Source organism: Cupressus sempervirens, chromosome 1 (genome assembly GCF_028749045.1).
Source record: "Cupressus sempervirens isolate cs-2001-9-10 chromosome 1, ASM2874904v1, whole genome shotgun sequence".
Taxonomy (NCBI): Eukaryota; Viridiplantae; Streptophyta; class Pinopsida; order Cupressales; family Cupressaceae; genus Cupressus; species Cupressus sempervirens.
The window spans coordinates 898603087-898891444 of record NC_143118.1 but is presented as its reverse complement, the minus strand read 5'-3'; the positions used below and the strand labels follow the sequence as shown (position 1 = coordinate 898891444).

Below are 288358 nucleotides of genomic sequence, written 5' to 3'. Positions count from 1 at the left end.
GGATTTTGCAGGTTTCCAGGGAGACCCAAGAATGGGAGTTTGCAGGTTTCTAGGAAGGCTAAGGATGGGAGTTTGAAGCCATTCCATGTGCATGCTCATACAGAGTTTGCCTTTGTGCTGAACAGTGCAGATTTGTGGGTTTACGGGTGTGTTTTTTGTAAGAGTTTGGTGTTTTCAATTGAGTATTTCATATCAGTTTGGGTTGCTTTTGTATTTCAGAATTTAAGGTGTTAAAATAGAGCTAAATATATGTATTGGGACGTGATTAAACTTTTGAGATAGACTATTAGTGTTTTTGTGGTGTTTCCGAGCATTTTTGTGTTAATTTTGGGAGCCCGATGAGCATAGTTTTTGTCCTACATTTGAGAACTGTTGTGTAAAGGCTATACAGATTTGAAAATGTAATTTTTTAGGCTTTTATGCTGCTGAAATTTCTATAAAAATGTCCATTTTCAGATTTATTAATAATAGGTGAAGCTGTGAAGCTTTTGGCACAATTTCTGGCATACCCGATTTGGGGTTTCTTGAGAAATTTGGTGGATCTTTGTGATATTAGTTGTTTGATCTTGAAAATCTGATTAGAGGTTGGAAATATCATACAAAATCAGAAAAGAGACATTTCAGTATACATTTTCTACAGTTGTGAAGACATGTTTAATTTTGTGGAGCAAGCTCATTATAATTTGTGTATAACATAATACACAAAAGAACTACAATTTTATGTAGAACCTTTTCTTTATATGGTAACACTAATTATACTAAAGTTTCTTAGACTAATTGAAGTTATTCTTATGACATTTTTTACTCTAGGTCTATTCAGTCAGTGAGAAAAGTGTGCTTTCCCAGAAAGCTTACATGCTATTCTATATACAAGATAAGAAAACTAGCATTCAAACAGCAAGTGGGTCTGAATCTCAATATAATGGCTCTAAACTAAAGAAAAGGGTGTCATTTAACATTGAACATCCAAAGGAAAACCACTTACAAGATTCATATGCCCCCCAGGTGATAGAAAACATGCATTCTTTCCAAACGACAGCAATCTCTTTTAGTGTTGTAGGTGTAAACAAGATATCCCAACAGGTAGAAAATTTATCAAATGTCAATTTCATTTCAGAAAGTCTAGAAAATAACACAAGTTCTGGCCAGTCATGCAGTAAATCCAGATCATCAACAGATCATGATGCTACATTACAGGTGGTGCCTCCAAGAACCAATGGTATTCAAACGAATAATGTCTTCTAGTCAAGTCATACCATAAGTAAATCAAATGGGTCTAGTAATAATGTTAAGAAGCAGGAATCTGAAATAAAGGGAACTGATTCTATGGGTAATTTTAATAGTATGGTTGTTAGACATTCTCAAAATTGTGATGTGAGCAATGATAATGAGAACTATATTGGTAGAAATTCTGAAGCTTATTCAAAAATTAATGGTAATAGATCATGAGAATGTCAAACATTCTACAAATGGTTTGACAGGTATTATTACTCGGCATCATGCTACTAAACTTTGAAAAAATGATTCAAATGGTAAACTTGTAGTTGGTGAGCATCTAGAGAATGGTAGTGTGGTCCACAATTCTATAGATAATGAGAGTAAGGCTGCTATGCTCCTATCCCTGGAAGATGGTTCCTTATTTCAGGTGCTTGTCTTTTGTATTAATGCTGCAGTGTATATGTTTGTTTTTGAGAAAATTTCTTTTAGTCCTAATGAATCTTTATATGTTCCTTTTGGCAAGGAGGCAAAAATGGTACTTTTCTCTATAAGGGAAGGGAAATGAATGGGTCATGTGTAAAAGCTATGCATCCACATAGGTTGCAGAAATATAGTCAAGAAACTAAATGTATTTCCAGCCAAAAGTACCAAAAACACCATGGCTGAAGGTGTAGCAAGCTGAATATGCTTGCGGCGGGGATGCTATGGCAGTGATGATAGTTGGTTTCACTACCACAGCGGCCTCACCCCAGTGCTAGCCGCAAACATCACAATTGTGATGTTCGCTCAACCATTGCGACGGAACGTGCATCACAGACATAGCATCTTCGTCGCAATTCTTACATGGACATCACAATTGCAACGCCAATGCAAGAATTGCGATGGTCGGTGGCATCGATGCCACAGCTACCCCACCGCCTGGTGCCATCGCGTCCCCATCACAATTTTTTAAGGGCGTCGCAATTGCGACGTCTAGGGAAATAATGGGACGACTGCCGCCACAGCGACCCCATGGCCAGATGCCGACGCGACCCCATCGCAATGCGTGGGGCGGACGTCGAAATTGCGATGTACACTGCATGCATTGCGACGAGATTTGTGCCAGAATAAAGTGGTTAAATTGTGATGGACAGGCATCGAAATTGTGACGTCAAAGGATAGACGTCATAATTTGTGACTAAAAAACAACGTTTATTACTGTAGCAGTGGCAACACATTGCCGTCGTAATTGCAACACTTAGCTGTCACAAATCGATGCCAAATGTATTAGTGTGAATATGACCGGCTTGGGTACTGCTCTGGATGTGGATGTCATCTGGTTAGTTACCTACACATTGCGAGAAAAGCGTTTATCAGTCATAAATAGCGTAAAGAAAAAAAAAATAAACATTTTTTATAAAAAAAAGTCCCCCTTTGGACATGTATTTAATTTTCTTTTTGATTTTTTGATTTTAAAAAAAATTTAAAATTTAAAATTTTTTTAAATTTTTATTTATTTATTTATTTATTTTTAAACATTTTAAAATTTTTTTTTTTAAAACATTATATATATATTTTTTATTTTTTAAAATATTTTGTAAAAAAAAATATTTAAAAGGGTCGCCACTCGTGACCACGCCCAACGGCAATGCCACGTGGGTGTTGTCATGGGTAAGCGCACCCAAGAGGGTCCCACGCAATTTTCCTGAGCAAGTGCGCCCAAAGGGAATAGCCTGCGCATGCCCAAAAGGGGCGTTGCACGAGCATGACATTGCTAGCGTGCGAGGGGGGAGTCTTACCCTTGCTCCTCCAAATGAAAATGAAAGTTTGAGAAAAAAATGAGAGAAGGATGAGGTTTTATAACCCTGCGCTAGGCAAGCGTGCGCAGTGCGCACTCCGCCCACACATACATCTAAAGCTATATATATATATATATAATTTTTAATTTTTTAAAAAAATTCCACTCTAAAATTCTACCTTTTAACCAAATTTTCTTCTCCCGACTGTTGAACTGTGAGTCTTAGAGTTGAAAAAAGGTAGGGGGTCCCTATTCCTCCCCATTCCTTATGAGGAATGGGGCATGTGTTGTGGACATCACAACAAGAACCAAGACTAAGTCGAGTGTCAACAAAACCAAGCCAAGCACCAAAAAATCCCCAAGCATTGTCGAGCTCCTAGACCATGTCAAGTATCCAAACCATGTCGAGTTCCTAAACCATGTCGAGCTCCATAGACCATGTTGAGTTCCCAAACCATGCCGAGTTCCACAGACCATGCTGAGCTCCCAGACTATGTCGAGTTCCCAGACTATGTCTAGTTCCTAAACCATGTCGAGCTCCCAAACCTTGTCGAGCACCACTATCTTCCAAACAACACAACTTTAAGCCAAAATCCCTCCAAACATGCATGATTGCAAGTTAACCTAGGATGCTCTTGCATTAGACACCCTAGGTTCAAAAAGATGTTCTAGTAATTGGAAGAACATCTTATGGGATTCAACACATAAATCCCAAATTGGTTCTTCACATACATATCCTCCAATTCCTCAACTTGTACACTCTTTCCTTTTTTCTTCTTCTGCCTCTTCACATCCATCTTAGGTGTGCTACAGGTCTACTTTGCACACTGATGTCCAACCTTCTCAGAATCTGCCAACTCAACTTGGTTGCCAATACTCAAGTTCTTCCTATTGAGCTCTTCATTCTGTAAAGGAATTAGAAAAAATTTCCTGCCACCTTTCTAATTAGTAAACAAATTCTTGACACAATCATACACAACCCTGCAATCATACTACCACGGTCTAAAAATTAAATACCCATACATAAATTAAATTTAAAAAGTTGGCTCATAGACAATTCGGCACCAACAAAACCTAGACCAAGTCGAGTTCTTAGACCATGCCGAGTTCTCAAACCATGTCGAGCACCAGTATCTGCCAAACTCCACAACTTTAAGCCAAAATCCCTCCAAACATGCAGGATTGCAAGCTAGCCTAGGATGCTATTGCATCAATATCCTAAAGAAACAACAAGATAGTTTGAACTTTAACTAGCCCGATGATTCACTTTTCAACAAGTGGATGACAGATCTTTCTCAAGAAAATTAGTTGATTTCTAAAGAAACAAATGAAGATGGTGCAGATCTAGATGAATTACAAATAATTGATGCCCCTACTAAAACATAGCAGAAGAAAAAGGAATAATTAATTGAAGCAACAGAGGTAGAGGTTCAAACTTTTGATTCAACAAAAGAGCAACCAACTGTAACTATTGATTTGGCAATTCAATCTAATGATCTAGAGGGAGAGCCACGAGTTACAATTGGTTTTTAGATATCAAAACATGACTTACCATAGGCAAATCAAATGGTCCCACAGTCAAAAGAACAAAAATTGCATCCAGACCAATCATCAAACAAAACCCCTCAGTAACATGAAGCTACAACATAAATGACCACACAATTAGAAGATTCATGATAGAAATGTTCTATTGCAATAAAGCAAGCAAACACAAAATTTTGTCTTATTATGACAACAACTTTTTGTTTGACTTTTTTTTTTGTCTTAAGGACAACTATCTTTCTTCTCTAAGCCTGAAGCTTGTTGCATATCATGCTATATAATTGAGATCCCAAGCCTACGGAAAGGGTTTGAATTCTGTACAATTTGAGTCTTAGGATATTTTGGTAGTTGGTACAGTAGTCTCTATGTGATTTTTTTGATGTATTCATCTTTGCATATCTGAGAGTAATTAGAACATGGAAGGATTAGGTGTTTAATCTTGAGTTATTTTGAACTTGATGCTAGTAATATATTATTTTCAAGGAAGATAAATACAAAAGGAAGGTCCTATAAATATTTGTGTCTCTGAATTTTGTCTCCTTTTCATATATCTAAAGATTTGAGAATGAATGAATGATGTTCTTTCATTTTAATGCAGCTTGGATGGGTTATATGTCTATTCATTGATTGCTCTTAATTCAAAGAATTAAATAAATGCTTTCATTGAATTGATAGGTTTTCTAGTTGTGTGGGAAGATTTTCATAAGAAGAGAATTTAGAGTTAACTTCTCAGAGTTTCAATTCTAAGGCAATTGAATAGATCAAGTTTTACTGGTGTGAATTTTTGTGTAACAATAGATAAGGCACTAATCATTCCTTAGAATGCAAACTGTTCAGCTCATGGGGTTTCATAGAGCACAAATATAAATCAAATTAATCTCTATTTTATTGTATGAAGAGTTAAACTGTTGTTCAACACTTGTTTGCAATAATCTCTTGTACGTCATTGTTAGTTGTTGATGTCAAGGATTATTTAAGGGATATAAATGAAGAAGAAAGATGATGTTAATAAACATATGTTGAAATCAAGAACCATAAACCAGTTATATATCTATATATCCCTCAGGTCCACTCACCTTGGTTTTGCAGAACCCAAAGAGTAAAGAATCCCTCTGATTCTATTGGATTTGGATCTAGATCTGAAGTATCCGTAGTTGATTATAGGAGGTTGCTAATGCTTAGATCAAGTTAATTTTCAGATCTCTGGTATAAATTATTTTGTCGCTAGGTAGTTTTGAAACACCAATAGCCATGACAATGAATATTCTCTCCTTCAGAACCTAAACTTTAGTTGTCATCATGCAATCTTTTCAAATTTTGGACATGGACATTCAGATGTGATTTGCATCATTGATCTTAGATCAATTTTGGACTTCATTACCTTTGACCATGTTCTTCATCATTTCTACATATTTCAGTGCTCACTTTGCATCGAAATCAACTAATCTTTCTTCTAGCATGTTCTCACATTTTACACCATGTACTTTAACCTTGGTCTTTGTGTTCTTCACTGCCATTTGTTTTGGATATGCTCATAATCTCTTCATTCTACCCGTATCATATCATAAATGGAACACTTGATTATAGATTTAGGGTTTCTTATGAATAGAACTCTCTCTCTCTCTCTCTCTCTCTCTCTCTCTCTCTCTCTCTCTCTCTCTCTCTCTCTCTCTCTCTCTCTCTCTCTCACACACACACACACACACACACACATCCAGGGAATGCATTAACTTACCCTTCCCATCCTAATCACCTAGCACAATTGAAAACATTTTCATTTCTCCTATATTCCTACCTAGGAAACTCAAAGGGAAAGATGAGAGAGGAAACCCTAATGACAACCTATACCAAGACATGACGTGAAAGACTGACTTAGCATTTGACCTAGAAGTTCAAGAATGGAGGACTGAAAATGTGGCAACACATTCATGATTCCAATCATGCAATCAAAAAATCATTAAATCAAATAGAAATAGAGACTAAATTAATGCAAGCGTCATTCATTAGTTATTAATAGATCATCAAAGTAATGCCTTTAAAGAAGTCATACAAAAAAAATATTTCCTACAAGATTTGCTACAAATATAAGAAATCCATATCAAAGAAAAGTGAATTTTGGTCAGGGATGAAAATGCATGATTGGCATACCTTCATCAAGGTAAGTCATAGTCTTTTTAATTTACAATATATTTGTGAAACTACATTCAATTTTCATTGCATTGTATTAGAAAAGAATGAAATGATCAGTTGACAATTGTTATATTATGTGCTACCCATATCGATCCCAAACAACTTCAATAATAATATCAAACCAATGATATATGATCTTGGAAAATATATGAGGTAAGAAGTGATATTTGTTGAATATATAAAACAAGTAATATATTGTAAAGTCTTGTATTCATATGTCTTTTTTTCTTGAATCCCTTGTAGGTGGTTTTGATCTAAAAAAATCCATAAAGAAGATATTAACTATTCGAAGAAAAGAATTGTTCTACTAAAAAGTGAAATGAAAAAGTGTTTAGCTTCAACTTATTTCAATGCACAAGAACACTACCTCATACACCAAGTTGAGGAGAGTGAATTGTGTGGACCTGTACAACCTAGGTCAATGTGGATGGTTGAGAGACACTTGAAATTTTTGAAGGGTTTGGTTCAAAAAGAGCACAACACGAGGATTCTATGATTGAGGGATATATGGTATACCAAATGATGGTGTACATTACTCAATATCTTCCTAATCTTGCAGCAAATACCCATATAGATTGTGTTTGGGATCTCGACTCCATTAAAAAAATTGAAGGGGAGTACGTTATGGGGAATGGAAGATTTAGGAAAGTGAAAGATAATAAATTGTGAGATTTTATTGTAGTTAATTAATTATTAATCTTCAAAATAAATCTTTTGTAAGTCATCTATTTACTTTTGTACATCTCTTAAAGAGTGGGATGCAATACATTTACTTATTGCAAACAATAAAAGATTGGATGATGGTATGCATTGAATGATGTGAACATTCTTGTCATAGATTAAAATGGGAATATGTGTCTTCATTGGTTAAACAAGCTCATTATAATAGAGATCCCAATGTTACACAAAAGGAAATAGATTTAGCATATAGTTTATGAGATCTCCAGGTACTTATAAGTTTGTTAATCAATTGTATATTTTTGAACTCATGATTCAATAATTTATACATGTTTGACATTATTGAAGGTGAAACACTACAAGGCTATGTTATGAAATGGTAATAAATTTTGTGTCAAATATTTTGATGACACAAAGAAAACTTGTGATTCTGGGATAAGTGTAGTCTTCTAGGTGACCAATATTTCATCTAGAAATGACTTACATCCTCAAGAATCTCAAAATTGATACTAAGGAATTTTGGTTGATATACTTGACTGTGACTTTAATGCTTTCAAATTAGTTATCTTCGTCATCAAACGGTATAGACTATGACTCAATGAAAATGATCTTGATAGAACTATTATTGAGCATGAGAATGGATTTCAAGTGATTAATACAAGGTTGTTTGAGATAGTCAGGGGGTAGCCCTATGTTCTTCCAAGCCAATGTGAGTAGATATTTTACTCAGAGGTTCCACATAAATCGTATTGGTCATTTTTTGTTAGAAATGATCCAAGAGGAAAGTTCATAAAGTATAATTTGATGGAAGAAGAAGATATCAAGGAAGAGGAAGAAGTGAATCATGATAGAGAGTTAGTCAATGATGCTCCTGATGCAAATGGTGTTTCTACTAATCATGATGATGATGATGATGATTGTGCAGGAGCACCTAGGGGTAAAGGTGAAACCTTAACTCATTTTTAGTTTATAGATGGTCTAACAAAACATGAGGAAATAAGGACTAGGAATAAAGTCCCAAGGTAAGTTTATGAGGTTTGAATAGGTAGGATTTGGAATGTGAGTCAAATTTTGTCAATTAGGTCCTAATAAGAAGAAGTTGCTTAGAAATTTCTAAATGAGAAAAAATATGTTCAAAAGCCTAAAAAGTGGGAAAATGTGTTAAAAATTGGTCCTTAAGTGTTTTAGGTCCATTCTAGGAGGTTGAAAAAAAATTGGTCAATTTTGAAGGCTCAACTTGCAAAATTGCAAAACTTGTCCAAAAATTGCTCGTTAACAACTTTGCAATTTATGCAAGATTGCATAGCAACATTTTGCATAGTTTGGAAAAATGAACTACATGGGTAGTTATGGGTCAAACCATAGCTTAATATGGCTAGGGGAGTCTATAAGAAGGCCTTCCAACTTGTTTCCAAGGATTGGACACTTGATTGTACAAACAACACATTCTTAAGGAGAGTATTGTGTGACAAAAAACATGATTTAAAAGATTGAATCAAGAAGTTGGATTGAATAACTTACTCTTTTGGATGGAATAGTTTCATAGGACCATGTATTTATTCTGTGCATACTTTGTTTTGTTTTGAGTACTCATTTTTTAGGCTTAATAAAATTCGTTAAAAATTGTGTTCCTGCTGTCCAGTTTTGAGTTACTAGCATTAAAATGGCTATGGCTTGAAATTCCTTGGTCAAAACACCATGGCTCTTGGAAATAAAGAAATAGTCCTTGTATACTATGTAAATAATGGTTTTTGGGTCTATGCAAGTCAATAAGTTAATTTTTCAAGTGAGTTCTAGGTAAGAACTTGGCAAGTTACAATAAAAGCTTGAGTTGAAATTTGGTGTGACTAGTGGATTAGCACATGCTAATCTTTCTTGGGAAATGAAAGAGTAGGATTTTAAGGTTTCATAACTCAGAGGAGGAGGTTAGAAGTGGAGTATGAAACCATTGGTGAAAGAATCATTGTCATTTCCTTTGAAACCCTTGAAATAAGGGTTTTTTCTAGTTGTACTATATGATTATCATAGGAGCCTAAGACTTGAAAATTACTCAAGTTTAGGTCAATAGGAATAAAATTCTTGAAGAAAACAAGTGGAATTTTTAAGATCTTTTTGGAGTTATGGTTTTTTTCTTTTTTATAGGAGGACTAATAGGGGCTCTTAGGTCTACAAGGGCAAACAAGGCAATTTGGAGTTGTGGGTGTGTGAAACTCAAAAGAATGATGTAGAAGGGTACGAAATGTGTCAAGAACCTCATAAGAGTGGTTCAAAATTTATTTTGGCCTTCTAGGTGCACTTAGTGAAGTTTTGGAACTCTAGGTCAAATGGTGCATAGTTGGTGAACTGAAGGTAGAGGATGGAAACTTCAATTAATAGGTGAGTTTGTTGGTGAAAAGGGATTGGGAAGGAGTCCTCTAGGTTAGGGTTTGAGATAGTAACCCTAAGTAGGCTAGGAGTAGCCTTGGAAGAGAAAGAAATCTCTAAAGTGAAGAAGCTCTCCATCAAAGTGGTATCAGAGACATAATATTGTGCCTTGTGGTGGTATGTTGTATTCCATTGAGTCAAGTGGATCTTCAAGGATGGTTACCAATGCAGAGTTAGGAAAGGTGGTAGATGAGAAAAAGAATCTCACAAAAGAGAAGACCAAGCTTCTTGATAAGGCCATAGAGGAGATGAAAGATAAACTAAAGGAGATGGAAGATATAGAGCAAGCTAAGGAAGATTAAGACTTCAACAAGGGTAAAGAGAAGGTGAGATTGGAGGATAAAATGTCTAGACCAGATCCTCCACTTGGTGAACAAGAACCATTCCTCAAATCCCTAAAGGCATTTGGATTAAAGAACCTAGAAAATTTCTCACTATTCCATGGAAAGATGAATGCAGAGGTGGTCCTAGAATGGATTGAGAGTATTGAAAATTACTTTGAGTGTGAGGGGACAAAAAAGGCTCAAAAAGTGAGGTTTGCAAAATCTAGATTGAAAGGTCAAGCCTTGACATGGTGGAAGTTTGTGCAAGAGGAAAGAGAGAGTGAAGGGAAGAAACCTATAGCTAATTAGAAGGCTATGGTGGAAAAGATGAAATAAAACTATTTTCTAGAAGACTATGAGAGTCAGATTCACAAGAAGAGGCAAATTTTAAAATAGGAAGATCTTGATATGGCTAACTATACATAGGAGTTTCAGAAGTTGGCTCTAAGGTCAAGGGTATATTAGGTAGAGAGCATCAAGGTGGAAAGGTATCTAAATGGCCTTAAGTGGTCTATTCAAGAAGAGATGAGTTTTTATAGTCTTGCCACATTGTAGAGCTAATTTTTAGATGGATAGGAAAGTGGAAGATAAATGGAGGAAGAAATTGGACTCAAAATCCAAAACCTAAGGCAAAGGTAAAGACTTTAGAGGTGGCTCAAGAGGAGGCTCTAGTGGAAGGAATAATGAGCAGAGACGCTATGGGGATTCCAAATGGAATGAGCAAGCCAGTGAGACCAGTCAAAGGGGAAGCTCTAGTAGGGGAAGAGGATCCAACAATGGAGGTAGAGGCAGCTATGGGAACAACAACAGAGGCTCACACTTCAAAAATATGTAGTGCTATAATTGTGGCAAGTTGGGGCATCTGGTTAGAGTAATTATTTGTTTGCACTTATTAACTAAATCACTTTGATTTAATTAAATAAGTTTCCTATTACTCTAGTTTTCTTAAGCTATCTTGTAGGTGCATATATTTAATATTTTATAAATTATAATGTTCAACCTAGCTTTTTTAGGATTAGATTACCCTTTTCAGTTTTTGATCTCCTTTTATAAGGATTGATCTCTTTTTAATTAATTAAATCTGTTGAATAATATTTTTCTTCGTATGAATACATTTTTTCTATTTTCAGATCAAACCCTTGCCTCTTCTTGTCTTTCTCTTCTCCGTGATAGGTTTTTTGCATGCAGGTTTTCTTGGGCTTCATGGATTTGTTGTGCATATTTTCTCAAATCCTACATGGTATCAGAGCCAGATCTACTGTAGCTTGTTTGGTATTTCAAGAAAAAGGGAGAACAAGGGTTTGGCAGATTAGATCTAGTGTTTTTCGGGCATTTCCTTAGAAAACATGGGGTTCACCAATTTTTGGAGCAGTTTGAGGCCAAAAAGACCTCACAGATCGATTCAGAAGGCATCAAAACCCCCATTTTGATATAAATTTTGTCTGATTTGGACAACATTGATCTAGAAGCCAAAAAAAAATTGCCCGATAGGACCGCACGGCCTATGCACACACTCTAAGATGAAAAAAAATTTAAAAATTGCAAAAAAAAAATATTTCTCGACATTTTTTGCCATGGTGGTTTAAAAAATCCTACCAGTGGTCACCGCGACTGCTAGCAGTTAGCGGTAACCGCCGACGATCCGCTGATCGCAGCAGTTGTCAGTGACCACCGCTGCTTAGTGGCCTCTACTGCTGAGAGTGCCTCCCGCCCACCTCTGTGGCCACCAGCAACTCCACCACCTCTTTTGCTCCACCTCAACTCAATAGGTGGCACATTTTGTTGGAGATTTTTTATTTTTTTAAATTTTTTTTTATTAAAAAAATAATTTTTCATGCATTTTTAGAGGCCCTATTGGTTTTTTCTCTGTAACTTGAGCATACTGACGTATTTTTTTTATCCAAAAAATGCTCAGAAAGCTAGTTCTGAGATAAATATGATGGTATAGGTTTTTTTGGGTTTTAATGTATTTTGGTTTCCTGTTTTGGCAATCAAAGCCGGATGTTCTGTTTTGCACTCCAGGAGGCATTTCTTGAGCATCCGATCTTCATTTTTGGGCTTCTTTATATCGCTCGAAGGCTCTTTTTGTGCTCTTTCTAGTGATGTTGGTTGTTGTTCCAGGTACATCCTATTCAATCTTTTGCATTTTAGCATTCTAGTGGATATCCTGATTGTTTCAGGTCCAAGGATCAATTTTGTTGCTTCAAATGCTTCATTTTTGGCTCTACCTTCTGTTGTTTTAGCCTTATGCTTTTTCTTATCATTGTTGATATTCATTGTAAGCATCTTTATGCAAATGCATTGAGATAAAGTACCACTCTTGCATTTTGGGATCCTATTCATCATTGTGATTTGTTGTACTCACACTATTTTATAAAGTGTCATTGGGGGGGATAGTTGTTTTCCACTTATAGGCCCTCTTCCTCTTTTGCCTCATGCAGTGTCGATGACACATGCCTTTATGGGTGTTTGTACCTCACTCTCAATGTGTCTGGTTCCTATGTTGTAAGAGATTTTTGGCCCACTTTTTTAGCTGCCTGTCACCTCATTTGCATTGAGGGGGGGGTTATATTGTTGGTTTTATGCTTCCTTGGTTTGATGGTTTGTTAGTGTGAGCTATGTATTTAGTACCTGATCCTACATACTAGGAAATTGCAGTGGCTGGCTACCTATGCATTTCAGTGAGATGGATCATCTACCATATAGACACGCTCAATTTGTGCCTTCTATTTCCATGGAGGTTCTACAGATCAGCATTTTGATAGAGTTTTGCGGCTTTTCATGCTTCAGTGGTTCTCTTCATGATCTCTCTTTGTTCCTATATTCTAGAACATTCTTTGCTATCTCTTTTTGGAGGGGTTTTTCCCACTAGGTTTTCTCTGTTGTCTCTGGTTTATAGAGATTTTCTTGTGTTTAGGTACCTGATCAGGCCTTGTTGTCGAGACCCATCTCTTTGCTTTCATAGTTGTGCTAGGTTAGCTTACCTCCTAAGCTTCACTTAATGGGGGTTGTTAGAGTAATTATTTGTTTGCACTTATTAATTAAATCACTTTGATTTAATTAAATAACTTTCCTATTAATCTAGTTTGCTTAAGCTATCTTGTAGGTGCATATAATCAATATTTTATTAATTATAATGTTCAACCTAGCTTTTTTAGGATTAGGTTACCCTTTTTGAGTTTCGATCTCCTTTTATAAGGATTGATCTCTTTGTAATTAATTGAATTCGTTGAATAATATTTTTCTTCATCTGAATACATTTTTTCTATTTTCAGATCAAACCCTTGCCTCTTCTTGTCTTTTTCTTCTCCATGACAGGTTTTCTTGGGCTTCGTGGATTTGTTGTGTGTATTTGCTCAAATCCTACACATCTTTCCTATGGAGAGAATAAAATAACATACATCCAAGAGGAAGATAATTAGAAGGTAGGTGAAGTGAACCTCGACATAGAGAAAGGGAAAAATCACATGTTAAGGAGAGTCTTGGTTAAGGAACCTCTAAAGGAGGAACCCAAGTAGAGAAGATCACTATTTAGAACTACTTGCAAAATTATAGGTAAGGTATGCAAAGTAATCATAGACTTAAGATCTACTGACAATGTAATGTCAGAGGAAGCCATACACAAACTTGGATTAACAAAGATACTCGTGTGTGTCATTATAGAGTGACTTGGTTGAACAAGGGGAAGAACATCCTAGTGAATGAACATTTATGAGAAGACACTACCATTGGTAAGTATCAAGACAAGATGCTATGTGATGTGCTTCCCATGGATGCTTACCACCTATTGTTAAGAAGGCCTTGGCAGTTTGATAGGGAGACAATACATCATGTGAAGGAAAATAAGTATTCTTTCAAGAAGGATGGGGTCACCTGTAGGATACAGTCCATAGTGGAGGAAGAAAAGGTAGAGAAGGCTACTGGGAAAATATTGTTGATGAGTGGGAAAGAGTTCCTCAAGAACTTGAAGGAAGGTGAAGGATTAGGGTATGCCATCATGGTGAAGCCCAAGGAGGAGAATTTATCTTCACAAACACCTATACCTACAAAGGTGCACAACTTATTGGATCAGTTCAAGGATATAATTTCTAATAGAGAACCACCAAATATACATCCTAAGAGATCCATAAGTCATCAAATTGACTTCATACCAGGAGCATCACTGCCAAACAAAGATCAAGGGTTTATTAGAAAGAGCATCAATCCACGTGTCGTACCAATTGTCCTAGCACCTAAAAATGAGGTAAGTGAAAAATGTGCACTGATTCTAGGGAAATAAATAGAATCACAAGTAGGTATAGACTTTTTATTCCTAGGATAGAGAATCTAATGGTTTGTCTAGGTGGGGCTAGGTACTTTTCCAAAATTGATCTCAAAAGTGGATATTATCAGATTATGATGAAAGAGGGTGATGAGTGGAAGTCTACATTTAAGACTACCAAGGGTCTCTATGAGTGGTTGGTAATGCCAATTGGCCTTACCAATGCACCAAGTACCTTCATGAGAATCATGAATGAGGTTTGAAAGACTACATAGGATTATTTTTTGTTGTGTACCTAGATGACATTCTCATCTTTAAAAAGACAAAGGAGGAGGATATGAAATGCCTACAAATGGTGTTAAATAAACTCCAAGAGAAAAAGTTGATAGTAAACCTACAAAAGAGTGAGTTCATGAAGGAGGAGCTAGTGTATTTTGGGTTTGTAGTATCCCAAGGGAATCTAAAGATGGAAAAGGACAAGCTGGAGGCAATATTGAGTTGGCCTACTCCTAGATTTTCTTCTGAGGTCAGAATTTTTCATGGCCTGGCATATTTCTATAGGAAGTTTGTGAGGAGATTTAGTGAAATTCGTGCTCCAATTAAAGACACCATCAAAGGAGGCATGAAGCTCGAGTTCACATGGACCGAGGTTACATATGAAAGTTTTGAGAGGTTGAATAAAGAAGTGGCAACACAAGCAATATTGGTTTTCCTACTTTTGAGAAACCTTTTGTGGTAGAATGTGATGCTAGTAACATAGAAGTTAGGGAAAGTTTGAGCCAAGAGGGCATACCAGTAGCATTCTTAGGTGAGAGGCTTAATGAAGCTAAGACAATGTATTCAACATATGACTTGGAGCTTTGTGCACTTGTCTAAGCCCTAAATAAGTAGCACCATTACCTATTCACTAAGGATTTTTTGGTTTTCACAAAAAACCAAGCCTTGAGCTTTATCAACTCACAAGAGAAGCTAAGTTTGAGGCACATAAAAATTATGGAGTTCTTGTAGTCTTAAACTTTAACTATTAAATACAAAACAGTCCCAAACAATAAGGTGGCAGATGTTGTAAGTAGGAGGTTGCAAACAGTACAAGAGGTCAAGTTGCATAGCATAGGATTGGATAGATTCAAAGACTTATATGAGGAAGACACTAATTTTTCTAAGGTGCACAAGGTATGTACGAATTTTGAGAATTATTTCCAAAGTGATTTTTTTGAATATACCTTGTAGAATGAGTTATTGTTCGAAATTCAATAGTTGTGCATCCCAAGGGGATATTGAGGGAGAATATCATACAAGAGAAGAACAATGGGAGTATGAGTGGAAAATTTGGTCTTAACTTTAGCTTTAAACCTTGTGGAGAGTTTCTATTATTAGCCCAAGATGCAAAGGGATGTGAGGAGGTATGTTGAGAAGTGTATCATATGTTAGAAGGAAAAGGGGATTTCCTCTAATGCAAGACTCTCCCAACCTCTACCCATTCATAATAGGCCTTGGAATGCATGAGCATGGACTTCATAGTGAGATTTCTAAGGACTAGGATAGGGTTAGATAGTGTGTTTTTGGTGGTGGATAGGTTAATCAAGATGAGCCATTTCATTCCATGCAAGACAACACATAATGTAAGCAATATTGCCAACCTATTCTTCAAGGAGGTGGTTAGGATACATGGCTTACCAAGGAGCATAGTTTCTAACAAAGATTTCAAGTTTATGGGTTACTTTTGGAAGACCCTATGGAAGAGGATTGGAAAAAATATAGCTCATATTCCTTCCTACCACCCCCAAATAGATGGTCAAACAAAGGTCATTAATAGGGTCCTAGGCAACCTCTTAAGGTGTCTTACCAAGGAGTATGGGAAAAGTTGGGAGAAAGTCATCCCTTAAGATAAATTTTCCTACAATGATATAGTAAGAACAAAACAAAAGGTTTAAACCCTTTCCAAATAGTATATGGGACTCATCCAAGGAGAATCATGGAGCTAAGAGACTTACCAAGCCATGCCAACATTAGTGGGCATGTTGATGACTTTATTCAGTCCATGAAAGAAGTGCATGACCAGGTTAAGAAAACCTTGGTGGAGGAAAATCAAAAACTAAAAGAGAAGGAGGATGAGGGGAGAAGAGAGTTAAAATTTCAAGTGGGAGATTTCATGATCATTTATCTAAACAAGGCCATATTACAAAAGGACTTCCCAAGTAAGTTGCAGTTGAAGAGGATTGGGCCATGCAAGGTACTTGAGAAGTATGGACCCAATGTCTACAAAGTAAACTTACCCAAGGACATGGCTATCTCTCCCATCTTTAATGTCAAAGACCTAATGCCATATAAGGTACCTAGGGTGGATGAAGTAGAGTATCAGGAGGACCTAAGTAAGGACATCTCAGACCTACAAGTACTTGAAAAGAATAAACCATAGGTGGAGAGGATATTGGATTCTAGGGTGAAGAAGAGTGCAAGGAATAAGGTTTATAAGGAACATCTAGTGAAATGGTTGGATACACCTAGAGCTGAGGCAACTTGGATTGTTGAGAGTGATTTTTAGAAGCATGGCATCAACAAGGAATTCTTATAAGGGGGAATGGTGCAGGAGCACCTAGGGGTAAAGGTGAAACCCTAACTCATTTTTGGTTTTTAGGTGGTCTAAGAAACCATTGAGGAAGTAAGGACTAGGACTAAAGTCCCAATGTAAGTTTAGGAGGTTTGAATAGGTAGGATTTGAAATATGAGTCAAATTTTGTCCATTAGGCCCTGGTAGGCAAAAGTTTCTTAGAAATTGTTGAATGAGGGAAAATATTGAAAAAGGCCTAAAATTGGGGAAAATATGTTCAAAATTTTTCCTTAAGTTTTTAAGGTCCATTCTAGGAAGGTTGAAAACAAACTGGTAAGGTTTGAAGGCTCAATTTGCAAAATTACAACAGTTGTAGAAAAGTTGCTCATTCACAACTTTATAATTTTTGTAAGATTGCATAGCAACCTTTTGCATAGTTTGGAAGAATGAACGACATGGGTAGTTATGGATCAAACCATAGGGTAAGGTGGTTTGGGGAGTCTATAAGAAGACCTTCCAACTCATTGTCAAGGGTTGGACACTTGATTGTACGAACAACACATTCTAAAGGAGCGTATTGTGTGATATAAAACATGGTTTCAAAGATTAGATCAAGAAGTTGGATTGAATAACTTACTATTTTTGATGGAATAGTATCTTAGGACCATGTATTGATTTTGTGTATACTTTTTTTGTTTTTGAGCACTCATTTTTTAGGCTTAATAAAATTAGTTAAAAATTGTGTTCGTGTTGTGTAGTTTTCATTTACCATCACTAAAATGGCTATGGCTTTAACTTCCTTGGTCAAAACACATGGATCTTGGAAATCAAGTAATAGACCTTGTATAATATGTAAATAATTTTTTGGGGGTTTGTGCAAGTCAAGTAGTTAATTTTTCAAGCTAGCCTTGGGAAAGTAATGAAGGCTTGGTAAGGTGCAATAAAAGCTTGAATTGAAATTTGGTGTCAATAGTGGATTGGTGCATGCCAATCTTTCCTCAGAAATGAAAGAATAGGATGTCAAGGGTTCATAAATTAGAGGAGCAGTTTGGAAGTGTAGTATGAAACCATTGGTGAAACAATCATTGTCATTGCCTCTGAAACCCTTGAAATAAGGGTTTTCTGTAGCCGTGTTGTAAGATCATCACAGGAGCTTAAGACTTGAAAAATCTTCAAGTTTAGGTCAATATGAACCAAGGTCCTAAAGACACCAAGTAGACTTGTTAAGATTTTTTGGGAGTTACAAAAAACAACTTCTGAAGAGGACAAGAAATTAGCCTATAGACAAGGCTATACAGCCATGGCTGAATGACTCTGAGAAATAAGTGCACAAGGTTCTTCTGCTAGATCTATCAATGAGGTAAATAAGTTAATTGATTTTTTTTCAAATTGAATAGTTTAACAATTATTGTATTTGATATTAAGTTCCAAAAATATAAGTCGTTATATTTTTCTTTAAGTAAGGAAATAATAATTATATGTTTTTTTAAAACTTTAAAAACTTAAAAGGCCTATTAAATGTTCATGATGGTCTATAATTTTAAAAACTTAAAAGGCCTATTATATAAATGTATACGTGGTGCATTTTCTCAACTTCATGTATTGTCCATGTGTATAGAACGTGATTGCACATGCATTCTTGATTTAGATTGGCATTCACAAGTTTATCAAATCAATGGTATGATGTCATTCACATCTACAATTTTCCATTAGCAAGTTTAGTTAATTCTGGATGATTATCATATCTCTGTGAACTTGAGTGATATTTCCACTCTACATTTGTTGATCCATTGCCCAAGTCCAAACTTGGAGGTCGGCAAGATGGAGTAATGGGTGTACCACTCATCCAAGTAATAAATAGTCATAGGAAGAGGAGGAAATAACCAGGGAAGATTAGTTGTCACATGATTTGGTGTTGGCTTGGGAAGTTGTGGTCAATTAGTACATATGAAGGGAAGCCCATGAGAGAATGGTCCCTGAAAGTATGGTACACGATGAACTTCTAGTGTCACCAGCGGTGTACAATCTCCTGGTAGAGATTCCTCACTTGTTACCATGCAATTTTTTATGAGTAAAAGAGAAAGACAATAAAAATTGATTCATGCTCCTTGTTCCAAACATATATCCCAGGCGGGTACAAGGAGAAGAAATCAAGGAAGAAGTCACCTTGAGGACACTATGTCTCTAGCAGTAGGAGGAGAGATGTTGTAACTTGAGGGGAGGACAAGAGAATTCCACAAGAATCCAAGAAGGGTTGATGGATACAATTGAAGGTATAGAAAATTTGGTCATCTCAGAGACACTGGCAAGGAAGTTGGGATACATAAATCTAGAGACACCTGGAGGGAGAGATCTCTAATAAGAGAAAAGTAAAGAAGAAGAGGATACTTTCAGTAGTTTCTCGTTGACAAAAAAATTCCACTCAGGAGGAGGTGTTCTATCAGGAGGAAGTGTTCCATCACGAGGTAGAGTTCCATCCGGAGGAAGTGTTCCATCAAGAGGCAGAGTTCCATCCAGAGGAAGTGTTCCCTCAAGAGGAAGTGTTCCATTGGGAGGAGGTAATCCATCATGAGGGAGTGTTCCATCGAGAGGTAGAGTTCCACCATGAGGAAGAGTTCCATTGGGATGAAATGTTCCATCGAGAGGAATAGTTCCATTAGGAGGAAGAGTGTCATCGGGAAGAAGTGTTCACTAGGAGGGAAAAAGACCCACATAATGGTAATAGACAAACAAAAATTGCTAAGGTTCACAAGGGATGGCTCTAAGGACCCCGCCCACCACTATAAAATATGTATAAGAATATGGAAAGTGAACAAAGAAAATGAAACCGTAGAATGGCTAAAATCTTTCTCGGCCACACTAAGGGGTATTGCCATTGATTTGTATACTAATTTGGAGGTAGAAAAGAAAAGCACATGGGATATTATCTACACAGCCTTCGAGGAAGAATTTAGACTCATGAGGGATGATGATGAAATAGTAACAGAGATTTATAACACACAACAAGAAAAGAGTGAATCCATCAAAGCCTACAGTAGAAGAATGAAAGAGTTGATAGGAAACTAGACAACAATTGTGATATTGCTATTAGGTTTTAACTGTGTGGTTTTTGAGTCAAACAAATTAACCCATGTTTCATGAGTAGTGATTCAACATGAATCCATCTCTCATGAGAATAAATGGAACACTTAGCACTCATTGGATCTAGGTGATGCTCACAGGGGTGAAGCACCAATACTTCTCGGGAGGTCACCCATCCCAGTACTACTCCAACCTGAGCACGCTTAACTATGGAGTTTCCTCCATGGTTAAACCAAAAGCTTTTGCAAATGGGGTTGCAAGCTTTCAAAATTTTACAAAATGTTACACAACAACAAGTATTCGCTGATGAGAGTGATAAGGAAGACAATATGTAACATGGTGAGTACTAAAGAGGAGGTAACACTGAGAAAACCTTCTAAGGAATAAATTGACCAAATTACTGCCAATATGATAGCTCAGGTTCAGACTAGGAGCATGGCTCAGAAAGAAAAAAATAATAAGGTAGCCAGTATCTTCATAAAAGGGCCTGATCCTAAGAAGGGGGAAATTGTGAAGCCTAAAGAAGCTCCTGTTGTGAAGGTTAAAATCACTAATAAAAAATGGGAACAAAAGAAAGTAGGAAATCATAAAGATGTGGAGTCTTCAAATAATGTTTCCAAAGAAATAGATGAGAAGGTTTCAAAGATCACCACAAAACATGATAACAATCATCAAAATGCTCTGAATATTTTGGATAAACAAGACGAGAAAAGGAATAAGACTAATGATGATCTTCTTGTTTCTTCCATAGATATGCTTTCTATTTTGTCTCAGATTACTATTAAAGTTCCATTATCTGAATTGCTAAGAATCCCTAAACACCAAAATAAGGCTATAGCATAGTTGGGAAATACTGATGTAAAGGTAAGTCAGGATTGTAATGAAAATAAAAGTCTCAAATAGAGCAATAAAGAAAAAGTAAAGGACAATGAAGTTGAAGGAGTTGTCTCTCAAATCCCTCAAATGTTTTTAGATAATTCTATAAATCAGTGTTTGGGAAATGTTGAACCTGTTGGTGTTTTTAAAACTACTGAACAACAAAATGTTCAATACCAAATTAATACTACTCACAAAATCTAAGGATTAGCTACTTCCCATCAAAAATCAAGTGTACATATTATTTGGACCCAACTTCAACAAAGCCATGACTGGCTTTCTACTCTTTAGGCTCTGCAAAACCAAGGTGGGTATACCTAGGGATAATTTGGATGCAACTGTGTATGAAATTATCTGAGTTTCATTCTGATTCTCATCTATTACCCTCACATACATACATGGTTTACTTCAATTCTTCAATGATCTCAAAACTTATACACATCCCTTATCAGTAGATCTCGTCATAATTCTTCTAAGATTTGCAAATATTTCCACCACTAGTAGCTAACTAAGGCTCAGAAATCAGATACAAAAAAGTGTTGACCAGTATTGAAATTCTTTGAACAGTAAAATGAAATTGATTTTAATTTTAACTTTGATGCTTCTTCATGATCTATACATTTGCAGACTGAATTAACTGGATCAATGCCTCATCCATTGGGATTCAGAGTCTATTCCAATTTATGGATCTGACTGATTGCATTACAATCAATACTATTAGCAATTCTTACTAAAATTTATTCTTACAAACATCCTTCTTATCACCATGGAAATCCTATCAACTCCACTAAAGCATTTACATAATTCATTGAATTAACAGCACTAATAAACTGATATACAACCTAAAATGAATTGCATTCACTTGGATAAGCATTGCTCATACAACATCAATATAACCAAGTAACAAGAATGGAGACAAAATTCAGCAAGAACAGATATGGGGACAGTTCAATTTTTGTATTAATCTCTTTTGAAGATCTATATACAATTGCAAAAGGCTTAGAATAACTCTAGAAAAGATAATAGATTCTTGTAACTTCAATGTATTCCCATGTATTTGCAGAGAGAATACATCATAAAACTTGCACCAAAAAAATTGGACCGACCAATAAGCAATATCTACTAACATTTCAAAATGAAATTAGACCCTTCTCTAGCCCTCGAATCTCACTTAAATAATGTGAGATGCAACAAGCTTCAAGCAAGAGAAACTAACAGGTGTCTTTTACCAAGAAGTATTTACATATACCTGTCACAAAATGACAAAAATATGAGTAACGAAAGACTTCTAAATCAAAAATTCTTTTTGGTATGTCTACTTCTGTTACATCCTCAAACATTATTGACTTTGTTCGTTATTCTAAGTCCTCTGTGTATGCACTTGCCAAGTTATCTAATGATTAAACTTGTTTTGATGATTGTAAGTTAATCTCCACCTGTAGGTTTTCACTATCTTTATCCTATATGGTTGGAGTAACTTCTTCTTTTTCTTCTTCTCTAGTTATATTAGCATCATGCGGGCCCAGACCTATAAGTGAAAGTGACTGATCATTCTTGTCTTCTTCTTCCTGTTGGGCCTGTGTAGTGACAGTATCAATGATTTGGATTTCACCATCCCGCACCTCATCACTTTCAATTTCATCTTTATCAAATTGTTCGCCAAGAGCTATCTCTGCCATCCATTTGTCAAATATTGTATCATCTGTCCAATTGAATTGCAAATTATCCACCTGTCTTCTTAACACATATTCAGCCTTATTATCAATGGACATAAAATCATGTTTCAAAGAATCAAAGAATATTTGGGATTTCACAATTTCTTCAGTTGTTGCGGCCCACCATGCATGCCCTTTTTCATTGATAAACTCATTAATTCTTAAACAAAATAGATCATTCAACTCCTTAGCCCATTCATCTTTACTTATCAAAGTATTCTTCTTATCTAGGGCATGAGGAAACAATCTAAACTTTTGGCCCTTGTATTTATCTAAGTAGCCAACTATCAATCTTTGCAAATGAACCCTCCAATTGTCAAAATTGATAAGATCAAAAACAATATCAAAAGTCTTCTCAATTTGATCACAAGAGGTTGCTATAATAGAATAACATAAAAATGTTATCTCCTTCCTCTTTATTACCCACTTATTAACAATAGGCTTCAAAGCCTCATCTATTGCTTTCACTTCATCCCAAATACTAATCACCTTAGCCAACCGATTATAAAATAGTGGCCATTCAATTTTATCCCCCAAATATGTGAGAGCTTTTCTTAATTTATCTTCATATTTCACCTCCAACTCTACATGTAAGGCCCACAATTTATTCTTTTCTTTTTCAAAGTCCTCAACAGTGTAATATTCTAGCCCTTGGGGTGTATCTGGTATTTCTATGAGGGGAGTGGATTTAAAAGGTTCAACTGGGGGACGAGGGTATGTTATTCTTGGTTTTGTGGACCTCCCCAGTAACTTATTCTCGAGTTCAATTCTCTTTTTTACCTCTTTATTATATGCATCCACAACTGGCTCATATTTACTCTGCAATTCAATCATTCCCTTTTCCTCTTTCTCTGTAGTAGCCAAAAAAAATTGAGAGTAGTCTACATTCATATGGGCTGCCTGCACATGAGAAGTATCAGCAACCCTCCTAACAATGATATTCCCTATCAATCCTAAATCATCAAGCTATGATGAAATAGTCCTAGATCCTCTTCTTAATGACCACATAACAAGAGCAGCATGGTCATTACTAAAAGTAGTCCCTACAAACTCCTTTTTATTTGGGTCCTGCAATTCTAATTTATTAGAAATAGAATTAAAAATCAATGCATCTGCAATATCCCAATTAGGAAATAAAAGTATGTTAGAAACCTTAATCATTTGCCTTCCCTCTTCAGGGGTAATGCTCTGGAACTTTTGCATCATTTGTTCCTTTATTTGGTTTTGGATGGAGGCTTCATCCATTTTTGGATGCTCTGTTTTCATACTCTTACATTTATCCTCAAAAATGTCAATACTTTCCCTCCAAGAAAACTGATAGAAAGCTCTAAACTTTACAAAACTGTCATCTAACAAAAATTGTTGACTAGCCTATTCCAAAATAGGGTCCAATTCCCTTCCCCTGATATCTGCTATAGTCAGCTCAAAACTTGGTACAAGAGGCTCTTGGGGATTCCCTTCATTAATTTCTACTTGACTAACAAAAATTTCCCCTTGTGATCCAATTTGCTCAATTTTCTCATCAGTGAACTACTACTCCTCAATTCTCAAAAGGGTCTGTGAAGGTGAATATTCTTCAACATGAGGATCCTCCTCCCTTATTATTTTTCTCTCCTTAAGGGAGGGCTCAGAAGGCCTCTCTTCCATAACATTACTGGTGGACCCAATTATTTGTTTGCCTTTGTCCACAGTATCCCTTTTATTTCGGATGATAGTATACCCTAGTCTTTTCTAGATAGTTAAATGACCTGCCCCTATATTGGGAGTAAAACCCAATCTTCCCATTACTTCCTTAGCCTTATCTGGATAAAACTTGATAAAGAATTGTTTTTTCTCATTCATTGCCTCTATTATTTTAGGAAAAGTATTCATAAGTTTTCTTATTTTATCTACATTTGTAACGGCATCATTCAAGGGGCTATAATCTGGATTAAAACAATGAATGAAATCCAAAACTTTAGAGAATACTCTCCATTTTTTCTTTTTAGTCTCTTGCTCTTGCAAGGAGTATTCATTTCTTATTATATCTTCAGGAAAATAAAATTCATGATCTATTTTACTAGTTTTAATTTTGTGCCTCAGAGCCAAATGATAAAAACCTTCAGAATCACAAAAATGAGGGTGAGAAATAGCCATCTTATAAGGATTCAAAAACTTGTGCAAAGAAAGCCAACCCCCTTTTGTGATTACAAAATGATGAGCCACTGTGCAAGTAGGAAAAATTGATCCCTTTTGTCTCTTCACTAGAAGGGTTTCCTCCACTCCTCCCAACTACCACAATATTTCAGCTACACCTACCTTCAAGGGCACTTGGTAAGGTAGTACATGAGGGCCTCCTTTAAAACCATATATTCTAAAAATAGTAGAAACAGGGTATGGAATAACATCTCCCCAATTATGCAAAACTTTCAAACCACTGGGATTATCCATAGGCCTAATAAGATCCATCAATGCTTTAGGGATTATGGGATTGTCCCTTAATATAAGGCATCTTAGCTTTGAAGTGAAATACCTATCAAACCTGATAAAATTGGCATTCTCTACATCCCAAGTTATATCTACACTCCACAATTGAACTGGTAGTACTTCCCCATTCTCCTCTCTGCTTAATTTCATTTCTTTACTGAAATATGTAACTCCCTTGAACAAGAAAATGTGCATCAAAAGTGAATAATGGCCAAAAGTCTGTTCCACCTTACTCTTAGCAATCCCAATCAATCCATTATGAATCTCATCAGCTAAGTAGGAAGAAAAATCAAAAATTATGTCCACACCAAAAGAGGAAATCTGGACAACCATATACATAAAATCAACAGGCATAAACTCCTCTTCATCTCTCCCAAAAACTCTGCACAGGGACCTGTATATTTCTAAAGCTCTAGAATTGAAATATGCCTTTTTGAAAGGTTCCCTGGAGGATGATGTTATTGTTGGTAGGGTTCCAATTTTTCCTATGTGTGCCCTTAGTGCACCTTGCCTAACTGCATCTTTCTTTGACATATATTCATTCTCTAACCCTGTCAAATCAATGGGCACATGATAATCAGTGACAGGTCCTAGGTTGAAAAATTCCCTAATTTCTTCTGGGCTGATTGTAATTAAGACTTCACCATCAACTCTCCTCACCACTCTAAGGGCTTGGTCGTAATTCTTGGCTATAGCTTCAAGAAGGTCATAGTCCATGAAAACACTTGGAACCATCAGTTTCCCTATATCAAAATTCCAGACATTGGCATGTGGGGCAAAAAGGTTCCTCTTTGAAAACCATTTTTTGAACAAAATAAGACCAATCTGTTAGGTTATCGCATCCCTAACCCAATTTCCTTTGTCATATAATCCATCTGCTAGTTTCAACCTAGGGTTTAATGAAGTTAGCTTCTTAACTTCTACAGTTTCAATAGTGGAATGGGGGAGGAGCTCAAGCAAATCATCATGGATATTCCTATTTAAATAATTCTCTTGACCAGAAAAAACCTTATGCTTTGGAGCCATATTTGAATAAAATTTGAAGAAACTGAAACACTACAAAGAATATAGTGTAGATACTTACTTTGAATTCCACTCTAGCTCTTTTGAGAATTTCTACAAATTTTACGAACAAAACTGCTCAACAACATTACAAAACTCAATACTACTTTCTCAATAACTTCTTCTTCTCAGAAATGCTCGAGATCTTTATTCACATAAGGTGGAAATAAGAAGATCTTCTATGTTATACTCTATATTTTCTCACATACGAAGCTTTCACTTCTCATTAATGCAATGGGTGGCATCACCTTCTTCATTCAAATTCACGTCATAGATTTCTGAAAAATCCTACGATCCTGGGACATAAAGCAAAGATGACTCATGCTCCACTTGACAAGTTGGCAGTCAAACCAATGAAAACCCGCCATGTGTATCTTTCCTTCCTTATTGGTTCTTCGAAATGGACCCTACTAAACTCTGAGGACATGTGTCACTTAGGTGCTATCTCGCTATACATAAAGAGTAAGCACCTTGTCATAGCGAGATAGTGCCCGTCGTTGATCTTGATTTGATCATGTGGATGACATTTGATGCATTACTTTAGAAAAGCATGGTGGGCCCTTTGTCACTATGTTATCAAACTTTTGATCAACTCTCCATAGCGACATAGCACCTATCAATGATTTAAGATTAATCTGATGGTCATAATCTCCCATATATTTTGTGAATAGGGTGTGGGTCCAATTGTTGATGACATGAGAAAAACCTTGCACTGCTGGCACAAATAAAATCATATTATAATCTCAGTTATATTACCACGCTACTTCAGTCTGACGGGATTTTATTTCCCAGCTGGGGGCTATGTCACTAATGACAAGAAACACAAATTTATCGATAGTGACATAGTGCCTTCCGATGACTTCTCAAAATTTTAGGGCCAGCAAGATAAAGGAAAGTGAGATCATCATGACCCTCATCAATGCTTCTGACAAAGCAATAAAACCACACGTCCACCATGCCACTTGGGAATTTCATGGTTGCCAAAAAACCTCAAAAAGATTGTCGCTTGTATTTCTCATGAAGGTGCCATGTCGCTAATGGCAAAACTTACAAATTTCTTGATAGCGACATAGCACTATGCCGAGAAAATATGATTTTCTGTTGACACCTTTCAGTATTTCAATATTCTTCTTCCTTTCTTGGCTCTGATAGGTCTGTTACAAAACATGATCAAATATTTATGAAACCTTTTTGTTTTCGATCATTGTATCTCCATTTGATGGCACCACTTTTCAACTTAACGTCAAGGTGCTATGTCGCTAAGGGTAAAACATCTACAACTTCTAATAGCGAGATAGCGCCTACCGTAGATCTTTCTAGGATTAGGCAGTGAAAAATAAAAATAAAAAGGCACTCAAGGCGTGGAAGATTTGAATAAGATTGAGAATATTTGTTTATTTTTTGAATTGTTTTTCTCACTTGAAAATATTTAAAAGGGAGACCTAGGGTTTTTCATACTCAGGGCATTTTTGTGACTGCATCAAGAGACAAACTTTGAGAAATCAAAAGGAAACTGCAACACATGAAATAGGGCAAGACTAGAGGAATCTTAGAAATTTGAAAATCACAAGGAATCAAATCCTAACTTGCAAGATGAAAAGCTATAGATGATTTTTCATTAAAATTTTCTGCATTTTTGAAAAACCATTCCAACAGAACCATTTTTCTTAAGCATTGTAGTAAATGGTAAAACATTAGAAAATGGTATGATTGACTCTGGTGCTTCCACCACTGTAATGCCTTTTGAAATAATGAAATAACTAGGCCTAAAGGTGGATACCACTCAAGGAAGATGTTGTGCTATGGATAAGAGAGAAGTGACAGTCATAAGCACTATAAACTCTTTGCCATATAGATTAACAGCCTGCCCTGACAAAGAACTTACCATGAGTGTATTGGTTGTTGACATTCCACCTCAGTATGGCATGTTATTATCAAGAAAGTGGAGTGCTACTATGGATGGGAGCCTACAATGTGATTTTTCATTTGCTACTTTTAACATTGAGGGGAATTTGATAAAAGTCAATAGAGAACCTAAGTGCATATACATGATAGAGGAAGATATAGAAGATAACATGAAAAATTTTGTGGATACAGATATTAATGCATTCAGAGCTAAGGTCTTGACTTTGAGAAAGGATAAACATATATCACAAATAGAAATGGAGGTTGACACAAAAACAGACAAGGGTGATTTATGGACTATGTTCTTTGATGGTGCATGCTGCAAAGAGGGATCTGGTGCAGGCATTTTTTTGATATCTCCAGCAAGGGTAACGTACAAGTTCTCCTTCACTTTAAGTTTTCCCTGTACCAACAAAATAGCAAAGTATGAAGCTTTATTGTTAGGTCTTAGATTGGCTCATAAGCATGGGATAAAATGTTTATATGTTTTGGGAGATTCTGAATTGGTGATATCCCAGGTAAAAAATGCTAATCTGTCAAAGAATAAAAGGTTAAAATAGTATAGAAATCTAGTATGGGATATGATTGAATTTTTTGATGCATTTGGAATTTTTTGCAAAGATAGGACCAATAACAAAATGGCAGATTTATTGGCAAACATAGCTATAAAACCAGATGATATCACATTTGTTGGTGTTTCTAAAATAGAGATTCAAACTAGACCTTTTGTCCCTGACAATGTTCAAAACTAGCAAGTGTTTCAAGATGATAAGGATATCCTAAGATTTTTGAATTGTGAGCATATGTTGTCACGACAGGAAATTGATTGTGTAGCTTATGTTAAAAATGTAGATGGAAAAGATACAATTCTTGGGCATGAAGTTGTGCAATTAAAGACAAATAAAATTCCAAAGGGTCTGGTTGTTTTAGAAACTATTTTTGACAACCAAGATAGGTCACAAACGGACACTAGTGAACACAATATCAAGGACTTAGAAGAAATAAATTTGGGAACTTAAGAGACCCCTAAAAAGGTATATATTGGTAAAAGGTTGCCTCCCAAAATTAGAAAGGATCTAATAGACCTGCTAAGGAAATACAAACATGTGTTTGCATGGTTGTATGATGATTTAAAGGTCTATAGAGAAGATCTCTTCCAACATGAATTCCCTTTGAAACCTGATGCAAAGCCATTTAGACAAAAGCAAAGACCAATAAATCCAACCTTGGCTCCTAAAATGCAGGAAGAATTGATCAAATTGAGGGATACAGGGATTAGAAAACCTATCAGACATTCAACTTGGGTGTCCAATTTAGTACCAATAAGAAAGAAAAATGGAGATATTAGGTTATGTGTTGATTTCAGGAATCTCAACATATCTTCATTAAAAGATAATTATGGTTTACCCAATATGGAAGCCATGTTGCAAAGAGTCACTGGTTCAGAATTGATGTCCATGATCGATGGGTTTTCAGGTTACAATCAAGTGGTTGTTAAAGAGTCTGAACAATTTAAAACTGCTTTCACTACTCTATGGGGTACATATGTTTATGTCAGAATGTCATTTGGGCTTACCAATGCTGGGGCATCCTTTCAAAGAGCAATGGATGTAGCTTTTGTTGATATCATTAATAAATTCTTAGTTGTATATCAAGATGATTTGACTTCTTATTCTAAGGATGAAAATGACCATTGTATGCATTTGGAAAAGGTTTTTATCAGGGCCCTCAAGTATGGTGTCTCTTTGAATCCTAGAAAATGTCAATTTGGTGTCACTGAAGGAAAACTATTGGGACATTTAGTTGGCAAACATGGAGTAAGGATTGATCCTGAGAGAGTAGAAGCAATAGACAAGATCTAAAAGCCTAAAATTGTCAAAGGAATTCAATCATTTTTTGGACAAATTAATTTTCTCAGAAGGTTTGTAACCAACTTTGCAAAGATCAGTAGACCTATATCAAGAATGCTAAAGAAAGGATCTGAGATAAAGTGGGATATTGAACCTAGTATTGCCTTTCAAAAAATTAAACAAGCTATTAAAGATGCCCCTGTTCTTAGAGCTCCTGATTATGACAAACCAATGTATATATTCTCTTTTGCCTCATTTCATACTGTTTCTGCAGTACTATTACAGAAAAATGAAGAAGGCTATGAGCAACCTATTGCATTCTTCAAAAAATCTTTGCAAGCAGCAGAACTCAAATATGATATCAATGAAAAGTAGGCATATGCATTAGTAAAAGGGGTTAAAGCTTTCAGATGTTATTTAATGGGAGCTACTGTTATTGCTTTTGTTCCTACTGCAGCTATGAAGGACATCTTCTCACAACAAGAAGTATCTAGTAGGAGATGTAGATGGATAAATAGGATACAAGAGTTTAACATTGATATTCAAATTACCAAGTTGGTCAGGGGTCAAGGCTTAGCAAAGTCGATGACAGAAGCTAATTTAGAAGCAAACCAAATAAATCAACTTGATGATAGTTGCAGGGAGAATCTTTGTGACATGGATAACTCTAATTCATACAAGGATGTGATTTATTATTTGCAAATTATGAAATCTCCACCAGAGTTAATAGAGAATCAAAAAAGGTCTTTGAAGTTGCAGGCCATAAGGTACATTATAGTGCAAGGACAATTATGGTGGAGAGATATGGAAGGAGTACTCTTGAAATGTGATGAAATTGAGGCTGTAAAAATTTTAAAAGATATGCATCAAGGTGTATGTGGAGGTCATTACATGGCTAAAACCACAGCCCACAAAGTCCTTAGATCTGGTTTTTGGTGGCCAACACTTTTCAAAGATTCTCATGAATTGGTTAAGATATGTGATACTTGTCAAAGATTCAGTGGAAAGTTGAAATTTTTCAGGGAACTTACCATTAAGACTTGTAGAAGTATAGGCACCCTTTCAATTGTGGGGAATTGACTTTATAGGAGAAATCTCAAATAAATCCAATGGTGGACATTCTTGGATTCTGGTGGCAACTGATTACTTTACAAAATGGGTTGAAGCAATCCCTACCAAGAATGCTACAAGCAAAGTGGTGATCAACTTCATTGTGAATAATATTATAACTAGATTTGGTTGCCCATAGAAGATAATAACTGATAATGCTATGTGTTTTAGGTCTGATGAATATAAAGAATTTTGCAGGAAGTATGGCATTACAGAATATACATCCTCACCTTATCATCCCCAAGGAAATGGTCAGGCTGAATCAAGTAATAAGAGTATATTAAAGATTATCAAAAGGATTCTAGGGGAGAACAAGAAGTCATGGGATTCAAAATTTCCATTAGCCTTGTGGGTTGATAGGGTTACTATTAAAAAATCCATTGGGTGTGCCCCATTTGATTTGGTTTATGGTATACAAGCTAGACTTCCACAAAATAACCTGAAGGAGATGTACAAATTCATTCAGCTGTATGAAGATGATATTGTTGATGAAATGCAACTCAGAATGGATGACATTGTGCAACTAGAAGAGACAAGAAGAAACTCCTCTGTCCATAATGCTAAGCTCCAATCACAGATGAAACACCCATATGATAAAAAGGCCATTGAGAGAAAATTTGAAATAGGAGATATGGTACTGATGTGGAATGCCAGAATGGAAGATAAAGGAAAATGTGGAAAGTTTGACCCAATCTGGCTTGGTCCATATAACATCTGTGACAAGAATGGAGAAGATTCATATTTCTTGAAGGATTTGACTGGAGGTATTCTTGAATTACCAGTTCATGGACAATTCTTGAAGAGGTACTTTTCTTAAAGCATCTATTTTCCATGAACAGTAGTTTTAGGTTCCCTTGTACATTCTGTATATTTTGTAAATCCCTGTTTATATCTTTGTGTAGTCTTTTTTCCTGTTCCTGTGTGTTGTTTTGTACTCTCTGAAGAAGTTGTCATGTTCGCACCAAGTATGTGGTCTTCTCTCCCATAGATTCTAAATTCTTGCATAGACTCAAGTAGTCTATCATCCCCAGACACAGCCACTGTTGGTCTAATTTTTCACAGTATGGAAAAATTTTGATATTTGGATTGAAAAAATATTTAAGTCTTTGAATTTTGCAAATTAGGGTTTTCATTTCAAGTGATTCTGAATATTTTTAGATTACCCTGATTGTGCCATGTTCGATGTGTTGTATTATCCTTTTAAATTCTCAAGGTTTGTCTCTCAAATTATCCATGAAAAAACCCTAAGTGTGTGAAAAACCCTTATACCTTTGTTTTGTGTTGCCCTAGTTTTAAAATTTTTAAAAGGTATTATTTCAAATATTTTGGCAGGGCATTTTATACTAAAGATTTGTTTGCATTAGAATACCTTTTAATCCTTATGATAAACATTTTATGTGCTTTAATTGTGATATTCTATTTTAAAAGGACACCAAGTTGAAATGTTTTTCAACACCGTTGATTTTCTCAAGATCAAGGGTTCCCGCATTCCAGCATTATGAAGTTGCGAGAGTTTTAAATAATGCAGGGAAATGCATTTGTGACACATAGCCCCTGATGATTTTTGAGATTTAGTGCACCTCAAAAGGTCTTGCATGTTAGAATTGGTCAGGACACTTTTTGTAGATTTGTCAGTACCCTGTGCATGTTTTATTTTCCTGCACTGTCATTAGTTGTTCAAATTAATGAAAACTTTACTTTATGATCAATATTCATCAACTATGGATCTTTTTTAGATCTACGGTTACCGCATTCCTACATTATCAAGTTGTGAGGTCTTTAAATAATGCAGGGAAATGGGCACATGATGTGTGGCAATGGTGACATCATGGGCCCGCCTTTTGTAGAAAGGTAATAATAGTGTGTCCTCTGTGGTAGTTGTCAGATGACATGGAATGAAGAGAAAGCATTTCATTAGTCCATTCAATTGAATAAGTGCACAGTCATTGCAAGATTTTGATCACCGTTGATTAAAGCAAGATCGACGGATTGCACTTTCTCGCATTATCAAGATACTCAATTTTTAAATAATGCGGGCAAGCGAGCATGGTGGGACCTAGACCAAACTTTAAGGAGTATGTCGATCATCCCATGCTAGAAAAAATTAAGTGTAATAAAGTGCGCTCATTGATAGTAGGTGACAAGTGTGCCAAGTTGGAAGCAATAATGTCATGGGCGTGGAAACTTTAATTACTATAGTTAAACCTATCAAAGAATATGGACTAAAGGGTCACTTTTCATTGGTCAAGTTGGTTTAGTGGGCCGCCAAATAAAGAGATCTTGGTTCTCCATCGATCAGGGTAAGATTGACAGTGCCCGCATTCCCGCATTATCAAAATGCGAGGTTTTTAAGTAATGCTAGCAAGTAGGCATGTGACACATGGACAAGGCTTTGAAAGTTTTAAAGACATTTAACTTTTGAAACGAAGTCATCCGATCTGTGGAAAATCAACGGGTAAAATTTAAATTTCAAAATGTAGCATGAAAGTATACCAAGTTTCCTTCGTGCGACCTAAATACTCTGATATAGCATGCGAATTTGCCATTGTTGAAGCATAGTTACAAATTTTCTCAGCGCGAAAGGATTTATAGAGCTAGGGTACAAAAATTTTCAAGGGTTTCAGCAAAATTCATAGAGAAAATTGTAGAGAAAGGAGGGCAAATTTGGTGGGTAAGTGATCTATAACTAGTAGGAATCAAGAATTTGCTGTTGTAAAGGTTCTGAAAATCTTAAAGATGCCTCCACGAAAGGATTTTTCTGGGCAAACTGAATATTCAAAAGGGGTGTGCATGATGATTTTCTAGAACAATTTCCTTTGTTAGTACATGAGATAACTAAGGGGAGGGAGTTGATTCCTAAAAACCCTAGAGTAGCCATAGCAAAGGGTTTCTATGACAAGGCTAACTGGGTACGAGATGCTCAGGTCTCCATGGGAGGTTTGGAATTATTTAGAACATGGTTTTCAGAGCGAAATCTAGATACTCTTTTGAGCAATGTCTGGGAGTTTGATATTGGAAAATTAATAGTTCCCACAGTCTTCTTTGATAGTGATTTATTAGTAGATTTGGCCAAGAAGTATGATCCCATTACAAGGTGGGTAAAGAACCATGCTGGAATAAACCTCTTTAGGGTTTACCCTAAATTAATTAGAGAAGTCTTCAATCTTAACCCTAACCATGTTGTGCATGAAACTATTGACATGGGTGACCTACAAGCAAGGTATGATGCACAAAAAACCTACTTGAAAAGAGGACCATTACAGGAGCATGTTGCTAAAGTTGGTACTTTGTTTGTGATCACAACCAGCACCCCAAAGGCACTATTGAAAAGACATTTTAACATTAGGGCTCAGGCGTTATATATTTCTCTTTGTAAGATTTTTGGAATGGATGAAGTAAAACATATCCCAGGTTCAATTGTCCTTGTAATGGCTCAGACTCTTCAATTTGGAATGAGCACTATTCTAGATTTTGTAACATTTTTGGCAAGAGAAATTCACATGGTTTGGTGAGAATACCAAGAGGAAAAGTAGATAAACCTTTCTGTGGGTATTCAATGCTTATGTTTGCATAAGGGACTTGCTTTCTTTTCAAAGGGGATGGAGCTAGAGACAACTAAGGATGGAGAAAAGAATCCAGTACAGTTATGGAGTGTGGATATGACATCAGAAGCCACAGATGCCAGTTATGTGAGATTTGATAGGTATTTTGCATCAAAGCTTAGATTGCTTTTAAGAGGAGATAGCCCTAGAATCCCACAAGCATTGTTAGAATTGGTCAAACCCAAGGACCATGTTAAAGGGCTACTTGTCAGTCATAACTGGGGGGATATAATTCCCTACAATGTTTCAACAGTGATAAGGGTATATTATGCCATCCATCCTCGGCATAGGAAACCTATATTTCACTGTTATCTTATTAATGGCTCTGGAATCAGTACACATTCTCCATTCTCCATTCTTTTTAGTTGATAATACAGCAGGTACAACACATGGACTCAAGCTTTCTATGATCAAACCTTTCTACAATAACTCATGCACTTGTCTGTTAAGTTCTTCATTCTCTGTAGGTGTCAATCTATATGGTGCTTTGTTTGGAAAAATAGCTCCAGGAATTAGATCCATACAATGACTTATACTTCTTACTGGAGATAAACCATTAGGAATATCATCAGCAATAATCTCTTTATACTCATTTAGCAATTCAGCAATTTCTTCTGATACTCGGCTTCCATTAGTTTCTCTTGTCACTTGGTCACCACTGACTAGTACTCGATTAACACTATTTGTTGGCACACAGCTCGATCCTCTAGGAATTATAGCAAAACAAGCTTGGTTCCTTTTCAAATTTTTTTCCATTCACCATGCAAATCTTCACAGTAGTACAATTCACCTCATCTGGACTCTAAATCAAAGGCAACAATATTTGCTTCTTCCCATTCACCCAAAGAGTATATTGATTCAATCTTCCATCATGTATAGCATATCTATCATATTGCCAAGGTCTACGCAACAAAATATGACAACAATCCATAGGCATAATATCACACAAAACTTCATCAAAGTAATGTCCAATTTTGAACTTCACAAGGCATTGCTCACTTACCAATATCTTATGCTCATGTTTGATCCATGAAACATGATAAGGTTTGGGATGTTTCAGCCTCTACAACTGCAACTTTATAACCAGCTCTTCTAATGCCAAATTTGTAGAACTTCCACTAGCAATGATCACCTTGTAGCATTTCCCAGCCATCTTACATCTGGTCTTGAAAAGACTTCTCCTTAGAATAGGTTCCTCATCACTTCCCTTATTACACAAGGTTCTTCTCACCATTAGATTTTCTCCAGCCTCAAGTCCACTTGGTAAACCCTCATCATCTCCTTGAATCACAACATTTCTACTATTCTGCCCACTTTTAGAAGATCTACATTTAAAAGATCTATGTCCCTCTTTACCACATCTGAAATAATTACCATGAAATCCACCTCTAGAATAAGAATTACCTCTTCCTCAGTAAGAACCAATACCTCCTCGGTAAGAACTACCACCTTTCCATTTGGTTTTTCCCTTGTCATCATTCTTCCATTCAGATTTTCCTTTATGTTGCACAGAATTGTCAGATCAGCTACCTTCTCCATAGGATCTACCTCTACCTCTCTAGAATCTGCCACCTCTACTTCTTTGTCTTTGTTCATGCTTCTTTGTCAAGATCTCCTCAGCTTTCAAGGTATATTGATATGCTTCTTCTACACTTTCCAACTTCACAAAACTTATCTCATCTTGAATACCAAATCTCAATCCATTTAGATATCTTGCAATCTTCTCAAGATCATCATCCACATGTCCAGATCTGATGTCTAGTCTATAGAATTCCTCGGTATACTCTTTCACAGTCATGTCCTTTTGTTTCAAATGTTGCATCTTTCTCAACAAGATAACTTGGTAATCAACAGGAAGGAATTTGTTCTTTACCTTGTTCACCATCTTTACCCTGATGGCACTCAAAATTGCATTCCCGTTTTGAGTGCCTGTTCCAAATTTTGAGTTACTTTGAGCCCCCTATGAGCACTTTTCTTGCTTGTGTCCCAGCTATTTGTTTAAGGCCTATAAGGTGTTTTATGTTTCTAACACCCTTCATTCAGCCTGTCTATGCATTCTATGATGATAGATTAACATTTCGAACTATTCTGTGAAGTCCCATTTTGATTGGTCTTCAGTTTTACATTTTCTGCCCATGTCAAACAGTGTTCAAAGGGCATTTTTGCATTTGAATATTTTTTACCTGGTTATGTTTCATAATTCGCTACTTTGAGGATGTTTAGTATGCATACCAAATAATCTATGTTTCAAGTTTCAAGTCATTGTGAATCCGTTTGACTAGGTTTCTAACCCCTCAAAGTTGGCAATTTACTATTTTCATAAATTTGCATTTTGTTCATAATTTTTGGTAGCCCTGTTTGACCTATCATAACTTTTGACTAGTTGACCCAAATGAGAAATTTCCTTTTGCATCATATTCTAGGGGTCAGAGACTTGCTACGTTCCTAATTTGAGCTTATGAAGAATCCGTTTGATCAGTTTTCAAACATGATTCTGTTTACAATTTATAACTTTTTTACTGGTCCCATGAAGTGCAGATTGTTCAAGTGCCCTGTTCGTGATGTCATATCTCTGAATTCGTGATTGCCTGGATCAAATGGTTTGTTCCTCTGCATTCTACTCCAAAAATACTTTGAGTGTGCCAGTTTATGAACTTTGAGGAATCCGTCTACACACTTTTCCAGGGTCATTCCATTTGTAAAAAACACTATTTTACTGATATTCACCATCCTACAATTCCATGTAGCCAACTTCAGACGCTTACCAAATGTGCCCCGTGATTCATCATGAGCCCAAATCATAGAAGTATACTCTCCTCATGACAAAGTATCAATGCCCCATTTTTCAAAATCTCAAGTGCCCATTTGCTCTGTTTTCAAGGCCAAAACCAAATGCAATTTCTTGCATTCAGACATGTTTATGTGTAGGTGATTTTAGGTAGGCATTTTTAGAGGTCGATATCTTTTGACCCCGATATCATCATGCAACAAGATTTGGCAGGTTTGTTGAATGTGTCGGAGAGAACAGAGGTCCTGAGTTTCAAAGTTCGGCTAGGTGTTTATGATAGTTTTTAAAGCCGGCAATAGACCTTATTATCATAAAATCACAGTTTGCAAAGAATGGGTTAAATGAGTTTTAAATGATCAATTTGTGTTCAATTTTGATTCCAGATGGTTTGAGGTGATCGATGGATCAATTTATAGAATCAGTTGTTTGGAAACAAAGATTTTTTTAGCTGGACCCACTTTGGGGTCAGACTAATTCCATCAGACTGACGAGGATTGTGTGCAAATTGAAAGAAAAGTAGATGGAGAAAAATAGAAGATAGAGAGTGGAGGCAATGTTTTCATTTTACGTTGATTCTATGTTTCCTGTCCACCTGATGAGAGGCCAAGTTATCCCTCCATACCATCCAGTCTTAATTTTGAATGCGGACATCTCCAAAGTTTGAAAGATTATCACCTAATTTTGAGCAGGCTCTCCTCTCTAAAAATGAATCATTAGATGGAAAATCTACCTGGACACCTACAAGTAGTAATATCAAAGGAGGTAGATGAATAGGGAACGACTATAATAGAACAGCCCACATTTTTTAGAGAAGCTGCATTATAAAGGACAGAGGCATCCACGTGCACAGCAGGAGGATGGAGAGGCAATGGGTTGCTTAGTACTGGAAGAGTATGTGCATATATCATTATCAGTAATGGCAGGGGAGGCGTCATGTCAAAGGACAGGGCACAAGAAATGCTTTATAACTTCTCCCCATGCAAGGAAAGTGCCCAACTGAATAGTGCTCACGTTCAATCCACCTGTACAATAGGTAAAAAAGGGTCCATGGCAGATGAGCTAAAAGGAGAGTCCACGCGTGGCATTTGGAGCTTGCAGGGGACGTCTCCAGCAATAAGCCTTTTTTTGAGTTGTTCAAAATAAATCACGGTAGGGAGCCCCAAATTTTTATATGAAAGCCGCAGCAAATCTTCCAAGCAGGCTGCTGCATGGGTAGGGAAGTCGCCATTAGTAGTAGTTGTAGTGTATCAGCTGAGTATGGATGTGGACAGCACAGGTGTCAAAGAAGATAAGTCAGATCTTATTGACACTCAAGAAGCTAAGTCCTTGGTTTCCAAACAAGTTGTCATAAACTGGGATTTTGAAGAGGAAGATAATATTCTTGAAAGGATGAAAGTTGTCTTTACAAGAAAAATTTCTTGACTAAAGATGAAAAAGAGCAAACATGGTCAAAAATAATCTTATCCCAAATGTTCTAATGCTACCCTTAAACTTGCAAGTAATAGGAGATATTCAAGAACTAGCAATGTGAAGGGTACTGATACTTCCTCAGTGAAGAAAGTCAATTCCAAGAGAAAAGTTGAGATATCAACACCAGCGGGACCTAATGAAGCTATTTAGGTTGATGATGAACCTGACAATGAACAGGTTGGTGAACTTATTGACAATCATTAACAAGTCTAGATGACAATGGGCACATCTCCTTCAAGAATAGAACTTATGAATACTCTAAGCAAGAGTAATGAACCTCAAAAAATTGTTGCTTGGTGAAGGGAACCTCCCCTTTTTTATGCATTTAGGTGTTCTTGTAATTGGTTTAGGTTTTTTTAGGTGTGTTGAATAAATTACAATGGGTTGGATGTAAGGTTGGTCAACCATATGTTTGTAAGAGTCTATAGTGCTCAATAGGTGGACAAGTTGCTATTTTGGCTTAGAATAGTGAACTATTACTCTTTTGATATAAGATGGGTTTGAGGGTTGATTTAGGGCCCTATGTAGCTTTTCTAGGGTCAAATTGCTCACACTCAACCATTAAGTTGTCAAACAAGGTCAAATTGCTCATTATGCAAAAAGTTGCTAGCAATTTTGAAAAGTTGCTCAAGCAACTTTGACAACTTATGCAAGAATGGAGAAAATTTTGGTTAGATAAATTATAACCACTTATGCTTGGGATATAATCATGGATTCGATGCTTGGAGAAGGTTAATGGAATTTTGGAGTGCATTTATTGTCTTTTGTACTTCTGTATACACTTTTGTGGTTGTACTGTGCTAGAATTGTATTGTTTCTTTGTGCTTCTACGGATTGGTGGAGTAGATCAGGACACATGGGAATGTAGAGGTTTTCAACATATTTCATTTCTAATAGGTAGTTTACTTTCAAGTTTCTAGAGTGCAGTGTTAGGAGTTTTTGAAGGTCACTATTTATATAGGGCAAATACAGTGTTGTTTGGCAAAGAAATGGCTCTCACCCAAGAACCCATCGGTGGAAATGGATGAAATTGTGGGGGAAGTAGGGTTAGAGTCTATACATAGAAGAAAAAAAATTTTGTTTTTGCAATCCATTCCTTGGTTCCAATGGAAAGCCCTATGGCTGACTGTTGAACACAGGTGAGTCAGGACAGGGTAAAGATTATATTTGTACGTGCACCCATAGCCTTGTGGAAAAGAACTATTGGATTCTATGGAAGCCCTAGACAACCCCCTAATAGTTTTAAGAGGTGGAAGGAGTTGAAACAAGGTGTTGAGACCTTTCTGGAAATTGTTTGTGCTCACTAGTCCAGAGGCCTAATTCATAGGCTATAAACTAGGGCCTAGCAAGAACTAGGATTATGGGTGCAACTAGAAGCTAAGATCTTGGATTTTAGAAGTACTCTCATGTACCTTGAATATTTTGAAGGACTTGAGTGTGGTCATTTGGAGGTTTTGGAAGGTGTGGCTTAAGACAGATAAACTGGGCCTAATAGGGGCTAGGCAACTACGTCTCCTAGTAGTTTGGAGATCAAATGAATTGGCAAAGAGACTAGAAGTGTGGAAAAGTGTTAAAAGTGACTCTAAATGAGTAAGTAGACTAGTAAGTGTCTAAGGGAATGTGTGGAGAGATCCTAGGCAGAAGATTGGGAATTCTAGGAGGAAAGGCTAAGGAAGAGGACTAAGGTATTTGGGAGATAGTTGGACTAGTTGACCCTTGTAAGCTTGGAATCATGTAAAGGTCAACTATACCTTGGAGGAGAATTTTATTCCAAGGATCTTGGAGATCCTAACTAGAGAAGATCCTAAACCATTGGATGGTTATGCAAGTAAAGGAGCAATTGGAGTGAAGAAAACCTAGGATACCCAACTCCTCTACATCAGAGTGGTATTAGAGCCAACTTTAGTTAGTACATGTCTAACAAAGAAGGAAGTCAAGGGAGCCAAGAAGCTAATAGTATGCCACTGAAGGAAATGAGAAAGGGTTCCATAGTGGACTTGGTCAAGGATCTATTGGCCAAGGCCAATCAGGCAGAGACAAAGAGTAAGAAAAAGATTACAGAATGGGGAGGTGAAAGTGATGAGGAAGATGAAGAAGGCCTCGTAGGAGAGACATCAAAAAGTAAGGAGGAGGTGGACTAAGATAAGAAGGTATTCTTGGAAGCCTTTAAGTCTCTCAACAAAGACAGTATGGAACACATCCCTTACTATAGTGGTAGACTGAATGGGGATGAATTGTTAGATTGGCTAGAACCCATTGATGACCAATTTGACTACAAGGAAGTGCAAGAGGAAAAAAGAGTCAGTTATGCTAAGGCTAGACTCAAGGGCTCAACATTGGTGTGGTGGAACATGATGCAAGCTGATAGGGTAGCAATAGTGAAGAAGACGATGGTAGCATGGGAGAGAATGAAGATTAGAATCAAGGCTCGGTTCTTGCCCACTGACTATGAGATCCAGATGTACCAAAAGTTGTAGAATCTAAGGCAGAGGGATATGACAGTAAGCTCTTACACTAAGGAGTTCAATAGGCTGAGTCTCAGAGCTAGAAGGCAAGAAAAAGAGGTGGAAAAGGTAGCTAGGTACCTTAATGGCTTAAGGCAAGGGATCCAAGATGAGACCACTATGTTGGCCTCTAATAGCATGCACAAGTGTTTCCAAATGGCACTAAGAGAAGAGGATAAAGCTAGGAGGAGGAATGAGTCTTATCAGAGGGGAAAAGGGGGAAAAAATAGAGGATTTAGGGGAAGAGGCAACTTTGGAAGGGAGCAAGGTCCTAATAAGCCTGATGAAGGACAATCAGCTAAAAGAAGTGGTGGTAACTAGTATAGGGGATCCTTCCAAAGGGGAGGATATAGAGGAAGAGGGCCTCCAAGAGGAAGATTCTAGTCACAAGGAAGGTCTAACTCAATCTTTACTAGCGGGTGTTATAACTGCAACCAGGTAGGACATAGAATGGGTAGGTGTCCTGAGAAGGCTAGTTCCTCTTCAATGGGGGAAAGGAGAAATCAATTGGTTCAAGAGGATGACACACAAAGTGTTACTTCTCCTATTTCCAAGGCAGGGCTTGTAGTGGATGGGGAGAATCTAATGCTAAGGAGAACTTTGTTAAAGATGACAAGTGTTGTCGAGCCTCCACAAAGCAAGAATCTATTCAAGAAAACTTGTAGGTCTTATGGGAAGATTTGCAAGGTAATAATGGACTCTGGTTCCACTAAAAATATAGTGTCTACTGCGATGGTGGATAAACTAAAGTTAAGGAGGATGCCTCATGCCACTCCCTATAAGGTTTCATGGTTGAATAAAGGAAAACAAATAATGGTAGATGAGAAAAGTGTGGTTGAATTTGAGATTGGTGAATATAAAGACAAGGTCATGTGGCATCATGCTAATGGATGCATGCTACCTACTCCTAGGACATCCATTGCAGTATGATGTCAAAGCTATCAATGATGGTGAGAAGAATACCTACGTGATCACAAAATAGGGCCATAAATTCCAAATGGATCCATTGCAAGAACCTAGTGAGGAGAAGCATGTAGGAAGCAATGTAATGTTGTTGAGTGGAAAAGAGTTTCTCAAGGCTATGAAGAAAGAGAAAGGGGTTTGTTGTGTAGTGATAGTGAAGCCAAAGGAGGAGACCAAGGAGAAAGCCAATATGCCACCAAAGGTACAAGAATTGTTGGAAAGGTACCATCACATAGTAGATAATGGGTTTCCAAGTGCATTATCACCAATGAGGGATCTGGGTCATCAAATTGACCTTATACTTGGAGAAAAGTTTCCAAACAAAGAAGCGTACAAGATGACACCAAGTCAAAATGCAGAGATAGAAAGGTAGATTCAAGATTTGTTGGATAAAGGCTTGATAATGAAGAGTTTAAGCCCATGTGTTGTACCTACAGTACTTGCACCTAAAAAGGATGGGAAATGGAGGATGTGTATGGACTCCAGTGCCATAAAAAAAATCACAATCAGATATAGGTTTCCAATTCCCTGAATAGAATATTTAATGGACAATTTAGGAGGTTCTTGTTATTTTTCCAAGGTGGATTTGAAGTCAAGATATCACCAAATAAGAGTAAGGCCTAGTGATGAGTGGAAGACAACATTTAAAATAAATGAAGGCCTCTATGAATGGCTTGTTATACCCTTTGTCTTAACAAATGCACCTAGCAAATTCATGAGGCTCATGAATGAAGTGCTAGTAGATTTCATTGGTAAGTTTGTAATTGTTTACCTTAATGACATTTTGATATTTAGCAGGTCCAAGGAGGAGCACGTGAAGAATTTGGAGATGGTCTTGAGGAGACTACATCAAGAGAAGTTGATGATCAATCAAGAAAAATGTGAGTTTATGAAAACTGAACTAGTTTATCTTGGTTTTGTGGTAGCTAATGGATGTATTAAGATGGACCTTGATAAAGTTAAGTCAATCTTGGAATGACCTACACCTAGGTCCATAGGAGATGTTAGGAGTTTCCATGGTTTGGCCTCCTACTATAGGAAATTTTTAAGTAACTTTAGTCATGTATGTGCCCCTATCCTCAACACTATAAAAGGTAGGATCAAATGTTAGTTTAAATGGACAGTAGCAGTAGACCAAGGATTTGAAATATTGAAGAAGAGGATTGAAGAGTTACCTACCCTTAGGTTCCCTAATTTCAACCAATTATTTGTGGTGGAGTGTGATGCCAACAAGTTGGCCATAAGATTTGTATTAAGCCAAGAAGGACACCCTATAGCTTTCTTCTTAAAGAAGATGAATGAGGCTAAACAAAAGTACTCCACCTATGACTTGGAGTTATATGCTATGGTGCAAGCTCTCAAAAAATGGAAACACCATCTCTTACCTAGAGAATTTGTAGTCTATACTGATAATCATGCTTTAAGTTTCCTCAATGGACAGGACAAACTAAATCAAAGGCACTTGAAGTGGATAGAATCTTTGCAGGCCTATACATTTGTTATCAAGCATAAGAAGGGAGTAAGCAACAAAGTAGCAGATGCTCTGAGCAGGAGAGTCTTAACCATACATGAGATCCAATTACAAAGCATAGGGATGAATGATTTGAAGGAACTCTACAAAGAAGACAAGGACTTCAGAGAAGCCTATGAAGCATGTGTGCACTTCCAACAAGGAAGGTGGACTTCAGTGAGTTTGTGTTGTAGGAATGTTTATGGTTTAAGGGACACCTTATGTGCATACCCCAAAGCTCAATGAGGGAGAAAATTGTGAAGGAGAAACACCAAGGGAGTTTAGGAGGACACTTTGGAGTGGATAAATCTCTAGAGCAAGTCAATAGGCATTACTATTTGCCTAAGATGCAGTCTGATATCAAAAATTTTGTTGAACAATGTTAGATCTACCAAAGATTAAAAGGACAAAGCAGCAATAATGGGTTGTATCAACCACTCACCATACCCCAAAGGCCTTGGTAGTGCCTTAGTATGGATTTTGTGTTGGGGTAGCCAAAGACAACAAGGGGTAATGATAGTTTTTTGTGGTAGTGGACCATTTTAGCAAGATGGCACACTTTATTCCATGCAAGCAAACCAATGATGCTTCACAAATTATAGGCCTATTCTTCAGGGATAGTGTGAGAATTCATGGATTGCCTCTAAATATTGTAAGTGATAGAGATAGAAAGTTTATGGGTCACTTATGGAGGACCTTGTGGAAAAAACTTGGCACAAATTTTTCTTTCTCTTTAGCCTACCATCCTCAATCCGATGGCCAAACAGAGGTGGTGAATAGGTCACTTGGGAATTTTCTAAGATGTTTAACCAAACAACATGGCCAACCATGGGATCACGTCATAGGGAAAGCTGAATTTTCCTACAATGACTCCATCAATAGGAGCACTGGCAAAAGAACTTTTGAAATAGTGTATGGCGCTCATCCTAGAGGGATCTTAGAGTTAAGGGATCTTAGCTTATCAGACAAAAGGAGTGCACAAGGGGATTCATTTGTAGAATAGATGAAGGAGCTTCATGATCAAGTCACCAAAAGTTTGAAAAAATAGGGAGAGAAGTACAAGGCCAAAGTTGACCAAACAAGAAGAGATCTATAGTTCAAAATAGGGGATCTAGTCCTTGCATACCTCAAGAGGGAGAGGTTGCCCAAGGGTCAGCCAACAGAGTTACTCATGAAGTAGATAGGCCCATTGAAGATTTTGCACAAATATGGAAAGAATGCTTATGAGGTGGAGTTGCCTCCTGACCTAGGAATCTCACCAATCTTCAATGTTTTTGATTTGTACACCTACAAGGGGCCACCCTTAGATTCAAGTCAATACTCTCTTGGAGCTTTGGAGGATGCTGACTGGATGAAAGACTTGCCTACCCCTACACCTATGAAGTTGGGCAGTATTTTGGATTCTAAAGTCCTCAGGAAGACTAGGAAGGGTAATCACAAAGAGTATCTCATCAAGTGGCAAGGACTACCTGATTCTAAGGCTACTTGGATGACTGAGGTAGACATTCTGAAACATGGGGTCACCATTGAAGACCTCCTAACTCAAGGGACTTGAGTTTTTTTCCCAAGGGAGTATGGTGCAGGGCACCTCCCCTTTTTATTCTTTTAGGTGTTCTTAGGGTTGGTCTAGGTTTTTTTAGGTGTGTTGAATAAAGTACAATAGTTTGGATGTAAGGTTGGACAACCATATGTTTGTAAGAGCCTATAGTGCTCAATAGGTGGACAAGTTGCTATTTTGGCTTAGAATAGTGAACTATTTCTCTTTTGATATAGGATGGGTTTGGGGGATGATTTAGGGCCCTATGTAGCTTTTCTAGGGTCAAATTTCTCATTATGCTAAAAGTTGCTAGCAATTTTGAAAAGTTGCTCAACCAAATTTGACAACTTTTGCAAGAATGGAGAAACTTTTGGTTAGATCAATTCTAACCACCCATGCTTGGGATATAATCATGGATTCGATGCTTGGAGAAGGTTAATGGAATTTTGGATTGCATTTATAGTCTTTTGTACTTCTGTATGGACTTATGTGGTTGTACTATGCTAGAACTGTACTATTTCTTTGTGGTTGTACAGCTTGTATGGATTGGTGGAGGAGATTGGGACCCATGGGAATGTAGATGTTTTCAAATATATTTCATTGTTAATAGGTATTTTTCTTTCAAGTTACTAGAGTGCAGTGTTAGGAATTTTTGAAGGGCAGTGTTTATATAGGGCAAACACAGTGTTGTTTGGCAAAGAAATGGCTATAACCTAAGAACCCACTGGTGGAAATGGTTGAAACCATGGGGGAAGTAGGGTTAGATTTTTTACATAGAATTTTTGTTTTTTTTTTGTGTCTTTGCAATCCATTCCTTGGTTCCAATGGCAAGATCTATGGCTGATTGTTAAACACGGGTGAGCCAGGATAGGGTAAAGATTATTTTGGTACATGCACCCATAGGCTTGTGGAAAAGAAATATTGGTGTCTATGGAAGCCCTAGATAAACCCCTGATAGGTTTCATAGGTGGAAGGAGTTGAAACAAGGTGTGGAGACCTTTTTGGAAATTGTTTGTGCTCACTGGTCCAGAGGCCTAATTCATAGGCTATAAACTAGGGTCTGGCAGGAACTAGGGTTATGGGTGCAACAGATTTTGGATTTTGGAAGTACTCTCATATCCCTTGAATATTTTCAAGGACTTGAGTGTGGTCATTTGGAGGTTTTGGAAGGTGTGTCTTAAGACAGATAAACTAGGCCTAATAAGGGCTAGGCAACTAGGTCTTCTAGTAGTTTGGAGATCAAATGAATTGGAAAAGAGACCAGAAGTGTGGAAAAGGGTTAAAAGTGACTCTAAATGAGTAAGTACACTAAAAAGTGTCTAAGGGAATGTGTGGAGAGATCCTAGGGAGAAGATTGGGCATTCTAGGAGGAAAGGCTAAGGAAGAGGACTAAGGTATTTGGGAGATAGATGGACTAGTTCACCCTTGTAAGCTTGGAATCGTGTAAAGGTCAACTATACCTTGGAGGAGAAGTTGATCCCAAGGATCTTGGAGATCCTAACTAGAGAAGATCCTACACCATTGGATGGTTAGGCAAGTAAAGGTGCAATTGGAGTGAAGAAAACCTAGGATACCTAACTCCTCTACATCATTGTTTCTACTCCAAATTGGTTATTTGCTTCAGTAAATAAGAAATGAAGCTTGGTACATGTTTTCTTTCCAGTAGGTGATATTGTGAGAAAGTACACTACCAAGACTCCAAAACCTAAGAGAAAAGAGCACATCCAAGATAGTGTTTGACAATAAAACAGGTAAAAGCATTGTAGAAGTAGCTACATATTGTATACACTACTATGTTAGCAAGAAAACACTAATCTACTTAAAGAAACAAAGCATTAACTAACAAAACTAATATAACATATAAGAGAGACTAAAGAGAAAACCCTAATTAGGAATGTGAGCCAAATGAATGGACTCTCCCAATAGGATTTGACTCTTTGCTTGGTAGATGAGTCTAAGTAAAGGATTGGTATGTATGCTCAAAGGGCTTCAAACTTGCTTCAATGGATGTTGAGATTTGGATGTGGATGTTTGTAAAAGTATGGGTTTGGCTTCTCAAAATGACATTATAACTTTAGCTTAAGGATTGTGATGAAATGGCTTGGGAGGGGATCCAATTTATAGGAAAGAGGCTTGAGGATTTGAGGGCTAAGATGCAAGGATGGGAGAAAGCTTATGGAGGGCTCAGATTGCATGAGAGGAGAGCACATGGATTGTGCTTCCTTACAGCAAATCAGGGAGTGACACATGTCACAAGGTCATTGGATGGAGGAAAGGGCAAAGATGAGTCAACAAGGGAGGCTCAAGGCCTTAAAGACCCTCATAAATGGCTTGTAAGAGCAATGAATGGGCTTGTAAGAGTCTTTGTGGCTTTGTGGGCTTCATAAAGTTTTGTGGTTGGGATATTTTGGAAGGAGTTGAGATTGTTGACTTTGCTTGGTTTTGGAAAGTCTTAAGCTTGTTTAGGGAATGTGACAAGGTTAGGGGGGGATTAGGCTTGGGTTCAGGATTAGTTTAAGGATGTTAGAGATATGCAAGTGGATGGTATTTAATGAAGGTGGGTGAGTTAGTAGCTAAGCTTGGTTAGTATGGGTGCATGGGGTGGATTCGGCTAAAATGGAGGTTTAGAGATAGGCTTAGGATGAGGATGAAGACCTTCTAGAAGAGTCTAGAACTTCCTAGGATGAGGGTAAAAGGTTTTTAGGAAATAAATAAAGTTTTATTTATTTCATGGGTTTGGGTTGAGGAGATATTCATTAAAACATTTTTAATAAACATGAGGATTAATGTTTAACCTTAATTAAATATTTTGAGTTGAGATTAGGGGTAGAAAATGATGAGATTAGCCTTTAATCAAAATTAAAGAAGGATTAGAAGATTTTGGAAGAGGTTAGTGATCTTAAGGAAATTGGCCAAGTTTTGGACAAAAAATAAATTAAATATTTATTTTGGGATTTTTGGGTCAATTTATTAATTAAATAATTAATAAATAAGGAAATAATGTTTAAATGAGATTTAAACATTCTTGGGAGGGATTCCTTAATTAAATATTTTTAATTAAGATAAAGGGATTGAATGGCATAAAAATAAATTAATTAATGATGATGTCATCAGGGATTTTTCAAAAAATAAAAAATACTTTATTTTCTAAGGGAATTAGCACAACTCAGAAAAGAAATGCACAAACCTATGAGGGAATTTGTGGCTAAATACAATAAGCTTTTAGAAAAAATTCCTGCAGCCTAAAGACCCAACACTGAGAATTAGAAAGGATTCTTCCTAGGTGTCATGCCCCCATATATCTCTTTTCAAATGAGGATGAATGTACCTGCTGATTTAGTAACAGCTTAGAGGTTAGCCATAGAATTAGAGCATGATCTGATAATCACCGGGAAGTGGAGGAAAGATGTGTAAACATCTGGTGCTCAAACCTCTACGAGCACATATCATGTGGTTCAAAGGTTGGTAAACGATGTTATCAACCTAAAGAGACAACAAGTCATACCTAATGTTTATATGAACCAATATCAAGATCAAGTCGGGTGGAATAACTTTCCTACACAACAAAGAAGAGGTTCTTATCAGTTGTCTAGCCCACAAAATAAGTTATAGATAGAAACTCCTCCTGTGAAAGAGGTAATATGTTATTTTCACCTTAACACAAATCATGATGGCGAAACATGCATTGACTAGTTGAGGTATTTGAAAATAAAAGAAATTGAAGGTCAGCATGGGATCGTTACCAAAGTGGAATCTTGTCCATCTGATGCAAGCACCTCGGTAGCTTTCTTCTTGGAGTATGAGTTTGATTCTGGAAAAAGAAGGGATATCCTATTAGCCACAAATGATTCGTCCTATTCTATATTAACCAAAAGTCAAAGAAATTCGAACTTTACCCCTAGAGTAGGGTCAAGTCCATAAGGTGCGAAAGGGAAAGACCCGTCTCAATCTAATAGAGATACCCCTAAAGTTACTGAAAATGCTTTTCCTCAAACGAATGTTGTAAATCCAAATTCATCTTCTTCTTTTGATATAGTTCATTTTTCTAAATCTTCTTCTGTTACTATATCTACTGTTGATTATTTGAAATCCAATCCCAAAGAATTAGACAAACTAGTTTAATTTATCAAAGGTGAACCTTGTAATAGTTCCAAGCTTATAGGAGAAACCTATGATTTTGTTGAACCTCCTACTCTAACTCTTGAACATGCCTCAAAACAACAAAGTTCAATGGTTCTTGAAGTGGATAAATAGGATAAAAATCCCAATCCATTCTACATCTCATTGTTACTAAATGGACGAAAACTCAGTAATTGTATTATTGATTCCGATGCATCAAACAATATTATATCTTCTTTTGTTGCTATAGCTTTAGGAAAAATCCTTGCCAAGAATTTTGGAAAATGTTGTTCTATGGATGGTAAGAAGATTCCTCTTATAGGTCAAGTAAAGGATACACAAGCAGTGTTGGTGGCATACCCTAACAAGAGATTGAAGTTGACCATTTTAGTAGTTGAGATACCAGTGAGCTATGGGATGTTTCTTAGCCGAACCTTTTGTAAAGACATGGGGGGTGAGATTAAAATGGACTGGTCTAAAGTTGTGATTTTGATTAGTGATAAGAAGGTTCGTCTGGCTCCTGAAGCAAAAAATTAATATACAGTATTCCCTTCAGATAATCCCAAGTCCCACATCCTCTATGAAGAATGTCAATTTGGTAACTACTTTATCCAATCTGATGAAGAAATGGGCCCTTCAAAAGAAGAAGAAATGTGGAGTATGGAATTTGATGGGAGTTGTTCTAGTTTTGGTTCAGGAGCTAGAATCATACTAATTTCTCCTGAAGGTGATATGTCAACATATTCATTCAAATTAGAATTTCCTAACACTAATAATACTTCTGAATATGAAGCTCTTCTTTTAGGATTGCATGAAGAAAAATTGAAAGGGATAAAGTTTCTCATTGTGAAAGGGGATGCTAAATTGAGTGTAAAGCAAGTTTGAGGTCTCTATGATGTGAAGAACGATCGGTTGAAGCAATATCGAAACCTAGTGTGGGACAATATCAAGTTTCTTGAGGCATTTAATATCAAAGCCATTCCTAGAAGTGAGAATTCTCGAGTAGACTCTTTAGAGGTATTTGCCTCACTACTTCTTCCACATCCTAAATTTGATCAAAGGTAGTACCGAATTGAGATGATTTATCATCCTAGTGTACCTGACAATGTAAATCATTGGCAGGTCTTTGATAATGACAAAAAAATTGAATAGTTCATGGCTTCCGTAGGGTGCTTTGATGATTCCTATTTTGAATGTTCTTCAAAAATACTGAATGAAGATCACTTGGAGCCTAATGATGAACAGGAGATAGTTCAGCAAAAAGGAAATAAAATCCCTCATGGCCTAGTTTCCCTTGAGAATATGTTTTCACAAAAGAATGAAGGTCTTATATCAAGGAAAGACCCTAATCCTGAGGTAAATAAAGAATATGATAAGATCAATGTTGGAAGTGAGAGTGACCCAAAGTGGATCTCTATTGGAAAAACATGATCTCTAGAAGAAAAGGTTAAGCTAAAAGCATTGTTGATAGATTTTAAGGACGTTTTCGCATGGATTTATGATGATTTGAAAAATTTCAGGAATGGAGATTACAAACAGCATATTCTGTTGAAGGAAGATGCCACTCCTTATAGACAAAAGTTAAGAAACTACAATCCTAAGGTGTTTGAAGCCATTCTGAGAGAATTGAGAAGATGCTAAAAGCTCAAATTATTTACCCCATTCACCACTCTACTTGGGTAGCTAATACAGTACTAGTACGGAAGAAGAATGGGAAAATTAGAATCGGTGTAGATTTTCACAACCTAAATTAGGCTAGTCTTAAAGATAATTATGCTCACCCCATGATGGAACATTTTCTTCAAGCAATGGCCAGCGTTGAGATGATGTCGATGTTAGATGGTTTTTCAAGTTACAACCAAATCAGTGTAGTTGAGAAAGATCAACATAAGACTACCTTTATAACTCCCTAGGGCACTTTCACTTGTAATAGAATGCCTTTTGGTCTCATTAATATTGGTGCTACTTTTCAGCAAGCCATGAATTCTTCTTTCAAAGATCTGAGGGACAAAATCATTGTAATTTATCTTAATGATTTGACCGTGTTTTCTAAAAAAAGGAAGGATCACTTGAAGGATTTATGCATTGTACTTCATAGATGCAGAGAACATGGTATTTCCCTGAACCCTAAAAAATCAATTTTCTTTATTGAAGAGGGAAAATTGTTAGGACACATTGTGTAAAAAAAAGGAGTTCGAATAGATCCTGAAAGATAAAGGTTATTCAACAGTTGAATCTTCCGATGAATAGAAGTGGTGTGAAGTCCTTTTTTGGACAAGTTAATTTCCTTTGATCCTGCATACCAGACTTTGTTGAACTTACCAAAGACATAATAAAAATGATGAGTGAGAGGGAAGTGTCCAGATGGAATGGAAATGTGAAGAAAGCATTTGAGGAGATTAAGAGATCCATTGCTCTCACTCCTACATTGGTGACTCTTTATTTTAAGAAAGACTTCATCATCTATTGCTATGCCTCTAAACATACAATGTCAAGTATCCTTACACAAAAGAATGATCAAGGTACATAGTCACCTATTGCATTTATGAGCGTGCCCTTGAAAAAGCATGAATTAAAGTATCCTCTCATTGAAAAACAAGCTTTTGCTATGGTAAAAGCAGTGAAACTATTCAGGTACTATATCTTGCATTCACACTTAGTTGTTTATGTTCTTGAGACTGTTGTGAAGAGTATTCTAAGTCAACAAGACATGGGGTTGAATAAGAGGGCTCCGTGGGTGGCCAAGCTACAATAATATAATATCGATATAAAGCCAACGAAGTTAGTAAGAGGAAAGGGTTTATGTAAGTTAATTGCAGAAAGCAATATCATTCCACCAAAAGAGGAAGAACAACCACAAGTATTATTGGTAAGTCTCACTAACTCATGGCTTTCCCAGGTGGCTTGTTATTTCACTTATGGAGATTTCCCACAAGGTATGACGCCCAAGGAGAAAGGAGATTTGAAACTAAATGTTGCAAAGTATGTAATAGCTCAAGATATTTTGTATAAAAAAGGTTTGGATGGAACTTACTTAAGATGTGTAGATGGAACTCAGAAGAAGAAATTGCTCAAGACTTTTCATGATGAGATATGTGGAGGTCATTTCTCTTCTTCTATCACTTCTTATAAAATCCTCAAAAATTTCTTCTATTGGCCTAGGATGTTTCGAGATGCTTATCTATATGTTAAGGACTTTGGAAAATGTAAATTGTTCACGGGTAAACCTCAACTAGCTACGTTGCCTCTTAGACCAATGATTGTTGATGAACCTTTTAAACAGTGGGGAATTGATTTTATCAAACCTATAAATCTGACCTCAAGTGCAGGGCACGTGTATATCTTGATAGCAACTGATTATTTAACTAAATGGGTTGAAGCCATTCCAACCAAAAAAGAAAATACTCAAGTGACTTGCAAGTTCCTTACGAATCATATTCTGGTGAGATTTGGCATACCTATAAAAAAAATTTCTAATAACACCACTTATTTTTCCTTTGGAGAAATGAGTATGTTCTGTTACAAACACAAAATTACTCTGGCACATTCTTCAGATTATATCTCGCAAGGCAACAGCCAAGCCGAGTTGAGTAACAAAAAATTGGTGTCAATCAAGAAAAAGATGGTAAGTGATAATGGTAAAGATTGGCATAAAAAGTTGTATGAGGTGCTTTGGGCAGATAGCATTTCTCCTAAGAGGGCAATAGGTATGTCTCCATTTGAAATAGTTTATGGGATTGATGTGCAAGTTTCTTTACCTCTAAATCTTGCAGCTTCAAAATTGCAAACAACAATAGAAGATTATTTTTTTCAATCATCCTTAGGAGAAAGAATTATGTACCTGACCAAACTAGAGGAGGAAAGGAACAAAATGGTAGACAGAATAACAGTTAACCAAATAAGAGTGAAGAAGATCGCTGACAGGAATGTGAGACCCAGAAGATTCATGCCAGGGGATGAAGTTCTCTTGTGGGATAAGTGAAATGAGAAGAAAGGAAGCCACAAAAAATTTGAGTCCTTGTGGAAAGGTCCTTTCAAAGTATAGGAAGTAATTGGACCTGATGTTGTGAAAGTGTCTTAGCTGGACGGTGAAATTGTGCCATATACCTACAATGAGTAGGATCTGAAATTATTTAAGTTTTGAAAGTTTGCCCTTTCTTTGTACATATTTAGCTTAGGTTCTCGTTTTTGGGTTCTTGCTTTTTGTTTTCATTTTCGTTTCCTTGCTTTAGGTCTTCCTACCCAATTTTCTGAGTTCTCTAGTTCTCATTTGAAAACCAGTCCCCAGGAAGAGTTGATGTTAGTTCAGGATTTTTCAGAGTCGCCATTTCTTTTGGTACATTTTTATGATTCACTCCTGCTTGAATTGTTAATTTTTTAACCATCGACTCTGCCTTTCGTCGGTTTCTTAAATAGAGATGCAATAAACAATTTTCAATAGCTCATTAGTAGACCTTTTCCTAAAGGTATCTTTCTCTATTTCTTTCCCTATTGTTGACCAAGTTTGACCCATGAAATCTCCAAGCCAAATGTATTGTTTTTATCATGCCAAAAAGTTCAAAGTTTCTTTAAGTAATCTTGAATCACTTTCTACCACTCTCGAATGGTATAAAGGAGTCTTGGACCTCTTTGTACCCCTTGTATCTAGTTCAATAGTTCAACAATTCCTTTAGTTCAACTTGTTTTTGTTTCTCATACGACATTTTATGGTGGGCCCTAGCTAGATGCGCTGCAAAGTTTAACGAGAAATTGCACTATAGCTAGACGACATTCTAGGACTGACACACTCATGTGCAATTTGATCATTTATGGAAAGGTGACAGATAGAAAATGTTTTGAGATAGGGTCATCATTAATAATTGCACTAAGATATTGATTTATGGATTAAAAGTAAAGATTTGGTGCATGTGAAGGCAAAATATCACTTGAGCTCCTTAGTTTGTAATTAATGCTAGAGGTCTTACTAGTCCCATCCCCCCTTTTTTTCACGGCATGTAAGGATTCATTGTGCTCATTTCATAATTAATGCCTTGTATCTGTTTGGAAGTCTATATGAGGTAAACCATTCTTTGTAAAAAGAAGCATAAATTTCCTCAGGTGATTTAAATGTTGGTTGTAGAAGTCTGGAGAAATAATCAACTTTCATAGTTGTCATAGTTGTTATTCATCAGCTAACTTTCATATTTCCCATTCCTACATTTTATCTTTTGATAGACAGGGTAGTGACTATTTCTTTTATTTCCAAAAGGCGAGATTTTCAGTCATGAGGTCTACTCTGCATACGTTTGGAAATACTTGTAGTCTGTATAGTAAGTCACTTGTCATATCAGATACAAACCTCCTAGGGGTTAATTTAGAGGGAATAACAGAGAGGTTATGCGAAAGACTTTTAGAAGCCTTTTCCACTAAACTCTTGGATTGTAATTTTCTTATGGCTTCCACTTTCCCACCTGCATATCTCTATCCAGAATTGATTCAAGAATGTATTCAAATGTATGATGTACCTAGCAATAATATTCTAAAAAAGGATGGGAGTGTGTTGCTAAGCATTACCAGAGAATTTGTGTCTAAATTGTTCCGCCTTGAAACAAAAGAGTTTTTCGACATGTCTCCTACATCATCTTTGGTAAAGTTGTCGGCAACTTCGGACATCTATAGGAAAGTCATCGCAAGGAATTGGACTATATCATTTTACAAAGGTGGTTCTAGGTTGTTGAAAAACCCTTAAGAAGGATCATATGTCCCCACAAGTTCATGATATAATAGTTTTTTTGCACAGAATATGTGGTTCTCCAGATGTGAGTCTATTTGAAGATTGGATGCATTTTTACATCCAGATAGTGTTGGAAGGGTCACAGTTTTTGGACTGGGCTAAGTTAATTGCTAGCTCATTGAGGAACCAGCTCAAGTGGGCTTTGAACCTAAAGAAAGATTTTTATATGTCCTCATATTTGATGTATATGTTAGCCAATGCCCAGGATTTGCAATATTTACTTCATGAACCTTGGCCCGAAGACATCACTGTGTATAATTATTGTTGTGTATTGTATAAAGACAAAGTCTTGGAAAATTTCAAAAAAAGTCCATGATATTTTCTCTAGGAAGTTATGTTTTGAAATGAAGGGTTCTCCTCATCATAGATTTTTTCATGAGTCTCATAAACTTGTTCAATCCTATGGGAGCATATACAATTAGTATCCTAAATTTACTTAGTGGATGATAGAAGGCTTTAACGATGAACCCATGCGACTCCCAAGATATGCTCTTGATTGTTTTATCCTAGCAGAGGCGTCTTGGCAACTAGTTGTCATAAACACGTTTTATGCTGAAGAAGTATCAAATATTATCTTCCCACTTAAATTAGGCAAATTAACCTGTAGAAGTATGGAAGATGCCATATGTATAAGTTCAGACTTAGTCAACTTTTGTTTTGGCTTCTATCATGCTAAGCGTGATTTTGATAGTAAGGGGATATTTCATAGCTTGTTCGGAACCAATGTAAAGTTTTTGCCTATTCATAATGTTGAACACTTTTGGGAGGATTGTGCAGATGAGCTAGAAGTATGGGAAAAAGAATCCTCCAGGTTTACCATTTCCCAAATTAAGTTGTATCGGTTGAGTATCGATGTGAACACCACAGGTGTAAAAAAAGATAAGTCAGATCTTATTGACAATCAAGAAGCTAAGTCCTTGGTTTCCAAACAAGCTTTCATAAACTAGGATTTTGAAGAGGAAGATAAAATTCTTGAAAGGACGAAAGTTGTCTTTAAAAGAAAAATTCTTGGCTAAAGATGAAAAAGAGCAAACATGGTCAAAAATCAACTTATCCCAAATGTTCTAATGTTACCCTTAAACTTGCAGGTAATAGGAGCTATTCAAGAACTAGCAGTAAGGAAGGGTACTGATACTTCCTCAGTGCAAAAAACCCATTCCAAGAGCAAAGTCGAGATGTCAACACCAACGGGACCTAATGAAGCTATTCAGGTCGATAGCGAACCTAACAAAGAATAGGTTGGTGAACTTATTGACAATCATCAACGAGTCCAGATGACAGTGGGTAAACCTCCTTGGAGAATAGAAGTTATGAATACTCCAACCAAGAGTGATGAACCTCAAAAGGTTGTTGCTTCTACTCCAAATTGGTTAGTTGCTTCAGTAAATAAGTAACGAAGCTTCGTACCTATTTGCTTTCCGATAGATGATAATGTGAGCAAGTACACTACTAGGACTCCAAAACCTAAGAGAACTAAGAGCACAACCAGGATAGTGTTTGACAACATGACAAGTAAAAACATTACAGAAGCAGCTACATATAATCACAAGGCAGGTACACATGAGCTTGATCTGAGTAACTTTGAAGTTACTCGCACAAACCTGCAAGTAATCAACCGTGAAACAAAAGAGCATTGTGTGGAAGCATCGACCAAGCAAATTGTTTTGCAATCTCAAAAAGATGGAATTGAGAAGAAAAAATTGAAGGTAGAAATAAATGCAATGGTTGAATATATAAGTTCGCTGAAAGGACAGAGTTCGACATCCAATGATCAATCACGACTCACATTTGATCCAAGTGCACCTGAGAATCAGCAATTGATGGACGATTTGAAAAAGGGGAAATTTATGACCGTCGTTGTCTATAACTGGATTGATCAAGTGGTAAACCCGGTTGCTAAGCCCATGTAAGATTTGCACAAAATCTTCACTCTTGCTAAGGTCGTACTCAATGAATCTCGTCTTCAAGTGACAATCTGGAAAGCAAAAGTTGAAAGATTGTCAACTATGGTCACTCAATTGGTAGAGGTAGAAGAATATGGTTCAAACAAATTCCTAGAGGAGAATCCATTGCAACATGTCGATGCAGGATAGACTCATGTTTTGCAAAAAAGCATAGCTTGGATGGTATCTAATTATGGTTCAGTTATCTCTCGTATGTAATCTTTTGAGGAGTCCAAAACTGCACTAGAAAGTGTGAACAAGAAATTTCAGACAATCAGTTCAACCCATTATGCCCCTTTCAAAGGGGGTTATGATGTTAAGACATTATTCATGCAGTATGAAGAACACTTGAACCTGATTAAAAACAATGTTGATCTTACCACATCCAATCTTACGAAGGTAGACATGCAGTATGAAGAACACCTAAACCTAATTAAAAACAATGCTGATCTTACCACATCCAATCTTACCAAGGTAGACAAATTTGAGGCAATGATAGACATGTGCAATTGACAACTCCCAGAGTACCTCGACATTGTGACTAAGATGAAACAAGATAAAGACACATGGAAGAATTAGCTTCAGAGTATAATGAGTCCAAACACGACTATGATGTTCGAGTTCATGAGTGCGTTCAAGGGTGGAAACTGGCATAAGGACCAATCAACGCGGAAGATGATGAGGATGATGAAAAGCCACTTAAGCAGCAAGAAGATAATTAGCTTTAGAAATTTTATTGCTTTATGTTTTTGAGATAAAATCTTAACAGTTAGTTTTTGGTTCTGTGTACTCGTGGATTGGTTATTTCAACTACTTTCTTATTGTTTGAGAATTGAGCTTTAATGGAGATTCTTGGACATAGCTCTATATATGCGTGAAACTCATTAGTAGTAAGGGTTGGTAGTTTTTGATTGATATCAAACTGAAGACTTTAGTTTAGTATTTACTTTTGAATTCTCTGCAAGTATTTTAAATCGTCAGTAATATACAAAAATGGAATGATTTTTGAATGAATGAAAGGTCCCATAAACTATTTGAAGACTTTGTGCTTTGGGTTATTCGTTGGTGGTTTATTTTTTAATCAATTTTGAATTGTGGAGCTATTTTTGTTACTGGATACATATATGATGCAAATTCTAAGTATTTAGTTGATCCATTATTGTTTCTCTTGAATGCGTGTGTTGATGGAAAATGGTGTATTTTCATTGTTATACGTGTGGTTCGTATTATTTCATTTGTATTTATCTGATTTCTTCCTCTATCCAAGAATAGATGGGATACCTTATTGCTTTCTAGTTAAAAGTAATTCATATTTAAAAGTGATTATGTTGAACATCTGATAAGGGAGCTGAACCTTAGTAAAATTCAAAGAAGAATTAAAGAATAACAATTCTTCAACTGTTGGAAAGTTGTGTTTGTCTTGAGAATTGGGCAAAAAGAGTTTTAATTTTTTATTTTATTGAAAAGACAAATCCGTTTACCAACAAGAACACAACAATTGCTTCTAGATTTTGTAGTCGTCGTGACTGACCTTTCTCCTCGCACTAGGGGTATTTTGTGTCCACACAATTCCGATGGTACTCTCTTCAAGTCTTTGTATGTACAAGCAAATACATTTTTGTTTTTGCAAAATATTTTGAATGTTGTTGTCTTTAGTATGGGGTCCCAATCATCCCCTACTAGGATCACCTTTGGATATTTCTCCTCACCCAAGTTTATTTTTTCTACATTGGGTTCTTTGTACTTCACTTCCTCATCTTTCTCAAATCAATGAGTGGAAGTGTCATCCATATTGGCTATCCCTTCCCTATAATCCTTGTACTTTGTCAAGTACATGTCACGATGTTCCTCCATCTCAATTATTTTCAACATGTGGCAATTAGGTTAAAATATCTCACAATCCTCCATTTGCAAGGGGAATACCCCAATAAGGGGACTTGTTTTTTCCTCTGAGAAGCTATCTAGTCTAACTACAAATTCCTCATCTAGTTTCATCCTTCTTCATCGTACTTGCATTCCTCCTTCCTCTAAATTTGATGCCAATTCTTGGCTTACAGTTTGGCTTCACAAATCAATGACACGATTTTTTCATTTGCTTTCAATGGATAACGTGTTCTTCCATTTATGGTTGGCCTTTGCTGGGATAAGCTATTCTCTACCAAGTAGAGCATCATATCCCTTTTTTCTAGGACCTAGAAAAGACCGTATAGTGTGAATAAAAACTATGCCATGAAGGTACAGGAGGTAATTGTGAAGGTATTGGGTGGTGGAATTATTTTTAAAGTATAGACAAGCCAATAGGTGTCACCAATTGACATCTATTAAAGAAGGAAGCCAATCAAATTATGATCTATAGACTTTTGATGCCTCAATGCACTCACAATTAAAGATTTGTTCCCAAACCCTTTCACGGATAGCATATGGACAAGGTTTTGGGACATGAAATATACTCATTCATGGACGAATCCAATGGCTACAAGAGAATCAATGACACGGAGGAAGATAACCTAAAAATGACCTTTGTTGTACAAGACGAAGTGTATGCATATAATCGGTGTCATTTGGTTTTTGCAACGCCCTTGCAACCTTCTAGAGAATGACACTACACATTTTTGACAAAATGTCCCTAGGAAATTTTAAGGCATTTTTGGATGATTCATCAAAATTCAATGCAATGGAAATACATTGTACAACACTATGGGAATGCATGGAATTGTATCGGAGGGCACGCCTAGCACTTAACCCAAGGAAATGTTAGTTCATGATTCCACAAAGAAATTTGCTTGGCCACTTTGTTTGTCAGGAGGGCTTGCAAACCGGTCTACATAAAATAAAAGTAATTATTGAGATGAAGAACCCATAAGATATAACAGGGATCAAGTCTTTTTTGGATCATGTGGGATACTATCGGCAATTTATTAAGGGGTTTGCATATGTTTACTTACCACTAGAGAAACTCACAAGTTTTCTAAATACACCATTGGGGCTACCTTGGCCCAAGCACGTGCAGTGGGACAAGACCATCCAATATATTTCAGCAACCACCTTTTGTCAAAAGCATAAACAAATTACAACATTATAGAAAGAGAAGCACTAGGTATGGTATGTAAGTCAAAAGTTATAGCATTAGGTTCTAGCCACGCCCTTCACCTTCTATGTAGATCACTGAGCCTTGATGTACCTAATAAACAAGCCAATAATACATGGGAGGGTCAAAAGATGGTTACTCCTACTCAAAGAATTCACCTTTACAATTATTGTGCGACCTAGCAAGAGCCATGTTACGGCAGAGCATTTATCAAGGATAAAATTAGGCGAGCCAACAGAAAGGTTCATTGAAAACTTTCTAGACACTCGTCTATTCCAGATAGCGTACCCTCACGATATGAACATATTGGCGAGTACCTCTCTACAACATCATTTCGACCAAAGATGCCACCAAATGAGCGAAGAAATATGGCTTTAAAAAGTAAGACATTTCAACTCATCTAAGGATTACTTTACAAGATGGAACCAGACCACGTACTCCACAAGTGCGTTATGGAAGAATAAATTCCTAGGATACCACGAAAGACATATGAAGCCTCGCAGGAGGGCACATGGGTCATGATGCCACAGCGTGAAAGGTGTTGCTTGTTAAATTATAGTGACCAACATTGCATACAGATGAGAAAACCATTCAAAAGAGAATTCATGTCTTCGTTCCCTTCACAACCATGGGAGTTGTTTGAAAGATGGTCGATAGAATTTATATGGTCACTAAAAAAGAGTATATCCTGACCAACCTAGTATTGTCAACCCAGACCAACCCATCCATTCATACTCTTGTACCATCAACCCCTTCAGGAATCGTGCCTTCAGAAATGGAGGAGCATGCTATGAGAATGGATGCGAAGAACCAAGCTGACACCTTATTGGCCAAGTTTCATATGGGAGTGGATGACATACTTCCACCCTTGCCAACCTTGATAATAGGAAAACATAGGAAGTGAATCACCAACCAAAAATAGGAGGGAGGTAGAGAGCCTGTACATAGGAGAATTAGAGGGTGGAGCCGTGACAAGTGCACAAAGCATACCACCATTTAGAGACTCAGAGCAAAGATTCCTAACAAAATTGAAGACGTGATTTGTGCCATGTAGGAAATGATCAAGAGAGGCAAAAGAAGCAGATATGATATCGGTAGTCTTAGCAATTGAATCACTATTACAATTCATACAGAGATATCATAAGGAATTTGAAAAGCTCTTTATATAACATAGACCAGATACATTGATGGAGAGTTCTGCAGACTATACAAGTGTATGCAGGATAACCAAACATGATGGCCATACTCTCACAGATGGAAGAAACATTCAAGACTACCTTTTTAGAGCTCCAAAGTGTGACATGGGTAACCACTAAGACCAAAGGAGAATGAATTATCCTGGATACGAGAGTACAAAAGTTGGAAGTCGAGCTAGAACACAAGATTGTCGCACTGCCAAAGAAACTAACCATCATAGAGAAGGGTAGAATGGATACATTAAGGCTTCTATAGGTGATATGAGCGAAGCAACTAATGATAGAGAGGGATTTGAAACTGCTTCAACAACAACTTGGTTGAGTCATTACATCCACTACTCTAGGGTCATCTTCTCACTCGTCCTAGTAGGAAAGTTTCTTACTAGACTAGCTCATTTTGATTTTGGTCATCTGGAAGACTACTTTTATTTTAGAGGACAATGTTGGCTAGTAATAAGTAATTAGTAATTAGTTAGTAGACTTGTTAAGAAATAAGATGCACCGAAGGGTCACGATGGTTGGTATTCTTAACCAACTGGAGTACTATATGTAGGGGTTGTTCAAAACTATAAAGGGCGTGTTGGTATTAATGGTTATGTAAGACCTTTGTACTATCAATAAAAGTAAACATTATTTCATTAAATGTGTTGTGTATTTATGGTATTGGCTTTCATCTTGTTCCTTTGTTAGTTGGTAGAACTTCTTGTATGACATTAGCACACAGTTACAATGACAATTTATCTTCCATAGTTGGCATGTAATATCATTCCATATTTGGCACATAACAAAAACTCACGTGTTGAAAACACTGGATAATGTTGAAAACTCACATGTTCAAAAAGCGAAGTTGGAAACAAACTCTTTGGAAGAGAGAGGATAGTTAAGAACATAAAGGAATGGAAAATAAAAAAAATACGAGAGAAGCAAATTAACTTTCCCACAAATTCTCTAAAACAAGCTAAGTTCAACAAAAGATACGTATGATACAAAAAGAGTAGTAAATTGTATGATAGAATGCTCATGTGACAACACTACACAAGGGGAAAATGTTGATTCATCCAGATCAAGGAACTTCACAGAAATAACTAGCATGATAGCAAAAAGTTCAACCTTAGGTAATTGTTTAGCAGCAACAAAACATGGAGTTTGCATTAATGAAGCACTAAGATTGGCTAGAAAAATGTGAAGACACAAGAGAAGCTATCATAAGACATGACAACAATATCAATAAAAATAAGAAATGAATAATCAATAACTCTTAGAGACCTCTAATTCATAACCATAATCTTTTACAAAATAATAATAATGTTGTTGTTATTGTTATTACTGCTGCTGTTCAAAATAAACAATAACAAAAGAAAAGAAAACTAAAAATAAAAATAAAAATTAATCATATTACTAAAACTTCAATTAAATGGCTTCCTATCTTTAAATTAAATAGACCCCCATAATATCTTGTATTTAAGGAGCAATGGGTGCTATCCATAAACCATATCTTTATCTTATAATTCCCTTTAGGTGAGGTCTCACTAAGGCCTGGAACAATGAAATCAGAAGCCTTAAGACAATGTTATCCAGATACGTAATATTTGGAATATATAATGACTGGTACAATGTAATCTGACATCCAACAGCCATGCCTATAAAGAATGAATTATATTTTATAAAATAGAATTTCCAATCAAATATAAATGTAAAATGCCAACCTTGGGCTATTTATACAAAATGCCTCCTTTCAGCATTTAGCAGTTGTTAGAACTTAGAAGTATTGTATACGTTATAAATAAGAGATGCAAAGCCAACAATAAAAGGAAATCAGTCCAAGATAAGAGTCGTGCCTTCCATAAGCCCAAGGATCCAGAATGTGAGTGCCTGCTTCTTGCCATTAATGAATTTTCAGATTCTTATCCAAGATGTATGACCAAGTTGACCATTTTACTGTATCAGATGTGTAATGGTAGAATTCATTGACACTGAAACTGACAAGCCTCCATCTCATCCCATCCCTGAGGCATGAAACTGACCTCAGGAAACACACACTGCTGATTTGTACGTGTTGACCATTTCATTGCATCAGATGGGCGATGATAGAATTCATTGATACTGAAACTGAGAAGCCTCCATCTCATCCCATCCCTGAGGCATGAAACTGACCTCAGGAAACACACACTGCTGATTTGTAGGTGTCAAAATAACAAGTTTAATAAATTTCTGTTGGCAAAGCTTTATCGGATTTGCAAGCATAACAAACTTTATAGATTGAGATCGAGACAAAAACACCCGAATTATTGTGAAGCATTCACTATTTTTGCTTGCAAATTCCAACTCTCGGTTTGTTATCTCAAACCAATCTTTATTTTCAGACCTTGTTGCTTTTACTTCTATAAACTCTTTCTTTCCATCTGCCTTACTAAGAATCATGTCAAAAGGTGAACCAGTTTCCTCAGCTTCATTTACCCAGTTTACAGACATCGGACCATATTTCTCAGTTAAGTACTTGTAAACAATATATTCTCCTAATCGACCAGTGAGCTGCCGTTGATCATCATCAGATCCACCCCAAAATAATTTATTCCTGTTACTAAATATGGAAGATGTCCTAACATTTGTTTCTTCGGAAGCAGAATGTAAACCAGCATCAGTATTTCCCAGTCCTGCTAAACATGGATCTAGTGAAAGGTCATCTTTAACCACAATAGCACTTTCACCTTCACATTTTATCATGGATATGTCTGTATCAGATCCAATCTTTGAATTCTGTGGAGTTATAGCAACTGTGGAAGCTTGGAAATCATCTATGATCTGATCACCTTCATATGCACTTCTCGATGTAGATACATTTTTCACAGCAATGGTACAACTGGATCTTCCAACATCTTGATTAATTTCTGAATGAGAAACATGTGGCAGTGCCGCATCTTGAGTTCTTCGTGCACCAAACCATGTAACTGGGGGCCAACTGGCATCAAGACAAAGTTTTTGTGACTTCTTAGAGGTCAAGTTATTTTCAGGAATATTTGCACTTGTTAGTAACACATTTTTGTCACTTTGATCTCTATGTTCGCAAAACCATATTGCTTCTTCCAGAGGAAGTTTAGGTATTTCCTGTGCATCCATTATAGAAGACTCTGTCTGTTCCTCAGTAGACCCAGACTTTGCCATTACAGTAATCAAGTGAAGGAAATTTGCTAACTGAAGATTCACACATCCCTTGAAAAAAAGACGTGATAATTCCAAAAATATTGCAGAATATTCAGCCTCCTGAGACACATACAAAGTTGTTCCCTGCAATGACAGTGAAAGCCAATTAAAGGTAAAAACTCAGACACTGATTTGCAAGAGTGTTTCAACCAATCCTTACCAAGTCAATCCAACAGCAGATGAGGTTGGGTTATAACTAAACAAAATAATTCGATGGGACTATAGACATGAATGAAGCACAAATTTATCAAGATTAATCCCATCAAGCAACTGGAATTGCATCAAAATAATGTACTAAATATGTCTTGTCTGCCGTACTTGCACATTGATAAAGATAAAGAACAAATGTATTAATTCCAGGGAAGAAGTCCTTAACATTTCAAATTTTCAATGACACATTGGACATAACATCGGATTCTAGATATCTGAAAAACAATAGAAAATCCAGTTCATTGGTAATTCGCACAATTGTGCTCAAAAGACAGATAACTTGAATGGTTAGAGCTCAGAGTTGTAAAGAGCTAAAAAAATTGCATTTAATGAAAATTATAGAAAGGTCACAACAAAAGGTTGTTAAAAAGATCAGATATCCAAACATGTGAACTAAATCTCACTCACCCACAAGATCACCATTCCATTGTTAGAAGATGTAATGCATTTCCCTGATTGTAAAAGATTGCTAAGAAATGTTCCAAGAACCAAACATTTCATCAAGAATGCCTACTTTCTTAAGTGAACCAAAGTTGAGGAAACTTATGAGCAGATGTTCAACCAATAAAAAGAACTCATTATAGTGAGAACTAGAACCATGTCTGGACCCAATAAATAAATAAAATTAAAAGAAAAGATTTCCTGTGAAGTCTGGTTTCCTTCCATAATCACAGGTTCACTTCAAAAGCAGGGTACATATCCTAATTTAGATACATCATCCTAATTGTATTAAGCTTATCCTGTGTGGTATGACAACTAATAAAATTTGTATCCTTGTGCAATCAAACTATACATTTCATCCTGGAATATTGGAATAAGCTAGTGAAAAAAGCACGAAATTCATACTCACCTCTAAGAGACAGCTACACACGTATCTTTTTTCTGAGATACTGTCGCAACCTTGCAGAGTGTACCTGTAGAAAACTTTTTCAACCAACAAAAGGTGCAGTCGATTGGATTTGCTACTGAATATATTGTCTTTTACAGCCCAGTATATTTTGGGATGCATTCTGTGCAGATACCTTTGGGCATAAGGAAGGATCCAGTTAATGAGAGATATAATTTGCTTACTATCTTGATGACCATAATATGTCGCTTCTCGCACCACAACCTGTTATAAAATGGAACAGTTTGTTTAGACAGTATTAATGAAAACTTAGATAGTAACCATTCAGAAAATGATCTTCTTAAACATGTATGGCTTGCAGTAAAGCTGATAAACGCAAAGAAAAACACTGCATAGGGCAGGGACTTAAAACCAACCTCCGAAAGGGGGGGGATTCCCATATTACGCATCAGAGTTAAGACTTTACTTGGAATACCATCCTTCCCCCTAATCTTATTGAACTTCCCCTCTCCATGTAGACATAAAAAGTAGATGCCATGACAAATCCTGAATTCTTTCCCAAGTTCAACATCATCACACCAGCAAACAAGGTCGGTTTGTTGATGTAGAGAAACCCATTTGTTCTGGATAGTTGGAAGAATTGAACAATCCACATCATTCAGGCAATATTTCCAGCGGGAAATCTCCTTGGAATCCACCCTCTCAGATTCGATATCCTCGGCCCACTTATATAAAACTTGAATGACCTGTGGCAAAAATTCATATCTGAAGTAGTTCAGAATCTTGTATAGTCAAACCTTAATTATAATATGAGTATGCATATCCTTGAGCACTGGCAGCCAATATATATGCTTCTGTCTGTAGTACTACTTTTGTTGCTGTTGATTCTGGATCAGATTTATGGTGCCATGGATGTGTGTAAAGGTTTGTCCAAAAGTATTCTACTCAAGTAATGTGCCCTTCTAATTGAGTCAATAAATGTGGAATCACGAGCCTTGATTGCTAAAGGAATATATACCAGCGAGGATAGACAGTTACTCTTGGCATTATTCATGCTCTGGGAGATTCTTTGGTATACATCTCCATCATAAGTTCCCTGGGGAAAGCTTATTCATATTTATTAGGGGCTTTTAAATGGCAAACACAGATGGACCTAGGATTTGGTTGTGAGTCAGCTGTTCGTAATGTTTTATCTCCTAGAGAAAACTTATTCCCATTTCTTAGAGGCTTTAAACTAACTTACACAAACAGAAATATGTGATGCATCCTGTCATTGGATTTGGGGGTGAGTTGGCTAGCTGTTGATGATGCTTCATCTCGGTCCTTCTGGTGAGTGGTTCTCAAACTATGATTGATTTACCAATGAAGGGTAGCTAATTGGGAAATTTGACGGTATTACACTAGCATCATGATATGTGGTACTTGATTATTAAGTAAGAACAATGACATCAAATTTAAAATGTTCAGTATAATACTTGGGCTATGCCCCTAGATTTTAAAGCATGTCAACAAACAAATAGAAGCCACCAAACCTTGAGGCGTTCATTCATGCTTTCAATATTTAAGACCTATTGAGGACAGTTAAATTAAGCAGAACTCATCTACTGATTCAAGGGCAAAAACTTTTGGATCTAGAGATCAGAGAACAAAACCATTCTAGTTTCTTGGGTGTAATTTCATCTAGAAATTGCATCAAACTCAAAAGAGTTCTCTTCTAGTGGTAGTCTACTTTGTGGGATATGCTTGTGTTCTAAATAGTTCCATATTAATAATAGTCAATTGATGTATACCAACAGATTTTGTTCTTAGCTTTCTATTGAGACATTCCAGCAGATTTATTAATTCTATTGTTGATGTATTCAAGAAAATTTTATCAATAAAATATACCTTTTAGTTATTGTAAGAATTTGCTATGTTCGTCTATAGAGTTCATCACAGCACACATATATATGATGGCACTTGTGCATGCTTACATAATCAATTAAGTTATTCTATGATGTAGATACATTTAAGGGTTTGTCTGTAATTAAAATTTCATCTGTCAATGCATAATGATCTATAATGAACATATTCCTGAGAACAACTTTAAACATGGTACTTAGTAACTTACTAATGTGACGCTAGAACAATATATAGAGAAAAGACAATAATCATTTGAACATCACAAGTATAGCATGATCACCTCCTTATATGCTTCCGAAGGATGAACAACTCTTGAAAGATTCTGCAGTATCCTGACATAGCAATCAAAATCAGGGCTTTCTTTCACAGACAATCTATTCACAAAAAAATATTGAAGGTCTGGGTAGATCTGACACAAGGCGCTTGAACACATCTTGGCAGTGAAAGGAATTTTATCAGAAGTCAATACTCTGTTTTTCAAAAGATCAAAACTGCCAGTTTGATCTCTCCAGTAAACTTGGTCCAGTGACAAAAACATTCCTTCAGCAACCTCATCCAGATTTGACTCATCCACAAATGGCACAAAAATGGAAGAATTCACTCTGAAATGGGCGGCCACTTCCTCCCCACATGTGTCCATTCTAGTCGAAAGAAATGAATACAGTTTTCTCATTTGATAAGTGCTGAAAACACACAAAGAACGAGATTAGTTGATATCCTGAAATAGTTCTATGTTCTACCCAAATTTCTCCAACAAAAAAATTGGCAATCCCCACAAACATTAGCAACGAGATGGCATCTATCATAGCATGCATTCATAGATTTTATGAAGTAAATTGTTTATACTTTATACTATACAAAACAAAGAGAACATTTCCAACATGCACTCTTTTATATTGCACACCATCAAGAACTACAATTGATCTTACAATAAAATAACCTATGAGATCTACAGAATTGTTTCCTTTACCAATTTCTTAGACATTGATGATCTAAATATGACAACAATGCAATTCAGGAGCATTATGTTAATGGAGAAATGTTTTTTTCTTCCTATTGCAGACTTCTTTGAGTGACAGCATGAAGGCAAGTAGATAGACCTTCTACCAATAAGTCACCCAAGAAGGTCTGTTGAAAAAGAACAATCAGTCTTTCCAGCAGCCATACAAGGATGTATCAAGAAAATATTACAATCAACAACACAACATTAGCAGTAGATGTAATGTCCCCACTTCTTAGGACAAATTTACCTATAGAAATTATGAGAAATATAGATTATTAAATTCAATTCTAGTGATTGATAACTAGGGATGCCAACATTTCTACACATCTTTGAGGATCCGTAATCTGGCTTCCTAACCCTCTAGGAGGATCCCCTGTGTTCATGAGGAACGGCCTTCTTCCCTGAAACTACATTTCAAGTCGGGCCTCATAATCCTCTGGGAAGACCCTCTAGGTTCCTCAAAACGATCCTCGGTTAGTTAGCCCTTATCCTTCAAAGACCTACGAGATTATCTTAACACGTCTACTACAAATCTCTTCAATAGTTTCATATTAAATGTTTAATGTAAATCGATATTCTTCCTAAAATAATTTACATTCATTATTATTTCTGTTCAACTCTATTGTGAATCCTAGTCATAATTCAATTGATCTTAAGAATTCTCATATTTAAATGGTATAAAATAGATTAATAATAATAATACTATTACTATTTACTAGTAATAGTGCTATTATAAAATAGCTAAATACAATCTTATACCTAAGTCTAATATAAATTCCTATTACTAAATATTCCTACACTACCCCGCACATACTTACCTAGCCAACGGTGATATAACTCCATGTATCCCAACGGGGCCAACGTCTCTCCATACACTCTCCACGTACTTTGATTGGGAAGCTGCTCAAATCTTATCGCCTTCGTCCACATGGAATTCGTACTAGTAGGGTGGTGCTATCCTTGAAATCGTGGTATCTGACGGTGTGCTTACTTGGCAATACTTCTCCTCCAACAACCTTTATCTGTGATCCCTTCCACGGGTGGTACACATGTCTCGAGCCAGATGCAACTACAGTTACTAACTTGTCGTTGTCGACCGATATGTCTTTGACCTTTATTGCATGCAATTAATCCACTTGTCCTCGTTGCAGGGTACTGCGGTTTTTGTATATGTTCTTTTTTCCCCCCCTCGGATTCTCTGTATATTCCCCTATTTATATATAGGAATGGTTATGGGTTGCAACCCATCGTGATATATATATATATATATATATATATATATATATATATATATATATATATATATATATATATATTTATAATGTTAATCAAGTCGATTTTCCTTAACATAGTATAATATTAGAGGATTTAGTTATTAACTTTATTTATTGATTAATTAGGAGTTATACTTTTTAATTCATATGTAAATACAATTGATTGTGTTGAATAATTTTGTACAATTAGAAATTTGGATATTCAATAATGATATATTTTAAATGTAGTACTAGTGGTACATTTAACAATTATAACTTATGACTAGATATAATTGTTATTTGATTTATCATAATCTATAAAATATATATGTCGTAATTGATTAATATATGAAATATTATTATGAATTTGGGCTCATCACAGTAGACCAATGCAAATAATCCCCTCCACAACGACTAACAGAATCAACACCTAGTGCAGGCCAGGGAAATGTGTAATTTTCACCTTACCACAAATTACAATGGAGCTACATGTTAAGAGATGAACATTTACACACAAATGACTACCATGAGTAAGCTATAAGAAATGCAAATGACAAAAATGTAACTGAAAATTTTAGGGGCTTTGTGGTAAATTTCCTTGAGTATAGACATTTTGTCGGTGAACGTTTTGTCACCAAATGGTAACAAAACATTCACAACAGAAAGATGGGGGCACCATTATGCCGACCCATCTCTGAATTTAGAGGTACAGCTCCCTCGTGTAAGATATGCAATGAATGGAAAAACAGTACGCTATTATCTGGGTAGTAAAGAAAGGGAACGAATCATGCATGCACAGTAATAAAATAAACTATATTTAAACCAGTTAATGAATGTAAATGAAACAAAGTGATTTATATAAAACATTCCATAACGCAAACAAGGGAAATAAAATTTGAAATGCTCAAAGATGTTATTCAAAGATAACACAACAAATAACTTCGATAATTATCTGAAAGCAATCCACACGAAACACCGAAACAGAAGCCTAGATAGTGGCAGAACAGAATTTTGATATGCATTCATATGAAAAACCAAAAAAAGATCAGTCTTTGACATTGGTAGATAAAACCAAAATTATACCTTTTCTCTACTCATTTTCCCCCCCTTATCTATTTTTACAAGAATTCCACTTATATAACACTAACTACCCATTTCTACAACGACAGTTACAAAAAGAAATGGGAACAATTATGTTTCTGTTATCAAGAAAAGCAACATCCTAGATTCCTTCTTGAGTCCATTTTTGCATTTTCTTCATCTTCCACTGCTTAGTCCACATTCACATGCAATAGATTGAGGAGGTCCACCATAAGTCTAGAGCTTGTTCTTCTTTCACTTCGGCCAATATAGAGCTGAATTCGGCGCAATACCTTTCTCTCCAGCTCGAAAATGTTGCTCTCATAACATGTGTGGTTGGTTCTTAAATCCCAAGTGGTAGTGAATATATTGGAGATGATGTCAAATTGTTCCATCTCTGCTTCTATAAGATCAGGCTGGAGCACGGGCTCATGTTCTTCATTATTGTATCCCTATGGGACAGGAATTCCAATGTTGACAACAGAGAATTAGTAGCTAGTGTAACTTGCACGATGGTCAAAAGAGAACAAGGTGGCCAAAGAATGGATTTGTACTTTATTTATACCTGCTTCACTTCGCTTATTTAAAAGGGTTGCGCATGAGAAATTTAATCCATGTACTCTGCCATCTCATGACAAGACTTAATTTACACCCAAATCAAGGATATGTCCCTTTACAAATTTTGGATAGGATTGATTCAAATGCAAGGTAACATCATGATAGTTGTGCTTTGAGAAACCCACCATCGGGCAGGCGCTTACGTCTTGTCGCAACACAAATGCACTGAAAGCATGGTAGTAGCTTGTGGGTTTTGTAGAATTCGCGAAAACACGATGTTGCGGGTTATGCTCTTGGCCAAGATAGTGACTGCATAACTTTTACGAATGGTGGGGTTTGCAAAGTGAAAAGTTTTGAAATGAGGAGTGCAAAATTTGCAGCTAACACTAGCTTTGAATGGGGATGAGGACTGGGAAGGATGAAGAGAACCCAAAACTGAAGGAAAAATGAATTAGTGTCCTATCTATGTTCCCTTTTAGTTTCCGGAACAGCAAAAAAATTTGTCGATTTTGGGGGCAGGGGGGCAGCAAATGGGGATGACTATATAACAATAGGTAAAATTAAAATATATAGAGAAATCTTGAGAGATTTTCTATGGTCTGATGGGATGGGGAACAAAAAAAGACATTGTGTGAATTGGCAGTAGTGCTATAAACCCAAACATTATAGTGGACTGGGTTTGAAGGACTTCAAAAAAAATGCTATTGCCCTTGCTTCTAAGTGGATTCTTAAGGCCATATATGGTAATGAACCTTGGAAAGTTTTAATTAGAAATAACATTCAATGTTCTATCATCTCCAAAGGTAAAAGTTGGATAAACATTCCATTCTGTGATATACTATTAGGTGAATTTAAAATCAAGGTTTTTGGTTCTAATGTTTTTGCTACCCTGTGGAAGGCTTGGATCCATTCAAGGATATTCTTACCAGTTAGAACAGCTGTTGGTTCTTCTCCATCTTATGTTGTCTCAAATAGATCAATTTGATGGGGACTATATTTAAATGGAAAACCTTTGGCACTTGCACAAAGTTGCTCAGCAAAACATTGGAATGTGTTGGGTGTGTCTTTAATCAGTGATTTAATGGTTGACAACCGGATGGGTACTTGGGATGAAATTAGAACTAGATATGGTATCACAAACTCAGAAGAAAACCTATACACTAATTTGCAAGGCCCTTGGTACATGTAATTTCTCAAAGGTTATTGATTCTGACAGTTTTTTCAACCAGTTGATGCTGAGTGATGGAAGAGTGATTAATGAAGTAACAGCAAAACAGTTATATAATATGCTTGTTTCTGATCCAGAAATCTTTCAAAGAGTGATCCAAGGGTGGGGATTGTGTTCCCCTTTTTCTGAATGGTCTTTCTTTTTTCAGTACTTGTGGCAATCAAAAGTGGAACCCAGAAAATTATATTTTAAATGGCTTCTATTACTTAAAAAAACTTGCTTTAGGATCTAATTTGGAGTCTTTAGGTCTCATTCCTGGCCATTGCAAAGTCTATGATGTAGTTGAGTCTTTTGAACATGTTTTTTTTCACTGCGATTTTGCCATCATGATCTGGTCAATTTTTTTGGGTAATCCTATTGTATGGAATTCAAAACCAGGTCTTTCCTAGAGTGAAATTTTAGCTGGATATGTTGAACCTTTTGATTCTAAGCTTAATTCATTTTGGTATGTTCTTACATGTGAGATCTTATGGTTCCTTTGGAAAGCGAGAAATGAAGAGGTCTTTCAGCAAAAGGATAGAGGACTTACTGAGTTTACTCGTAAACTTACATTTTTCCATTATGTCTCAGGTGTCACTTTCACTAGAAATTTATATGGTCCAATTTATGATGTTGGTCAGGGATGGCGTGCAACTTATTCATAAAGATGAGGTCAAGGCTTTCCAATATCTTGATCAGTTCAAAGATATGATGGACCCGAATGATATTAAGCAAATTGAAAGAATGATGGAGGATCTGCACATTTCCACTAGTACCCAGCAGCCTACTCCAATTGTTACTGATGGTGAAGAGACTAAGCTGAGTAATGATTATGTTTTCGCAGCATGGAATGATGAACTGTTTGATGCAGCTTTCTTACAAGCACTAGATTCTAATGATGGATGGAACCTGACTACAAATGAATAACATGTTTTGAATTTGATAATCAGCCTTATATAAATTTTTTGAAAAGCATTGTAAATCTTATATCGTTTAGCTACATTTTCATGTGCATTAAATCTGTAAGTCGTGTATAGCGGTGATCCTGTAAACTTAAAAGTATATTACTCAGGAAGTTTCTTTTTCTCTATGCTGAACAGTTCATGATGAACCTATTGTAATCAGTTTTTATACTATTCTAATCGAAAATATATAGAGAAATTTAAAATTTCATATGCCAAATTTGTGTTACTTTGAGAGTCAAAGTCAAATTTGTTCTAGAAGTCAAAGTCAAGTCCCTGTAATGATCCCTTCCGGTACGCTATGCCAATTATTTGTTATTGCTAATTTCAAACACAATATTGGAATATGGAAATAACTGATTACAACTGGTCATATATAAATTATCACAAATTGCATATAAAGCTGGCTATTGAGATTTCACAAGTCATTTCTTTACTTATTTAATGGGATTTGCTTAGTTTAATATGAAGACAACATAATAACAATTCCAGCTCAAATAAGGCAGTTGTACAATAATCCTCTGCTGAGAATGCAAGAAAACTCTATCAAGGAACAAATGAATTTCTCAGTTTGTGCAAACTAGCTGCTATTAATAAACCAATTTATTATTCAAGCAAATTAAATTTGAAGAACCTTGTATAGTTGATTGATCTCCACTTGTAAATGCAAACTGTAAATGCCAAACCGCCCCTTATAATCCCCTCTTAGTACTGACGCCTTTTTCAATGGACAATGCAAGCTGTATGCCAAAAACCAGGCTAAGGAGGTGAAACACAGGCCCAAGCAGCAGACTTACGGCCTCTGAAATCTCAATCACAGGCTGGGAAAATGTCGGCCAGACCCCCAGCAAACAAACATAGCTATTCCCAAATAGAATCACAAATCTGTAGCTTCTAATCGCTGCCTTCAAACCAGTCTAATTCACTTGCATGAAACAACTTTCCTCAGCAGCAATTCTCCTTAGATACAGTTAGAACAGCAGGAGAGATTAGCAAATAGTTTTACCTCAGCAACTATTTGCAAAGCAATCCCTGAATAATATGTTAGATTCAATTCTACAATACTTCAGCTGTAGATCCAATGGAACAACTCAGAATTCACCCTTATACTTCAGCAAGGGCGTTGAAAATCAGAATCTCAAAAAAGACACAAAGGCAACAAAAGAAAATAAATATTCAAGCATGTTTTTCTCAACAAATGGGCTTGTATTTATAACCTCCAGATGCCCTTTTGTTGCCAAAATGTAACTTCACTCAAGAAGCTTCACCACACAACATTCATTAAAAGCTTCCAGTAGATTCTTTCAGTTGACTTGGCTTAACTAATTAATAAATGGCTCTTTCCAATGATAACTCAACTCTCAACATAAGTGAAATTATAACTTTATAATAAGTCATTTAATAAATTAATAATAATTTGGCAACTAAAAATATAATAACTCCCAAAATACTCATCATTTAAATATCTCATTTGAAATAGGAGTCATACCTATTATTTCTCCATGTGACCAAATGCACTTTCCAAAAATAAAAAAGGTTCATCTCAATCGACACCCAACTTACCACAAATAGTAAGTACACCAAAATTAAGCCCAAACGAAGTCCAATCTAAGCCAAACGAAGACCAACCTATAGCTTACTGAAATGTGGAGAAGACGAGACCTTTCCAAGCCAACCCATTGCCTCAAAAGACCCTCTATCACCAATAATTAGCCTACGAGGATCACAATAATAGGCGAATCCCTGAAACTCCAACGCTAGAAAAAATGGGGACATTACAATCCTCCCTCCCCAAGATTGCTTGTCCTCAAGCAATCCGGCAACACAATGAACTCCAACCTCCACCTAGATCCCTAATGAAGAAGTGTGTGACAAACTGCAAACCACTAACATCATCAGGACCAACAACATAACCTGCAGTATAGCACTCAAAACCTGTGCTAATGATGTAGGAGTTAGTATATCACCAGAAGAAAACTCCACAAGAAATCTCTTCTTCCTGGTCACCACCCACGTAATATATACTGCACTGGAATCTTGATTAACAATCCCTAGAAGAGACGTAGCTATAAGAGAACCATGTGCACTCATGCCAATTGTATCAACAATAGGTGTAGCCACGTCAAAATCTATAGACACAGGAACATCACCAACTACCGCAACGCAAAATTGAATCTTTGCAGATGGTAAAAATTGAGCCCAACTCCACTCAGGTGAGTGATCAACATCAACCTCAAACAATGGATTGTCATAAGACAATGTTGATTCCATGTCGAACATAGGATTGTCCACAAACTGAACCTCGCCACTGTGCTGATCTAAACTATGTAATATCCTGTTAGAAAGGTTAATCTTTCCTTGGATGTATTAATTGGGATATTCCAAGGGTCCCTAAATGTAGTTTGTCCTATTGTACACATGTGGAGGACATGTCATTGTTTGTCCTTTATTCCACATGTAAGGACAACTCTTTTTTATTCCTTTATTTAGTTTATCCTCCTTAAGAGGATTGTGACACTTTGCACACACCTATTATGAATGTGGCATTCATAGAAATGGGAGTTACAAATGCAACTCCTTTCTCATCTCTATATAAGAGATGCTCCTCCTTCTTTCTTCTTCACTCTTAGCACTTGATGTTATTGTATTGAGCTATTTTTGCTCCAACACTCTCTCTCTCTCTTCTCTAGGCATTTGCCTTCATTCATAATACTCACAAGGGGTTTTCTTTGCTTTCCCCTTATAAATCCTTGTCTCCATTGTTGAACCATCTTGGTGCATGCTCTTGGATTTTGCTTATCTTATGGTAACATTGTTTCACACTTAACTTACTTGGATTGTTTCTCGTTCCTTGCTCAATCTTATCATTTCTTACATATCCTCTGTTGGATTTGATCAAAAAATATAATTTGTATGCCAGGAATTCTGTCAAATGGTTGTCTTGCAAACAAAGGTCTTGAGCACGGTATTGTCGTTACACTACTACAATATTCATCTTTTTACTTCCTTAAGGAAATGGATTCATTTTAACCAAACATTTTATCAAGCAGTTGATAGACACCCAACTACTATGAGTTAAAAGTAAAGATGCAGTACCAATTTAACTAAAGGTTTACAAAGATGATGACCATTCATAAATGAAATTCAGGCATTTCGAAACTCATATTTGCTGCTGCATAATTAGTTGTAGATTGCAGTACAACAAGATGTGGGGAATCTACCCAAAACTATATAGATGCAAACTGGGAAACGACTATGCATTAGAGGATTGAAGAATACATACGTGTTTGCTAGTAGAAGACGTGCTTACACACAGACCCGATTTTCAATAGAAATTGCCCACAATTGGAGAAGAGTGTGGTGTTGACGTGAGAGGCCACTACTGCTGCTGATGAACCTTCCTGTAGTCACCGCCAGTTCACATAAACTGCTCCTGCTATTCTTTCTTGCCTGTTACCTTTTTCTAGAGGAGTACTGTGTTGTGTATCTGCTATGGAACGTGATTATGTTACCAACTAATGCTCTTAAATTCTACGTCGATCCCTGTTGTGAAGACTGCTAGTGGGAGCCGACTAAGATAGACCAACCCGTGAGCATGGAAAGCGAAGTTCACACTGAGATTTACCTTGTTTCGGTTATGAAAAGATCACTTTCTTGCCTGTTAAATAGCTTACGTCCGCTACTCTGATCTGAATGTTGCTACCACAAACTGCCCTCTTCAGAAAGGCATTTCCTCCCTTCTATGTTTGAAACTCCAGTCTTTTACTTTCAGATATTCAATATAACTAACCGAATAGTTAGTCCAAAATGAAGTGTGAGTACCTGGGTTTGCGTCCAGTCTCACTCTTTTCTCAAGGGGTTTTGTCCTCAAGAAAATGCCAAGTCACATTAAAGCAACCCTTTTGGAATTTTGAATAACATAACATCTCATGGTGCCAATACCAAAACAAATGCTTTCTTTAATAACCTCGAAGTGTGGAGAGATACAAACATCTTAGCAATGTGAGATAAAAGACTATTTCGTCTTTTAGTCACTTAAGTCATTTTGTCCTAAAGTGACTTTAAACAATAAAGTACTTTATATTTCAACTCAATAAAATAAAGTGACTTTAACCTTAGACTTTCCCATTAAAATCTTCTCAACTAAAACCAAAACTCCTATGACCAGCTGGCATCCTAAATCACATGCCGTTAGGCTATCCGGATGGAAAGATAGACCACCTAGGCGCCATCATAGCTAGCGTGGAAGAGGGGACATTACAGTCCTCCCTTCCCAGGATTGCTTGCCCTCAAGCAATCTCAATGCCAGATGTTGTAGGATTGACTCACTTTCCCAAGTAGCATCCTCATAAGGTAAATCCTTCTAGCGAATCAGATATTCCTTGATGGACCTATTACGCAGCTTCCTCTCTCTGACCACTATCACCTCTGTTGGAACTAATACAAGCTTCCCTTCCTCATCGAGTGGAGGCAACTCAATGGAGGGTACTGTATGTTGGCCAATCGTTTTCTTGAGACATGAAACGTGGAACACGTTATGAATTCTGCTGTCATCAGGTAAATCTCTCTCATAGGCGACCTCACCAACCCTCCTAATAATGCAATATGGATGAAATCTCGGCTGAAGTTTTTGAGACCCACTCTTCTTCAAGAAACTCTGTCTATAGGGTTGGAGACGAAGATAAACCACATCACCCAACTCAAAACTTCGCTCAGTCCGCCGGCAATCAACGTACATCTTCTACTGATTCTGGGCCCGTAGAATGTTATCCCGAAGAGATTTGAGGATATCCTGTTGATCCTGTATCCAATCCCCAGCCAGTGGTGCCCTGCTGTCTTGCAAAGCCAGGTCTACGAATGACAAGGGCTCACTGCCAGAGAGCTCAAAATGGAGACATCTGAATGGACATATGGTAGGAGTTATAACAGTACTGCCCTAGGTACAACCACTTAACCCAGGCTCTTTGTTGTCCTGCTACATAGCTCCGGAGATAACCCTCCACCCATTTATTAACTATCTCAGTTTGTCCATCTGTCTGGGGGTGGTAACTTGTGTTGGGTGTCAACTCCGTACCGATCAATCTGACCAGTTCCTGCCAAAAAGTGCTAAGTAACTTGCTATCCCTGTCGCTGACAATGGTGCGCAGAAGACCATGTAAATGAAAAACCTCCCAAAAGAATAACTCAGCTACCTGAGAGGCTGACCAATCTGCTACTATGGCGAAGAAGTGGGTGAATTTCATCAATCTATCCACCACCACAAAAATAGAATCCCTACCCTGCACCTCAGGCAACCCGGTAATAAAATCCATGGAAATACTCTCCCAAATGGAGAGAGGCTGTAATAACCCGACTGGAAACTCATGCTCTGACTTGTTTTGCTGACAAGTCTAACACTCCCTGATATGCTGGAGGACATCGTCCTTGAGGCCCTTCCATGAAAATCTTTCCCTGACTTGTCTATAGGTTTTGACGAATCCTGGGTGTCCTGCTGATGGTGCATCATGTAGAGTTTCCATAATCTTACCCTTGAGTTTAGATCCTAGTACAAGGTAAATACGATCCTTATAGAAAATCACATCATCTATTACCTTGTCCCGGCTGTCCTGAAGTTGTCCATCCATAATCTGACATGCTTGAGTATTCTTAGAATACTCAACCGGCAACTAAGACTTCCAATATGTTGAAATCTCAGAAATAGCACAACATTCCACTACTGAGGGTCTCCTAGAAAGTGCATCAGCAACTACATTGTTCTTACCTTTGACGTACTCAATGTCAAAATCATAGGCCTGAATCTTGCTGGCCCACTTTTGCTGTCTTTCATTAAGATCCTTCTGTTCTAAGAAGTAGCACAAACTATTGTGATCCGTCCTAACTGTGAATTTGCCCCCTACTAAGTACTGCCTGAACTTGGTTAAAGCATGCATGATAGCCAACATTTCCTTATCATAAGTGGAGTATAGTCTCTCACCATCCTTGAGCTTCCTGCTCTCACAAGCAATTGGATGCCTATCCTGCATGAGAACCGCGCCAATACCACTCCCTAAAGCATCACACTCAAGAACAAACGGTCAAGAGAAATCAGGCAGTGTCAAGACTGGGCATGTGCTCATCACCTATTTGAGGCTATCAAAGGTCTCTTCTGCCTCAGCTGTCCATCTGAATGCCCCTTTCCGTGTGAGGTCGGTGAGGGGAGCCGTTATCTGAGAGAAACCTCTAGCGAACCTCTTGTAGTAAGAGCAAAGACCCATGAATCCCCTCAAGTCTGATACGTTCCTCGGTGGTGGCCAATCTAGGATTGCCTGAATCTTTTCTTGATGTACCTTCACCCCATCTACACCAATCACGTGACCAAGGTAAAGAATATCGGTCAATCCGAACTCACACTTGGACTCCCTAGCAAACAACGAGTGCTCCTCCATGATACTGAATACCTCGTCTAGATGCTGCAAGTGCTCCTCCCAAATTTTGTTGAAAATCAATATGTCATTAAAAAATACTAATACGCTCTTTCGCGGCTACTTTCTAAAGATGTGGTCCATACATAACTGAAATGTAGCCGGTGCATTATTGAGTCCAAATGGCATAACCAAGAACTCCTAGTGACCATAGTGACATCGAAAGGTTGTCTTATGAACATCCTCCTCGCGAACTCGTATCTGATGCTACCCTGATCTAAGATCTATCTTTGAGAAGTAAACTGCCCCATGTAACTAATCCAATAGGTCATCAATGAGAGGGATTGGGTACCTGTTCTTGATGGTCCTCTTGTTGAGGGCACGATAATCAATACACATGCGAAGAGTGCCATCCTTCTTCACCAATACAACTGAAGAAGCGAAGGGACTGGAGCTAGGTCTGATGTGTCCCATGTCTAGAAGTTCCTTAATCATCTTTCCTGTCTCCTCCTTATACTACCTGGAATGACGATAAGGTGTCGTGATGACGAGTTTAGCACCCTCCTCCAACTCAATGATATGCTCAAACCCTCTATCTAGGGGGATGCCTGGCGGTATGACCTCAAAAACCCTCTTGTGCTTGTCAAGCACCAACTGAATGTCAACATGAATCTGTTGTCCTGAGTCTAAGGCAGCCTTAGAAGAAATAAAACAATGGGCTGCCCACTCCATGTCACCGTGCCTCATGATTGCCTCCACCCTGTGGGCTGAAATCAACCTGGGCTCTCCTTCTGACATAGCCTTGAGGATCACCTATCTGCCATCCTGTAAGAATTTCAGTTGCATCTTATCATGATCAACTGTGTACCTGCCAATAGTCTGCAACCACTGTCTACCCAACATGGCATCTAACCCATCCAAGTCAACCACATAAAAATCTGCCTCAAGAAGGAAATCATCAAAATGAATCAAAAGTCCTGACACCTTCCCTGCACATCTCAATCTCTCACCTCCTGCCACTCTAACCACAAACTCGGGTATGTTGTCAATCTATAACTTCCTCTTAGTAACCCATCATGAGCTTATGAAGTTATGTGAGGCACCTATATCCAAGAGACATATAATACACTATCCTCTAACAATTCCTTTCAAACGAAAGGGGTGTCCCGTGGGATTGCTAAAAAGTGATGCTATGATAGGAGGTTGTCCTTGGGTGCCTTCCTTCTTCCTCTCTCTAGGTGGTTGATCCTCATTCTCTTCCTTATCACTGCCATCAACATCGTTGCCCTCCTACTGCTATTCTCCTCCTCTGAAAGTACCTCTACATAATGTATCTTGCCTTTGCCAAGGCATCTATGATCCGATGTCCATGGCTCTCTACAAGTGAAGCATAGCTTCTTCCTCCTAAGTTAATTTTGTGTCTCAAAATCCATCCCGGGAGGTGTAACCTAATGCTGGTTTTTGTTCTTTTGGAATGAAGTGGTCCCCTTATACGTTTTCTTAGAAGGCTGTAATATCAAAGAGGGTGACTCTAGATCGTGTGCAATCTTAATAGCATCATCTAGAGTGTTTGGTTTAAGTACCTTAACCAAACCTCTATATCTATCCTGTAAACCCTCGGTGAACAGCATTACCTTACGCTGCTCTGATATATCTGGAACCATCACCGAGATCCGCTGAAACTCGTCAATGAAATCATCCAGAGATCCACCCTGTCATAACTGTGCCAAATCCCTGTAATAGACCTCTATATCCTTCCTATCAAAGCGAGTCATCAGCTTAGAGCTGAAAGTCTCATAGGACGAAATAAGACCATGATCCTGGGTAACCAACCCGTGATGCCACCAATCATATGCCGCTCCCTCTAAATGCATCGTAGCAAATCTGATGGCTTTTGTCTCTGACATAAGTTTAAGTGTTAGGTAAGTGTCTAGCTTGTGAATCCAAGCTCTCGCAGATGTCTTACTGCTGCTATCAAAAGTAGGGAGAGAGAGTTTGTTCATAGCACGCTTGTCCCTGTTTGGTGCTCTAGGTTTCTTGTCCTGTTGATGTCTTTTTGTCTCCCGTTTCTGATTCAAGTATTGAATAAAGCACATATATTGTTTAACTAGGTCAGAAAACAAATCTCATTTATCATACATCACCATAATGTTTTTTGGCAATAAGTTTGGTGCCGCTAGTGCTGCTACCTCTTCCACTGCATTAAAAACAGGCATTAAACACCTGTCTATGTTTTGTGTGGGGGCCCTAACAGCTCGAGGTGATCCCGCCACACTCCCACCTCCATTGTGATGGCTCGGGGCTCTCTTGTTAACCGGAGCTAATTGCTACATAGTACCTGCAAGCTACTGAAGTGCATTAGCAATGTTATTATGCCCATCCTTGATAGCCCACAATGTTTCCCTTCTCATTCCTGTTCAGTCTCATTATGAGCCATTTGAACGTTGTTTACATGTTCAGCCTGTTCAATATGTTCAACCTGTGTAGCCTATTCAACCTATTCACCTGTTCCAAAAGCTAACTCTTCGTCAACTGAATAACTGTCTTCAATGTCAATCTGATCAGAAGACTCTGCCTATTCCGGTTGGAGATGACTAAACTTATAAAGTTTCTTCCTCATACCTAGCTGTCATTTTTCCTGTTTATTCCAACCTGGAGTGTAATAAATTTCGCCATAAGATGGCAAGATTTATGGCTCTGATACCACTGTAATATCCTCTGCTGGATTTTACCAAAAAATATAATTTGTCTGGCAGGATTTCTGTTAAATGGTTGTCTTTCAAACAAAGGTCTTGAGCACAGTATTGTTGTTACACTACTGCAATATTCATCTTTTTACTTCCTTAAGGAAATGGATTCATTTTAACCAAACATTTTATCAAATAGTTGATAGACACTCGACTGCTGTGAGTTAAAGTAAAGGTGCAATACCAATTTAACTAAAGTTTTACAAAGATGATGACCATTCATAAATGAGATTCAAGCATTTCGAAACTCATATTTACTACTCAATAATTAGTTGTAGATTGCAATACAACAAGATGTGGGGAATCTACCCAAAACTATATAGATGCAAACTGGGAAACGATTATGCATTAGAGGATTGCAGAATGCATAAGTGTCTGCTAGTAGAGGATGTGCTTACACAAACCCAATTTTCATCACTGGAAACTGCCGACAGTTGGAGAAGAGTGGTGTTGATGTGAGAGGCCACTACTGCCGTTGATGAACCTTCCTACAGTCATTGCCAGTCCACATAAATTGCTCCTGCTATACTTTCTTGCCTACTACCTTTGTCCTAAGGAGTATTGTGTTGTGTGTTTGCTATGGAACGTGATTATGTTACCAACTACTGCTCTTAAATTCTACGTCGATCTCTGTTGTGAAGACTGCTAGTGGGAGCCGACTAAGATAGACCAACCCGTGAGCATGGAGAGCAAAGTTTACAATGAGATTTACCTTGTTTAGGTTATGAAAAGATCACTTTTTTGCCTGTTAAATAGCTTACATCTGTTGCTCTGATCTTAATATTGCTACCACGGACTGCCCTCTTCAGAAATGCATTTCCTCCCTTCTATGTTTGAAACTTTAGTCTTTTACTTTCAGACAAATAGTTAGTCCAGAATGAAGTGTGAGTCCCTGGGTTTGCGTCCAGTCTCACTATTTTCTCAAGGGATTTTGTCCTCAAGAAAATGCCAAGTCACATTAAAGCAACCCTTTTGGAATTTTAAATAACATAACATCTCATGGTCCCAATCCCAAAGCAAATGCTTTCTTTAATAACCTCGAAGTGTGGAGAGATACAAACATCTTAGCAATGTGGGATAAAAGACTATTTTGTCTTTTAGTCACTAAGTCATTTTGTCCTAAAGTGACTTTAAACAATAAAGTGCTTTAACCGTAGACTTTCCCATTAAAATCTTCTCAACTGAAACCAAAACTCCTGTGACCGACTAGCATCCTAAATCACATCTCGTTAGCCTATCCGGATGGAAAGATAGACCAACTAGTCGCCATTATAGCTAGCGCAGAGGAAGGGACATTACAACTATAACATGACTCTTCCTCGACAACACTCACCTCATCATCAATGACATGTGTACTATCATCAGGGCACACATCAACAACTGTATACATACTGCTAAACTCCTCGCTAGATGGATGGACTGACACAGAAGTGGTTGCTGATATGACGGTATCCTTCAATGCTCCTACTCCCACTATTGCTGAATCGCCATCAAATACATGATCCTGGGAATTCGTGCCAACAACTACATCATCTCACTCAACTTGACATGAATTCTCATCACATTCCACCTCAACTGTGCTCAGCTCATGCAATGACTCATAAGAAATGTCCCGCACATCTGTAGCCACAACTATATCATCGCATTTCACTCTTCGAAAAAGCGATATCATGCTTTGCTCAAATCACGGATTCGAAATCAATTGCGTCATCCTTTTGTGATTTTGATTCAGCTAATTCCATTCACTAGCACATCCAACTGTTTCACAATGCCCCGTAAATCAGAGTCTCCATCCCTAGGCGGAGAAGTACGCCCTCTGCGGGTATAATGAATACCAAACCTCCTGTCACCATCCGTAACGCTCAAAGCCGAATCACAAAATCAAGCACTAATCAAACTGAGCCCAATTCTTGCAAGCTAGCAAGAAACCGCTCTGATACCACTGTAATGACCCCTTCTGGTACGCTATGCCAATTATTTGTTATTGCTAATTTCAAAAACAATATTGGAATATGGAAATATTTGATTACAGCTGGTCATATATAAATTATCACAAATTGCATAGAAATTTGGCTATTGAGATTACACAAGTCATTTCTTTATTTATTTAATGAGATTTACTTAGTTCAATATCAAGACAACATAATAACAATTCCAACTTAAATAAGGCACTTGTACAATAATCCTCTGCTGAGAATGCAAGAAAACTCTATCAAGGAACAAATGAATTTCTCAGTTTGTGCCAACTAGCTGCTATTAATAAACCACTTTATTATTCAAGCAAATTAAATTTGAAGAACCTTGTATAGTCGATTTATCTCCACTTGTGAATGCAAACTGTCAATGCCAAACCGCCCCTTATAATCCCCTCTTAGTACTGACGCCTCTTTCAATGGACAATGCAAATTGTGTGCCAAAAACCAAGCTAACGAGGTGAAACACAGGCCAAGCAGCAGACTTACGGCCTCTGAAATTGCAATCACAAGCTAGGAAAATGTCAGCCAGACCCTCAGCAAACAAACACAGCTATTCCCAAATAGAATCGCAGATTTGTAGCTTATAATCGCTGCCTTCAAACCAGTCTAATTCACTTGCATGAAACGATTTTCCTCAGCAGCAATTCTCCTTAGATACAGTTAGAACAGTAGGAGATATTAGCAACTATTTGCAAAGCAATCCCTGAATAAAATCTCACATCCAAATCTACAATACTTCAGCTGTAGATCCAATGGAACAACTCAGAATTCAGATCCTTATACTTCAGCAAGGGTGTTGAAAATTAGAATCTCAGAAAAGCCACAAAGGCAACAAAAGAAAATAAATATTCAAGCATGCTTTTCTCAACAAATGGGCTTGTATTTATAACCTCCAGATGCCCTTTTTGTTGCCAAAATGTAACTTCACTCAAGAAGCTTCACCACACAACATTAATTAGAAGCTTCCAGTAGATTCTTTCAGTTGACTTGGCTTAACTAATTAATAAATGGCTCTTTCCAATGATAACTCAACTCTCAACTTAAGTGAAATGATAAAGTTAAATTATAACTTTATAATAAGCCATTTAAAAAATTAATAATAATTTGGCCACTAAAAATATAATAACTCCCAAAATATTCATCATTTAAATATGCCGTTTGAAATAGGAGTCATACCTATTATTTCTCCATGTGACCAAATGCACTTTCAAAAATTGGAAAGGGTCCATCTCAATCAACACCCAACTTACCACAAATAGTAAGTACACCAAAATTAAGCCCAAATGAAGACCAACCTGTAGCTTACTGAAATGTGGAAAAGACAAGACCCTCCCAAGCCAAGCCATTGCCTCAGAAGACCCTCTATCCACAATAATTAGCCTACGAGTATCACAATAATAGGCCTACGAGTATCACAATAATAGGCTAATCCCTGAAACTCCAATGCTGGGAAAAATGGGGACATTACAGTCCCCTAGGCATCCCCAAGTTTCTGAGACATTTCCGGGACAGGGACGGCTGAAAATACACTGGGGACACGTCCCCAAGTTATACTATGTCTTATCCATTGGGCGCAAAGTCAAAGGGGGGAAGGACAACTTGTAGAGGAATGCAACCAAGCACACGACACAAAACCAAAATGAAGCACAGCAAAAAAGCATATCTACAAAATTCACAGAAAGGGGAAAGGATCTACCTTCATGCAAACCCATTTACAGCCATGAGAAAAATAATCCTTTCCTCCATAGCGGCCAGTAGTCATGCAACATGTTCCGTAAAAGGAACCCACCAAAGATCAATTTACTATCCTTCATATTGTCCATGCCGAACCATTTACTATGAAGGGCCTTCAATTGTTTAGGTTCATGTTCTCCCATGAGAAGGTAGTCTACGAATGAGCAGAGACTGGCTACTCCGAGGGAAGCACTTCTTTCCTCAGAGGACATAATGTCTTGAAAACATGAAATCTTGTTTTCTATCATTCCTCCAATGTATGAGTCGCCCAGACTTTCTTGTTCTACTGGAAAGAAGATCTTTACAATAGGAGGATCATCAATGATATCGAACTTGGTAAGCATAGTCAGACTGACAAGAGTGTCCTAAACACCCTTTGGTAGAAAATCAACGAGCCCTTTGTCTTTCCAAAGCTCTGTTGATCTTTAAGCGTTAAGACTAACCACTAAACTGCACATGCTGCTTTTTCCAAGCATGGAGTTGAATCGCTTGAAAGAGGGAGGAGATTCATCAATTTTCTCGTTTCCTAAGTAGGAGCATTTCCAAAAAGAGAAATCTCTTCTCTAGGTGCTCTAGGTTTCTTCGTGCACTCTTCCTTCTTTGAAGTGGTGCTCGTGAAAGAGGGGGAGTAGCATGCAATTGATTTCTCAAAATGGCTATAGGAAACCTCCTCCAAGGTCTTGGGTTTCTGTGATCCAAGAGCTTTAGGTAGCAAACTCTTTGCTTTAAGCGTTTCAGGAGCAAGGCTGTTTGCTAATCCTCGAAAGACTACAAATTTAGCCTCTCGGCTTTGGTTATGCTCTCTTTTAATACTATTGATCTCTTCCAAAAACAGAGAGGCACCCTTGTTGAAATTCATTTAGGGCTAGGGTGAAGGGCATGAAGAGCACACGAATATACTGAGGGGGGGGTGGGGGTGAATCAGTATATTAATGATTTTTGCCAATTTTAAAACTTTTATCCAAATAATTATTTCAGATACAGAAATGAACGATTATGCACTTGAACACAATAACACAATTTTAAGTGGAAACCCAATGCGGGAGAAAACCACGGCAAATAATTGTTTTTATATAACTTTGAATCATTTTACAATATGTTTGTAGGCTTCGACTTACAAAAGGCTCCAACCTCAACTTTATGAGCACCAACCCGCTGGAAGCTACAACTCGCACACTTCGTAGGCTTCAACCCACTAGAAGCACCTATTCCCACTTCTGATATGAAACTTGATATTCCACCTGTCTTTGTTGCTTCTACAACTGATGATGGAAACTATGTGATTTCTTTTTCCTTGAAGTCAGCCAATCTTTCTTCAATAGAGATATGTTTGGCACTCCTCTCTCTGCTTTTAAAATTCTGATTAAATATATATCAGATTTATAATATCTGAATATATTTCGTTTCTTACTGCTCTTCTTTTACCCAAGCTGCGCAAAATGCTGACATCCTTTTTTTTCAAATAATTCATCTCATATTTATATCTCAATTAATAAAGGGACGTGACTTTTAAAATCAAAACTTCAGGTCTCTTTGAAAATAAAGTGCACCTTTTTCATAATACATGATGTCTCTTCTAATCGCCTCTTTTCTCAATTACCAGTTTGGACCGTCCATAATCTTTTGGATTTATTAGGCTCTATTTGTATTATCAATTTTATGATTTGACCCATGTATCTGCTGACGTGTCTTTATCAAAATTAATATTTAATTCTTTTAATGCTTGTTCTATGTCTACATATCTGGGTAATGGAATTTCAATGTATTTGTCATCCGATACTTATATCACTATTATATGTGAATTTAATCGCCCATATACTCACCATAGTTTTGAAAGTATTCCCCAATTAAATATGTTCCGTCGTATTCATGCCTGATTAAACTCGCGATATATTTCTGCCAACATGGAATATTACTTGGCAATTTCTCTTTGATAAATTGATGTACGTATGTTAACGCTGCCATACGAAATATTGGTCATTATATTTGAAGAGTTCCTCCATAAACAAATTACTGGTTACTCATTCTTACTGTTGACTGCCATCTTCAAACATATGGTATTTGTGTTATTGGCATGTCTCTAATTCATGCACTTGTGGACTGGCTTCAACGGTTTGAACCAACTTCTGTATTAAAGACTCAACCTTTCAGAGTTTTGTCACAGGTAATATGTGAGTGTTCGATGTAATACTTGGAGTTGGCATCTAAGAATATTCTTTCACAACACTATCGTGACTTCTGGCATAACCTTTGATTTGGTTTTTGTGTATCAAAACTCTCGTGCTATATGATTTACGAACCAGGTTGGAATATCGGTCACGGTATTCATTCATCGTTTAAATACTTAGGTGTGACGGTAGTTTATATCTGTCTGTTTATTTATCAATTCCTCTGCTCTATATTTCACTGAAAGTTTTGCTGGTATGAATCCTTCTGTACATATAAACTATGTTTTCAAGTTGTTGGAACTCCACCAAGCATACTTATTCTCTTTTTAGATTTGATGTTATCACTGATACTGCACATACTTTCATTTTTGTTCTATACTGCATATTACTTATGTTTTCATGCTTTTGCACATCGGTTAACATGTTGAGATTGTTACTCTGAATTCTTCTTGAACTGCAAAGTTTTCTTCAATATAGCCAATATATAATTAACCTATTACACCTTCAAACTTGTATATGCTAGATGCATTTATACTTAACCTTTGGCATTGATTATGGAGTCTAACAAACATAACCAAGTGCCTTGCCATCAATGACAATCTTTCAAACAGGGCAAGCTTTGAAACAGAGTCACCGGCTAAAAGTAGGATTCTCGGGAGGTAAAAGCTATACAAAACCAGAGAAATCCATTAGTCCCCAATAGAGTTGGTAGAAATCTGTTAGTGAACATTTTGTCACCTAGAATTTAAGTGCTAGAAATGAACTTATAAACGTAACAGAACAGTCACAATAGACAAATTGAGGCACCATTATGCTGACCCATCTCTGAATTTTACAGGTACAACTCCCTTGTGTAAGATATGTAATGAATGGAAAACCACTAAGCTTTTATCCAAAAAGAAAAGAAAGGAACCAAATCATGCGCACAAAGTAATAAAATAAACTATCTTTAAACCAGATAATGAATGTAAATAAAACAAAGTTCATTTACATAAAACATTCCATAACACAAACAGAGAAAATAAACTTTGAAATGCTTATAGAGTTATTCAAAGATAACACAACACGTAACTTTGATAATTATCTGAAAGCAATCCACACTAAAGCACCAAAACAGAGGCCCAAAGAGTTGCAACCCAAAATTTTTGATATGCAATCATATGAAAAACCAAAAAAAAAAAAGATCAGTCTTTTACATTGGTAGTTAATACCAAAATTATACCTTTCTCTATTCATTTTCCCCCTTTTCTATTTACAAGAATTCCACTTATATAAGACTAACTACCCATTTCTATCGCAATGGTAACAAAAAAGAAATGGAAACGGTTATGTTTCCATTATCAAGAGTGTAACATCCTCGATTCTCTATGTCCATTGTCGCATTTTTGTCATCTTCCACTCCTTCGTACACGTTCACATGCAGCAGGTTGAGAGGTCTTCCATAAAGTTCAGAGCTTGTTCTTCCACTTCAGCCAATACAGAGTTGAATTCGGCACGATCCCTTTCTCTCCAGCTCGAAAATGTCACTCTTGCACGAGCGACAGTGAACATACTGAAGATGATGTCAGATTGTTCCATCTTTGCTTTTATAAGATTAGACTGGAGCACGGGCTCAGGTTCTTCATTATTGTATCTCTCTGGAATAGGAAATCCCATCTTGACAAGAGAGAATTAAAAGCTGGTGTAACTTGTAAGATAATCGTCAGAGAACAAGGTGGCCAAAGAATGGATTTGTTCTTTATTTATGACCACTTCAATTAGCTTATTTAAGAGGATAGTGCATGAGAAATTTAAACCTTGTACTTTGCCACCTCATGACAAGACTTAACTTACACCTAAATCATGAACGTGTCCCTTTATAAGATTATGTTAAAGTTGTAGCTTCAGTTGGGTTGATTCAATCTGATATACATTATTGTTATTGGTAATCATCATTTCCTATATATACTTATCCATGTTAATAATATATATTATTGTATATAATACATATATATATTATTGTATATAATATATATATATTATAGTATATAATATATATATTATATTATGTATATATTGTTATACATATTATTATTATTCATGTTAATTAATATTATTTAAATGATGATGACACCATAGAGACATGTCTCATGATGAAACATGTCTCCTCTCATATTTATATGAGATCCAAATCTGCATTTGGACATCATCAATAACAATGGCCATGATTCTACATTTGTAGAAATGATCCTAGAATTTAACATGGTTTCAGAGCAGGTTTGCAAATGTATAAAAGGATATAATTATACGAATTCCTAAACAACACTGGAGGTTGCAATGTGACTTGTTGCAAGCTGCTTCAAATATTGAGAGGAAAAATTGTGTCATCTTAAACGTATTCAGGTGACTGGATATACGCACACGCTACAAATATACATATTCTATATCTGGTAGGATTCAGTCAATAGACTCGTTAGTAGATTCACATGCATCAGTTCCTTTTGTGAAGACGTGTGGGATCACCTCTGTTGATGATGCAGTTCTTGCTACAGAACCAGGTGCTAATTTCATTGGTATGATTTTATGGCCCAAGTCAAAAAAAAAAACTTACATAGCCCATGATACTATATGGAATCAACATGAGCGTGAAGAGAAAGAAGATGCCCAATCAGCAATCTAAGATACACAGTCAGGATATTTGCAGAGAAGAATATATAGTCAACAAATTACACAAGACGCATAAGAGAAATACGGTCTATGCAAAACCATTGCACATAATTAACTTGCGCTAGCAGGGTAGCGAATCAATAATTACAGGAAATCTTTACCAATTAGAATAGTGTCAACTGGGACTAAAATATTTTGTTACAAGATACACAACGATTAAGATAATTTGTGGAAGATTTTGTTTCAACAATATCCAATATTGTAAGCAGAAAAACCAAAACATAAGTCATCAAATAGAGAAGTTGGGAACAAATTTGGAAGGAGCAATAAAACAAGTTTGTAAAACAAGGATGCCAATGAGATTGAACGAGCAAGGAAGATAGAAAAAGCAAAGACCGTAATTAAAGACAAGTGTGATATATATTTATATCTGCTGGGCAGAAGGAGTTTTGAAATCAAATGCCTCAATAATAACAAGAAAATGGACAGGCATGAAATGCTCTAGCGTAGAGGAAGGAGATTAGAAAATTATGCCGATAATCCCTGCTAGATAAAATGTTGGGAGTGTGCAGATTTTTGGGTGAATCGACACCCTTGTTATTTGAGAATTTATATGAAAGAAATACAATGCATAAATTGCGTATACATCAAAGACAAACAATGCACAGGCTTTCTTAGGTATCGCAATCTGTTCATTTTGTGAGATAAATTGACGAGATTGATCGTGATATCCAAGAGAGATTTTGATTTGAAAGATACACCTATTCATAAACTATACATAATAATTTGTCTTGTGTTTTGAATATAACAATACGAATGGATATTGCCCAAGTTTATCAAATAATGGTGTCAGGAAAGACTAAGAGACTTGTTGCAGAGTCGATACAAAATTTTGTTGAAATAGATAGCGATATTGTGACCTCTGGTTGATATTGGCAACATAGCCATAATAGCCATGATATTGTGGTTATTAAGAGTCCCTAAAAATCATATCGCGACACATTCAAATGATATGCAATTGCCATCATCATGCGACCAATCTATTAATTGGTTTGACCATTGATCAGGAGCACAGAACATCTATTCTTCTCTTCTACTACATCCTTCATATATTTCCCAAGTCGAGCAGCAGCCTCCTTAGGCTCATAAGCACCAATGCTGAAAATTGGAAATAGATATCACATCATTACTCAGATCCGGACCTTTACCCAGACAAATCTGTAACAATTTAATGTTGTACTTACTCTGCAGATCAAAACTCATTCATTCATGACCTATTTTAAATTAAACATGAACGACGCTAGAGAGCATTTCATTGGATAAGAAATAGAAAAACGAAAGAGCACGTACATTTTTTGATAACAATTCTCCCTGTCAACGGATAGAAACAAAGAATGCGTGTCGGTCAATGCAACGTATTAGAGGTGACGGAAAGACATGGCGATTCACAATAACAAAACAAAACATAAGGTGACCTATTTATAGCATTCAAGGGAAACAAGCCATGTGGTTGACAAGGGTCACACACCGCAACTAAGACAAGCCAGTTTAGCACTGAGACACATCAGGGAGGTAGTTTATAACGTCGAGTCCCGATCCCATCAAGGTAAGTATGGGGTGTATTATTTAAAGTTTTTTTTATATTGTTAAAAGGTCCTTACATTATTGATATGCTATAGATATATGTTAAGTATATAATTAAATATGAAAACATATATAAATGCAAATATTTAAGGATAATATTTTAATTTAGTAATGAGATTAAAACAATTTGACATTGTTAAAGAGAAAGGATTAATTGATGTATACAAATATATATAAATATATATTTGTATATATAAACATATTCATTCAAAAATGATATTTAATAATTTGACAAATATAAAGAGATTCATTATGAGAGTACAAAAGGTAAGATGTATTATGTTATCTTATTTCAATAAATGAAAATATAAAAATATCCTTTAATTTAATAATTTGACATTATTAAATGGAAGAGGATTAGTTGATGTGCAAATAGTAATATAATCTCTTATGAATATAAGTCAATATAGATTAAAGTATATCTTTAAATTAGATATTTATCTATATTGCATTGTACAGATCTTATATTATTATACAAAATTATTTATTATCTTTGATTATTTTATTTAATCAATGAAGTATCTATCTTATTTGTATTTTATATATACTATAAGAGCCATGTGCCTTGATCTTTTTCCTTCGAGAATGTTCTTGTAGGAAAAAGAGGGAGTGACATTTCATTAGAGGCAACCTTAAAAGAAAGGAACAGATAGAGGTTATGATTTAGTCAACCTTCAATGATCTCGATCTTATTGATAAAGAGGGAGTAACCAACATTGAGATGGATTTCTCTAGTGGTCAATAAATTGCCGTTGCCATAAGGACCATGATTCATACATCATGACCATGTGATTTTAATGGGCCTACCCCCTATGTAAATCATGAGGAAGTGATGACTTCTAAATGATGTCACTTGTATTTGCAGAAGTTTCTGTAAGGAAATTTGAGTTGTTGTGAGACGTTAATGAAGTTTTTAAGAATTCATTTGAACCATCTACGAGTCTCTCCTTGATGAATGAAACTTGACATATGAGTTATAGAGTCATTCATGTGGCACAATCATACTTAATCAAGATATTGGTGTATTGTGGACGAGTTTGATAAAATGGAAGGACATGTTCGCTTCTACTATTAAACTAAATGAATGTTTGGACCTTCAATAGACGAAAAGAGCAAGTTGGAACTTAGAAAGGAGTTGTCATATTTGATATAAAATTGTTCAACAATATAAGAATGAATGGAAATTTAACATTGTGAGGGGAATAATAGTCAACATTCAATTCCCGCTTGAACCTTATTTAGAGGGGAGATGTTCCATTCTCAAATAATCTAAAAAGACAATTTTTGAATCTTCATGTGCAGATAAGTATTTTTATCTTTTACATTTATCTACTCTTTGTAGTCTCTCTTATTTGTAATTCTATACATACTATAAGGGTTATTTTCCTTGATCTTTTCCTTTATGTTTGAGGATATTCTTACAGGAAAAGAAGGTTGGTACTTTACATATGCTACCAAATATTGTGCAAACTCAATCTAATGATAGTAGCTCCAAAGACCCTGATGATCAAGATGGACAAAGTGAGGCTCTTGAAGCAAACATCTTTGATGATTGAGATTATGAAATTCTTCTACATTAAGAGGGAGTATGACACTTCTTCTAAGGCAAAGCAGGAGCTTAGAAGACCGATACTCAGAGGGAGTCTAAAAATTAATGTGCGTAACTGCATGATTTTGATGGGCCCACTCCTATGTATATCATGAAGAAGTGATAACTTATCATCCAAAAATTAGATATCAGATTTAGAGTGAGTCTAACAAGAATCCTTGGGGAAGAGAATCTTTAAGTGCGTAACTACTAGACCTGACTTCCTAGGATCATTGTTCAAAGGGAGAATTTTTTGAGGTGCAATCCTTTGTGAATGATATCTTCTCTATGAGAAGTTCTAAGTGAAACTCCTTGTAATGCATTCTTCTCTGTGAGAGAAAATTAAGGTTAAAGCCTTTGTACCACCCTCTAACTAGGTTCATGGTGGTTACTATTTCACATATGATATGTAATGGAAGGTGACAATCTTTCATTGACATATATAAACAGAAGGTAATTATTGTAAGATTGACGATCTTATAAATGGTAGACCTGTTATCGTGACAAACTTCATTAAATTGTTGTCCTAGAGTGTTGGAAGTCATGATAACGAATAGACAAAAGGTAACCATTGTAAGGTGGCGATCTTATAAATAATAGACCTGTTATCATGGTTCCTTGGCCCGGATTTTGCCAGGCACTATGATAACCAACTCATCATGGTTCTTTGGGCCGGATTTTGCCAAACACCATGATAACCAACTTGTTATGGTTCTTTGGGCCGGATCTTGTCGGACACCATGACATAGTTACTATTATAGACTATACTTAAGGTGGTGTTTAAGCTCATATTAAAGTTATGGAATTTAGTTAAATTGTGTATTATAAAAGGTGAGATGATATCTCTTCATACACTTGAGAGCATAATGTATTCTATATCAATCCTCCCTAACTAAGAGGGAGTGTTAAAGTTGTAGCTTCACTCAGATTGATTTGATTTGATATACATTATTGTTATTGGTAGTCATCATTTCCTATATATACTTATCCATGTTAATAATATATATTATTGTAAATATATATATATATATATATATATATATATATATATATATATATATATATATATATATATATATATATTGTTATACATATTTTTATTTTTATTTTTAATTTGTTGATCAGTAAACAACCGAAGCCTTGTATTATATTGAATTAATTTAATTTAATTTACAAAATTCTCCGTTCAAGTGGGCATTGGTAGGAAAGAACAGAGCAAGAAAAATTTCAGTCTTGCCCGGGACCAAAGTCCTATATTATACAGTTTAAAAGGGGCATACCCCAGTTTGTATGAAACTTCATACAGGTTAATACAAAATTTGATGAAGCAAGTACTACCATACAAACATCCTTTGAAAAGGGAACATAAAACTAGAGAGAGGCAAGGTTCCGAACAAAATTTAGCAAGGATCCTCCCATGAAGAATTAATCCATCTACCACCTGCATGACAAAATACAACTATCTTCCAATATGGAATTAGTACCAATTCAATGTGATCAAAAAAATGGGAGGAGTAAAGAGACCAATCAACATACTATACTCTTCATACAATAACAATCCTAAATTGTACCAATAGAGTTAATCAGAAGATTTTATAATATGCTTTAAGTGAATCTTTATCTAGAATCTCATCCCGTTACCTAATCAGTTTACAGTTTATACTTGGAGTGGATTAGATATTCAAGGTCCTTATCTAGTTCAAATGAATAGATTAATCAAAATTATATTAACTAAATTCAATAATTATAGATGTTCATTGATTCTTCTTATTCTTATTGTATACTTATGAGTTTAAGAGGAGAATAATTAAACAACCTCTCCCCAATTGCCCAGGAGATTACAAACCTAGAAACATCATCTACCGGATTAAGGATCTTATTCCACCTCTCCTGTTTGATAGCCCCTCTGAATGCCATTGTCCTCACTTCCAGAGCATGAAAGAGGGCAATAGCAGACTCCATGCTCACAAAGAAACAATAGGGTTTGATAAGAAAGAAGACCCATAAAAAGATTTAGTATTCCAAGTCTTAAATAACAGATGACGACTCACGGGTTTTTAAGCATTGATTGATGCCTACTCATATCTGTGTGGAATTATTGAGATACACTAAAAGAGACTATACTTAATGTTTCATGATTGTTTCTCAAATGTCTTATAAATGTAAGTAGATTTTCTTGCTACGAATGTCTGTCTAATAATTACTTCTAATAAAGGTGTGTCATATTTCTACTAAATTGTCCTTTACTCTAATCTTAGTATTCTGCTTAACTTAATTTTGTTCTACTAAATATATAAAGTCTTCACCCTCCACTCCTTTATTTGCCAATTTATTAGCTTCTAAATTTCCTTCAAAATAAATATGTTGTATTCTAATCTCCTCAAATTGATCTATAAGATTAAGTACACTTTCTAGTTTAGCATTTAATATCCAATTCGGTGTTTGTCGCTTTCTAATTGCATTTAGGATAATTTGTGAATCGCCTTCAATAATTAACTTTTTACTATTCTTTTTTATGCTTAATTTTAATCCTTCTTTTAATGCTTCCAATTCAGCTATATTATTAGTTACATTACCTAATGGTTTAGCTCGTTTTAATATCCTAAGATGGCAATTCATAACTTCTATGATGGCTGCCTCGATTTTATTGAAAAAAGTTATCTTACTAAGTTCTAAATTTTGAAATATTTGTCTATTTCTTTCCTTCCATATTTCCCACATAATGATTGCAAGTGTAATATTCCATAATTTCTCATAGATGCTTATCCTATTCTTAATTGGCCAACCCCTAAGAAAGACCTCGATATCTTGAGGTAAAGGGGAAGTCCAATTCAATTTATTCTTCACCCAATACCAACAATCTTGCGCAAAGGGGCACTTAAACAAAATATGCTCCATATTTTCAGATTCATTTTTGCATAGACTGCATCTGGATGGTGTTGTCGGTAAATGTATAATGTAGCCGACAGGTAGAATAGTATCTGAACGGGCGCATGACGCTTGAGTCACCCCTTCGGAAAGGTATATGTACACGTCCGAGATGGACTTTGGAATCAGCATTGATCATTGTAGTCATTGTAATCGGATTGTAATCAGCAAGTGCATACATGAATAAAGTACCTGTTCTGAATTGAATCGTGTCATACATGTGTTAAGCTTTATAATGCAATGGAAGCACTTGGATACTCTCGGCACCAAAACAGTAGGACAGAAACGACTAAGGTTGGATATTGGTGACATAGATAGCGGCAGAGAGGAGACATCTTCAGAAGAGAATGGGTCTGAGGGGGAAGAGGAGGATGATGAAGAGGTAGAAGTGATCACGGCCACGCCCTTGAGATTTCCACGGCCTGTGCTTTCAAATATGACACACTTGGTTCCTGTAGGTATACATGGTATCCCAGGGTTTGGACAGAGTAGACAGCCGATAGTGATGACGCCAGTCTCAGTTACAACGCAACCCACCGTAGAGACACGAGCTGTAGCAGAGTCACATCCAGCACCGACAGAGACAGTAGCTCCGAAGGCACTAATGGAGCCGGCTCGTGAGACCCTACTCGATATAGGAGAGACTTTGGTACCGAACAAGGAGATGGAGATAGACACGAAGACAGGGGTGTTAGAGGTACCCGTAGGCGAGGAGTTGGGGGCACCAGGTGTCTGACTGGATGCAGTAGAATCTGATGCGGTGGTCGCAGTAGACACGACACTGATGGCATCACCTGAGCAGGACAGCGAGAGAGAGGACAGAACCCAAAGGGTGAGTGCTTTTCTAAGTACGAAATTCCACCGAACTCCGGCACCTCGAGTGACATACTTGCCGACACCCACACGGGAAACAGTGTCAGAGAAGGAGTTCGCGCAGACATGGAGTGAAGGAGTGCCGCATAGCGCTGTTGAGCATATGGCGAATGCAATGGAGAAGGCTATGGGTATACAACAGGAACACCCACTAGCGCAAGAGACAGTGCTAGCGGAGGCAATTTTTCTTGATGATGTCGCAGCTCTAGCATCTCGAGCTCGCGAGGTTCTAGCTTCAGCAAAGATGCAGACATTGGATTCAGTAGGGAAGGAGCTGGAGAGAGTCATATCCTTCATACGGACGGGATGTCCAGCTGCCTTTACGGTTTGTTTTGAGAGGGGATGGCCCGATGTAGAGACCACAGAGATGCGACAGGATTGGTCCATGACGAGGGAACTTGAGAGGGAGGACTGGATTGAGGTACTGGTTCAGGAGATCGTGAGGTTACACAGGGAGATATATTACACCCTTCGAAGGAGTCAAGCGGACCAGCTAGCAGTTGAGGGAGCTCGGGACGAGTCAGCTACCAGGTTTGCTTCGAAGAGGGCAGCCTGGGAGTCGGAGCGGGCGGCCTGGCAATCCGAAAGGACAGCCCTGTTAGCAGCAAAAGAACAGTTAGCAACAGCAAATGAACAATTGAGGACAGAAAAAGAGAACATGGCAGCAGTGAAGGAGAAGGAATTGGGAGAGGTCGGAGAGATGATGCAATCAACCTTAGAGCTCCAGTTGGAAGCAGAAGCAGAGCTGAAAATTAGGAAAGAGCAGGTCTACAAGCTAAGGGCAGAGGTGAACGAGTTGCAGACACGGACGGCCACTATGCCAGGGATGCATCCCTTTGACTAGTACTTATGCATTGATGTACTTCATTAGAAAATTTTGTTAATGAATTTTGTTGTATTGTCTTCCGGAGACGACCTTTTCTTTTGAGGGGGATGATGTTGTCGGTAAATGTATAATGTAGCCAACGGGTAGAATAGTATCCGAACGGGCGCATGACGCTTGAGTCACCCCTTCGGAAAGGTATATGTACACGTCCGAGATGGACTTTGGAATCAGCATTGATCATTGTAGTCATTGTAATCGGATTGTAATCAGCAAGTGCATACATGAATAAAGTACCTGTTCTGAATTGAATCGCGTCATACATGTGTTAAGCTTTTTACCCTGTACGGTAAACAGATGGTCCTTCAAATTTCATTTTAGAGAATCTATCGGCTGTAAGAATCTGATTCTGAATTGCCGCCCAAAGAAAGATACTAGCCTTAGGTAGACATGCTGAATCCTAGCATAGATCCAAGGGTATAGCAATATTATCCCATCTTTGTGAGTTAATTATAAGATCATATCCTAGCTTAACTTTGTATATTCCATCATTAGATGCTCCCCAAATGAGTTTATCTACTCAATTATTGTGAGTCACAGATCTACCCTTAAGGATATTTTCAAGGATAGTTTTATCTATAATTGGAATATTAATATTATCCAAAGAGTTCCATACCCAAGTCTCGGTCTCATCAATCCTAATAAGTGTTTTGGCATCAGAAACCTTGGGTCCCCAAATATCAATAATGACATTGATGTTGTTTCTGGATATTCCAGAATTAATAATCGGGGGTTGACCATCCCATGAATCATCCCAGAATAATGCCTCATCACCTCTACCTAAATCCCAAGTAAGATATTTGCTAACCAGAGACCTACATTTCATCATAAAATTCCAGTTTTTTGAACCTCTTGGTGGATTTCTAATTCTAAAGAGAGAGGAAGGATCTAATGGATTAAGATATTATTATTCTTCATGTTAATATAATATTATTTAAATGATGATTACACCATAGAGACATGTCTCTTCATGAGACAGGTCTCCTCTCATATTTATATGGGATCCAAATCTGCATTTGGACATCATCAATAACAATGGCCATGATTCTACATTTGCAGAAACGATCCTAGAATTTAACAGATTACACTAGGATTGCTTCATTTAAAGCAAGGTAACTGTTATCTACTAAATTTGCACCCTGTTAAGTTTGCAGGAAACTTAACCTTTTGGAGTAACATGTAAAGATTCCAAGGTCGTGGGTAAACTGTGGCTGGAATGAATCTCCAGATTCTAGGCCAGTTTCCTATCTGATAAATCACTCTATACTTCTTGAAACTGATCTTTTTTGGAGGAAAAGGGAAGAAGGATAACAGAAAATGAAAACTAAATCCTAAAGGTGATGCACCGGAAAAGAATCTTTGAGATCTAACATATAACCAGCATATATTAAAATAGTAACAACAAAACTCCTTTTCACAACTCAATAATCAGAATCCTTGCATCAACAATTGATAAGAAGGCTAAAATAACAATTTCTAAAAGGAGAATAAATCACTCACAATCCAAAAACTGCTCTATAACACAACTTTCAATCTGCAAAAGACTGAAACAATCCTGTAGAAGGCATCAAAATGACACACAAACACAGAAAAAGAGAAGGCATAAGCTGAAATTCCTGTCCAAAGTGCTGCAAATCTGTATATCTCACTGAATATGGGTTACAATAGGATCTCTGCTCTTGTTAGGAAGTTTGAAGAACTTACAAAAAAAACAGGGAGGCAGAGAAGAAAAAGAACCTCCCCAAAATGAGCCTTCAACTCATACTTATGCACATTTTACCCAACTGCATTTTGAAAGCCATAAATGCTGGGTTGGATTCAGCCCTTGAGGCCAAACTTCAACCTTTGAAAAGACCTCTAAAGGTCATCAAAGAGCCTAAAAGTTCTGCCTCCTCAAATATCATCATTAATACCCTCATAAATGCAGTTATATCTCCAACCAAACTCCTAAAAAGTCTCCAGAATACAATATCTTCTCTGCCTTCAAGTCTTACCAACACATGATTGATGTTACTTGCAAAAATATCCCAAGATCCTTCTAATTATTTTAAAAGTAAAATAAATATCTTATTCTTACCATTAATATTCAATACTTTGTGATTTATTTAGCTAGTCAATATTTATTAATATCAATTAGATAAATAAACTACAAAATATTTAATATTTAAATTAATAATATTTTATTATAACATTTATAGTTTATATTTCAATAAGTATTAATTGTATTAGTAATGTTTATTAAATGATGAGATAAATCACTCAACATTATTAATACAATCGATATTTATTGAATGATAAATTATAAATATTATAATGAAATATTATTAATAAAATAATAAAATATTTATTTTACCTATAAAGGAAACTAAAAATCACTTGGGAATACCTTAACAAAAGCTTAGCAAAGCTATATAAAAAGGAAAGCTCACGCATAAAAAGGCCACTCCCTATCATGCTATGGACCCGAAATTCTACTCAATGTAATTGAGGAAATCATAAAAGGAGATATGATATGATATGATATGATAGATTTTAATGACGTCCATGAGACTAAAGTAGTCTATGGGATAGATTTTAATGACGTCCACGAGACTAAAGTAGTCTATGGGACCCATGCAATCACCCTCCCGAGTCAGGAGCGGAACTAGTCAATTGTAAAGTTTTGGATAACTTGTCTCTCCTTCTCTGAAGTTTGGTAATCAAATCCGCTGCTCTCTTCACTTGATCTTCCTCAAATAAATATTTGAAGTCCTTGTTCTGCAATATTTTTGTATAACCAGATCTGATGTCATTGTAAGCCAGGCAGTCCTTGACAAAGTGCTGCTCTGTCTCAACTATTCCCATATTACAAAATAAACATGTTCTGTCTGCCCACTCTTCCTTTGGAACTTGCCACCTACCAGTTTCACATCGCAGCTGATGTGAACTAGTTCTAAGTTGTGCCATCAACATTTTTGCTTTCCAGTTAATAGGTGCTCTTATATAGGCCTTTTCATCATGACTATAAGTGGGATTAAATTCTTTAATGTAATAGGATTTTTTCCACCCTATGCGTCTTGTCCACAGAATATTGTGAAATTTTTCATTGACAAACTTTTTTATTTCTGTAATGTTATCTAGGCAAGTTTGGATGTTGATATCCCATTTTCGCATCCATTTGTCATTTTGCTTCATCCATGTGCTTTTCCGCCTCACAAGTTTTTCTTCTATGATCAACTTGGGCCAACGATGTGTTTCCAGACCTTGGGTTTTCTTTAAGTAGCTTATCATTCGGACCAAAGCAACGGCTTCTAATGGATAGGAACCCACCTCCGCCAAAAGGATCTCATACGGAACTATGGTCTTGACTTTAAGATTGCATGTGATGAAGTGTTTTTGAATTCTTTCTACTTGCTGCTATTTTTGTTCGGACATACTACCTCCCCACACTTCACATCCGTATAAAATAACCGAAGTGACCAGCAAACCAAAAAGAGTTTTCATGGTCGTCCAATCCCATAATTCTGCGTTCCTGCACTTGTTTTGTAAAGAGTATAACGCCTTCCATCCCCCTTGGATCCTTTTTGATATGCAAGTATCCCAATTGAGTTTGTTATGAAAATCAATGCCCAAGTATTTGCACTCTTCCACAATCTCAAGTGGGCTATTTTCCAATAGAAACTCATCTTGTATGCCCCTATTCTTCTTCAGCGAGAAGATCATAATTTTGGTTTTACTAGTGTTAACTTGCATTCCAACTTCATGACAAAAATTTTCTAGTCCTGTCAAGTGTTCTTTCAAACCTTTAGCTGTTCTAGCAAGAATTATGAGATCATCCGCATATAAGAGCAATCTTATCACAAAGTGGGCTAGCTGCACTCCCTCACCATTGGTCTTGTTTATCCACTCTTCTAATTTGTCAATATAGAGCCCGAATAAGTTGGAGATAGCGGACACCCTTGCTTAACCCCGATGTTGTTGTCAAAGTTTTCTAATAGCCCTTCTGTCGTTCTGATTTTAGCTTTGACCTGCTCATATAATCTGTAAACTGCTGACCTAAGTTCTTTAGGAACTTCCAACTCTTCCATTCTATCCCATAATTTATTACGTGGCACTATGTCAAAAGCTTTTTTAAAGTCCACGAAACAACAAAAAGCCTCGTTCTCCGGAGTGTCCCAAACTTTCTCAATCAAGTATCTAAGAGTGATGCCATGATCTATAGTAGAGTGCTTCGGTCTAAAGCCTGCTTGCCCTATTGCACGTTTGCCTTCTGTTTCAGCCCAGTTGCTGATTTTTTGTTCTACCAAACTGCCAAATAACTTGCCAAAAAGTGGATTGATCATGATGGTTCGGTAATTAGAAGGATTATTTATATCTCCACTTTTGTGGAGTGGGATCACCACACTTGTTGTCCATTTTACAGGGAAACCTTCTCTATTGACACTGTTGAAAATTTTAGTGATGTGCGGTGTGAGAGTTTCAACACCCCATTTTAAATATTCAGCTTGAAGCCCATCTATATCTTGCGCTTTACCGGCAACTAACCTCCTTATACCTTGGATAATATCATTTTCACTGAATAACTCCCCTGTAGGCCCTGTTTCCATGATTCTACGTTCTCCTAGATCACACTTGTATAGAGTCTTGGCATATTCCAGCCATTTGGTTCCTGTTATGTTGTTCTCTAACTGAGTTTTTCTCTGCTGAAGTTCTTTCCAAAACTTTCTGGGGAGAAGTAAGGGCTTCATTTGGTCATTTCGAATGCATAAGAGAGCAAAGATAAAACACGGCAGGGGTATTTAGAAACCCTAGCCACCATGAAGCTTAGACCTGCGATTTTGTTGCTGGGAGTGGTGATTTTGCTATGTATCTTGCTGTTTTGGAGGACGCCTGGCATATTCTCAGATCCTGGCATGAAAAATAGAGGCTTTCTTGAAGCCACCAATTCGTTATTTGGTGTTATTGAAGACGAAATCTGCATTTTTTCTGTGGGTTTTCTTGTAGCTGGGTTTTACTTGGACTTTCTCAGATATAATAGATCTGTTCTCCCTGCTGCTGGTGAGCTTGTAACGCCGCCACTGAGAGATATTTGCTGGAAATCTCTATATTTTTTAGCATCTGGAGTCCCTTTCCCTTCCTTTGAATCTGCTGTTCAAGGATCTGATGACTGGAGGTATGCTTTGCCTATTTTATAACATGTACCTCAGCATTCATAGCTTTTACATGAGGGTTTTGTTGGTCTTCGAAATTCTGGAAATTGCATTTCAGTTACATTTTTTAATGAACCTGCAAGTTATTTTTCTCTTGCTTTACCGGTCACCATGGGATTTGTTGGAGCACTCGAAATGAAGGATTTCTCTGGTTCTTGAGTTGGCCGCCATAAATACTTGCCATTTCTGCCTTTCTTTGTCTCTTTTTTCGTGGCTATTCATATATCACTGTTTCACATAGATACATCTGATGTCTTAATACTTCAGTTTTAACAACAATATGAAACTGGGGTTTCCATTTGCTTGAACAGCAAGTACAATCATGTTTTTTTTTTTTTCTTTCTAATATGCAGAGTTCTTTGTTGCTTGTTAGCTCTGTCATGCGAATTGGAGGGTTTTCCGTGTTTAATTTCTAGATTTTCAAGCACGTACACCTGCTGTTCTGTTTTTGTTTTGAGATTGTTCAAGTAGAAGCTACTGCTGATATATGCTTGATCCTATTTTATGCCTTTTGATACATCAATGGCAACATTGAAAAGAGCAGGCAACTTGAGAATGCCTTTATACTTATGCAGATAATCATAAATATGACCACCAGATATAAATTCTGTGACCATACAGAGACTTGGTGGATTTATGCAAGAATATCTAAACTGAACAATGTTCTTATGCTGAACTTTCCTTTCAATGATTCTTGTTAAATCTGAGAACAAATTTAGGACTGATCCATATAAAACCTTTAATATGCTTGTCTTTGATTATATGCTGCATTATTTGATATAAACTCACCTTATCATCCTTATAACCCAGCAATCTTAGAACAGCAGCATAGAATTAAAAAAAAAAACAGCAGATTCCAATGAGTAGCAGCCATATACATCACAATAATGATACAATTCAGGACGCTCTGCCAGTCCTCCATCCCACCATTTTATACAAAACTACTCTGCTTCTTCTGTCCTACTATTTCTCATGGTATTAGAGAAAAGATGTTTTCTGCGTCTATAGGGCATACCTATGAAATTTTGTCAGCTGATACAGATTGGGCGTATTTCCTTGCTGTCCACTACAACTCTCATATTTCAACTCAAGTAGTGCATGCTGAAATGATGATCTCCTGTTTGTGCTGGAACTTCCATGATGTTACTGTGATTTTGCGGGGTGAAAGTTACTTGCTGCTGTGTGTGAGTTTTTTCCTTTGAATGAACTTGCAAGTTGCTTTTTCTTAAAAACCAAATGGGGCTTACTGCTGTCTTCAGAGTATGAAACGGATATTTGAAAGCCATTCTTCCTTTTCCCAATTTGTGCTGTAGCTGTCCATCCTTATAAATTCATCTGCATTTTGAGGTTTTGTGAAAACATTTTCCCTTAGCATGTTTTATATTTGCAATGAAAACTTTAACTCTCAGCATTGCTTGAAGTATTTCTTGTTGGTTATCTTTCATACTTTCCGGTAGTAAGTTATGCATCTGCAGTCTGCAATGTCAATCATTATTATTTGTTGTAGCCCTTTGTGTAACCTGTAGCATATCATCTATGAGGTTCGAGCACAGGCTCGTGACACTCATAAAACTACTCTTTTTGTGATCTGCATTTGATATTGATTATAATGAAAGGTTTCATACCAAAGTTAATGTCCCTTTAACACTATATTTTTTCGCTTCTGCATTAAAGCACTTCTGTTGTTTTTGTATGTATTCAAAATAAGAAGAATATGACATGTGCAAGTATACAGTTAGTAATAACCAGTCATTGCTGAGATCTTTCAAGATCTAACCCCATTTTTCCCATGCAGGAGGACGAACACCACGGAGCTGTCAGATCGAGAGCTGGACCAGGAGCGGCAACAAGGAACACATAACCAGTCAAAGGCTGAAAGGCAATGGCTGGTTACCTCTGACTCTACTTCCTTATGCTATGTTTTTCTTATTTTCAGTATGTATAGAAGCAGTAGTTAGACTCACGGCTTGTGTGAGATTTTCATTTCCAGCATTTTATATTCACTTCATTCTATGTAAATATCAGTTGCATTTTGAAAATAAAGAATACAAGGACATTTATATTCTTTTGGCACACAATGAATAATACTTATGCATTTTTACCTTCATACTAAAATTTCAAAAGAGCAAAATTTTAGTAACAGTAACCTCATGAAGATTATGCTTTGAGAAATCCACCATCGAGCAAGCGCTTACTTCCCAAAGTTTCAAAGCTTTAGTCAGAAGTTATCGACTTGGGAAAAAGGGCAACTGGGCAACAATGTCATTGAGTTGCGGCAACACAGGCGTGCTGAAAGCATGGTCACGACTTGCGGGTTTTGTAAAATTCACAACAAAGCAAAGTTGCGAGTTATGATTTTGGCCAAAATAATGACCAGGTGACTTTTAGGAATAGTGGGGTCTGAAAAGTGGAAAGTTTTGAAATGGGGGATGCATAAACCATCATTTATACTATGTTGAATGATCCTTCTAGTGTTGTGCTCACTTGAGGACAAAAAGAAATGTTAACCCAAAAGGTACACCAAGCTTTTCAAAGTTTAGCTCCTCTTCTAAAAGTAATGCCTCATCTCCTAGTTTATATAAGTCTTTGAATGCTACCCATTAAAGAATCCATTCTCAATCTTCTGAAAAAGCTACCGTGGTCCTTATGATATAGTAGACTTCTGTAGAAGTTCTCAATTTTAGATTTCACCTGCTGAACGCTTTAAGTTGAATCCTAATGAACTTGATCGATTGGTAAAATATGTGAAATCAAAGCATATTAAAGCCAAACTAGTTGGTGAACAATGGTAAATTCTCAACTAAAAACCATGCTTCTGTTATGTCTAATTTTAAACCGTCTTTTTACATGTCTTTGTATATCAATGGTCATGATTAAACTGCATTATAGACTCTAGAGATCATGTCATCCCTGCAATATTAGCCAAAGCTCTAGGATTATATGTCACAAACACAATTTAAAATGATATCCCATGGTCTCTAAAAATGTTCCTTTGATTGGGAAAATCAAAGATGCACAAGTCTCTCTTGCAGCTCATCAAAGAAAAAGAATCAAATTAAACATTCTAGTGGTAGATATAACTGCTAGCTATGGTATGTTGTTAAGATTCTACAAAGACTCAAGGGGAGAGATTCGGATGAATTGGTCTCATGTTTTGATCCCACTTTTAAAATAAGATTGCCTTGAGCATGAAGCCAAAAGTCAAGTTTACTGTTTTAAAATCTAATGATCCTCAATCTCAGATCCTATATAAAGAGTCGAAGTTTGGAAACTGCATGGTGTTCTCAATTGATGAAAATGATGGAAACTTCCTTGGCCTAGACATTTCTTCAGAATTATAGAATTTGAAGTTTGATTGTAGTTGTTAGAAGTTGGGGTGGTGTTACTATCGCCTGATGAAGGAAAGTTCTATATATGGAGCCCCGTTATTGAGATTAGTTGTTGCTAAAGAAAGGTAAATCAAAAATCTAAAAGTCAATCATGATGTTGTACTCATCTAAGTTTCCGGTTCAGATTTGGGTTCAAAATACACTCAAACTTATTTGCGGGTGGGTTCAAATTTGTTTTGGGTTCGTCCATACATAAATATATGTTTTTTTTCAATAAGTGTGTGTGTTTGGCAGCAGAGAATAAGTTAATAGACCACTGTGCTAATATTAAAACAACATAGCAAAATAAACCACCACGTATATTAATGTTTTTGTCCAACTGACATAACAAAATGCCAAAATACATCACCATATCAATGTTTCAATTCAAAAATAATAATGTCAACAATCAACCATCCCTAATCAAATAAATCAAAAATCACCGAAAATTTCATCATCAGGTAGCTCATGATTGCCATCATCAACTGTAAGTGCAACAAGGCAATTGACTCTACCAGCTCCGCACACTCTAGTTCAACATCTAAACACTTTGCCTCCTCTTATTTGTAGGCATTGTCTTTGTGTGTTAGAAGCCTCAAGTTTGAATGCACATAGACCAAGTCTTCTGCCTTATTGGAATGTAGTCTATTGCATTTGTATTGAGTGGATGGAGTATGTCCTCTTGTTCCTCTCGGATGATGAACCAGCAACCTATCACGATTTTCAATTTTGAAATTAGAGAGTTCAAAGTTTTGAATTAAAAAAAACTTAAATATAAATTCAATATCCATCAACACTAATTTATAAATTAAGACCTTAGGAGTTAAGAACGAACTTGTGATAAAATTCCGATGGCAATGACTTGTAGGTGCTAGTAAATTTCTCCATGTAAGTACCACCATTTATGAGCATCAACATTGTTCTTGTCTTAAGAGCCTCAAGGTCACAATCATCAATGCTTGTGAAACTCATGAATTCGGACCACATCGTACGTCATATGTGATCGAAATAGAGTCTATGAGTATGAATAGATGCCTTGTACTAGTGAGCAACTCAAGATCTTTGTATGGGGAAACTCTAGTGGTACTCTCCTTGAGGACTGACTGACTGTAATGCCTAGGGCTGAATGCAAAGGCAAGGAGATGCAAAGGGGTAGTCATTTTTTTCCATCTCTCCACCATAATTTTTTGTTGTTACGTGAAAAATGTTTGTTGTTGTATAATATATATGTGTATTATATATAATATAATATATATATATATATATATATGTGTGTGTGTGTGTGTGTGTGTGTGTGTATATTATATACTATATATAAAAATATTTTTTATTATTACTTGAATACGCATATATATAGAAAATAATGATTTACCAATAATAACAATGTATCTCAGATCAAATTTATCCGACTGAAGCTACAACTTTAACAGAGCATGCATTATTGCTAGCATCTCTCTATCATAAAATGAATAAGTCCTTTCATCTCCTCTCAACTTACTACTTTCAAGTGCAATAGGATGTTTATTTGTGTTAGGAGAACGCCTATCCCCTCTCCAGATGCATCACATTCCAGCTCAAATGATTTGGTCAAATCTAGTATGGCTAACATGGGCCATGAGCTCACTACACTCTTGAACTGATCAACATTTGTGTGCCTCATTAGACCATGCAAAGGCTCTCTTTCTAGCTAAATCGGTTAATGGAGCACCCACCTATGAGAACCCTTTAACGAACCTTCTATAAAATCCGCATAACCCAAAGAAACATTTCAGCTGTGACAAATTTATTGAGGGAGGCCAATCCATGATTGGCTTAAGTTTTTGAAGATCAACACTAACTCTCTTAGAACTAATGATGTGACCGATGTACAGCAGTTCCATTAAACCAAATTCACACTTGGACTCCTTTGCAAACAAAGACTCTTCTCCAAAATACTAAGCACTTCTTCTAAATGCTTCAAGTGCTCTTCCCAAGTTTTGCTATACATCAAAATGTCATCAAAAAATATTACAAAAAACTTATGGAGCTGCTGGTTGAAAATCCAGTTCATGCAATATTGGAAGGTGGTTGGTGCATTAGTGCCTAAAATGACATCTAGAGGTTGTCTTCTCCACATCCTTCTCTCATACCTTAATTTGATGATATCCAGATCTCAAGTCTATCTTTGAAAAGAAACAAGCTTCATGTAATTCATCTATTAACTCATCAATGCGAGGTATGGGGTACCTATTCTTAATTATCCTCATGTTCAAAGCTCTATAGTCAACGCACATACGCATGGTTCCATCTTTTTCTTCACCAATACCACTTAAGAGGCAAAAGGACTCTTGCTCGGCCTTATGTGACCCATTTCCAACAGCTCCTTGATAGCCTTCTCTATCTCATCCTTATGCCTTTTGGAGTGTCAATAAGGAGTAGTTATAACTGGTTTAACACCTTCTTGTAGCTCTATTATGTGTTTGATACCTCTATTTGGTGGAACACCATGTGGAATGTCACTAAAGACCTGCCTGTACTTATCCAATAGCACTGTAATCTCAAGCTGAAAACTCCTTTTTTGTTGTCCCAAATCAGTTGGTGTGATAACACACTCTATGGCCCACTCCACTTGATTGTGTCTCATTATTTTTTCCATTCTTTTAAAGGACACTATCTTTAGTCTACCAGTTGTCATACCCCTAAGGAGAAACATATTCCCTTCAACTTCAAATCTCATTTCCATTGTTTGCAATTTCATCCTAAACTCACCAAGTGAACAAAGTCATTGGATGTCAACCATTGCATCAGTATCTCCACTACTAACCACGTAGAAGTCTTCCTTCAATTCATACCCACCCAGTTGAATACATAAGCTTGGTATCTTATGCGTACGTGTGATTGTTAAACCATCAGCAACCATTAGTCTAAAATCTTCACATTCTTCAATCCTTAAAACCCTTCTTGCTAAAATACTTCATCTATGAAATTGTGTGTTGCACCCGTAGTTATCAATTTGATTACCTTGTTGTCCATGCAACACACCTCTAACTCTAGATGAACCAATTTTCTGCAAACTAGTTAACTGTGCCATGCAACTCTTCTTCCAGCTACTCTAATGTGGAATCTCCTTCACTAGAGCCTGATTCAATCTGTTGTCTTGAATTTTCAGAGCTTGATTCAGGTGATTTTAAATACTCAATTGTTTTGCTTTGGTCTTCACAGTACACTTATGAGTTGGATCCCAAGGTTCTCTACATTGGAAATATAATTTCTTCTTTTTCAAGTCATTAAGCTGCTCATCATCTAATCTAGCCTGCAACTTCTTGGACTGGTCAGAATCTTTATCTCAGTATTTTTTATCCTTTTCCTTTTAGTAATGGAGGTTTTTTGGAAAATACTTGCTCCTTGAAGTTGATGCTTCCATTTCCCTTCCTCTTTTGATAGCATCTTGCAAACTTGTTGGGTTCAACGCCTTGATCTAACCCCTCAAAGGTTCCATTAACCCACCTATGAAAACCACCAATCTCCTCCTTTCTAAGATATCAACTACAAAAAACTGAGAGCCTTTGGAAATCTGAATGAAATTGCGTAGAGTTTCCCATTGTTTCAATTGTTCCAATTCTTTGAAATCAAGCTCAAGATCTTTCTTGTCAAAAAGATCTATGATTTTTTCCATGAATTCAACATAGTATACAATCTGATCATGGCCCAAGGTAATCAACATGTGATACCACCATTCATGAGCACAACCCTCCAAATGCAAGGTTGCATATTTTATGGCTTCATCGTCAGCCATTGTCTTGAGCCGAAAGAAAGTGGCATTGCACTCTGTTATTTTCTCTGAACCATGAAAGAAGGGTATGGTCACCTTACCAATTTTTTGTTGCAATTCTTGATTCTAAAATCTTCCACCATTTCCCCTTCGTGGTCCATTCCCTTCCCTAAAAGCAATGTAATCCGGAAAAGGCATTTCATCTTGGAAATCAGCTCTTGATCTATCTACTCATTCTCTGCTGGTATGTTGTTGGTATGGTTAAATATAGGCATTGATGGCCTTGAATGAACTGCGGATCCAGAAACTCCTTGCTGTCCTTGTCCATTTATAGTTGGGCTTTGTCCCTGATTTCCATTATTTCCTTGGTTCATATTGCAATGGTTCCAATTGTTTTCTTTCCCTTGGTTCCCATTGTTTGCATTCTATTGTACTAATTGAGTGAGCATCTGAGTCATTTGTTGTTTAGATTGTGTCACTAAATTCATCATTTCCCTTTCGGCCCTTGTCAATTCCCTTGAGACATTTTCAATTCCACTAGTATTTTGAGTATCCTTGTCCAGTCTACCTGTTGGAAAAATAGACTGCTCAATCTCTGGTTATTGATCCAAATGAGGATTTAACCTATTTATTTGAAGATAATAGTGATGCATGAGTGGGTGCATAACACCCAGGTTCCTTAAGAGCTTGACAAAGCTCTGATACCACTATAATAGGCATCCATGTTCATAATTGAAAGTTTATAGGCTTACTTTTTTTCGAAAGGTATTAGCCAAAGACTGGTTTGACAGTTTATACAACTATGCACAACTCGAATAAGTTACAGAATATCGATTGGGTCTGAAAATAACACAAGGAAGATAATTCATTGCAACATTACATGCCCAGAACTTGATTAATTGAAATGTGGTTTCTCAGTTAACAACATATCAAATGGGGAGTCCAAACCGTGGCAAAGCAATAAAATGGTTCACAAAAAATCTAACTTCTTAACATAGCAAATATTATTGGAACCTCTCCACAACTTGGAACTACACTTTAAGCTTCGTCAACCACAAAGATGGACATGCGATTGGAACACACTTGGCAGTGTAATGTAGCAACTTTCCTGCACTTTCCCAAAGAGGTGAGTGTTACGATGCTTCTACTTTTCCCAAGGATTCAGTTATTCTACAACACCTCTCGTACATACACAACATGCAACTCAGACTAATCTCCCATAGCATTCAATTCTTTCTTCCGAAACTAGACGTTTGTGGTAGAAAAAGTGTCATTTCACTTCCCTTTCCACAAAATCTGGGTACTCAAAGCATACAACCATCGACAACTATCACTTTGTGATGCAGGAGCATCCCTAGTTGGCTTTCAATCTTGCAGGATGGTGTGGTTTGGCTTTCGAGTTTGGGAACTCGTTCGAAGAATGAAGTGTGACTCAGTCGATACTGAATTGGTTTGGTTGTTGTGTTAACCGAGTCACTCGGTTAATGAAGACATTCAGCAAAGCTTGGGGCACTCAATAGATACTGGGAGCTCGGTTTGCACTAGGAGCTCGTTAGTAGTGTTGCCCGAGTCAGCTCGGTCATTAAAGGGAACTCTGAAGATACTAGGAGCTCGGCATACACTATGGTGCTCGACATGCACTAGGAGCTCGGCAATGCTTGGGAATTTGTTGATGCTCGGCTTGGTCTTTGCTGATGCTCGGCTTGGTCTTTGCTGATGCTCGGCTTGGTCTTTCTGACACTCGGCTTGGTCTTTCTGACACTCGGCTTGGTCTTGGTTCTTATTGGTGTCGAGTTGTCTGTGAGCCGACTTTGGGTATTTAATTTGTGTTGTAGCCGACTTGTGGCTCAACATATATTTAATGTATGGGTTTTAATTTAATTTGTAATGAACTGGGCCGACTTGTGGCTTAGTTGGGTATAAGTAGGGGTTTTTGTGGAGTCTTTATGCATTATTACTATTCATCCAGCTTGGAGAAGAGGATGAAGGCTAGATGCGAACTTTGAAGAGCTACTAGTTGCGGCTTGAGAACCAGAAGATTGCTTGGTGGACCTAAGGGTACAAGTGTGGATTCTTCTTGGTGTTCTTATCTAGTTGTGGTTCTGGACTAGTTGGGATTGGGTTTGTAAGTTGGATCTTGTTGGATCTTGCAGAATTGTTATTGTAATTGTTGTTGTATTTGGCCCTAACTCGAAAAGTCTTACACCCAGGCATATTGCATGTAAACAGTTATATTCTATGAATAAAGAGTGGTGATTTGGTATCAGATCTTGCATTTGTGTTGCATTGTTGTTGTGTTTCCGTTGTGTGGTTATTTGCTAGGGGTTTGGACGTCTCCTTTAGGGATTCTCCTGCCTTGTACTGCATCACTTTGGATGGCTCTCTATCTCAGATTGATCACCCCTTTGCGATTGTTTTTATCCAGCAAATCATCTTTCTGCTATGAAAGTCACCACCTAAGTATCTTCTTGAATGCAATAACATAGAACGACTTTACTTCCTTCATTGAACAAAACCTGGGTAACATTTTCAAAATTTTGTGTCCCATTTCTCTTTCTCTTTCCACAACCTTACCTATAGGATGTCAAAAGGCTCTTTGCAATGCATAAACTTGTCACTTGCAGCTCATCTCTCCCCACGTACTCCTGGACTTCTTATCAATCCACTGCCATGCGAACACTTGTATTTGCTTTGCCTAGACTCCAAAAGAATATGATTCCTGCAACTCTAATAGAATGTCGATTCTTCTCAATCCCTCTATTCTACTTACACAGGCATTTTCTCAGTTTCTAAATATGGAGTCCTCTCATCTATGTGAGTGCAGCTGATAGTTGAAACCTAGCATGCAGTAGTAATCGAACCTTAAACTTCTTTAACCAATCCTTTCCTATCTTGTGTGTTTTCAACACTGAAGAGGGGAGTTACACCAGACGGGACTCTGCAAGTTGCCAGAGTCGGGCCAGTTCTCTTACATGCAGATTACTAAGTCTCACCCAAATTTTCTACTATCTCAGACTTGCGAATTCCCTGGACACTTCTTTGTATCAAAGGAATTAATTTGGCAAACTTTGAATTTTCTCAAAGGTCACTCTAGTATTTCCTACACCAAACTTCTCTATAAGAATCGTTTTCAACACTTTTTCCACCTTTCCGTTAGTCAACCTCCCCTCAGTTTTATCCCCTGCAAGAAAAGTCTAATCTAACAGAGTCCATTCATCTTCCAAATCCACGTAGATTCCCTCCTTATGTTCCACTTTTTTAAAAGCAACTATATAAATATATTTGTTTTTACGTCAAACTCAAAGCCTCCATTTTGTAAATATATTTTTGTAGGCTTTGTATTTATTAAATGCTTAAAAGAGGATAAAAACATTTAATAAATATAATTTGGGAACTTGTGTAATGTCCCTCCAGGAGGACTATCTTTATGAAGTTAAATAAGACATTAATTAATTAATTATTTTTTATTAGTTTCAATTTTCTATTACATTAATAGATAAGTCGTCTATTATTAGTTAATGGTTATCTATTGTAAATATCTAATTAGCTTTAAGTTTGCTTTCATTTTTTGCTTTCTCTAGAATAGAATGTTTCTATTCTTTACGATCATTTCCTAAAGAAACATCGTCTCATTCTTTTGTATAAATTGACCGTATGGTCTTTGTTAATAACAAGCAAGTATTTTACCAATTACTTCCGTAATATGGTATTAGAGCTAATACTTCAATTTTTTCAGAAAAAATTATAATTTCTTCTTGAAATTATTTGTTTAAATTTTTTCAAAATTATTTTCAATTAATTTCTCTAAAACCCGCCTAGGGTTTTCTGCCTAGAGAAATTCGAAAATCACGAACTAGGGTTTTACGAATCACAACTGTGTTTGTGCAAGTCGCGAATTCGTGACTGGTATCTAAAAATCACAATTTTTCCTTGGCCGAACTCTGCAAATCGCATCTGGAATCTGGAATTCTGCTATGGCTCACGATTGGCCGAACTCATTCCTTCACTTTGCAGCCCGTGTGTGATATTTGTTGCAGCTCACGTCTGGCATAGATTCGCAAAACGCGCCTGCAAATTGGGTCTATTTTTGCAGCCGTTTTGCCCCCCATTCGCGTGTCTATTTTGACAGATTTTGAAGGATTTAAGAGGCCAAACTCATCTCTACCAGGAAATCCCGATCTGTGCAAATTTCTGAAACAAAAATCAGCCATTTCTTTCCAAGAAATTGGCATCTTTTTGCAAATTCAATCACAGATTCTTGGTGGGTTTTTCGAGAGCTCATCCGAGTTGTCAACCATTTTTTCTTGGTGCCTCGATTTTCGAGCCAACGGATCCAAAAACCGACAGCATATTCATTCTGGGTTTTTTGGTGCCTCGATTTTCGAGCCAACGGATCCAAAAATCGACAGCATATTCATTCTGGGCTTTTCAAGCTCTCTTCTGGGTCACTGATTTTTCTGGGTCTTCCGTATTTTTTCCTCGAAGAACGTGCCTTCAAAGATTTTCACAATTTTTCATTGGAAAACGTGCCATGGCATCTCTGACAAACATTCTGCTCGAGCATAACTCCAAATTCAATGGTCAAAATTATGGCACCTAGAAGCAGCGGATCATTGCAATTTTTTAATATCGGAACACCGATCAACTTGTACTGGGTGTTATGAAGTGTCCAACTTCTCCGAGTCCTGATCAAGATACATGGAATCTGAATAATCAAGAGGCAGTGATGCTTCTCCAATTATCTGTGGCTGATGATCAGCTTTCTCAAATTCCATCCAACAAGACAGTTGCCGAAATCTGGACACATCTCAGAGGTCTTCATGAGACTTCTGACAAAAGCAGAGCCTTCTTTCTGAAAAACACTATGTTTTCTATTGTCATGGATGAGTGCACCTCGCTCCAAGCACACCTGAATCGAATTCAAGAAATTCGTGATTAATTAGTTGTCATCGATCGCAAGATGGAGGAAGAGGATATTGTGGTTATCACTCTTCGGAGTTTACCAAAATCCTATGAGCATTTTATCGAGACTCTCAACATCACATCTACTGGTGTTGATTTGAAGTTCACTAATCTCTGCACATTGCTGCTTCAGCAAGATCGGTGGAAACAACGGTTTGGTAGCAGCTCCAGTTCCACCTCCACAGAGCAAGCCTTTGTTGTGAAATCCTTTCAGAAGGATAAAGGCAAGTTTCAGTAGTCATCTCAGCAGAAGTCTTCTGCTCCAGCATCAGATGGTTCCAAAAAGAACATTCAATGCAACTACTACCACAAGTTTGGACACATGAAGGTTGAATGTCGAAAACGTTTAGTTGCACAATCTAAGCAATCAGGTTCGCAGCCCAAAGCGAACAGTGCAAAGCACACTGACCAAGCGGAATCTGCCTTTTACACCTTCAAGGCTAAAAGACCTGCAGATCATGTGAAGTCGTCTGCCTGGCACATTGATTCAGGTGCCTCTCGTCATTTCACTCACCGCAAAGACTGGTTTACTGACTACCAGCCTTATTCAGACTGTTATTTTTGGTGGCGAAGAAGAGTACACGGTTGTCAGCAAAGGCAACATTCAGATTCAACCTGTTGGGAGGAGTCTCATATTCCTTGATGTGTAACACGTTCCAAGGATGGAACTAAATCTACTCTCAATCAATCAGTTGTTGCAACATTCTCCACACTTGGCAGTCACCTTCAGTTCACATCAGTGCACCATCACTGATTGGGCGACTAAGTCTACTGTTGAAGTGGGTTTTGAGGATCATGGTCTTTTCAAACTTATTGATTCTGGTGATTCTCAGGACTTAGCTATGGCTGCTCAACGGTCTTCTGTTAGCACACTTTGGCATCAACAATATGGGCACTTAAATGTGCATTATCTCTCACAACTTGCTCGAGATGAGCTTGTTCTTGCATTGTCAGAGATTCAGACTCAACAGCTTGGAGTTTGTGATGCATGTCAAGCTGGGAAGCAACATTGCACACCTTTTACCAGTGGCAACTCATGGCGATCTTCTCAGGTACTTCAGCTTGTACATGTCGATATCTGCGACCCTATGGCCACTCCTGTTCTTGGCTCCAAGTATTTTCTTTGTTTGTTGATGATTTCAGTAGAAACATGTGGGTGTATTTCCTTAAAAAGAAATCAAATGCATTTCTTGTATTTCAAAAGTTTAAACCTTTAGTTGAAAAAGATTCTAGGAAATCTATTATTACTCTTAGATCAGACAATGGGGGGGAATTTTGTTCTAATGTTTTCTCCAGCTTCTTGGATACACATGGCATCAAATGCCAGTTAACCACACCCCACACGCCACAACAGAACAGTGTAGTTGAACATCGAAACAGGACAATCACCGAGATGGCTCGATCCATGCTCGAACACAGACATGTTTCGAAGCAAATTTTGGGCAAAAGCAGTTAACACTGCAGTTTATCTATTGAACTGGTCACCCACAATGGCAGTCAAAAGTAAAACTCTGGAAGAGGCCTAGTCAACTCGCAAGCCTAGAATCAGTCACCTAAAGGTTTTTGGCTCCCTTGCTTTTGTTTGGATCCCTGATGCTTCTTTCACCAAGTTGGATGCCAAGAGTCAAAAATTGATGCTTGTTGGATATAGCAATCTTCACAAAGCCTACTGCCTGATCGATGTTGAGACCTCTCGTCTCATCTACAGTTGACATGTAGTCTTTGATGAGCAGCGACGACCATTCATGCTTGTTTCTCCTGTTCCTGATCCAGTAGACAAGCCTATGATGGCTCATGATTTGGGAGTTCGGCTTCATTAGGTCCACCTGATGGGAGAGCTCCAGTAGCTCCTACAGCTCCAGTTATACCAGTGATACCTGTACAGACACCTCCGGCTTCTCCTATAGGATCACCTCGCTTTGTAGATGCTTCACTTGAGTTTAATCTAGATTCTTCTGATGACGATCCTGCTGATCAAGCATCTCCTAGTACTAATGTTGGTCATTCTCCTATCCAGCCTAAGTGGTGAGCTAACACACTTGTTGATCTTCATGATGATGAGCTCATTGATGGGAGAACTGCTCGAAAAAAGAGCAAAACTATAGATTCTATTAACTTTGCTCTCATGGCCAACATTCACAGTGTGTTTGAACCTCAAACATATTCCGAGGCTAAAGGAATTCCAGAGTGTGAACAGGCCATGACATCTGAACACCAGAGCCTACTGAAGAACAACACTTGGGTCCTTTCTGATCTTCCACCAGAGAAGAAACCCATTGGCTGCAAATGGGTCTACAAAATCAAATACAAATCGGATGGTACTTTGGATAAGTACAAAGCTCGTTTAGTTGTGAAGGGCTTTGCTCAATGTCAGGGCATTAATTATGAGGAGACCTTTGCTCCTACTGCAAAGATGAGCACCATCAGATTAGTCCTAGCCATGGCAGCTCAGTTTGACTGGAAGGTCCATCAGATGGACGTCAAGAGTGCTTTCCTGAATGGTGATCTCCATGAAGAGGTTTACATGACGCAACCTCCTGGTTTCAAGGTTGCTAGTAAAGACCATCAGGTTCTCAGAATGGTAAAAACTCTCTGTGGCTTGAAGCAGGCCCCTCGGGCATGGTACATGAAGATTGATAAGTACCTCAATGATCAAGGCTTCAAGAGAAGTTCTTCAAATTCAAATCTATACATCAAGACTACTGACAGTGACATCATCCTTCTGGTTATTTATGTGGATGATTTGATCATCACTGGCAGTTCGACATCTTTGATTCAGGGAATCAAATAGAATTTATGTCAGTCTTTTGTTATGACTGACCTTGGGCTCATGCATTATTGCCTAGGTGTTGAAGTTTGGCAACAGTCTTCTGGTATATTCATCTCTCAGTCCAAATATGCCAGGGCCCTGTTAGACAAGTTTCGTATGCAGGATTGCAAACCTGCATCTACACCTATGGAGAAAGGTCTTAAGTTATCAGCAAAGTCTGATTCTCCTTCTGTTGATGATACTACATACAGGCAACTAGTAGGGAGCCTCATCTACCTCTCTGCTACTAGGCCTGATATCAGCTTCTCAGTCAGCAATATTTCACGCTTTATGACAGCTCCTAAGGCTGATCGTTGGATGGCAGCAAAGCGTGTGCTTCGTTATGTGAAGGGCACTTCAGATTATGGACTTCTATACTCTCGAAGTTCTAATCCTAAACTCAGTGGGTTCACAGATTCAGAGTGGGCAGGCTCTGTTGATGATAAAAAGTCAACATCTGGATATGTGTTCAGTTTGGGATCCAGTGCAGTCACATGGACCAGTTAGAAGCAGTAGGCAGTTTCTCTCTCTTCTACAGAGGCCGAATACAGAGGAACTATTAAGGCAGGATGTAAAGTTGTTTGGCTTCGTCGGATGCTTGGGGATATGCAAATGTCACCAACAAGACCGACTACTCTGTTTGTTGATAACGAAGGCATTATCAAGTTAGCACGAAATCCAATCTTCCATGAACGAACCAAGCATGTGGATGTTCACTGTCATTACATACGACAGTTGGTTGAAGACGAGACTATAGATTTGCAGTATGTTCCTACCACAGATCAAATTGCAAACATTCTCACCAAGCCTCTTGGTTCTGATAAGTTTATCAAATTCAGAGGACAGCTTGGTGTGTTAGATTGATTAACCATTAAGGGAGGGTATTACAATAATAGATAGTCGTCTATTATTAGTTAATGGTTATCTATTGTAAATATCTAATTAGCTTTAAGTTTGCTTTCGTTTTTTGCTTCCTCTAGAATAGAATGTTTCTATTCTTTACGATCATTTCCCAAGGAAACATCGTCTCATTCTTTTGTATAAATTGACCATCTGGTCTCTGTTAATAACAAGCAAGTATTTTACCAATTACTTCCGTAATATTTTCAACTTATGAACTAATGTAAATTAATTAATAATATTGGAGAAATATAAATAAATGTTGATTATCATAATATATATTTAATTACAAAATCAGTTTTGGAAGTTCACCGGAATGTTACCAAATTACATCAATTCAAATTGGTGGTGTGGTATGAGAATAGCATAATCGATTGTTTTGAATATCATGAAGTCTAAAACAATGTATTGGTGCATCCTTTCATCAGCTTAGAAAAGGGAAGCAATGGGAGTTTTTCACCGTACGACCTTGCATACAAAACACGTGCCAGGCAAAACCACCATACGGCCGATTAAGGAAGCAGAGCAAGAGTAAATACCACCGTATGGACTTAGCAATTGGAAGGTGTTCGAATTTGACTACCGTACGGCTTTTCAAAAGAGGTTGCAGAGGTGGACATCGTGTGCTCTGCCACAACAAACACCGTACGACTACATCTGGAAATAGTATCAGGTGATAGATACAAAGCGCCAAATCTATATTGTATGGCAGCCGTCCAAGACTAATGAAAAATATATCGTACGACTACACAAAATAGCAAAGTGGGAGTTAGAATACCGTACGGCCACACAAGACAGAAAAGTGGGAGTTAGAATACCGTACGGTCACACAAAACAAGTCAAGAGTATCCATACGGACTACCAAGGGACACCGTACAGCCAGAGTAGAGGACTACCAAGGGACACTGTACGGTCAGAATAGAGACTACCAAGGGACACCGTACGGCCAAACTTACGCATGAACACCGTACGTTTTAAATCACATAACAACTATTTTGAAAAAGTTGTAGAAGTTGAGGCTCAAAAACATTGTATGGCCAGTAGCTAATGGAGCAGGAACACGTCTAGCTGTAGCTGAACAAAGGCATTGGAGGGAGAAAACGCAAGGAGTAGGAGGTACCGTACGATAGCACAAAATGCAGTGGGTTAGCTTCCAAGAGTTGTACGGACATTGTACAAACGATACCAAAGCTTAGAATAAGTTGTACAGAGGGGTTGTGAGGTGCTATTCCGAAGAGAAGCAACTACCCTAACCGTTTTTCTCCACACAAAAGACAAAAGAGCTGACTGTTATGCAGTCAGCAGGGAAGAGAGCCTGGAAGAAAAAGTTGGAAGAAGTCTCAACTACCACCACGAAAATGAATAGAAGTGTGAAGACATTGCCCTCAGGTGTTCATGTTGCAGGAGGCACAAGCACAGGCACAAACAAAAGGAAGGGCAAACTGGGAGCATAGCCAATGGCTCCACCAGCACACCTCACACCACAAAATATTTCTTTTGAAGGATTGAATGGAGTCGAATGTTAGAAATGGTGGCAGGATACTCTTGCGGACCATCCGGTGAAGAATAGCATCAGGAAGGCTCAGGTAGAGTGGGCGATACAAATGCCAATTTTTTGCATTCGTGATACAAATCAAGGAATTGTACATTGGTATCAGAGCCTTTCTGCTTGTCAGTCTGTGGACAAAATTACATAGAACAAACATATGCAAAAAGGACATTATAATTTTCGTAATACCCGAGTCAGACAAAACAGGGATCCTGACACTCCAGTAGAATCATCTAGTTCGTCCTTACAAGTTGATATCAAAGATAGTCATACAGAACTAGACGAAGAAATAATTATTTAACAAAATAATAATATGGGGGAAGCAAATGATACTAGGGATCTTATAGCAACATTATTTAGGAGCAAACAAAATATGCAGAACAATGTTAATCATATGACTAATTTGATGTCTCAATTTATGGCCCATAATCTTAATCAAAATCAAAATAATCCGAGGCGAAATGGTGGTCGGGAGGATCATTCAGTAAATAAACAGCCTGAGGTTCTACAACCTCAAGGGCTTTCATGCCTACCTTCACACCTAGGAATCCACAGCTTGAAAGAGAGCCCTCTATTATAGGATTACAAGAAGAAATATACCAAGATTGGTTACAGTCAGAGGATGAATTTGGATCATCAATGACTTTTAGAGAACAGTTGGATGTCAGGATGAAACATAGGCCTAAAGGACAGTGGGGTTATAATAATGAATTGCAAAGAAAGATTGGTAAGATGTCCACTCCTTATCTTTATGGGTCAAGAAAAACAACTAGAGCTTGGCTGCAAAAACTTGACACATATTTCTAATTGAACCCTATGATGGAAGACGAAGCAATCAAATATGCAGCCTTACATTTGGAAGGGGTGGCACACAAATGGTGGCAGCATGGGCAAATAACCTTGGGTCATAACCATATTAGCACAGAGACTACTTTCACTGAGAGATTCATAGACAGGTTTGATTCTAAGGACCCTGAACTTCATCTTAAGGATTTAACTCAACTTAAACAAACAGGGCTAGTAGAACACTAATTTGAGAAGTTAGTAGTCCTAGTAACTGAGATTACTGAGAGACCAAAAAATATTATACTCATTGATGGGTTATCTAACACACTTAAAGGGTGGGTCAAATCTCTAAATCCCCCATCTCTATAGACTGCCATTAAAAAGACGAGAATTAGAGCCTTCTTCTAAGGGGAAAAATTTTAACAGGAGACCACCACCAAAATCACAGAATGATAGAAAGTCTTTCACAAATGACACACCTGCCAAAAATTAGTTGGATAAAGAGGAACGCGATGAACATAGGAGGAAAAAATTATGCTTCAATTGTAAAGAAGCCTGGGCACCAAGTCATAGATGTTTGGGGAAGAAGAGGAAAATATAGATTTGAACCTAGAACCTAGCCAGAAGACCATAAGAACAAGCTCAGGAAAATAAACAAGGAAAAATTTTAATAGCATCCATGACAAGAACTCCACGTTATAATATTTTCAAAGTAAGAGGAGTATTACAGGGTCAACGAGTAGTTGTTATGTTGGACAATGGATCTACACATAATTTCATCGATACTACACTAGTTAAGAAATGTGGTTTACATACAATGGAACATGAGGGATTTGATGTTCAAGTTGCAGGTGGCACCAATTTAGTAAGTACGCATAAGGTTCCACAACTAAGTATTTCTCTTGGTAATTATACAGTAACAGATGATTTGTATGTGGTTGATTTGGCAAATACTAATGTTATTTTGGGAATTCAATGGATGGAGACTTTGGATAAATATTTGCAGAGTTTCAAGCGCATGGAGTTTTCTTTCAAAGTTGATGGGAAAAAGGTAATTCTCAGGGGAATGTCAAATGGTGAACCCAGGATCGCCTCTACTAACAGGATAGAGGCTATTTTACGTCATGGTGATGTTGCCTGGTCAGCACAAAGTGTTATCTCCACTAAGGTAACAGGTTTTGAATCTAAACTTTATCAAGATGATTTGTTGCAAATTTTAGATTCACATAGTTTGGTTTTCAATGATATACCCCCAAGAGTCTCTAGATAGAGGTTTTGAACATACAATTGAACTAGAAGAAGGGGCAAAGCCAGTTAACACTACTCCATACAGACATCCTACAGCGTTCAAAGATGAAATAGAAAAGGATAATAACGGGTTGTTGGATATGGGACACATCACGCCCAGTTCGAGACCCTTTGCTTCATCTATAGTGTTGGTTAAAAAGAAAGATAGGACTCTACGCATGTATATAGATTGTCGTGCTCTCAACAAAAAAACAATAAAAAATGGGTGTCCGATAGCCTGAATCGATGAATTGTTAGATTAATTACATGGTGCTGTGTATTTTTCTAAGATTGATTGAAGATCAGGGTACCATTAGATTAAATTAAGGAAACAAGATATTCATAAAAACTTCATTCCGTTGTCATTATGGTCATTTTGAATTTTGATTTATGCCCTTTGGCTTGACAAATGCTCCAGCAATATTTCAGCCCTATATGAATCACATTTTTAATAAACAGATGAGGAAATTTCCGCTAGTTTTTTTTATGATATTTTCATTTATAGCAAGAATTGGGAGGAACACTTGAAACATATTGATGAGATTTTGGGTATCATGGAATCTCAGTCTCTGTATGCAAAAGCTTCTAAATGTGAATTTGGTATGACAGAAATTTTATATTTGGGTCATATAATTATGCTAAAGGTGTGCAGATGCATCAGGAGAAGATTAGAGCTATTTTGGAAAGGCCACCTCCTTGAAACCTTTCATATTTAAGGGGCTTATTTGGCTTATGCAGTTATTACATGAGGTTAGTTACAGGGTTTTCACAACTTGGAGCACCCTTGACAAATCTTACAAAAAAAGAGGTGTCCAAGTGGATTGTGGAAGCATGACAAGTATTTGATAAGTTTAAAAGAGGTAATGAGCCCTTGCACAATTCTTGCACTTTCAAAATTTAATCAACCTTTTGTACTAGAATGTGATGCTTCTGGTGAAGGAATAGGAGCAGTTTTAATGCAAAATAAGCATCCTATAGCTTATGAAAGCGGGAAACTCAACAGTGTTGAAAGGTTGTAATCAATATATGATAAGGAAATGTTATCAATCATGCATGCATTGGCTAAATTTCGTTAGTATTTGGTTGGTAGAAGATTTGTGGTTAAAACTAATCATAACAATTTAAAATATTTCCTGCGCTAGAAAGATTTGATCGACGGGCAATAGAAGTGGATCAATATGATCCAAGCTTATAACTTTGAAATTGAATATGTTAAAGGTAAGAACAATGTGATGCATTCTCTAGGAAACCTGAAATACATGCTATATCAAGGGTAACAACTGATTGGAACTCTCTTTTATTAGTGGAATATTCTAAGAATGCATTTTCTTGTGATTTACTGGATAGGCATGTTCAGGATGATTGATACAATATTGTGAATGATGTTATTACTACAAGGATAGAATCTTTCTAGTATCTGGCTCTAAATTAAAATTGAGAATTATGCAGGCATTTCATGATTTACCCTTGGCAGGACATCCAGGTTATTTCAAAATTTACAAACAAATCCGTGAATGGTTCACATGGAAAGGGCTTAAAGATGATGTTTTGCGCTATGTGATGTAATGCATTACATGTCAACAAAATAAAATTGAGCATACATATCCAGCAGGGTTACTCCAACCCCTACGCATTCCAAAATAGACGTGGGAGAGTATATCTATGGATTTCAATGTTGGCTTACCCCAGGCACAAGGTAAACATTGTATTTTTGTAGTGGTTGATAGATTAACCAAATTTGTGCACTTCTTTGCTATGTATAGAGTTTACAGTTGTTCAAATAGCCGAATTGTTTTTCAAGAAGGATTTATGTTTACATGGCCTAACAAAGACTATTATAAGTGATAGGGATAGTTGATTTCTGAGCATATTTTGGGAAGAGTTGTGTTGATGTCAGTTTTTGTATCACTACATAACATATTAGTAATTGAATATCTGATACGGAGTATCAAACACACAATTCCTCTCTTGAAAAGTTAATACTCATGGGTACATGAGAATAACTCCAATGTTCCTTACACTCGTGGATACTAACTTAGTTTTATCGATGTGATTTGCTGGTAATCACGTAGATGGCCTTACGCTGTTTGCCTGAGGACGATTTGGACTTTGGTAGAGTGATGGTGGTGGTGATTCGGTGTGAATGCCAGATGATGTTGATGGGAGGGCGATAGTGATGGAGGGCGAATGTTCTTATGACTTACACCTTTCTAGCTTTTCCACTTCAAAACTCAAACTCCTAACTACTCGCTATTCTCCTCCTACTCCTATGAATGGAAGGATTAGCAAATGGACGGGGATCGAATCTAATGAAAGTTAACCGTCGGCTCCACCTCCATAAATGCAATGATTCAAAAGAAAATGAACTAGTTTACCACACAAGGCTTCCCAACAAGCCGTTAGGATGCTAGTGGCCTAGTATTGATCCCTATCAAACATCTACTAATGCTACCATGCAACTATCCATCTACTTTACTCTTTACTTAACAATTTGAAATGCAATTCACTTTAACAACTTGAAAAGAAATTTTATTCTAACTATTTGGAAGTAGAAAACATGCAACAATACCAAAAGCTCTTAATCACCATACAAGTCACAACAATGAGAAAGAAAAGCGATTGTGGCATTATCTTAGCAACAATTTTCTTCGACCATTACAAATGAGAGCAAATGGCCTTATATAGAGGCCAAAATGTACAACCAACGGTAGAGATAAAGACGCAAAACCGACAATCCAAATTGAATCCTAAAAACCCTAATTAGGGTTGCCATCCCATCGGCCAATGAGAAGACGCCACCTTATCAATGGGCCAATGAAAAAAAGGAAAAGTGGCAACCAATGAGAAGGCACCAAAATGGTAGCCAATCAGAATCAGACACCTATCCTACCCAAGAAGAAGGAGAAATTGCCACTTGGGCTTACATCAAATGATCTTCTAATATAGTTCTACCCTTTTCTTTCATCTTCTTAGCCAAAGCAATGAACTTGGCTAGCTTGTCGTTGACTTCTTTCATGGAAGGAAAAAGCATATGCTTCATCTTGAGCTCAGCTGAATTCATCATGCCGCTCGCTGCTTGCAATGTTTTCTCGTGATCCTTCTCATATTCTTTCACATATCCGATAAAGGCATTGAGGGAAGAAAGGGTGCCCAAATGTTTCTTCTTGATAGCAACCTTTCCTAACTCATCCAATCTTGATCCAAGCCCTGTCTCATTGATGTCCTCTTCTCTGATATCCTCAAAATCAAGTGCCACCCCAACGTCGCTTATCATGGTTGAAATGGAAGTGTTGACGCCTAGGTTGCGCTGTGCAACTGCATTCTGTATCTCATCGAGTGTTCTCAATTTGGTAGTCAAGGCAACAAACAAAAACTCAATTGTACTCAATCCTCCTTCATCAAGCAACTTGGCCCTTTCCAAATATTTCTCTGGTAGCCCAATGAACACCTATAGCTTGCGAATAGCTAAATCCTTGACTGGAAGGAAATCCTTCCACTCCTCTTCAAATATTCTAAACTTGTTTCTAAGAGTCACTAAAGACCTGAATGTTGAGATAAATGAAGGCAAGAAACTCCGCCCATCTTGGATCGTATCATGGATCCAATCCCTGACTTCATGTAGCTAAGCTGATATCTCTTCTATATTGCTCCCGTTGTCTTGAGGAAGGGCTGCCTGGTGCAACTAATGGATAGGCTGGTAATCTCTCCAATATTTGTTTTCGGCCTCCAACTTTATGATCCTTTCATTTGCCTTCCTCAACCTTTCTCTTATTGAAACTATTACATGTCATCTATGTTTCTTCCCAAGTTATGCTCCACTATCTCGTATTCCTGAGCTACAATCTCATCCGATGCCTTGTTAACCATTGGTATAGCAATCTAAATTGTTCGGTGACCATCATTGTCACTCCTGATTACCTTTGCCATCGTTTTTGCCATTTGTTTTTGGTTTTCGCTATCACCCTTCTCTATTAATCCTTGGATGTCCTCAGCCGTTCAGGCCGTTACTACCTCGCCCCTTGGCATAAGCATTTTCCTTAACCATAGTGGTGCAATGCATCTCCCTAATTCTGGATTTGGTTCGACTAGCAAGGCATCACCAACGGCCTCGGGCCCCTAACTTATTTCCTCAATATCAATTGGTCCATCTTCTTCTTCACTAGTAACTGCCATGTCATCTCCACGTTGGTTTTCTGAGAGAGGAGAGTACTCGGTGCTATCACTGTAACCACTTGATTCTAAATCAGAGCTCACCTCTACCGCGGCCCCTTGATCACTTGTATTAACCTCTTGGCTTCTAGCCTCAATTATGCTCTCCCTTGATGATGCTGCATTCTGTCTCTTTGCTGGAGGTTCCTAATGTTCTTTACCTCCAAACTTCTCTTCTTGCTCACAACTATCCTTTGTTGCCGGCTACTACCTCCACCCTTCTGTCCGACTGATTCTGCTGGACCTTCCTCCAATTCATTTTCTCATAAGGCATACCTTCCCTCTTTGTAATTGCCTTAAATTCCCATTGTACCACGACTCGGTGTGCAAATCAACTGCCCTTGTAACTGCCTCTAAGGAAGGATCCTGGTGATCATTCCAATCTACTGGATTCAATTATGTTCCAACCACTGTATCATAATCTTCTCTTAGTACCTTTTCATCATCTTCTAGTTGATCGGGAATATCAAAGCCTCTCCATCTGATTGCCCTCATCATGCTCATTGACAATCTTGAGAAAGCTAGCTTCCTCACATGAAAATCATCACACGCATTGGCCCAGAAATCTTCTATAGTAGGGACATGTTTGAATGTATTCTCGTGAGATGCCTTGATAAGACCATTAGGATCGAATCCTTGCCTTGATCTATACCATCCTAGATGATATTGTTCTAACTCCTTCTCTGCAACTGCAAAGGCGATAGGATTGGGGCAACTATCATTGCCAATTCCAAATGAGTTGGTAATCCCTATCTCACCTTTGAGTTTCATCATTTTGTCATAATGCTCAAGTTGCCTAGCCAACTCCATCAAAACTACCTTGTCGGGTGGGTACCTTGGAAGTCTCTTGGGACAAACTGTACTTCCTACTACTCTAACAGATGTGAATTGCGGAAATTGGATGAACCAACTCCCATACTTCTTAACCTTCATTTATGCTTCCGTTGAGAGTCTCTTAGCAGGTGTCCCTTGTAATACCCTTACTGTCTTCATGGCAAAGGCGTCACAAAATATTTTATAGTCTTTGTTGTTGTGCAAATGAAGCTATGGATAGCATTCATGCACCAAATATTGCCCCGGCCCACTACCAATTTCTCTTAAGGCCTTAAGTCCCAGACTCTTATACAATCTAGCAATTAGGTAAAACAGATAGGACTTCATGTAGAATTGCTTTTGGTTTTGCATGGTTCTAAGTTGCAACTCTAGATTCTCACTTATGATCCTAGCCCAATCAAATCTTCTTTTTCCTTTTTCAATTTCATCAATAAAGAAGTACATCCAGTTTTCGAATTGCATACCTTGAGCTAGGCCCATGATCTGGCTAAGAAGAACAACAAGATCACCATATTCTGATTTGAAATCTGCCACTGTGAGCCTCGATGATCTTGTTACTCCCTTCTTTCCTTCGTGTAGCCAATCCTATTTTAGATGCATGAAATAAGCTTCTTGATTATCCTGAAATGACTTAGTCGCCTGATCCATCATTACCACTGTCGTGCTCCTGTACTAGGGGATGTTGAATGCTTCTTCGATCGCATGTCCACCAATGTTAGCCAACACTCTTTTCCCTTCATCAAAAATGATGGATTTACTGGTCAGATCAAACCTAGATGCACATTCCATAACCAATTCTGGGCAAGGCAAGGTAGGAGGAAAGGCCACCAAGTGTACAATTCTGCTCCTGTACAATCCCTTCCTTCAATCTGTTCTTTACCTGTATCATGTTTACTGGACCAATATTGGTATCAGTAATTCGCCTCATTTTTGAGAAGGAGGTTTTGGGCATCATGTCCTCTTTGTCTTTCTTAGTATTTGTTCACTTAGGGTTTTTGCTTGCACTAACATCTACCATCCTAAACACTTATTTCTGCCCATTCGTTCTAAATATTATGGACTACCCTTATTGATCTCCAACCTTCTTTCTATCGATGGTTTCTAACTTATTTCTGCCTCACCAAGTCCTACCACTACACTTATCAATCTCCAACCTTCAACCTAGGGGTGGGACTACCACTTATTTCTACCTCTTCGTTACCTTAGAATGGACTACACTTATATCTCCCAACTTCAACCTAAGGTGGTCTAGCTTATTTCTGCCTCGCCAAATGTCCTATTATGGATTCTACACTTATCAATCTCCAACCTTCAGCCTAATAATGGAATGATGAAGTGGTGGATGATGAATGCAAGAACCAAGAGAAACACACCACCTTTCATCTCTAGAATGAATTGAATTCACCTTTACCAATAGCCAGGTCTTCTTTGAAGTTTGGATCAGACCTAAGAATTTCAAGCCTCCTTGCAAATAATGATGCCCTAGCTAGAAAAATCAGAATTCCGTCCTCTTGAAATCGCCCATGCATGTGCCAAAAAATCAGACTTCAATCACATATTTCCTCCACAAAAAAAAAATTTGCCCAAATCTGATGTTAAAATCACAACCCCTCTAGAAGAAATCAGACATCAATAGCAAATCGTCCAAGGCCATAAGAATCAGATCTGCCTTCCAAAAGATGCCAAGAATGGGAAATTCTGCCCTCACACCAAATCGCCAAGCATGAGAATTTTGCCTTTAACATGGAAAATCGCCAAGCATGGGAGATCTCCATTATGAAGAAAATCGCCAAAAAATAATGCCAATCTGCTCTTCCTAAACACAATGAAATCTGCTCCAAGGAAGAAGAAATCTGCCCTTTGCCAAAATCGCCCAAGCACATTAAATCTGCTCTCTGCCAATTATCGCCCAAGGATGGAAGAGAAGGAATGAAGAATGAGGAGATAAGGGGAGAGAGCTTCCTCTTATACCCAATTTGCTTGCTTTCCCTAGCTGGCCGACTTGTACCCTGGGAGCAAAACAAAACAATAATTAATGCACAATTCTGACCCAAAATTAAATGTTTAGCCAAAAATTAATTTTGCCACAATGAAATTTACTTTTTAAGTTGCCGGTTAGACCAAGATTGCAAAAATAAAGTAAGTAAAGCCTTGGAGATGCTAAATGTTTCCATTTAATGATGATTTAGTAATTAATATATCATCAAAAATCTGATTTGGCTAGCCAAAATTGATTTTTTCTATTTTAAATTACTAATTTCTTTAAAGACTCTAAAATCTTCAAGGCAAATTTAATCCATTTAAAGCCAATTTTTGCAATATAACCCAAATCGATTTTGCCATGCAATTTAAATTTCTCTGGAGTCCTAAATCGATTTTCCTAATTCAATTTCACCATTACAAAATCAATTTCATTTTTTTCACCAAAAAATTTCCGAGACAATTAAATCTAAAAAAATTCATTTTGAAAATGTTCAAGTCTATACAATTATTTCCAATTTCCAAAATCCGTCTAAGTCCAAAAAATTTGTAAATTTATCCTGCCGGGTACTATTCTAACCATCGAAAAAAATGTTATCCTTGAAATCGTTTGGCCTAAGGATGAAATTTACATGCTCCGGAAAATCAAGTTAGCACCGGAGAAAAAAGAAATCCAACCACATCCCTCCTGGCTCGAAGGCGTCCAAAGTGTAAAAATGTTCAAATCGAAAACTTTTGGACAACTCCGAAAAACTTGCTAAGGCAACCGAAAAATTTGCAAAAATCCGCAAAAATTGCCAAGGCTTACCCGAAAAAGGGAGTCCCCAAGGTTTTGGGGCGATGGTGTATAAACCTCACAACAAGTTGTTCAGATTCACAGGTACCGAGTTGAATCGAAATACTAGCTACCATCCACAGATAGATGGTCAAACGAAAATAGTGAACAAATGGGTTGAATGGTACCTTTGTAATTATATCCATTGGTATGACTTCATTTAAAGTTTTCTATCGGTATGATGCTTTATCTTTTATTGATCTTGCCATGGGTATGATGCTTTATCTTTTATTGATCTTGCCTTTGATCACAGTAATGTGCCCAAATCACAAAAATGGCTTCAAGAGTGCAAAGATACTTTAAAAGCACTCAAGGAGAACTTGCAATTTGTACAGAATCAACAAAACCTTTATGCAAATAGGAAACGTATAGACCACAGCTTTGAAGAAGGTGAGATGGTATATCTCAAGTTGCAGCCATTTCGTCACTCTTCACTCAAACGTAGTGGAGCTGAAAAATTGAAGCCAAGCTTCTATGGGCCTTACCTGTAAAAACCCTATGTATGCTCCAACAAAACTATGTATGCTAGTGAACAATGTCTTGTTGTTTTTTGTGTTTTTAAAATATATTCTTTTTTTTTTATTTTTTCAAAGTATATAATAAAAGAAAAAGCACCACAACTATGCAACAACTCCAGAATTGATTTGAAAATTATTGATAAGGAGAGACGAGTTTATTAACATTTATTAAAATAAGTATGTCCAAAGTTTTAAACATTGACAACCTGATTTGTTCTTCGCTGATTTCTATTTGCTGATTTGGAGACTACCACTGGTCGGTTCACACATTCATATAGCTGTCGCCCCTCAATTACAAATCCAATGCAAAGAATGTTGAACGCCGATGATGAATTCAGTTACACAATGAAGAATGTAAGCCGCCAACACCAAATAGATCAAACTATGAACAACTCCAACTCAGCCAACTGTCACAGGAGCCACTAGTCCAGCCGCAACCCAACCAAACTCCAGACCCACTCTTAATGACCCTGCGATTTCCTTAGGAAGTAATTGCAAGTAACAAAGGAATAGCCGTCCAGCCCTTTCCAATGCAAATTTGATACCCCACATTACCTATGGAAAGCTAGCAACAAATCTCTCAGTCTAATTCGAACACCAATATTCAGTCTCACAAAATGTGAATAGTCTCATTCGAATTTCACCACTAACCAGGCAATGTCCACAAACTCAGATCTCCAAGGCAAAGTAACAATAGGAGAAATATGATAATTGTTTACTTCAACACAATTACCAACGATGAATCACAGAAATTCTTCAAAACCCTCAAGCAATGAAAAGAGCAATAAAAATATAATATTCAAGATGATCTCTCATTCTCCAAAAAGCCATATTTATAATACAAATATGAGCCACTTAGCTTGACGCTCACACCTTTCACTTAAAAGCAACTTTTATAATATAAAGTCATAACACTTTATATTATAAAACACAATGATAATAAAGTGCATCGTAAATAATCATTAAACCACAATCCTCCAAATAAATGACTTCAATAATAATTCATCGAGAGATCAAATAACGAAACCAGACGATCACCCTGCCTGAACAGCACACCCAAAATAGTAACCGTCTAAAAGTGACTTACTAAAAATAGTAAGTCCAAAAATAGCAATATCCCAACAAAGACCCCCAAATCCAAACGTCAACTCATGAGGGTCGCAATGATGAGATGACAAAACCATACTTCAGAAACCTGCTAAATCGCGGACATTACAGTCCTCCCTCCCCAAGATTGTAGGTCCTCAAGCAATCGCAATCCGGGATGCTGTAGAATATCCTCAGGCTCCCAGGTAGCATCCTCTTCCGGTAGGTTCTGCCACTTAACCAACAACTCACGGATGGTCCTCCGTTGCAACTGTCTCTCTCTAGTATCAAGAATCGTCTCTGGAATCAACTCCAATCTCTCTTCATCATCTAATGGAGGCAATATAGGAGATGGTATCACATGACGGCCCAAAGCTCCCTTAAAGCGTGAAACATGAAATACATTATGAACCTTGCTATCCTCAAGCAGATGCAACTCATAAGCCACCTCTCCAACCCGCCCTACGATACGAAAAGGACCATAATAACGGGGCTTAAGTTTCTCAGCACCACTCCTTTTGATCGAAGACTGCCAATACAGCTGCAACATCGAGTAAACCATGTCACCCACCTAAAACGTCTGAGTTGTTCTCCGCTGATCAGCGTACTGCTTTTGCTGATTCTCTGCTCTGTATATTATCTCTCAACGACCTTACTACATCCTAACTGACCTGCAACAAATCTCCTGCACTCCGTACTCTGCTATCACCACATAACAAGTCTATAAAACTAGGTGGATCATAACCGTATAAAGCCCTGAAAGGTGACATCTGTGTAGTCATGTGATAAGTGGAATTGTAACAATACTCACATAAGTGAATCCACTTTACCCAAGCCTTCTGCTGAGAAGAGACATAATTCAACAGATATCCCTCAACCCATTTGTTCATTATTTCCATCTATCCATCAGTCTGCGAGTGGTAGCTTGTACTAGGGGTCAACTTGGCCCCACATAATCTAAAAATCTCTTGCCAAAAATGACTCATAAATCTGTTGTCACAGTCACTCACGATGGTTTTGGGTAAACCATGCAACCTGAAAATCTCCCTGAAAAATAACTCAGGTAACTGTACAGTTGAATAGGTAATGGTAATAGGGAAGAAATGAGCATACTTCGTGAGCCTGTCTACCACCACATATATACAATCCCGTCCTTGAGCTTTAGGCAAGCCCCCAATGAAGTCCATGGAAATTCCCTCCCCCTTCCTTTCAGGAATAGGAAGTGGCTGTAATAAACTAGCAGGATATGCGTGTTCATGCTTGTTTTGCTAACAAACGAACACTCTTGGACATAGTGATGAACATCAGCCTTCAACCCCTTCCATGTAAATCTCTCTCGAACCTCTCTATAAGTCTTGAAAAATCCGGGGTGACCAACCATAGGAGAATCGCGGAATGCTCATAGGATAATCCTACGCACATCTGACTTTGGAATTAAATATCTCTGACTTGGCCTAATATGCCCCATGGTCGAGACGGTCCAGTATGATCTTCTCAATCTCATCTTTGAGCCTTTTCAAATGGCGGGGGCATGATCATAATGGGCTTAGTGCCCTCCTCCAACTCAATAATATGCTCAATCCCACGATCCGATGGCCTACCAAGGGGTATTTCATTAAACACTTTAGAGTGTTTAACTCTCAACTGCTAGATATCTGGATGATAATTTGCCTCCTCACTACCCTTCCGAGTAGGCATAATCCTGCACTCCACTGCCCAATCAATAATATCCTCATGACGTACCAAATGTTGCATGCGCCGAAGGGAGATCTACTTCAACTCATCATTACAAATTGATTTAAGAACCTGAGGCTGCCCATCCTTGATGAATCTCATCTCCATTCTCTCTATACTCAAGTAGATATCCTTAAGCATGTGCAACCATGCCATACCAAGAACTATACTGCTCCCCCTATATCTACCACATAAAAATCTGCAGTGAAAGCATATGTATTAAGTTTCACAGGAACATCTGAAATCATCTTGTTACACTTCAAGGTGTAACCATCAGCTACATGTATCTGTAGGCCCTCAAAATCCTCAGTCTGCATACCTATCCTGGTAACCAAACGTGCATCAATAAAATTATGAGTAGCTCCAGTATCAAATAAAGCAACAATACCCTATCCAGCTATGAGCCCACACATCCTAAAAGCTCTCTCCTTCCTCATACTAGATAAGTAAGCTACCTTGAGGTTGGAGCCATCCACCTTATCCTCAACATCATCACTCCTATGCCGATCCTAATCATAATCCCAGACTGCTCCTGAAATTCAGCACTGCCATCATCATCATAGAACCACTCCATCATCCTATTTTTGCCCTTAGGCTTCATAGAACAGTCATGGTCAACATCATAGGGACCCCTGCAGTAGAAATACAACTTCCTCCTCCTCAAATCATTAATTGTTTCCCAATCCAAAGGTGCTACAGCAGCACACTTACCCTCAGATTTCTCCTCTCTCCGGAGAAGTGTCCTATCATAGGAAGACGTAGCAGGCTTTGAGGCAAACTTGCCTCTAGGTGTAGAGGCCTCTAAGTTACGGGCCTTTTTCATTGCCTCCTGCAATGAAGGGGGATCTAAAAACTTAACCGAACCTTTGGGTGGCTCAGCAAGTCCCTCAATGAAAGGCATAACCACCCTCCTCTCAGATATGTCATATACCATCACTAACAACCTCTGGAACTCACTGATAAATGTCTCCAAACCAGTTGTTTGTCGTGTAGTGTTGGATGTTTCCCAAAAAAGATAGTGGAGGTTGTGCAGTGTTGGATGTTTCCCAACGTGATTATGTAATTCCTGTATCTGCATTACCTTCCAGAACTTTACCAGTTGGTGTAAGCAAGCAAAATAAGGTACACAATATTTATATTTATAATTGATTCGGTTGTGGTTCATAACCAATGCTCCGGATTTGTGTAGACTGTATAAATCTCTAATTGGATTAATCTTAGTTTATCCCACAATAGACAAATATACTGTAATTGATCTTGAAGTCTGCATATAGAACCTCTTAGAGAATTTTGGAATCTGTCATTAGAAAAATAGGGAATTTTACAACTCAAGATCAAGAGCGGACTTTACTCTCTTATCGCTTTTCCTGTATAAGGAGACCTATTATAAACATTTTAATCATGTAGTCTATGTAATCCATTGATGTTCATTATCAATAATATCATTCTTGTATCTTAAGGAAATTGTCTTTCCAATCTCTTGTGGAAGTTATCTTGGTCTTTCATTTGATCTTGGGGGTGTCATAGAGTCACCTAAAACTCCAACAATTCCTTTGGAAACCAATTTTTATTTGGCTAAGAAAATATGTAATCTCTACAAAGGAATAACACAAAAGTGAGCTACGAGCTCTTATACTCAATCCCACATTGGTTGCAATTCTAACAATAAATTCACTAAAATGTCATTCAATCATTGTTACATGTTATGATATTGCTATCAGGATTTAATTATGTAGTTTTTGAATCAAACTCATTCACTCATGTTTCATGTGTAGTGATTCACACGATTCCATCTCTCGTGAGAATAAATGGAACACTTAGCACTCATTGGATCTAGGTGATGCTCACAGAGGTGAAGCACCGGAACTTCACCAAAGAGGTGGTGCTCATTGTTATATGTCGCCAAAGAGGTGACCATATATCCTATTTAAATGAACCCTCGGCATTTGGGACATCTGGACTAAAACTAAAAATCATTATATATGAAGCCAAAAACATTAAAAAAAAATTAACAAACTCCGATCTCTTGTGGAAGTTATCTTGGTCTTTCATTTGATCTTGGGGGTGTCATAGAGTCACCTAAGACTCCAACAGTTCCTTTGGCAACCAATTTTTATTTGGCTAAGAAAAAATGTAATCTCTACAGGAATAGCACAAAAGTGAGCTTTTACTCAAAAACTATGAGCTCTTATACTCAATCCCACATTGGTTGCAATTCCAACAATAACTTCACTAAAATGTCATTCGATCATTGTTATATGTCATGATATTGCTATCAGGTTTTAACTATGTAGTTTTTGAGTCAAACTCATTCACTCATGTTTCATGTGTAGTAATTCACACAATTCCATCTCTCATGAGAATAAATGGAACACTTAGCACTCATTGGATCTAGGTGATGCTCACAGAGATGAAGCACCGGGACTTCACCAAAGAGGTGATGCTCATTGTTAAATGTTGCCAAAAAGGTGACCATATCCAATTTAAATGAACCCTTAGCATCTGAGGCGGCTCGACTAAAACTAAAAATCATTATATATGAAGCCAAAAACATTAATAAAAAATTAACAAACCTCCAAATTAAAAGAAATTCTCAAAACCCGATATTATAACCCCTTATCATTCATAATAAGTTCAAAAGCAATATTTGAACTTACCAAAAAAAACCACTTGAAAAATCTTCAAAACTTGGAATCACCTTTAATGGTCAAATATTTTTGTCGGATTATTTTTAACCTTGTTGGTCTAGGCTACAGCCCTCTCCTTTGGAAACAAATAAGCCAGCCTTTAAAACCTAACAATGGTAACTTGGAAAAATATTGATTTGGTCTTTTGTGTTTGTTAAATGAGTTTAACAAAGACTTTATGCCTTCACTTAACAATGAATCAGATGCTTTTACTTAATTTTTTGTTGTGGAAAATTGTTTCTAAATGTTTTTGAAGCCCGATGGCTGCGAGCCCCAAGGATTGGCCAAGTTTGTTTATGGTACCACCCAAGGACTTAGGGTGCCCAGTTAGTACCTTGGGGGGAACCCATGGGCGAACTGAGACCAGACCCAAACCACTACACACGGGGTGGTGGGGGTGGTGGCGTTAGTCAAATTCAGCCATAAATTATAGAAATCTCTATATTTGTTTGTTGGCATTATATATGTGTACATTGTGAATGCTACCAAGTATGTTCAGTCTCATAACAACTTCAAAGATGTATTAGCTGTGGTAAGGATCTGACCTCACATCAAATTTGGATGCTACAACAGCTAACATGTCAGCAACAAAATTCTCTGATCTATGAATCCATTCAAGGCCTATTAGCGTGTCACAAACTACATTTTCTATGTCTTCAATCTTTCATCCTTTGCATATATATATATATATATATATATATATATATATATATATATATATATATATTCTTAACCTTAAGTTCAATAAGCTCCGAGTGTTCAAGAATTCTGAAGCATTTAATTCCATTCTTGTGAGCAATATTCAGTCCTTCAATGCACATTTGAGAGTCACATATATAAATAAAATCTTGCCTGGGACATTAGGTATAGAAGGGGGTATCCACCTCTATATTTTATGATTGATCCGCATATTATAAATATAAGTCTTCAAAGATATATTTTTGACAGAATTCAAAAATGAGATATACTTGGTCACTGATGACAGGATAATATTTCATTTTATTGCTGCTTAATGTAGTTTATATAAACAATGCTACTTTTGAAATGTATTTCATGCACATTAACCTGTAAACAACCTCCAAAGTTCTTAATGAGCCAAGGATATCTATAAGTCCAAATAGACCTGTCCGAGATTAGGCTATTGTTAGTAAATGATAAACACATGGAGCATCCTAAATTCAATTTTTTTATTGTCAAACAAAGCTTCAATAATGCACAGAACTAAGTCAACTGCAAACATAGTAATTACAAATGAATCTAATTCATTATATAAAAGCATAACCAAACAATTACACTTAATATAACATGCTAAGATTTCAAGTCCATTGCCTTGATTTCTCACATTTGACTGGACTACTTAAGCTAATATAATAAAGGTGCTCAAGGAAACTATATATATTGAAATATATTCAAAATGTGAATGCTGAGAAGCCTTACCTTGCTCTGAATATTCTTCCTGATTTACTCCATTCAAAAAGAAGATTAAGTGCATCTTTAACACAAACCTGTGTCTTCAATCCAATATCTGCCACAAGCTTTCTATTACGGACCTGTTCTCTCTCAATCATAATATGAAAGGGATTAGTATTAGGATAAATGCAGAAACTTAAGTTACATAAAATATTCAAATATTGCAAAAACAAAATCTTAGATGCCATGCATAGAACCACAAACTGAAATGACTAAAAACAGAACAAAAGACAACTTTACTTGAGGAGTTGCATAGGGAGCATGAGAGCCAAGGATAGACTTAACATCGTCACAGTCAAAGAACAAGTTAGCTGGAAAACAAAGCTTGTGATCAAGTTTTGATTTTATCCAGCGATATCCACGAATCTGTAAGACACATGATGCCTCTGTCTGTTTTCCTTCATCCTTGCTAGCACTTCCAGACCAATAGGTAGCTTTTTTAGTGTCAAAAATGTCATCCCACACTTCATCAAGAACTTTGAGGAGACAGGCACATTGCTCTACTGTGTTGCATGAACTTGATAATGCTGTCAGAATTTCAACCAACTCAGGAGATTCCCAATCATTCACAGTCCAACTTACTACATCTGCAGAGCCTTCCCATGCCAGTTCTTTCCATATAGTAGAAGATTGATCATCCACACTCTTCTTAATATTAAGAATCTGCACAAAATCGGTGACACCAAGTTCTTTAAAAAAATTGCGCCATTGTGACAAGTTTGATGGATGCAATTCAGTTGAGAAAAATTGCAGGTACAAATTGTCAATTTCATTCCAGACCAAATTTGTGCCTGCAAGAATTTTTCTCATATCTATAGGATTCCCAAATTCACTGCTAAAATGTAGAGGTTCAGAGCTAGCCAGCTTTAATCCATTTTTTGTTACAATGATAGCTTTCTTTCGTAATTCTGAAATTAGTTTTTCTCTTTCCAAGTAGCATAAAGAGCAATTTGATTGCAAATGCAGCATTACAAAGGCCAAATATTCTGTCAAAATCATCTTATCCTTAGACATGCATTCACTCATTGACATAGCTTGTAAGATATGGGTCATCACAACTTCATGTGCCGTTAACTGACCAATACCAACATATCGTAGCATGCGTACAATCACATCTGAATCATCCCTAACAATTATATCACCTGTAGTTGATTGGGTGAAAAAGAGAGAAGAATGTACAGTTCTTATCTCTGAATACAACTTTGGGAATTTTTTCATAACATGGGGATCAATACCAGCTTCAGTACAGTCACAGGGTAACCAGATAGCACCTTCTACAAGTGATGAATATGATCCATCTGAAAGTGGAATGAATGGAATCCTAGACAGATCACTAAGGCAGTCAGATTCTTGTTTCGAATCAAAGTAGACATTGGGTTCATTAGGTCGATGCATCAAGCAATCATAAAGAGCAGCAAGCAACGAGCCTAGCCAGTTCAAGCCCAAGTTGTCTAAGTCATCCCTATTACTGCAAAGTGATTTTAACATTTCAATTAAAGTTCTTGGTCCAAATGCATGTACACCTAAAGCGTTTGCTAATGGATCTGTCAAATCAACATCTCTGTGTAGGTAACCAAGATTAAGATGATCATTCAGTAAGTTATCCGGTAAAAGCATGCGTAATTGATCAGTCCAACCCCTTAAAACCTTGCACGGGACGGACCATGAGATTTCCTTGCTCTCTAACGGTAAGCACAAAGAAGCTCTTAACTTGGAAAGAATCATTCCTGGAAGTGGAGAGAAAAATCCCAAGACTTCCCCAATCAATGGGACATATCTCATATAAAGCGTAACTGCTTTTCCTGGGTTACTTTGATAACATGGAAGATCCCTGAAAGAGACTGTTGCACTGACAAACAGATCTGGGAACTCTGAAAGCAACCACTGATTCCAGGCACTATCTCCATCAACCTCTTCTCTTGAAGATGGCAAAATAAAGTCCCCTTGAAGTATAAATTTCAAACCATATGCCCGCAATGGAAGAAATGCAAACACTGGTTGCTTTTCTAGGCATGGCCTGTATTCTCCACTTTGGTCCTCATGTAATGTGAAAGCCATAGCAATTTCAGTAATTTGTACACCAGGCCGCAGATTACCAGCATTCAGTTTACGCCTTGTCATAAGCCAAGTAGTGCTCTCATTACCATGTGAAACTTTTACAAGACCATTGCCAATATCCTCCCTCCGCATTATATTTAAGGAATTTGTCACACTATCCCTGATTTTTATACAGTGAAGACGATGAAGAAATAATAATAGTGATGGATGAAGATCAGCAAATTTTAAAACCCACGACCTTATTCCTGTCCCATCCAGAAACAGACCTTTGAAAGGAAGGACAATGCAAGTTTTCCAAACAAAATCATCTAATTCATTATTTTCATTGGACAGCTCCCTGCTTATTGAGTAAAGATTGCTGAGAGGAGCTACAAGGGTTGGCAAAATGAAACCAAGTTCTCCTTTACTTACATCAAATTTCACATGAAAACCATTAGAATGAATCTCTGGTGCATCTGTCACCTGCAGAAAGGTCAAAAAGTGTTTATTCAGATATGTCATCTGCAAGCAAGTATTTCCTGATGTTTGTGAGTATCCCTGACAAATATAGACTGTAATTACAATACAATTCAATGTCTAGAATTTCAAAATAAGAGATAAGGATACGAGATTGCCATTTTTCATGTGTAACTAATTATATACAACTAAACAAAAATTACCACACATATTATGCAACTCGAAGGTATAAGATCTTCAATGCTAACCAACTATAGTAATTGCATGCTTACACGAAATACTGATTTAAAGCCAATGCCTTTGTGTCCAATATAACCAGCACTAGAACCTTTCTTTGTTGAACTCCCAACATCACAAAGCGCCTTAATATCTTTGGCAGTAAATCCAAGTTCATTATTCAAGACCACAAGACGGGAGCTTTCAAGGACAAATGCCAAAGTTGGTTCCACATTAGTGGGGTAGACATTATCATCTGCATTTTGCACCTGCAAAAAATTGAATTCAAGAAAAATGAAGTCATTCCTTCAAGATTAAATCAAGTTGTCTATAATAATAACAATGTTAACTTTAAATGCCCGATCCAACGAACATGAAAATAATAAGCACTTGATCTGACAAAAGACTCAATAGCAACAGTACCATAATCCGAATGATTCAATCTTGGCATCCAGGTAGAAATTTTTATTTTTCCATTACAAAAACTTTGTTATTAAATCTTAAAAACACAAGGATAGTAATCTGTGTTACCTGGGACACCCTGGCAAGCACTGATTTGGGTATTAGTCTGATCCACCCGTGCACCCGGGTATTATGTGGGACTGTCTGAACCCACAGTGAACCCGGGAGCCAAAGTGGTGCTCTAAACATACTCAGGGCGAACGCAGACATACTCAAGCGTACTCGCGGCCCAGAATACCCAAAAAGGAAATCTTTAACAATAAAACAAATCATCTTTAATCTTGTACTCCCGCACCCCCCCCCCCCCAACAAATACATTCACCCTAAAGAGATTCTATTTGTGTTTGCAAGTCATTTAACAAACAAAAAGAACCAAGAAGAGCATTTTTTCCTCCAAGCTGCCATTTTTGCATTTTTATTTGAAGGTGAGGCCTGCAAAGAAGTAAGACATGTACCAAAAGCTTACAAACCATTGCACAAGGAAGAATTTGCCATCAAAGGTGAGTATATCTTTTATTTTTATCAAGTTTTCAATAATTTTTTAGGATTTATCAAGGTCTTTTAATTTGTGAAGTTTCTATTTGGAATAAGTTTCAAATATTTTTTTGGAGATTTTGATGCATAATGAAGAATTATAATGCCAACAAAAATCAATTTAGTATTATACTTTTGTAATGTTTAACATTTTGGGTTCATACACAAGTGCTGGAAGTGCTAGTTTGGTTGCTTGAAATGTAGAGTTCTTTCAGTTTTGATGCATCTCACCTCTTTGGTGAACATAAAATGATTCATTTCTTTGGCACCAAGGCCAAAATGGAAAGAGTATAACAGGTTATATTTTCAAGTGAAAGCTCACTTATGCACTACTCAGGGAGGCCAGAAGTATCCTGCATGGGTTACCTTCAGGCCGTTGTTTGCACTAAAACATATCCTCCAACCATACCCACTATGGAACTCGCTAAGGAGTCTCTATGTGTCTTGCTTACCTACATAGCGGAGTAGCACGCCATCAAAGTTTCTATTGAATAGAACAACATCGATCAAACGGAAGCCAACATTCTGCAATCTGTAGTATCTTCTTTTATGGGTCAGGAGATGAAATATAATTTTCATAAATCTCATTTCATATCATACATCATTAATGTTAAGAACAAGATATAAATGTTTAAAATCTATTTAAAATCCAGCTTCCTATCCTAAATGAAACTTAACAAAGTAATATATTCAATATATTTGGCATTATTATTTATAATGCCATCTCTAAACATCAGTTAGCACACCATATATGATAATAATTTACATAATGCAAAATTATTTATCAACAAATCTATTCAAATCAACATGGATGAAATTTCACATGCTCACTAACTACTATATTTACATTAATGGACTTATAGAAGTGGCAAACAAATGCCAAGGTTGCTAGTTGAGGTTGTACAAAATGTGGAAGGAAATGGTTGGATGGATGTATTTGTCGGCAATTTTGGTAGAATAGTATGGGCAACTGAGATTCCCATGAAATAACATTCACTGTTGCAATGACAATTCTTGCCTAGTATGACCTCAGTTAAACAAGTGATGCATCTATTTACAAACCATACGAGCATTCCAATTGAATGAATAGAGGACGTGATAAAGACGAAGCAACTATTGTTGCAAATAAGTATTTTGGCATTCTCAAAATCTCCAAACAACATGGATTATATCATTCTTCTTTGAAGTCCCACGTCAAAAGTAACACCCTTGCGAAGAGACAAGACTATGGGAAATGAAGCTTTTAACGTCTACTAATATCGCTTCAAACCGAGCTGACAACCTTTACTAAGTCCCAAGTTTAGGTCCACGTTAGGCCTGAGCCTTCATTTTGTTGAACGATCAAACAAACCGAAGAAAATTTCATACCCATGTGATAATGGCAGATGTATTTAAATTTGAGTAGCTAAAGGCATTGCTTCCTCTAGATCCGCGCATGATGTACCTATTTCTTTCGTTATGTATTCACAAAGCCCTTTGCCTCGGATCACCTTGGTAGGTCTGACATCTTCGTAATCTAATTGGCTCTTTTCCCAGTGATATCTCCCTCCATTATGTATTTGTAGACAGTGGGATGCAGAATGAAGGTTGTGGTTTTCTTGGAGGCGATTGAGTGTTTGAATTTCTTTAAGCCTTCACAATTGCAAATGCTTGCTTCTCTACAAAATTATATTTAATTTTGTTTTGCCTTTACCTTTCTTGTTCTTTTGTGTTGAAACCATGGTGATACTAAAATCACTTGCATACACTTTCATATACAATACTATTTTTTATTTTTATGAAAGCATCTCTTTCATCTTGAGTCCATTTAAACTGGAGATCCTTCGTTAGCATTAACGTGATCCACCTCACTAGTCTAAGGAAGTCAATAATGAATTTTCTTATAAAGTTGGTCTTTCCAAGGAAAGATTGCTAGCTCTTCTTATTCACGGGTAGTGGCAATTATTCCATTGATCGAACTCTGTCTGGGTCGATCGCCACACCATTTTTAGATACCACATGTCTAAGTAACTTCCTTTGAGGGACTCAAAATGCGCACTTCTTGGGGTTTGGGGAGATGCCAAACTCTTGGCATCTCTAAAATACAACCTCTAGATGGTCGAAGTGGTCTGCTACAGATTTTGCGAACACTGTGAGGTCATCCAAGTAGATCAGGATGACCTTGTTAACAAGATCCTTGAAAGCTACATTCATAGTTCTGGGTCGATCGCCACACCATTTTTAGATACCACATGTCTAAGTAACTTCCTTTGAGGGACTCAAAATGCGCACTTCTTGGGGTTTGGGGAGATGCCAAACTCTTGGCATCTCTAAAATACAACCTCTAGATGGTCGAAGTGGTCTGCTACAGATTTTGCGAACACTGTGAGGTCATCCAAGTAGATCAGGATGACCTTGTTAACAAGATCCTTGAAAGCTACATTCATAAAAGGTTCTGTCCAAAGTAACGAGAATCGGAATCGGATTGGAATCGGCAAGGTTGAATTGAATCGCGAATCGGCCACAAATCGACAAATTGAAAAATCCTTGAAATTTAGTAACATATTTCATAAACCCTTTATCGCTGATTCAATTCACCGATTCACAAAAAAATTAAAAATCATTTGGCTTGAATCGAATCGCGTGGATCGCCGCAATTCTCGTTACTATGGTTGTGTCAGCATTGGATAGGTTGAAGGGCATTTTTCTATATGCAAATGTTCCCCACTTGGTGGTGAACATTGTTTTGTGTTGGACTAACACTTAGTTGTAACCTAAGAATCCATCCAAAAAAGAGAACATTTAAAATCCAGCAACCGGTTGCAATAACACTTCCATAGATGACAATGGGTAGTGGTATTTTAGCGAAGCTCTGCTCAAGTCCCAAAAATCTACACAGAGGCGAATGTCTTCATTTTTTTTCCGGACTAGGACCAAGTTGGACAGCCAGATGCTATACCTAAAATCCTCTGAAAACAATGCTCTTGAATTTGCAGGTCGCAGCCTCCTCAAAGATCGAGAACCTACAACACCTTACTTTGCTTGAAAAATTAATTTCAAACTCACTCAAAAAAGCTCGATAAACTTTGGAATATTGAAATGTGCAAAAGAATTCACCTTGCCAAGATAACAGGACAACCAAACTTACCAAGATAACAGCACAAATTTTACTTAAATGCTTCCATAAAACTCGACTTTAAAGCTTTAGAGTTGTTATTGATCATTTCCTGATGTATTGTTTGCTTGCCTTTATGGTTAAAGCTATTAGCTCCATTCATGGGCATTAATGCTCATGACTTGGAAATGTTGTCAGCTATCTCTTGAAATCTACACATTCCTTGTTGCATCACTGACTTACCAAGTGGAGCCTTCTTGGGACTCGCGCAATGATCCTAAAAGATTTGCAACTAAAACCTTGGTTAAGACAAATGCAAGATTGACCTACCTTGCCGAGCCTACGATGAAAACACGTGGCCATCGCAAGAATGGCTCGGGTGAGGTCGAAGCGTGGCACTTGTCAACACTAGTGGCCAAACGCTTTTTCCCTTTAACCACCTGAGAAACTAAGGGCAAGAAAATTTGAGAAAGTCGAGCACTACTAAAGTTGATAGTTTTCAACTTGTTGAACACAGCATAAAGGAAATACGCTACTATTTACAATATTTACATGATGCATCGGGACATCAGTTGAAATGCTTGAGATAGTTCTCGTTATATGGGATCCCAATAGGCCCGCCATTCATACCCTCAAGCTTGAATGAGTTGAACTACTTACATATTGTATTGCAGAAAGTACCTTCCCAAAAGCTATCAATAGTTGACAAGACATTCACGTCCCAAGCTATACCAAGGGTTTTCTTATCCCGTTTTTCCCCCAGTGTCTGCACTTTGGAAGAGATCAAATGTAAAAACTTCTAATGATTAACATAATTTTGGCATGAGCCTTTTACTGATCAAAAAAAGGATGCCACTAAACTAAATGCACAGGTTTTTCTTGTAACAAAATCCCAAGCAAATTGTGAAACCACCGAGCTTTAATGAAAAGGACAATAGCTCAAAATTCCAAAGCTGCATACATCGAACAAAACGTGTAGCAGACAACATGAAAAGAAAAGATAGAACATATAATCTATCTCAACAATTACTACAAATATTAACACTATAGTCACAACAAACAACACATAAATCTGCAAATGGGCAATAAGTCTTGAGGTGAATCAAAGGGCTAAAACTTGCATGATTGATTTGAAATTAAATATCTGAAAGAAACGCATATAACTGTAAGGCTAAAGAAAGGGGCATCTTTTCATTAAATGTCCCAAAACTCAAAATTCTTGGAATCCTTTTCCAAAATAGATGCAGCATTATATACTAGTTGGGAAGGAGAAACCCCAAAACCCTAAAAGAAAGTGATCAATAGCAAGCCATATCTCTTCCTCTACTAAGTTTGAGAAACTAAGATCACCATTATTGTCTTTTCAATCTAACAATTAGCACATGGTCTGTCAATAAAATCGAATTTTCCACCCTTATGCACAACTCCCAAATCTCTGCCAAGATCTCGGATCAGAATCGGCAAGGCTCGATCAAATCGTGAATCGGCCATGAATTAGAATCGAATCGGCCATGAATCGGCAAATTAAAAAAACCCTTGAAATTTAGTAACTTATTTCATAAACCCTTTATCATTGATTCAATTCATCGATTCACAAAAAATCATTTGGCTTGAATCGAATTGCTGAATCGCGTGAATCGTCGCGATTCTTGGAACTATGGATTCAACTACCATATCCTCTACAATCATGGCAGCAATTTTACTGAAAATCGTGCTAAGACAAAAGAAACAATGAGCTATGGAACTGGATGCATGGAGGCATACAACATGGAAGGAGTGGTACATGCGGCACTCGGGTGCTGAAAGATACTCTGGAAGAAAGTAAAGCATTCAAAACGCCCACAAGACAACCGTGTATCATTCTTTTGGATTAAACAGTCTTTGCTTCCTTCTCAAAACTCGGCAAGGCCAACACGTGGCACTCGCGAAAGGAGTTTGGTGCAAAGAAGATAATGCTTCTCCAAAACTGCCGATTGTGTTGACATATGGCAGAGCACGCACAATTGCTTTAAAGAAAACCAGAAAGGTAAAGAATACGCCAAGTGTAAGAATACCTTTGCCGGTGGGCGAAAAATATTATTTACACTACCCAAACTTGAACTAGCAACTAAGATAATATGTTGTCAAAGCACTCGCATCAACAATAACTATAGAGTTAATTTTATTTAAATCCACTTGTTTATATAGGATCTTCCCATCCTCATCTATCTGAAATGATAATCAATTTGTACAAAACAAAAGATACGAACACTTCTTAAATAAGCAACTAAAAGATCTTTCCAAACAAAAATGGCCAAGAACTGAAGACAATAAAAAAGTTACTAACTAAACAACTTAAAGAACAGAAACTTATTAAAAACTGACTGACATAAAAGAGAAATTTACATGATCATTACACTAAATATTACAATGCTACATTAATACCCTCCCTTAATTGTCATTCTACTAACTACCCTATAGAAGATTTGACATGATTTGTAGGTCATTTGGCCACAAATGTGTAGAAGGCCAGTCCTCAAAATGCTTTGCGACATGAGTCTGTTACTAAGACTATCCCTGGTTGGAGTTCCAATCAGCCAATCGACTTCTATAGAACTTCCTCTTATAACCAAGAATAAAAAACAGTGCCTTCCAACCTAACATTGGGTATGAAAGTCATCCATCCCTCTATCCAAAGACATGGAAACTAATATCGCCTTCTCAAAGAATTTCGACTTCTATTGATACTAAATCAGCAAAAAACTTTGAAACCACAATTTTGCCAAAAATTCTCAAAACAATTTGCAGCAAAACAATATCACAATTTTGCAGAAAAATCATCAAAAACCCTTGTTTTGTAGGAAAACAGTAAAAGCTCATGATTTTGTCAACCGTGAGACTCTTTGGAAAAAATCATGAAAAATTTTGGGAAAAAACATGAAAAACCCCTACATGATATTTAGGAAAAAAAAATATGCAAAACTCACTATAAGCTATGCATAACCCTCTTAGAATAAAAATATACAAAACTCCCTAGTCATTAGATCTGTGAGGACCTGGAGGGGTTCTTTCCAGCAGCAGTTTTCTTCCTCTTCCAGGAAGCTACAGAAGCGGTCTGGGCTCCCTGCTAGCTCTTTGGCTTACCCTTCTATTTTGGGATTCTTCTTTGTTGCTTGGGTTTCATAGTACGGTTTTAAGGTTTTCCTAGTGCGCCCCCTCCTCCTCTTTCCTTTTCCATCATTGTATGTTTGTTCTTGTTGTTGGTATTTTTTCTTCAGGTACCATTCAGTGTTCCTACTATGGGCCAGCCCTTTGTTTTGTGTTTCGCAGTCCCTTTGACCTTTTTCGTGGTCTTCTGTTAGACAACAATAAAAAATAAAGAACTCATGCAGATCTAACAATACTTATTTTTTCGGCTGAAACAACCGTAAAAAAATCTGCGCAAACCAAAAAAAAAAATTTAAAACACTAAAAACTGAAAATGCTCTATTTTTTTATTTTTTTAAATCAAGCAAAAAATCTTTTGAAAATTTCCTCATGAAATGTTCAGGAAAACCCACAAATCTTATTCTATAGAAACAATCTACCCAAAAAACATTATGATTTTTTGTTCAAAAAACCACAAAAAAACTTTAACAAATTTTGAGGAAATTTCTCGGTAATTAAACTACAGATCTTAATGAAAAAAATTGTCAAAATCCAACATTTGCTCTAATACCATGAAATGATGTTTGATATACAATATTAAACAAAACTACTAAAAAATCACTTAAAGAAAAGTATATACTAAACATTACAATATTACTTTAATAGTATCAAATCAATACATTTCTACAGGGAAAAGTCACTAAAAAGGGCATTTTGGGATTCTAGCTTTAAATTTATCTCATCTCTCTCTTGCCAGCTGTCTTAATACTATAACTTCTAATGGTGCAGAAAGCACATTTAAGAGTTTCAACACTATATGGTTTTGGGTAATTAAATAGTGTGCCATTGCAAATTTGGGAGTCCATTTCACTGCTTAAGTTTAGGGTCTACGGATTTTATGTTAGTTCTCAGCTTAAAAGCTAAAAGCATACTCTACTCGAAGGCAATTTTGCATATAATTGTGGTACTGCAAGTAACTACCCTCTACACAACTCCAAAACATTTGGAGGGTTCAATGTGTCAGGAAGAAAAGCAATGTGTGCAAGTTTACCAATAGAGATTCCATTTCTTTATGAGGCCACACATACTACACCAATGAAAGGTTGAGAAAATATTAAATAAGAAAGAAATTACACCAATGTCCAAGAATAGGTCAACGAGAGTATGTCGTCGGTAGATATTGTGTAGTCGACAGGTTGATGTCATCGGTAAATATTGTGTAGCCGACAGGGTGTGTGTCAGGATGTATGTCGTCGGTATATGCCCCTTCGAGAAGGTTCTTGTTATGTAGCCAACATGTTGTATGTAGCCAACAGACCCCTTCGGGAAGGTTCTTCGGAAAGTATTTATAAACCCTTTTGGGTCAATGTAATCATCATTGTAAGCATAATGTAATGTTTTTGGCATATGCGAATAATACTAGGAGTTCTGCTGTTCTTATCTATTATCTGTGTGCATTAATCCATTTACCCTGTATGGTAAATATTTGGCACCGTTGCCCGATGGACTTGGAACAAAGGCTAGAATGAAGACTCGTGTCGAATCAGTTGAATAAAAATAAGAATAAGCTGAAGGAAAAGGATGAAATACGCACAGCACAAGGGAATTTGATTTTGGCACAATAGACTGAACGCAGACGGAGGTTTCAGCAAATTACTGACGGACACCGCAGCACTGAAGAATTGTTGGAGACTCGACAGCGGGTGCAATTGGTGGGAGAAGCAAGGAAGGAGTTTTTGAACTTGCATACGCCGAGGGAAGAGAATCCAGATGGAAGGGGATTGACTTGCACGGCTCAGAGTGCCGAGGGAGCACAAGCGTGGAGTGAACTCTTCGTCCGATATATACTTCCGAAACGGACAGCTTCAGTTGACGAAAACCCTTCTTCACCAAATAGCACGACTATCGGGAGCAACGCGAGTGTTCAAAACAGTGCAGGTGTTCAGAACAGCGCGGGTGTGCAGAACAGCACGGGTGTACAAAACAGTGCGAGTATACAGAACAATGCGGGTGTGCAGAACAGCACGGGAGTATAAAACAACTGTTGATGTTTCTCGGATCTACTGTAAATGTAATGGTATTGTCTGTAATAAGGTATATATTTTCCATATGCAACATCCTCTTATTTATATTAAGCATGGGTGAATGAATAGACATGTCTATTTAATAAATAGATAATTAATAATACAAACTTAATTATGTTATATATATATATATATATCTCTAATAATAAGCTTATATCTCACATAATATTATATCTCATATATAATTATATAAATAACCATAGAGTTATCCGACAGAAGCTACCAAACATTAACACTCCCTCTTAGCAAGGGAGGATAAACACAAAACAAATATTACACCATTGGTAATATAAGGATATCTCAAAAGTTTTCCATAATTTAATATTGCATACGATATCAAGAGTATTGATCTCCAGAATATCAACATATAATATTCATCAATTACTCAAACTTAGGGTAAGATATCACATTTGATATCAAGAGTCTTGATCTCCCAGAATATCGACATCCGATATTCATCAAGTGCTCAAAAAACAAGGTTTGATATCACATTTGATATCAAGAGTATTGGCCTCCCAGAATATCAATGATATTCACCAATTACTCAAAAACATTTAGATATCACATTTGATATCGAGAGTATTGGCCTCCCAAAATATTAATGATATTCACCACTTACTCAAAACATTTAGTTATCACATTTGATATCAAGAGTATTGGCCTCCCAGAATATCAATAATATTCACCAAGTACTCTAAGAGTAATGGCCTCCCAGAATGTTGAGATACAAGACATTCACCATTTACTCAATTTATTAGATCTCATGATACAAGTTGATTGTAAGATCGTCACCTTACAACAACTTCTCCGAAATACAAGTGATGATCATTTGGAAGTCATCACTTCCTCATGATGTACACAGGGGTAGGCCCATTAAAATCACATGGTCACAATTTATGAATCACAGTCCTCATGACTATCACAATTTATAGATCACTAGGGAATCCATATCAATATGGTGTACTCGCTCTCAATTAATAAAATTGGGTTCACTGAAGGTTAACCAAATAGCATCCTCAGTCTTCTCCCTCTTAATCTCCCTCTTTTTCTTGCAAGAACAATCTCGCAGGAGAAGATCACGGTAGCTCTTATAGTATAAAAATACAAATAAGAATATGTTGACATTGATTAAGATGTTAGTAAATTTAACTCATGTCTATTACTAACAACAACATAACTCATTATTTTATGTTTTCAAGAACATAATTCTTAAAGATGTATTGAAATCAAAATATATATATACTTATTTTTTACTCTCATAAGAATCTCTTTATGTTTAACAAACATTATATCAAATTATAAATATAATATTTAAATATTCATATTTCCTTATGTTTAAATAATATATTATATCAAAAGATCATATTCTAATATTGACAAAATCAATAATGCAATATTCAAAATATAATTAAAGACTTCATCATATACATAAAAACAATAATATACATATTATTGTTATATATTAAATACCTTATATAATGCACAACACCTCTAAACATTTTAAACAACATTATAAATCTTGATATCTTAAATATTAAATAACATTACCTTTCGATGATATTAACTATGTTTCATACCTTGCCCACTTGTATGTGGGGTCTACAATGGCGTGCATTACTTTTTTCCCATGCAGTTCTCACGTGACCATTAATAATCAAATTCCTTGGCTTTCCCAAATAATGGTTGTTCAAATCACTTTGAGTCATTTTATTTTTATTCTTTTCCTATTTGCTGGTAGTTATTTGGTAGGGACATCGTCCAAATCAGATTTGTTCTCCATGTCTGACCTATTCACCGCTTTGCACTTCCTTGCCTCACTGTCAATGAAATTTGACTTTCTTCCTTTCGTGATTGCATGTACTTCCACTACATATAAGAGATATATTTATATATATAACTCCCGAATATAATCATTTTGTTTAATATTATCCTGACGAGTGTATTCCCTCTGTCCATTTGAAAGATGGCAAGGGTATGAAGGCGAACCTACATAGCCCTCCACCCGAGAATTGGATAGATAGATTGGTTGGATAGGTAGTCGTATTGGTTGGAGAGATGTATGGTCACCGGTTCTCACTTCTTTCTGCCACCTGCATTCCCTCTCTTCCATGTGATGATGTCTGCTATCTCCTTCCCTCTCTCCGGAAGCATGATGATGTTTGAATCAACATATTCTTAGAAAGATTGTATTACGATCAGCCCCTCACCAGGAAGAAATAAATATTAATCTCAAGTTTGAAAATTTTGCACCCATTTCAAAATTATATTCCATTGACCTTAGAAATATTTCATTAATCCTTTCTCATTTGCAGCAACCTGCTCTGATACCATGTTGATGTTTCTCAAATCTGCTGCAAATGTAATGGCATTGTCTGTAATAAGGTATATATTTTCCATATGCAACATCCTCTCATTTATATTGAGCATGGGTGAATGAATAGGCATGTCTATTTAATAAATAGATAATTAATAATACAAACTTAATTATGTTATATATATATATATATATATATATATATATATATATATATATATATATATATATATATATATATATATATATATATATATATATATATATATATATCAAATAATAAGCTTATATCTCACATAATATTATATCTCATATATAATTATATGAATAACCATAGAGTTATCCGACAAAAGCTACCAAACATTAACAACAGCGTAGGTACACAACAAACCCCTCAACCTTGAATAGTAATGGCTGGCCCAAAGGAAAAGTTGTCAAAATTTGATGGTGATGGAGCAGCCAATCCGATTCGACATTGTAAAACATGCAAAACAATTGGAGGGCAAATGGCATAACAGACAAACGAATGGGTCTGGCAATTTCCGGCCACCCTACAGGGTGTTGCAATTGATTGGTTCGCCAATACAGATCCACAGAAATTAACCACTTGGGGCAACCTTAAGGAGTTTACTGCCGAATTTCAACTGTTGCGCAACGACAACGAAATTGTAGCGGAGATATACAATACAAAACAGGGGAAGAATGAAACAGTCCGAGTATACACCAGGAAATTAATGGACTTAATAAATAACATGGAAAATAAGCAGACAAATGGCTTGCAAAAGAGATAGTTCGTTGAAGGCCTACGCCCAAAATTGTGAAAGAAGATGAAGATTGTGCCGCCGTCGTCATACACAGAAGCATACAATCAAGCAATGAACTTAGAAAGCGAGAAGAAGACAAACAAGAAGAGTAATTCATCAAATTCAAATGATGACGCATCCTCAAGAGAAGATAGCAACGATGATGAAAACAACAACAAGAAGGTCCGAGCTCTGCAGAAGGACACAATCCGCATGATGAAGGAATTTAAAAAAATGCAGAAGGAAACAAAGGGAAGCGACCTATGGTGCACGGAGTGTAAGACAGAAGGTCACACCAAAGGGTCCCGTCCAAAGAACCAGTTCTGCAACATCTGCCAGATCATGGAACATTCCACCAAAGAATGCCCCTTTAATATGAAAACCAGAGGACCTCAGCAAGTGCTCCTCACACAAGAGGCTTCCGCGTCAAGAGGTAGTGGAAACACGAGTAATGCAAGTGCCACATCGAGAGGGTACATAAATAATAGATGTGGGCAGAACAACAACAACAATGCCAACAATAATAATGGCAGCCGAAGTCGAATTCAATACGATGCGAACGGACGGTCAATCGTTCAATGCCACGCATGCAATTTGTGGGGCCACTTTGCCCGAGACTGTACAACGGCAAACACACCAAAATTATTATGCAGATGGTGCGGACCCGACAATCATGAAGATGCCAAATGCCCAAAATCGGGAGTAAATTTGATCACCATCGGGACGGACGAAGAGGAGATTCTGACAATCACACGGAAGCAAGCAAAAATGTACCCCGACCTGACGGAAGAAAAGAAGAGACTGGAGGAAGCGCGGGCCGAACTTTAGAAAGCAATGCAGGCAGAGAAAACACACCTGAAGGACACTGTCAGTACCTCAGCAAGGAACAGTGCGGAACAAAACATCGTACGGCAGATATTACAAACCGAAGTACCAGTCAAAATCAACGATCTATTGCTCACAATGCCTCAACTCCATTCAGCACTCAGAAACATTGCTCCAACTGCCAAGCTACCAAGAGAACACGGAAGGGAGCAGGAAAGTGGAGCAAGTACAATGGACAGAAGGGAGAAGGAAAGTGGCACAAGTACAGAGGATCCAATGCTGCTAGCCCTCACATCCGGACAGCATCCAACAATCGTTGAGATGGGGATTCTGGGAACTGTTTTGACAGACACAATTGTGGACGGAGGTTCCGACGTAAACATCCTCCTAGAGGATACCTAGAAAAAGGTAGGACAACCTACGTTGTGGCCACCAACCTTCCAGTTGCTCACGGCAAACCGGCACAGGATCAAACCATTGGGAGTCTTGATGGCACAGCCGGTGACTATCAGAACACAGTCGTTCCTGCTCGACTTCGTCGTCATCTCGCTGAAGAGGAGAGGATATGACGCCATTCTGTGTAATGTCCCCCTTTTAGCATTCATAGCATGATGTTGTCGTTAGCCTATTTCCCCACGCTCCCATAGACTAACCAAGACATTAATGGGACTTAGAGGCCATTTGGCCTAGATAGTTTCAGTTGCAGATTTTTCTGAGGGGTTTTGAGGCAACTTTGGGCATACTTACTATTTATAGTAAGTCATCTTGGACATGGGCGAACATCCAATGGCAACGGTATGTCGATGGTAATTGTTTAAAATCGACAAGAAGACTTGTTTATCATTGATAAGATTTGTTATGCATTGATAAAGTTATTTTATAAAGTTAAATTTAAATATTTAACTTTATTAATGCATAGACTATAGTTTGTGGGAAATATTTAAATTAAAAGTCCCCTTTATTTTATAACACATTGGAGACATAAGTTACATAAAGAGATTTATGTTTTATCCCACATTGAGAAAACGAAGGATGAAGCTCTTGTGAGAACACTATAAAAGAAATGGAAGAGCTTCTTTTAAGCAGGCTTGGAAAATATCAAAGAAATTGGGAAATTTTCTGGAGATTATGTCTCAATAGTTTGAAGGACGAAATCCCTTCAAACTGGAAATCTTGACGCCATTGAAAGATATGGTCTTGAGATTCAATAGGGTAGCAATCTGAAAAAACAGATACGAAAAAGCAGTCCGAAAAAGCGGAACCAAAAAAGCAAGCCGAAAAAGCAGTACGAAAAAGCAGAACCGAAAAAGCAGGCCGAAAAAAACAGTCCGAAAAAAGCAGAACCGAAAAAGCAGTACGAAAAAAGCGGAACCGAAAAAGCAAGCCAAAAAAAGCAGTTCAAAAAAGCAAATCGGAAAAGCAAAGCAGAAGGGGCAGCATTGAAGAAAATTATTACAGCCATCTACAACCAGGGTCCTTTATTAATATTGTTTTTAGAGTGTTATAAGCTTTCAGCTGTAAGTGTGCATTATACCAGCATTATCATTTTGTAATCCATGTAAATGCCAAAGTCTTGGTCATATTTCATGAGCATTGTAATTTTCATTGCAATTAAGAAGATAATAGTTGTTGGTGCCATTTAAGCAATTTAATATCATTATTTATCAGCTAGCTAGTTTGCATACCAACTGTTTGTAAAAATGCCAGTTGGCTGTAGGTGTTCATTTCTCATGCTTAGAGCATATATATGCACTGAATATTGTCAAAATTAGTAGCACACTCATGTTAGGTCATTGTGTAGTCTATTGTAGTCTTCTAGCACAAGATTTTCATTGATGCAAATTGTAAAAAAGTCATTTGAAGCTAGCTGAAAAACTATATCAGTCATACGTCCCTTGCATGTGAATTGTTTGATGAAATTCCTTGAGCTTTCATCAGCATTTTTTGAGGGCAGATTTGAGGAGGGTTATTACAGTGGTATCAGAGCTTACTTGCAAAGTGTTTGACGAAATGTCAAACAACTAAAGTATAAAGATTTTTGGTGTCTGAAGAAGTTATAACCTATTGGGGTTATTACAGTGGTATCAGAGCTTACTTGCAAAGTGTTTGACGAAATGTCAAACAACTGAAGTATAAAGATTTTTGGTGTTTGAAGAAGTTATAACCTATTGGGGTTATTACATTCTAGGCTGAGGATAGCTCATACAAGCAAAGGTTAAGCATGACTGGAAGAAGAATACTCTATCAATGGAGCGCGAAGACAGAAGATTCATAATTGACCTACACACACAAATCGTAGGTGAGGAGGCAGCATCGTCAGACTCAGAAGGTGAAAGCGAGAATGATGACGAGGGGAAGAAGAGAATGGAACCTGATGAAGAGGGAGTATTGAGACTGGAAGGAGGGTCGAATGAGGACACCCTAGACTCGTTTAACGACCTTTTCCACTGGCAGATGGAGGATTACGAGCTTTTTCCGAGCTGTAATATGTTAAGGGTCAACGAAGGTGAGAAAGAAGAAGGAAATGAATGTTCGAAGGAATACAAAGAAGTGGAAAAAGGAAAGGTGGTTTGGACTGAAACGAAAGGGAAGAACATACAGTACGAACCCCGGAAACGGAAAGATTACACTGTATGACCGCGCAGAAAGGAAATGTTACGTCAAACCACGGATATAGCAGAAAGGTGTCGGCAGCAAGGAAGACACATCACACGGTCTGCACAGGAACAAAAGAGGAAGGGTTCAGTACGGAGTGAAGGTTCTAAAATCAAGAATACAATTATTGCCGGCAAGAGGGGGCAGCTGACGGAATCCATGGTACCGACCTTCGGGAACAAACTGGGCAATATGGAAAACCGGAGGGAGAGATCGTGTAACTTAAATAAATGTGATGAGCAACGATTGCAAGCACAATGGGCCACAAAGGTAATGCAAAACAAGCGCAAGGCGTGGCACGATAAACACCTTAAGCTGAACAAGTTTCAATCGGGACAGTTGGTATTGAAGTATGACAGACGGAATGAAATCAAACCGGGTAAGTTTAAAGTCAAATGGGTCAGGCCATACCAGATCCGGGAGGTAGGCGACAATGGAGCAATAAAATTGTCGACTTTGGACGGACAAGAAGTGCCTCAGGGAGTCAACTGGTCGAACCTAAAGATGTACCATACCAAGAAGACTCCCTCGTCGTCACAAAATGACGAAGTCCGAACGACTTCGTCGTCACAAAAGGGCGAAGTCTAGAGGGAAAATTGAGTTTTTTGTATTTAGTAACCAAAATTTTAAAAAAAATTTAAAAGAGGAAAAAAGACGGAAAAAAATTGGAAAAAAAAAAAAGACAAAGAGAAAGTAAGTTGTCATACGGTGGCTTAAGACATGCTGAAGGGGACCGTACGGCTTTCCTTCTGCCTCCGTACGAGATATTATGTACAGATTTTGAAGGATATTGCGTACAGATTTTGCAAGATTTGGCATACAGATTCAAGAGTTTGAGTTCCACTTTGGCGTACGGATTTAGAAGTCTAAGTTCTCAATTTGGTGTACGGATTTGCAAAATAAAGTTGGCGTACGGATTTGAGGAATAAGGTACCTGTTCACCACCGTACGGATTTTAGAAATTGGCTTCTCTATTTGGGGGCCATACGGCAGTTGGAGGTTTAACTTCATTTTTTGCTACCATACGGATTTTGAAGATCTTCTGTTAGGCTCGTACAGATTCTGGAGGTTAACTCCTTTGTTGACCACCATACGGATTTGGAAGGAGAAATTGCATACGAATTTGGAAGGTTGCTTCAGTACGAATTTGGAGGAGAAGCTTCCTGCTTGCTGCCGTACAAGGTTGAAGGTTAAAGCTTTATGTGTGCTGCTGTACGGATTCAAGGATAAATCCTCTGTAGGCACCATACGGTCTTTTAAAAAGACTCCCATACTCGTACGAAGTAGGCAGCAATAATTTTTGTTTATGCATTTTTCCTGTACTATACCGCATTTGAGGAATCTAAAAGAGATTGTCTTGCATGGCAACTTATTGAAGGAAGGTTTGGCACAGCTTCTCCTGTAGCCTTATAGTCGTACGGACCCTGCAATCAAGAGCACCATAGATATATATCAACATAGTATAGCGATATCACCTGGCAAAGTAAGCAAAGATTGCCATACGACAAGTGCAAGAAGGGAAGGGCTAAAGGAAGCAGTCAGAAGAAAGGAGGAAAAAAAAAACGACAATAGATTGAAACAGTTCGAAATGACTAATGCACGATGCCAAAGGGATAGAAATATGATCAAAATTCGGATCTAAAAATTTGTGTTTGTTTCAAAATTGGCCAAATTTCGATCATATTTGGTAGGTGGACGTTTTGTGATCAAGACTAATCACAACAGTATTAAATACTTCATGAGCCAGCGTGATCTTAATGACCGGCAACAAAAATGGGTGACTAAATTGCAGGCTTATGACTTTGACATAGAGTTTGTCAAAAGTAAGAAAGATGTGGTGGCTGATGCCTTATCTCGGAGACCTCACTTATGTGCTCTGGCAGAGATTTTAGGAGATTGGAGAGATCGGATTATACCAGAGTATGTCAGAGATGCTTGGGCTTCTGGATTGATTTCAGGTACCATACAGGATGATCGCTATGAGGTGATAGATGGATTGATCAGAGTTCAGGACAAAGTTTATTTGATTCCTTCATCACATTTGAGAGAGGCGATACTAAAGGCATTTCATGACACACCCACAGCTGGACATCCGGGGGTCTTCAAGACCTACAGGCAGATCCGAGAGCAGTTTTCATGGAAAGGGCTCAAGGATGATGTTCAGAGGTATGTCAGGGAGTGTGTGGTTTGTCAACAGAATAAGGGAAAGTACACATTTCTTGCAGGTTTATTACAGCCCTTGCCCATTCCTGATAGGAAATGGGAAAGTATTTCGATGGACTTCATCACTGGTTTACCATGAGTGCAAGGAAGGGATTGCATCTATGTGGTGGTGGACCGCTTGACGAAGTTTGCTCACTTCTTTGCTATTCCGTCCACTTACACAGCAGCACAAGTAGCAGATCTTTTGTTTAGAGAGATATTCAGGTTACATGGGCTACCCAGATTCATTGTCAGTGACCGGGATAGTAAGTTTATGAGTGTTTTTTGGCAAGAGTTGTTTAGGTTGTGTGGTACAGATCTTACACCTAGCACTAGTTATCATCCGTAAACAGATGGGCAAACAGAGATTGTGAATAAATGGGTGGAAGGATATTTGAGGAACTATGTAACTACACAACAAAAGGTTTGGATCAGATGGTTGCATATGGGAGAGTATTGTTATAACACCACTTATCATATGTCCATCAAGATGACTCCTTTCATGGCACTCTATGGTTATGAAGCACCTAGCTTCATGGATTTAGTTTTGGGGGACAGTAGAGTGCCCAAAGCCAAAAACTTATTGTAGGATAGTCAGGACATCCTGAAAGTGCTCAAAGAGAATATACAACAGGCCCAGAATCAACAGAAATTGTATGCTGATCAGCACCGAATAGAGCGTAGCTTCGAGGTAGGGGATATGGTTTACTTGAGGCTACAACCATATAGACAGTCATCGCTCAAGAAGAGCGAAGCTGAAAAGTTGAAACCTAGATTTTATGGTCCCTATAGGGTGATTCGCAAAGTGGGCAAAGTCGGCTATGAGTTTGAGCTTCCAGAGGGCAATCGAGTGCACAATGTGTTTCATGTGTCTAGGCTTAAGAAAGCCATTGGTCAGAGTGTAGTGCCTTCTACAGATTTACCCCCTTTGGATGAGGAGGGGAAGCTTGTGTTAGTACCCAAGGCTATTCTGTACACCAGAGAGAGGAAGCTTAGAAACAGGTTAGTGAAAGAGTATTTGGTCGAATGGAAAGACCTGTCGGAGGAAGCATAGTTGGCATAATCGCCGAATAATCGGCGAGTTTTTACTAATCGCCGAGTTTTTGGGACTGGCGAGTTTTTCTCAGATTTAATCGCCAGAAAAAATCGCCGAGTTTTTGTGAAAAATCGCCGACTAATCGCCGAGTTTTTGCAAAAAATCGGTGAGTTTTTCAAAAAAACTCTTTTTTAAATTTTTTTTTTTTTTTTTTTTTTGTTTTTTAATTTTAATTTTTTTTTTTTGTTAAAAGAAAAAGGCAAAAAGCCTATATATATTATGTAAGATAGAGAGTTACAATATGCTAGTAGAGCTAGGAAGAGGAAAATGTGATTGTAATGATGTTTTTACTTCTAGTTTGACACAAATTATTTACTATTATGCTTCCCGCCATCAGCATTCAGCATGAGAATGTGATTTTGTACCCACTATGCATTTATATATATCTAAACTCCTGCTTCTTTCTTTTGTGTTCTCTATAATGAACTCATTAGATGCATCTTCTCATTGAAATTTGCAAAAAAATGTATTTTGAATTAAATTTTAGCGGTTTTTTTAGGTTCCCGAGTTTTTCCGAGTTTTTTTTTTAAATGGCCGAGTTTTTCCCGATTAAACTTTTGGGGGGCTCGGCGAGTTTTTGGATTTGGCGAGTTTTCCAACTATGGGAGGAAGATTCTACATGGGAGAGTGAGCAGGTTATTCAGCAGGTTGGACTGAGATTCCTTGAGGACAAGCAATTTCAAGGGGGGTGGACTGTAATGTCCCCATTTTAGCAGTTGACCAAGTGTGTGTGCATTAGCCTTGTTCTACATGGTCCTGAGGGCTAACAAAGGGTTTAATGGGATCTTGGAGTGTTTTGGCCTAGTCATTTCTAGTTTGGGCCAAAACGAAGTTGATTTACTCATTCAGGCATACTTACTATTTTTAGTAAGTCGGCAAGACACAATGCAGGTCAATTTTGGTGATTGGATTTGATACTCTTCGGTGAGAGCTTTCCGATGAGCTATCACTCGCATTATTCGGAGTCCGATTGCTAATACATTTTAATGCCTGAAGTTTTATTAAAGTAACGTCTAATTTAATTGTGAAATATTAAAGTGTTACTTTAATATTTATTTTATGGAGATGTGTACCCAAGGGAGACATAAGGGGTATTTTAATATATGTTTTATATATTACACATCTTTTATCCCACATTGCCCATATGAGTTGAGCGGACCCTTGGAAATAGAATAAAAGGAAGCATTTGTGGCTTCATTAGACAAGTTGAATATGAGAAGAAATTGGTCTGTGAGTTGCAGCTCCATTCTTGGCATTTGAGGACGTTTATCCTCTCTTGTAACATTCTAGACGTCATTCCCTTGGGGTTTGGCCTTTGGGATTCTTTGTTATCGGCTTCATTATCAGGCAATTTAGTTGCATTTCCAGCTACAGGCAGATTTGGTATTTTGCTCATATCTTCTTCACTACTTGTCCGACGCTTATGCCGCTTTGAGGGAATGATATTAAGAAAGTAGTGGACTGATTGAAGGACAAAGTATTGTAGCAGTGCTATTCATGCGGCAATGTAGCAACAAGTTCGAAAGCATGGGCTGGAGTATTATGTCAATAATGCTGCAGTAATTAGTGAGTTGATAAATCTGCCATGTATTTGGTTTTATGAATTCTGAAAATAACATTTTATTGGCAGCAGTTCATTTCCACTTTGCATATTATTGTAGTTTCTTTCTTGTTTATGTTGTATGATACCAATTCCATGCAGAAAACACAACAAACAAATAAACATTTGATTTCCGGAGTTATAAGGGGTTTAAAACATTAAACGGAGAAATAAGAGGTTGAATGCAAACTGTTTGACATAATTCCTTTCAGCAATTTGGTTCAGTTTTTTGGGACATTCAGGGGTGCCCATTACAGTCTTCACACGCATCTTCCGAGTGAAACAAACGGTTCAAGTAAAATCCCAAAAATCGGAATGAAGATTTACAAAACCTTGATTTGGCTAAACCAAGGTTTGTAGAAATCCGGGTTTTTTAAATCCCACAAAACCAAACGGACCCTAATAGAAGTGCAAAGGGAAAATCCAGAAAAGTAGGCGCGAAGCAAATGAAGACCACCTAGGTGGCGATCCAAAGTCCTCAAGTATTAGCATTATTGGAAACAATGGAACAGCCAACAGTTTTATCATCAATCAGTCTAGGAGCATTTAACAGTTAAGAAAGCTCATTAAATTCAGTCCACAACTAAGGGAGCCAACACAACTATCCCGAAGGCATTTGATTCTACAAATAAGTGATAACCTATCCTAACATTCAAAGTTGAGGAAATGGAAGACATGGGGAAGAAACTTATAATGTGTGTTAATAAGTACCAGAAATGTAAGATTGAAACAATTGAAAACAAATAACACTAAGGATTTTTATCCTGCGAAAAACCCCTCCTATCCTAGGGAAACAACCCAGCCCACAGAAACTGAATCCCTTTATTCAAATCTCAGAAGAACACTACAAGATGCTAGCTTTTAATAAAAGTCTTCAATCAGACAGTCAAATTCTCAGACTTCTAATACAACTTGCAACAATCAAAAGCTTTCAAGAACTGCTCAACGATCACATAGGTCGTATATGCAGCAATCCAACAATATATAAGTCTCTGCACTTAAATATATCAAAATCATAGAATTAATAATATGTTGAGTACAAAAATAAATAAACCGAACATCAAACACAATATCTTTCGGAGCAGAAAATCACAACACACAAAAACCAATAATTGCATGCAGACCATACCCGAATCATCATTTTATCATTAGAAGTTGATAGGATGGAGAGGAATAACGCCACAAGAATACCAAACAATCACCAACCAAGGCCTACACGTCAGCAGAAGGAAATATAAACGGTTGCTCTCAAAAAATTTAATCGTCCATCATAAAGAAGAATCGTCAACTCCCATAAACAGTCGACCAATATGAATAGAGCATGACAGCTGAGTCACACGGAACCAAAGAAAAGTACCAGCATAGCAGATGTGAACATATGGTGTCAAATAAAGTCACAGTGGTGCTGAGATGGAATATAAATGGCAAGACATGAGGACGATGCCAAAACATGTATAGCCAAATATGCAAAAGAAGAACAGATGTAAGGAACACATAGGAGACTGCAAAATCCTTAGCTCGACATAAGGAGAGCAGAGTATGAATAACGCACAGCAGCACCATAAAAATGAGATGAAGAGGAACAGTAGATGTCAACCAACATGAACCAGAAGAGAGAGATATCCCTGTTGAATCCATAAGGCATCACACTTGACTTTTGTCTTATTTGCACATGCATTGACTCTGTGTAAGGTGCATAAAAGCATCTTCACTAGTCTTCAGGGGGGTTGCATATATAAGAGAATGTGAGAGGTAGGCTATATTGGAACCTTGACCAGCCTTATGATAGCAATGGATACTTGTCATGAAGTGCCTACTACATGGAAGCAGAAAAACGAATTCGATTCCCAAGTTTGGGCAGTCAAATATTCTGTATTACAACACTACAACAACACGTAAGGAATATGCATTATTTGTCAATCATTTATCATTATATATATTTACTTATGGTTTGATATAGAATGTGTGTATCAATAATCTGTTTGTAAACTTCGATCATTATAGAAGGAGTTGTAAGGGAAAGAGTAATCATGGGGATTGCCATCTACGTCGGGACTTCGGGTGGTTGTCCCTGTTGCCTGCCACTGGGGCCAAGAGGGCCAAAGCTCTGCTCTTGGGCTTAGATAGGACAATCAAGGAACCTTCATTATCTTCTCTCTGACTCTTTAATGATGGCTACTAAATTTTAGCAGATGAAGCATCCCACTAGGTAGGGTTCCAGGTGAAGGTCCATGCTACCTACCACCAAGGCCAAGAGGACCAAAGTTCTTCTCTTGGGCGTAGTGTGGTATGACTTCAAATGGATCTACTGTGCTTCTTCTTTAATGTTTAAATGATGCTATAGATATTAATATTATTAATATATGAATATCATGAGTTATGGACTTAACCCTGATTTGGATATGTATATTATACATGTGTATATGTTTCTTATGCTATGATTGCAGGATTCACATCCATGATCATACTATTTCAAGAGACAGTTTACTTGATAAGACGTAACCCTAACCCTAATTTGTTACAATTGTGATTCTAGGGCAAATTAGGTAGTGTGCATCACATATTCACTTGTTAGTTATATCTTGTTTCTATAGATATCTATGGATTATTGTGATGAGATTATCTTGCTTGCATCTGTCGGAGATTCGGTTATTATGCTGCCTACAATCTTTGAAATTTCAAATGATGTGAAACTTGTAAACAACTCCAAGTATTCACTGATTCAAGAAGACTGAGGAGGATCACACTATAGTAGCCAAAGGAAACGTGATCATTGCATAAGTCATACCAATTACCATTATATGGTAAACTAAAGACAGTATAAAGAAAAACATATAGGTAAGAAATACAAACAAATATTGTCATAATGGTTTCATCTCAATTGCACCCAATGCCGGTAGATGGAAGGTTGGATACCAATTCAAGAAGAAAATGAGAATCCTGGGAATACAACTCTTGTGACAGGCAGTGCAGAGCGCGGCCCAATCGAGCATGTTGTCTTTTGAGGAGGTTTGACTCGTTACACTGGAGCTCCAAATCTAGCCCAAACTCTTCACGTCGAATAGCCTCAATAATTCCTTTTGCAGCGTCTTCTTGACTCGATGATCCTTCATTTCCAGGCATAGAGATAACACATTCATTGACCTTGGTCTGTAAAACACCAGGATCATTCACATCTTCTGATTTCAACTTTTTAGGTGATTTTTCCTTTCTCTCAATCACATTCAGATCTGAGCAATGACTGCCTTCCAACTGATTTGTTTTAGATTCACGTTCTGCATCATGTTGTCCACTTATCTGCGTATCATTTTTTCTCACTTGGCATTCTAGGAGAGCTTGCACAGCATGTGATGCATCGAGAGAGAAATCTTGATAATCATTAATCCACTCAACAATGCCAATAGAAAGCCCAATTTCATGAATCATAATACGTTCATTGGATACAACACATTCGTGCAAAATTATTTGAGATGGAGAAGCTGATAATGTACCCAATCCTGACAAGAATATCTGACCAGCAAAACTCCAAAACTCTGGAGGTAAATGACCAAGGAAATTTAATACAAATCTGGCTGTGACCCTCATAACCTCACTTTTTTCAATGTTTAGTGATTTCTCATAATATTTTTCTCGTGTTATTTTTGTAGGTATATGATAATTTTGTAAAGCTTCAGTCTGACCAGAATCAAAGCCAAAGTTTCTCTCTCTGACCAAAACTTTTCTGCAATTAATGCAATAATTCATTTTTCCCATATCTAGAATACCTGCATGTTCAAATTGCTCTACAAAATTCTTCACCAACACATCTATCCCCCTAACAGCAAGTGATTTCATCAGTGCAATAGGAGCATGTTGCATACCTCCAAAAAGAGTCACAATAGAAACAAATTGTATTGCAGTTTCCTTTGCACAGCCCTTCATTACAGCTGCCAAGAAATCATCCAATGTTGATGAACCATCAATTCGGAGCACTTTTCCATTCCTTGTTACAAGACAAATCAAATTATCACTGCTTGCTTCTTTCTCCAGCCAGCTCAATATTGGTCCAAGAGTAGGAGCAAATATATGATCCCAGTGGGACCATTCCTCAAGATCTGATAGCATAGGAGCTTTAAGCAAGCATTTCATAGCATCATCACTGCTCATGTGACCTAGTATCCCAGCTACTGGCAAAAACTCTGAAGCAAATCCACTACCATGCAAGTTAGATCTCCACTTTTCACCTAAGCTGCTCCGTGCTAGCAGTGCAGCTGAATACCCTACATTTATCTTCTGAGAATGACTTTGGAATTTTGTGATACAATTGATCAATCCTTCAACAGAATCACCATCTGACATCTCAAAGTTAATAAATGGGAACTGCTTATGCAATAAAACACTAATTTCTTCTTTAGTAAGTATCGTATCATCACCAAGGTTCCATACAGCTTGAGACAAAAATCCTAATAGTTGTTTATTTGCAACATGAGCAATCAACCGTGACTCTCTGTACTCATTGGCTGTCAATGTTTTCCTTAATTTCTGAGGGAGCTCAGAAAGGTTAGTTTCAAGGAAACTAAGAAAGTCTCCAAACCCTAAGCATGCAAAGTCCTGGACAGAAAATTGACTCACAAGCCACCTTTCACAGTGCCAAATTTTTCTCAACATGATGAACTGATCCTCTGTTGCTCTATCTCTCCCTTCTGCATTCTCAATAGAATTGACTTCAAAAAACTTTATAACTTGTTGAACAACTTCATGAGAACTTAATCCTGTCAAAGATATTAGGAGCACAAAGAGCATCTTAGAATTTATTGCAAGGGTTACATAGAACTCCAAATATCACATGTGCTGTTAAAAACAGTGGAACAAGACTTGCATGTACAATACATGGCAACTTATAAAACAAATAATGCTCTTGATTTCATAGTAAAACATCAGCAGTAATGCATTACAACTAAAAGAATAGAACAGAATCAACAAATGTCATATTTCCACAATCTTTGACCATGACAATGTTGCCTATATAGATAGTCACCAGAAGTATGACAATGTAGCACAAATGCAGATCATTTCAATATCATAGAAGACACATAACTCTACAAAATACTAAACACTATGAAGATTTTAACACAAAAAAGACATTTTTACCGACTGTTTACTTCTGTAAGTCACAGAATTTACCATTTTTGACACCCACACAGTGGCTTTTGTCCAAAACATCGTGAACTTGCATTGCTTCTCTAGAATAACCATCTCTAGTCATGATGCCTTCATCTTTATTGAACTCTAGGAAGGTGTCCCAAAGACCCATTTTCATTGAAATTATCTGCAAAAACATAAGAAAAACTGAAAGTGTCAAAGAAAAAAATGCATAAGACAATTACAAAGAGAGAGACTCCTTTATAAAAGATCATATTTGCTGGAATTAACTTCACTTAAATATGGTCATAAGTTCCATCTCTACATATATTTTTCTTCTCCAAAACTTCAAACAACTATTTGGGTTTTGTTATTGATATGCATGGAATTTCATGAACGGACTAAATAAAACATGCAATTTAAATACAAAACTATTTCCATATTGCACATTGCCTCATTTAGCAAACAAACATCAAGAATTGAGGAATTCCAAATTAAAAGACACTCTTATCTCTGATAAAAATCAATGCAGTGCTTATTTCCTTACTAGCCCTTTTATTCAATTCATCAGCATATTGGACACCAAATACCCAACTTGAGAACTAAGAGGATGTGTCCTATCAAATCCTTGTCTTTAAATGATTAATGTAGTTCTTCAGCAATCAAGAGTAATGAACCACCACGCCCCTTTCCTTGATAACACATTACGAGATGGGTTGTAAATTGTAATAGAAGCTCAATTACCATTTCATCCCAGCAGGCAATGCCTAATGACTGTACTCAAACAGGCACACAGCTACTCTAATGTAATTTTTAGCATCCATAAAGACAATATAACATCATCTTTAAAATTATTTGCAAAAAGAGACCTTGTGGTTAAGCTTAGGCATTAAAAAGCAATAACTATCATCAAAGTCATCGATCCCAATGCGTTATGTTTAGACCACCCAGATCAACTGGGAGTCAATATTTTAGCAGTTAATCATCCAACATTACTTTCAAGTATTTGCACAAGGAGGTGAAAGGCTAGAATTTGTAACTTTCAGCATTCTTCGACTGAAGATAGTTTGCTCAATAATGAGAATTAGAAAAAACTAGCAGCGACAAACTATGCCCATCATCTTCACACAAGTCAATCAAGTATAACAAAACAACTTTCTCCAATATGTATCTTGACAAAAGCAGTTAGGAGTTCATATTTCCAGGCATTTTAATCAAGTTCTTTGTCTCAAATAACCTATATTTGTTATGTTTCAAACAAGAAAACGAAAAACAAAACAACTCTTAATCCACAGTTTTTATCTTGGCAACAACCCTCCTCTCCAAGGGAAACAACCGAGCCCCCAAAAATAGTGCCTTTTATTGATTTGAATAAGAAAAGTACAATATTCTAAATAAGAAAACTACCACTTTCAAATAGACAGATAATGAACTAGAACAAAGACTTCACAGAAATCTTTTGTTTGTACATGCACCGAGATTTTTTATTTATTTTTTATCGGTAAACGGCCAAAGCCTTTGATTATATTGTTAAACAAATAAAAATACATCATAAGTATCTCCATTCAAACAGGCACTGGTAGAAAAGAACGGTGAAGAAAACCTCCAGTCTTGCGCGGGACTGTAGTCCTTTATTATTATAATATAAAAAGGGCATACCCCAGTTTCAAATTTGATTTTTATTACAAAGGAGCGGACAAGAGTCCTAATCTGCATTTTGATGGTTCTGATTAAACCAATCCAATTATAATCCTTTTCCGAGAGAACCACTCTAACCAGAGTTTTAGACTCTTAGTGGGCATCCCTTCTTTGCTGATTTATCTGCAACTCACATGCCTTACTGTTCTGCTAAACAGTAGACTGCTAAGAAGAAATTGTTAGTATTATTTATTAAGAGTAATTTGAAAAAGGCTTTCCTGATTAGATGTTAACACGCTTTGTAACCCATAATCAGTAAAAAAGGCTGATCATTTCCAAATTTGATTGAAAAATTATCTTAGTCATAACATTCTTTAATCCTAACATTCTTTAATAAATTCAACTATCATCATAAAATTAGAATCCTACTAAAGACCAGGTTTTTTAATTTAACATTCTAAACTCCACAGAGTTATTAATTCTAACATAATCACATAGGGGATACAGACCAGAAATGCCTTAAAAGAAGTCCTATTGTTGGACTGTTCTTTCTTGATTTGTTTTTGGTTATATTATAGAGTAACTTAATTACCTGTTTAAAACTATTTAGTTTATTAGTCCTTATTTGTATGGTCCTAATCTAAAATATCTACTATCCCTGCTATAATCGTAGTCCTGATTTTTGACTCAAGCGAGGACCTTCCCCAACTTGTTTAAACTAGCAAAACTACACCATTCAGAATAGCAAATCTTCTTAAAATGTCTGTTTCTACTTTAGTTTTCATTAGGATTTCTCTACAATTTGTAATACAGAGAGTTCAAGAAAACATTAACTAACAGTGAGTAAGGAACTACATATTTGCCTCATTTGTTTTTATTTTCAGTTATTGAAAAACTGAGCTCATTACCTGTGTAATTGTTGAAAGACTACACAATTGAACAAGACAGAAGGGAAAGTTAAGAGCCTCACAAGCATCAATGTTCGAAAGTAACAGATAATCAGTAAAAACAAAGTCCACAAATATAGAAGTAACATTCATATATATTAAGCGGGTAAATTACATATTGTTAAAATTCATGAAAGATAGACTACCCTATAAACAGACCATCATCAGGAAAAGGGCCAGGATGCAAACTAGATAACCAGTATCTACATTCCTTCCATTTGCTCTATAATAAGCTTGATACAAAATAGGAAAAAATAGGATGCGAATCCGGACAGAGACCCACTAAAACATATAAGGAAAAGCATCCAAACTACCAAACCAAAACGGAAACAAAAGGCTTACATACTGCCGCAAGGAAAACAGGGGGCACCCCCAACCAGCCCTGTTGGAAGCTAAACCGAGAACTAGTCACCAACGCAGCACAAGAAAGCCCACCTAGCCCAAAGGCCTACTTCTAGTAAACCATAATGATCTCTAATATGCCATTGGGCTTCTCAAGCTGGAAGTTCGGTGGGAATTCAAATGCATTTTTCTCCCTGCTTTATTTCTCCATGTTAGGGATGCAAAAATTCAAAGCCTCTAGGTTGTCCAATACCACCCCAGGATATAAGCCTTAAAAATGTTTAGGTAGTTTTTAAGCCAATCTTTACTGTCATCTTCAACAATCCCTCTCCACCGGAGGAGGAATTGAATGCTGGCCTCCATTTTCGGCCATTCCTTGTAGAAAGCCAAGTTCTCACAAATGACTAGGGACGGACGCCAAATCACTACAGCCAAGTCAAGACTTGCAAGTGGGAGTGCCATGTACCTTTCTAGAAGGGGAATCCTGAGCTTCTCGTCAATGCTTTTGATGGCTTCTTCCAGCCCCTTTCGCCAAACTGGGTTGAAAATATTGCAACAGAGCCTAATCATAGCCCACTGCTCCACCCTAGCTCTAGCCAAACAAATGATAAACGTCCCAATAATATCACTGTTGGTCTGCCAAGTATAATCGTAGTTGAAAGTGCTTTCACCAATGGCCCGACTAACCGCGATCCTGGTCATATCATCAACAAGCTTCAAAACTCTGCTCCATCTCTCCGGCTTTACATTTCCCCGAAATGCCATCGTCCACACCTTCGTGGTATGAAAAAGATTGATATTAGAATCCATCTAAAAGGTTAAATTCGCTCGGATTGATAGAGATGGAAAAAGACAGCGAAGGTATAAATAGGAAAAAGCTGTCGTAGAAGGTCCTAGAAAAACCTAGAGGCAGTGGCGTCATCCATAAATGACACCAGCTAGAGCAGAGGCACGAAGGAAGCCAATGGTCATCTAATGATGGGAAACCGGAGAGGATTGCCAATGATACTATCATGAAATGATAGGACATAAAACACGACCAGGACCAGTTTAAGGGGAAGGATAAATAACTATGCCAGAAGATTAAGCAAGGATAGAATAAGGGGATTTACTAAATGGAGATAAATAAAGAAGCTATAAAAATAGCTATTATAAGGGTCTAATTACTAATACTCCGTTCCCCCAAAGAAAACAAGCCTACAGAAACTATGATTATACATACGTCACAAACGTATGCCTGGGCTAAGGAATAAAACAAGAAAAGAAAAAAAAGAAAAAATACGAATCCAAAGATATAACTGGGAGATTAAAAAGTATTATTTCAATTTTATATGGGGTGGAATTAGATTACTAATTGAATAATTTAAGGTTGAGAGTGGGGACTAAACTTGCAAAGCCTAGATACCTAACGAAGCTATAAAATGTTGGACAATAAAAAATCTTCACCATCAACGCCCTTGTTAGCCAGCTGGTCTGCCATCTTATTTCCTTCCCGATAAATATGTAGAATTTGAGGGTCTATGAAACAGTCCAGGATTCTGAGGACTTCTTCCAGTTTTGAATTAAGGACCCAGTTTGAAGTAGTGCATTTCCTAATGGCATTAAGGACGATCTGAGAATCGCCTTCAATAATGACCTTTGATACTCCTAAATCTAGACATATTTGTAGTCATTCTTGCAGAGCTTCCAATTCCGCAAGGTTGTTAGTAGTGGGGTTTATGGATTTAGCTCTTTTTGCTATCCATTTACCCGAAGCATTATTAATGATGCACCCAATGCCTGCTTTCCCAGGATTACCTCTTAAGGCACCGTCAAAATTTAACTTGGTCCATCCCGATGGTGGGGGGGTCCATCTGTAGTTTTCCCTTGCTTCTTTATTTTTTTTATTATATATAAGCGGGGGGTTTATTAGGTTCTTCCAGTTTTTCTTCATTAACCCATCCCATCTTGAGAATGAGCCCTCCTCTTGCGGAGATTTTCTAAGGTGAGAATTTAAGGTCTCAACTATGCATGCTTCGATTTTATTGAGGATTACATCTATTGCATATCCTAATTACAGAAAATTCTTCTATTCCTTTCCTTCAATATTTCCCACATAAGAATAGATGGACTAATATTCAAAATTTTGTTGTATACACCCTTACAAATACCTGTCGGCCATCCCTTGAGAAGCTCAATTAGGGATGATGGCATGGGGGTTGTCCAGCCTAGCATCTGTCTGAGCCAATCCCAACATTGATGTGAATATGGGCATTTATAAAGGATACAGTTGGTGTCTTCACCATCTTGCCTACAAAGCACACATCTAGAAGGGCCTTTAAAATCCATCTTGCGTATTCTATCAGATGTAAGATTCTTGTTATGGAATGCTAGCCATAAAAAGAAGCCTGCCTTAGGCAAGCAGGACACATCCCAACAAAGATTAAAAGGAATGTCTACCTCTCCCCAGTCATGGGAGTGAGTAATAACTCTATAACCACTTTTGACGCTATACTTCCCATCCTTTGATGCAGCCCATATAAGTTTATCTTTACTCTCATATTGCTTGATTTTCCTATTTCGAATAAGATTTTCGAATGCTTTTTTTGCGGCTGGATCTATATTTAGATTTTCCACTGATTTCCAAACCCATCTTGAAATTTCGTCAATGTTTACTTTAGTTCTATAGTCACAGACCTTGCTCCCCTAGGCTATTACTAATTGCTCTTTAAGATTTCCTGGGATCCGCATACTGTCTACTGGGGGGTACCCATCCCAAGAATCTTCCCAGAACAGAGCCTCATCTCCCTTACCAACATCCCAGGTAAGGTATTTGCTTATGAGTTCTCTACTTTTAACTAAAAATTTCCAACTCTCGGAACCTTTAGGAAGCGACTGCATTCTGAAAATTGAATAAGGGTCTGCTAGATTAAGGTATTTGCTGTAAAGCACTTTGGCCCATTTTTTATCTCTTTCTTCAAATAGGCGCCAAACAAGTTTAGCCCCAAGTGCTTCGTTCTGCCAGCTTAAATTTTTAATTCCTAAACCTCCTAAATCCTTAGGTTTACAAATGCTGTCCCACTTAATGAGAGCTAGTTTGTTAGACTCAGTTGTGTCGTTCAACAAAAAACTCCTAAATTTGGCCTCGGCTTATTGATGTGTTTAGCTAGAGGGAGGCAAGAAAGAGGATAGGTAGGGAGAGCAAATAGAACTGCTCTAATTTTGGAGACTTTCTCGGCTTTCGTAAGCCATTTATCTTGCCATCCCCCTATCCGGGCATCCAATTTATTAAGAATACTATGCCATAATTTGTTGGATTTATTGCCTTTTTCTAGTTCAATTCCTAAGTATTTGCATGGAAATGAACCTTTCTTGTAGCCCATGATGTTACATATTTGAGCCTCCTTTTCAGGCTTGGTGTGAATGAAAAAGATTTCTGATTTTGCAGCATTCACTTATTGACTAGAGGCTTCCATGCACTGCTGAATGATAGCTTTAATACTAAGGGCCTCATTTTTTAAGCTTTCGCAGGGTAGGATGGTATCGTCTGCATACTGTTCGTGGGTGATGTTAGGGACATTACCAATAACTGTGATACCATTTATTTTTCCTTCTAAATGAGATTTGGTTAATGCCCTTCCAAAAGCTTTTGCCATAATAATAAATAAGAATAGAGAAAGTGGGTCACCTTGTCTGATACCTCTTGAGGTTCCGAAGAAACCTTCGGGAGTTCCATTAATAAGAACTGAGATCTTAGTTGTAGAGATGCATTGATAGATGAAATTAGTCCATTGGAGCGAAAATCCAAAGGCTTCTAAAACTTTACATAAAAATCTCCAATCAACCATATCATATGCTTTTTGGATGTCCAATTTCATGAGCATACTTGCTAATTTGTTTTTGTTAGCCGAATGGAGCGCTTCTTGAATAATGAGTAAGCCACCTATAATAGATCTACCTAGAACAAAGCTAGTTTGTTCTTCTGAAATAATCTTGGGGAGAATAGGTTTTAGACGATTTGCAAGAATTTTAGATAATACTTTATTATAAATGGTATTACAGAGGGCTATAGGTCTGAAATCTCCTGGAGTTTCAGGATCCTCTTTTTTGGGTATCAAAGTTAGGAACGTGTTATTAATTTCGGATAAAATAGATCCGCCATTTCTTGTTGCTTCGATGGCTTTCCACATGTCAAAACCAATAATATCCCAGCATTTTTGGTAAAAGAAAGCTTGGAATCCATCCGGTCTTGGGGATTTATCTGGGTTCATGTCGAAGACCACTCGCCTAACTTCTTCTAAGGTGATAGGGCTATTTAATAATTTATTGTCTTCTGAAGAGATCAGCCTAGGAATGGCTTCAAGCATTTTTGTTTGTGCTACAAAATTTGAGCCGTCATAATTATTTAAAATATTATGGAAATGATTAACGAAGATCTCAGCTATTTTATCTGGATTTTCTATAGTGGAACCCAGAAGGGTCTTTGATTTTTGTAATTTTGCTTTTGGCTCTGTTTTGCAAGGTACTATTATGAAAGAATTTTATGTTTCAGTCTCCTTCATCCAGCCATTTTTCTCTTGATTTTTGTCTCCAAAAAACTTCTTCTTTAGCCAGGATGGATTCTTCTTTTTCCAGATTATAGCTGTTGTTATTCATTCCTTTCTTAATTACTTCTATGCTTAATTTCCTTAAACTTTCTTCTATATCTAGTTTATCTTTAAATATATTATTAAAGTGTTCATTATTCCACTTAAGTATCTTTTCTTTAATCATTTTCATTTTTGAGACAAAGATGTACATTTTGGAACCTTTAAAATTCTCTTGCATCCACCATTCTTTAATAAGTACCATAAAGTTGTTGTCTAAAAACCACATTTTTTCACACTTAAATGGATTTCTAACTGGTTTATTGGATTCAGAGAATTCAATATGAACGGGATAGTGATCTGAACCTGCAATTGGGAGAACTAAGGCTTGGATCTCGGAATTTAGTTCACTTAATGCTCCTTTGAGGAAAAACCTATCTAATTTCTCAGCTATATAAGTAAAATCTTTTCTTTTGTTATTCCACGTATACTTACCATTATTAAATGGAATGTCTATCAGATTGTTAAGGTCTGCCCAATTTTTAAAATCATTGGTAGCTTGGGAGGTTTGCTGGATGCCTCCGAATTTCTCATCTATATTTAAAATGGTACTGAAATCACCTCCAAGCAGGATGAGTTCATTGTTATGATTGTTGATGAAGGTACTAATTTCATCCCATAGACGTTTTTTATCACTATTAGAGATTGGACCATATATGTTAATTAAGATAAATCGTAGGTTGGTTTTGATACTATTGACTCTGCTACTCAACCATGACTTGTTTGAATTTAAAATATTCAATATGACTTTCCTAGGATTCCAGATCATACCTAGACCTCCCGAGGCCCCTCTAGATTCATGTAGGTAACTGTTCCAACTGCCTAGTTTCTTTTCTAACTTAAATCCTTCTTCTTTATTTAATTTTGTTTATTGTAATATAATAATTTCAGATTCAAAGTGTTTTAGGTTCTGTTTTAATATGCGTTTTTTGCTAGGGGATTTAAGCCTCTAGCATTCCATGTTGTGATCTTCATGCTGCCTTGGGAAGGATCTTCCCCTTCCCAGCATAGAGTAAATGACTGATCTTTTGCTGTTCCTTTGCCTGTCCATCCGCTTCTCTAAGTTCCTTGAGGGATTCCCTTCCTCTCTTGGCTTTAATTCTACCGTAATTTGGTGAGTCTATCCCTTCTTGGTTCCTCAGGATACCCAACTGCTCTATGCTTCCTAGTACATTTAGGACTGTTTCAAATTGATTGCCTTCTACTGCATCTTTATCCTTTATGGCTTGCAATATTTGTGCTCCCTTCACTGATTGATCCTTTGTAAGACTGTCATATTCCTGAGAAAACTGAGGAGTACTATCATCAGTGCCATCAACCCTTGCTGTAGTTACTTTATATTTTGTTCTCAGAGGGGATTTCCTGTTTATTTCATCTTTTTCAAATGATATCAGATCTCTTCTTAGGTCTTCATAAGTGTATTAATCTCCACCTATCTTTAAAACTCGTTGTATGAGGTCCTCTTTCTGTGAACTACTACTCTTATCTACATTCTCATAGTCAAAAACTTGGATTAATTCATCGGATAGAAGATCTAAGTTTTCCTTTTCAGTTTCACTTAGTATAGACCCTTCATAGTCTTCGTCTTTTTCCAAATCCTTATTCAAAAAATCCTGGAATACTTGAATTGTGGTTTCTTTACTCTTACTCTGTTCATCATCCTTTGTCTTATACTCATTGAGGTTGTGTTCTGGAGATGCTTTCCAAGTAGGGGGCGTCTGCCAAAATTCGGTAAATAGATTTGTTGCTTTGTTCTCAGGATTTCTGGTTTCCTTTGTGGTTTTTTCTAACTATTGCTTCGGTGTTTCCAATTTATCCTCTATATGTTTAGTCATTTCCTCGTCCGAGGCTTTGGCTGAGAATAGTTGAATATTCTCAATCTCTTCTATCCTGCTAAGCGTATTTCCAGGAATCTCTTTATCCTGGATTTTTGGCTCAATCTCCAATATATTCCTTTCCTCATTTGATGCTTTTGGGCACTTACCCTTCTTTGCTTTCTCTAATTTTGTCTTCCATGTTTTTCTGCTAATCATTGTATTCCGACTTTTTATGTTAGCCATGCTCTATGAGGTAACATTCCTTACCCTGCTATGATCTTTGAGACTAAGATCATTTTGCTTAGGCTGCATTATCAGACTAGACCTGATTCCTTTAGATTCTTGTATATCTTATAATTCAAAAGTACCTTTATGCTTAACTGATCTTGGGAGGTTTCCTGCTACCAAATTTTGGGGAATTTCCTTTTTATTTTCTTGTACTGACTTTAGTGCCTTCTTCTGATTATCCTGAGAGGTGTGAGGGGGTCTGCTGCTGTCTTTTGTTCCTGACTCGATTGTCTTACCTTCTGCTTCATTAGTTGTTTCTGCATTTAGTTTCTCTGTTGTGATTTGAGTAGCCTTTGGATTACCTTGCTCAACTAGTCTTCCTTTTGATTCATTCTCTGATTTCTTATTTTCATCATGGGGAATGTAGCCATAAGATCTGTGGTAGTTTGAAGCTTTTTGAAGGTAATTTTCCTCTCATCATCTAGTCTGATAATCTTTGAGATTTTTGCTTCACAACTATGTATTTTTAGTTTATATAGAGATCTGTTAGTTATTATTTTGATGGGATTGAATTCCTTGTTGTTAACTTTACAATTTACCAATAATTTGATGTTATTACAAAATTTAAATGAGGCATCTATGCCAATTAGGTCTCCAGTTGAAGAGCCTAATTTCCTAATAATTTCCATTTGCTTTAGTTCTGGAGGGATGGAGTTAATAGAGATCCATGTTGGAATTAAAAAATTTTAATTTTCTTCCTTACAGTCAAGAATCCAATCAAAAAAATTTACTGCATAACCTTTAAAGAAGCAATCAGAGACATAGAGAAAGTCTTTCTTAACAGAGACATAGAGAAAGTCTTTCTTAACATACTTATTGCAACATTGAATAAAAATTAGTCTATCTGAATAGTGAGAAATACTTACCTGGGAATTGCAGAAGTCCTCAATCCAAATAATGAGATTATGCATTTCTGATCTTGGCCAATTCCAAAAAGCAAAAACGCCAACTTCTTGGCACTCCTGCCATTTATTTTCGTTGTCCTAATTACTGACAATCAGGACTTTTTCTTTCGGCTTGATTGGATTAGGGCTGAGAGGCGAGAGAGGGTGTGTGTCGGGAAGAGGATGGAAGCTGGAGATCGGTGTTCTTCGATGTGGGGGAATGTAGATATTGGGGGAAAGGGGAGAAGCAAAGAGATTTGAATTTCCTGGTACCAGATCCGTAGAGAGATCCGCAAGGAAACCTGTCTGTTGGACATATAAAGATTGATTGTTAGGGTTTGCATATTTGGTGAGTTGAAGAAGTGGATTTGTTTATCCAAGCTTAACATGGAAAGGATTACAAGTCGGGGGGTATAAAGATCCTGAGGGTTGGGGTGTTCACTTTCCACAGTATGCAATTTAAACAAAGAATTACCATTATGAACTTGAATTCGGGGGGAAGATTGCAAAAAAACCCGGTTTGTGTCCTGGCTGGTTTGATTGCTGACATTGTTCTTTGGCGATGATAGTATTTGCCTTTTTGTCTTTTTCGATCTATCCACCTGATTCGATACTGCGATGGACCCAGGATTGAGAAATTTTTGTCATTTAAACTGGGGTTCCAGATCCTATGTCCCCTCTGAAATGGAGAACGCATTTGAAGTGTTAACAGCGTAGTTAAAATTTGCAGAAACCTTTTTTGTGAGATGAGCGCAAAATTGAATCCACTTTATCCAGTGTTTTGCTAGGGTTTCGGGCTGTCTATAGAGGGGGTGCTATATATTTCGCGAGAGGCCTGCATATTCGGACGGTCGTATTTCTTGCATTTTTTGGGTTTTTCGAAAAGTTTGTCATATTCGCAGAACAGAGCTAACTCTCATGCACCAACTGAGATTTAACTCATACACAATGATAATATAAAAGCAACTTAATAACGTCTTGTTAGTGTATTCAGATTGTTATAGAAATACTATCCAAATTGCTTTCTTCAAATAAGAATCTGATTTATGTCCTTTCAAATAAAAATGTCATTGTATTAAGATCAGAACTTATAACAAATATAATGACCACGAACTGCAAAGATATATGTATACGGCAGAGATATATATGTGTAATATCGTCACTGATACATACTTGAAGACTAGGTTAAGTTATGTGTTCGCTGTGTCTTAAGATCAGCGGAGGAAACCATATATATAACTGTTGATACGATGACTATGAGTCATGACCAATAGGCGTGACTCATACTTGAGTCACCTCTATTGTGCGTGACTCAATACTCACCATCATAGATTACAATATAATCGGTCTGTAGTCATGACCAATAGGCGTGACTCATACTTGAGTCACCTCTATTGTGCGTGACTCAATACTCACCATCATAGATTATAATATAATCGATCTGCAGTTATATACCTTAACTAACTCATAATACGAGCAGTCAATAATAACGTTTTCACTTTTATTGATTCATATATATTATATAATATAATATCTGCAGATGTATATATCTATAATATTTAATCAAGAAGTTGTTAGTTATATTTATACTTTATGTTTTATTCAACGAAGCTATAAAAACATTAACACTCCCTCTTAGTTAGGAAGGATAAATACCAAACGAGATATAATCTCAACATTATATCAACAAAGGAAGTATCTCTGGTCAGAAGATATTCATCATGATATAACTCAAACATCATAAGATGTCGATCATAATAGAAAGCCATGGTCTGTTTAAGAAACTTAATCCACCATGCAATTTGTATCATCTATTGTGATCTGCTTCAGACATCATAAAGATGTCTTATCACAATAGATGGTCATAGTCTATTTAAGGAACATAATCCACCATGCAATTTGTATCATCTATTGTGATCTACTTCAGACATCATAAATATGTCTTATCACAATAGATGGGCATGGTCTGTTTAAGGAACTTAATCCACCATGCAATTTGTATCATCTATTGTGATCTGCTTCAAACATCATAAATATGTCTTATCACAATAGATGGCCATGGTTTGTTTAGGGAACTTAATCCACCATGCAATGTGTGACCTATAATAATAGAAATTAAGTTATCGTAAGATTGTCATCTTTCAATAACTTCTACAATCACAAGTGATAATCATGTTGAAATCGTCACTTCCTCGTGATGTACACAGGGACCATATAAAAACAATTCATTAGTACAATTATCAAATAATTTGAGCCTCTTCTCAATAATTACAACATACCAAGTTTTACCTTGACATTAAATGATAATTGAATTTTATTTTTTTTGAACTCCCTCTTAAACCAATATTACATTAACTCATTTAGAAAGGAGAATTCTTTGAATTCAAATTTGGATTACTGACGTCAGCAAAAGAGGCTTGATGTTTAAGTCAGTCAGGACATATTGTTGCAGTGTGCCCATAGTTGTTGCATCTATAACATTGTACTTTGGAGTAGTCTCTTTGTCTCTTGTGCGAATATTTGCCCGTTTTCCTTTTAATTTAGTGGTGAGAGCCTGAAAGTCTTCATTTTTAGATTCATTACCAATTCCTTTAGATATTAGAATTACATTCTTCTTGAATGCAGTCAGCCTTTAGTCAATCAAATTTAGGAAGTTTGGAACGAGCACACACTCCTTGTCTAAAATTTTCCCATGAAGCAAGGAGTCCATTTAATGTTACCATAGTCAACTACTTGCTATCATAAATGTGATCAATTGTTAAAAGTTGGTTTCTTAATTCTGTTATCCTCATAAGGTATGAGGTAATGGTTTCTCCTTTATTCATTTTTATAGTAGCAAGTTGATTCTTCAGAGTAAGACGCCTACTAGTGTTGTTAATTTCAAACATGTCTTCTAGTGCTTCTAGCATATCATAAGCAGAGTTCAACTTGGTGATAATAGGTAGTAAGTGATTTTTCACTCCATCTACCAATAACTCCATTGCTCTTGTGTTGTCCTTTTCCCACTGAACCTTTTCGTTGTCTTTGTCAGGTTTAGGAGAACTCACAATAGTTAATAGATCATGCTTTTTCAAAACTAGCATCATTCGAAATTTCCATGCTTCAAAATCAGAAGCACCTTCAAGTCTATCTTCAAGTCTCATGCCATTTACCATTTTAAAATAGTGTGATTTAATAAACTATGAAATTCTTCAATAATCTTGATCTGACCTTTTCTTTAAACCTGCTCTGATACCATGTTAGTGTATTCAGATTGTTATAGAAATACTATCCAGATTGCTTTCTTCAAATAAGAATCTGATTTATGTCCTTTCAAATAACAATGTCATTGTATTAAGATCAGAACTTATAACAAATATAATGACCACGAACTGCAAAGATATATGTATATGGCAGAGATATATATATGTGATACCGTCACTGATACATACTTGAAGAATGGGTTATGTTATGTGTTCGCTGTGTCTTAAGATCAGTGGAGGAAACCATATATATAAGTGTTGATACGGTGACTATGAGTCATGACCAATAGGCGTGACTCATACTGGAGTCACCTCTATTGTGCGTGACTCAATACTCACCATCATAGATTATAATATAATCAGTCTGCAGTTATATACCTTAACTAACTCATAATACGAGCAGTCAATAATAACGTTTTCACTTTTATTGATTCATATATATTATATAATATAATATCTGCAGATGTATATATCTATAATATTTAATCAAGAAGTTGTTAGTTATATTTATACTTTATGTTTTATTCGACGAAGCTATAAAAACATTAACACGTTCCAAGCCTGAAGAAAAGATTCAATAACTTTCAGCAATATACTGACAAAAAATAAAACTGGAGTAGTTGAGCATCACATAAATCTCTGCATATGCGAACAACTCCAAAACATGTCTCTTTTGTTTTAATCGACACACCATAACTTCCTCGATGCCTTTTTGAATATCACTGCAGAAAAGAATACGAAAACATAACAAAATTGCCGCTCTTGCCAGCATGTTCAAAAATGGCCGCTCTTATTTCTTGGATGGTATAAGAGAACAACAGAAGTCAATACTGTTGCCTGGTAAAATAACCAAACTAATATGTTGATGCATAGTAGCTTCGGTCAGATATAAGCATGATTGGTCTGATAATTTTTAATGAGTATGTGTGTATGTATGTCAGTTCACTATGTGAACTGACATACATACACACTAATTGTGCCCATAAGAATAATCATTCTAAATGCTTTGTGAACTGACATACATACATACATACACACTGATTGTGCCCATAAGAATAATCATTCTAAATGCTTTGAAAAACCATCATCCTTGTATGTGATTGAAACTACAACTCAAGTATTAAATCTGTGTAATCAGAATTCATTCATCTTCTCTTGCCACGTATCAAGTAAATGATCATTGGCAGTTATATAAACTTCGTGCTATAGATCAGGAAAGGATCGTATTTCATTTATTCTTAAGGTCGAATAAATGATCTAATGTTATGCACAGCAATACATTGTATAATGAATAATTATAAGTAGCAGACCGGCCGATTCCATGTTGTTATTGCATTAACTAAACCAACTGGTAATCGGACCTCTTGGAAGGAACGCTTGGTGAAAAGGCATGCCATGGCCCTTCATGACATGTCCCACAATAATATATATATATATATATACTTGAGCCGATTTCATGAAAAGGGATATTGAAATTGATAAATACTCTCCTTCCTTGAATCGGTGATTTTCAGACTTGAAGACAAAAGTATTTTAGTATCGTGCCAACATTATATGATCTTTGGTATTCAGATTTGTTTAAGTCTTAGTCTGAGTTTATTCTGCATATAGAAAGGATTGCATAAAAGACCTTTTCGAAGGACCAGACTCCTCAAGGGGGCCATTTTACTTATGCAGATTCACAACAAAAGAGACAGGCTGGAGAAATCACATCAGACTGACTAGGAGTTTTATGGGGGTCCCTTAGGCTTATGGCCTCGTGGACGTCATTAAAAATCTTTCATTCATTCATTCATAAGTCTGATATAAATTTAATAAACTTAACATGGTATCAGAGCCATGGTGAAGAAAGATCAACATCAAATTCATTGTGTGTGCATATTTACCTGATATATATGCCTTTTATCTTTGGTATCTACCTAGTGTCAATTAATCGGCGAGAAATTTTCACAGTTTTGTCAAAGGATTTAATATTTCTCATGACCCAAGATTATAATAAGATTATGCTAAAATAACATCCAAATCAACACATTACCATTTGCCAGACCATGTTTTTTGTATATGGCACTTCACTTCAAACCTGCGATTTGTGGCAGGCATAAATATTATTCATGCCATCGTTTAATGATCAGTAGTATTAAATTTGCTTTGGCAGATATTGCTATTTTTACAAATTGCGATAGAAGGAATCCATCGTTCAAGTCTTCAGAGGGAGCATTGTCAATTCTTTAAAAGCTAAGATACCGATTCGTGTGGTATAGGCTAGGCTTCCGCATCCAATGCGGACGAATTCCAGATGCATCCGGAAGCCCTGCGGGCCCAACGGCCAAAAGGCCCAAACAAAACATTAAAAAACAAAAAAACCACTTAACTTGCCCATTCAACACATGTTGTCATTGCATTTTTCAGGGTTTTTTTGCTATGAAACCCTAAAACGACCCTAAAGGTGAATATTGAAGCATTCACAACTCATTTTGGAACTTTGTTTGCACCTACAGCCACTTCTCATTTGGTCTCTAGTTTGCATTGTCATTGTGAAACCAAGTTCAACATTTTCGAAGAGGATTGATCAAAGAGCGAGAGATAGCTTTCTCAAAAGAGTTTAAATCATTCAAGGTAAGTGATCAATCCCATTCTTAGAGTTTTTTAGAGTTTTTGATGAATTTTGTCAATTTTTTTTTTCAAAAAAAATTTTTGAAAAATATGTAGAAGCAAGTTTGGGTATCTATTTTAGTAGTTTTTTCTCACTTCTTTCCACTTGTATGCATGATGTTCATAGTTGTTAGGACCTAATTAAAATTTATTTATTTTCTTATAGAATAGGTTGCAAAAAACTAGGCAAGAATGGAAACCAGTGGTAGTGCTAGCCAAAGTTCAGTGGGGGGCCAAGAAGGGGAAGGGACTGATAATTTCAAAACTGATACAGGTTCTCCTTTGTGGAGACATACAACACGGATATCACAGGTTGCAGGATGTGGCTCATACTATTGGAAGTGCAATTATTGTCAAAGTAACAAAGGAAAACCTTTCAATAGCTCATATTCCCGAGTGAAGCTTCATTTTATGGGCCCTACTAGCAAAGGATTTGGAATGTGCAAAGGCAAAAAAGGGTACTAGGAAGACTAGTGCATAAATACTTTCATTTGTAAGAGAACAAGAAGCTGTTGATGCATTGATCAATAGATCTAAAAAAAGCTACTATCAAGGTCCATCCTCAAAGAGCAAGATGCATGCACCCACTAAACCAATTGCATCGTCCAACACCCATTCTTGCAAGTACCTGTGCCAGCAGAGGATGAGGAAGAAGTGGGAATTTCAACCCACAAAAGAGGCCCATTGCACACCGCATTTAAAATGGAGGCAAGAGACCACATTGATGAAGCTATTGCACGTTGCCTCTATGCAAATGGGTTTCCTTTCAACTTGGTGAGATTGCTGTATTGGAAGGAAATGGTAGCAGCAATCAAAGAATCACCAACTAACTACACAAGCCCAGTGTATGAAAAGGTGCGTATGACTCTATTGCAACAAGAGAGGACACATATAAAGAAAGACCTTCAACCAATCAAAAACTCTTGGAAAACTTGGGGTCTAAGTATTGTGTCAAATGGTTGGAAGGATACAAGAAACCGACCACTAATTAATGTGATTGTAGTTTCCCCCAAAGGGGCAATGTTTTTGAAGGCTATTGATTGTGAGGGGCAAGTGAAGGATTCTGAATTCATTTCTAGAATTCTCATCGAGGCCATCGAGATGGTGGGTAGTGAGAATGTGGTACAGGTGGTCACAGACAATGCCGAAAATTGCAGGGGTGCAGGTGCTTTAGTTGAGAGTCGGTATGAGCATATCTTTTGGACCCCATGCATTGTTCACTCCCTTAACTTGATCATGCAAAGGATTGGCACTCAAACAGATTGGGTGAAGAAAATATACTAAGAGGGGGAGGACATACAGATGTTTGTGACAAACAACCACATGTCACAATCCATTTTTAGAACATACTCCTTTATCCATTCAGTGAAGTGCAACCGGTTGGGCTCCAAGAAAGCTGAGGACTTGGTCTTTGTCCACACCAACTTGCGTCTTCTGTCACGTAAGAATGATCATTACAAGGGGCAACAAAGCTTTGGGATGTATCCCCTGAGTGTGCAAATTTGGATACAACACTTCATGATCTTATTACAGTCGGAGACGGTGATGATGATAGTGTGGCACGTGGTGCATCTAGCATAAGTAGAACCATGTTTGGTTCAAATGATCTTTCAGCAGTTGGAGATGATGATGAGAATGTGAATTTTCTTGCGAATCCCTATGTGTAATGTCCCCTCGTTAGTTCGACATGGCATTGATCATGGATTTGCCTATTCCAGACTCTCGTAGGCAAATGGTGTGGAAAGAGAGTCAATTCTACGGATCAGATAGTCATATCTTGCTCTTGAAGAAGTGTTAAGAGGTTATATTTTATCATTATGTGATATTGGGGCCCACATGTTATAATTTTAATTTGAGTTGCACTTTTTATTTTATAAAATTACTTTATTATAAAAAAGTGCATTATAATGAGAAATTATAAAGGATGTTTCTAGAAGTTCTAGCAACTTCTTAGAAAAGTGAATAAATAGAGGGCTGGGCCTCTCATTTGGACATGCTTGGATTGGAGAACTCTTCTACTTCTTCATTGTGAAGACATTTGTGGACTTTGGATCTGCAAATTATTCGATCTTTGGGAACGAATCACTCCCTTGGATTGGCGACTTTGAGGGTGTGAAATATCACCTGAATTGTTGCATAATTGGAGTTGGTATTCAGCCATCTCATTGGAGCTTATTGAGAATTCATTGTTAGGGTTTGTTTTTGGTTGGAATAAGGATTTCAGATTTGCCCTATCATTGGAGAAGCATTTGACAAGAGTTTGAAGACAGAATAAGTGCATTTTCAGAATTGGCAAAGCAGGGTTCGGAACCACATAATTGCTCATATCTCCTCAACCCTTTGGAGTTATTTTTTATGGTTTTACAGGGTTACTACCTAACCCTAGGCGCCCATTTTCCTTGCATTTGGGGGTCCCAAAACCCTAATATTATTTTATTTCAGCAGCCGTACAGGTACGGCCTGGTACGGCCCTGCTAGTTTGGGCAGCAGCAGCAAATTAAGGACAGTTTGGGGGTGCGGTAGGAGGTCTTCATCAACGATCTGCAGCAAAACGTGGTGTTCTTCCATAGTTCTTCAAACCAGGTTCTTGCATTCTGAAATATATGTCAATTTTTGGGTAAATTTGCTGTCATACAGTCATTGTACTAATCAGTCCAGAATTGGTAATAAAATAATTTCAGAATTTATTACATTGTAATTGAAATATAGTTCAATGGCTTTATATATATTGTAATTCTGTGATTATATTCTGAAAGTATCAAATCTGAAATTACCATATTCTGAATATTGTTACTGTTACACGCCAAGTGTTTGACAAAATTCCTAAGTTCAGTTTGAGGGTTTCTGTGGCCTTTATAGTGAGGGTCATTACAGTGGTATCAGAGCTATAAGTCCTGCCATCCTGTGGAGGTCTTATAGGGAATTTGGAACAGCTGGATAGGAGGGAAAGTGTTTGACGAAATGTCAAAACACTAAAATCAGAGCATGCGACAAAGGCCTTATAATTTTCGCAATACCAAAGCAAGACAAGATAGGATTTCTGACCTGCAGAACGAACAGTCTAGCTCATCTATCCAGGTGGACATAGAATCCAATCATACAAACACAGGGGAGGTATTTTTTGATCAAGACTACGACTACAATATGGATAGAGGCGGGAATGCCGGTCCAGATCCGCAAGAGGAAAGATTTTTACAGTTATTAGACACCCTGGCACAGGGACAGCGATTAGCTGAACAAAGAGCACAAGAACAGAATCAGAGAATGGAGCTTATGATGCAAATGATGGCTCGACAAATGGGGTTGAACACTAACATAGGAGGAGGAAATAATCAGAATGGTCACAATCAAAATGGGAATAATCAGAATGGGAATAATCAGGATGAGAGACATAATGGAGGCGAACAAATTGGGAACAATTTCGGTCATGCCCCCCAGCAAGCTCGGACAGTAAGTTCGAGACCTATGATTCCTACGTTCCTTCCTAGAACTCCAGAGCAGCCGGTACCAGAACCCCAGATCACTGACATACAGGATCAGCTGAGGAGAGATTGGGAAGCAGGAGGACCAGATTTTACAGCTGCAATCACCTTTAGAGAGTATATGGATGTGCGGATGAAGCATATGCCCCGTGGACAAGACAGGACTCAGAACTATGAGCTACGAAAGAAAGTAGGAAAACTACAGTTACCATATTATGATGGCTTGGGGAAGTCTACAGCAAGAGCTTGGGTTCAAAAGCTTGACACATACTTTCAATTGAATCCTATGTCTGAGGAAGAAGCTATTAAGTATGCAGCAATTCACCTGGATGGGTTAGCACACGAATGGTGGCATCATGGTATGATCACTATGGGTCATGCACACATTACCTCATATGTGGAGTTTACGGAGCGACTGATTGAACGTTTTGATAAGAAAGATCTAGAACTCCATTTCAAGGAATTAGCCCAGCTTAAACAGTGGGGCTCATTGGAAACATACATTTCAGAGTTTCAGAAACTTGCAGTGTTAGTAACAGATGTATCTGAACGAAGGCTATTGGTTTTATTTATGGATGGGTTAATTGATCCGTTGAGAGGGTGGATTAAAGCTCTCAACCCTCCCACTTTGCAGGAAGCCATTAAGAAAGCTCGTGACATGGATTCCTCTTCAGCTTCTAAAAATAAATTTCAGGCAAAGAGTTTCCCTTCAGGAAAAGATAAGGACAGGAAACCCTTTCATAGAGAGGTACAGCTACCTAAGGAAGAAAGTAAGAGGCTGGACAAGGAGACACTTAATGACTTACGTAGGAAGAAGCTATGCTTCTATTGCAAAGGCCCGTATGAGTACGGCCATGACTGTTCTATGAGGCCAAAAGGGAAGGCTAACCGGGCAATGTGGGCTTATTACGAAGGCTCAGATTCAGATGGTTCAGAACATCATGATGAGGATCCTGATGAAGCAGAGGGAGAGCAGGAGATAGACAGTGCAGGGCAAAGGTAGGAAACAGAGCTACATTTACAGGAAGCACGACTGTCTAGTATCCAGAGAGAGGGATCTTTCAGACTTCGGGGAGTCCTGGCTGGACAGAAGGTTATTACATTGTTGGACACAGGTGCCACGCATAATTTCATTGATGCACGATTTGTAGAGAAGCGTGGACTCATTACTGAGGAATTCGAAGGACTAAGAGTCAAGGTAGCTGATGGATACACTCTTCGTTGTGACAGGATGGTACGAGACTTACCTTTGCGATTGAACAATTATGAGTTTAAGGCAGATTATCATGTGGTCAACATGGGTGACATGGACATAGTACTTGGGATGCAGTGGCTACATTCATTGAAGGTGGTTACCCTGAGATTAGAGGATATGGAGATACAATTCGAAATGAATGGTAGAATTCATGTGCTAAAGGCTATCCGTAATGGAGACATCAGGACTATCTCATTTAGGCGGCTGGAGAGGTTAACTAGGCATAATGATATAGAGTGGGCAGCAGTTTGTACTTTGATACCTACACAGGAGGAGCAACATAAGGCGGGATATCATCCTGATATTCAGAAGTTGAGGATTAAGTACGAAAAGGTATTCAGTGAGATTCCACCAGGCAGGCCACCGGACAGTGGTATTGAGCATATTATTGAACTAGAGGAAGGTGCTAAACCTATCATGATCACACCATATCGACATCCAAAGCGACTCAAGGATGAGATCGAAAGGACCATTGAGGAGTTGCTAGCTATGGGGCACATCCGACCTAGTAAGTCACCTTTTGCATCTTCTGTTGTTTTGGTAAAAAAGAAGGATGGAACGCTTCGGATGTGTATTGATTACAGGGCATTAAATAAGAGAACCATTAAGAACAGGTATCCTATTCCTCGCATTGATGAGTTGATAGATGAATTGCATGGGGCCTGTTATTTCACGAAAATTGATTTGAGATCAGGATATCACCAGATCAGAGTCCGTGAACAGGATATTGAGAAAACTGCTTTCAGATGTCATTGTGGGCACTTTGAGTTTGTAGTCATGCCTTTCGGTCTGACCAATGCACCTGCCACTTTCCAGTCCACTATGAGCAGAGTTTTCCACCATCAGTTGAGGAAATTCGTGCTGGTGTTTTTTGATGACATTTTGATCTATAGCCGATCATGGCAGGAGCATCTAGAGCATTTGGAGACGGTGTTGAGCATTCTACAGAAGGAGTCCTTGTACGCAAAGGAGTCCAAATGTGACTTAGGGATGACCGAGCTGTTATATTTAGGACACATCATTAGTGCAGAGGGAGTGCGGATGGATCCTGAAAAAATTCGCGCTATTGTTGATTGGCCTCCACCAGAGAACCTTACACAGTTGAGGGGGTTCCTTGGTTTATGTGGTTTTTATCGCAGGTTTGTCAGTGGCTACTCACGACATGCAGCTCCCATGACAGATTTACTGAAAAAAGGGGAATTTGTGTGGACTCAGAAGGCACAGGACTGTTTTATGAGATTTAAGGAGATAATGACTACGTGCCCAGTTCTAGCATTACCTGATTTCACGAAGCCATTTGAGCTTCAATGTGATGCATCTGGAGAGGGAGTAGGTGTTGTACTTATGCAGAATAAGCACCCCATAGCTTATGAGAGCAGGAAGCTCAGAGGCCCTGAGCGTTCATTCAGTATATATGATAAGGAGATGTTGGCCATCATGCATGCTTTGGCCAAATTCAGACAATATCTTGTGGGTAGCAAGTTTTGTATTAAAACTGATCATAACAGTCTGAGGTATTTCTTGGGACAGCAGGACCTGAATGATCGCCAACAAAAGTGGGTAAGTAAGTTGCAGGCATATGATTTTGACATCTCATATGTCAAGGGAACTTAGAATGTTGTTGCAAATGCTCTATCTCGAAGGCCACACCTCACTCTTATGGTTCAGATATCAGAGGATTGGCGACACTTGATTATAGCAGAGTATGCCAGGGATACATGGGCCTCCGATATAGTAGAGGGAACAGTGATTGATACTAGATACACACTTGTGGATGATTTGATCATTTACAAGAACAGGATTTACCTGGTCCCAGGATCGAAGGTTAAGCAACTGATTATGAGAGCACTTCACGACTCACCGACAGCAGGCCATCCCAGGTACTTCAAGACTTACAAGTCAGTTCGAGAGCGGTTCACTTGGAAGGGGCTGAAAGCTGATGTTTTTCAGTATGTTCGAGAGTGTCTTGTTTGCCAGCAAAACAAACAAGAACACAGCTATCCGGCAGGGCCCCTACAGCCACTTCCGATTCCCGACAGGAAGTGGGAATGCATCTCCATGGACTTTATCACAGGTTTGCCCAAGGTACAAGGACGAGATTGCATTTATGTGGTGGTAGATAGATTAACGAAATATGCTCATTTCTTTCCTATCACCACTACACATTCAGCAGCTCAGGTGGCAGAGGTTTTCTTTCGGGAGGTTTTCAGATTGCACGGCTTGCCTCAGAACATTGTGAGTGATAGGGATAGCCGTTTCATGAGTCACTTTTGGCAGGAGGTATTCCGGTTATGTGGCACGGAGCTTACACCCACCACTAGCTATCACCCACAAACCGATGGTCAGACAGAAATTGTGAACAAATGGGTGGAAGGGTATTTAAGGAATTATGTGGCAGCTCAGCAGCGAGCTTGGGTCAGATGGATATATCTCTGCGAGTATTGTTACAATACTACATATCATATGACTATACAGATGACACCCTTCATGGCACTTTACGGTTATGAAGCACCTAGTTTCTTGGATTTGTTGTTGAGTGACAGCCGGGTACCCAGTGCAGGTGAATTATTACAGGAGAGTAAGGATATAGTTGCTACCCTCAAAGACAATATTGCAAGAGCTCAGAACCAACAGAAGCAGTATGCAAACCAGAAGAGAACTGAGCGTAGTTTTGAGGTAGATGATATGGTTTACCTCATGTTGCAGCCATACAGGCAATCTACTCTTAAGAAGAGTGGGGCAGAGAAACTTAAGCCACGCTATTATGGACCATTCAGGATTATCAGGCGAGTTGGTGAAGTGGCTTATGAGTTGGAGCTTCCCGCAGACAGCAGAGTGCACAATGTGTTTCATGTGTCACGCCTCAAGAAGGCGTTGGGTCAGAATGTGGTGCCTTCTGCAGTATTACCTCCTTTAGACGATGAGGGAAAATTGATTTTAGTACCAGAATCCATCCTGGAGAGCAGAGAAAAGCAGCTTCGTAGAAGGGTGATCAGAGAATACTTGGTTAAGTGGAAAGATTTACCTGTTGAGGATGCTACTTGGGAGGGGGAGGCTATTTTGCAGCACCCGGCGTTGAGATTGCTTGAGGCCAAGCAATTTCAGGAGGGGCGGACTGTAATGTCCCCTCGTTAGTTCGACATGGCATTGATCATGGATTTGCCTATTCCAGACTCTCGTAGGCATCAGATAGTCATATCTTGCTCTTGAAGAAGTGTTAAGAGGTTATATTTTATCATTATGTGATATTGGGGCCCACATGTTATAATTTTAATTTGAGTTGCACTTTTTATTTTATAAAATTACTTTATTATAAAAAAGTGCATTATAATGAGAAATTATAAAGGATGTTTCTAGAAGTTCTAGCAACTTCTTAGAAAAGTGAATAAATAGAGGGCTGGGCCTCTCATTTGGACATGCTTGGATTGGAGAACTCTTCTACTTCTTCATTGTGAAGACATTTGTGGACTTTGGATCTACAAATTATTCGATCTTTGGGAACGAATCACTCCCTTGGATTGGCGACTTTGAGGGTGTGAAATATCACCTGAATTGTTGCATAATTGAAGTTGGTATTCAGCCATCTCATTGGAGCTTATTGAGAATTCGTTGTTAGGGTTTGTTTTTGGTTGGAATAAGGATTTCAGATTTGCCCTATCATTGGAGAAGCATTTGACAAGAGTTTGAAGACAAAATAAGTGCATTTTCAGAATTGGCAAAGCAGGGTTCGGAACCACATAATTGCTCATATCTCCTCAACCCCTTGGAGTTATTTTTTATGGTTTTACAGGGTTACTACCTAACCCTAGGCGCCCATTTTCCTTGCATTTGGGGGTCCCAAAACCCTAATATTATTTTATTTCAGCAGCCGTACAGGTACGGCCTGGTACGGCCCTGCTAGTTTGGGCAGCAGCAGCAAATTAAGGACAGTTTGGGGGTGCGGTAGGAGGTCTTCATCAACGATCTGCAGCAAAACGTGGTGTTCTTCCATAGTTCTTCAAACCAGGTTCTTGCATTCTGAAATATATGTCAATTTTTGGGTAAATTTGCTGTCATACAGTCATTGTACTAATCAGTCCAGAATTGGTAATAAAATAATTTCAGAATTTATTGCATTGTAATTGAAATATAGTTCAATGGCTTTATATATATTGTAATTCTGTGATTATATTCTGAAAGTATCAAATCTGAAATTACCATATTCTGAATATTGTTACTGTTACACGCCAAGTGTTTGACAAAATTCCTAAGTTCAGTTTGAGGGTTTCTGTGGCCTTTATAGTGAGGGTCATTACACTATGATTCAGAGTCAGACCCTAATGCGAGTTAATTGAATCTTCAATCATTAACTAAGTTTTTATTTTGTTGGAATCTTGAACATGACCTATTTGAACATATTGTCTAAGACTAAACTCTAATGTTGGACAAGCACATATTGATATATCATATGAATTTTGAAATATCTTGAATTTTGATAAAGGGTTAAGTATCATAATCATACTATAAAATGATTTGTTTTTGTATATTTCTAGCATTTCTTTGCACATATATATATATATATATATATATATATATGTTTCCTCCCGCATCCGCATCCAAAAAAAAAATCCCCACATCCCGTATCCGCTTCCGGAATCCGCATCCGAATCGGTAACTTAGTTTAAAAGTGGTTCAGTTTGTGGTGATATATTTGCAATTTACTGGTTCCAATTAATATATGTTCCTTATCGTGGGAATGGTCACCACAATTTATTAAGGAAGAATTGCTCACGTTCAGGCATGCCATCGGGATTAAATTTGGAATGCAGATGAAGCATTGGAAAGGCACTTCAGGAAATTTAATTCCGCAGTGAACTATCATGCAACATGTATCCTCTCTTATTGAACAGACAAAATCAGTGGCTTTATAAACCCTTGGATACAATGCAAGACTATATTTACAAAAAATGGATTCACAGATTGAAGAGATGTGGTGAGAGAATACAAATATGTCAACCATACGCTGCAGAACAAGACGTCGGTCAAAAACCTTCACCCTATATAACTCAATAATGTATCAGTTCACCGTGAATAACTTCATTGCCAAGTTGGGATAAATAGTTGGTCAATATTTAAAACCAAAAATTGATTCAACAAAGGATCATTATCGATTCTATATGAAATTGGGGATGACTAAGCGATCATAATATTATGGAGCTCGTGTGCTAACACAAATCAATTTAAATAAGGAGAGCTGTAGCATCAACTTTGTATTATTCAAGAACTACAGTATATGAGTGGCAGAAAATATTTATCCGAGTAATGAAATATAATAGTTGCCGAAATATTTCATCCAAACTATATTATCCCTGGAGGTTCATGGAACATTTCAATGGTTTTCATGAATATTTGTGAGATTGATTCTACTTCATTTCATATATGCAACTGATTGATCGTAGCTCTCTCCCAGTTATGGAAGTACCTCAAAGTTCTGTACTGTGTAAATGCAAGTTAGTGACGAGATTGCAAATGAATCTATGTTGAAGGAATGATATAGATCTCACAAATGAATATTTGGGTGTGGAGTGGAAAGGAAATTCCTAAATCTGAGGGATTCTAATTTTTGAAGACATGGAAGAAATAGTATTTGAAATCATAAAAGTCACCATTCCTTGTATAATAATTATCTGCATATGGAGTTGCTCATTCCATTGTAAGTTAATTGGAAATATTGCTATGCAAGAGCATCTTGTGGGGATTGTTATTGTTTACCGCTACTCAGAAGACGATAGTATGAGAGTGCCTGGAGATTCATAGAAGAGTTCGAAGATGTACTTAAACCTAACAATATTGCTATGCAAGAGCATCTTGTGGAGATTGTTATTGTTTACCGCTACTCAAAAGATGATAGTATGAGAGTGCCTGGAGATTCATAGAAGAGTTCAAAGATGTACTTGAACTTAACGATATTTATACCCAAGGAATGAAATCTGAGAAACATAATGATCTCACCTTGTTAGGTATTGGTGAAACTGTTTGATAAGCACAAGCAAATTGTTTTTTCTGATATTGAGGATATATGAGAATTTTGCTAGGAGAAGCAGCCTCAATCATCCTGCCTCAAAGGAGTTCTCAATTTCGGAAGTGTACTAAACTTGATATCTATATGGAAGTAATATGGGTTCAAAGATAGATGCCCAATCAATTATATTTTCTATTAATTACTTGGGAAACAATGTACATTAAATCATCAGTATATCTTACAGCCTTTAAACTGCACTGAGATGGAAGGCAGATTTGTATGCTCAAACATGACAGAAGATGCTCTTGATTCGAAGGGACATTTGGTATCTCTGCTGCAGAAGCCATAGGTAATTTGGTCACTTATTTGGTGGTACTTGATGGAGTCCCAAATTTTTGATCTCCATTTCGCAAACTCTCAAATCTTTTATCATAAAATTTGATGATATTTTACAATATGCCGAAAACAGAATAAAAGACTTGTTTAAAGTCTCTATCTTCAGAAGATATATAATGCACTTGAAGCAATCCATTGCACTTGGCAATATCAAGATAAGATGAACATTTAGAAATGGTGCAAGGGTTGCTGAAAGTTGATTCTTCTACCTATTATAAGTTCAAGGTGAAGGGAATGGCTGCATGCTTCCATACTTAAGGAAGTACTGAACTCCAGACCAGATTGTATTGGACCGGGTGACCAAAAGCATAAAAGAAACATTGTGCACTTGGTCATGTGATGAATCTCATTCTCAAGAAAGTACCTGCAGCTGTTTAGAAGTTTAAAAGAATGCAATGGAATAAAATTGATGAGATGCAGTAAACAAATTACTCTATTGATAATAAGGCAATAGCTTGGACAGTGTGGATTACACAGATTTAATATAGTTTTCAGATTATATGCAACAGTCACCTTTGTTGTCATTACTAGCCTTAAAACAAATAAAAATCAATTGATGAATCAATGAATATGTTGATAAGCAAGTTGGCTTTGAGCACCAGAGTTCATTTGGTTCAGATGCAAACAGCTATATATTTGTATAGGTCAGATAATATTTATATGCTAGCGTATAAGTCCAAAATTACAATTTCATTCTACAGGCATATAAAGCATGAAGTTATTCAAAGATTATTTTATTGAATCTCGAACAGCAGCCTTTTCAATTGTAAGCAAATATTAAAGACTAAGTGTTGTTCAATGACTATTTCAAGAAGATCCCATAAGAAATGCAAACTACATGTGTCTATCGCGGAATCTCTATAAGTTTAAAGAAATCACAGATACAAGCAAGTAAATATATTCACTGTGATCTGTTTGAGCAGCACAGACTTGTCCAGATAGACAACAACAAGGTTCAAATGGAGGAATAGATTTTGGTCAAACGCCTGGACATACCATTTTTTCGGAGAAAGCTCCAACAGTAGTTGTTTGATAAGTACAAGATTAAGAAATATAATATCACAAGTTTACAAATCACATGGCACACATACTAGAGGGAGATCTTCTCAAAATGTTTTCGATTCTTATTTCATCAACAATATTTCTGAGAATTAATCCTGGAGCGCTGGAGAAAAGAATTTTGTCACTAATCCTCAGAATCTTAAATGCACAAACATATTATATTTTGGAAACTTGCCATGCGATGGAGCGGGAGAAATGGGAATTATAGTTCCCATCACCCAGTTCTTGACCTAGCATGGAAAAATTTCAAGCACAGTATTATCCTCAAGCGTCTCCTGAGGATATATGAATGCGATGAGAGCAAGGATTAGTCTTTACGGGACTCACAAATGTTTGCCAAAATCCATTATATGATGCATATAAAATAAAATATGAAGTACTAGTGAGATGCAATAGTATATTTGAGGAAACGGGAAACCCAATAGAAGAAAACTATCCTGAAAGAAAGTAGTTGGATTAACATTGTTGCCCAACTTTTCATCCTCTAATCAATTTGAAAAGTAGAAATTTGTGCTTTAGTGAGGTCCTAGGTATATTCAAGTCTAGGTCTAAGTCCCCTTAGGTGGAGGGAGTCTTCATCAGATTTTTTTTTCATCTTCCCCTTATCCACATTTCATAGCCGAATGGTTTTTCCCTTTGTGTCGAGGAATGTTGTGGGTAGCTTAGTACCTAATCCGATGGAGATTCACGAAACACGCATAGATCATTTACAAGAGTTATATTTGCTTGCGGCCTATCGTTTTCTCCATGAAAATAGAAGCTTGCAGAAATCCGTACTTTGCCTTCTCCTCGGCGGGTTTTCAACCCATGAAGGCGATTTCCCGCGAAGGTCACCAAATGATGCATACGAGTCAAAATAAGAGGATAATAAGGTGCCCTACGACAAAATAATGTTCCTCTTACACTTAGTTATCTCAAGAAGTATTCAAAATTACTCTTAGATCTTATAATCATTCCAAGCGGAAAATTGGAAATTGACTTCTCCTCAGCAAGTTTCCAACCCATGAAATTTGTTTCCCGCAAAAGGCAATTCTGAAGGAAAAGAAACAAAGGGTGGGCCCCTAATGAGTTTGCGCACTACTTTTCTACATTCCCGAACGCAAAAGAAAACATAATCAAAGGTAAAGTTAAAAGAGAAGCCTGGGAGGAGAAACGGAAATTGTCTTCTCCTCGGCGAGTTTTCAACCCATGAGGACAATTTCCCAGATTTTAAAGAAAATCAAGTTTATAAGCTAATTGAACCCATATTTCATGTGCAAAAAATCTCAAGATGATAATGGAAACAATCTAAACATTGCGGGAAAGATCTATTAAGCAGAATTCGATTCAGTGGATATTTTCTTACGGAGTACTCTGTTCATAACTTCCCAAAACTTAATGGGAAACGGCAAAGTATGAGAGGATAGAAAGTTGAACAGTGAAAAGACACCGAGATATCCATTAAAACCTTGCATTTACTGTTTCAACGGATCTCTCCTTCAATTCATTCGTGTGGCGCGAATTCTGAAGATCAACGGACGAATTGAAGGTCCTATATAGATGGAAACATGAACAGTTACAAAAACTACCGCTCTTTCTCGAACTACTATTCTATGAAATTGCACAACTTTTTCAAAAGGCTAGTATCTGTGCATTTTCCATTCCTTTCGTTTTCTCAATTCAAAATTCATCCCCAAACAGAATGGCAACTAGATTTGCAGGTTTCGACAGATTAAATGGAATCAAGTCTTCATTACAGAACTTCACGGATACTTCTCTCCGTTTCTATGACATGCAAGATTTCCAGAAGAGAGTAAAATCAAACCACATCCATCCCATTACTGAGAAGTTTCGAGGATGTGGGCTAGTTGAAGCAGTGGGTTCCCCAGTTGCAGTCCAAGCTCCGGAATTAATATATGAATGCATAAATCATTATAACCTGGACACGAAACAGATTGTATTGCCGGATGACACAGTTTTGATCTCCATTGATAGGAAAACTATGGTGAATTGCCTTCGAGTTCCTGAGCGGGAGGAGTTTTCAGATTTGACATTTGGAGGAGCCATCTCTGAGTTTTCCGCGAAGAAAATGATTTGGAGAAAGGAAATCATGTGATCATGGTTTCAGAAACCATGGAGCGCCAAGAGTAAGGTCCCCAAGACTCTATTTGGTACTAATCTCAAGCCTAAGATTGTCGACATCTTGGTCCTCTTGCACAGATTGAAAGGTGAGGTAGAAGCTTTAAACTTCGTTGAGCAATATTTCTTTTTGGTGCAAGTTATCTGCTCTGACACCCAATATATTGATTGGGCTCACGAGGTAAGCGAGATTCTGTCCAATGCTCTTCGTGCCACAAAATTCTACAACACTTTCTATATGTCCTCCTTTCTCATTTATATGTTAGCTTCTCTACAATTGTGGCCAGACCTCCCCAGAGTAGAAGATTTCCCTAATGATGTGAAGTCTTATGAGTTCTACCCATGTTTGCAATTGGAAAATAGTTATGCAGAATATGAGTTAATGATGCGTTTACGATGAGAATTTGCAAGGAGCTCCAGGGATGCCCAGAGAGGAGATTCAATCCTGAAGCTATGGCGGCCATTAGTCAGTTTGGGTGTTATTTCATCCAATTCTCATCCTTTTCTTATTTGCGTCTTGCAGCTTTTGATGGGTTCCCCTTGAAGCTGCCAAGATATCCTAGTGATATGATCGTGTTGATCGAGATTGTGAGGCAAGCAATCCAAGTGAACATGTTGAGCGGGAGTTTAAAGCAGAAAGGTTACGAATTTCCTATGAAGGTGGGAGCCTTCAATTGTGAGTCCCGTTCAAATGCAAAGAACATGTTGAAGGTGTTCGAAGCTAAATATAAATTGGAGATGTATGAAGTATTAAGGCCTATGTTCGACCCGAATGGATATGCATGGGAGGTGTTGCAAATTGGAAGCGTGATCAAACACATCACCACTGTTGAAGACTACTGGGCGGATTGCAAAGATGAATTTGAGAGCCGAGACCATGCTTTTGCTAGATTCGCAGTGGGTCAAGTGAAGTTGTATCAAATTAATATTAATGTGGAGGGAATAGAAGATGATGGTCAAAATATGTACAGTAACACATATCTAACAAAGCTAAAGAGTACTCCTATCAGCTCTGTGCCTTATGAAGATGCTGGAGAAGAGCTAGATGTCATGATGGCCAAAATCATCAAAAGGATTGGGAAGTGGGTCGAGTAGACTACAACAAGAAGAAGTTGAAGTAAGAGCACACCCGCTCAAGCTTCTCCAGCAGCTGCCACCACTTCCTCCACCCAAGGTGGCACATCAGGTGTAACCTTGGCCATAACTCAAAGACCAGCTCAACCATCAGATGGAGGCGATCAACCTCCGATAAAAACATCCCTATGGCTAAGACTTGACAAGACGGCTCTCTCCCGGTGATTGGAACCCAGCAAGAAGCTGAGAAGGAGAAGGTGGAGGAACCAAAGGATGGTGCAATCACTCTGGTCCCCTCACCTCACAATAACCCAGTTCCATCTGTAAGTTCTACACTTCTCCTGCCAAGTAGCCCTCAAGTGCAAGTAGTGGACTTAGGAGATGGAGGAAGCAGTGATAGCGAGTCCACTAAATCGGACGAGGCAACTAAGAAGACCGCAAAGGCGGAGAAGGGCCAAGATTCCTCCAAGCTTGTTCTACAAGGCCCAAAGAATCCCTTCTCTTCGACCGTGAAAGCAATCACTCTGGTCAAGAACAAGATGTTTAGCATAGATTCACTCAAGACGGCCTCCAAGGTGATAGGCACTAATTCCTAGTTGGAGGACACTCTGGATAGGAAAAGAAAGAGAAAGGACGAAGGTGCTCCCAATAAGGATACCTTATCTCTTGCTGTCCGTTCTGGATCTGCCTTGCCTAAGGTTAAGAAACAGAAGACCTTGTCTGTCGTTGGACAAGACCCTGAGATAGGGCATCTGACAATGGAGATAGCAAAGCCTACCAAAGATGGAAGGATTAAGGATATGACTACTGATGATTTTACTTTGCATTCAGTGGATCTTGGAGAAGCCAGACATGATACCAAAGTTGGCTTATGGAAGTCACTGAATGAAGTAATTGAAGGACAGCTAGAGAGCCTTAAGTTGTCAAAAGTCAGAATGAAGGTGGAGATACAAGAATTGAATGGCTTCATCAGGCAATTGGTCAGCCCCTTGGCAAGCATCTCCGGGATGCCTGTGACTAGTAATCCTACTGCAGCAGATGTTCAAGCGCTTATCTCCCAACTTCAAGAAGATAAGCACTTTGGTCAAATTCATAAAGAATGGAGTGACAAGCTTAAGACAAAAGGACTGTCCATTATAGAGCAAATTGGAAATGTTATCTTAAGACTAGAAACAGAGAAAGGTAACACTTCATCAAATAGGAATACCTTGGCCGCAGAGAGAACTAAGAGTGATGATTGTGTCTCTCTATTGAAGATGATCGTCCACATGAAGGCAAAGGAAGCTGTTGAAGCTAAGATTTTGCCCAAAGGAGATGAGCCTTTGTTCGAATGGCTACAAAGCATGCAGTTCAAGTTTGAAATGATCCTAGCGGCAGAGAAAGGCCTAAAGGAGACTAAAGATAAGGTAAAGAAAGATCAAGACAGAGATTACGAACTCTTTAAGGGATTGCATACAAATTCACAGAACAGTGGGCAAGGAAAAGGAATCATTGGAATAGCTGTCATGTAGACAAATTTCTCCTATTTTATAGATAGCCTAACAAGCATATCTTCACGGCACCAAAACAGAGTTTCCGAACTCCAGAAACTTGGTGGATGCATACACATGGCCATAGAGGAGTTGCAAGATAGATTGAATGCTGTCAAAGATTTGGCTAGAGAACATTTTAGATGGCTCTTGAGATATACTAATGTGCATGTACAAAGGCATGAGGAATTAATTCCAATCATTGTCGCCGCTAAGGCCTATAGAGAAAAAGCCGAAAAGGGAAAGAAGGCGAAGTGATTCATTTTCCGCCTCTTTCTTATTTTGATATAATCATTGTAATATGACAAACTGGTTTCTTGCCATTTGTCTTTCTTTTGAGGAGATGAACCGATTAAACTTCTATTGTAACGGTCATCTCGGAATCCTATATGTATTGAAACGAAAAATTAATAAAAGGAAAGCTAATTTTTGGTGTGAAGTACTTGATATTGCGGAGTCAATTGACTGGTATTTTGTATCAATTATTTTCTATTACATTTTGTTAGTTGTTAATTGTTAGCTTTCTCTTTTATCTGAATTAAAACAAGGAACGAACAGAGCTTCATTCCCCTACTTTGAGACAGCGAGCTGAATATGATAAGCATTGTCATCTTAGGCTCATAAGAGATCCTCTAGGAGTTTTCCTTCCAAGTTAATCTTAGTTTCTCCGCATTTAATGTTTCCAATTAGTTCAATTTAGTATCAGTTGGTATTCACCATTGAATAATTAAGTTTTATGAGTTCATAAGATGTGTGAGTCCATAAGCTTAATTAACATTCTAAATCTTTCCTTGCCTGAGTTGAATCCTGTATAGGTTTAGCTCGGTTTGCCTCTCCTGTTCTCGGGTTAAGAACATACCCTATTTAGATTTAGGAATAAACAAAATTCATTACAAATCTGCAATAGGGAGTTGTACATAATAATTCAGAGGGAGGTTAGTCTTTTCAGAAGCAACTTTCCAACTGTTGTAATCAATTATTGTTCATAAATTAGGGCGTCTAAGAGTTAAAATCATAAAGAACAAGTTTCCAAATTTGAGGTTCCACAGGACCATTCCATGGTTTCAATTTCAGGATGACAAGGTGTGTTCCCTAGTTTCTAGGAGCATCCCTAGATTATTGGGAAGGGACTACCAGTTGACCCATCTCGTCCGGTATCAATCACAGACAGGTGACATGGTGAGTTTCATGTTTATTTGGTTGGTTTGGGCTTTCAGAGGCAAAATGGGGAATATTTTAATATATTTAAATATTTCCTAAGTTAGCATTTAAATAATTTATAATAAGGCTATTTATATAGTCATTTCGGAGTAATAAGGGGAATATGGCTTCGTTTGGTCAGATGTGCCCTTGTGTTATAGCTCGTTGGAAAGGTCTTGAATTATTATAAACTATTTTCACTATCCGAAGACTTTTTGGCACTTTGAGTTATGACATTTTAATAAAGTAATGTTTTTCCTATAGCTTGGACGCCCTTTATTTGGCAAAATGTTACTTTATGATAAACTGCAAAGTGTAATTCTCATTTATGGTTCGATTTGCACTTGGGAGGAGTTCTAAGGAGATGACGACCTAATTGTTCATTATCTTTTGGCATTTTGAAACTTATGAATTGTGAAATTGCTCTGGAAGGGCGATTTTGTGGCTTGGGACGAAACCCTCAGGTTTAGACTGTTGGGACGCAAACCTCAGCAAGTCTTGGTGATTGGAGTTGTATTTCATTGCATTCAGATTGACAGAGGAGGTGGTCGATTAATCTTGGCATTATCATTTGAGTGGAGTAGGGCACGTGCAGCTGAGCGGCTAGCTTTTAGCAACAGGCATTTCATTGCAGCAGCTCACGTGAGGGTTGGAGGTCTTTTCTTCATCACTGGACGCCATAGCTTCCCTTTGTCATTGCAGCAATTTCTTTAGGGTTGAATCATTCTCAAAGCATCTCCCTGTAGTTGGTGTTGATCCCTATTTAAGACAGCATTGTATATTGGCAATGATCTCTTTGAAGTTAATATATTAGGTTGCTGGTTGGTTCAGGTATGTACTGTTTCAGAATTCAGTAATGATAAAATTTGCAGGATATGTTTACATTTCTTAAGTGCTATTTATTTCCTATTTGTTATGCAATTATTTTATTTCCAAAAAACCCCAAAAAACTGAAAAAACAAGGAAAAGAAAAAAAAAAATCAGAATTCAGCTAAGATCATTCAGTGGTAACAAATGCTAGTCATAGATTCAGATTTTGAAACAAACGACAGTCACCGGAATCGGGAATCTTTCAAAGGAAGTATAGACATGTTTCCGCCTGGAGCTATGATAAGCTGAAGGTTTATAGGGAAGACTTATTCCAACATGAAATACCCTTGAAACCTAATGCTAAACCTTTTAGACAGAGACAGAGACCAATAAATTCAACTCTAGCCCCAAAAATGAAGGATGAGTTAATTAAACTGAGAGATGTTGGAATCATCAAGCCCATCAGGCGTTTTCGAACTTAGTTCTCGTCAGAAAAAAGAACGGTGGTATCAGATTATGTGTAGATTTTAGAAATTTATACATATCCTCTCTAAGGATAATTACACACTACCGAATATGGAGATTTTGTTACAGAAGGTAACTAGAAATGAACTATTATCTATGATGGATGGATTCTCAGGGTATAATCAGATTAAGGTCAAGGAATCCGAACAATATAAGACAGCATTCACAACTCCCTGGGGTACTTACGTCTATGCTAGGATGCCTTTCGGGTTAACCAATGCAGGAGCTACCTTTCAAAGAGTGATGGATGTCGCTTTCAATGGAATGATTGATCTCATTATGGTAGTTTATCAAGACGATCTTACCGCTTATTCTAAAAGAGCAAAAGATCATTGCAAACACTTGGAGAAAAATTTTATAACACCTCTCGAATATGGGATTTCCCTTACTCCTAAAAAGTGTTATTTCGGAGTCACTAAAGGGAAGCTTCTAGGAACATTGTTTCAATTAAAGGTGTAAGAATAGATATGGAAAGAGTAGCTGCCATTGACAACATTCAAATTCCTAAAACAACTAAAGGAATCCAGTCATTTTTTGGTCAGATTAATTTTGTGAGGAGATTTGTTTCTAACTTCGCTGAGATCATTAAGCCTATCGCTAAAATGCTTAAGAAGGGAGCAAAGATAGCATGGGACAATGAAGCTAGAGGAGCATTTACTAAAATAAAGAAAGCTATAAAGGAAGCTCCAATTCTCAAATTCCCTAACTTTAAGAAACCTTTCCAAATCTTTTTGTTGCCGTAATATTACAAAAGAATGATGAACGCCACGAGCAGCCGATTGCGTTCTTCAGTAAAAGTTTGCGAGTTGCTGAGCTTAATTACGATATCAACAAAAAACTGGCATACACCCTTGTTAAAGCAGTTAAGTCTTTTAGACCTTATTTGGTTTGAGCCAAAATCATTGCCTATGTGCCTAACGCTGCTATTAAAAATATCTTTAGACAATCTAAGACCACTGGAAGAAGATGTCGATAAATAAATGAAATTCAAGAATTCAATATAGATATTTAGATCACTAAATTAGTCAGAGGGCAAGGATTGGCTAAGCTTATGGTTGAGTCAAATTTGGAAGTTGTGCAAGTTAATCAGACTACTAACGATTACACGAAAGTTAGCATCGAAAAGTGCCCTTGGTATAGCGATATAGTTTATTATCTGAGACATATGAGATGTAAAGATAATCTAAGTGATAATCAGAAAAGGACCACTAAGTTACAAGCCGCTAAATATGTTCTGATTCAAGGAGATTTGTATTGGAAAAACCAAGATGGTATTCTACTTTTTTATTTAGATATAGCTCAATCTGAAGTTATTCTAAAAGATATGCATGAAGGAGTTTGTGGTGGTCATTTTTTAGCAAGAACCATGGCACATAAAATTTTGCAAACAGGTTATTACTTGCCCCAACTTTTTAAGGATTGTCATGCATATATACGAAAATGTGAAGCATGTCAAAAATTTTCAAGTAAACTAAAATATGATGGTGCCCTCCCACTAAGGACGTTACAAGCGAAAGAACCATTCCAAATGTGAGGAATTGACTTCATTGGGGAAATTAGTGACAAATCAAGTGGAAGTCATCGTTGAATCCTAGTAGCGACTAACTATTTCACCAAATGGGTAGAGGCCATACCTACCCGGCGATATACTAGCAAGGTTGTGATTAAGTTCCTTACGGAAAATATTCTAACCAGGTTTTGGGTTCCTAATAAGATTATAGCGGATAATGGCATGTGTTTTCAATCTAACGAGTTTAATGACTTTTGCAGGAAATATGGCATAATTGTGTCATACTCATAACCTTATCATCCTCAAGGCAACGAACAAGTTGAGTCCGGTAATAAAAATATTCTGAAGATTATCAGAAGAATGCTAGACAACAACAAAAGTGCTTGGGACTCAAAATTAAATTTGGCGTTGTGGACAGACAGAATCACTGTCAAAAAATCTACCGGTTTCTCTCCTTTCAATTTAGTTTATGGCTCTTCCTCTAAACAATTTACTTCCAATTTACAAATTTGTTACTGAAGAATAATTAGATGAAATTGGTTTCATGGAAAATAGATTAAACGCGCTGATTAAACTAGACGAGATAAGGAGGCTTGCGCACAAACAGAATATTAATAAACAAGTTAAATTTCTTCATGACAAAAGGACTCTAAACAAATCTTTTAAGCTAGGTGATTGGGTTCTAAAATGGAACACAAAAGATCGAGATAGAGGGAAACATGGTAAGTTTTGAAGCCTTATGGTTAGGACCATTTACCATTTTTGAAAAGGCTGGAGAACATTCATATTTTTTGCAGGACACGAATGGATGCATGCAGGATTTCCCAATGCACGGACAATACCTGAAGCCATTCTTCCAATGAAAGCTCTCAGGGGGTTCTTTCTCCTTTGATTATTTTCTTCCATATTTATCTGTCTTGATATTACTGTGTGGACTAATTATTGCTATTTGTCTTATTTTTGCAAGTCATCTTCACCAAAGATAGTTGGGATACTCATTATGCCCGCAAGTTGCATATGTCCCCAACTAGAGCCACTGATGGAGCCCAGAACTTCTGCTTCCATTTGAGAAACAATATTGGGCATTCATGTAATCATTAATGTCAAGAGTATGAGAAGCTAAGCTCATTGTTTGAATGAAGTGGACATTATTTTCAAATTGTCAAACTCTTTGAGATGCTATGAATATAAATGGCAATATTATTAGTGGAAAAAGTAAATAAAACATCTCCAGCCTACTTGATGTATACATAGAAACATGGATACACTCAGCCAATGGGCAAATATACTAAGAGCTACAAAAATAATTAAGGCAGCATAGAATAGTCATTATATTGGAGATATGATCCACTCAGGCAAGGAAATAATGAAGGCAGTGAAAGATTGTGTCTAACAGAGAAGTAATGGCAGAAATATCATCTAAAGATAACTATCTTATAGTTATGATGACAAATACAAGTGAATCCAACTTCGAATCAAGAACAGAAACGTATATGGTCAAATGGTCTCCAAATTTCATAACCCTCTTTCATGTCACAAGCAACATCTACGGAAACCACTCATGGCACAGAGGTGATAACGTTGAAGTCTCAATAGCAATGAAGATTTACATATGCGCTGGGATGAGTAGACCCGTCACTATAAACGCCAAAGGATTTGAAGAAATATTACAAATGCTCAACACACAAAGGTTCTGGAGGCATTTTATTCACTGTTATTCAGAGGAAGTGGAGGAAGTATTGATGAGAAGTGGAATAGATGATTTTCAAAACCCAACCTAGAGAGAGAGTGGCAAGTTTATGCTGAAACAAATAGATAAGTACAACAAGTGTCATTGTGGATAGCCAATGATATGAACAATATATGTCAAAGCATAAAACATGTCTTCTTCAACATTCAAATTTGAAATGATGGAAACAAACTTATCGTCATGAGTTTGAAATATGCTAAGGAAGCCACATGAGGTTTTTGGGTTACACCTTATGTGATTTCTAACATTTGTTTTCTCTTTGATTTTGTTGCAGCATATTTGACATTCAAACATCCGATGAGTAAAGGAGCCGTCAGAAATTGGAAGAATAATGCACGCCTGGGCGGATGAATAGCAATGGGGCGATTGCTTACAAGGTTTCTGGACACGAGGCTGAGCAAATCACATCTTATAATAAGGACGCGACAATAGCAACTATTAAACATGTCCTTGTATATATTGCATCAACTAACAAGGATGTGAATATAAATTACTTAAGCCCGCACCATTTTGTTATCATATATCATATTAAACTGTTGATCACATAAATACCAAAATTATGTTAACACCTTATGTAAGTGATGAACGGTTATGAGTTAGGAAGAGGTGCAATGTTTGAAATTGCAACCGATGCCTCTTGTTACTCTATAAATATAGGATGTGAAATCATACAAATTACAATTTTTCCATATACAATATTAAAACTCTGCAATTTTCTCAAGCACTTGTGATTTATGAATTTCTCATTAGCAAAAGTCGAATGATTGATCTAAGCTGGTGAATTCAAAGCTATTGGCAAATATTTTTATTTGGAGTTGAATTGCAGCAAATAGAGCATTGTTTTTGAGTGTCTTCATTGCATTCAATTGCAGGCATATCAGTAAGGAGATTTTATTTTTATTTCTACAAAGTTTTAGAAGTTAAATGTTATATGATTCTGTTCTTTATGAATGTTGTATCTTCTGTGAATAATAGATTGTCAAGATAAGTAGATTGAGATCAATTATAGCCTTTTAGACTTGATAATCACAAATACCGTGGAATATTCATTTTTTTCCGTATTTGCATCTATTTTGTCTCTTTGAGAGTTAAAACTAAATAGACTAGTTTGAATGTGATTAGATATAATTGATTAAGTTGCATCCTGATAATCAAGTTGTTTGCAGTTTAGTAAATCAAATTTCATAAAGTTGTACACTGAAGCTTGTCATATTGACACTATTTCTCCCTCTTTAAAATTCTGGCACTAGTCATCAAATTCCTTGTAGTTTCTAATTCATATGCTGGCAAACATTTCATTCTATCAGTTGAGAGTTGATATATTCACTTGTCGTCTCCAGTATATCGTTTCATTTTAAACAATCTCATATTCTAATTAATAGTTAACTTCATTCCTTTTCCAGCATTTACAAGTTTAAAGTAATCTCATTTCGAAGTTATCACTTAGGATTATACTTACTCAAGTACTCTAGAAGTTTCCTAATCCTCTTGCCATTTTGGGAGACTCTTGTCGCATTTAATCTATCTTCTTTATATAATCTAGGATTCAAGTGGTTCAGGATTAGGTGCACCCACCTTGGCCTTGCAAAGCCAGAAGCGCAAGGAACTTGAATTTCACTATTCAGTTCCATCAAGTTGGTCATAACCAGTTGGATATCCCAGCATCGAGTTGGCAAGAGTTGTAGGATTCTAACCTGCGGTTTTGGGAACCAACAGTACTCATGCAGATACTCTAATGAGTTGGCATATTGATGAGATAGATTAAATGGCCAAAGTAGGGAGTTGAGGAAAGCATAATAATTGGAGCATATAAACAAGTCCGACTTCTATGATGTTGGATACTTATCTGTTGACTGAAGACAATTTATGAGTTAAAGAGGATGGCGTCAAGATTTGAAAAATCATGTAGACTACTTCCTTAATACATACAGTTGTATCTACCACCCTCTGCAAGCAATGCAAGGTGAAAGCACATTTTGCAAGAAATGCATGGTGATGTTGTAGCCCTCTATGTGAGAAGATTTGAGGTGTAAGACCTCTTCTACACTCTACATGCAATGCAAGGTAGATCCATTCTCTACATAGGGAGACCCATTTAGAGGGACTCAAACGTTATATTCAAAGCAACCTTGGATGAGGAGGTCAGGAAGTTGATGAATGTTTGATATAGCCAAACCTGGGGATAAACCCACAATTCATTACATTCACTCATGTTACTATGGAATCAAATAAGACGTGCCTCCATCACAGAAGGAGCAGCTTAAGGGTCTACATCGGTTGACATCCAATAATATTGATTCAAAGGGAATAGACCATGTTGAGATGGTTTCTGTAACTTTCAGTTGAGGTACATTATTACTGAAGAATAGACAACCAACATTTTCGCCAAGCCTCATGCTAGAGAGAAGTTTTGTGTACTTTTGGGACAAGCCTGATACGTTGGAGAATGAAGCCTTAGTTGAAAAGGAACTTCAACATCAATGATCAATTATTTGTATCCTTGCATATTCTTTCTTTTGAGAGAGAAGTTTTGAGGTGAAAACCATTGTTTTCACCCTATGGATTGAGCCATAGTGGATACACCCTCTACTATGGTTCATGGTGGATGTCATGTGCGTGATGGCATGACAACTCCACATGATAGAATCTATGGTGACTCCATGTAAAATCGCTTTTGTCACATGTGTGCCCATATGACTTATGGGTCTACTCTGTGTACATTATTGAAAGATGATGATCTTTCAAAAAATGAGCACTTGCATCTAACATTGTAAGGTGACAACTTTACAATGATTAGTGTGCTATCATGACGAATATCATGCTGACTTATTCGTGGAAATGTCTTGATAGTTAGTATCTCTTGGACTAATTGATAGATATCATGCTGACTTAATATCAGTTGTCTATCAAGATGCTCCTTATGAGTTTATCATGGTGGATATTATGCTATGTAATATCCATGGAAATGTCATGATTTTTTATGGTAGACATCATGAGACGTGATGTTAGTGCACATACCATAACTTGAATGTCTTTGTGAAGAATGTCATGTGACTTGATATTCTTGATGCATCCTCGGGTATCACGAGTTAGGTGATATCTTCATTGATATATTTATACACACACACACACACACACACATATATATATATATATCTTCCCTAGCTAAGAGGGAGTGTTGATGCATAGTAGCTTCGGTCAGATATAAGGATGATTGGTCTGATTATTTAACATGAGTATGTATGTAAGTATCTCAGTTCACAATGCGAACTGACATACACACATACACACTGATTGTGCCTATAAGAATAAAAATTCTAAATGCTTTAAAAAACCATCATCCTTGTAGGTGATTAAAACCCAACTCAAGTATATAGATCTGTGCAATCAGAATTCATTCATCCTCTCTTGCCATGTATCAAGTAAAAGATCATTGGCAGTTATAAAGAATTCATGCTACAGATCAAGAAAGGACCACATTTCATTTATACTTAAGGTCGAGTAAATGATCTAATGTTATGCACAGCAATACATTGTATAATGAATAATTTGAAGTAGCAGATCAGAGGATTTCATGTTGTTATTCCATTAACTAAGCCAATTGGTGATCAAACCTCTTGGAAGCAACCCTTGGTGAAAGAGCATGCCATGAATGGACCTTCATGACATGTCCCACAAAAGTATTTTAGCATCGTACCAACATTATATGATCTTTGGTATTCAGATTTGTTAAAGTCTTATTCTGAATTTATACTGCATATAGAAAGAATTGCATAAGTTTGATATAAATTTAATAAACATTAACATAATATATCACAAGGCACATCAGATATAGACTGACAGCTGAGAATGACAGGAAGACGACAACAAAAATGCACGACACCAATATAATACTTCACATGCCGGAAATAATCATTGACGTGGAATAACCATAAGTGAGCTTCTCCTGTGAGCCTCACGAGCTGAAGATAACAAATGCTGATGAAAACATGAACATCTAAAGAGAACAGAACTCACTCAAACAACAACCAGATTGCTTTCATGAAAGGATGCAAGAAGAGCAACGAGCTTAACGAGGCTGGAACTAAGGAACCAAAAATTGTATAGAAGATATGTCTCGCTGCTACAAAACTTCAACAATAGTTCTTATAGATAATTGAAGTTGCTGAAGGGAATTTCACCATGTGGTATGATCATGTTGAGTGACGAAAAGAGGACTATTAGTAATGAAACCCACCTAGATACACGTAGGACTATTTCCATGATGTTGGCCTCATTCCACTATAACTGAAACAGTGCCAACAAGAGATAATAAGAAAATAACAATATTTCCAATTCTGGGGCACAAAAATATAAACTGAAATTTTATATATGAAATTTTACAAGCAAAATAATTTGAAGTCGTTGACACTAGGATATCGAACAAAAAGGAAAGTCACTGACACTAGGATAAATCTTAAACATACGGAGACCATCAGTATTCATTGCCGGTTTTATGTTTTGCCATGATGAAGATTGATTCAAAAGTCTGTTGAATTTTGTGATACAAATAATCTTAATAAGCAAAATGACAATTGCCTTTATGCCTACATTAAAAGGTGACAGTATTTATTACTAACTGATGCTTATTAGGAGATGGCTATGTGCTTGCCAGTCTGATCAAGACAAACTTTTCAGATGTCTCTGTATTGCAAATGGATTCGTATTTTCCAGGACAACAGAGTTATTTTTGGCTTAAACACGGCATCGAATATGAAATTTTAATTCTATTTGTCTTCAAAATGTTATTTCTGACTTAAAGGCTTTCGCCTATCACGCTAGCAAGCATACAAGGAGGTCTCGTTTCCAAAATTAAAAAAAAGTATCGGATGTTGTTTGTATTGATGGCATTGAACATGACCAGGTGTAATCAAATTGAGGAGATTATGAAAACCCACTAATCCAACTCAATGTTAATATAAGTCGGATTACATGGAAATGTTTTTTAAAACTACTTGTCCTGCATTTTGTCACCACAAACTGTAGGTAATAGTACGAAACTTTTTCAAATTAGTTTCGCATTTCTCTAAGTTTAGTTCATTATTTAATTGGTTAGTATTGATCAACCAATCAGTACCAATTGATATAATTGACTCTTTTACTGAAGGCTTTCGTCAAGTCTTTTTTGTTTTTCTGTTTGTCGAGCCTATGCTTGATTTTTGAGGCCTTCATCGTCATTTTCTTTATTTTTGAGTGTGTTTCTTGGTTTTTAATCCTTTGGTTTTGCTAAAGTCATGGCTTTCGGTTTCCCCTTCGATTTGATCTAACCTAGAGCTTAAACGGAGTTGGCATTCAAAAGATATGACCATTTTAGTGCCCAAAAAGTGGACGTTTTTGATGCAACATCACAAATTTAAAATATCATGTTATAATTTTAATTTGGCATTCATTTTTTGAAAAATATAACTTAAATTCACTTTATGTTATGTTTTTAAGTTACTTTATCAATTAAATTTTCACTTAAAGTAACTATAGTGCACTTTATGTTATATTTTTAAGTTGAGTTTACTTTTTGATTTTTCACTTAAGTGACTATATTAACTACATAGTTCAATTTAATTTTTAGTATTTAAATCAAATGCTCTAGTAAATATTACTTATGATATTTACATGTTATATTCATAATATGATGTGTCAATATAATTTATGTCCCACTTAAATAATATTTTAATGAATTTAAATTGACATGTGCTAATTAAATCACTTAAAGTCATCAAAAGTGGACCTTTTTCATGTCTTTACATGTAAAATCCATCAAAAGTGGACCTTTTTCATGCCATTGGATGTAAAATTCAGCTTAGAAGTATAAAGTCATCAAAAGTAGACATTTTTAATGCCATTGCATATAAGCTCACTTGAAATGTGCAATGACATCAAAAAGATGAGCTTTATAACTTAAATGTCATTGCACCAAAAAGTTGAGTTTTCACTAAAAGTGAGTTTTTAATATATGCTTTCACCTCCAAAAGGTGAGTTGTGCATCTTAGCATGTTTTTAGAATATGCATTGACCATAAAAAGATACGTTTTGCATGAAATCTCATGTTCTTGCCCTTCTAAAACCCGTTTTGCAGAAAAACACATGCAAAGAACTCTCAAGAACCCGTTTTTGAAGATTTTGATTGATTTCCTTCATGGTTTTTCTTGAAATCTTCTCCAATAGAGTTGTTTTTGCCAATCCATGGGTTTTCAAACAATGAATGTAGATTTTTCTTGCTAAAAAACATTATTTTTAACTCCTTTTAAGGGTACGTTTTTGAGAAAAACACCAAAAAACCAAAAATCTTCATTTTTGGCTCACATTTTGGCAAGAGGAATCGATTTGGCATTTTTAGTGGTTTGCATTGCATCTTGGCTCATGTTTTGGTGTTTGGAAGTCAAAACGTTTTTGTTTCATGCCTTTTATAAATCACGTTTTTGCTAAAAATGCCAAGAAAATTGGGGTCTTTATCCACTTTTATGCGTTTTGAAGTCACTTTTTTGCATTTGGATCCATGTATTAGCATTTGGGGGAGTTGTTTTTGCACTCACAAGTCAAAAATGACTCAAAAACATGCATTTTTTGGCCACGTTTTTGCGAAAACGGCCCACATTTTTGCATTAAAAAGTCACGTTTCTGTTCAAAAAATGTCATTTCCAGCCCATACCTTTGATCAAGGGGTCATTTTTTAATTTTAATGCATGCTATTGTCTACATGAGACCCTATATTTGGCATTTTCATGTCAAATTCGACCCTTCACTGCTCATTAATATTTGTTGAATTCAAGTACGGAAAAAGTCAAATTATTGTTTGAGAATCCGGATTTAGAGGAGAATTGGTCTTCAAAGTCTATGATTCTTTCTATTTTGGCTCATAACCTCCAAATAAGTGGACATTTTCAAACTTGCTCATCAATTCATGCTTATCTTGGTATTTTCATGCATATTATGGCTTGTTATTGCACACTTGTCCATATATATGCCATGAAAAGTGCATTTTGCCTTTAAAAGTGATGAAAACTCTCATTGTCATACTTTTGGAATTTCCCCAAATTCCAAATTCGAATTTGCTCTTGAAAGCAACTTGTTTGTTGACATGTTTGAGTTTAAGACCAAAGGCATGTGTTTGTTTTGTGCTTGTTTTTCGTTGTTTGCTTGTTTGCTTTTCGATTTTTCTTCATTTTGGAGAAGTTGCAAGTTCTTTCCCAAGAACTTGGTCATGTTTTACTTCACTCCACCTTCCATTTCATGCAAAAGCATCATCACATTCCATTTCCATCTTTGCATGTCACAACACTTCGCATCTCATTCGTCAAATGCGATTACATGTATTTCATCCCATCCATCATTCGCACGTACATGTAATCTCATTTTCCGTTTCCATTTTCACTCATCTCACTTTCCGCATCCAATCGCACGACACGATTACATGAAAAGTCTTACATGTAATTGCATCTCTAAAACCCGTTTTTGACTAAAAGTCACTTTTTAAAAGGTCAAAAATGTCATGTGCATGTTTTCCTATGTACTTTGACTTTACTTTTCCTCAAAGGCGTCTATAAAGTTCACTTCGCCTCAAGGCACATTGCATTCGTTCCTTCGATATGCACTTACACCTCCATGAGCAAATACTTGTCATTTCACTTTCTTTGTCATTACGCATTTCATCTCATCTATTATCTGCACTTACATGTAAGCTCATCCTCCATCTGCATTCGCGTGTCATCTCACATGTTATTGCATTTACATGTAATCCATTTTTCGTGTAATGACATCCAGAGAACGCGTTTTTGACTAAAGGTCACACTTTTAAATCCAAAAGTTCTCATTTGCATGCATTCCCATGCGCCAAGCACTTTACTTCAAAAAAAAAAAAGAGTTAAAGGTGTCGGTGGAAACTTAATCCGAGTTTACATCGGACATCGTCAAGAAGGTTTTCAAAGTGTCAGAGAATCCAAAATGTGTCAATCTACAAAGGAGAATTCACGACAACATAAGCGAGAAAAGTTTGATCACATCAAGTTTCCAAATGACAGCGAACAATTCGTCAAAGAGAATAAGAGGTCATCAAAAGACGCAACACCATGGTTATCAAGGTGAATGTAGTGGCACAAAATACAGGAATTCTCAATCCTGTTATCATCTAGGATTGCATCACCAAGTACAAGGCCCTTCAGAACAATCCCTAGGATTGTTTCAATTATTTTTCGTCTTTCTTCTTCTTTCATTTTTGTAATTGAAAAGGATGTATTACATGAAAATGTGTAATTACATGTAATACGACTTACATGTGTAATTACATGTAATGCGAGTTGCACATGCAGTTGCATGTAACCCAATTATTTCTCTTTTAGTTAGACCAGGTCAAAATTGGTTGAGTTGCTCCCACTTTTTCTTTCATCTTTTTTTCAACTCATGTGCCTATATAAAGGAGTGCCCCCTCATTGTAAAAATCATCTTTTGTTGTATGCAAAAATGCTCTGCCACATTTGTGCAAGCATAACTTTGATTGTGTAGTACGAATTTGGGAGAAAAGTGAATAAAAAGCAATTGGATTCGAAGCTTTGACTGGAAGCAATTGTGATAGAGCAAATTAGAAGCTTTGACTGTAATTTGTGTCTATTGTCTTTGATTCATGTTATTATTGTGTGTTCAATAATAGAGCATAGTGATTTAAGAAGCAATCGGAGCCGAAGCTTTGACTGGGAGCGGTTGTGGCAATACATAGACTAGGAGCTTTGACTGTAGCTTGTATTACCATCTCAAATTCACGAAAAATAGTTAGAAATCTCTACTTCTAGAAGTCTTTGTGCCCCAATGGTAGAGGTTATTCTTATAGAATAGGTTAAATAGGACTTAGAGCCAAACCGGTACGCTTTCAGCTAACCTTTGAGTTAGTGTTAGTTTATCGGTATCACCATTTACAACTTTAGATAGAAGTGTAGTTTGAGGTTTCATCTTGCCCATTACTCGCTTTGCGGGTAAGTGGATTTTTTCTTGAAGCTAAGAGGAAAGAATATTGGTAACACCCCTTACAAAATCTCTCAACTTCTTGCTTACCTTGAGTTGATCCAAGGAACGGTGAGAAGGGGGAAGGGGGAGCCTTCCCTTTAAGGTAGGAGAGACTCTGTCTCACAAGCTGTGGCTTGTCATCCTATTTTGCGACTGAATTTTTACCTAAAACTGTCGGTTGCAAAATATCCACCCAACAAAACTGACAAACGTAAAGTCTGCCACGTCATGGGGTTGTCTTCTAAACAAATTTAACAATCCTTTGGATTGCGATTTTCACATGCCAATATTAAAACTGGAGAAGTTGCGGAAGTTAACAATTGAAAGAACAAGTTGAGAACAGCAGCAGTTGTAGCTGCAGTCTTAGGTTAGCCAAACTTTGATGCTATATAAATATCTATTCTTTCATTCAACCAGACAATGATTATAGATGCTAAGAAGTATTAAATGACAAAAGGCTTATATGTGCACAGAGAAGGAAAAGAGAAAGACATCTACAGACCTTTCTACTTATAACAAGATATTCAACTTACAGAGGTATATTGGTCATTTATAATTAAGGATTGTTCTTGTGCAAGGATTAAACAGCAGTTTTCCAGAATGAACTGTGATGTCTAAAATGATTATTCAGTTCTCAGGAATGTTGGCTTGAGATATCAGAAATTTTGTTTGAAAGTGCAGATCATCCGAATGTATACTTCTTCTAACAGTGATTCAGATTGAAGTTCTGTGTCTGGTTAAATTTAGTTGAATTCTATATTGTGATATCACTTTGATTGTAGAGTTCATTTGATACTTCTGTATCTCAACTCATCTTTATTGCCATATAAAGAAGCACAAAAATTGTAATCGAGTTGTATTCTATATTACATTGTAACTGAATTGTTGCTCAGATTAATTGAGTAGATGTTCTCGTTGTGAAGAGCGTTGAACCTCTAGAATAGGGATTTGGAGGCTACTAAGGGTTGAAGCCCTTAACCATTGTAAGTGGTTTATTTTGTGAGGGTGGATTAACAGGAGATCCTAGCAGCATTTCTCAGTGGTTTTCTCCGGCATTGGGTTTTCACGTCACATTCGTCTGCATTGTTTCTTGTGTTTCATTGCTTGATTTCTTGGTGTTTTCATTATGCTCTTTTTTTATCAGTTCAATTTGAAGAAAAAAGATAAAGATTGAATTGAAGTTTATTCACTACTAATTGAAACCCCACTCCCCACCCACCCTCTTAGTCGTGAACCTGTGTTCTTCAAATTTAACCAAATAGCATAATCACCTCATACATAATTCAAGTATTGCAATCCCATTTGTTCCCAATGCTCAATCAAGAACCTCTTAAAGAGTGCTCAGAATGCAGATTCAATACGTAAAATCAAGTAAAATGGTCATGTTGAGACCTTTTCACACATCGTCCCATTGCAAATAGCCCCCCCTCCCCCCCAAATTTCCTTGTGTTTTGAATGAGCTTTGAGCAATCAATGTAGTATAGAAGTAAGATGTCGCCTGCCTTTAGTTCTGAAAATGGAAATTGGGCATAAACAGAGAATTTGGCCACGTATAAAAAAGAATTTTTATTTCAGAGGGAATGCTAGAGAAATTTTGAGAGTTTTGATGAGCTTACTATTATGGAAATGTCTATTTTTAGTAAGTTTCATTGCATCCCAAATTGCCCTTATTTTGAGTTTGGAACAAGACACTATTTTTATCAGTGTCTATTTTTAGTAGGTTTCATTGCATCCCAAATTGGTCATTTTGCATTTAAGCAAACTTATGCAGAAGCATCAAAGCATCAAATGCATTATGTCTATTGTTATGTACCTTTGATGTATTTGGATCAACCATATGTAAAATTCTAGAAGTGGTTCTTATTGACATTTTTTGTCACCCCTTTAGCCCATCACAGATAACCCATCAGAGATATCTTTCATGGGCTAAGTTTTGTTATTTACAGCACAAGAAATAAAATAGAGTTGAGAGTTGTGTAAATTTTGAGGGTTTTATTGATGTGTAGTGTAGTGCTAGGCAAAGAAAGTGGTGCAGGAGCACCCAAGGATTGCTTGATCAATCCAAGTTTTTGTTTTGTGTGTGTGCCTTAGGGCATTTTTATTGTGTTTTACATAAGGTCATGTAGACCATGGTAGAAGTACAATAGGGTATGAATTGGAGAGACCTAGGACACTTGTAGGTGCAATTAGGGATCAGCAAGATGTAAAAGCCCTTGATCGCATAAACATGATGATGATGTCATCATGAGGTCATTAGGGTTTAGGATGGGTTAGGATGATGTTTTTACACTACTTGAGGTCTTTGGTTAAGTTTGGAAAGCATTGGAGTTCATTTGGCTAAGTTCAGGAAAAGTTGCCAAAAAGATGTAAAAGTTGCATTGTGCAACTTTGCAACTTTGAAAAGTTGCATTGTGCAACTGAGCAACTTTGAAAAGAACCCTAAGGGGAAAATAACCACCCAACCACCCTATAAAAGGCATGCCCTGACCATGATGCAAGGTTGGACACCCATTGTATGATGCAAGGTTGGACACCCATTGTACGAACACATTAGTTCTGACATTGGAGTTTTGAAGCAATTCTAAGCATAATTGTGCATTTTTTATGTCAGTAGTTAGTTAGGGGATTGTACTTATTATTGCAATACCTATTGTGTGTAGTTTAGATGTTTTCTTGATTCTGTGTGGCATTACATAGGCATTTGGTGTTCATTTACTTTCATTTTGTAAATCTTTTTGTTCTTGCCCTGTCGGTGGTTTTGTCCAGGCAGTTGGCAAAGATGGAGCTCACTCAATTTGAGTTAGGGTACTGTACGGAAGGTGGTGACCCCAAGACCCTAAAAATCCTTGAGAGGTTGGCACATGATCCAAGAATCCTAAGAAAATTTGCAAGGTTCCTTTGGAAGGATTGGGAGAAAATCCCTATTTTCTCGCTATAGGAGACCTAATTGGGGCTAGTAGCCTTCTAGGCCTATTTGTGAAGAATTGATTTAATCGGATGAGAAGATGAATCAAGTGGGACTTCTAACACACCTAGTTCGTTGAGTTGAAGTATTTCATAGCACCTCCACACCTCTGCAAGGCTTAGTTCAAGATTTGGAGGTTAAGAGCCCTTATGATTGTTTTACGGGTTAAGGTGAGTGAAGCAAGAATGCATCAAGTTTTGACTTGATTGATGAATCTTTCTTGGTAGTTGGGCTAGCTAGAGAGACTTGGGGATCCTTAGACAATTAAGGTCCTATAGGTGGCAAGTGGTGTGGGGAAGACACCCTAAAAGTCTTATAAGAAGAATAAGAGCATGAACCAGTGATTGGTTCATCCAACCTCCTTATCAGAAAGTAACCAAATTTCAATCTGGTGCATCACCTTTCCCTTTCGGCATTTAAATTTCATGCAATCCTTCTCTCCTTTTCCTCAAAAGCAGTAGTTTAGGTGCATCCTGATTGTAAGGAAGTCAGTCTTCTCCGCAGATTCAACCTCAAAGCACAAGTCCCACACTTGGAGGTTGTTTCCATGTTATATAAGGTTGCTTGAGGATCATACCTCAAGCATGGGTGCAAAATTTTGTGTCAATAGTTTTTGGCATGCCCGGTGGGACATAAATTTAGTTTCATAAGTCCATTGGTTAGCCAGTTTGAGATATAGAATTTGGGTATTATTCTCACTGCAACCAGCCTTTGGATGCATTTCATCAAACATCGTTGCGACTCTAAGTGCAAGTCTACTGGTTTCATATAGACCAAGTGTTGGTATGTGTAAAGATCATCTCTAATCTTTTATGATTTTCATGATTTTGTAGCTTTTATGAAGTTCTAATCATGGACCCATTTCATAGAAATTCCTATTATTCTCCCCTATATCATGAAAATGTTATTCCTCATTCCTCGTACTATCAATATCAATCTTAACGTCAAGTTGCTTATGGCCAAAACTCATTTGTTGCACCATATGACCAGCATATTCAATATGCATACTCTCCTCCCAATCTTGCTCCTCCAGACCCAACATCTTCAAATGATAGAATTATAGCCATGATTCTAAAGTTGCAAACTATGGTGGATGAACAAAATGAACAATTGGAAACATAGGGATATGGAATTGGGACCCCCCAAAAGACAGCAAATGGAGCTCCAACAAGGACAAGATGAGAAAGAATACTCTTGTCAAGCTTCTCCTCAAAATCAGGCTCTTTTTCACTCTCCAAAGTGGGAGGTGAGAAAGGCCCAGGTTAAGGAGGACCTTGATAAAAGGTTTGCTACAGTAGAAGAAGACACAAGGCTCAAGCTTCCTCAATTGCAAGCTGCTGAAGCACAAGAGCCTCCAAGGAGAAATTTGCTAGCTTCAAACAAAGCAGCCCTACCATTTTGCAAAACACCACACAAGAGAAGCTACAAGTGGAGGAGGAGGTGGTTCCTATCTTTGAGGAACCAAAGATTGCTGATCAAGCTTCAGATGGGGAAGAAAGATCAGACCTATTGCAAGAAAAAGAAGAACAAAACCATGAGTTGCAACAAGAAGACAAGCATGAGCAGAAGGAAGAAGAAAAGATAGATGCAAGTTATGATCTAGAGGATGATTTTTCCAGCATCATAATGGATTTTTGCTTGAGACTTGACACCATACTAGTAGCTGCCAAGGAGGTGGCTCATGAGCATCATGAGGAAAAGGTGGAGATCATTTCTTCACAAGAGAAGGAGCCATTTTTGGAACAGCAGAGAACAACAACACACTCAAGGCTGATTGCTTAGTCCTAGAGCCATCAAGAGGATGCCCCATAAGGCATCTAGCTCTGCGACAAATCAGCAAGTTGCCCTGATCATGCTCATTATAGAGCATGAGGGTGAAGATCACAAGGAGCAAGTATATCTTGCTCAAAAAGACAATGTCCCAGTACTGGGAAGCTTCTTTTTTCTCAACATTGGGAAGGTATTCCATGTAGCAGTATGCTTGTCATGCTTGCTGATCTGTTTGACTGCCCACATGCATGACAGGAACAAAAAGATGGTTAGCCAATTAATGGCTTTGTTTCCATCTTTCCAAGAAGTTCACGAGCACAGCTCTTTCCCTCATGGAGATAGCAAACTTTGATGTTTTGTCAAGCTTCAGAGTTGCTGATTTTTATGTTGTGACAAAGATAGGCATCATGTTTTTTTATGCTAGATGACTCTATGCCCAATAGATTGCTTCAAGGCCACTGATCATATGCTTAGCATTTAGCACCCCCCTTGAGTTGCCAGAATTGTTGACATTTTTTGTCACCCCTTTAGCCCATCACAGATAACCGATCAGAGACATCTTTCATGGGCTAAGTTCTATTATTTTCGGCATAGGAAATGTTGTGTATTTTTTACATATTCTCAGGCACTCCAAAACATTGTAAGTTTTGAGCGTTGAAGGAGTTCAACATTGAATGAGTTTGGCTTATCGTAGGAAGACCTTTTTGCTCATTCGATATTCACAGGCCAAAACTGCAGTATGTTTTCGACTTTTCTGCATGATTGCATGTCATTTGGAAAGAAGGAAAGATTTCGTGCAATGGTGCGCAGGCCGAGAATATGGTGTGTTTTTGTGCCTGAATTAATTTTTTCCGGTAACTTTGATACAACCCGAGAGCTGAATATTTATTGTCGAACTGCATTTTTTGGGTTCTACATGTGACGTAAACACTTTTTCTTCCTTTGTTGCCACTTGCAGAGGGTATGGGCATAATTTTATTGACTGCAAAGGCATTTATTAGCCCAAATCCTATCATTTCATGGATTGGATACACATTGAAATCAGATTTTATCTGATTTTTCCTACTTGGGTTGTCTGTGCCTTTATTTATGGTTGTTCTCTGTCACTACTATGATCAAATGTACACTCAGAATCAGATTTGCTCTAATATTTTCTTGACTACAAGTCTGTAACTTAACTCCAGTGTAGTTGGAGTTCAAACTCAACTATTGTAATCTGAGTTATGCCTAATGTCTTTAAAAGGCAGCCTTGTCCACATATTTTCTGGGTTGTGTTCTTCTCCACTGCTTTGCAGTAGCATTTGTGCTCTGTAATCTGAGTTATGCCTAGTCTTTTTAGAAGGCAGCCTTGCACATATTTTCTGGGTTGTTCTTCTCTAGGAGTTCTTCTCCACGTCTTTGCAGTAGCATTTATGCTCTATATATGTAATTTCCTTATGCCTTAGGATAATAGATTTTTTTGTTTTTTTACCTATTCTCGCCATTTTGTATCTATGCATAGTGCTTGCCTTATGCTAAATATTTTCTTTTCTTGTTTTGTCAAGTTTGTATGTTGTGTCTATTTTGCTTATGAATGCTATGTAAGTGAATTCATCTTCCTTGTAGCATCTCATTTGTTCTGATCTGTATATGCGTCTTTAGGATATAAACTAGAGCTGGGAGTAGTGTATGTTTTGAGGGTTTTATTGATGTGTAGTGCAGTCTTGCGCAGAGAAAGTAACCAAATTTCAGTATGGCACATCACCTTTCCCTTCAGCATTTAAATTCCATGCAATCCTTATCCACTTTTCCTCAAAAGAAGTAGTTTAGGTCCATCCTGATTGTAAGAATTATAAATAAGGGATGGATTGATATGTGAACAAGTGTGATACAGCAGAGTAAGGAAATAATGAAATGTTTAATAGCCCTCTGGCTGTCACCTATTCCGTTTGCATGCAAGCAATTAAAATTTTGTTTATCATTCCATATCTTTTGAGTTTTGAGTATTTGTATTGCCTTCTTGTGGTTTTGGCCGATTCAGCCCCTTTATGTTGCTATTGGTTTGCTGTTTTAATTGATATCACAAACCGATTTATAATCAGCTCAGTAATTTTTAATGTTCATGGTTTTGAAGCAGCTGTTTATGGATTCCTGATTTAATTGTGCCGCCAATCACTTGCATTATTTTGGATAGCTATTTATCATGCACGGCAGAAGTGTGTAAAAATCTTGGGGTCCCTAGAGTTATATTCTGGCCTACTTGTACTGCATTTTCCATTATTCACAAAAACGCTTACTTTCTTCTTTCCCTGAGTCATATCCCAGTCAAAGGTATTTTTCTTCTAGTTCAGTAATTTTTAATGTTCATGGTTTTGGAGCAGCTGTTTATGGATTCCTGATTTAATTCAGGCATGAATCTTAAATATTGTTTAATTCAAGAAATGGTCAATGTGAAAGTGGATGGTGTTTAAAGTTATCGGATTATTAGTATGAGAAACCTATTCACGAATTAGTTGTTTTTGGAGGTAATTTGTTTGTTAGTATTTGAGAATATTGTTATCGGTTTTTCTGATCCGTAGTTTCAAACTAGGATGTTTTCAAGTTGGGATTTGCATGCAATGACCACTTTAGTCATTGAAGTCATTGTTGAGCATTTTGGTTGTGAAACGATGAAGAACCAGATGAATTTAATGATTCTTTTAATCTGCCTGATATCGGTTTTGGGATATTTACAGTGATTTGTGGTAATGAAATGTCCTGTTCATGTTATCGGGCTTGTAAAGCCGATTCTAGCAATAATTTTCAAGTACAAGTTTCAGCTTATTCTCATTGGAATCCGACCGGTCCCGTTTGCATTTTAAAAAGGGAAACTTAGGATTCAATGTAATCGATTTACCTGATTCAGAACCGATTCAAGAATCAGCTAAGTGCCAAGTCAAATGTTAAATGTATGAAATGGCATCGGTTTGGTTTAAACCCATAATGCAGATTTTACTATGGTATCAATTTCTTTTACTGTCAAATTGGTAACCGATTGGAATATGTTTTGAATCAATTCAAATAGTATGGGATCAGGTCTGTTCGTTGATTATCATTGAATTTTTTTAACAGTGTTAAAATAAGAATGTGCCAACTGCAAATTATAATTGGGTATAACAGCCTCATGAGTTTGAATTGAGTTTGTCAATTCAAACCTGTTAGTCGTGTTTTGATTTCAATGGTTGGGTGAAACAAGTAAGTGAATTTTTATGGATCGAATTGTAGACAATATATTAGGAAGAGTTTAGGTAATTGAAACCTCCTTGACTTTATAAGAAATGCTATGCTTGGAAGAAAGAAAAGTTTGTTCCCTAAAAATATGAAATTCTTTGGAAGATTGAAAGGTCGTCTCTAATCAGTGTATGACAGTAAATGCAGTTCAACATGCAGATTTAGACATATTCTCTGATGCTCTGCATCACAAACTATTTTGAGTAAGTCATATTTTGGGTATTATTGTTTCTGGCAACTAATAGCGCAAACAGAAGAACGAACAAAGAAGTGCCCAATTCTAAATCCAAAAAGATGAACAAAGAAGTGCTCATTTGTTTGGTAAAGTCTTATTATCTGCAGGGAACTTGTAAAATTCCCCAAGTCCAATTTTCAGCAAGGAGTCCATTTCTTCTATCAGCCCATGCTCCTACATAACATCATAGCTTCATCATAACATTATAGTTTATCAGTGTTAGTTAATAGAATAGAATACAAAGCGGGAGAATATATATCAGGTGGTCTACTTATCCTTGAAGATCATCTAACAGGGACTACAGTTTGTTGGAGTATCATCCAGCACTACATAATCATTTTGTTTTTGCTCATGTTGTTGCAATTGATCTTTGTACAACACTTTCTTATTGAATATTATATCCCTGCTTCTTAAAATTGTATAATTTTATAATTTCGAAGTCTACAGCGAAATTCATAAATGCCATATCCAACAAATATACATTTCTTTGATTTAGCTTCAAGCTTAGTTCTATTTTCAGAATCTATATGTGCAAAAACTTCACAACTGAAGGTTCTAAGAAAAGAATAACTCGCCTTCTTACCTGTTTATTCTCCCTCTATTTAATTAAATAAATAGCATTGTTTATAGCCTCTACCCACATGTTTATGGGAAGCCTAGCATGCAACGTCATACTCCTTGCACGCTCCATTAGTGTCCTGTTTATGCATTCAGCCACACTTTTCTCTTGTGGAGTCCTTGGAAACGTTTTCTACCTACAAATACTATTAGAGGAACAATAATTTTCAAACTCTTTGGTGTAATGTTCACCGCCATTATCAGATCTGAGACATTTTAGTCTTCTACCAATCTCATTCTTAACCAAGTTTTTCTATTTTTTTAAAGTTTCAAATACATCAGATTTGTGTCCAAGGAAATAAATCTCTAATTTCTAGTTACATCATCAATGAATTTAACATAATACAAAGAGACATCAACAAAAGATACCAAAGCTAGTCCTAATACATCTATATGCACAAGCTCTAATTTTTCATTTTTCTTTTTCTTCCCACTTTTTAGATAACTAACTCTCTTTCATTTTCCATACACACAACTTTCACAGAAATCTATATTGACACATTTTAGACCTATGAAAATTTTCTTTAAATGAAGTAATTTAATACCTTTTTCACTCATGTGCCCAAGTTTGTTGTGCCCTAGTGTTGATTCAAAATTTACAGCAATTGTTTGATGTTTTGTGTACTTGATTGCAGTAATTGTTCCTAAACATTGACTTTTCTCTATAATAAAATTAAAGTAGAAGGAACCTGTATAAAGATATAAGGTGTCTACTTTCACACATTTTTCTACTACTAAGTTACCTTTTGAAACCTTCCAACCTTCATCACCTAGTTGCCCTAGTGCAATTAAATTCCTACTCAGCCTTTGAACGTATCTTACTTCTTATAGTGGCCTATGATTCCCATTCTGTGACTTAATCCTAACTCTTCCCTTAACAGCAATCTAACAGGGTCCATTATCTCCCAAATAAACTAGCCCAAAATCTCCTTCGACATAATCGAGGAAATTAACTTCTATAGGGTGTAGCATATAATGAGGCCCCTGAGCGTAAAACCCATGAATCATCAACATTTTCTAGGGAAAAAAGAAAAACATCCTCTTCCGATTTATTACTTACCATATTTGCCTTCTTATTTCCTTCTTATTTGTCTCCTTCCTTATACTTCTGAAACTAGCAATATTTCTTTTGATGACCTTGTTTCCCAGAGTAGTAACAATCTCTTGGTACACTGGATTGACACTTCTTTTCCTTTGATGTTCCTTGTGATTTCCCACGATTTCTAGAATCGTTTCCTCTCTCCTTTGATTTGCCCCTACTTTCTGCATTTAAGACACTGCCTAATGTGGATCCACTAGATCTTTTCCTACGAATATCCACACTCTGAATAACACTAACATCATAAAATTTTAAGGTATTTGAACAAAAAATAGAGTTACTAACAGCTATTACCAAGCCATTAAATATTTTAGGAAATGAACATAGAATCAAAAGAGCCCTAATTTCTTCATCAAAATTGACATTTACAAAGGAGAATTGTCTAGTAACCGTATTAAACTCATTTAAATGATTAGCAACAGATTCACCTTTTACCATCTTCATATTAAATAAACGCTCCATAAGAAATACCATAGTTTGCGAGCTACGGAGTACTTTCTATTTTTTTGTTGGGCAAGTACTCACAAGTTTAACTCTCGCATTTTCATAGACACAAAAATGCATGGGTAAAAATGTTATTGTAGGCAAAACGTTGATTAAAATGTGTTTTCCACATGGTGTTTTTGCTATAAAACCATGCATTTTCTCTTTCAAGATGATAATTTTTAATTTAATACATTTTGTAATTGAATTTTACAAAACCAATACTTCTTTAAAAAAAAAATCATTCTTTCTAAGTTGCCAAGTTCTTGTCGTGTTTTCTCTGAGTTTTTGCCTAGTTGAATGTTTTGGGCTTGTCGAGTACTCTCCAAATCTAAGTCTGCAAACTATGAGAAATACATAATTCGATGCAGAAGGCTTTTCATACAACTTCGCTCAATTTTCCATGAACTCTTCAGTTGTCTTCGCTTTTGTAATAATGCTAAATGCCATCGATTGTGTCAGGCATAAACAAATACTTCCAAGTGCCTTTCTACCTCGAAACATCTCATTCCTCATCAAACATAGTTACAACTTTCTTGGAATTTCCTCCCAATGACTGCCATAAATCTTTATGATATAGATTCTTCCATAACTGAAAGTTCCACCCATTAAACTTCTCAACCACCAAATTACCCTTGTTTTCCATTACTCACACTCAATCATGAGACCTTCCTGCAAAGGATAAGTGAAACATCTCATTCTAATACTACTTGTTAGGGTTTGAAAGATAAATATCTAAAAGTTACATGCAAATTTTAACTAATAGAACTCACAGAAATAGAACTAAAGGCACAGAGATTTAACATGGTTCATCTAATCTCTGGCTACATCCACCAAACAGAAAGTCCAATATTATACTCCAGTAAATCAACCTAATTAGAATTTACAATCACTTGCAACTCAATACAACTGGAAAAAGATGTCAAATTCACCTATAAAAATCCTTAACCCTAGACTTATGTTGGCTACAAAAACAAGGTTAGAATATGTTAGCCAATAGAAAATAAATAACTTTCGACGCCTTTTCGAATAATAAATTCATTTTTGGTTTTGTGGGGCACTACCTCTGGACCCCACAAGAGGTACTATCCCTTGACCCAGTCTTGAGGGCGCTGCCCCCAAACACCCATAGAAAAATTTGTGGGGAAACCACATCGATAAAAGTGGGGAAAATTTAACCTTTGAGTCTAATTAGGCTCCATATAACAACATGAGACACCATCTTTGTACATTTGGAATCTACTTCCCATCGATACCTATCCAAAATGGGAAGCATTCTTGCATGTATACTCAGTTCATCTTTTGTTGTTTGTAGACATTGGACCATATTTTGTCTTCAAGCAGTCCCCATTTTAGTTAGACACTATTCATTATGGGGGGCTATGTTGTCTCCTTCCTTCCTTCCTATGAGGGGATCATTGATTGCATATTTTAGTTATTGGTAGTTGTACGATTACTCTCGTCTACCAGATTATTCCTTGTCTTTATAAGCAAGGCAAGTATATTATTTTTTGCATCTCAATTTAATCATCTATTTGGCGAATTGTCATATTCTCTCATGTGAAGCTGTATTCCCTGTTTGCAGGTCCTGGGAGGCTGATCTCTCCCACAGAAATCATTTTTGACAGAAGCTTGTAGAACATTAAATGGCCTGGAGTACTAATGATAAAATCTAAGATGACTTCTGAATGTGGTTTGATATCTGAAAAATTCATCAATAGAGCCAACTTTTCAGAGAGAACTAATTAGAAAAACTTACATCTAGAAACCACTGTTGACAAAAAAAATACTATGACAGTGAAATAAATTGTGTGCATTGAATACTTTTTAAACATCCTAACTTGTAACTAACAAGATATGTTCTATATGTGAAATTGTAGTGTGAAAAGAAAAAGAAGTTCAAATTCAGAGTTTAGCAAAATAATACAAATTTAGTTACCAATTACTATATCCTACAATCCAAGATTCTTTATCATTCAAGCTAGACAAATATAGATGCTATATTTGATTGCTACAATTCACTATTGAAAAAAATCTATTAATGCAATTTTGCTTTGCTACAGTTGTAATTGTTTACGTAAAAATCACCAGCAATTTTATTTAGAATCTTCACTTACAAAAGAAGTTTCTAAATAAACATCTAGAGGATCTCTGAATTTTCACAGTATTCTTTCATGAGATACAGAGACACTAAGAAAATCCACCTGAAATTTCCTAATGTCTAGATGCAATTTAACATGACTATAACAAATAATTTTGTGCAGAAACATTAAAAAAAATGATTTTAATAATGAAAATTCAAGCCATGACTCACCAACCTACTCCACCTCCACGTCCAGTACTTTTCTTCATGCCCCAGTACCTTTTGTTGTGTACCAGGTGACTATAGATATAAAGCGAAAACATGATTTTCGAAGGTTTGTTAGCTGGTTCACTGGTGGCAAAATTTTCATGAATAACAGGTCACTTTTTCACAATATAATTGCGATTTTCAACAAGTTTTTGCTGATCAATGCAACTGAAAAAATTGCAATCATGATTTAATAGGTGAAAATTGTTTTCACTGCTGATTTCCAAAAAATTCATGATCTTTTCCAATTCTTTGGTAATTTCTGCTTCATTGGTTTCCTTAAGTTCTAAGGTTTTAGTTTTATTCTCTGTTATAAGGGAGCTTCCCCTTCTAATTTGAGGAAGGGTTTTTCCTTATGCACTATTCTATTATGAGTTATCCTAGAAGTGACAATCTAAAACACTGACAAAATTCAAAGACAAATGAAATTTAGATCGCATGAAGTTTGAAAAGATCCTAGGCAATGCAATGTACAAGATATACAAAAGCTTAAACAGTGCCATAGAACAAAATTTGAGAAAAACTCAAGCACCCACAAATGATGCTGAATTAATCATAATTGAATCTCTGGTCCTCTATGGAAGCTTCTGAATGAGTACAATTGTTCATCTAGAAGCTCATGGCGATGCAATAGAAAAAGGGATATTAATATTGTCATCTCCTCTCTTTTAATTGTTTGAATGCAGTTGCTAATTTGTAGATGTCTGGATCTTCACTCTACCAAAAACAAAGAGGACAATACTCGAAACATTTCAAGCCAGAAAACCAGGTCAATTGGGTAAATTACTCAATTCAATTTTTTTAGACTCAATAGAGATGACCTATGTTCTTCTCAGATCAATAGATTCTGCACCTTTCAAAAAGAATCTCATATGTGAACAAAAGAAAATACACCTCTTTTTGTTTTTCTAAGGCAAAAGTAATTTGATTCTAAGATTTTCAGAATATTCAAATTTTTTGTTTAAAATTAAAAAATTAAATACAAAAGAGACGCAAGCAACAGCTCATCCCCAGCATGGGCAAGGCTGTTATTTGGCAAGTGTAGCATAAATAAGGCTCTAAGAACCGGTTTGAGAACAACGGTAGAGTTTAAACAGTAAACAGAGAGATAATAAACAAAATAAATGATAAAAGATTTACCAGTATACAATGAAGGAAAAAATGTTCTTTAACAGACCAAACAAAGAAACAAAAGAATAGCCCAGTAATCTTACAGCAACATTGAGCAGACTAAAGACAGGCTCCATTTTGAAAAGTTTGGATAGCTTCTTCATGCTTTTCATATATAAATTCCTTCCCTTCTTATCTACTGGTCCTTGCAATTCCATCATTGTCTTGAACACCTAGTGGCATAAAAATAAAATTTTCTATATAAGAAATCAGTGACTACAAAACTGAAATTCACAGATTCCCAATCTAAACTGACTTTAACCTGCATGCCAATATATTGAATTGAATGGTATAAGACTGTTATAACAAAAAATCTATATAAGCAACTTCCAAGAAAATTCAAAATTATGAAAGCAGAAGAAACAATACCTAAAGAAAACAAAATGACCAGAATAGCCATTTCATAAAAAAAGACAGAATTTCAACCTAATGTAGCTGACAAGTATCTGCAGATAATTTTGCTTGTGACGGGCAAAACAACATAAAAACAGTGATTTCACCATTTTAAAGCATTTTAACAACTTTTGCGCTTGCTGCAAATCACAAGTAGGAAAATGAAGACCTTGATTTCTTCACTTTAATATTAGCTCAGCATCGTTTTTAAAATAAGGGGAAAAAGAAAATAGTACTATTTAATATTAGTTGAACAAAAGCTGGAAATGTTCTTATTTTTTCAATGAAAAAAAGATAAATTTAGAAATCAAGTGATTATAAAATGCTGGTTTACAGGTCATTCCATCCTTCATTATCAAATATGATAACAGAATATTAAAGATGAAGATAAATGTTCAAGTGGCCTATTTGCTAGTACACCAAAAATGCGAAAAAATGCATAAACCTGAAAAACTGATTTTTCCTGACAAATGTTCTTCCATGATGCAACAAATATTATTAGCTCACGATCTGTCAGCTCAACATCTTTAGCATGTACATTGCCAAATGCCTCTGTGGATAATTCTTGCACCATCTGTGAAGTCTCCTCCTCTGTCAATAGGCAAGGACTAGTAGCCAAGGATATTTTAGATTTCAAAGCTTTTCTCTTCCTCTTAGATATATTCAGTGATTTTCCACACCCTCGATCTTCATTGGGATCTGAAGACATAACCACAGATTTCTGCGTTGGTAAATTGTTTCCCAATCGGGCCTTCTCTTCTGCTGCTGATGGGTAAGGACAACTACCTCGGGATTTCTGAAATTGATTATCTAATTTTATCTTCTTTGAAGATAACATGAGCTCATTTTTACTGTACAGAACCTCGTCATCATTTGAATCTGACTCTGTCTCAAACCTTATATGTTTAGGAGCACTTTTTGATCCCATATTATTATTAATAGACAAATTTACTTGCTGAGTTATGATTTCTGACTCCAGTTCATATGCCTCTTTCTTTCTTTCAATTTCTCTTTCCTTGGATATATCAGCCTGTATTGCACGAGCAAGGTCCTTCTCAGCCTGCCTAATGCGTCGAATCATGCCAACATGCGGCCTAGAAACATTTCAATAGACCAGAAATAATTTAGTTACTAATGCTACACAAAAGTTACGAATGCCAAATTGAATGTCATTATTTTATAATTATCACCAATGCTTCAAGCAGTTTATTACATTATCCATCAGTAAATACAAATGTGAAGGCTACAACATTCAAATAGTTTCAAGCTAAGATCAGAAGTGTCTATTCCTGTTTCAAATAGAGCTCAAGAAACAGCATTTCTTAACAACCAATTATAGTATTGGTGTAAAAGAATTAATTACAAAAATTTACAATCTCACCAACATTTTGGAATTTACGAAAACAGCAACATTGAGATTCTACTTTCTATTCTTGTCACTAGTTTGAAACAAAAAAAATTCTAGTGATTGAGCAGATATCTGTTACAAAGCTGCTGTTGCAAGAAAACAGAGACATCCATAAAGACTAATTATCTTAACAAACTGCAAAGTTATTAAAAAGGCCAGATCATAACATAAAGATGTTGAGTAAAGCTCAAGTCTTCCCTAGACAATAGTAGCCATGAGGAAAGAGTAAACTGTCACTTCACATTACTGACAATGGATTAATAGTCATGAATGGTTGGACCAGAACTGCTTGCCAGTAGGTTCCCTCTGTGCCAGTGTCATTAGATGATCTCCACAATATCATGACAAGCATCTTCTGAAATCAGTGCAGACTCAAAGGCTTATCATGATTTTCTATTATTATGTTGAGCCAACACTGCAATACTTCATTAAGTCAATCCTAGCTTCTTAAATTACTGACAAAGTTGGGGGGTGCTAGAAAAAAGCTTGTTTTTGAGAAGAAATTATCCAGCGTACCCTCACATTATGTATTTGCTTCAATGGGGCTCGGATCCTGCAATTTTATGGACTGTCTTTGCATAAAGGGGCATAAGGGGCTAGGGAAACTCCATGAGTTCAGAGGTAAGTACTAAGAGCAACTGTAACAGTGCAAACTGCAAATGAGTGGGGATTTCAGTGCTGGTATAAGTAATTTGGGTTTATGCAGACGACTGAGATGGTTTGTTTATTTCAGAATCCGACTGAGCCCTACATGGTGCATTAAGATGCGTTAATAGAGATTGTTCATTTTTTAGTTATCCTCCTCAATTTCATGGCAGTGGGACATCAAGACTTAATTGATTGGGATTAGTCTGGGAATGAGAGACAAAAAATCCTTACAGAAATTCAGGTTACATGGCACAATTAATTTTGAGAGGCATAATTTTGCAGTTAAGGGCACATTTTACAGGCTACAAATTGTTTCTCAACACTGAAAATTAGGTGATACATCAGGAAAACCTAAAAAACCACTCATGATTTTTATGGAAAGGCACGCTCACAAGGTTTTGTCAGTTTTTTCCATGAGTTTTGTGTTTGGCTGGGTTACAGATTTCAACTCAAGTTACGATTTCTGATTTTTGCTTGCAGTTCTCACTGGCTCAGCAAGTATGTATAGTAAAAACTACATACTATTCGAAATCTACAAACTATAACAACATTGAATGCAGAGATTTTTAGTGGGCTAAGCAACATTTAGGATTTTTTCATAAGATGGAAGGTGGTTAAATTTAAAATGTAAAGCCTATAGGAAATGAATGGACAGATGATAACTTCAGGCGGAATTTTGAAAGATCCCAAAAGGATCCTTTCACTGAACTTCTGTAAATTTTAATTAAATTAATAGAATTTACTGTGCTTTCCTTGTGGTCTTAGAGAATTAGACAGAAGTTGCAGAAAGATTGTTTCTTCTTTTTTTGTATTTTCCAGATATAAGTAAAACAATAATTAACAACAGCAGCAAATAATATAATATTCAGTCAACCAGAATAGCTACATATCGTACCACGCATGATATGTAATCAATATGCCAGCAAAGCTAAGTTGCCGATACGAGTTCTGGTTCGGGTACGGGTACGGGGTTCGGGTACGTGGGTACGGCAATTTTTTCTCCCTTGTGGGTTCGGGTTCGTCTGTATATGTATGCATGCATGTATGTTAAAACATCAAAGTTACAAATCTAAAAGAAAAGTGGTACTCATAAATCAATAATGGCCAACAAAGTTATAAATAAAATAATTTTATTACTGATATAGTTTCAAATTAAATGCACTAGCAATTGAAATCAATCCGAACATGATCAACAATCATAACTATTGGCTGGTTTTTACAAATAGTTATGTCTGGCTTTTACAAATAGTCATAAACTAAGGGCATTACATAAAAACAATTTTAGATTGAATAATATTACCAAGCTGTTGCAAGAGAGTATTTAAAGCTGATAGAAAGAACATGCTAATGAACAAATCAGAAATACATACATAAGCTGACCTACCACCCTAGGGTACATCCTAGGTGCCCAGGTTCACTCTAGGTCCTTCACAGAAGGACCCACAAAGAACCCATGAAGTACCCAAGAAGAACTAGTACCAAAACTATACCAGTACCAGGACCCAGGCCTAAATAGCAGAACCCGGTAACTGAGCAGCAAAGGTGTTTACAAACAAAGAATGATGACGCCAGTTGCAAGAATGGACCAGCCATGCACCAAAAGGGCAGAGATGGTTGATGCAAGCCAACCAACAAATCACGTGCCAATTGAAAGGTAGTCGTACGGCTGATATTGTCACGCCAAGGCAACAAGAAGATCCCAACGTGCCAAATAAGACCCCCAACGTGCAATGCACAATCACCCTCAACGTTGAATTTAACAATCTTTGTCAACTGCTAAAACAATACTGTAGAATGCTGCTGAAACCACCTATTGGGGTTTGCGTCCCAATAGCCAGGCTCTAGGGTTTGCGTCCCAGACCTCTAGAATAGCTCCTTAGAGAAAAATCGCAAATACCAAGAATGAAGATGTAAAAGATAATGAAAGAATGAGCCAACATCTCCTTTTATCTCCCTCTCAAAGCCAATCAAACCCTAAAGGGAGAATATGCCCTTCCCTTTATTATAAAATGGCATCTTTTCAATTAAAAGGTCTTTATGTATAGGAAAAACACCCCTTTCCTCAAATAACATAACTCTAGGTGCCCAAAGGTCTCCGGATGATGAATATAAGTTATAATAATTCAAGACCTTTCCAACGAGCTATAACACATAGGCCTACCTGACCAGATGAAGCCAAAATACCCTTATTACTCCAATTAGCTATATAAATAGCTTTATTTTAATTTATTTAAACACAAACTTAGGTTTCCTATATTTCCTTTTATTCAACTAGAAAGCCAAATTCAATTGGAAAGCCAAACCAACCAAATAATCAGTGCACGGGTCCTGTCACCTGCCTGTGACTGATGTCGGGCAATGTGGGCCAACTGGCAGTCCCATCCCTAAAAACTAGGGATGCTCCTAGAAACTAGGGAATATGCCCTCACCCTAAAACTGAAACCGTATACTAGTCCTGAGGAGCCTCAAATCTGATCACTGCCACAACCTCCTAAATTTTAGGAAAAATCCCTAAAGTTAAGGAACTGGCCCGACTGGGTCTCAAACTGATTGTAGAACCAACTCTGGTCACTGAGTATCCAGTATGAGTCTCTATCCACCATTGTTAGCCTACGAGACTCCAATAATAGGCCAACTCTCATGACTCTGCTAGTCAGACTAGAAAGGGGACATGACAGTCCTCCCCTCTCGGAGATGCTTGCCCACAAGCAACTGCAACGCTAGATGCTACAAAATGGACTCACCCTCCCAAGTGGCGTCTTCTATGGGTAGACCTCTCCAGCTCACCAAGTACTCCCGAATCACCCTACTCCTTAATCGTCTCTCCCTGGCCTCCAGAATCTCCTCAAGGACCAAAGTCAATTTACCCTCTTCATCCAAAGGAGGTAAATCGCGTACATATGATGCCCTAGTGCCTTCTTCAGGCATGACATGTGGAAAACATTATGAATCCTACTATCTGGTGGTAACTCGATCTCATAGGCAACCTCTCCAACCCACTTGAGTACTCTGTAAGTTCCATAAAAATGAGGCTTGAGCTTCTCAACTCCTCCCCATTTAAGGGTGCTCTGTCTGTAAGGCTGTAGAGGAAGGAAAACCACATCACCCACCTCAAATGCTCTCTCTGTCCTGTGCCGATCAGCGTACATCTTCTGCTGATTCTGAGCATGCTGCAAGTTCTCCCTAAGAGATCTCATGATATCTTAGATTCTCCTGCAACCAATCCTATGCCAAGGGAACTTTGTTGTCACTGAAAGCCAAAACAACAAAAGATAATGCCTCGTAGCCATAAAGAGCTCTGAAGGGAGTCATGTCAATTGACATGTGGTGCGCAGTATTATAACAATACTTGCCCAAATACAGCCAACGCACCCATGCCTTCTGCTGCCCTGACACATAGTTGCGCATATACCCCTCCACCCACTTATTAACTACCTCAGTCTGTCTATCCGTCTAAAGATGGTAGCTAGTGTTGGGGGTCAACTATGTGCCTGCTAGCCTAAAAAGTTCCTGACAAAAGGAACTCATGAACTTGTTGCCCCTGTCACTCACTACGGTCTTGGGCAAACCATGGAGTCTAAATATCTCTCTGAAAAACAACTTGGCTACCTGTGAAGCTGTGAAGTCTGCTGCAATAGGAAAGAAGTGAGCACACCTAGTCAACCTATCCACCACAACATAAATACAGTCCTTCCCCTGAACTCAAGGAAGACTTGTAATGAAGTCCATAGATATCCCTGTCCACTTCTGCTACAGTATAGGTAGAGGCTGCAACAATACAACCGGAAAAGTATGATCTGACTTGTTCTGCTGACAAGTCATGCATTCACGAACATGCCGTAAGACATCATCCTTGAGACCCTTCCAAGAGAATCTCTCCCGTACCACCCTATAGGTCTTACCATAACCCGAATGTCCTGTTGTAGGAGTATAATGGTAAGAATGCAAAACAAGCTCCTTCAACTGTGATTCAGGAACAAGGTAGACCCTGTCATTGTAGTAGATGACATCATCCACTACACTATATCCATCATCCTGTGTCAATCCATCCATGATCTCACAAGCATGCTGATTTTTGGAATACTCACCTAAAAGTTGAGTCTTCCTATTTGCCGAAATCTCGCTCAATGAACATAGGGCAGCAAGTGATGGCTTGCTGGAAAGTGCATCAGCAACAGTATTGTTGTGATATTGCTATCAGGGTTTAACTGTGTGATTTTGAGTCAAACTCATTGACCCATGTTTCATGAGTAGTGATTCAACATGAATCCATCTCTCATGAGAATAAATGGAACGCTTAGCACTCATTGGATCTAGGTGATGCTCACAAGGGTGAAGCACCGGGACTTCCCGAGAGGTCACCCATCCCAGTACTACTCCAGCCTGAGCACGCTTAACTACAGAGTTTCCTCCATGGTTAAACCCAAAGCTTGCAACCCCATTTGCAAAACCTTCACCAAGTGTTGTGCCTTATGCACCATTCATTAGAAAGCCCCTTAAGCTCATCAATTGATAAGTAGGAGATAATTTCCACAGCAAGTCAAATTGTGATATTGCTATCAGGATTTAAGTGTGTGATATTGGAAGTCGACCTTTACATTGACCTCTAGAACAGCGACTCGACTCACATCGCCCGAGCTCCAAAGCATCCCAGATCAGCATCCCACCCGATACACAAAGGTAGAGTAGGACCACCCCCAATTCGGCTCCAAACTACTACATACAACACAGGACCAGTTATCACGACGACAATGAGCATTGTCTCCACAAGCTGATCTGACCCTAATCAACATTCAATCAATAACCGAGCCCAAGCACGAGCTCTCACAACGCACAACATTTTGCCATGATCTCTAGCAACAACTCCCAACCCTAATCACGTCCCGAGCCCGTGATCCGCCATTGGAGATTGTGCAGTCTATACCTAGACTCATCTGCAAGTTGTTTGGTATATTTTCAAAAAATTCCATTGTTGGGTATTTTTCCTAAGCTTTTTATGCAAATTTTAAACAAGTTAAATTTGACGTCCATTTAAGTGTCATTGAACTGATTTTTGTTTTGTTTTGACGAGTGGGAGACTGTCAAATTTAAGACATTGATTTAATGACATCAGCAAGTTAACAAAAGTGACAACCTTCACCATCTTCAGTTTTGGTTTTGCACCCTATCTTTGAAAGGCTCTAAATTGCCCGTGTTAAGTCCTTTCTCTGAGCAATTTTTTTTTTTATTTAAGGTAGAATCTCCTAAACTTTCAGTGGTGTAGTTGGTTTTTGGTTTTGATGTGCGGATTGAGCATAAATCACAAATTTTGGTGACTGAAGATGAGCAATCCTCATTTTTTGCAACTTTAGAGGCTCTGTTTGAGCTCATATGGACACTTTTTCAAGTGCTGTTTTTTTTTTTAAGTGCATAATTTTTTGTCTACTTTCCAATTTTGGTATCAGTTTGGAAAAATTATAAGTAGACATAGTACTTTCGAAATTTGGTCTCATTTTGGCCTATTGGGTACTTGTACTTTATGGATCATTTAGAGATCTTGTGTCCTAATTGTATTGAGTCTTTTATTGCTTATACTTGCTTTGTAATAATCAGAAGTCCACTGTGGCCAGATTGAGCAAGTGGCACATGTATTCGCACTAAATATAAAGTGCCAAAACATCTGTTTTCGGGGGTTCTTTGATTGAGTGACAGGGGGGGGGGTCTTGTGTCTTTCTGTGTCTTTTGATATTGTGCTCTTTCTTTTGCATTATGGGTTTTGCAAATTTAACATCTCATAACTATGCTACTTGGAAAGTAAAAATGGAAGAAAATTTGATGGGATTAGGTTTACTTATCCATGTGAATGGCAATGCAATAAAACTTGTTGATGATGTTGATAGTCAAACACAAAATGATTGGCTTGAAAAGCCAGATAGGGCTTTGGGAACCTTGTTTCAACATGTCTCAGATCCTGTCAAATATCACATCAAAAACAGTAAGAATGCAGAAGAAGCTTGGGATAAATTAGAATCCTTGCATGGGAAAGTAGATGAAGAAAGGGCCTACATCATTGAGAATAGCCTTCTCCAATTAGAGCCTAGAAACTTTAACACCATACAGGATTATCTTGCTCAAGTAGAAGTGTATTGAGCACAACTTAAGGATTGTGGTGAACCCATTAAGGATGCGAAGTGGATCACACACATCATGACTCATCTTCCTCTTGAGTATGCTACCTTTGTTTCAAGATATAATACACACAAGTTGACAACGGATGATGCCTTCACTAAGCCTTCATTTGAGTCATTCACAAGAATGTTGGTCTTAGAACATGAAAAGTTGGTGTGTATGGGATTTCTCTAGTCTTCTAAGTCCAAGGCTTTGGTAGTGAATAAATGCAATCAAGGAAATCAAGGAGAGCAAATAAGTAAGAATTCCAACAAGAAGCAAAAGTAGTGGAAGGCTAAGCCACAAGATGAGACACAACAATCTTTTTCCACACAACAATCTTCCTCACAACAAGACAAGCCTTCTTCCAACAATGATAAGAGGGAGAACCACTTCAAGAAGGAAAATAAAACTTGTGCATATTGCAAGAAGAATTGACATGAAGAACATTATTGCTATGAGAAAGAAATTGATGAACAAGTCTACCTTCAAGAATGACTACTTCATCATCTTCTTCATTTTCAGATTTTGGTAATGAAAAGGATCACAAGGGCAAAGGTCAAGCATTAGTTGCTACCATACCTCATGATTCAAGGAGATGGCTTCTAGAATCCGAGGCTTCTCATCATATGGCATCTTCACAATCTATGTTTTCATCATTTGATCCTTGTCATACTCCACCTATCTTGATGGCCAATCATACTTATATGAATGTGATTGGGAAAGGAACTATTGATAAGGGGGAGGGATACTTCAAAGATGTGTTGTGTTTACCTCACCTAAGTCACAACCTTATTTCCATCTATCAACTCACTCATGGGGATAGAAGGAGGACTGTGGAATTCACACCTGATTTAGTGTTTATCAGAGACTTGAAGACTAGAGAGGTCATTGCTACATGGGTGGTTGATCATGCATCTCGTCTATACTACTTCTCAAACTTTGCTCGTGATGATGATATTGATTCTTCAGCAGATTTTGATCACATTTCCAGTGATGATTCAAACATTGAGGAGGATTTTGGCTACCTGAACTTGGGTATTCTCGCATGTGATCAAGTTCTTGAGCCATCCATTGCTTCTCCTCCTACTGATATTGCATGTACTATTTTTCTTGATGATGTTTGTATTCACACAACCATGGATTCGTGTGATTCAATGCAACATAATATTCCCTGTCTTCTAGACTCAATTCCATGGTATGACTTCTTGACAGACATTGCAGCTTTGTTTGTGGAGTCGTATATTGCAGATTTGGGAGACACCATTGATGACACTCATCTTCTCTTTGGTGAAGATGATAGAACACTCTAACCCTCATCTTCATTCTCTACTTGATCATTCTTTCGAGGTTGACATGATGGTAGATCCTTTGATACAACAATTGGAGGAGGTCACTTTCTCTTTTGAGGAGACACTTGAGTCTTTGATACATGTTCTACATTCATCCTCAGTTTATCCTAACTTGTCTTTTTTAGTAGAGTGACATAGTACACATGATTTGGAGGAGGCACCTTTCAGTATTGGCATGGGGACACTTGAGCAGGTTTCAGAGATTCCATATATTTTGAGGTTTCTTCCAACAGATGGGGTTTCTTCCAACAGATGGGGGAGGCTTCATTGATACACCTCTGGTTTTGTTTCTTCCTAAGGGGAGGAATGTTGTTCTACACTCATGGAGCAATTTCTACATCGAGCCTGGAGCATCTACCATAGGTGTACACTCTACATTGAGAGGGGCTACTTGGTCTCTCTTCCACTTCTTCACTTCTTCTCTCATATGGGGGGGGGATCTTTTCCTCACATGAGGTCTTCTTCTCTCTCATTTTCTTTTATTGTTCTTATCTCTCTTTTTGGAGGGGGATTTTTCCCATGTGGTTTTCCCTCTTTCTCCGCTTTATGAGAGATTGCATTGCATATCTTTGGCACTTGCAGTTTGTACATGGGTACCTAACATGAACTAGTAGTTAGGACCCATTTTGCATTATTATCTAGCTTTTGTGAGATTAAGTGCATTCCCCTAAGTTGCACTTAAGGGGGGTGTTGGTATAAATAAGTATTTACTATTTACACTTTACTTAAGTTTACTTAGGATAATGCATATTCATATTAGTTGTCATGTAGACACCTAGGAGTTTGCATATTCATATGAGTTGTCATGTAGATAACACAGTAATTTGCACTCCAATTGAGCACATGTTGTCTACTACATCTCTTTACGAGATACACCTTTATATTCTTATCCTCTCATTGCTGCACGTACATTCATGCACAATGGAGGATAATCCACTCTTGGTGGACATGTGCTTAGTTGTTATGCTTATCCCTTGTATGACTCCTAGACATATCAGTTGCATTTATATACAAGGCACTTCTATGATGTATTTATCTGAAATCCATTATTATTTTGATCATTATTGAGATTCTCATTTGGTCATCTCTTGTCTCTCGTGCGCTATCTCTTGTGCTTCTAGATCTTGGCGTTGCATTATTGCCTTAGGCAAATTTTTACATGGTATAAGAGTTGTACCAAATTCTTACACCTATGACCAGTAACACATCAATTCCAAACAATTACAATAATAGATAGTTTCTATTATCTCCGTGTAGTATCTAATGTTTATCTATTGTAATCTTCTGTAAATATTAGAATGTTTCTAATATTTAGTTTTTTGTTTCTAGAATAGAATGTTTCTATTCTTTACAATTGTTTCTTAAGGAAACATCATTCAATCTCTTGTATAAATTGATCTCTTGATCACTGTTAATAACAAGCAAATAATTTCCAATTACTTTGTAATATGGTATCAAAGCCAATACTCTAAATTTTTTCAAAAATAATTATAATTTCTTGGTTGAAATTATTTGCCTTTTATTTTCGAAATTATTTACACGCATATTTGCTTCCAACTCTCTATAATCCAACTAGGGTTTCTATTCTAGGAGATCTGAATCCACCAACTTCTAGTTCGGTTCTGCAACCATTTCTATCGATATCCGTCTATTTTTTCTGCACATTTCAGCCATTTTTTGTGGGGTTTTTTGGCCGTCAAGGAATTTTGATGGCAAAAAAATATCAAGATGATGTCTTCATTTCTGACTTGGGTTAGTAGTTGGTAGTTACAATTACAAATACAGAATTGACCTAGGTGCACTCAAATAAGAAACTATCTATGTGCTCAGAATTGAAATGAACCACCACTTAATACACGATACTAGTAATCACAATAACAAGAGCACGAACAAGAAACACTGCCTACATACAGCTAATTATTTTAAGTAATTATTGTACTCAAAAGTTACTGCAAAAATATTCTTAAAATTGTAAATTGTTTCCCAGCTAATGTTATAATTCAATCCATCTAGCACATTGGGTAACAAAATAGAAACCACATAAATGTGAATGAGACCATCCCAAGTCAGAATAAATAACTGCATTGAACCTCCACTCAATGCACCCTGCTTATACTCAAAATTTTGATGAGAAAAGCAAGAAGTCAGCCAGTTTCAAGCAATCAGATGCAAAGTTTTTTTACTTGTGTGTACTGGGCTACTTAAGAGTAGCAACCATGAGAAAAAAGAAAAAAAATGTGAACCCCAAATTTTTACCCTTAAAACCCCTAGTTGGGAAAAAGTCAGCCCTGCTAATGGCAACTACACTTCCATCATGGTACGTAAGAAAATAGAAAATGGAAAGTGTGTGCAAAAAGATGTGGAGAAAAGCTGCATCTTCCTCCCCTCAATAATATATTTAACTCTCGAATGCAAATTGCCACTTCCACTACTAGTTACAAACATTTGTCTGCCTAAGGTTTCAAAATTGATTGCATTATTGAAATTCTACTTTCAATATCTATACTTTTCCATCCATTCTCTCCTCACATAATTTTCACCTTTACTTATGACTTATTTGTGATGGAGCATCTCTCCTAAGCACCAAAAGGATCTCATGTTCTCTAAATGCGTTCACTTCTTCCTTTTTCTTGTAAACCATGGTTTTCATCTTTGTCGAGTCCTATACTGAGTTTTTTGCTAAATCCGTGCATGTCCCAAATCAGAGTCTATGTCATATTAGGTTTGCCGATTCCATAATGGATCACGCCTTGTTTCTCATACAAGTCGTTGGCCACACAATTTTGTGAGATCTATGTGTGTGCACTCTTCTCTAGCATTGAAAGTCCACTAGCTACAATATTTTGTGATGCTCGAAGCATGTGCCAATATGGTTGCTATGGGTTAGTAAAAATATTTGTTATTATGAAAGAATTCCTCCCTGCTAGCTAAACACAATTAACTCAAATTACATATTTAGCACTACCATGAAAGGGTTTGGCCATGGATTTGCAAGTCCACAGGATTTGTCAACTATTCTAATGCCGAAATGATTCATTATTTCTTTGCTTGCAGAAGGAAAGAAGTAATAATATCTATTGTTCTTCTTCAATACAATTTCAATTGTATTGAAGAAAGGAAGTTGAGAATGAAAATAAAGAGAACTCCACGTTTGAACCTAGAAATCTATTACATCCCTTGTGGCCATTTTATTTTATAACTGTAATATCTATTTCATGTGAAGTGTGATAATAATGGTCATATGATTTTCAGTTGTTGTGATAATAATGGTCATATGATTTTCAGTTGTGATAATAATGGTCATATGATTTTCAGTTGTTTAAGTAAATTGCTAGTATGAATAGTTGTGTATATCTCATTATGATTTAAATTTTTTATGTGGAATATTTGAAAATAAATTACAATAGAAATTCTTTTGAATAATTGATGTATATTTCTATTGATCTTGCTAACAAGTAGTTATTGCAATGACATGGATATCTAAGCTTTCCATGTTAGTGGATGCGGGAGGAGAACCCATCCCGAGAGCAAGGGAAAAGTATCATCAGTGTAGGGGTGTGCAGACATTCGATGAAAGTCAAGAATGCCATTCGAGCTAGAACCTCAATTGTCACTAGTTACCTAAGTTGGGAGAGTGTTATTTTAGATGTCTAGTCAATTACCTTCTACCCTAGCTTAATAGGGGTTCGGCCTAGCAAGTATTTTTGTGTATTTATATGCATATATAAGTATTTTTATATATGCGTATTTATAATTATGTGTGTGAATCAGTTGATCCCAAACTCGTTGCTAGTTAGGCGAGTTACACGAGTTAGCAACCAAAGTCAACTATGTAGAGTAATGCCAACTTGGTTGCTCGGATCGTCGAGTAATAGCACAAAACTCGCCTAGCTCGAGGTTGGCAAAGCTCACCAATTGATAAGTAGGAGATAATTTCCACAGCAAGCCAAATTGTGATATTGCTATCAGGATTTAACTATGTGATTTTGAGTCAAACTCATTGACCCATGTTTCATGAGTATTGATTCAACATGAATCCATCTCTCATGAGAATAAATGGAACACTTACCACTCATTGGATCTAGGTGATGCTCACAGGGGTGAAGCACCGGGACTTCTCGGGAGGTCACCCATCCCAGTATTACTCCAGCCTAAGCACGCTTAACTACGAAGTTTCCTCCATGGTTAAACCCAAAGCTTGCAACCCCATTTGCAAAACCTTCACCAAGTGTTGTGCCTTATGAACCATTCATTAGAAAGCCCCTTGAGCTCATCAATTGATAAGTAGGAGATAATTTCCACAGCAAGCCAAATTGTGATATTGCTATCAAGATGTAACTGTATGATTTTGAGTCAAACTCATTGACCCATGTTTCATGAGTAGTGATTCAACATGAATCCATCTCTCATGAGAATAAATGGAACACTTAGCACTCATTGGATCTAGGTGATGCTCATAGGAGTGAAGCATCGGGACTTCCCGAGAGGTCACCAATCCCAGTACTACTCCAGCCTGTGCGCGCTTAACTACGAAGTTTCCTCCATGGTTAAACCCAAAGCTTGCAACCCCATTTGCACCAAGTCACATGCCTCTTGACTCGGCCGCATAGCTAGGAAATCTGGCAAGTCAAAAATATAAAAAACATAACATTTTTTTATTGTCTTTTTTAACATTTCTTTTTCTTATAACACTAAAAGGCCTTCTAGGTGCTTGGTATGGAAAGAAGAGAGGAAGAAAAACAAGAACCCATAGGTCTGCAACTAGAGGAGAAAAAGACCATAAAGGAGACTACAAAACAGTTTGGGAAGGCCACAAGCTTGCATTGGGAGAATTAAGGAGTCAATACCGACACTTCTCAACTGAGTTGCAAGAGGTAAGCATTAAACTTTGTAGATTTTATTGATTTTACTTCGTAGGTTTATGTATTTTTCATTGATTGTTAAATTTTTCAGTTTTAATTTGCAAATCTCCAATGTTTTTTATTAGATTGCATAAAAGAAATTGGATAATAGCAAAGTGCAAAGTGCAAACCCTGCAATGTTTTGAGAACAAATTTGCAAACATGTATTTACAATTTTCTCAAAAAAATGTGAGGTTTGCTAAAAAAATTATTAGTTAACTTTATAACTTTGTGAAATTTTGAATTTTCTTATTGCAGCAACCTTGACATTCATTTTTCACAATGCCTCCAAAGGATTCAACTTGGAAATATACGAAAGATTTTCCTAGCAGAAAAATTAAATCAAACAAAATGTTTTTTATAAAGATATAAATTCTGGTGGCATCAATAGATTCAAATGCCATATTGTCAGCATACCTAGGCATGATATTACTGTGTGCATTAAATAAACTCCCGAGGCAAACTGGTTTTGTTATGTCCTCTTAGAAACACGTGAACAAGAGAAGTTAACTAGGAAGAGGCAAGTTAATGAATTAAGTGCTATTGGCTCACATGCTCCCACATCCGCAAGTTGTATTGGAGAGGGTTCTACTAGGTCCCCCTTTCATCCTAGTGCTAGTGCTAGTGCTTCTGCTCCTGTTAATTATTTAATGTTGTGCACTGCTCCTGGTGCACAACTCTCGCCATTTCATCATACCCTTTTGTATTAACAAATTGCACAATTTCATGATTCTTGAATAAGACAAAATTATCTTGTATAATTTGTCTTTATTCACAGAATAAAGACATTGCAGCTTATTATCTTTTAACATTTCATATTAATATCTTCCTTGGATCGCTTCTGTTCAATACGAATAACTTTGTTCTCAATTTGTTTTTTTTATTACTGACTAATTGTCATCCAAGTTTAGTAATCTGAAGTTTCTGTCTTTTTGTATTTGATTTTCCCAAACAAATGTTTCCTTTACACATAATCAATCAAGACAGTGTTACTGTGTTTATTTGCAGCATGGTATTGTAGTTACTGTTCATATTATCACTGCTGTATGTTGCATTGCTGTTCATAGTAGTCACTGCCATCACTTACCTTGTAACCACCTGAGATATGTGGCACTTTGACCTGTCTCTTTTAATGTTATTGCCAACTGCCTTATATGTGCTGATGTTTGAAAGCTTTTAGCTAGGGAGGATTGTTATAGAACACATTATGCTCTCAAGCATACAGAGAGAGATCATCTCAATATGATATTCTTGGAATGGCATATTTAAGGATATCAACATATATCCATCAACTTAGATGTTATCTTTTGATATCATCTGAAATATGACATTCATCGTACTTATATTCCCTTGGTATGTGCACTGGCATCATGTTTGTGATGCCTACCAAAAGAATATGTTGTATCCTAGAAGGATATGGGTTATCTAATCTCTAGCACACTCTGGGACAACTGAATGTAGTCTATCAGATTACAGTCGTGATCTCAACGACAACAACTTAATGTAGTCCATCATGACGAGTGTCATGATCTTGAGGGAGGATTTGATCACTACAGTCATCTCATAAAATGGTGATCTGATTTTGAGCAATCTTATCAATCTCATATTCTCGGATATGAACACTAGCATCAGCATCATAATGCCTACCAACAAATACATTATTATATATTCTAGAAGGATGCGAGTTATGTGATCTCCGACACACTCCGGGACAACAACTGAATGTAGTCGATCAGATAACAAACATGATCTCGAGGACATCAATTTGACGTAGCCTCCATTATGACAAGTATCATGATCTCCGACACATTCCAAGACAGCAACTTAATGTAGTCTATCCTGATATGTTCATTATCATGATCTCCAACTCATTTTGGGACAACAACTTAATGTAGTCCATCATGATAACAGGTCAAGCCATTGTTAAGATCGTCACCTTACAATAACGACCTCACAAATACATCAATGAAAGATTGTCACCTTTCATGACATAATCCACATATGCAAAATAGTAACTCTCGTGATATCCACCATGAACCAAGTCAGAGGGTGGATACACCATAGCTGCTCCTAGAGGGTGGAGCAAGGACTTCCACCTCAAGATTCTCTCTCACAAAGAAGAATGTATTACGAGGAATTTCACCTAGAACTTCACCCTCTCAAGCTGTTGATTTTTACGTCTAAGGTTGCTTGTTGGACTTCCTTTGAAACAAAATGTCCAAGATCCTCCGATGTCAACTAAAGTAGATCCTCTAGGGACTCACTCTTGAACTATTATCATAAGATCATCTGAACTACTTCCATTGCAATCTGCTCCCTCTCGATGAAAGACCCCCTGTCTCTTGTCCTTATTTCATAGTCCCGTATGTTATCACTCAAAAACATTCCTAATGCATCATTCTTCTTTTCCTGGAAGAATATTCCTCTGCACATCAACATCCTTAATACAAGCTGCTCCAATGAAGGCCCATATGCATCAAATCAAAGGATGATTCAGATTTGAAACTCCGATGATGTCCCTTCCCTGATATCTCCCCTCTAAAGTTGGTTTAAGTGGGAATGGAACATTGGTTGTTGTTATCCTCCCACAATGTAAAATTTCCAATTTGCTTTAGGAGTGAGCCTGTAATCCGTCAAAAGTTGCAGAATCAAGAGAGATGTCATATTTCAACTACTAAGTTTGGATTGTACCAACAATAAATTTAGTAATGGCAAATATATCAATTCCTTGAAATATGACCTTGACAGATTTGTTGCTTCATATGACTATGAAAGATCCCCACCTTGGAAATTGATGTTTGAAAATTCAAGACTTCGACCAAAATTTTGTACCTCTGAATTGACTTTATAGAATTCTGATTTCTTTTTGGTTTTCCTCGTTTTCAAGTTTTTAGGTATTTTTGAAGATATATGCAAGTAAATAACAATTAACAAATAACTTCAAACTAAGAATGATGAGTAGCATTCTATATTATATTCATATTTTTAACTTAACAATCTGGAAATGGTTCAAATCATACCAGGCATAATATTCACATTTTTGCAGTCAAAGAAATAAATATATCAAACGGATTTGATGCTGTCTACAATGAACCTGATGCCAGCTGTAGAGGGTTTTACAATCACAAAAGATGGAGAGCTTGCTGCCACAAACCCCTGTATGATCTCCAAACTGCAAAATGTGGTTGCTAATAAGGAATGGCGCCCACAATACAAGCCCAAGTTCCCTCTGGAAGAAACACCCAAGCTGGAATAGGCTGGCCGCCTGGCTGAATGTGATGTTTCCTTCTGATAAATGGTGCTATGAAGAATGTTGATTCTTACCACAGAGAATAGTACCTTCCAACTCCAATATTGAATCACCAAATCCTTGTTTAGGTTTGCATCCCAAGCCTCTAAATTGCTCCACTAGAGCAATTTCCAATTTCACAAGTTTCAAATGTCAAAAGATACTCCACAATTAGGTCTTCATCTCCTTATAACTCCTCCCAAATGCAAATCGAACCCTAAGTGAGAATTACACTTTGCACTTTGTAATAAAATAACATTTTCCCAAATAAAGGCATCCAGGCTATAGGAAAAACATTACTTTATTAAAATGTCATAACCCAAAGCGCCAAAAGGTCTTTGGATAGTGAAAATAGTTTATAATAATTCAAGACCTTTCCAAAGAGCTATAACACAAGGGCACATCTGACCAAACGAAGCCATATTCCTCTTATTACTTTGAAATGGCTATATAAATAGCCTTATTATAAATTATTTAAATGCTAACTTAGCGAATATTAAAATATTCCCCATTTTGCCTCTGAAAGCCCAAACCAACCAAATAAACGTGAAACTGACCATGTGACTTGTATGTGACTGATACCGGACGAGATGGGTCAACTGGCAGTCCCTTCCCTATAATCTAGGGATGCTCCTAGAAACTAGGGAACACGCCCTGTCATCCTGAAACTGAAACCATGGAATGGTCCCGTGTAACCTCACATCTGGAAACTACCACATCCTCCTAAAATGTAGGGATACCCCCTAAAATCAAGGAACTGCACCCAACTGGCTCCCAACTGCTTGTAAAGTCAAGCCCTGTCACTCAATATCTTGTATAAGTCTCTATCCACAACTGCTAGCCTACGAGACCCCCATGATAGGCTAACTCACATAGCTCTGCTAATCAGACTAAAAAGGGGACATGACAGACTATTTACAATGATGATGCCCTTTCCAATATATGGACAGCACACCTGTTTTAGATGCATATTCCCTGCCTCAACCGGTCTTACAATTTCTGATATAGTGACTTAATTATGCAAGTGAAGAAACATAACTTTACATAAAGTGTTATTGTTGCTTTTCCATGAATTTAATCTATGATCTCTTTATATGCCATGATTTTTGTGCTTGCTTAATAAGATGATACATATAAATTTGAGAATGACAAGTTGAAACTTTCTCGTATTTGCAAGCGGTCTATGTAGAAGATGGAATCGATAGTATAGCTGCATTATGCTCCTCTCCTCTAGCATCAGAAGGCTCCAAGAAAAAGAACATTCAATGCAACTACTGCCACAAGTATGGTAACATGAAGGTTTAATATCGGAAATGCTTAGCTGCCCAATCTAAGCAATTTGGTTCACAGCCAAAAGCGAGCACTAGAGAGCACACTAAGCAAACAGGATCTGCTTTTACACCTTCATGGCTAAGAGACTTGCAAATCATGTCTACAAGTCGTCTACTTGGTACATTAGTTCAAGTGCCTCTAGTCATTTCACCCACTACAAAGACTGGGTCATCGACTATCAACCTTTTTCAGATTCAGTTATTTTTGGTGGAGGGGAAGAGTACATTGTTGTCAACAAAGGCAACATTTCCATTCAATCTATTGAGAGGAATCTTATTTTCCTCCATTTGTACTACGTTCTAGGGATGGAACTAAATCTACTCTCAGTCATCCAATTGTTACAACACTCTTTGTGGTTGGAAGTCACCTTCAATTCACAGTAGTGCACCATCACTGATAGGGATACTCAGTCTGTTGTTGCAGATGGCCTTGAGGATCATGGTCTTTTCAAACTTGTTGATTCTAGTGATTCTCAAGACTTAGCTATGGTTGCCCAACAATCTTCTGTCAATTCACTTTGGCATCAGCGATATAGGCACTTAAATGTGCATTATCTCTCTCAACTTGCTCGAGACAAGCTTGTCCTCGGATTGCTAGAGATTCGGACTTAGCAACTTGGAGTTTGTGATGCATGTTAGGTCGGGAAGCAACATCGCACACCTCTCAAAAGTGGTGATTCATGGCAAGCTTCTCAGGTACTTCAGCTTGTTCATGTCAATATCTGCAACCCTATGGCCACTCCTCCTATGATTGGGTCCAAGTGTTTTATGTTGTTTGTTGATGATTTCAGTAGAAAAATGTGAATCTATTTTCTTAAAAAGAAATCATAAGTGTTTACTATATTTCAGAAGTTTAAACCTCTAGTTGAAAAAGAGTCTGGGAAATCTATTATTACTCTTAGGTCAAACAATGGGAAGGGGGATATTGTTCTAATGAATTCTCTAGCTTTTGTGATATTCATGGCATCAAGCGCCAGTTGACCACACCCCACACACCACTACAATGTAGTTGAATGTCGGAATAGAATAGTCACTAAGATGGCTCGATCCATGCTCGACCATAGACATGTTTCGAATAAGTTTTGGGCTGGAGCAGTTAACACAGCAGTTTACCTTTTGAACCAGTCACCCACTATGGTGGTCAAAGGTAAGACTCTAGAGGAGGTCTAGTAAGGTCGCAAGCCCAAAATCAATCACCTGAAGGTTTTTGGCTCTCTTGCCTAGGTTTGGATACCTGATGCGTCACACACCAAGTTGGATGCCAAGAGTCAGAAACTAATGCTTGTTGAATACAGTAGTCTTCACAAAGCCTACCACTTGATCGACACTGAGACATCTCCTCTCTTGTACAGTCATGATGTAGTCTTTGATGAGCAGCAAGGGCCATTTATGCATGTTTCTCCTACTCCTGATCCAACAGATCAGCCTATGAAAGCTCATGGTTTCAAAGTTTAGCTTCCTTTAGGTCCACCTAATGGGAGGGCTCCAGCAACTTTAGTTATACCAGTGATTCTTGTAAAGACACCTCTGGCTTCTCTTGTAGGATCACCCAGATTTGTAGATGCTTCACTTGATTTTGATCCAAATTCTTCTAATGAAGAACCTAATCATAGAGCACTTATTGATGTTAATGTTGGTCCTTCTCCTCTCCGGCCTTAGTGGGCTTAGACACTTGCTCATCTTTGAGATGATGAGCTCATTGATGGGAGAAATGCTCGAAAAAAGAGCAAACCTACAAAGTCGGTTAATTTTTCTCTCATGGCCAAAGTGTGTTTGAACCTCAGATGTACTGCAAGGCTAAAGGAATTCCACAGTGGGAATATGCATGAAGTCTGAACACCAGAGCCTTTTGAAGAATATCACCTGGGTCCCTTTTAATCTTCCACTGGGGAAGAAACCCATTGGCTGCAAATGGGTCTACTAAATAAAATACAAGTCTAATGGTACTTTGGACAAGCACAAAGCTCGTTTAGTTGCAAAGGGCTTTTCTCAGCGTCAGCGTATTGATTACGAGGAGACCTTTGCCCCTATAGCAAAGATGAGCACAATCAAAGTAGTCCTAGCCATAGCAGCAAGTTTGGCTAGAAGGTTCATCAAATGGATGTCAAGAGTGCTTTCTTGAATGATGATCTGCAAAAAGAGGTCTATATGGCGTAGCCTCTCGGTTTCAGGGTTGCTAGTAAAGAACGCCAGGTTCTTAGACTGGTGAAAGCTCCCTATGGTTTGAAGCAGGTCCCTAGGGCATGGTACATGAAAATTGATAAGTAACTCAGTGATCAAGGCTTTCAAAGTTCTCCAAGCTCAAATTTGTACATCAAGACTACTGACAATGACATCATCCTTTTAGTCATTTATGTGGATGATTCAATCATCACTTGCAGTTTGGCATCTTTGATTCAGGGAATCAAACAGAGTTTATGTCATTCTTTTGATATGACTGACCTTGGGCTCATGCATTATTGCCTAGGTGTTAAGGTTTGGCAGTAGTCTTCTGGTATATTCATTTCTAAGTCCAAATATATCAGGGCTCTATTGGACAAGTTTCACATGTAGGATTGCAAGCCTGCATCTACACCCATGGAGAAAGATCTCAAGTTATCAACCAAGTATGATTCTCCTCCAATTGATAATACCACATACAGGCAACTAGTAGGCAGTCTCATCTACCTTTTTGTTACTAGACCCGATATCAACTTCACAGTCAACATCTCACGCTTTATGACAGCTCCCAAGGGTAATCATTAGATGGCAGCAAAGCATATGCTTTGTTATGTGAAGGGCACTACAAATTAACGACTTCTTTACTCTCAGAGTTCTAATCACAAACTCAATGGGTTCACAAATTCAAATTGGGTTGGTTACGTTGACAATAAAAAGTCAACTTTTGGATGTGTTCAATTTGGGATCCGGTGTCATCACATGGACCAATAAGAAGTAGCAAGTAGTTTCTCTCTCCTCTATAGAGGCTGAATACAGAGGGACAGTTAAGGCAGGTTGTGAAGTTGTTCAGCTTTGGCTGATGCTCAAGGATATGAAGATGTCACCAGTAAGACTGACCACTTTGTTTGTTGATAATGAAGGTGTTATCAAGTTAGCACGGAATCTAGTCTTCCATGAACGAACCAAGCATGTGGATGTTCACTATCGTTACATACGACAATGGTTGAAGACAAGACTATAGACTTGCAGTATGTTCCTACTGCGGATCAGACTGCAAACATTCTCACCAAGCCTCTTGGTCCAGATAAGTTTGTCAAATTCAGAGGACGGCATGGTGTAGTGGAAAGGTTAATCATTAAGGGAGGGTATTATGATAATAGATCATTTCTATTTATATTTTATAGTTATTTATTGTAATCTATTGTAAATATTAGAATCTTTCTAATATTTAGTTAGCTTTTAGTTAGTTGTTAATAAATTGTTAGCTAGAATAGAATATTTCTATTCTTGACGATCGTTTCCTAAGCAAACATCGTCTATACATTTGTATATATATTGATCTATTGATCTCTATTAATAACAAGCAAGTATTTCACCAATTACTTCCCGTAATACTATTTGCTACCAATGATTCCATCAATCTACACAATAGAAGAATGGTGAAATTGTTGAAATGTCCAATTGAGATAAGTATTAAGATAGACACTAAAAGCAACATAGATAGTGTGACTCGGATGAACAGCTTGAAAAACAAGTACTACTTTGCAAAGGGCAATGCATCATGCTCCCAACGAACATATAGACACAAGCAGGCCTTGTAAATGGAGTTCTCGGTGAAGCAATTGACATTCTTTGTGGCCCTAGTTCCAAACCACTTGATGTTTCAATGTATGTTGTAACAAGGATTATTAATTATAATGTGATTCCATGGAACCAAGATGACCCCAAGATTGTACCAATAACTTTTGTATCACTGGGCAATTGGAAGCAGACACTACTCACAATGGCAAGGGCCATACTATACACAAATCCCAAGGATTAACAATACAAAAAGCAACAATTGACATTGACAAAACAAAGAGGCAGAGGCTGACATTTACAGTTGTCCAGAGTCATATCATTAGATGACCTTCGCATTTAATTTTGATGTTCTACTTTGAGAGATACTGCAAACTGCAACACAACACGTACACAATTACAAGAAAAAAAGAGGAATCCTGATTGCAACAGTTGTCTCTGTAACAAATTAAGGCACGCAACTCAATACAACCATTTCTTAAGGTATTAAATGTTTGATATCTCTCTAATTTTCTCCTTGTAAAATGTTTAACCTTGCTAAACGGTTCAGCTTATATAATTGATCTCAAAATTTGACACCACATCTGCCCTTCTAATAGTTTTGCAATATTGGTTTTGCAGGTTTTGAAGACGGCTATTTCTATACATTTCAAAGACATATTTGTATTGTGATAGCATTTTTACAAGACTTGAGAACTTAAATTGTATGCTAGATTCATTCATATTTTGTTTCTTTTGTGCCAAAAGACATTTCAAAATATTAATTTTGAGCATACACAACGTGCATTTCTTCCAACTTTTCATCTGACTTTTCTCTAATTTCAAAAAAATTGCACAACGCATATCTTGTTATTGACATAACCATTGCACCTTGTCGGTGCGAGCGCTAGTTAAAGCCAAACTGACATTGCAATAGATCCTGACATATCAATTACTCCTAACAGAAAATTCATGCGTGACAAACAAATATACATTACAATAAATGGGAGGAAGTGTTCAACCTCTGCATGAATCAAGTGACAATTATAGAGTATATATATCTTTAAAAAGACTTATATGCCGCCACCTCTCTCAGATTTATTTCCTATACTCGTTTGGATTTAAAAATATGTACATCTTCTTATAGTACTGGATAAAAAGTTAAAACAGGATATCCATACCTTAGACTCTGAATACGTATACACAACTCCTTTGGAGAAGAAACTTTCTGTTTCTTGGCCACAAGAGACAGAAATTCGTCCAACTGTATTTCCTTCTCATGGTGTTTATATAGGAAATCGGAAAGATAGGACACAATCTTCTCCGTTGTTATTTTGAAAACTGTGACCGTATCTTCTGGAGGTTCAAAGTAATGCATAATCAAGGGATGTCGAACAAGTGGCCCCAGACCTAATTTTTCAAAATCCTCCACACCTTCATATCGACAAATCTCATCACTAAGGTCATGGAGAGTTGCAATCCTTCTTACTGCTACATAGCACTGAACAAATGCATTTATCTGCCAAAATTTGCAAAAAACGAATGTTCAATGAATCAGGCCATAGCTTGCTGCCGAGTTTTCTATTTTGCAAAAATTGTCATCATATAACTATGCATCTGAATGTCCCAATAAGCATTTCAGACAATATATACCTAAATGACATGGCACTTATATATTGCTCAAGTATCAAAAGGTTTATTCCAACATAGTAGCCACAGTGTTTTAAGGTGGTAGAAAACTCGGTAATTTCGATAGATAATATTAAAGACTATAGCAAAATTTAATATAGCTCCCTGCAGTAAAGGAGAGGTCGTTTGTTCAAGTCCTAACATGCTGGACCCTGGAAAATAGCATACAATGGCTAACTGACAGATAATAAAATGCAATTGAGTGCAAGAAACGCAAAAGTCTAAATAAAGGCAAAATATGCACTCACCCTTCCTTCCAATAAAACAATGTTGCGCAGGTAAGGAATGTCTTGAATCCTAACACCTAAGGAGTCGAGTGAATCTACTTTCAGAGTCGAAATCATCGACTGGACAATTTTGCAAACGGTGACATTCTCCTCAGTGGATAAAAATTCACTGTGTGCAGCTGCCGCCGCCTTTTCGGCTCGCGCTACAACCTGCTTGTGTTTTACTTGTTTATTCTGATTCTGAGGTGATAATGAATGTGACGGTGAGTTACTTTGGGGACGAAGAACAGGCGAACTTGTAGAGCCAAAGGTCTGTTGTCGTTGCCGTGATAGTTGGGAATAGCCCATAAAACCTCCCACAAACTGATTGTGGCTCTGCACATTCGCATTCTGAAGAAAATTTAAATGCTGATTGTATGTCGGTAAATTCGAGGGCATCCCCGGAGGTGGCGGTTCCTGGCCATTTCGAAAGGGTTCCGCCATTCTTAGCCAGCACGTTCGCCTAGCCTTACTCCGCAAGGAAAGATCAAGCTAAAAGCCCTTGAGCGCCAGTGCTGGGATAGTTATGTATGCGGGCTTTCTTCACTAGCTATAGCCGTTTAATCTGTGTACTTTATTTGTTTTATTTTATTTTTAATATTGTTATTTTATTTTATTTTTATTTTTATAATTATATAATACTAGCACTTGCTCATCTTGAGATGAAAAAACATGTAGATGAATGCTATTTAAGAATGGGAAATGGAGAAAAAACATATCTATTTGGTAATATCTATTTAGTGACTGAATTTGAAAAGGCTCTACATATTTGCGAATTTTTATGCGAACTTTGGCTACGTTTGCTGCTTTCTGTTCCCAGGGTTGACTTCGACAGCGAAGGTGGCATCGTCGGATGGAAAGGAGGTCGATGGCAATGGACAACAAGCTGTCCCCGCATATACGACCTCTCCAGGTGTTGTTTCTCCGCCCCCTCTCTTTAATTTAGGTAACTCATTTGTCTTTTCAACAATCTCCCCGTTGTGCAACTCAACCTCTCTCGTACCTCCATCATCTACAACCAGTGATCTGTCTAATGTCATTATTAATGGCAATCCTCCTTCGTCTACTAATATCACCTTCAAAGCCAAAACCTTTTCGGAAGCAGTGGCTCATTCTGCTGAGGCCATTGACGCAAAGGCAAGGTTTGTTGTTGCAGGTCCTGAGCTCAATGAAGATGAAAAAACATGTAGATGAATGTTATTTAAGAATGGGAAATGGAGAAAAAACATATCTATTTGGTAATATCTATTTAGTGACTGAATTTGAAAAGGCTCTGCATATTTGCGAATTTTTATGCGAACTTTGGCTACGTTTGCTGCTTTCTGTTCCCAGGGTTGACTTTGACGGCGAAGGTGGCATCGTCGGACGGAAAGGAGGTTGATGGCAATGGACAACAAGTTGTCCCCGCACATACGACCTCTCCAGGTGTTGTTTCTCCGCCCCCTCTCTTTAATTCAGGTAACTCATTTGTCTTTTCAACAATCTCCTCGTTGTGCAACTCAACCTCTCCCGTACCTCCATCATCTACAACCAGTGATCTGTCTAATGTCATTATTAATGGAAATCCTCCTTCGTCTACTAATATCACCTTCAAAGCCAAAACCTTTTCGGAAGCAGTGGCTCGTTCTGCTGAGGCCATTGACGCAAAGGCAAGGTTTGTTGTTGCAGGTCCTGAGCTCAATGAAGCCGCCAATGCTGGTAAGGATTCCTCGACTGCCTTAGTAACCTTTTCCTTAGCTCCTAATTCGAAAATGATTGCCGAAATTGTTAAGGAAAAGAACAGATTAAAAGATACTGCTATTTTCTTTTATGCGGTTGAAATTGATAAATGCCCCCCCCCCCTCGGGAATTTCTTGATGATTGGTACCACAATTACTGAAACATTAAGCTAGGATTGGTTTCACATTTCATTTTGTCATCAAGTTCCAAAAGGTTTATTTGTCATTTTCTTTGCTAATCAAGAATCCCAAAAAGAAGTTCTAAAAAAATAGTATTGGACTGTAGGGTCAACCTCCTTCCGCACCTTGGCTTGGACCCCTGAAGCCGTTCATGAGGAAGTGTTGGCTCTTTCAGCCCCTAGATGGATACTTGTGAAGAATATCCCCTCATTCTTATGGTGTTTTTTGCCACAATTACTTGAACCCCTAGGTAAGATCATCCGGATGGATGACATTGTTAGGCTTGTGCCTCACATGGATGCTAGGATTCTCATTTTGCTCCTTCCCAGGAAAGAGATCCCTGCAGATATCACTGTTAAAGTGTTAAATGATAACTTTGTTTGTCCTGAAATTTTAGGAGGCTCAAATGCTTGCTTTCTTTGCAAGGAAGAGGGTCATCTCAGGAAAGAGTACCCTATTGTTAAAAAGGCTTCTGCTAAAACACTTAATCAAGCTAACCCTAATCCTCCTTCCAGCTCTACATCTTAGGTTAACCCCTCCGATGCTTTAATTTCTGATGCTCCTCCTTCTCTGAAACCTTCTGGTACTTCCAATGCTTTTACCTCTGCTCCTCCTTCCAGTTAGCAACATTTACGGCCCCTTGAGCCGATGTCTAGTTGTAATGATGGTTTTACAGTGGTGAGAAAAAGGAAGAAGAGAAAGGGGAATAATAATGGAAACCCCAAACCCAAGATTCCTTCTAGTAAGCTTGTCACTCCTCAAACCCCCATTGATTCCTCTCCTATTATTGAAATGATTGGGTGCCCTACCCCTATTACTTAATTTGATAAACCTATGTCGATTCCTCGAAAACTCCCTCCCAAAGTTTTTAAAGAAATTGATGATGATTGTTTATTTGAAATCATTCCAGGCATCGATTCTTCTCAGTTGATGCTTAGTATGGATATGGATTCGTCTGATTTTGATGATGATCCTAGATCTGATGGCCTTACCACAAAAAGACAAGGGAGGCCACCTGGGTCTAAAAACAAGCCCTCAGCTAAGAAGATTGGGGATAGTACCACTAAATCCCTATCGCCTATTGAAGTTGCGTGCTCTACCCCTATCAATGTGTCCCAATGAATTGTTTATCTTGGAATATTAAGGGCCTCGAATCCCCAGACAGAAAATTTGTCATCGAGCATTTGTTGAATTCTTTTAACTCTATTGATATATTTATGATGCAAGAAATTAAAGCTACTAGTTTTACTCTTGAAACCAATCTTAATTTTATTTGGAAAAACGCTATTAAATTTTACTCTAACTACACCAGGGGTAGAGGAGGAATTGCTCTCCTGGTTAATCCCAAATGGGGAAAACTCATTACTGCTAATGGTGTTTCTCCCTATCAAAGAGTCGTCTGGTTTATCATGAACATTGATAATAATCCCATTGGTTTTTGCTCTATTTATGCTTCTAATGGTACTAAAGAAAGAATATCTTTTTGGAACTGGTTAACTACCATTCCTGATATTCCTTGGTTAATTGGTGGGGATTCCAACATGATCGAGTCCCATAACGATAAAATGGGTGGCAATCCTTTCAAATGGAAAGAAAATGAAAAATTTCACTAGTCTAAACTTATAAACTCCAAAAAGTTATTCAATCCTCTTGCTGGTAATAAAGATGCTAATCCTGGAATATGGCACACTTGGTGCAATTTCCATCGAGGTCATTCGCATATATATTCTAGACTGGATCGCTTCTATGGTAATAAGGATTCCATCTCCTTTCTCCCTGATAATCTTGGGAATATTGTTCTGGTCACCGCAACTACCCTGTCTGACCATCATCCTATATTCACCCGTATCAACATCAACTTTGCTCTGGTCCATCATAAGTCTACTTGTCCCAAATTCTTGTTGAATTGTAATCTTCTTCTTGATGAAGACGTTCTCTGTGCCATCCAAATCATCAGAAACATCAATTTTTTTAACCTTAAGGATCTCTCTATGATCGATAGATGGAAGGCTAATCTTCCTACTTGGAAGTGCTTTCTCCAAACCACTGGTCAAAAGTGTGCCAAGGATTATAGGTTCATAGAAAAAAATCTGTGTTTTGAACTTCAAAATGTTGAATTCAATGTTCAGGCTGATCCTTCTAATCCTAATCTCATGGCTCAGGTTATAGCCGCTAAGGATGCCCTGTGTAAACATCAACCAAGGTGCTACGATCTGCTCTAGGGCTAACTGGCTTCATCATGGGGACTGTGGATCCAAATTCTTTTTTAACCTTCTTAAACAAAAGCACATTAAAGACTCTATTGATAAACTTATTATTAACAACCAGGAAGTATCGAATCCTAACATCATTACTCAAGCTTTTGCTGACTACTATAGAAAGCTCTTTACTTCGGAGAGCTCGATGGGGGCCGATGAAATTAGAAACAAATGGAAGCCTCTTATTCCCAATAGATTGGATTCTAAGGATGTTCTCAGCCTGTCTAACCCTATTTCCATTGATGAGATTAAGAATGCTATAAAAGCCCTTAAGGATGACAAGGCCCCTGGGCTTGATGGGTTCCCTATTGAATTTTATAAAGCTAATCTCAGTTGGATCAGTAAAGATATGCTCAATCTGTATAATGAGGCCATGTACTCTGGTTCCCTGGGTTTTGAGATCAATAGTGGTATCATTTTTTGAGAGCAGATTTGAGGAGGGTCATTACAGTGGTATCAGAGCTTGCTTGCAAAGTGTTTGACGAAATGCCAAACAACTGAAGTATAAAGATTTTTGGTGTTTGAAGAAGTTATAACTTATTGGGGTTATTACGCTCCTTGCCTTATCCCAAGGATGATCTGCCAAATTTTAGGCTAAGATTGGTATCACTCAATTAGTTGATATTTTTTTATCAGGATAAGCTTATTCCTTGGGAAGATCTCAAGGTTAAGTTTAATATTCCTTATTCTCATAAAAAGACTTACAATATGATTTTACAAGCTTCTAAAGACCTTCCCTCTGTTTGTCATGTGGATTCCCATAGACACTTAAAATGTAAGTGGCCGGATGGGGTCATTTTGGATAAGCTTAAAGCTAAGAATATTTACAAGATCATTGATCACAACGAAGATATTATTGATCATATTAACAAGATTTGGTATTGCTCTTTTGATATTAAAATTTTGAATAAATTCCTTGACAATATTTGGAAAAGTCCTGTGGAGCCTAAAATAAGACATTTTAATTGGCTGGTATTACTTGATAGACTCCCAATTAAAAGAGATAACCATAATTCTGATTACTATAACCTATGCAGGTTGCCTGAAACTGGTAGACATATTCTTTTTTACTGTCTTTTTGCTAAAGAAATCTGGAATCTTTTTGGAATATATTATCCTGTTAATGTGAATATTCTTGAAATTGTTACTGGTCATATTAACGATCTTAGTAAAGATGCTAATTTCTTTTCGAATATGTTGTCTTCTAACATTCTTTGGTAGATCTGGAAACGCAGGAATGAGGAAAAATATCAAGGTAAGTTGAGGATTCTTGCCGAGTTTTTTCAAAAACTCACCTATTTTAAAATCTTTCTGCAGGTTCATACTGCCATGATGGTCGAAAAGGAGAAGCTGAGAAGGTTTCTCAAGGACGGGCACACCACATTCTTCTACTATGAGCTCAAGCATGATTATCAATGGAGGAGAACCCTTGACGATCTGCGAGTTTTTGAACACACTTGCAAGAGACTTAACAAAGAAATCAGGGGAAACCTTAATACCAGGAACAAGGAGTTCTTTATGCTTACCCAGATCTAGGAGCAAAAGAATATTGTTTGGATGGAAAGCCCACTCGGGTGGACCACGTGGGTCGATGTTTACTTTGATATTTTGCACTAGTCCTCTTGTTATCTCTGTTTTGTTCCTTTTGTAATTATGGTACTTTGATCTCGATTTGAGGCTTTGCCTCCTCGTTTGTTACTCGATGAACTCGTTGTATTTTTTGATCTCTCTATAGTTAATAGAAAAAAAAAAATCTATTTAGTGTGTTGATTTATTATTAAAATAAATTATATCAACAAATAATAGTAAAATATATTTTCATTCTTTATATATATATATATATATATATATATATATATATATATATATGCATAGTTTTTAATTACTAAATTACCAAAATTAATTTTCTTTAAGTTAATTTGTGAATATGTAACTTTATATTTAAATTAATAGAAAGGGACCTATTCATTCAAAAAATAAAAAATTTAAGAAAATGGTACGCATTATAAACTTGTCATTTTTTAAATGTATATTTATTTACGTTCCTATTTTTATGATCTCATTCAATACATAGACAAAAGTTAATTATAAAAATCAATGTACTTATTATATTATAATTAAAATAATATATTATTGTTACACAAATCTACACTATACAAAATTAATATTAAATAACGTGTTTACAAAAATATAGTACATTTACTAAATTATTTATATAAATAACTATTTCAATTCATAAAATCATATATTTATTTAAGTTCTTATTTTTATGATTTCATTCAATACATAAGACAAATGTTAATTGTGAAATCACTATAATTATTATATTATAATTAAAATTTATATATATATATATATATATATATATATATATATATATATATATATATATATATATATATATATATATATATATATATATATATATATATATTGGTAAAAGACAAATAGCCCTATATATTATATTCAAAATATTTTACAAAATATCCTCATTCACTGTGCAAGTACTAGAGGGAAAAGAATAGGAAAGAAAACCCTCACTGTAGGCTGGAACATTTATGTCTTGATTTCATGCAAATACATTTGCATATGTGACTTAACAAAGGTCTTTGAGAGGGCATACCCTCCCTTACATTTAAATCAGTTTAGAAGTATCTTTACGAAGTTTTAGAAAATATACGATCACCTCTTAATATTAGGGTCTAAGATAGACAATCCTTTTCTATTGCATAATTGAATATCATATAATTGGTGTTTCTCTCGCATGGATTTAAAGGAGGTTTATGGCCTCTGAATTGCATTCTTTGAAATGTTGATGCTTCTTATTTGGAGTTGTTAACCTGTTTAGATTGTCTTCTTTATGCTTATGTTTTACATCAACCCACAACAACCCTACAACTTCATTTACACTTCAAGCTCACAAAAAAGTTAGTCTCCAAAATTATATAATCATGGGTTCTTTATCCTTAGTTTTAGAGTTTCATTAAATGAATTAAGCTACCCTAATTATAATACGATAATATATAATGATCGCAAATTTCCAAATTGGTTTTTTTAGCTTAGGCTTTTAGGATGAAATTTGAAATGTCTTATTAAGATATTTATGTTGGAAATGTAATGCAAACTAGGTGACTGAGAGTGGGGGTGAATTAGGAACCACTTAAACTTCTTTAATCCACTTTATTGAGTTGACTAATCTACTTGCATGCAAGAAACATAAAGTTGTAAAGTAACAACACCATAACACAATATTTGGTAACCTAGAAACCCTCCAAGTAGAAGGTAAAACTGGGGTGGGGATGACACCCACAATCATTCACTACTGCAGTAATAAGGTTGTCATGTTAAGGCTTACAAATGATCACTTCTGATGATCTTACTCAGTTAAGAGTAATAAGGATTGTTAGGTCCACCTTGTGAAAGGATTTATACAACATAATTAAGTATGCACTCTGTTAGGAGTTTCTGCAAAGGACTGTTAGGTCCACCTTGTTAGGAGATTTGGGACTAATGCACCTGTTAGGATGAATCGGTGGATTGATCTCTGAAATGCAACTGTGATTATTGGTGAAGATCCTTTTAAGTAAACTTGATCACTTGATTGTGATAGATGAATCTCTTCCTTTCCTTGTGTTGCTTATAGCCTTCTAGACAATTTGCTCTTCGATATTCACTTATACAATGTTCTACAACTTATGTTCATGTTCTTTGGATAACCAAAACATCTTATACTTATATACATCCGAATAGTTTAACATAGGTTGGCTACAACCTAATTATTTCCAAAAACAATCACTAAGTCGACTTAGTGCTAGAACTTGAGTCCAATGACTTACTCGGGCGATGTTGAAGATACTCGCGCACCACTGTCACCTTGGCTAACTCTGGCACTCGGTTGATACTAGATGCTCAATTCATACTGATGACTCGGTAGACACTTCTCACTCGGTTTTCATTGCTCTGCCAGCTTGCTTACTATTCTAGAAAACTCTTCTGACTCGGTTCTCACTGGAGCTTGGTACACACTGTCAACTTGGTTGACATTGCAGCTCGGTGTGAACTATCAACTTGGTTGGCATTGCAACTCAATTGACATAGCTTGCTAGGTTAACACTATTTGTTTGGTTCCTTTGTGGGCTCAGTTAACACTGCAAGCTGGAAACTCAGTTACAACTATCTTTCCATTATGACTGAGTGTTTTGACACTAATTGACAATATATCTTGCAATGATAATAACAATTTATTGGTGATTTCCTATTATGACTATAGAATATTTAGCATATTTGTCTTTTAGATTGTCTTGGATACTTCTTTACCCTCTAAAATTTGAATTTAAATTCTAAAAATCAAAGAAAGACACTAAAACTTATATGAGATCTAAGTATCTAGAGTATAAAAATTCTAGAGCTGGTAGATATGATAAGCTTTAGTCAAGCATGGGAAATTAGATCATTCCTAATAACAAAGACTTTGTCGCCAACCCCTTCATTTTCTAATCTATCTGCTTCTTTGTTTCCTTCTCGGAATATATGTTGAATTCTTGTTTCGTCAAAATTGTCTATTAATTTTAAAACATATTCTAATTTGGAATTGATTTTGTTGATGTGTGGTAGCTTCAGTTGGATAAACCTGTGAGATATAGTTATACATGCATTTATTATTATATGAGATAAAATAATATTATAATAATATATATAATTATGGTTATATATTAATTATAAATTAATATATTCTAGGGAAGAATAGTCATGGAGAGCTCTGCAACTGCGTACGGTAGCCAAACACTTATATGCCTCGGCTCCCATACCTTGCAACGTGTTTCTTGCCCATTTTTTCTCCTTTTGTGCCCTGGTTTTCATTGTTTTTGTTGTTTCTGGTACTTGTTTTCTTTGCTGGTGTTCTTTTCTGAGTATCCTTTCATGGTTTTCTTGTTTTGTGTCATTTGGGCTTCTCTGTTAATTATTGGTAAATCTTACCCCACCCCGCCATTATCTACCCACCCAGGATCACTCATGAGAAACTAAGGGGAGCCAATCATGTTGATGGTGGAGGAGAGGCATCTGAAGAAATGATGAAGGTTGATGAGTTTTTAAATAAAACTCGTTACCAGGATAATTCTAAAGTTCAACAAAAGGAATTACTTGAGAAATTGTCGTATAAGGCAGTGGTGGAGGAGTCTTCAACGTCTTGCTCGTCATCTACTTTCTTCTCTAGCAAGATTTGCAGGATCACTCCAGATTGAATTCAAAGTGACAGAGCCGCAACCAATGGAGATAGGCTCGGGGATGGAGACAACTCTACATCTAGTGTCGATGGAGGAAAGGAAGAAGTTAAGATCCTGCCCCATGAACTAAAGACCCTTTCTCTCTTACCTAATGAGGATATGGTAAGAGCTATTAAATCTGAGTAATCTCGATTAAAAAATGTTGCAGTTTTCTTTGCATGCTTAGATAAAGGATTTTTACCCTCCCAAAAGTTTTTTGATGAATGGGTTGTAAGTGTTTGGGGTAAGAAACTCAGGATTCATGTTACTTTATGTAGAATGGTTCAAAGAGGGCTCTTTGTTGTATTTGTTAAGACTCATAGTATGCAAGAAAGAATACTTAGCAAGAAATTTTGGAATGTGGGTAAATCTTTATTCAGAGCCTGCCCATGGTCACCGATTGGGAATGTAGAAGAAGTGTCTACTAGGGCTTCACCGAATTGGGTAGAAATTGAGAACTTGAATGTTGAATTTTGGCCCTTTATTCACCAGCTATTGAAGCCTATTGGCTTGGTTCTACAGATACAACAATCCAAGACTACCCTCTTGCATTTAAATGCTAGGGTTCTGGTTGCTCTCGAACCTGGAACTGTATTCCCTGATAATATCTCCCTTACTGTTGATGCAAAAGCTTTTTCATGGAAAGTCTCTTGACTTGGTAATTTAGGTGCTTGTTTTCATTGCAAAAGGAATGGACATGCAAGAAAGGATTGTCTAGACTTATTTAGACTCCAAAATACTAACTTTGAGATTTCTAAAGATAATGCTAATAAAGTTTCTAGTTCTAAAATAGAGAAACACTCGGCTCCATCCTCAGGTAACTCTGATAGCATTCTAGGGATAGATAAGCCTACAAAAAATGATAAAAATAAACTTTCTAATGTTGCCTTAGAAAAGGAATTTGATACTATTATCAACCCTCTTTATGATACTGAGATAACTCCTACTAATGATCTCATTTCTAGTTCTAAGATCATCCCAAGTGGTGCTACCCAGTTAAAATTCATTATTTGTCCAAAACATAGTGTTGATCCAGTGCCTTTGGTCAAAACCCCCATCAAGCTTAATGCTCAGCAACTTGCTCTTAATTCTCTAACTAAGAGGGCAGAGTTGGTTAAGAATGTCAATCACTCTTTGACTGATATGAATATGCAGTTGAATGGGTCAAAGTCCTCAGGGGTGGAAATTGTTGAAGTTGATGAAAACTCAACCCCACAGCTCCCAAGAATCACCTGCACGCAAACACTTGTTACAAAAGATAGAGATAGAAAGCTATGGAGGTAGTAATTGCCAGATCCATAGAGGAGACATTCTTGATGAGCAAAAAGAAAAATTTCTATAATAAAAAAGGAATTATCTCAAGTCTCAATTTTTACAATGAGAGATTGTCCTTATAAAGGAGATCGAAACCCTAAAAAGGTCTAACCTAGGTTGCATCAAAATAATTAATAAAAGAATTAATTATTAGATGCCTAAAGTTTAGCTTGAGCAACTAGAGTTAATTAGGAAATATCTAATTACTCTAACTGTTAAATTGTAGCTTCTATCGGATTGAACTGTCCTAGAGTTAATCCTTCTATGGTTATTGTTAATCATTAATTATACATACTCTAATAGATCTATATATTATATATAATATATTTATATATAATATAGATATGTTATAATTAATAATGTTTTAATTAATGACTAATTAATATATATAACCATAGAGACATGTCTCTTCACAAGACATGCCTCTTGAAGATATATTTATATATCTTGGAAATCTACAATTGAAACATATAGAATTACAACAATGTTATTACATTTGCAAAGATCCTAAATTGAACATGGTATTAGAGCCAAATTGCAAATGTACCAAAAATTAAAATAAAACTAATAAATGATGGAGGTAACATATATGTGTGCAGCATATAAGATCAACAATATTAAAAAAAAAGATAAGAGACAATCGTGTTTGCAAGCATGGCTTCTGCATTTTTTTTCTGTAGCTTTACTTCATGCTGGTGGTGTTTTGATCTTGATTGTTGAGACAGACTAGAAATGACCGTGTTTGTATACATGGTGTTTTCAACCCTCTCCAATGCTACAATAAGCTTATGGTGGATTTCTTTACTTTCATGCCACCGCTCTATTAACACGTTACTTCCCCTCACCATCATGGTAAGGGAAACATAATCCCATGACAAGTAGCAGATCGACAAAGAAAACTAATCAACAACATATACATGTTGACCGTGATAAATAAAGACAATTTTTGAACCAAGCTGTTGAATTAAGAAAGATATACGTCTATGTCCAGAACTTATGTTGAGCAAGTCAATATTGATACGACATGAAGAAATTAAATGGTAAAGGACCGAGTCAAAGGCATTGACCTCTAATATAATAATAACATATATTGTAATCAAAGAAAGAATCGCATTATCATTACTTGATGGCCTTTGCTATAGAGTTAGAAAGTACCAGAATAAAGATCAAGTCGTACGAGAACCTCATGGCAGTGGACGTCTACCATGGAAAGGAACTCAATGTGATTTTGGAGTAGAAGACATAATATTGTAATAACATATTGTGTAGATTCTCAGTAATTGCCTGATAAAATCAAGGATGGAAATAACAGACGTTGCAAATCATGGGGAAACTAGTCATCATAGAACAGTGGACATCATGGCAACTATACTCCGAGAAAAAAGAGAATTACAAGCACCCTGACAAATTCTGTAAGGCATCATCAATAGGGAAAGTTAAGGGGATACAAAATAGACTAGATAGTTATCGTAGAAGACATTATATCCTAGACAGATATATCATATAAACAGGCTGTTGAATCAGAGGTTAAGATGGAAAATACATTAGCAAGGAAAATAAAAGAAGGCGATAAAAAGAAAATTCGTGTGGCATACAAAACTAACACTCACAATCATAATTATGACCTTCTAGCAGCAATATCACTCAAAGAGGTTTACCAAAGAATGAATTTTTCTTATTCATCTAACATGTGTGTCAAAGATGATTTGGAAATCCAACCTAAAGCAGTTATTCAGACATGGACTGGAGGAAGAAAGGATAGAGTAATAAATCGATATTCATTACTCACAAAGGACAAACATCATTGAGATAGGGTAAATGAACATATCAAACATCTACATTTAACCTCAATAAAGAGGTTGTGAAATCATAAGTGTTGAGGACACTTGATAAGGAGAAGAAAGATATATAAGGAGTTGCATTGACTGTGAATGAGGTTTGACCTGATAATGGTTCACAGTTCAAGATCTTAAATAGATATTGAAACAATTCTAGCCTCTTGGAAATGACATCCTTAGGAGGCCACAAAAAGGGGCTCCACCACCAAGGTAAGTAGAGTTGTGACTAGTATTTATCATCTAAAGGAATTAGAAATTAATATTGGGTGCAAAAGAACAAAGGTGGAATCAGTCTAACACAGTTCTTGAGGGATAAGGTAAGTATACATTTATTTTATTCTTATGATTTTATTTCAAATATGATTTGGATTTTTATATATAACATGATGAATTTGAAATATTTTGAGTGATACAAACAAGGTGAATGTATGTTAAAGTTTCCTCCACATTGTTAAATCAATGAATTATATGATATGAAATGTATGGTGATTATATATGAAGTAAAATATATTTTCTAAAAATTTTGTAAAGAATATAAGTGAAATTCGTCACCATAGAATATTATATGTGACATTATACATAGATTTAAGCTCTATATTGTATTGAAATGATCTTATTATGCAAAATTATTATCCTTGATTATGATAGTAGACCCTCTCTTATTTATATTTCTATATGAGCTATTTTCCTTGATCTCTTCTCTGAGAATGTTCTTGTAGAAAAAAGAGGGAGATTGAGATTCAGAGGGAACCTAACATTTTAGGGAACCTTGAAAGAGAGGGAGTAGATAGAGGACATGATCCAATCAATCTTTGGTGATCTTGATCATATTGATTCAGAGGGAGTAAATCATGTTGTGATGGAATCTTCAATGATTAATAAATTGTAACAGTCAAGAAGACTGAAATTTCATGCAACTATGTAAATGGGCCTACCCCTTGTGTACATCATAAGAAAGTGGTGACTTCAGTTGAATCATTTACGAGTCTCTTTGATAAATGAAAATTGACGTATGAGTTGGAGATTCATACGTGTGGCTTAATCATAATAAATCAAGATATTGGTGTATTTTTGACAAGTTTGAGAAAATGGAAGGACATGTCTGCTTCTACTGTTCAGCTAAATGAATGTTTGGATCTTCAATAGATGAAAAGAGCAAATTGAAACTTAAAACAGGAGTTGTCACATTTGATTCAAAATTGTCAAACAATAGAGGAATGAGTGAGAATTTTACATTATGGGGGAAATAATAGTCAATGTTCAATTCCCACTTGAACATTCATTAGAAGGGAGCTATTCTATTCTCAAATATTCCAAGAAGACAATTTCTGAATATTCTTGGGCAGATAAGTATTCTTATCTTTTGTAGTTATCTAATTTATAGTCTCTCTCTTATTTGTAACTCTACACTTACTGTAAGGGTTATTGGCTTTGATTTTTTCCTTATGGTTGAGGATATTCATATAGGAAAATAAGGTTGGTACTTTGCACATGCTACCAAATACTATGGCAAACTAAATGTAATGATAGTAGTTCCAAAAACCCTGATGATCAAGTTGGATAAAGTGAGGATCTTGAAACAAATATCCATGATGATTGAGATTATGAATATCCTTCTTTATTAAGAGGGAGTTTTACACTTCTTCTAAAGGCAATGTTGGAGTTTGGAAGATTTACAATCAGAGGGAGTCTAGAAATACATGGATGCGACTTTGTGATTTTAATGGGCCACAACTTGTGAACATCACAAGAAAATGAAAAGATCCTTAAATAACTTGCATAATCATACTCTAGGTACCGAGTACGTCAAATTGCTCAATGATATAAAAGTTGGAATTTCACATTGTGGGGGGTAAACTTAATAAACAATGTTCAAATTCCCACTTGAAACCATCTTTAGAGAGGAGATTTAATGATTTGACATTTATGGATTATCATAGAAAGACAAGTAATTCTTACTCTTGAGTATTACAGTTATCTACTTACTATAGTCTCTTTCTCAGTTATAAACTTATACGTACTATAAGAGTTAAATTGCATTGATCTCTTCCTTTATATGTACAGATGTTCTTGCAGAAAAGGAAAGTTGGTATGTTTGCTACCAAGATTATTGTGCAGGCTTTGGAAGTGAAAATCCTTTATGATTAAGATTATGAAGTGGAAATCTGACATTGTTTCAGATTAAGAGGGAGCGAATAAGAACATGATTTTGTCAATTTTTTATTCAAAGGGAGTAGATCATATCACTTCAGAGGTAAACTTGACATGATTAATGATTATTGTTTCTTATGCACTTATTGACTAACATTATATGGTTGATGATTATATGCATACAGTGATAAATATACTCTTGTAGAAAATGCTTCATGACTTAATGTCATGTGACCTTGTGATACTGGTGCATTTATCACAAGGATGAGTTATATTAGTACAGATGAGCAAAGTGCTAATATTTTTACCAAGCCTCTTGCAAAGTTGAAATTGTGTACTTCAGAGGTAAAATTGATATGACTTTTTTGTGAATGCATTTATTAAACTATATATTCATGAATATAAAATTATTTTTTCTTGCAAGCTTGTATTGTGAAAAGTGACGACTTTTCTTGTGAAAGGTGATGACTTTTTGTGTGTTCTGATCCTATTATAAAGTGACGACTTTATTTTAGTTGATCTGTTTTCAAACAATGGTTGAATTTGGTGTTATCTTTTAGGCCAAATTTTTTCGAACACATTGATAACCTTCATGGGTCTTTTGGGCGATAGCCGGACACCATGAAAACTCATTGTTTTGAAAGTTTGGGTTATCCTTGTTCTTCGGGCCGAATTTTGTCGGACACATTGATAACCTTCATGGGTCTTTTGGGCGATAGCCGGACACCATGAAAACCTATTGTTTTGAAAGTTTGGGTTATCCTTGTTCTTCAGGCCAGATTTTGCCGGACACATTGATAACCTTCATGAGTCTTTTGGGCGATAGCCGGACACCATGAAAATCCATTATGTTTTCTTTCTTCTTTCTCTCTCTTCATTTAAAACATAATGATGATTACACCTTATTGTGTAAGTTAAACTTATTTCAATTTCTCTTTGCTTAAGAGAGAGTATTGAGGATTCTAGCCTCTTAGTGTATTGAAGTAAATTCCATATGTTAATTTACATATGTGTGTTGATGAATTCATATTGATATGTCATTTTAGGGATATCATAGTGAGATGATATCTCCTTATACTCAAGAACATAGTATGTTATATATCAATCTTCCCAAATAAAGGGGCAGTGTTGAGATAGCTTCGATTGTATCTAAGTCATAGCTATGGTAAAAAAAAATTGATATACATATCATTGTTAGAACTAGATATTGTTGGCATGTTTGTTCTGACACATTTCGTGAAGCGATGTCTACTATAAAAAGATCTCACCTATGATATAGACTTCCTATTGAGACTTATATTATCAAAGGATAATGTATCTAGTGTGATATATATATTAAGGTCTTTTAATATGACATTCTAAGATTATCACAATAATGTATTCTATAATAATCCTCCTGAGCTAAGAGGGAATGTTAAATTGTAGCTTCTGTCGGATTGAACTGTCCTAGAGTTAATCCTTCTATGGTTATTGTTAATCATTAATTATACATACATTAATTATACATACTCTAATAGATCTATATATAATATATAATATAGATATGTTATAATTAATAATATTTTAATTAATGAATAATTAATATATATAACCATAGAGACATGTCTCTTCACAAGACATACCTCTTGAAGATATATTTATATATCTTGGAAATCTATAATTGAAACATATAGAATTACAACAATGTTATTACATTTGCAAAGATCCTAAATTAAACACTAACACCCCCCCTTAAGATAAACTTAGGGAGTAGCTAAAAACCTAGAAACTACTACTGAAAGCAAATTTGGGTCCCGACAAACAAGGCCTAAAGAGGTACCCAAGCACAACCAAATCTCTGAAAAGAGGATAAATAAAGAAAACCACATGGGAAAAACTACTGAAAGAAAAGAGATGGAAAAAATGCTGAAAGAAACTAGTGAAGGATTGAAGAAGCCTCCAAATTAGGGAATGTTCCAGAAGATAGGAACAAAAGATGATCATGAAGAACACCACTGAAGCATATAGAAGCTGCAAAGTAACTGTTGATCTGAAAAATCTCCACTGAAATAAAACTTGACCAGGTAGAGAAGACTATAATCTGCATCGAATTAGGAGGCAGACAGAGGCAAACAATTGAACTTGAAGATACAGATGGCATGAAACACCAAAGCTTGAAGAGTTGATCAATCAAACCAAGGAAGCATGAGAAACAACAAAAGAACCCCCCTAATGCAGATAAGGGTGAGGTGACAGACAACTGGAAAAATGGACCAAAAGAACTGCATGTCAAGAAACCACGATCAATCTCAGACATGACATGAGGCTAATGTCATGGAAGGGACACTCACTAGAGATGACAAACAAAGGCAAAACATCAACCCCCCATGACACTTTATCAGAGTAGTGCATGTACAATAAGGCACAAGATATAATGAATCCCAAGAATATAGTAATCTATACAAGTGTCCTCAGATGACACTGCTCGAATCAAAAGGAAAACAAAGGCAAACAACTGAAATGAAAATATAGATGCAGATAGGCACTTTATCTCAGTGCATTTGCAAGAATGCATACAAATGATGTCTAAATAGACCAGAAGAGACATAAGACTAATACAAAAGATAGTACAAGTCATGACGAATCATTTGAAGCAAAGAAATCAATCCTCGGACCTAAAACAACCAAGTTATCTACCATAATGCAAAAATGCAGAAGACTGAATAAAATGTGCCTGGAGCAGAATCTGGAAAAACAACTAGCATCACTAAAAAGAGGTTGGAAAGACCTTTCCAATGATATAAAGAACTCCCAAATCAGAGATCGTATGCTCAAGATCTGTCTCCCAGAGTGCAAAAATGTACTCCTAACTTTGACAACAGAAAAAATGATCAAAAAATCATCAAAACTAAAAATAACCTACACCACTATGACGATCTTGGAACCATCTTTCCGATGATATCTTTTATGCAAAAAAATGGAGTATGTATGCTCGAGATATGAGCAAAAATGCGAAGGTAGGTCCAAATAGAGGTCAAGCAGATAACAGGAAGTGGTGATGTGGCACTGATGTTAGCAAGTGACGAGCCCAAATTTGATGGTCAAACGATTGTCGAGGCAAAAAAAAAAGCCTAAAAAATGACCCCTGTTGGAGAAAAAGTCCAACTGCCGAAAACAAGATAGGATGACAAAAAAGTCACTGTTGCCGGTAAAAGAGCCGATGCCGAAAGAAAATTTCAGTGGCCAAAACAAACTTTGCCATGTGTCAAAAAGAGATTCATTGGAAAATAAGGTATTGTTGCAGCATTAGGAGAGGGACCCGCCAAAAAGAAATGGCCACCACAAAATGTCTTAATAAAGAAATCAACCAAAGTTGTTACCAAATACTAATGACATGGATGCCTATAAAGAATGCGTGAATCAAGGTAAAGAGCGCCAAAAGAGGAGCATAACATAGAGTTAAAAACAAAAAAACTTGCATCCACCAAATAGGATCCACTCCAAAGAACAGACGTGCCATGGTAGATGGCAAAGACTCAGGCCGCAAGCCACATAAAATTGTTGGCATCTATCATAGACTCCTCTAAGGCATCCAATCAAAAGTGCACATACTGGGTTGTAGCGGGCTCTAAGATCATACTCCCAAACAACCAAATCGCTCGTCGATAGCAAAGAAGATTGCCAAATGAAAAAAATAAATCGAAATTGCCATCTTTGAGAGTAAAAATGCCAATGGTCCAAAAACTCACGCCCTATTTGTTAATGTGGCTAGTAGCATTGATCTCGGGAGTAGATTCTAGATCTCATTAATATGGGAAACCAATGCCCTTTGAAATGTCAAAGAACTCCAGTCAAGCACCAAAAAATGCCACTAATGTGCCAAAGAGTGCAGAGGCCCGCATCAATCATGGTAAGCTACCAAGAGGTAGCCACAAATTTCACAGAGATGAGTGCCGCATCAATGGAATTCATGCCATAGGTATAAAAACATATTTGATGCCTCATATAATGGGATGATATGGCTAATACCATGTTGAAGTTGATGAAAAATCAACCCCACAGCTCCCAAGAATCACCTACACGCAAACACTTGTTACAGAAGAGTCCAAGTTGGGTTCCAAAATCCATGGACAAGGTCTCGGGCTGCAAATGGAAGTAGCCAAAGCAAACGTGAACATCTAGAATCAAAAGGTGAGCTTTCTCATAAGCACTCCACATTACTAGAAAAGACCCAAGCACAGACCACCTCCTTGATTGTGTCGATCGCCCACCTTAACCATTCAATAAAATATATGTTGAAGGCTCTTTCACATGGAGGTCGAGGTTCCACCATGAGAGGTGGTAAATTAGGTGAGGGCCACCAAGGTCGGGGTTTGAATGGAGGCATAGGTACAACCCAAAAAATGCAACCAATGTGCAAGTACACTACAAACGTGAGGTTTTTTGCAGTGTCAACGCTCTTGCCAAATGAGTCACTCCACACCAAAAAACTTCAACCATATGGATCAAAGGCAATGGGTCCCAACATTGGGCAACTTCACCAAAAAAATGGCATACCGTGGGTGCTGCACATGAGAAAGGCTTGATCCCACTTGCACTTTCTCCCAAATAAAATGGTAGGACCACGTGAAATATTACCCATGAGGGACCTATGTTGGTAGGTACAATGGTTGGTCCCCTCAAAAATTTTAGGCCATACCTTTTTTAATAACAAAAAATGCCCTCAACTTTTTTTTTTTTGAAAAATAAAAAAATAACAATTAGTACCTTGATTTGTGTGCCCAAGTAAAAATGACATGGGTACAATTTATTTATTTTTGCCTCAAATTTCAAGAGCGTCCAAATGGGACATATTTTATCTGGAAATAGGGGTTTTTGAGCACTCTGAGCTCAACAATGATGTCTGTTTGGGCTCACAATGCTCCAAAAAATATGTACCCCTCAAATCCAATACAAAATCCTCTAAAAGCCACGGATTTGAACACTGATGCCAAATCTCTCAAGAACATAACAGGGGCATGAAGATCTTGAGCTTTGGTACCATGTTAAAGTTGATGAAAACTCAACCCCACAGCTCCCAAGAATCACCTACACGCAAACACCTATTACATAAGAGAGAGACAGAAAGCTATGGAGGCAGTAATTACCAGATCCATAGATGAGACATTCTTGATGAGCAAAAGCAAAACTTGCTATAATCATTTTTTTTTAATCTCAAGTCTCAATTTTTACAATGAAAGATTGTCCTTATAAAGGAGATCAAAACCCTAAAAAGGTCTAACCTAGGTTGCATCAAAATAATTAATATAAGAATTAATTATTAGATGTATAAAGTTTAGCTTAAGCAACTAGAGTTAATTAGGAAATATCTAATTACTCCAATAGAAATTTCTCCAAATAAGAATAGAACTGAGCTCCCTTTTGTTGAAGTCGCCAATAAAAGAAATAAGAAAAGAAAGGGAAATGATAATCAAATATTAACCAATTCAAATGGTTATAAAAATAGACAGGGGGATATCACTAATCACTTTAACAGATTGTATAACAATGGTAAGAACAACCCTAAAAATCATGAACATGATCAACATCCATAGCTGGAATGTTAGAGGGTTGGAGATGAATGATAGAAAATACATTGTCAGAAGATGGTGCATTAAACTTATACAAAAAAAAAAAAAAATTGTTTATAAGAAATTAAAGTAGTTGGATTTTAGACTCACACTATTTTAAAAATGCTTTGGGATCATGGTACTGCATTCTACTCCAACCATGAAAGAGGGAGGGGGGGTTGCTATTCTTGTGGGACTTAATTGGGTGGATTATATAGCTAATAGAGGTGTTTCTCCTTGTCATAGGGAATTTTGTATTGTATTTAGTAAAGGTGGTCAGAGCTTTGGGTTGTGTAACTTATATGCACCTAATGACTATAGAGACGAAGCATCACTATGAGAATGAGCTTCAAATAATTTCCCTAATACTAGGTGGATCTTTATTGGTGACTTTAATATGTTGGAATATAGGGAGGATAAAATTGGAGGTAACTCTTTCAATTGGAAAGGTAATGAATTGTTCTTCTTGAACAAATTTAAGAGGACACTTAATGTGTTAGATCCTCTAGAAGGTAGAAAATCAGAATTTCAAGATATATGGTATACTTGGTGTAATAATCAAAAGGGATCTCAAAGGGTTTATTATAGATTGGAGAGAATTTATGCAAACTCTGCTCTTCTCTATTTTTACTCTGATCCTGGGCACTCACCCATCACAGTTACTCCAACTTCTCTCTCTAGTCATTCCCTTATCTCTACAAGGATTGGGTTGCAAGATGAGACTCTGGTTTCTAGGGTGAAGGTTAACAAGCCATTTAAACTTAATCTTTCTCTTCTTAAAGACCAGGATAATATTAGTGCTCCCAGGCAGGTCACTGATATTTATAAACTAGTTAGTAGTGATGTTCAATCCAGAGAATTGTGGGAAGGATTAGTTGATGTTTGGTAAAAAAAAATCTAGATTATTGGTAAAAAAAAAGGTATGGATTTAAATGCTGAAGAAACTAGGGCATAGACTAATCTTAATCTGATAGAGAAAGGTCTCCAGATTAGAATTCAAGATTTGGAGTTAGAAGCTGATTTGATTAAGACCAAACATTCTTTGAGGAAGATCCAAAACTATAAGATCCAAGGCCAGAGAGCTAGATCCAAATTGAATTGGAATATGGAAGGTGATAGGGGGTCTAAATATTTCTTCAATATTATTAATGCAAAGAATAAAAGGGAGCTCATTGAACACATTCACTTTAATGGTGAAAAATCTTTAGACCCAAAACTAATTTAGACAGCTTTCTTTGAGTATTATTCTCAGCTCTTTTCATTGGAGATGTCTAATGCTAATTATGAGGCACTTCATAAATGTCTTCAATTAATTCCAAGAAAAGTGTTTGAAGAAGATAGCAACATACTAAACAATCCTATTACTTTGGAAGAAGTTAAATGTGCTATTAACTCTTTAGCCAATGATAAATCACTAGGATGTGATGGTCTTCTTGCTGAGTTCTAAAAAACTTGTAGAATTTAATGATGAACAAATTCATAGATCCCTGGATATCCTGCATGCAAAAAACCTATTACAAGGAAGAAAGAAAGGGAGAGAGAGAGAGAAGGATTTGCTCGATAAACAAGAAGATTGAATTTACTTGTGCAAAAAATAGATTGAATGAAATTACAACTGATCAATCCTTATGAAGGAGATCAAAACCCTAAAAAGGAAGACCTAAGAGGTAAAAGCCATTTAATAATTACTAATTAATTATTAAATGTGAACGCAAAAAAGCATAAATGAGAAATCTTAAGAAGGAATAAAAGGTAATTTAATAAATTAAATTAAATTAACCTTTTTCTCTAACACCCACCTTAAAATGAGCAACAATGCAACTACAAATAATGCAAGGAAACTACAATGTTAAAAGAAAACTTGGGTTCCGACAACAAGGCCTGACGAGGTATCCAATCACAATCAAATCTCTATGAAACGGAGAAATAGAGAAAATCCGGTGGGAAAAACTCTACTCCAAAAAGAGATGGAAAAAGGATGCACAAATGAAACATCTCAATAGAATCTCTCAAGACCATAAGTATAATGAAAGCCTCCATGATAGAAGCTTGAGACTCCATAGCCCCCCAGAATGACATAACTCTCGTGTCGATGAACATACCAATGTGGCTCCAATTTGAAGAAAACAAAGGTAGTGGACAAGGATAATAAAATTGATATATGTAAGGTGCAACTGAAAGTCCTAGTTGATGCTCAAAGGAGAAAGCATGAGAATCCTGAAATAGAATCTCCAATGAAGGTGGAATAACAGGTGTGTTGAATTTGTCATATGAGAGGAGATGTTTGTCCTCTGATATATCCTCAACAACTGCAGTATGTGGCTCAATGAATGGAGTTGCAATAGTAGGCAATGTTGAAGAGTAATCATGTGCAAGAGATGGAATTTGAATAGGAGGTGGAGGTGTAGAAGTCACAACACTGGTCTCAGGAACTACACATAAGTTCAAGCGACTTGACTTCACCTCAATAGACTCTCGTGAAAAAAGAGAGCGAGTCTCCGATAGTGGAGATGGTGGACCAAAATGTGAGAAGGAATATAGTCAAGATGCATGATCAATAGTCCCTATAGCAATAATATTGTCTATCTCACTATCTCTAATGTGCGCTGAATCCTATGCAAACTCAATTGTCTTCCCTATCCCACTGTGTGTAATTTGATAAATAGAGAAGGTTAGAGGACAAAGATGGAACACAAAGTACATCATGAAATGTACCATCATCAATGTCAATGTAACCTTTCCCACATTTAGTCATAACAATTTTGTTCCCCATCAAAATGTGTGGAGTAGGAGAAGCGTGCTTAGATCTAGGAGCAATTTTTTTTGCCTTACCTGTCAATTGTGTCCAAATTGGACAAATTTTATATGAAAATAGGAGTTTTGACATCTTCTGAATCCAACCGTGATGTTCGTTTGGACTCAAAGAGCTCCAAATTTTAGAGACCACCCTATTTGCACAAAAAAAAAAGCTAGATTTGTTCTGTCAAACCCTCATTCTTCTTTTTCTTCAAGCAAAAATAGGTAGTCGCAGGTAAGGCTCTGATACCATGTAGAATTTGATGATGAACAAATTCATAGATCCCTGGATATCCTACATGCAAATAACCTATTACAAGGAAGAAAGAAAGGCAAAGAGAGAAGGATTTGCTCGATAAACAAGAAGATTGAAATTACTTGTTCAAAAAATAGAGTGAATGAAATTACAACTGATCAATCCTTATGAAGGAGATCAAAACCCTAAAAAGCAAGCCGTAAGAGGCAAAAGCCATTTAATAATTATTAATTAATTATTAAATGTGAATGCAAAAAAGCATAAAGGAGAAATCTTAAGAAGGGAGAAAAGGTAATTTAATAAATTAAATTAAATTAACCTTTTTCTCTAATAAAACTAACATAGATTAGATTTACAGTGATTTGTTGGCACTTTATGAAGACTCATTTAGTAGAGGATCCTTGGGCAAAAGCATTAATAAAGGCATGATCAAATTGATCCCAAAGAATGGTGACAGAGCTGAATTAAAAAATTGGAGGCCAATAACATTTTATGAACATCTCCTATAAGATCATTGCTAAATTGTTAGCTAAAAGAATTGAGAACTTGCTCAATAGGTTTATCTTAGTTACACAGATAGGTTTCATTAAGGGTAGGTATTTATTGGAAAATTTAATAATTAGTTGAGAAGTGATGTATTGGGCCAAGAAGAGCAAGCAGAATGTGGCTATGGTATTACTTGATTTTGAAAAAGTCTATGATAGAATTGAATGGCCTTTTGTTGTTGGGATGTTGCAAGCTTTTGGATTTCTTGAGTATTTTTGCAGATGGATAAAGGTGTTGTTCAGGGACTCTTCCACTGTCATAGATGTGAATGGAAATCTTTCCAACCCTATTCCTCTTGGGAGATCAACTAGACAAGGTTATCCCATTGCCCCTTCCTTATTTGTGATTATTGTTGATGCTCTATTTTATTTTCTCAGAGCTCCCTCTCTTGGACCTCTTGTTAAAGGTTTTCTCCTTCCTAATAATGGTACTCTTCTCAATTCTTAGTTTCTTGATGACACTTCTTTGTTCTTGGAATTTGAGGAGATGAATTTTTGTAACACCTTGGATAGACTTGAGTTCTTCTATTTAGCCTTAGGTGCCAAAATTGCTCCCCATAAATCTTCAGTTGTAGGTTGGTCTGAATCTCCTCCTAATTGGGTTCAGCTGATGTCTTGGCAATGGAAAGGTCCTAATGAGATTGTCAGATATCTTGGCATCCCTTTTGTTGTTAATCCTTCTACTGAAGATATGTGGGAGTGGGTCTTTGATAAAATTCAAAAGAAACATGTTAAATGGCAGACTCACTATCTCCCTTTGGTAGGAAAGGTACAAGTTGTGCATAAAGTTTTGTCGTCTCATTGATGAGATCAAAATATGGTCTATTTTATCATTTCATTTATAGTTGAATTTGCAAACTTTCTAAAGACTTTGATGTTTAGGAACATGATGTTTATGATAATCTTAGATAGATGTGTGCGTAATTACTTTCCAGGACTAAAATGAATATGTTATGAAATGATATGTCATTTGATTACAAAATAGTGAGAATGATGTTTTTCTTCTTTAGCTAAGTTGGGTAGTTCTCTTGTAGCAATGTGACATAGGATAAACTAATTTAGATGACATATTTTGAATAAGTCTTGATGTATGTTATTACTTTGGAGGTATTAATATTATGTAGACTTAAGGCAAAGTCAACTCAGCTAAGAGGAATTAGCAACCTAAGCAAATGATGGTAGAGATCATTAATAACTTTCCACATCATCAATCGTTTCATCCATAACAGCCGGTACCTATTTTTAGGAAAGTAGGAGTCAAAGTGGTTGCTCGCGTTAATTGACAGCCTTAAGCGGTGAAAATTCGGGGGTCGTGAACTCCTAAGTTCCTATTTTATTTAATGCCAGAGTTAATTCTATTGTAATATTAAATGTCTTCATTTTTTTCGATAGTTGATGGAGTCTTGAATCTAGAAATTTTGTTCCTAGTTTGTGTATAAATAACTGGAAGTCTGTGATCTAGAGAGTTAGTTAATCAATTGTTTTTAGTAGAGAAGTTTCTGAGTTTTGAGTACTGAATATAATCTACTGTTTATCAGTATGTATGTATGTTACTGTTGTTATGAATCAGAAGATCATTTCAGGTTTCCATCTTTGAGCCATCTTACTTCACTTCTCTGTGGGGGCCCACATAGAGAGTGAACTAATTAGTTAGTATAGGATTTACCTTTAGTTTGTAGAACTAGTATAGACTTTGTTGTTCCTATAGCCATTGATAGCAGAATTGGTGGACTGTTCCTATAGCATAGGCAGTTGAAGTAGTTCTCAACTGTATTTTCATGCTTTGTTAAAATAAGATTTGATTCTCAGCTTTAACATAGATTTCCTATAGCATAAACATTTGAATTCCTGTAGAGTAGTTTGTAAGTCAAGAGAAGTTTGAAGCATATACTTTGCAGACACCATTTCAAGTTTACCTCTCTAGTTCATAGATTAAATGAGTCCAAATGAGTTGGGTTAGACCCACTTGAGATGTCTAATCCTGAGTTAAGCAGTCCATTGCTATAGGATTTTGATCCCTTTCTTTGGTTGAACACTCATCATCTTTACTTTGCCTCTACTTGGTTAATGACTAATCAACAAATGGATAAAATTGAAAGAATTTTGAGGGACTTTCTATGGTCGAATGGGATGAGAAACAAAAAGAGACACTATGTAAATTGGCAATGGTGCTATGAACCCAAGCAATATGGTGGACTGGGTTTGAAGGACCTAAAAAAACATGTTATTGCTCTTGCTTCTAAGTGGATTCTTAAGGCCATATATGGTAATGAACCTTGGAAAGTTTTAATCAGAAATAACATTCAATGTTCTACTATCTCCAAAGGTAAAAGTTGGATGAACATTCCATTATGTTATTTGCTTTTAGGTGACTTCAAGATCAAGGTCTTTGGTTCTAATGTTTTTAATACTCTCTAGAAGGCTTGGACCCATTCAAGGATACTCTTACCAGTTAGAGGTATTGTTGGCTCTTCCCCATCTTATGTTGTCATAGACAGATCAATTTGGTGGGGGCTGTACCTAAATGAAAATCTTTGGTACTTACACAAAGTTGCTCCACAAAATATTGGAATGTGTTGGGAGTGACTTTAATCAATGACTTAATGATTAATGATTAGATGGATACTTGGGATGAACTTAGAATTAGATATGGTATCACACAAACTCAGAGGAAAACTTATACATTAATTTGCAAGGCACTTGGTTCATGTAACTTATCCAAGGCTATTGACTCGAACAATTTTTTCAAACAACTATTGTGGAAGGATGGAACAATGCTTAATGAAGTAACAATAAAGCAGTTATATAATATGCTTGTGTCTAATCTTGAAATTTTTCAAAGAGTGATCCAAGTGTGGGGATTGTGTTCTCCCTTTTCTAAATGGTCTTTCTTTTTTTAGTACTTATGGCAGTCAAAAGTGGAACCCAAAAAAGTTTGTTTTAAATGGTTGTTATTGCTCAAAAAACTTTCCTTAGGATCTAACTTGTAGTCTTTAGGTCTTACTCCTAGACATTACAAAGTTTGTGATACAATTGAGTCTTTTGAACATTTTTTCTTTCAGTGTGATTTTGCTATTATTATTTGGTCAATTTTTTTGGGCAATCCTATTTTATGGAATTCAAAACCAGGTCTTTCCTGGAGTGAAATCTTAGCTGGTTATGTTGATGCTTTTGACTTTAAGCTTAACTCTTTTTGGTCAGTTCTTACATGTGAGATTTTATGGTTCCTTTGGAAAGTGAGAAATAAAGAGGTATTTCAATAGAAGGATAGAGGACTTACTAAGTTTACTTGTAAACTCACACATTTTTCTATTATGTCTCAAGTGTCACTTTCTTTGGAAATCTCTATTTGTTCAATTTATGACATTGGTTAGGGATGGAATGCTACTTATTCATTAAGATGAGGTCAAGGCTTTCAAATACATTGATCAGTTCAAGGATATGATGGACCTGAATGACATTAAACAAATTGAAAGAATGATGGAGGATCTGTACATTTCCACTAGTACCCAGCATGCAACTCCAAATGTGTCTACTGGTGAAAAGGTTAAGCTAACAAATGATTTTGTTCTAGCAAGATGGAATGATGATTTCTTTGATGCAACTTTCTTGCAAGCTCTAGACTCTAATGATGGATGGGGCCCGAATATCAATAGCATGTTTAATTTTGATAATCAACACTATGTACAACTTTTTTGATAGTCAACACTATATAAATCTTTTGGATATGTAGTATAAATTTGACACTGTTTGATACTTGCTCAAGTGAAACAAATGGGTTGACTACCCTGTAAGTCATGTTTAGTGGTGATATGGTAGCTTTAAAAGTATGATACTCAGGTAGCTTATGCTGAATAGTTCATGATGAACCTGATGTATTCAATTTTTACTCTATTATAATATAATTATAAATTAATATTATAATAATAAATAACTATGATTATATTTATTATAATATTAATAATTAATTAACAAATAGACATGTCTGGACATGTCTATTAATGTCTTACTCTTATTTATATGAGGAGAGTTTCTTTTGGAAAATACATACCAGATATCATGGGAGTGCTTAATACATTTGCAGCAGATCCTCTTGGAGAAATCTAACATGGTATTAGAGGAGGCGACTTTGAGGCCTGTTAATACAAAGACATTTGTAATAAAAATAAAAGATAAATCAAATGAAAACTATTTGTTGATACTCAACCTATAATAGAGAAGAAAATCCAACTCAACATTAGAAGAGGAAATGTGGTGAACAAGGAGTTGACTCGATATCATTAACCGAGCGGAGTACAAAGGAGGAAAACTACAGGAGAATATCCATCAAACTCTGGCTCATAGTCCATTCACAGTGACTTACAAATTTATGGAAGACAACAGTCACAGTGGTAATTTAACTAAGCCAAATAATGGACCCCCTATCTTGTAGTCATTCATCACCTTGGAGAAACGTGATTTCATGGGGAATCATGAATTTCAAAGTCTGCATACAGTGAAACGTTATCAGCTATTGAAAAGCTAGATTCCACCTCCTTATGCTAGATTGGAAGCCATGCAATAGTCCATCAATAACCCTTAACACACGGAGGAGGATTTTCATCAGATATTGCATTCGTAAATACTAGATATGAGGATGAGACTTTAGAAACATTCAATCAAATGCGATTATACTACCAATGTCACTATACTCCCCAACTGCGCCAAAATTGTGGAAGGATACTGCCAAAACAGATTAGTAAACAATGTTAATCCTTCAACAAATATTGTAACAGATGTAGAAACTAAATCTTCAACTGTCGACAGTCTCCTATTTGTGGATATGTAAGGTAGAGAAAGAAGAATCAATGATGAAGAGACATTGGAACCCATGCATCCAATAAGGGAAAAGAAGACTAGCATCTACGCAGTGTAAAAGTGTCATAAGTTATTAGTCTACACAGAACTATAGAGGCAAGAACGATGCCCAGATTTAATGTGATCTTCATTCCCTTCGTCACCATCCTCATTGAAAATTATACAATATGGATGGTGATAGATTCAGATATGGAAAGGGAGAAATCTTATCATGATCGTAAAGTGAGGAGAGAAGAATAATAACAGTAAGTCAGAATTGAGAGGGACTTCATATTCACAGGTCACGATGAGAAATAGTGCATGAAAGGATAAACATGAATCAAATATAACAACGATCATGTTACCCAACTGACAGTTCAAATACATTAATAATTTGGCTACAAATTGATGCATGGGGAGCTCCAAATTGGGGATTTTCTGCAAAAGGTTGCCATTGATAGAAGTGTGAATGTGCTTGTGGGTTTTATTTTGTAAATGAAAGAACCAAAAGAAGAAATCTAAAAATTTATATGGGAAAGTGAGCATTGAATATTGATGACATCCATGGCATCTAGTAAATGGATTAAAATGGTCCCATGACATTACCAACTTATATAAGGTGAGGGGTAATATTTAAACCAATGTCCCACAATTTATAAAAAGAAAGAAAAAGAAAGTATTATAAATGGTAGTATATGAGATGGAACTTTCCCATTTTTTGTCCACATAATCTTGAAAACATACTACCAAGGGTTCGTTTGGCAGTAGGAATATGAGTGGAATAGGCATAAGTAAATTCTTAAAATTTCAAATTTTCTATTTGGGTGTGCCAAATCAAAATTGTGAATAGGAATACATATTCCAATTTTGGCCCAAAAATGAGCATTTGCAATTCCACTTAAATAGGTGAAATTGGAATACATATTCCTATTCCAGTTTTATTTATTTTAGAAAATATAAATTTTTGGGTTCATGAATTCCCCATCAAATTTCCAATTTTGGCCCAGAAATGAGCATTTGCAATTGGAATATGTATTCCTATTCTAGTTTTATTTATTTTAGAAAATATAAATTTTTGGGTTCGTGAATTCCCCGTCAAATTTTGACTGAACCAAACAAGAATAGGAATATGTATTCTTATTTTTTATTCTAGAATAATAATTCTAGAATACGTATTCCTATTCCCATAGCCAAACGGACCCAATGGAAATCATGAATGGACCGTACAAATTATGGGGCCCTACTTGTTTGCATCTTATATATATGTAGTGGTTTAGTGACGCCAACAAAGGTGAAGGAGGTATGTTAGAAGAGAATCATATAAGAAATAATTAAACTTTTGAGATAATGAGAGATAAGTTTTTTTTTTTTTAATATCTTGAGAATTACCTTTATTTATTAATTTCTTATTTGTATTCTTATATATACTATTAAGAGTTATGTACCTTGATATTTTCCTCTGAGAATGTTATTGCAGGAAAAAGAGGGAGATTGAGACTTAGAGGGAGGTTGATATTTCAGGCAACCTTGAAAGAGAGGGAGAAAATAGATGATATGATTCAGTCAACCTTCGGTGATCTCAATCATATTGATTCATAGGAAATAAACCACATTGTGATGGATTCTCTAGTGATCAATAAATTGTAGTAGTCAAGAGGATTGTGATTCATGAATATACATTGTGACCATGTGATTTTAATGGGCCTAGCCCCTGTGTACATCATGAGTGTACATCATGAGGAAGTCACAACTTCCAAATGATCATGACTTGTATTTGGAGAAGTTGTTGTAAGGTGATGATCTTACAATAACTTGTATTATGAGATCAAACAATTAAGTATATGGTGAATGTCTTGCATCTCAACATTCTAGGAGGCCATTACTAAAAGGGTACTTGGTGAATATCATTGATATTCTAGAAGGCCAATACTATTGATATCATATGTGATATCAAACCTTATTTTGAGTACTTGGTGAATATCATTGATATTCTGGGAGACCAATACTCTTGATATCAAATGTGATATCAAACATTTTTGAGTAATTGGTGAATATTGAATGTCAATATTCTGGGAGGCCAATACTCTTGATATCAAATGTGATATCAAACCTTATTGAGTATTTGGTGAATATCATTGATAATCTGGGACGCCAATAATCTTGATATCAAACTTTTTGAGTACTTGGTGGATATCGAATTTTGATACTCTGAGAGACTAAGACTCGTGATATCAAAATATTGAATATCTTCGGATCAAAGATATTCTTATATTGTGGTGATATATGATCTTGTGTTTATCCTCCCTAGCTAAGAGGGAGTGTTGATGTGTGGTAGTATCAGCTGGATTAACCTATGAGATATAGTTATACATGTGTTTATTATTATATGAGATAAATTAATATAATAATAATATATATAACTATGGTTATATATTAATTATAAATTAATATAATAATAAAAAATAACTATGGTTATATTTATTATAATATTAATAATTAATTAACAAATAGACATGGCCCTTAAAGGGACATGTCTATTCATGTCTTACTCTTATTTATATGAGGAGAGCTTCTTTTGGAAAATACATACCAAACATCATGGCAGTGCTTAATACATTTGTAGTAGATCCTCTCAAAGATAACTAACAGATTTTCCAATTTGGCGTACTTCTCTTTCTAACTCCATTTAATATTATATGTGAATCTCCTTCTATTATTAGTCTTTTTATACCTTAATCAAAACTATTATGAAGACCTTCAATTAGAGCCTTTAACTTTGTGAAGTTATTCGTAGACACCCCTAAATACTTGGCTCTTTTCACCTTCCATTTAATATTATTTGTAAATCTCCTTCTATTATTAGTCTTTTTATACCTTAATCCAAACTATTATGAATACCTTCAATCAGAGCCTTTAACTCTGTGAAGTTATTCATAGACACCCCTAAATACTTGGCTCTTTTCACCTTCCAGGATCCATCTTCCAGATGAATGATACATCATATTCTTGTCTCTCCTGGATTGCCTAGAGAAGCTCCATCAAAATTTAATTTTGTCCATCCTGATGGGGGAGGTTCCCATTTACACTCTTCTCTTTCTTTTTTATTAGCTTTTAGATAGGTCATCATTAGATTAATAAGATTCTTCCAATTTTATGCATGGTTGCTCCCCAATCTAAGAAGGTACCTTCTTCAATGAGCATATTCCTTAAATTAGTATTTGATTATCTCTACTATATTGGCTTCAACTTTTTTTAGTAAGGAGGAGATTATCATTTTTTCATTAGCAAATATTCATTTGTTTCTTTCCTTCCAAATTTCTCATAAAATGATAGAAGGGGAGATTTTTCATAAGTTGTTGTAATTATTAGATTTCTCATTTTTGGGCCAACTTTTTAGATGATTCAAAAGATTGTTATATAGCGTTGTTGACCAATTGAGTTTCTGGCCTAGCCAATACCAACACTAAGTGGCAAGTGAACATTGAAACAACAGATGATCCATTTTCTTTATTCATTTTCACATAATGGACATCTAGAGGGCCCCTTGAATCTCATCTTTGTAAATTTGTCCACTGAAAAGATTATATTTTGCAATGCAGGCCAATGAAATATACTTGCTTTAGGTAAGCATGATGAATCCCAACATAGATTTAGGGGAATATCAATCTTTTCCCATTTTTGTGAGTTTATAATCAATTCATAGCCCCTTTTAACACTTAATATCCCATTTTTGGAAGCTCCCCAAATCAATCTATTCCTTCTTTCTTTATGATTGACTTTCCTTTGATTTAGAAATTACTTGAAGATTTATTTTCCCTACTCTATGAAATTTGTCTCCTCTATAGACTTCCACTTCCATCCTCCAATATGATTGTGACTTATTACTTGTTTATAGTCACTTACATATTTACCCCAAGTATTTGTTAGAGTAGTTTTGATGTTATTTGGTAGGTTATAACTACCTAAATATGGGAGGCCATCCCATAAATCTTCCCAAAATAATGCTTTCATGCCTACTCCAGTATCCCATGTTAAATTGTTGTTGATTAAGGGTCAACATTGTATCATAAAGTTCCATGTTTTTGAACCTTTAAGTGGGTTTTTGGTTTGGAATAAAGACAAGGGATTAGAGCTATTTAGATATTTATGATATAGAATTTTGGCCCATTTATTTTGTGTTCATTATACATTATCCAAACTATTTTTTCTCCTAATGCTTCATTTCACCATTTCAGATTCTTAATTCCTAATCCACCAAACTCTTTTGGTCTGCTAATTTTGTCCCATTTAATCATTGCTTGTTTTTTTCTTATCTTTTGTTCCTTTCCAAATGAAACTCCTTAATTTGTTGTCTAGATTTCTTTTAATACCTTTTGGAGTGGTAAACATGATATTTGATAGGTTGGAATGACAAGGTACTGATT

General features: G+C 36.9%; 1 protein-coding gene across 1 annotated transcript; it reads right to left on the bottom strand.

Annotated features, from left to right (window-relative positions):
* Positions 1–63165: 63165 nt before the first annotated feature.
* Positions 63166–255766, bottom strand: NOV (Histidine kinase-, DNA gyrase B-, and HSP90-like ATPase family protein). Its single transcript, XM_089793452.1, has 13 exons — positions 255173–255766; positions 254417–254754; positions 230888–231536; positions 230094–230222; positions 167976–168120; positions 165729–167563; positions 142074–142286; positions 139528–141807; positions 139255–139367; positions 67963–68365; positions 66197–66526; positions 65784–66044; positions 63166–64807 (listed from the first exon to the last, which is right to left on the bottom strand). The coding sequence occupies exons 1-13, from the start codon at positions 255632–255634 to the stop codon at positions 63617–63619; spliced, it is 8349 nt and encodes a 2782-aa protein (XP_089649578.1). The 5' UTR covers positions 255635–255766; the 3' UTR covers positions 63166–63616.
* Between the last annotated feature and the right edge of the window lie 32592 nt (positions 255767–288358).

Coding starts and splice junctions, on each gene's coding strand:
- NOV (XM_089793452.1), bottom strand. CDS start 255,634: ATGGCGGAACCCTTTCGAAATGGCCAGGAACCGCCACCTCCGGGGATG. Junction 68,366..139,254: donor GGAAGAATATTCAGAGCAAG/GTAAGGCTTCTC, acceptor GTGTGTTTTCAG/CACTTATCAAATGAGAAAAC. Junction 66,045..66,196: donor GAATCCCCCCCCTTTCGGAG/GTTGGTTTTAAG, acceptor ATTTTATAACAG/GTTGTGGTGCGAGAAGCGAC.